A 265,052-nucleotide genomic window follows, 5' to 3' on the forward strand; every position below is an offset into this window, starting at 1 on the left:
AATAAGAAGAAGAAGAAGAAGAAGAAGAAGGAGAAAGCTGCATGTGATTGTCAACACTTTAGTATGAAATAGGCTTATATAAGATGATTTGCCCTAGCCGGGCGTTGGTGGCACACGCCTTTAATCCCAGCACTTGGGAGACAGAGGCAGGCTGATCTCTGTGAGTTCGAGGCCAGCCTGGACTACCAAGTGAGTTCCAGGACAGCCTCCAAAGCCACAGAGAAACCCTGTCTCGAAAAACCAAAAAAAAAAAAAAAAAAGATGATTTGCCCTAATGGAAGCTAACATGAGAGTTCTGAGTGCGGTTAATGTGTGTGAGGTCTATGTTCTGATGTTCCATAGGCATAGCTGTTGTGGTAGTTTGAAAGAAAATGGCCCCCAAAGGGAGTGGCACTTTTAGGAGGAATGGCTTTGTTGGAGTAGGTGTGGTCTTGAAGGAAGTATGTCACTGTGGAAGAGGGCTTTGAGGTCTCATATATGCTCAAGCCATGCCCATTGACACAGTCCACTTCCTGTTACCTGCATGTGAACATATAGACCTCACCATGTCTGCCTTCATGCTGCCATGATGATAATGGATTTTACTTTTGAAAATGTAAGCCACCTCAATTAAATCTTTCCCCCAGCCGGGCGGTGGTGGCGCACGCCTTTAATCCCAGCACTCGGGAGGCAGAGGCAGGCGGATCTCTGTGACTTCGAGGCTGGGCTGGACCGATAGCCTCCAAAACAATACAGAGAAACCCTGTCTCAAAAAACCAAAAAAAAAAAAATCTTTTCCTCTATAAGAGTTGCCATGGTCATGGTGTCTCTTCACAGCACTAGAAACCCTAACTAAGACAGTTGTACATAGCACATTCTTTACTTAAGATATTTTTAGTCTGCCGTGTGTGTGTGTGTGTGTGTGTGTGTGTGTGTGTGTGTGTGTGCGCGCGCACACGCGCGCGCATAAGGGGGGTGTTAATGGCCTCATAGGCATAGGAGCATCCATATATCACTGCCATTGTTGTATCTTTGCTGAAAGTTTGTGAAGATATATTGTGTTACATGTCTTGTATCTATGTTTTCTATCATTGGCTTTTGTCATTAAGCCTCTGTAATCAGCCTGGTCCATTCCACTGTGTGCCAATACCACATCTTAACAACCTTAATTCCCCTGCTAATGGGTAGTCAAGTGACTCCTAACTCTTAGGTACCCAGAATTGCTCTATAGGGAAGTATCCTTTACAGGCCCCCAACGCATGTATGAAGTTTTTCTGGGCAGCCAGCTATTGCCTCTTCCACTTTCCTTCTACAACATTTTGTAACCTAGCAGTGCTGTCTCAGCGGCCAACTGTGGGGGTAAGACTGAAGTCACAACTCAGTCTTGTGTTGTGTCCCTAAAACATCACCTTACCACATGTACCAATGGAATGGGAATAGCTCTGTAGAACATGTGGTTTCACCCCTGATCCATTGATTCCCATATGGGTGCAGGGATCAGGCACATGTGTGTTAAGAGGAACCTTCTGAATGTCGCCCCAGAGCCATCAACTGCACTTTAGCAAGCAGCCACGTAAGTATGTCATCATTCAACACAAATAAATGTTGTGTAAGGACAATAAGATAAAGACGTGGAACAGATGGTCTGGGCCTCCTGGCAGAGAAGGGCGTGTGAAACCTCATGTAGAAGCAGGGAGTTTAGGTCACCGTGGTGATTTCTGATGGTAAAAATTAAAATACTGAGAGCTTTAGAAGACCTCCTGTGGTCCAGAAGAACAGAGTCTTGAAGGAGGCAGCTGACACAAAATCAAGGCTGGGAACCTGACACATAATGCCAAGTAGTGTGGTGAGATATTATTTATGACTTATTAAAGCTTGCCTGAGGATTCTGAAAGCAAAGACAGCCTCAAACTATCGAGATCAGGCAGTGGTGAGACACACCTTTCAGTCCAGCAGCCAGGAGCTAGGAGGTACTGATACACTCCTTTAATCCTAGGACTCAGGATTAAGAGACTGACATCTGTGAATCCAAGCCCACCCAGATCTCCACAAGATTGATCCAGTCCTGAAGAGAAACAGTTCACACAAAGATGATCTCAGCACCTGGGACCATGCCTTTAATCCCAGCTCTGGGGGTTGTAAAAGATAGGAACGGGCTCTTCAGGAGTCAGGGTCAGGGATTCATTGTCCAGCCACACTGAGGATAGGAAGACATTGAAGTCTCTGGATTCTCCAGCCACGCTGAGGAGAGGCAGCAGTCTGAGGTTTGGTGGAGCCAGGACCGCCTTTCATTCTGAGGTAGAGTAAGAGTTAGTACCCCGTGGCTTTGCTTCTCCCATCTTCAGCTTGAAGCTTGAACCCCAATATTAGTCTCTGGGTCTTTTATTTTTTGTGCTACAAAGTAGTGTGCTGTTTAATGATAGTTTAATGTGGGGTCAGATGGCCTGGTGTTTAAGAAGCACCTGGTTCAAATATGGAACTCAGAACAAAGGGACCTTCATTCTTCCAGCAACTAGAAAACGAATACAAGGAAATAGAACATAGAAAATGAATACAAGGAAATAGAACATAGAAAACAAATACAAGGAAATAGAACAGTCTCACATTGGAGGAGACAGCTTATGAATAGGCCAAGTCTAGGGTAGGCACCAGCAGGCTGAAGGGGAGTGAGAACGATGGCGAGGCCTGTGCAAAGCCTTAATTTGGCTGCATCATTGTACAACTCTCCAGGACTAGGACTGAGGCAGTGCCACCCATGCAGAATACATAATACCATTCAGAGACCTTTCCCAGCCAGCTAAGAGCTGAGGGCTGTGGGCTGGCAAGCCTGCTTGTTGCATTAGCTCTGGGGTGTGTGAACTTTGGTGTATCGGGCTGCTTCTGCCGTTGATGAAAAAGCAGACAGAAATCCAAGATCCAGGACCAGTCTTCAGGAGAAGACACTAGCCTTTCATCCCTATTGTGATGATTCCAGCAAACAGCCTCCACAAGAAGTACTAGGGACCAGTCGGGAGCTTTCTGCTTCTTCCAAACTCACCCACCCAGCCTGGGCCTTTCAGATGGGAGGACCTGCTGTGCACTGCTAGAAAGAGAAGCTCAGGCGTTGTTCTTAGCCGTCAGTCAGCTCCATCGTATTGGTTACTTTTCTCTTTAGGACCAAATACCTGACACGAAGCACGAGAACGGAGGGAGGGTTAGCTCTGGCTCACACTTTTAAGGAAGGACACAGACATCATGGTAGAAAAGGCAGTGGCAGGAGCAGAAGGCAGTTGGTCACATTGCATAGGTGAACACCAGTGCTCAGCCTGCCTTCTCCTTCTGGTTCAGTCCAGGACCCCGCCGATGGGATGATGTCACCCACATTTAGGGAAGGTTTTCCTTTCAATCATCTAGAAAGGTTTGTCTCTTAGCTGATTACAGATCCTGTCAAGTTGCCAGTCAACATTAATCATCACAGCTGCCCTAACAAAGTACAGGAAACAGGCGCCATAAACAACAGAAATGCTTCCCAAGGCTCTGGAGGCAGCAAGTCCAAGAGCCAGGCACCAGCAGGCTTGGTCTCTGAGGATGTCCTTGGCTTACAGATGACCTCCTTTTCACTGTGGACTCACACATCTTTCCTTTGTGGGTGGGCATCCCCTACTCCTATTTAAAACAAACAAACTAAAACACCATCCTTATTTAATTAGAGTGCATCCTAATGGGCCTCATTTTATCACTTCTTTAAATACACACAGTTTTAGTACTTAACTGTTTTAAATACCCTGGAAACTTGGTTAACTTCAGTGATACCTAACTCTGGTCATAGTGGTTTTTCTCTCTTTAGCCCTCTCCCTTCACTCCCACTTTGCATTTTTGTGGCTTCTGGTCATTTTAGACTGCATCTCATTCTTGCAACTTAGACTTGATGATGAAGCCCCATCTGCTGCTTTGGCGCTGTGTCTTCTGGGACACAGCTGACACTTCCCGGCAAGCAAGGACTTCCAGGAGGTAAGGGATGAAGCCACGTGGTTCATGCTGCATCCAGCCCCTCCCCTGGGAGTGTTTGTGGCACCAGGCTTAATTAACTCCAGGTCACCCAGTCCCCTATCAACTCTTTGCCAGAGTTCTCAGGGTCAAGGAATGTGATTAAAGTATAACAAGCTTTGCAGGTCGGTGGTCCAAGTTATTACGTCTGGTCCCCAACTCATGTGTGACCTTGGTCAGTTCACCTCTCTGAACCTCTTCCCCACCGGCAAACTGGGACAGTTCGGCTATTTGGGGAGTTACTTTAAGGGTTAAATGAAGAAGCTGCTACATGCGGTGATGCACACACACCCCTGGTAGAGACCAACTACTCAGGAACCTGCAGAAGATTCCAAGTCCCAGGCAGAGCCTTCTCAAAAGAAAAAAGAATTTTCTTGTTTTGTTTTGTTTAGATTTTTGATTTTTCAAGACAGGGTTTCTCTGTAGCTTTGGAGCCTGTCCTGGAACTCTCTCTGTTGACCAGGCTGACCTCCAATTCATAGATCCACCTGCCTCTGCCTCTTGAGTGCTGTAATTAAAGGCATGAGCCACCACTGTCTGGCTAAAAAATTTTTTTTCAAGACAAGGTCTCACTATGTAGCCGTGACTGCCCTGGAACTCACTCTGTAGACCAGGCTGGTCTCAAACTAGCAGAGATTTACATGCCTCTGCCTCCCAAGTGCTGGGATTAAAGACTTCAAAAGAAAACTTTTGAAAGACTGGGAAAAGCCAGACATTGTGGCTCAAGTCTGCAGGAGGTTCTGAAGTTCAAGGTCATCCTTCTCTACATAGTGAATCCTAGGTCAATCTGGGCCATGTCTATCTAAAACCAACCACTGGAGACATAGCTAAGCAGTGGAGTGCTTGAATAGCATAAGGCCCCACTACAAAAATATATACACCACACACAACACAGAGACAGACAGACAGACACACAAAGATATACATACAGATACAGACATATAGATAAACATACAAACAAACATACACATACAGACACACCTATACAGAAACACAGACACACAGATGCAGACACACACACACCATACACACACAGACATACACAGAGATACACAAACACATACACAACACACACACACACACACACACACACACACACACACAGAGAACCATTTCTCTGCTCAAATCTCTTTCTGGACAGAGGCCTGGATGGAAGATGGCCGTTACCATCACATAGATGGTCACACATACTGACTCATATAGAGACTGTTTTTCTTTTTTCTTCTTATCAAATTTATTTATTTATTTCATATCCCTATTACAGTTTCTCCTCCCTCCTCTCTTCCCGTTCCCTTCCCTGATCCCTGACCTGTTCTCCCCCCAAATTCACTCCTCCACATAGAAATATTTTTAAGATTTTAGAATACTCCCCTCTGGCTATATTTAGTAGTTGTTTTTGTGGGACATAAGGAGCTTGGTTGAGATAGGAGTTAGGAAGAAAGAGCAACATTTCCCTTTCACCCACCAGCAAGCTGTAACATGAGCTCCCACTCCATCGGGAGAGACCATATTGGAAATTCTGGGGTGGGTGAGGAAAAGGTAACCCTTGCTCCTTGTGTAACTATTTTGAAGATTAGTGGTTATCTTTGGGGATGTGTCTGTATCAAACACTGGCTTTAACCTTTCCTATGTGTTGGGAAAACCTAAGAGACTTTTTTTGTTTTAGAGAGAGATCTGGAAATCAGAGTTAAGAATGAACCCTGGGGGGCTGGAGAGATGTTTCAGTGGTCAACAGCACTGACTGTTTTTCCAGATTACCTGAGTTCAAGTCCCAGGAACCACATGGTGGCTCACAACCATCTAGCATGAGATCTGGCGCCCTCTTCTGGCCTGCAGGCATATGTGTAGACAGAACATTGGAAACATAATAAATAAATAAATATTAAAAACAAGCAAAGAAGTAAATAAACCCTGGCTGGGAGGTAGGGGCACATGCCTTTGATCTCAGCATTCTGGAGGCAGAAGCAGGTGGCTCTCTGAGTTCGAGGTCAGCCTAGTCTACAAAGTGAGTTCCAGGACAGCCAAAGCTACAAAGAGAAACCCTGTCTCAGAAAAGAAAGGAAGGAAGGAAGAAAGAAAAACAATAAACCCTGATGATTGCATTGTGTGGCAACTGCTCAATTTATGGGTTATACCAACCATTTCTCATGCAGTTAATAAGTCATCCAATAAACACTTATTGAGTGCCTGCTTCATGTTAGACATAGCTAGTTCTTGGCTTTCAGATTAGAGCAGATACAGTACCAGTCTTTATAATGCCTCCACTAAAGTCTATAGAGAGACACTCAATAAATAAAAACAAGTAGAGTATGTACCTTGTTAAATGCTTTCCAAATGAGTGCCTGGAAAGAGTTAGATGGGAGAAGTTACAGAGCAGAGTGGGAATGTGGTGTTAGGATTTTACATAGGGTAATCAGGGAGGCCACATCTATAGGACATTTGAGCAGGCTTTAGGAGGTGAGGGTCAAACTGTGTAGTTATCTAGAGGAACAGTGCTTCAGGGAAAGGGAATGGCCACTGCAAAGGCCCTGAGGTAAGCATGTAGCTCACAGAGTTGAACAAGGCAAGGAGACCGCTGTGGATCAAGCAGCGTGGGCTGGGAAAGTAATAAAAGGTGAACAAAATCAGTTATAAAAGTGGTGCCAATTACATAAGACTTCAAGGTCAGAGACTAAATTTTGTATTTATACTGAGGTGAGAATCCATGGGAAGTTGTGAGATGTGAGAAGATTCAATCTACATTTCAGTAGGTTGAGTGTGGGAGTATGAGGCCAGAGGCCAAGAGACTGGTCAAGTTACCTTGAACATTGTGCCAAGTGGCAAAAGCCAGACACAAAGGACAGTTCCACCCGTGCAAGGTTCCCAGGGCAGGTAAACTCATAGGGACAGAATGTAAAAGGGTGGTTGCTGGGGACTAGGGGAGAGAAGGGTGTGAGGTCATGTTCAGTGGACACAGGTTCTGTCTGGGAATCACCAGGCAACACTGTCACTGCCCCTAATGCTCCTGGACTCTCTGTGTTAAAAAGGGTAAAGTGGGGCCAGGGAGGTGGCTTCAGGACCTGAGCTCAGATCATCAGAACCCACATGAAGCCAGATGTGGTAGTAATCCTAGTGCTTCTGCTGTGAGAGAGAGGGCAGAGATGTGAGAAGGAAGCTTGTGAGCCAGCCGGTCTGACGTAGGAGGTGGCCAACAAGAGCCCCTACCTCAAACAAGGCGGAAGGCAGAGAACGGTGCTTGAGGTCATCCATTTCCTGACCTCCGCAGCTGCCATGTGGCCTGTCCATACCTGCACCCCACACAAAGATGTTTTAAAACTACAGTGGCAAATTTTAGTATTTACATTTTCCACAGTTAAATAAAAAATAAGCGAGGGGCCAATGCAGTACTCCAGGGAAGTCATTGGAGGCTTGGGCCAGAAGCTCTGGTGGCAGATGTGACAGATGTGGTCAGGTGACATCTAGTTGGAGGTAGGGTGTAGAAGTGTGCTGCCTGCACTTTGGCTCTAAGACGGAGAAGGATGAAGGATCCTTCCTGAGAAAAGAAAGGTCGGAGCAGAGCAGGTTTCATGGCAAGAGGTAAGGAGTTTGGTTTGAACATGGTGAGCTGTGACATCTATCAGACACCAGAACAGACAGGTCAAGTTCAAGTAGGATGACTGAAACTTGGGCACGTTGGTAAATACCCAAGACATAGACATAGTTTTCCACATGAGAGGAACTCTCAAGACAAGACGCCTGGAACCTCATAGGAGGACATCACCAGGACTGGAGGATCAGCTGGGAGAGGAAGGAGGAGCCAGAGAGGATGGTGAATGGAAGTCAGACTTGGAAAGTGCTTCTGGTAGATGGATAGGATGAAGGTTGAGAAGTGACCACTGTTTTGGCAACAGAGAGCCTGGCAGGGAGGAGGTGGGGGCAGAGTCAACAGACTGGGTGCAGTTGTAAGAACCATCAAGGAACAGTGTCAAAGCAGAGTAGAGGAGTGTGCTTACACCCACACTGAACTGTTCTTTCGAGGCAGGATTAGGCACTGGAGTAGATGAGTCAGCAGAGAATAAACATGTTTCTTCTCCAACAAAGACTGTACTTTAAACCCATCTTCAACCATTGGTTTTTTACATTAAAAATATTTTTCTTCAACTAGAATTTGAACTCTAATTTTTTTTACAGTTTTAGTTTTTTAAAGATGTGAGTATATGCCAAGTGTGTGTAGATGCCTGTAGAGGCTAGAAGAGGGTATCAGATCCCCTGGGGCTGGAGTTACAGTGGTTGTGAGCCACCTGGCGTGGATGCTGAGCACTGACCTTGGATCCTCTGGAAGAGCAGGAGGTGGTCTATACTGCTCAGTCATCTAATAATTGCTCCTGCCCCCTTCCCCACACCCTAACTGTTTCTTTTTACTTTGTTGTTCCTGTTGGTGTGAAATATGACCTAACTGAAGCACAGGGTGGCCTGAAGTCTACATCCTCCTGCTTCAGCCTCTCATGTTCTGCAACTACAGGTGTCTATCACCATACTCATTGTTATGAGTTGTGTCCCCTCCAAATCTGTTTGTGGATGTACTAACCCCCAGCTCCTCAGACTTTGACTGTGTTTGGAGACAGGGCCTTTAAAAGGGGGTAGTTAATGAAAAAGGAGGTGGGATTATAACGTACCACACTTCCCCCTGGTCACACCCTGTGGGATGTGCATGTTGATCTCATCTGGGAGCATCCTTGCTCTGACCAGCTCTCAAAGACAGCAGTGCTCAGAGTAAAAGTCACTGCTATTTAGAGCAGAGCTGAGGTAAGGGGGTAGAGTGGCATGTGGTGTGGCATGTGTCTCTGCCCCTCTTGCCCTTGGGAAGCCCGGGATCCAGGCTGGACTCCGTCTCTGCAGTGCCCTGCTCCATCCCCTCCCCCTTCCCAGGATCGCACAAGGAGAGCAAAAGCTCCCTGATCTGACAGGTGGAGGAGTCTCAGCTTGTTACAGCAACAGCAACTGTGAATCAGGTGAGGATTCTTCCCATGGTGTATGGAGTGGCGGGGTGGAGGGGTAGGGGAATGAGGGGGCTGGAGGTAGGGGGTGGGGGACCTGCCAGTCTCCTGCTCCGCTCCAGATGACAAAGTCCTTGGCTGTGTTCCAGATGCTTCCATGGCTTTTCATGTTCATCCCAGTAAGAAATGCTTCAAAGTCAGGGGGCCCTGTGACCTTAGTTTTAAGTCACCCAGAGGCATCTGGTGTAGCAGGGGCCTTCCCTGGAAAGTGTGAGGCATGCATCCTGGAGGAGGGAATGAGCTCGCTGCACGGACTCCAGTATCTTAGAGCATGGAGAATTTAAGGCAATGATGTTTTAAAGATAATGTAAAATTGTAAACTGGGAACTCCTGAAGACCTTTCTGGAGGCTCCCTCCCTCCCTTAGGATATGAAAAGGTAGAGAAGTTAATAGTCTCAGGGGGAGCAGGAGGAGGGGCTGTTTTCAGTGGTGTAGCTGTTTGTAAGTTGTTCACACCCATGCTCATGTAAGTCATCGAATTAAACTTGATAGTCTACCAAGTTAGACTAGGGTACAATAATTTTTTTTGGTTTGTTTTTGGCCTGTCATTGGTGCCCTATCTGGAGTAAACAGGCATTTATTCACCTCTCCCCAGGAAAAGTCATGTGACACCATGCTAGATATATGTGTTCATAGACTCTGGGGATACTTTTCAGAGTCTTAGTCCTAAATGTTCAAATTGGAAGCTACTACGATGAGGAAATATCCTCTTCCGGGGACAGGTGCAAAGCAGAGCGGCCTCCATCCATCATGAAGGGAAGTCTGGAAGGAGTTCAAGGCAGGAACCTGGAGGCAGGCATAGAAGCAGAAGCCATGGAGGAGTGCGACTTGCTTTTCATAATTCCTTATGCTTGCTTTTCTCACAACCCAGGACCAGCTGTGTAGGGGTGGCGCCACCCACTGTGGGCTGGGCCCTCCCACAACAAACAAGAAAATGCCCCACAGGTTTGCCTACAGGTCAATCTGATGGAGGCATTTTCTTAATTGAGGCCCTCTCTTCCCAAATTACCCTAGTTTGTATTTCAAGTTGACAGAAAACTAACCTGTAAAGCCGGCCACCTGAGCTGGAATCTACACTCCAAGTGAAGGCAGTGGGCAGGCAAAACTAGTTCTTCAGGCAAGGATGGAGATGAGGTCACCAGTGAGCCATCTCTCACATGTCTTAATACTATGAGTCCAGAATGCTTGCAAGATAATGAGGAAGAGGGATTACATGGTCCAGCCTGACTCCCACAGAGGACCGCCCAGATGCTTGTTTCTCTCAGACCTGTTTTTAGATTCTCTATTGAGCAAAGCCTTCTACTGGGCACCAGAGTTTGTCCCCACCCCTACCCCACACTCCCATCATCCAATCTAGAGCATTATCAAGGCTACATTAGAGGGACTAAACTAAACCATCCCTGGGTTAAAGTCAAGCCAAAGGGCTGAAAGGAAGGCTTCCAGCTGCAACAATGAGCAGTGGTTTATCTTGAACAACTGGTCTGTCCCAAAGCACATGGTCAGTCCTTATGTGTAGCTCAGGTTGGTGACACCACCTCTCCTTTCTTCTTCTTCTTCTTCTTCTTCTTCTTCTTCTTCTTCTTCTTCTTCTTCTTCTTCTTCTTCTTCTTCTTCTTCTTCTTCGTTGTTTTTTGAGACAGGGTTTCTCTGTGGCTTTGGAGGCCTGGAACTAGCTCTTGTAGACCAGGCTGGCCTCTAACTCACAGAGATCAGCTTGCCTCTGCCACCCGAGTGCTGGGATTAAAGACATGCACCACTGCCCGGCACTACCTCTCCTCTCTAATACCTCCTTTTCCTCCCAACATCTAAGATTCTAGCTGGAGCCCATTCCTTTTCTTGAAGGGTTTGCCACCCTACAAGAACACAGAAACACTTGGCAAGGAGCCAGCACACTCAGCCATAGTCTAGTCTGGCACCTCAGCAAATGGTGACCACACACTTCTTCAGTCAATGCTTCAGGAGCTCAAAGGCTGGCCTAGGGCCAGTGGAGGAAGGAGAGGGTGAGATAGAACCCAGAGAGGGGACTCCAGAGAGGCTGAAGTCACTTGGTCTATGGTATGGTGCTGGACAGGCCCAATATTTACCAGGCATGGAAAAGAAGGTGACCAGAAACAAAGACCCGTGAAGACTGTGTACTGCCTCCTGCACCTGTGCCAAACTCAGATTTTTCCATAAATGTAAGATTGCAAAAAAGTCTTATTTACATGTAGAACCACAGTTATCCAAATCTACAGAAGTAGAGCGCAGAATGGTGGTCACTGAATAAGTGGCATAACGTTTCTGCTGTATAGTAGTTCTAGAGGCTGACCTCACAGCCTGGTGCTTGGAGTTAACCATAAAGTGGTCTCCCCATATTTGTAGGAGATACCTTCCAACCCCATTCCCCCATGGAAACAGTTAGTCTCAGATCCTATGTAGGCACTCTCATATGCACACAAACCTCTGATAAAGTTTCATTTATAAACTAGCCACAGTAGGATTTAATAATAATACAATAGAACAGTTATGACAGAATACTATAAAATGGTTATTTAAAATTTATGAACTGTTTATTTCTAAAATTTTCCATTTAATGTTCTCAGACAACAGTTTTAGATGCCACAGGCGTCTAAACCCTAGGAAAGAAATAAAAGCATCAGGTGGGGCAAAGCAGTGTGTACTGTGTTATATATTTACATTTTCTTTTTTTGTTTGTTTTTTCGAGACAGGGTTTTTCTGTGTAAACCTAGCTGTCCTGGAACTAGCTCTTGTAGACCAGGCTGACCTTGAACTCACAGAGATCCACCTGCTTCTGCCTCCTCCTGAGTGCTGGGATCAAAGGCGTGTACTACCATCACCCGGATATATATTTTTACACTTTTTAAGACACAGAGATATTAAGGGCCCTTATGCATGCATCTGTAAGCACATCCATAAATCATAAGAAAAGGTTGAGAAGAAACTTTGGAAGGTGACAGATATGCTTATAAACTTGATGGTAGTGATGTCATAGTGCATATTTATCTCCACATGTGTTATAATATAATGATCTAAACATTAAATATGCAGGTTTTTAAAAAGGATATATTTTTAAAGATTTATTTATTTATTACATACACAGCGTTCTGCCTACATACCAGAAGAGGGCACCAGATTGAATTGTAGATGGTTGTGAGCCACCATGTGGTTGCTGGGAATTGAACTCGGGACCTCTGGAAGAGCAGCCAGTGCTCTTAACCTCTGAGCCATCTCTCCAGCTCCTAGGATATATTTATTCTTATTTTCTGTGTATATGTGAATGCTTGCATGTATTGCACACCACAATGCATGCCTGGTACCTACAGAGGTCAGAAGAGGGTGACTGATTCCCTGAAATTGGAGTTCTGGGACACTGTGAGTTATCCAGTGTTGGTGCTGGGAGCTGAGCCCTGGTCCTGTGCAAGAGCAACAAGTACTCTTAACTGCTGAGCCTTCTCTCCAGGCCCAAATATGTAGCTGTAAAAGTACCAATCATTGCTGCTTGTGGTGGTGCACACTGGTAGGATTTGCTGTAGAAGGCAGAAGTAGGAGGATCCCAAGTTTGAGACAGCCTGGGTTACACATTTTAAAACTGGGTGGTGGTAGCTCACGCTTTTAATTCCAGCACTTGGAAGGCAGAGGCAGATGGATTTCTATGAGTTCGAGGCCAGCCTGGTCTACAGAGTAGTTCCAAGACAGGTTCCAAAGCTACAGAGAAACCCTGTCTTGAAACAAACAAACAAAACAAAACAAAAAGTTCCAATCATGCCTCAATAATGTGGATTAAAATCTAAGAGCAATCAGATAGAAGCTGTGGTGGCTACCACCCCTACTCTTCAACTTTTCTGTGACCAAAGAGGAAGGAGCCAGGAACACACACACACACACACACACACACACACACACACACACACACACACACACACACACACACACCTGGCTTTGTGATCTGATGAGACTTGTGTTGACCAGACACCTAGAGTTAGCTTTGCTCTCATGTTGTCTCTGGGACTGTATTGTTTTCTTTATTTTTAAGATGTTTGAAGTCCTTTAATGAGTTGGTGTTTATATTTCATGCCAAATGAGCACTAATTATTATCTACAGCTACAAAAGCATGTGGTGTTTTCTGTGTTTAGGCAGCTAGTTTCAGAATCCAATAATAGCCCATTTTACACTAGACAAGAGCCGAAAAAGTTGTATGTAAATCAGGTTTCTGACAACTTAGTCCTGTTTCAAAATCACTGGAAGAGAGACCAAAAGGAAAGAAACTTCTGATGAATTTTTTCATTTTGTTTTTGGTGAAATGAAACCATTCATGTACCACAATAACTAGAATTGCCTCCCTTCTAGACCATTCACAATTTATCAATTGAGATTTTGTGTTGGCATCTTTTTAGAGTCAGGATGCTTAACTGCTTGCCTGCCTGGCATCGTTACATTGCTTTCTTGTCTCTTCCTTTCATTCTTTTCCTTGGCCACTTTTAAGTGGCCTGTGACTCACATAACTCATCAAATACATTAGAAGCAGACCAAGATGTTCAGGGATGGTCCCAAGAAACCTGGACCTGGCAGTCATCCCAGCTGTGGGGGAAGCCACACGTTTCCTCAACCAGCTCAGCTGGCAGAGGTAATTATAGAGGGAGGTGGAGGCCCTTGTTCAGAGCAGCAGGAGGGAGCAGAGAGAACAGGTCCAGCAGCCTTTTGTTTCAGCTCAGGATACATGAAATGACCTATGTTCACAAGAGTGCTTACAAACCACTTCCCTAGGGGTCTTTAAAAATAGCAACATGGAGCCACTGGCCAAGAAGTACAGGAGAGGACTTCCCTCATGCCTAACCCACACCCTGGAGTGTCCCAGAGAGGTTCTGAGGATTTGAGGATAGCAAGAGCCTGGAGGTTCAGAGCCAGACTGAGATTTAGTTAGGACTGCGAGGAGTGAGGCACAGGCCAGATGGAATGTGACCTGCTGTCCCCTCCCAGAGCGAACAGTCAGAACTTGAGTTTGGCCTCTGGTTCCCAGAAGAACAAAGGGGTGTTGACCTGGAGGCTCCTTGTGTAAGACCTTCTCGAGGTTTACCAGCCCAGTTCTCTTGTGGACGGAGATGGCCAACAGGAATGTGTTTGGCACCACGATGAGGCATGTCTGCAATGAAATGGTAGATTATTTCCTTTCTTGCTCTAAGCACTCATGCCATGGGATGAACAAGGTGTTCTCTTATCTTACCGTTGTGCAGAGAGAGGTGGTCATTCACAGGAGGGTTCTAGAAGATGAAGACATTTCTAGATTTTCACACAAAGGGTATTGTGAAGGAGGAAACACCCTCCCATTGTGGAGCAGAGGACATTCAGGATCCTGAAATCTCACATTGCCTATCTTTTTTAGTCTCTGCCCCACAACCTGCCCATTTTAGACACTGTCCTCCTATCTTGCCTCCATGTTTCCAGGGTCCAGTGAGAAAACTGGGGACCCATCAGGCAGTGGAGAATTCACAGTTGGAGTACTGAGGCCCATCGTTCTGGAGGCGGATGCCGTTTCTGCTTTCCTGTACATTGCCATCTGCTTATTCATTTACCAAACAGACACCTACTGAAATGATGACTTCTACAACACAGACTGTGCCTGGGAGGGTGACAGCCACATCCTTGCCTCTGTGTGTGTGTGTGTGTGTGTGTGTGTGTGTGTGTGTGTGTGTGTGTGAAAGAGAGAGAGAGAGATAGAGAGAGATTGAGAGACAGAGAGAGAGAATATACCATTATTGTTTTAGAGGCAGGGTTCTATGGCATGATCTCAGATAATCACCCCCCCTTCACACACACACAAACACACACAGACACACACAGACACACAGACACACACACACACACACACACACACACACACACACACACGGCCTCCCTCCCTCTATTGTACAGTTAGGTAAAATGGCAGGCTATCATGAATATCAAGTCTCCCCTGAAAGGCAGCAGCTGCTAAAGGACACTGGGTAACCAGAGTGGCATATGAAGCTTTGTGGGCCAGTGGTTCTTTGAGGATTTGTTTTCCAGTCTACCATCACAGAGTTGTATCGGCACCTTGACATCTAGCCCCAGCGCTCTAGACCTCTTTGGGATTTCTCAGTAGCAGAGGCTGGGGACACTTTCCAGATTAGTCCAGTTCCCCCTAACAGTGGGGAGGGGCACAGAGCCTAGCTGTGGTTGGCTCTGTCTTGGGGACAACACTGTTTTCATCTGGGCTGTGACTTACATATTAATAACTCTGTTTCCTGCTGTCCTCAATCAGGGTAGGTTAGACATCCCCTGTGGCTGCCTGTCCTACATGTAAGAGAATGTTTTTCATTCTCTGCAGCTTTTCAAGCTTAAACATCACCCTCTGTAAAGAATGTAAATGGTGGTTTGAGATTGTACAGAACTAGACAGAGGATGGTAAGTAGCAGTTACATTACTTTCTCAGAAAAACCTGCATAAGGATTTTATATATATATATATATATATATATATATATAATCTCATATGGGATTTGCTTCAGTCTCTTCAAAAGAGTGACCCTTTAAATGAGACTGTACTGGCTTTAAAACAAGATCAAATTTAATGTCCAAGTGCCCATCCTGTCACCTAGGAGGCACAGTCACAGGGCCATGAATTAAACTATTTAACCCTGAAGTCATGGAGAGCCTGTGTCTGAGTGATGGTTTTTGTCTTTAAAATGTTCAAAAAAGAAACGTCACCCCAAGCTTCGTGACTTTCCTGTGAGGACAGATTTTCCCTTGGTTTCATGGGCTAGAGTTGAGGATGGAGAAGGGCAGAACTCTCTAGAACTGGGTCGCCTGTGTGTGGCTTCTCTATCCAGGCCCTTTGCTTTGGTTTTCCTGGTGTTGAAATTTCCACTGTAGCTAGTAGCTCATGTTCAATGTGTGCCATCGTTAGCCAGCAGGATGTGGTAAGAAAACGTCTGAAAGTTATACACGATGATTGCTCTCATGTTTCTTCTCTTCTTCTCATGTTTAGTCTCCCTACTGTCTGTCTTTAGGGAGCGTGGACTCATGAGGACAGGCCCATAAGTAGGCAAATATAGAGCAATGGAGCCAGAGAGCACAGGGAGACCAAGGGCCTATGTGAAACCTCAGACCCTCACATCAGCCATTGCCTCAACATAGCACTGTCTGTGGCTGGGCATAAGTATCACCGAATCTAGACAGTATTAAGAAAATGCTTGCTTTCAAGAAATGCATATGACATACCCTGGTATTGATTTTGTTAGTAATAAAGGTGATACCTAGTTAGTTTTCTCTGTACTTAGAATTTTGATAGAGAAGAAGGGTGCCATTTGGAGATTCCAATGTGAACAGTTAATTTAGCTCTCAACCCTAAAAATGAAAAGAAAATAGATGGTGGGAATGTGCTATGTATCAAAAATGATGGGCTATGAAGCTGGAGTGTGTCAGGTGAGCTTTGCTGGCACAGGGAGGAGGAGTAGTGGGCAGGAATGAGGGTGTTTGAAGGCTTAGTTAGGGTTCCTATTGCTGTGATGACACACAATGGCCAAAAACAAGTTGGGGAGGGAAGGGTTTATTTGGCTTACATTTCCATATCACTGCTCATTATCAAAGGAAGCCAAGACAGGAACTCAAACAGGGCAGGAATCTGGAGTCAGTGGCTGATGCAGAGGCCATGGAGGGTGCTGCTTACTGGCTTGTTTCCCCCATTGACTTGCCCATCCACAAAGGGCTCTTCCCCATCAATCACTAATTAAGAAAATACCCTTCAACCAGATCTTATGGAGGCATTGCATTTTCTCAATTGAAGTTCCCTCCTTTCGGGTAATTCTAGCTTGTGTCAAGTTGACATAAAACTATCCAGCACAAAGACTGTTGAACATAGATCCTTCTAGAACACTGAATAAGGGAACCTATACCGAGAAGAAGCTAGAGAACTGGCCAGATTAGTTGATGCAGGGTTTGTATGTTGTGGCAAAGAACTTGGCACTGGTGGGAAAGGCTGTGGGATGTCAAGAGGATCTAATCCAAGAGAGATGCCTCTAGAAATGGACCATGAGAAACTCACATAGGAGATTCTTGACTTACTCCAGATGGGAGATCAGGGCCCCTTCGCTGGGATATAACAATGATTATACAGAGAAATAGTCTGATAGGAGGTGTCATCTGGAGATCCAGTCCTCAGAATTTACTGGTAAATTGGATGCAAGGGCTGGGGGAAAGGATAGAACTGAAGAGGAATCCCAAGTTCTTGTTCCACAAATAGACGGATGAAGGGACCATTTGCAAAGATGGCAGAGTGGGAGCAGGGAATCAGGAAAATTCAGACGCCCACAGACTTCTCTACAGCAGCGTCAGGTAAGCACTGGATACCAGGCCTGGTACTCAGAGGCTGTTGAGCAATGCACATGCTCAAACCCACTCCTCTGTCTCACCTACCTGGACGAGTCACTTTGCTAGTGTTTTGGTTACTTTCGGTTCGGCATCACCAGGTGCAAACGAGGGGAGAAAGTTTCCTTTGGCTCATGTTTTCAGTTAATGATGGAAGGAGAAGCACCGGGACACACCAGAGCCTCATAATGTGGTGGCGAACCAGGAAGCACTGAGGGCAGGCTGGAACCAGAGTCGGGTATAGCTTTCGAAGACCTGTGTCTAGTGGCCTCCTTCTGCCAGGTATGCCTTTTGTCCCAAAAGTCCCACAATGTCCTCAGACAGCACCACTGGCTGGAGACCAGGAGTTCAATGGAAATTGAAAAAACTGGAGGCCACTAGCGAGACTTATTATTGCTATTGTTCTTTTTATTGCTGTTATTTGTAGGGTCTGGGATTAAATGATACAGACCCCTTTTATAAAATTCTTCATAGATGGGTTAGAGGGATGACCCAGGAGTCTGCTCTTTGTAGAAGACCTGAGTACAGTTCCTAGCACCCATATCAAGTTGCTCAAGTTGCCCTGTAATTTCAACTCAAGGAGCTCTAACGCCCTCTTCTGGCTCCTCGGGCACCTGCCCTCATATCCACACACCCACGCACACACGAGCATACCCTTAATTAAAAATACAGTAATATAAAAATTCTGCCTAGAAAAAAATTATAAAGAATCATTTCATGACTTTATTTTGAGGAGATTCTCATCATTTCCAGGGCAATTTTTCCTCTTCATACAGTAGCTGGTTGTCAATCATTTTCCTGGGGCGAAGAATGCAGAAGACTTTTTATTCGCTTCAATGAACGTCTTTTAGAAAGAAAAAAAGACTCTTTAATTAATGTGTTTATGGGACACAATAGCTTTTTAAAGGCTCCAGTCCCTTTCTAGCATACACAGCTGTGCTTCAGAGCCCGATTCCTCACCCAGCCAGAGGGCCCCCCAGGGACCCACTATTCATCGAGCCTCCGTGTCTCATACTCTGCACAATGGAGCCACTTCCCTGCCATGCTCCTGCCTGCAGAATCTCATTCAGCGACCTGAAAGGGGCTGAGATATTTCAAGCTCATTTCAGGAATGTTTCATAATAAGAACTGGGGGAAAGAACATAATCTCATTTTAAAAGATTTCCTTCCTCTGCTCTGCTGATAGAATCAAACAATTGGGCATCCCATCTGTCCCGTAACCCGTCCAGATTGTGTGATGTGGTTTTGAAGTTATTTGAGTTTCTTTGTTCCAAGGCACCTCTGGGGGAATTCTTTCCCCTATGCGGTATACACACACACACACACACACTCTCTCTCTCTCTCTCTCTCTCTCTCTCTCTCTCTCTCTCTCTCTCTCTCTCTCTCTCTCTCTCTCTCTCTCTGTCATTTGATCCTTGGATTTGCAATTCCAGGAACAAAATAATGAGCCAGCACTGCAGGAAAATGTCACTCTGTTTCAGCAATCAGGACCTAGGACTGGAGAGTGAAGGTGATTGCTAAATGGCAAAATGGATTTAAAGGAACATTTTTCAAGGTAATAGGAAAACAGGCAAGATGCCTCAGTCAGTGAAGTGTTTGCCATGCAAGCATGAGGATCTGAGTTCAGTTCCCAGAGCTTACATAAAAAACTAAGTACAGTGGTGCGTGCTTGTGTTCCTAATGCTGGGCAGGTGGCGACAGGAAGATCCTGTTTGTGCAGGTGTACACCTTTAATCGCAGCACTCAGGAGGCAAAAGCAGACCAATTTCTGGAGTTCAAGGCAAGCCAGGGCCACATAATGAGACCTTGCCTAAAGAAAACAACAATAAAAAAGGACAAACAGGCACCCCCTAAACAAACAAACAAAAAACAAATACACTCTGTATGTACATGTACCCTGCATATGCACACATGTACCCTGCACACACTTACACCCTGCATACATATATACATACATGTACCACGCACACACATGCATCCTGCACACACATGTACCCTGCACATACATTCACACACACTATTTAATAGGAAAATACACAAATATTAAGATATTTAATCACTAATAAAAATCCACATAGGATGGCCCTCTGTGTAATGTTCTAACACACCTGTCATGTCTCCTCCCAGCCATGTGTCTGCTCCAGTCTGCTTGTGAAACTGCTTCCCTGGTGTCACCTCAGTCCCAGATGGAGGGGACAGCAGGCTATCACAGATCACCTGGATGGTCTTTTCTGGTTTCTATTGTGCCCACAATGCAGTTCAAGGGTCAGCAAAACTTTTAGAAATGGTCAAAGAGTAAATATTAGATTCTAGAGCTGGGTGGAGCTCAGTAGAAGAGCCTTGTGTGTGAGCAAAGCTCCAATTTGAGCTCCTGCACCTCAAAAAATAAGTAAATATAAAATGTTTTTTCATTTAGATTTCTTTTCCTTTGGGTTCTGGAATTAAACCAAAAGCCTTGGGCATGCTTGGCATTTGTTGCCAGTGAGCCCTAGAGTTTGTTGACCATACAGTCTTTTAATAACAACTAGATTCTGTCATATAGCATAAAAGCTGCTACCCATAACACACTAGCAAGTGGGATGATTGTAACTTAGTCAAAGCGTTTATGGACATTGAAACCTGAATTGCAAATAATACTAACATATCACCAATTTTTTACTTTTAGAAAATCATTAAAAAATAAGTAACATTCTTATGCCATGTGTCGTAAAAGACTAGACAATAGGCAGGTCATTGGACTGCTGTTTGCCAACTCTTTTCTAGTTTCTGGGTTTTGTGTGACTCTTGCCCTTTCTCTCTGCTATCCTGGTCACAATCCCTTGTCAACCAGCCACCATCACTGACACAGCATATAGAAGGTCACGAGAGGTGGGTTCCTGTATTTGTGGCTTGTTATGCTAAAGTATGACCTGCAGAAGGCGTCAACATTTTCATGACAAAAGACATGCCTGTCAAGAAAGCCAAACCCTGAACAAAAAGCTGGGATCTATACTTCAGTTATTAAAAAAAAATCACAATTTCACCTTATATAGCTGAGATAGCATTTGGTCTAATTAAGGTGGCAAGGTGATTGTGGTTGGAAAAATTGCCTGTCATAGTCTTTAAAAGTCTGTGCACAGCTGGGTGATGATGACTGACTAAGAACTGGAGCAGACAACATCATGATTTGTATCTTCTTTTTTTTATCTTTTTTTTTTTCAAGACAGGGTTTCTCTGTGTTGTCTTAGAGCCTGCCCTGGAACTTGCTCTGTAGACCAGAGTGGCCTTGAACTCATAGAGATCCACCTATCTCTGCCTCCCGAGTGCTGGGGAAGGCGTGTGCCACCAACGCCCGGCGATTTGTATCTTCTTACTTTTATCCGTCATCCACTTTCTGAGCATCTTCCCTATGGTGAAAACGAAGACACACAGCTTTGTTTGTAAGTTGAAGTGTGCTAATGCCAGCTCTTTGGTGTGTCTGATTATCTTTCACTTGGCAGATTTCATATTAAGATTGTCCTTGAACATTGAGGTCTCCCTGAACCCTAAAAAGAATGAAGCTGGACTCACCAAGGTCCCAGGGGGCACATCCCGGCTCTGTGTCTGCAGACTTTTCAGAAGTCTCCTTCCTTCTTTCCTGTCTGTCTCCCTCTGTCTTCTTCCCACTCAAAGATTTAGCCAGTTTCCATCAGAGGTCTGAATGGATATTTCCTGCCTTTCTCTGTAGCATACTCATTTCTCTTTACAAGAATATTCATAGTTAGCCGCCATTGCCAACTTGTATCTGGAGTCACCTAGGACACACCTCTGGGTGTGTCTGTGAAAGCATTTGCAGAGAACTTAACTGAAGACTCACACTGGATGTGGGTGACACCACTGGGGGAGGAGTCCCAGACTGAATAAAAAACAAAAAAGGAGAAAGTCAACTGAGCACCAGCATCCATTCCTCTCTGATTCCTGACCTTTGACAAAACGTGACCAGTCACCTCATGCTCCTGCCACCGATGCCTTTCTACCAGGTTGGATTGCATCCTCAGAACTAGGGGCCAAAAGAAATCTTTCCCTCTTGAGGCTGAAATTGTCAGGTATTTGGTCACAGCAGTGGATACTGATGCTTGAAATCAACTGGAGAAAAAGATTCCAACATGGAACTAAAGACTTTGGTCACACAAACCATCAATTAGTTAACAAATGCCTCGTTTCTTCTCCAGCACAGGGGATGGAATTCAGGGTCTTGTACATGGTAAACAAATGTTTTACTACTGAGCTATATATCCAACGCCCAAAGAGGTGTCTGAAGAGTCTCCCTGGAGACCTGCCATACTGCTTCCTGTCTGCTTCCTGTCTGTTTCCTGTCTGCTTCCTGTCTGCTTCCTGGCTACCTGTCATTTGCACTTCAGGATGCAGTGTCGTAGCTGAAAAGTTGGGTCCACCGACATGAGGAGTATTAGGAAGAAAGGGAAGAAACCACCTGGGAACCTTGATGTTTGATGTTCTTTGCTGAGAGGTATGAAAGGAATAAAGGGTCCACACTGAGGTTACAAAAGAGAACACCCACAGGACTTGTCTCTATGTAAGCTCTTTCTATAGCTGCCTGGAATGCTGTTCCCCCAGATACCATGGCCAACTCCCTTACCTCCAATCACCACCTCTGTCTTGAAGCCTCCCTAACCTGGCTCTTAAAAATTGCAGGCCCCACCCCCCATGGAGCAGACCCTGCTTTGCTCCCATCCTTCCTTCTTGTTTTGCAAATAGACTTGCTATCTTTCAATAAATGCTATCTTTCAATAAGTATATTGACTTACTTTACATATGCATTGCTTGCTCTTGCCCTGCCAAAGCGCTAGAATGTAAATTCTGTGAAGGGTTATGTCTTCATTCATTAATGTATCCTAGGTGCCTGGAAGAGGGCAGATGTTCTGTGAATGTGTGAGTTGCTCACATGTTTTTGGTGAATTGGCCTTTGTTCACTATTGTGGTTTGAATGTGAGATGTCTCTCATATTTACAAGTGTTTGAGCCCTTGGTCCCCCAGCTCTGCGGTGCTGTTTGGGGAGGTTTTGGAACCTTGGGAACACGGTGCTGGCTATCAGATGTAGATCCCTGGGGATGAACTCTGAGGATCCTAACAGTCCTCTTCTCTGTTTCCAAGCCGCCAGCCATGCTCTGCCACTGTGAACTCCACCATGACAGGCTCAAATCCCCCGAAACCATGGCCTAGCATTCTTTCTCTCTTAAGTTGCTTCTGTCTGGTCACGGCAGTGAGGAAAGTGACCAATGCACACACATTCAAAAGCATCCTCCCACCCAAAGATGGTCTTTACCAACTTAAAGCAGGCAATTCTTGTTTTTTCCTTTGATTCCTGGTTCTTAAGTAGCTGGCCTGGAATCACGGAGGGGGTATCTTTTGTCACACACTCTCAACCACCTCTGCCGACAGTCCTGCATGTGAGAGCAGGAATTTGGATGAGTGTGTTTCTGATGTCAGCTGCTGAAGATAGGGAATGAATGGATGGAAGTGAAATTTTGGATGGGACTTGAGTTGGTGAAGTTAGGCAAATGAAAGAGACATTGACGAGTGTCCCTCATAGAATGCCCCATAGGTAGAAGCAAATAAGGAGGAAACAAAATGTTAGGGACTAGGCCAGTTCATGAGACAGGGAACAAAGGGGAAACAGGCAGGAGGGGCTGGATCCTGCAAACCAGGAATGCCCGGCAGAGGAGTGTTGGTTTCTTATGGCAGGGGAGTGGGCTGATAGAAGGTATGCTTCAGAAGAGTTTCCTATTGCTCTAAACAGACCTCACTGCACAGTGGGGTCTGCTGGGGATTTGGGCATCAGCTGGTGAGGTCCGGATGGGTTAGTAAAGGAATACAAAGCAATCTTGAATCAACAGAGAATTTCCCAGCGTTTTGTTAGGAAAAACTCCAAATAGAAGTATGTGACAGTATGTTGTTATCTCTGTGTGTGACCTAGAATCAGCAACAAAAACAATAGAATTTACTTCCAAGAACCTCAGTGATTGATCATAATAGATAAAACAGACACACATACACACACATGCACACTCTCACACACCCCTGTACACACACACACACACACACACACACACACACATTTTCAATTGTTACAATGAGATCTGGGATTAAGTATTTGATCACATTTTCTTATCATAATTTCATAGAACCAAGACTGTAATCCCATCTGACCCTCTGTAGACGTCACCATTCATTAAGTTAATGAAAAAAGGAAGGTGCTGCCTGCCTAAGGACATCTGTGATTGTAATCACTGCCAGCAAGTTATTTTAAACATTCATGTTGGTTGAGTTGAGATGAAAAAAATGTCGTTTTATCTCTTTCCAAAGAAAATAAAAGCTTAAAATGTGGTAAATATTTGATGCCGTCCGTTCTTTGCAGATGAAGGGCTTGTCTAGCCTTCCCTTGTTAACCTCTCAGCTGGAAAAACAAAAAGGCAGACGATGTAGTGTGAAGGAAACAATCTTGAGGAAATGACACCCCCATGACACCCAGTCCTTTCGGATTTCCACATTGCTTCCTGTCCCCAGACATCAGTTTTGCTTTGTTTGTTTGTTCTCCTGTTGACCTGGAGTTACTTTTTGTGTCTGTCACTTCTCAGGTCCAGGGTGATGGCAGTTTCTCACCATCCTTGTCACTCACAGAGTCTTTCACAGGGGACTTGTTAAAATGCCAGTTCAGTAAACTCAACCCATTTCAGAGCCTCTGTTTTAAAACCACAGATGCCAACAACTCATCGAAGTTAAACCATGCAGAAATGAAGTGTCTTGTATTCGCTGCACAACAAACCACACCTCCACACTGGACAGGGGCCCAGACAGACCTGATATTGAGTCACTACTCTAGTATAGATAATCACGCCAGCAAGATTCCATTCATTCCGAGAAATGTGTCATGTTCCAAATGAACTTACATAAATAATATAGTAGTTCCGGAATAGCTTGTGTGTTCTTCATTCAGAAGAGTGTAAGGTGGTAGGGATGCTATAGTCAACTTTTGTATGGACTATTAGCTCCCCAATAATGACATAGAGACTTGCTATCAAGTATGAAAGCCAATAGCTTAGACTTGTTTCTACCTAGCTCTTATAACTTAACCCATGTCTTTTCATCTATGTTCTTTTACATAGCTTGGTTTCCTTTACTCTCTACTGCTCATGTTGCTTCCTATGGCATCTGCCCTTTCTTCTTTACAGCGTCCTCTGTGCCTGAAAATCCTACCTAGCTTTTGGCCATTTAGCTTTTTATTAAACCAAGCAGAGTGACACATCTTCACAGTGTACAAAAGGATTATTTTAACAGAGATGGGACCCAAGTGACAGGAGTTCATTCTGGACATGGAGACCAGGAGGGAGAGCACTTTCATCCAGTTCCTTGGGGGAAAGTTTTATCCCTCCCAACATATAATTCTTCAGTCAGTCCCAACTGTAGCATTTGTCTGGCTCCTGAAGACAGATGTCATGTTTCTTTTTTTCTCCATTCTCTTCAGATTCATTTTTAATTGCACAAGTGAGACATGAATGTGTTCTTGTCATGAAAGTAATTAATTCTATGGATGAAGGAAAAAAACTGTATTAATTCTATCTGTAGTAGTAAAAGGTAGGCCTGTAGGTTAAGTCACAAGGGTGGGTTGGTTTAGAGACCTTATAAAAGCACAAAGTGGCTTAATTTCCTTTTCCTTTTCTTCCACTGTGTGAGGACCTGTGCTTTGTCCCTCTTGGAAGATAGAGTTGAATGTACCATCTTGGAAGCAAAGATGGGACTTCTTACTAGACATCACACCTTGCCTCTCCATCTTGAACTTCCCAGCCTAAGAGAAATGTGTTGTGAGAAGTATAGCTCATTGTTTATGAATTCTTAGCCTGTGAGGTTTTGCTAATAGATGGGAGTAAGGCAATCCTGCAATCACTAACCCATTACCTTCCCCTTTAGGTAACCCTGTGATTACACCGCAGCAGCTCTAAATCTGTCCAGGCTTTCTCAAATGCATTTGCATGATCACATTTACACAGTCATCTAGCCATGTATTTGCATCAGCAGCAACACTTTCCCAGGTGCTCTGCAGCTTGCAGCTTCCAATCATCTGTGTCTTAGAAGCCTCCCCATAAAGCCGTTCGTGTGTTCTTTCCCACACAAATCTTTATGTCCCCTCCCTTGATACATTTTTTTCAGATATGCTAGAATTTCATTGTTATTCTTTAAAAAATGTAAGTTTATAAGTATTAGCGTTTTTTTCTGCACTCATGTCTGTGTACTGTTACATGCATGTCTGGTGCCCACAGAGGCTAGAGAGGGCTTCAGGGTTACTGGGACTGGAGTTACTGAGGATTGTTAGTCACCATGTGAGTGCTAGAATCAAACCTGGGTCATCTTCAAAAGTAGCAAGTGCTCTTAACTGCTGAGCCATCTCTCCAGTTCCCCATTAGTAACGTGTAGAATAGTTAAAGAATGTTGGAGGTGGCTGCAAAGGGGATTGCTTAGATTTAGGACTAGCCCCTTCCACTACGAACAAGACTCCCTGAAAGAGACCCCCTCTCCCATGACCTACTGCCGCCAGCTAGGCCCTACCTCCAACCGTCTCCTACTAAGGCTGTTAAATTCTGACTTCATCAGTGACTGGATCCATTGCTGAAATCACAGCCTTCAGCACTGATCACTTTCAGGAAGCCTGTTGGCCGCAACCAAGCCCCTAACACAGCAACCTTTGGGGAAAACACTTTCAAGTCAGCCTACAACAAAGTCCTGAGTGCATGTGTCACAACTTAACATTTCTGAGCAGATAATCCCCACTTTCCTGCCATGTCTGACTGGCTCTGGAACTCTGTCTTTTTGTGTTCATGCGGTGTACTCGTGTGTGTAAGTGTGGGATGTGATTTTCTGGTATGCCTTCTAATTTTGGTTGAAAGATGGACATGCTAGGCCTGTAGTAATGTTGCAGTGAGGTGTGTAGACAGGGGAAACATTCTATATTGGTTGGGTCATTGTTTTTTTAGGGAGACTGTGTTCTCAGACTGTGTCTTTAACAAGTTTTTTTCAGCTCACCTTAAAAAGTGCAGGCATAGGGTTGGAGAGATGGCTCAGAGGTTAAGAGCACTGGCTGTTCTTCCAGAGGTCCTGAGTTCAATTCCCAGCAACCACATGGTGGCTCACAACCATCTGTAATGAGATCTGGTGCCCTGTTCTGGCATGCAGAAATACATGGAGGCAGGGCATTGTATTCTAAATAAATAAATACCTCGAAAGAAAGAAAGAAAGAAAGAAAGAAAGAAAGAAAGAAAGAAAGAAAGAAAGAAAGAAAGAAAGAAGTGCAGGCATAGCCAGGCAGTGTCAGGAGGCAGAGGCAGGCAGGATCTCTGTAAGTTCGAGGCCAGCCTGGTCTACAAAGCTAGTTCCAGGACAGCCAGGGCTACACAAAGAAACCCTGTCTTGAAAAACAAGCAACCAAAAAAAAAGAAGCGCAGGAATAGCAAGAGAGGATTGAAGTAGAGTGTTTTTAGTCCCCCAGGTGGGACAGGCAGGTTAGACAGTGGTTAAGTATTTTCTCCTCAGAAAGCTGAGGCAGGAGCATCACTTTGAGTTGAAGACTAGCCTGCACTACATGAGGAGACCCTGTCTTAAAAATTAAACAACAGTTTCTCCTCAGGGTAGACCTTGTCAGGAAAATGAATGCCCTGGTGTGTTTCCAAATGGTCCTTACCCTTCCTCTTGCCGGAACCAGCAGAGGTATCTTCTTCCAGTATTTACTGTGAGGTCCTGATGGCCAGGCTCCAGAAACTAACTCACAAAAGTGCAGGACCCAGGGTGACTGAGTCCTCTGGAGATGGTAACGCTCAAGCTGGTCCACCTCCAGCCAGGCACCAATCAGCTAAAGTTCCTACTTCAGCTCCTGGGTGTCTGCAAGGGTCTTGCAGTTCCCTGTATCCCTCTGATTTGTGGCAGTGACTTTCTCTGTGCTGTGTCTTTTCCATACGGAAGACGGTTGTCACTTTTGTGATTCTGTGTAATGACAGAATGTTCTTTGCTTCGAAGACTAGATGACTCTGGGTTAGGTTTAATGACTGGTAAATCCCTAATGAGGTGTGATTCTAAATGCAAGCCAGCAGACAGCAAAGACTCCAGAGTCCCTGACTGCATAGCTTCCTGTTTTTTTTAAATTGTATGTATGTATGTATGTATGTATGCATGCATGCATGTGTATCATGTCATATATCACATTACATTATATTATATATGAGTGCTCTGTCTACATATATGCCTACATGCCAGAAAAGAACATCAGATCCCATTATAAATGGTTGTGAGCCACCATGTGCTTGCTGGTAATTGAACTCAGGACCTCTGGAAGAGTAGCCAGTGCTCTTAACCACTGAGCCATCTCTCTTGCCCCTTTCTGGGTGTTTTTATTTACCACTGGTCCTACCAAGGCCTCCACCACAATGTGGATCTAAGCATATGTCAGTTCTCCCTGTGCCCCGTGATCCCGTGATGCTCTCCTCCACTGAGCACACATTTCCTCTTTTCTTGTGTGTGTGTTACGTGTGCACGTATATTGCTCTTGGTCTTATTCCCTTGAGACAAAGTCTCTCACTGAACCAGAATCTTGGTGTTTTGACTAGACTAGTTGTCCAGCAATCTCTTAGGATGCGCTTGTCTCTAACCCCTAGGCCTGGGTTACAGATCTATATAACCACATCCAGCCTTTTTATGTGGGTACTAGGGATTTGAACTCATGTCCTCATGCTTGCACAGCAAGTGTGCTGACCACTGAGCATCAACCCCTGAATGCATTTCTTTTTAGCCATTCTCGAGTCCTTTACTTCCCTGCCCTCACCAACCTCAATCCTGCCAGGTCAGCTAGTACTCTGAGCACTGCAGAAGGCTACAGAAATCCCTCAAAGCTGGAGGCAGAGATGGGGGTGGGGGTATGTGTGGCAATCACAGTAGCTCTCTGTCTCCTTCCAGAAAGGCTACCTCTGTTTCGCTGTTCTCTGTGGGACACACCCTAGCCATTGCTCAGATTCCTCCCACTCCAACCTCCCTGTTTATCTGCCACATCCTCGCGTCTCCCTGTCTTCTAAGCTGCCAGCTCTATCGACCAGGAGATTGAGCCGATGTCTTCAAAGAGGCTTGTGGTGACGAGAGGGCCGTTTCTCCAATGCAGCCTGAGCATCCCTAGAAAAGGCAATGGCCACTCATGCCAGATGTGGCCTCCAGGCTCCCACCCCTGGGATGTCCTGACTGGCCTGGCTGCATGCTCCACTGTGTAGTCACTGGGATGTTTAGGTTCCCACAGCTGGTTTTGTTTCTGAACCTGTTTGGATGAGCAATTGCCATCTACCTTACATGGTAAGGTCTTTAATGAGAGAGAGAGAGAGAGAGAGAGAGAGAGAGAGAGAGAGAGAGCATAATACAGTTCTGTGGGGCTCTCATTGTAAAGTGATTAGTCTAGAACCATAAGCAATTAGATGCCCAATAGATGCACCTGGCAGTGAAATGTGACAGGAAATTGTTCTAACTATGCATTTCTTAGACTTCCTTGGATTTGTTCCTTGAATTTGGTGGAAAGTGAGTACAACTGGGATGGGATTGTGGTACTTTAAATTTCCTTCAGCAATCCATTTTCTAATTTTCACCTACTCAGTTCCTTAGGGTCTGATCTCAAGTGCAGCTTTGAAATGAGAATCAGAACCAAGTGAATTCCCACGCCTGCCACCGAGCAAACGTGAGTGAGGTCACCTTGTACTTGGCTCTGAGACATTACAGGACTACTTGGGAGCCTTGTCATCTACACCACGAAGAACATTAGGGTCAGGGACTCATTCCCCAGCCCAGGCATTAGCAGCCTCTTTAGGTAATGAAGGCACATTGCTTGCTGTCAGGACATCCCTCGCTGCCACAATTGTTTTCCCTTCCTTTCCCTCTCCCCTCTCCCTTTTCCTTTTATTCTTTCTTTTCCCTCCCTGTCTCCTCTCTTGCATGTGTGTGGCTTTGTGTATATGTGTGGTATGTGTGTTATATGTGTACATATATAATCCAGTCATTCTGGTTACCCTCCCTTTTTGCACCTTCTGCCCCTCCCCTCTCCCCTCCCTTCTCCCCACATGGCCCAACTCGGTCTGGTCATGTGCAGTCTGGACTCTCAGAGGTCTCTGCCTCTGGCTATGCTCTCCCACACATCTACAATAAACTTTCTTCCTCACCTTACCTAGGAGCTGTCATGCCATTTCCTTTCCTTGTTATTTATTTTGTCATTCAGTCTTCACCCCCACAATGTTGGGGTTACAGGAATACATAGCCTTGCCTGGCTTCTACAAGGGTGCCGGGGATTTGAACTTGGGTCCTTTTGTTTTCACAGCAAACACTTTTATTCCTAACTCCAGGCTTCTCTCTCTCTCTCTCTCTCTCTCTCTCTCTCTCTCTCTCTCTCTCTCTCTCTCTCTCTCTCTCTCTCTTTGGTTTTTTGAGACAGGGTTTCTCTGTATTGTTTTGGAGCCTGACTCTACTTCCCAAGTGCTGGGATTAAAGGCATGTGCCACCAATACCCGGCCAGGCTTTTATTACAGACAGTTATATGATTTATAGTTCCCTTTGTTGTTGTTGTTAAACTTCTTTTTAAAAAAGTGCCCAAGCTGAGAAATAATTTCCTGTAGCCTTGTGCTCTTCCCCATAGCCCTTAAAAGACATGATCAGAGAGCCTCAGCTGATAATTGCTCTGGGTGTATTTGAAAAGAATTGAGTTAGGGACAGAGACACAGGCTGGAATCCTAGGCAGACACTAGAGAAAGACAGATTGTGTTTCCCTGTTCAACATTAAGAATTCTAAGACAGGACTCACAATGATGGTGGTGACCCTGGGTAACCTGGAAGAAAAACAGTGCAAAATGGGGAAGTGAGTTTAAAGGATTTGCCCTAGACCCTAGCAGAAAGGAAGTTGAGGGAGCCAGCTCCAACACAAAGCTCTTGCCAGTGCCCTAAAGTCACCCTGAAGCAGCTTTCTGTCCCCTTGTGCTAGGATATTCCAGTTTCTTCCTGGTTCTGTCCATACAGAGCAGCTGTAGTGTGAGCTTCCACCAGGGCCTCAGACAGGCCCAGGTGCCCAGAGCGTGGCTGTTGCTGGCAGCTATGTTCCTGGGGCTGTGAGCATCAACACACAAAGGAAGAGCATGTGGGTGGACGGAATGATCCTGTCTGAGCTCTGGGAACAGTGCTAACCAGGAACTCTGAGAAGTGGGGAGAGAGAACAGTACAGTATAGAGTAAGGAATAGGTAGAGTGTGTGTGTGTGTGTGTGTGTGTGTGTGTGTGTGTGTGTGTGTGTGTGTGTGTGTGTGTGTTAAGGAAATGAAGAGGCCAGGAGAAAGGTGGGCTGCTCGCCCTATTTTACTTTTATTTTAGAACAATCTTCCTGTTTATCTGTCTCCACCCCCTGGCTTCCATCATACTTCCTAGTGTTCCAAGTTTTCCTTTCGGTGTGTTTGAGTTCCTGGATGGCTTTTCCTTTTATCTGTTTTCCATCTTAGCAGCTCCCCTCCCCCACTGGTTCTTACAGTTTCTAGAACATACTTTAGCCTCAGTACACTTCTTAGGACTTGAGTAAAAAGCTTTGTTTTTACATGAATATTTCTTCTGCTTCTTTCAGAAGTCCTTGTGTCCAATTTTTTTTTTTTTTTTTGGCTTTTCGAGACAGGGTTTCTCTGTATTGTTTTGGAGGCTGTCCTGGAACTCGCTTTGCAGACCAGGCTGGCCTCGAACTCACAGAGATCCACCTGCCTCTGCCTCCCAAGTGCTGGGATTAAAGGCGTGCACCACCAATGCCCAGCTTCTTGTGTCCAATTTTATTGTACCTTTTTACCCACTACTTATTTCTTTCTATCTGTTCCCATTTACACAGAGTTGGTCTGTGTTGTGCATAAGTGATAGTTTTACTGAGATATAATTCACTGTGGAACTCACCCATTTAAAGTGTACAATTCAGTGAGCTTTACTATCTTCCCCAGGTTGTGTAAATAACACACAGTCGAAGTTAGAACATTTCACATCCTTCCAGAACATCCCGTGCCCATTATCAGCCATCTCCATCCACTTCCAACTTCTGGCAACTGCATTTTCTCTGTGTGTACCAGATCTAGGGATATGTTTTGAATAAATGGAGTCTGATAACATGTAGTCTTTGCTTCCGGTTTCTTTAACTCAGTCTAATGTTTTTACCATTCCTTGGTGTGGTAGCAACCTGTGATGAAAAGAATGCTAAAATCATATTGAAGATCTCCAGACACACCTTGGAAGAGACAAATTAAACGCCAACATTCAGCAGGAGTCCGGCTTAGAAATTTTTTTCCTTGAAAATCTTAGTGTTCCCAACACCCTGTCTCTTCCTGTCCTCACTCCTGCCCACCTCCACTCCCCACCCCCACCCCATGTAGTCTTTCTGGGGAAAGAGCAGGCTTGCCCTGCTTGGCCACTGTGCATTATGCTTGAATATTTCAGTTCTATTTTTGGCGGAGAAGGGAAGACAGAGGGAAATGATTTAGATTATTGCAATTTAAATGAGCTCAAATGAAAAATCAAGAGGCAAGAGCTAGACTGAATTGGCTTTTTCAAGTAGAAAAGACGTTATCAAGTCAGAAGATGAAAAAGGCCCAAGACATTGATAGGAGAGAGTTTGAAGCTAATTGACATTGAAGCTGGATGCCCTAACAAGATTAAAGATGAGCCTGCATGCTCAGGAGCTGAGAGTCAATTTTGGTAGAGTTTGCATGGTAGACAAATCAAAGGAATTTTGGATTGCCTTCATTGTCCCGGCAGCAATCAGAAACTTCTCGAGTGCCTATGATACAATGCTCTACTGTAACCCAGATTATAATGTAGCAACAGAAGCAGCTGGCCGGGTTGAAAGTCAAGGATTATATGCCCCTGGCAATAATACGAAGCATGAGTCAAGAAATGAATATATGAGCAGAGTGGGAAAGTTTGTCCTTTGCAAAATTAGCTCTAGAAGTATATTAATAGTTATAAATGCATTAAAGTTAAATATGAACCTATGATTAATGTAAGTCATGAACACAGAACCAAAGAGAAAGGCCACCTTAAAGCCCCAGGGTAGCTGATATTAGGCCAGGCTATGTTGGGGTCGGCTGGAAAGACAGAAGAAAAGGCTGTATGGACAGGCTGGTTGCTGCTGTGAATTCTGAGCTCCCCAGATGCAAAAGCTCACACCAGGGAGTTTTCATCTGTCCCAGCCTCTGTGTCGAGAAATAGTATTGGCTGTGCCCCTGAGGATCTCTGTTTGTTTTTGTTTTTTTTTTTTTTTACCATCTTTGTAACTCCTAAGATTTGGACCTCCTTTCCATGTGGTTGTCTATAAACAGATGAAGCAGTTAATCAGAATGCTCTACTTAGAATCTTAGAATTAATCTATTTATTCAAATATTGAATGCACCAGGGGGATTGAGCTGGGTCACAGTGATGACTATAATTGTCATGGCCCTGCTCTTGGGGACAGACATGGTGGGTATTTATTTATAATTGAGGAAGTATCTGTGACACCTTCAAAGATATTTGGGAGTCTTCATTTCTTCTCTCCTTGCTGTGGGGGGCAAAAGATACAACTGCCTCAAGCTGAGGGGGGATGTCCTTTTGTATGCTGTGAATATATGTTTCTCTTATTGGTTGATGAATAAAGCTATTTTGACCAATGGACAGACAGATTATAGCCGGATAGGAAGTGTAAGGGGGGGCTACTAAACTAGGAGAATTCTTGGAAGAGGACCAGAGAGAATGAGTCACCAGAAAGATGCCATGTAGCTGCTGAGGAAGCAAGAGGACTGGGCATCATTGGTAAGCCAACACCATGTGGAGATACACAGATTAATAGAAATGGGTTAATAATTAAGGGAGATCTAGCCAATAAGAAGCCTGAACCATCAGCCAAACAGTTTATAATTCATATAAGCCTCGGTGTGTTTATTTGGGACTAAACAGAAAGTTCCATCCACAGCAAGCACCTTAAGAAGGATTTATCTTGGCTCATGGTTTCAGGGGATCATAGTTCATCATGCCGGTTGGGTCTCAACGGAAATCAGAGTAGCTCTGTCCATAGCTGAAGCAGCATCTTGTTTTGGTGGCTGCAGACCAGAAGCAGAAGAAACACACTGGACCCAAGGCCAGTGTAATATTCAAGGCCTGCTTCTAACAACTTCCAAGTCCCACCTCTTAAAGACTCCAGGGACTTTAAAATAGTGTGGCAAGCTGAGGACCAAGTGTTGAAACCCCAAGTCGAGTCTGTGTGAGCGAGACTGTCCTTATTTTTTTTAATGATTTTTTAAAAATGAATTCTCAACCCCCTTTTTGTGCAAAGTGCTTACAGCCACTTTGTCATTTTTCTGGACCAGGCTGGAATGTCTCATCAAACTGAGATGGTGTGACAACTCTTTCAAAGGGTCTTTATTTCTTATTTTTATTCTAGCAAAATAGACATAATGTAAAATTACTATTATAACCACCTTCAAGTTTACAGTTCAGTGTAAACAATAATATACATATTATTGAGCAACCATAGCCACCATCTATTTCCAGAACATTTTCCTCCTCAAACTGAAACCCTGTGCCCATCAAACTAAACCCGGTACTCCATAGCAGCCCCTCACCATCCCTGACAACTACATTCTGTGTCTGCACTGAGAAATTTATTCTGAGCAGCTCATGTAGGTGGGATCATATTCTATTTGTCATTTGTGGCTAGCTTTTTGGACTTAACATACTTTCTTTTTTGTTGTCTTGGAAACAAACTCTTACTACATAGCCTAGTTGACCTCAACCTCTGCCTCTTCAGTTATGGGTGGGCACCGCCATTCCTGGCTCACTTTAGCATAGTACCTTCAAGGTTAATCCAGGTTGGACCATGTGTTAGAAGTTATGTTTGTGTTCCTCAATGGTTTTTCTTTTTCTTTTTCCTTTAAAGATTTCATATATACTATAAAGTGTATCTTAGTCTCATCCATATCCCATTCCCCTCACCAGCATTCTCTGGACCTCCTAACTCATCTCCTTCACATCTTTTTTAAAAACTTTTTAAATTGATACATGTATTCACAGGGGTGTGTGACTATCCAATAGCCACCACCCTGAAGTGGTTTTCTTTCCCCCAGCTGCCATCCAAGTGCCATAGCTCCTCAGGTAGGCATGTGGCCTTGGGAGCCCCTCCTCCTTTCTTTCTTTCTCTCTTTCTTTCTTTCTTTCGGATGAAATTTTAACTGTCTTTATCTTCTGCAGATCTTGTAGCCATAGCTACTGTGAGTTCAGGTGAGCAACAGTCATGCCGTGTCCGTAAGACAGCACGTCACACCCTTCTCCTCATGCTCCAGCTCACACATTCTTTCTACCACCTTTTCCATGATGTTCCCTGAGCCCTTTGGGGTGCGGGAATTAATATGAATGCCCATCTATTGATGAGCACTCACAGTCACTATTTTCAGCACGTTGAACTCCTTTGTGTTTCTCTGTGAACCACTGCCCTTTGCCAAAAGCTGCTTCTCTAACCCTGATGGTTGGGCTTCTGGGGTGTGGTTTTCACGGCTGTGTGGACTCTTTTGTTTTTTAATCTAAGACTCACAAGGTCTGTTCCTCACTCTGTTGTCATGGTCCCTTGCAGAAAAATGCATGGTACACTCAACATGGACATTGGGCATAACTTAATGCAGAGACTATGTGCAAAGATATAGGCAGGGAAAGAAGGAAGGAAGGAAGGAAGGAAGGAAGGAAGGAAGGAAGGAAGGAATGGAGAGAGGAAGGAGGGAGAGAGGGAGGGAGGAAGGAAGGGAGGGAGGGAGAAAGGAAGGAAGGAAGGAAGGAAGGGAGGGAGGGAGGGAGAAAGGAAGGAAGGAAGGGAGGGAGGGAGAAAGGAAGGAAGGGAGGAAGGGAGGGAGGGAGGGAGGAAGGAAGGGAGGGAGGGAGAAAGGAAGGAAGGAAGGGAGGGAGGGAGGGAGGGAGAAAGGAAGGAAGGAAGGGAGGGAGGGAGAAAGGAAGGAAGGGAGGAAGGGAGGGAGGGAGGGAGGGAGGAAGGAAGGGAGGGAGGGAGAAAGGAAGGAAGGAAGGGAGGGAGGGAGAAAGGAAGGAAGGAAGGGAGGGAGGAAGGAAGGGAGGGAGGGAGGAAGAAAGGAAGGAAAGAAGGAAGGGAGGGAGGAAGGAAGGAAGGACGGACAGAAGGAAGGAAGGAAGAGGAAGGAAGGAAGCTAGAGAGGAAAATCCAGTGGATTACAGCATCCTTGGTCAGTCTTAGGTTGAAAATGTGTGGTGAACCACAAGTAGGACTTAGGTTGGAATCTGAACTTCATGTTAGATGATGCCATTCTGTCAATGTTGGGTTTCTTGGGTGATGTGCTGGTGTTGGTTTATGGTTTGGGCTGTGAATGGAGGAGATGTGATTCTTAGACATTCTCACATGCAGACTTTAGAGTAACTTCGTTTTGGACGGAGGTGGGAATGGTAGGCAGACAGGGAGACCCAGGTTGAGCTAGAGTAGCTCATGTGACAGCGTGTTAGCCCCTGGAATGAAGCAGGGAATCCAGCTCTTTCTTGTTAGGGGAGCTTTTCTGTTTTAATGAAAAGTTAGAGGAAGGAAGTGTTCCTAGATAATGTCTTCTTGCATCAGGGAGGAACACCAGGCTGACAGTCCCTCTGGTTGACTGGCAGCCTCCCTAAAGCAGCAAGAGTGCCACCTGGCACCTCAGCAGTCTTAGCCGTGTGTCCTGGCTCTCATGGAAAGCCTAGCACACAGTGCCATAACAGATCGAAGCCTGGTGGGGCTTCACAAGATCTGTGCCTAGGATTTATGGTTCGCCTAGCCCTGAGAAGGCAGGTCAAGGCTGGATGATGTCTTTAGGTCTTCTTTGAAAAAAAATGGAGAAAATGCAACCCCTTCTATGCTGCAGTGGGAAGGAGCCAAAGCATTGTATTAGTGCTGTATCTCACTATTTTATGGGATATTTCTGTTCTGTTTTATGGGTCAATTTGAAAATATGATCTTAGCTGGGCAGGGGTGGCACACCCCTTTAATCCCAGCACTCAGGAGGTAGAGGCAGGCAGATCTCTGTGAGTTCAAGAGCAGCCTGGTTTACAAAGCTATGCAGAGAAACCCTGTCTCAAAAAAACCACATCTTTTTTCATATGTGGACTGTTACAAATGTATCTGGTGTTTGTAGTTCTGTTCCAGTGTATTATGTGAACTTTGTGGATTTGTTTTCATAACAATAATGTATCTCTTGGCTATAGGATGGAGGGAGAGAGGAAGGGAGGAAAAAGGAAAGAGTCGGAGGGGGGGGAGGAGACCGTCTCTCCATGCTGAGTTTTGATAGGAGAGGGTTTCTTTTTGGATAGTTTCAGTGAGATCTGACTGCATATCTTAAACTTGTTCCAGTTGTACCTTTTAGGATTGGGTGCAGGAGGACACATTGATGTCATAATGTGCCTTGGGGCACTGCACATTAATGGCATAAAGTCAAGAACATCAGCCTAATGGACAGCAGGAAAATTCCTGGAGGTCATTCCTAACCCAGGACATCTAGCAACAGCCATGTGCAGGGGGATTATAAACAACAGGATGCATCCCACTCAACCCATGAAGACTCTTAGTTAAAACCCAGCGTGCCACAGCCCTTCCAGTGTTTCGTGTGCATGGTTAAGAAGGAGGGGAAGAAAATGAGAGCAGAAAGGGAGTTCTGAGTCAACTTCAATGAAAACATCTAATTTTAACAAGTGCAAGAGTTAGTAGTAGTGGTGGTTCAGGCTGTGATCTCTGTACTCGGCAAGCAGAGATGGATGGACTTCTATAAATTTGAGGCTATCCTGGTCTACACAGCAAGACACATGCCAGCCAGAGCTACGCCATGAGAAGACCCTGCCTCAGAAAGCTAGGAAAAAGGTGGGCAGAATGAGAGAGGAGGAAAAGGCAAGAAGAAGGAATAGAGGAAGAAAAGGCTGTGACCTCTGAACACGAAGTTGAGATGACCCTTAGGGCTTTGTTTCCAGTCAGTTCAGGTAGATAAGGAACAGGGTTTGGATTCTTTATGCTCCAGGGAACTCTGCCCCTGGGATATGTTAGATGGGGATGACCACTGGACAGTTGGAAACATGGTTGTCAATAGACGATAATGTACAGGTGTTAGAGCCATTAAACACAGGAACTTTGAAATTGCCTTTGCTAAAATAAATTGATTCCTGATTTGGGGCTCCCAGGTAGCTAAAAACAGGCTGGAAGCCTAGCATTGCTGTCTTTGTATGTGTCTGTCCCCTTTCCTGTGACTGAAGGCTCAGAGTAAATGATCACCCTATGCCTGTAGTCATTTTGGTTTCCAGAAATAGTAAGTCCACTCTGGAAGACCCTCTTCATCTAGATGAGGACAGTTATCCATGAAGGTGAGACTACAGGGTGGAACAGATGTAGCTATCCTGTAGGAACTAGATCTGTCACCTCAAACCCTTTCCCCACCAAGTCATCTACTCAGCCCATAACAGGGAGTTTCTGATAATGCATGTGTTTAAATATTTAAAACCAGACACACAGTTATTGCCACTTTATACAGTTATAAAATGAAAACATCTTCAGTACTGGCAGAAACCTCAACACTCATAACATTAAAATTAGCATTCAGTGCAACAGATGGTATTGTTTTGCTGGAATGAAATCATTACTGTGGGAGTTAACGGTAGAGAAACCCATTTATACGGAGCAGCTCTCACGTCTTGGTTTGGTTATGTTGATTTCACGCATAATGTCCATCTTAATCTCTGTTGATATTTTTCTTTTTTGGCAGAGTTGATTTTTTTTATGTTTCCCGTCTGTCGTTTAACAAGAGGGAGCCTAATATGCATCCCAAATATGGTGGCAAGACATTTAAAAATATCCTCTAAAAAAGGTTCCTTTGCTGATGTTTTGCTATGCTACCATTAACAACCTGTGGGAAGCTGGTGTATGTCCGCGTCTGCTCCCCAGGAGTCTTACATTCCATCCACTTGCTGTATAATATGGAACCAAATGCTGACACGTGCTCTTTTGGGATTTCTATGCTGTACCACCAGGTGTACTTTCATGGCTCACTTCTCTCGCCATTGTTTCCAGGGCTTTGCAAGATCTTCATCTTCATGTAAAATTTTAAATGGCCCATAAATTCATAAGAATACAAAGAAAATGACTAAAAAATCTGTAATGAATAAAATTGTGTGCCAGAGGAGAGAGGAGATAAAGGAGAGATAGATCAGCTCACCTTTGTTCAAAATAAGGTGTCAGAACTACGTAAAGAACATTCTCCCCATGCTGGGAAGATGGTTCAGTGGGTAAGAGTGTTTGCTGTGCAAGCATGAAGACCTGAGTTCAAATCTCCAGCACCCAAGTAAGACGGTAGATGTGGCAATGCATTCCTCTAGCCCAGCATTGTAGGGGATAAAGATGGAAGGATTACAGAGGCTTGCTAGCTGCCAGCCTAGCTCCTGATTCAGTGAGAGACCCTATCTCAAAGGAATAAGGTGGAGAATGATAGAGCAGGTCATTTGATGTCCTCATCTGGCCTCCACATGCAGACATGGGCACACACACACTCTCATGTGCATGCACATCACACCCATATACTGCAACACACACACACACACACACACACACACACACACACACACACACACACACACACCTTCCTAACTGTTCACATCAAACTCCTTACCAGAGGAAGGGAGGGCAATGGGGAAGAAAGAGCACAGGCTAGAATTACACAACTCTGAGTTTGACTGATGCTTTTTATCAGCCTTGACATTGGAAATTTGCTTCATCAGTTAGTTTTCTCATCTGTCTCTCATAAACAGACATGACACTGATGAAATGAGGTCATGTAGCAAAAATGCCCATTGCTGTGCCTGGTACACAGTTGGTGACAGAGTAGCTGTGATCAGCTGTAGAAGTTTAGCAGGACTGGAATAAATAATGCAGCTAAAACCCTTGGGAGAATAGGTTAGTAGGGCTCAGAACAGGGTAATAGGAAGGATGGGCTGAACTGGACAGGGCTGCCTGATAACTTGGACTTCATGCAGCATGTTACTTACTATTGATTAAACAGTTGGTATACAGTTTGGCTCTAAACAGTATTTGTGTTAAGTTCACTTGCCTGTCCTCAGGTGGTCAATGGAAACAATCCCCCAATGTTACTCATCATCACATCTCTTTTTGTAAGTTTGTGATCAGTTTGGAGTCTTTGGTCCATAGTCAGTGTAGCTCTTTCCTCCTCTAGAAGACTCTGGACATCTTGTTCCTATTTCAATATTTTTTGTTTCTTCCTTTAGTAAAAGAACTGTTATCTGTTCTTTTCATTTGTTTGTTGTTAGGTTCAAAATTCAGTCCTAGCCATGTCCTACAAAAAACAAAACAAAACAAAACTCAAAATTGACTGTTAAATAGACAGTTGCTGTTACCATACCATTTCCTTTTCCCCAGGGATCTCAGATAAAGCTCTCTGAAGTTCTCTGAAGATTATCTATGAGTGCATTCACTGAGGCTGTATGACTGTTAAAGGGGCGTCTGACCCAAGCCCCTTCCCTCACTTTAATTTGTCATGGTTCTTCTTGCTCAGTGAAGAACATATAGCTGAAAACATGTGTGGGATATTGCAGCCATCACAGTGGTTGTGGGGTCTGATAGGTGGCTCCAAGATGGCCAAGATGGCCATCAAGAGTCTTGCTTGGTAATGTTTAACCTCAAGTAACCCCTCCCATGGTATGCCAGGGTTGGCCCATGTGGCCCATAGGATACAGAAGAGGCCAAGGCATGCCATCCTGAGATAAGGTTCTGAACGGCATCACAGTTTCTGTTCCTCTCTGCCCACCTACTTCTCTGGGGAAAGCCTTATCTGGAGCAGATATGAGGCCCATGTGGTGAAGACCTGTAGCTTCTTGCCTACTGATTGTGCCATCAAGTGAACTTGGAAGCACTTCCTCCCAGCCCAGCCAAACTTCAGATACCTGCAGGCACGGTTGGTATCTTGAATGCAGTCTCAGGGGAGGCCCTGAGCCTGACCTAGCAGCTAAGCTGTGTCCAGAATTCTGACCAATCGACACCAAAGTAAAAAATAATGCTTGTTTTATGTTGTCTAGAGTGATTTTTCCCCATAGCAACAGACAACTAGTACAGAGCTCACCTGGGTTTTCGTAGGCAGAAACAAGGATGCCATGTCCTACAGAGTGAAGACAGACCAGCTCAGCAAGGCCTGGGGTCCTCCAAGACCAAAGGCCTCTCCAAGCACTTTCATAAACTCTCCCAGTTTAAAACACTGTTTTACTTTCTTGGGTTAAAAGCAAAATGTTTAGGCTGGACATGTTTAGTTTCAGCACTCAAGAGGCAGAAACAGGCAGTACTCTATGAGTTCCAGGCCATTTGAGGCTATATAGAAAGACTATATCTTACGTGGGAAAAGTAAAAAACAAAACAAAACAAAACAAAAAAACCTAGGGCTATGGCTCAGTGGATAAAGTGCTTGCCATACAAGTGTAGGGACCAGAGTTGGAGTCCCAGCAGTGCCCAGATAACAGCTTGGTGGGTATATTGCCCACCTATACTTCCAGTGCTTAAGGAGTCACCTGGCTAGCAAGACTAGCTGAACTGACAACCTTTGCTTCAGTGAGAGACCCTGCCAGAGTAAAATAAAGTGGGGAGTACTGCAGGAAAGCACCCCATGCCAACCTCTGTTCTCTACATGCGTGTGCACATATATGCACACCTATTTTCAACCGCATGAAACAAGTATTGTCTTAGTTACTTTTTTTTTTTCAAGGCAGGGTTTCTCTGTGGCTTTGGAGGCTGTCCTGGAACTAGCTTGGTAGTCCAGGCTGGTTTTGAACTCACAGAGATCTGCCTGCCTCTGCCTCCTGAGTGCTGGGATTAAAGGCGTGTGCCACCAACGCCCGGCCTTACTTTTCTATTGCTGTGATGAGACACTGTGACCAAAGCACATCATAGAAGAAAGAGTTTATTGGGGATTACAGTTCAGAGGGTGAGTCCATGACCATCATGCTGGTGAGCATGGCAGCAGGCTGGTGGACATGGTGCTGTAGCAACAGTTGGAAGCTCACATCTGATCCACAAGCATGAGGCACAGAGAAAGCTAACTGGAAATGTCTTGGGATTTTGAAACCTCAAATCCCACTTGCAGTGGTACACCTCCTCCAGCAAAGCCACACTGCCTAATCCTTCCCAAACAGTTCCTCAACTGTGGACCATCATTTAAATATACGTGCCTGTGGGCCTGTTCTCTCAAACCACCAAAAGCATGACACATGATATACACTACAGACATATAGGTGTACAAAAAAAGAAAGAAATCAAGGCCAGGAGTGGTAGTGCATGCCTTTAATCTTAGTACTCTTTAGGCAGAGGTAGGTGGATCTTTATGAGTTCCAGACCAACCTAGCCTACATGGTAAGTTCCAATCCAGCCACAGCTATATAGTGAGACCTTGTCTCAAAAAACTTAAGAAACAAAAAACAAAGTAAAAAGTAAAAACAAAGGAATAAGAGCTCAAAAACCAGAGGTACTGTGTGTACCACTAATTTAAATGTGGGAATTCAATGACCAATGACTCTTCGTTGAATGCTTCCTGAAGAGATTTTGACAGATATGCAGAAACATATATACAATGAGGTCTCTCTCTTGTGTGTTCAAATTATCAACATACTTTAGATGACCCAAATATAGAAAGAAAATATGGTATATCTATAAATAATATAGCTTTTAAAAATGAAGTTACTATCTATGTAATGACACAAAGTGAGCTCTAAAGCATATTATCTAAATCAAAAAATAGGGTAATTAGTAGTCCCAAATTAGGGCTTTGAAAACTACATATGTATGTGTTTGTATGTATGTATGTATTTGATATATATATATGTATATATATATAAACATATATATGATGTGTGGAAAGTTATATGTTTATAAATGCATAGAAATATTATAAAATGATTCACCTATAATTCTTGTTTCTTTCTTTTGGCTTATTGAGAGTCTCACTATGTAGTCTTAGCTAGCCTAGAACTCACCATGTAAACCAGGCTGGCCTCCAAGTCAGAGGGTACCACCTGCCTCTGCCTCTGCCTCCTGAGTGTTGTTATTAAAGGCTTCTGTCACCACGCCTGGCTCATCTCTAATTCTTAATAATGGATTCATTATTTTCCTTAAATTTTAGAGAGAGAGAGAGATAGACAGAGAGAGAGATAGACAGAGAGAGAGATAGACAGAGAGAGAGAGAGAGAGAGAGAGAGAGTAGGTGAAGGCTCCTGAGTGCCAGCATGACAATGTGGGGTTGAATGTGGATGTTCTTCTTCCACCATGTTTTTGAGTCTGTCTCTTTTGTTCCCGCCACACAGTGTACTCTGTGGCAGCTGGCACAGAGTGGCAGCATTTGAGCATCTAGGCCATGTGTCCTGTGCTGCTGAAGGCATACTGAGATTACAGACAGTCACTCTGCATCTGACTTTTTATCTTTTTAACCTGAGTTCCAAGGCTTGGACTCAGGCCATCAGGCTTATGCCACAAGTGTTTTTACCCTGTGACTTATGTCACCAGCCCAACATGGGATCCCTACGGGGCAATAGCTATGTGACATTTTCCCCTCTGTATCACTGTGTTGGTTGAATTTTTTTCCTAGTAAGCATTGTTGATAGTATTCTGAATTATTACATTCGACAACATTAATAATACCTATATTCTCTTGGTGACACTGAAATTGCCCTGATCTTAGCTAACATACAAAGGTGGGATTAATTGTCACTTGGCTCCTGTCACTGGCTTGAGCGGAATAGAGAAAAGTTAAGAAGTGACCCAGCCCTACAGAAAATTTTGGAAGGAAAACTCCAACCCAAGGAAGCTAACTACACCCAGAAAAACATAGGCATTAGAGAATCCCTCTCTACCAACAGCCAAAAGAACAAAGGGGTGAAATTCTACACATAATTCTACCAACAACAACCATTGCAAATCGAAGAAGGATGAGCAATCAATGGTCATTAATATCCCTCAATATTAATGGCCTTAACTCACCCATAAAAAGACACAGACTAGCAGAATGGATTCGAAGACAGAACCCTTCCTTCTGCTGCATACAAGAAACACACCTCACCCTCAAAGACAGACATTACCTGAGAGTTAAAGGTTGGGAAAAATTTTTTCAATCAAATGGACCCAAGAAACAATCAGGGGCAGCAATCCTAATATCGAACAAACTAGACTTTAAAATAAAATCAATCAAAAGAGATGAAGGAGGTCATTACATACTCATCACAGGTGAAACCCACCAAGATGAAGTGTCTATCCTGAACATCTATGCCCCAAATAAAAAGGCATCCACATTCGTAAAAGAAACATTATTAGAACTTAAATCTCATCTAAAGCCCCACACAGTTATAGTGGGAGATTTCAACACACCACTCTCACCACTAGACAGGAATACCAGACAGAAACTCAACAAAGAAGCAAAGGGTCTAATAGAAGTAATGACCCAACTGGGATTAACAGATATCTATAGAGCATTTCATCCACATAAAAAAAGAATATACCTTCTTCTCACCACCACATGGAACCTTCTCAAAAATCGACCACATACTTGGCAACATATCAAACCTCAGCAGCTACAAAAAAATTGTAATAACTCCATGCATCTTATCAGACCACCATGCTTTAAAATGAGAATTCAACAACAACACAAATTGCAGAAAACCTACAAACTCATGGAAATTGAATAATGCTCAACTGCACCATCCCTGGGTCAAAGAGGAAATAAAAAAAGAAATGAAAGACTTCCTCGAATTCAATGAGAATGAAGACACAACATACCCAAACCTATGGGACACTTTGAAAGCAGTGCTACAGGGGAAGTTCATAGCTCTAAGTGCTCACATGAAGCAACAGGAGAACAGTTATACCAGGGAATTAACATCACAGCTGAAAGCTCTAGAACACAAAGAAGCAAACTCCCCCAGAAGGAGTAGACGCCAGGAAATAATCAAATTGAGGGCTGAAATCAATAAAGTAGAAACCAGGAAAACAATACAAAGAATCAATGCAACGAAGAGTTGGTTCTTTGAGAAAATCAACAAGATAGACAAACCTTTGTCCAAACTTACCAAACAGCAGAGAGTGAACACGCAAATTAACAAAATCAGAAATGAAAAGGGGGACATAACAACAGACTCTGAGGAAATCCAGACAATCATCAGGTCATACTTTGAAAATCTGTACTATACAAAATTTGAAAATTTAAAGGAAATGGATGACTTCCTGGATAGCTATCACTTGCCAAAACTAAATCAAGAACAGATAAGCAATTTAAATAGACCTATAACCCCAATGGAAATAGAAGCAGTCATCAAAAGTCTCCCAACCCAAAAAAAAAAAAACCCAGGTCCAGATGGCCTCAGTGCAGAATTCTACCAGAAATTCAAAGAACAGCTTATACCAATTCTTCTCAAAGTATTCCATGCAATAGAAGCAGATGGGTCTTTGCCAAACTCTTTCTATGAGGCTTCAATAACCTTGATCCCCAAGCCACACAAAGATACAACTAAGAAAGAGAACTTCGGACCAATATCCCTCATGAACATTGATGCAAAAATACTCAATAAATACTGACAAATCGGATCCAAGAACACATCAAAACAATCATTCATCACGATCAAGTAGGTTTCATCCCAGGGATGCAGGGATGGTTCAACATACGAAAATCCATCAACATAATCCACCATATAAACAAGCTGAAAAACAAAAATCACATGATCATCTCACTAGATGCTGAAAAAGCCTTTGACAAAATCCAACACCCCTTCATGATAAAGGTCTTGGAGAGATCTGGAATAACAGGGACATACTTAAACATAATAAAAGCTATATACAGTAAACCAACAGCCAACATCAAACTAAATGGACAGAAACTCAACGCAATTCCTCTAAAATCAGGAACAAGACAAGGCTGTCCATTCTCTCCATACCTTTTCAACATGGTACTTGAAGTTCTAGCTATTGCCATACGACAACAAAGGTGGATCAAGGGGATACAAATTGGGAAGGAAGAGGTCAAACTTTCACTGTTTGCAGACGATATGATAGTTTACATCAATGACCCAAAGAACTCTACCAGGGAACTCTTACAGCTGATTAACACCTTCAGCAAAGTGGCAGGCTACAAGATCAACTCAAGAAAATCAGTAGGCCTACTATATACAGATGATAAAAGGGCTGAGAAAGAAATCAGAGAAACATCACCCTTTACAATTGCCACAAACAACATAAAATACCTTGGGGTAACACTAACCAAACAAGTGAAAGACCTGTATCGTAAGAACTTTGAATCTTTAAAGAAAGAAATTAAAGAAGCCCTCAGAAAATGGAAAGATCTCCCATGCTCTTGGATAGGTAGGATCAATGTAGTAAAAATGGCAATCTTGCCAAAAGCAATCTACAGATTCAATGCAATCCCCATTAAAATCACAGCACAATTCTTCACAGACCTTGAAAGAACAATAATCAATTTTGTATGGAAAAACAAAAGACCCAGGATAGCCAAAACAACCCTGTTCAACAAGGCAACATCCGGAGGCATCACCATCCCTGACTTCAAGCTCTATTATAGAGCTATAGTCCTGAAAACAGCTTGGCATTGGCACAAAAATAGACAGGTAGACCAATGGAATCGATTGAAAACTCGGGTATTAACCCACACACGTACGAACATCTGATCTTTGACAAAGAGGCTAAAAATATACAATGGAATAAAGAAAGCATCTTCAACAAATGGTGCTGGCATAACTGGAGACTGGCATGTAGAAGAATGTGGATCGATCCATGTTTATCGCCATGCACAAAACTTAGGTCCAAATGGATCAAAGACCTCAACATAAATCCAGCCACACTGAACCTCTTAGAAGAGAAAGTGGGTGGTACCCTTGAACGAATTGGTACAGGAGACAGCTTCCTGAACATAACACCAGTAGCACAGACAGTGAGATCAACAATTAATAAATGGGACCTCCTGAAACTGAGAAGCTTCGGTAAGGCAAAGGACACAGTCAGCCAGACAAAAAGGCAGCCCACAGAATGGGAAAAATTATTCACTAATCCCACATCTGACAGAGGGTTGATCTCCAAAATTTACAAAGAACTCAAGAAGCAAGTCTCCAAAACATCAAAGAACCCAATTAAAAAGTGGGCTGCAGAACTAAATAGAGAGTTTTCAATAGAGGAGTCTAAAATGGCTGAGAGGCACTTGAGAAAGTGCTCAACATCCTTAGCCATCCGGGAAATGCAAATCAAAACAACTCTGAGATACCATCTCACTCCTGTCAGAATGGCTAAAATCAAAAACACCAATGACAATGTATGCTGGAGAGGATGTGGTGAAAGTGGGACACTCCTCCATTGCTGGTGGGAGTGCCAACTGGTTCAGCCACTTTGGAAATCAGTATGGAGATTCCTCAGAAAAATGGGAATAAACCTACCACAAGACTCCAGGAACTCCACTCTTAGGCATATATCCAAAAGATGCCCATTCATACAACAAAGATGTCTGTTCCACTATGTTCATAGCAGCTTTATTTGTAATAGCCAGAACTTGGAAGCAACCTAGATGTCCCCCAACCGAAGAGTGGACAGAGAAAATGTGGTACATTTACACAATGGAGTACTATTCAGCAAAAAAAGGAAAAAAAATGGAATCCTGAGATTCGCAGGCAAATGGATGACACTAGAAGAAACCATCCTGAGTGAGGTAACCCAGTCACAAAAAGAGAAACATGGCATGTACTGTCTCATATATGGATTTTAGACATAGATCTGGGGAGTGCCAGCCTACAATCCTATGGCCAGAGGGTCTGGGAAACAGAAACTTCATTCAGTGGCTGATCGAAGAAGAGGCAGACTCCCTTGGTTAAGTACTGAGCTGAACTCAAGAAAGCCAGTAACAGAGAGGGAGGACTGATGATCAAAGGGATTAAGACTGGGCTGGTTTAATCCCCAGAAACAGCTGACCAGACAAAGGTTAACTCTCGAATCCCAGGCATCAGCCTGGGAATCCAGCATGGGTCTGATCAAGACCCCCTGAATCTGGGTGTCAGTGAGGAGGCCTAGGTAATCTATTGAGCCTTGAGCAGCAGATCAGTACCCATCCCGAGTATACACACGGACTTTGGACTCCCATCCAACAATGTGAGATGCACTCTCACCCTGAACTCTTGGGGAAGGGTCTAGGCCCTGCCCTATATGAAATGGTAGACTATGGACACCCCCATGAAGGGCCTCACCCTCCCTGGGGGAATGAGGGGATAATGGGGGGGTTGGGGGGAGGGCAAGGGAGGAGGGGAGGGAAAGGGAGAGGGACCTGGAACTGACTTGTGAAGCAACCTTGTTTCTTATCTAAATTTAAACTGGAAAATAAAATAAAAAAAGAAAACGAAGTAAGGTTAGGATACAGTATGAGAAGGCAACAGCATGACAGATGGGGAGAAGTGGGCATGGAGTCTTTGATGCTTGGACCCCAGTCTCTCATTCTGGTGAGCTCTGTACTCCAGAAACAAAGCACCCAGAGGCTGACCTGGGAACTTGAGAATCAGCTCCATGTTTAGAGGTGGATCTGGGGATACTTGAAGTGAAGGAAGCCTCAGTTGCCCTTGTCTTCTTCTTTGAAATTTAACTCATGCTGCAACCTGTTGACAACCATCATTCTTGGTTTAAAAATTGGAATCAAAGACTTAAGGATGAAATACATTTTCTAATCAGTTTGCCTAGAATACACCCATTCCCTTACTCATAGCCCATGGCTTCCCAGTCATCGTTACACTTTTATACATGAGAATTTTACAGAGTAGATTTCATTTATTATTCACCAGCAAAAGCTTGGTGCTATGATCCCCACTCTAAGACCATGCCAGCAACAGAATTGGAATAGAGAGTAATAAATACAAAGAAGGCAATGGAAGGCTTTGCTTTCTGTGTGAAAATCAAGTAAACAGTGCAGACACCTCAGCAAATGATAAATCAGATCCAAAGGCTAGATGGGGGGGGTGTGTTAAAAGACTTGCTTCATCATTGTCTTGTTCTCTATGGAAAATAAATAAAATAAATTTGTGTATTTTGGCTGCACAAGACCTCAAATTACATCAACATGGTTTTGCTTTGAGTTTGTTACAAACAATACTCATTTGAGCTTGGTAGAGCCTAGGAGACTGGTATTTCACCACATCCTATAGACATCTCACTTAGGGCAGGAAATAGACATCCAATGAACGGCTGTAAAGTCACAGTCCAACCAAGGATGGGGAAACCTTCCTGCTTTTTTCTTTTGTGTGGAATTAAATTGCTGGAAAGAAGCCGAGGAAATTACGTATCTAACCTCCTGTTTCTGGCTGAATAATCCTTACATCATTGATAGTGATTAATCAAATTGTTTCAGGTCTTAGATACCATGGATTTATTTATTTATTTCTCAGCCAAATAATTTTAATGTTTTTTACATTTTCACTAGAAGTGGGATATGGTGCCTGTACTTCTTAGCTATAAGCCTGGCTCCTTATGTTAATTTCTTATTAAGAAATTTGTATTCAACCAAAGCAAGGCACAGACTAAATCTTTTTTTAAAGATTTTTTTATTTATTATGAACACAACATCCTGCCTCCATGTCTTCTGCAAGCCAGAAGAGGGGCCAGATCTCATTACAGATGGTTGTGAGCCACCATATGGTTGCTGGGAATTGAACTCAGGACCTCTGGAAGAGCAGTCAGTGCTCTTAACCTCTGAGCCATCTCTCCAGCCCCCAGACTAAATCTTTTGTTTTCCTCTTGTCTGGGGGGCAAACCTCACTGAATCTTAGTTCTTTTCTGAAGGTTGAAAGAATTTGTCTGCTACATACATTTACATAGCTCTATCGATTAGAGGTCATTTCCCATAAAATTTTTAAACTCTTTAAACATTTATTTTATTATGTGTATGTGTGTGTCTCTGTGTAGGTATGTACACATGTATGCAGGTACCTGTGGAGGCCAGAAGAGAGCATGACATTCCTTGAAGCTGGAGTTGAATTGCCTGATGTAGAGTCTGGGAACCAAATTTGGATCAACCTCTGAGCCATCCCTCCAGTCTCCAAATTTTATTTTGGCGATAAAACTTTAGTGACAGAAAACACTTTTGTGACTGGCTTGGATGAAGGGCCAGGCTTGGGAAATTTCCTGCAGAAATGTGATTTTTAAAAAAATATTTTTATCTTGTTTATGGTGTTGGTTCCATAATTGAGTATAATTATCCAAATTCACTAACATATACAATTAAAATGGGAACATTTTCTTGGATATAAATTATACTCAGTAAGGTTGAGGAGAAGCTATGTTTAACAATGATGCATCTGATTTATAATATTTGCAAATATATTCAGTCCATTGTATATTAATGATTACTATAACATAACACAATCTCAAAGTCTTTAATACTTAGAGGCTAACAGCTTTGGACGTGTGTTCATGTTCATCTGTATGTGTGTGCTCAGATGTGTACACATACCCATGTATGTATGCACATGAGGGAATCTAGAGGACAATGTCAGGTATTGTCTTTCAGGCACCACGCATTTTATTTTTAATTTTGAGGCCGGTCTTTCACTGGTCTGGAGCTGGCCAAGTAGGCTAGGCTGGTTGGTCAGCAACCCAGAGGGAATCCACCAATCTTAGCCTCCCAAAGAGCCGATATTATAAACACACAGTACCACGCCTGGATTTTCTCCATGGGTTCCAGGGATCGACCATCAGGGCAAGCACTGTGGTGATATCCTGTTTGTGCAAATGAAGCATGTCTGAAGATCAGAGAGTGGAGCTTGCCACTAGCTAACAGACCATCAGGAAGTGAGATGACGGCGTGGGGAAAGGACGATGGGAGGAAACAGGAACTTGCTGTCTTTTCAGCTGGGAAGTTGATAAGATAAGGTGTGGCTGTGGCCTGCTCCTTCATCTCTCTGGTCTTTAGACACGCTTTATTTGTACAAACAAGATATCACCACAAAGCACACTGCTAACTGAGTTATTTCCTCATCTCTGGAAAGAGAAAAATTTAATTACCCCCCACACGCACTCCAGAGAAGATAGTGATCAATTAAAAGTCTGTGAAGTATAATATGGATACTATGGCTAAATTCTATCTGAAAGGAAGTGAGATCTGAGAGAGGAAAAGAAGCCATATGCATTCCCAGCTGTCAAACAAGAGCTGTTGAAGTATTTTTAAACACAGGAGGGAGTAGGCTATAACAAATCACTTTTTAAAAGAAGTTTCCTATCTCTTTAAAAGAATGATATTATCGTGGTTGTATTTTAAGATATTGATGCTTATAATAGCCTGAAAATTTCCTTCTCTGAAACTGTTTGGACTTAGGAGAAGGTTTTAAGGTTTCCATTTAAACTTGTTCAACATGTCTCAAAATTCTTTTAGAACAAAAATGATGCCTCGAGAGAGGTTGTGGTTGGAAACGACTGCTCCCTGTGAGTTCAAGTCCCTGGAAACCATGTAAATAATTGGGTGGCACCACTTGTCATTCCAGCCCTGGAAAGGTTTAGTGAGAAACATTGTCTCCAAAAGTAAGATATAGAGTGATTGAGGGAGACACTCAGCATTGACCTCTGTCTTCCACATGCATACACGATCACGTGTACATATATTCACACACATGTACACACATGTTAGCATCTGAAGATCTCAGAGGATGAGAAAGAATGACCAAGAACACGTAAGCAAACTGAGAATGGGCATGCAACTCAGAGGAAAGCCTTGCAAGGAGGGGAACCTTACGACACAGAGTTCCAGAAAGGCAAAGAAGGGCTGCAAAGTTTCACTCATGAGTGAATGCCTTGGTGGAGAAATTGGCATCTTTCCCTGGTCCAGGCACAGAATTTCCTTGGAGAACAAGAATTCCCTTGCCTCCTGGGAGCTCAAAAAAGACTACATTATTTGGAGCAGAGGAGAACGTCCTGTGAGTTTGTAAAATTGGGTGCACAATAGTCTAGAGAAAATGTTCTCCAGGACAGGGAACATGATCTGAGGGTGGTGGCAGGTGCAGTAACTATTTAGGGGAACAGTGTGTTTTCTAGTTCAGGTAGTGCCAGGCTTACTGCAAGGCAGCGAGTCTGCCTGCAAGGCAGTGGACCTACCTGCTTCTAAGTGAAGACTGTGACTTGACAAGAGCCAAGTTACTCCAGACCTCATGAGCCCGAGCCTCTACCTACAGTGTTCTGTGCAGTCTAAAACCATCTTGACCCTTGCACAATTCAGAATCTGAAAAGGGAAACCCCCAAATGGCTGAGATTGGATTCTTCTCTACTCAGCAAAGCCTGGGTCCCCAGAAAGGAGCTCGGCAGACGATGAATTTTTCAGGACACATAAAAATGTAGCATTTCTTTAAGTCCTCCATGTGTCTCTGCAGGGTAAAAGGCACCCTGTGAGAATGACAAGTGTTGGGCTGAGCATGCCAGGTGGGAAGTCACCGGTGGTTGCAGTAGGGTGTGGAGCATGATGTAGATTATATGGAATGAGGAACGAGTGGGAGATGAGGAAGTGGAGGAAATACAGGTAGATCGCTGCTCCAAGAAGCCAGGCTGTAAACAGTGTGTAGACAAAAGGTGTGTAAAGAGGAGAGACTTCAGCTGGGGCAGCATGCATTGTTGATGACTGTTGGCCTGGCTTCTCTGTATGTATGTGTACATCTATGTATGCAGTTATTGTTACAGTGCAGTATTATATGAATGCTTGTGTTTGTGTGCTGACAGATGTGTGGGGCCAGAGGTCATCCTTGGGTATCATTCACCAGGTGCCATCCACCTTGTGTTTTGAGGCAGCATCTCTCATATGCCCAGGGCTCACTGATTAGGCTAGGCTAGCTGGCCAGCAAGCTCCAGCGATCTGCCAGTATCTCCCTAACAAGTGCAGGATTCACTAGCACTGGATTCTGGGGATCAACTCAGGTCCCCATGCCTGCATGGCATGTACTTTCGTGACTGAACTATCTTCCCAGCCCCCTTTCTTCCTATTTATCAAAGTAATCATGAGGTAAGACAAACTGCTGCCACAAACCCCTGAATCTCTGGCTTAGTACTGCAGAAGAAAGCTTTATTTTTTTTCAATAGTTATGTCCTTAAGTTCATCCCACCCCTAACTTCTACACTAAACCTCCAACATTGCTTTAGAAAGGCAAAGAATATTTAGGACTGCCCATCGAGGTTTGTCTGGGCTGGGACTAGACATCGCATCTATCTCTTCTTCGAGAACTCATTTATTACTCCACATAAGTGCAAGGTGGGCAGGAGATGGGTGTGGTGAGTGTCTCCCAGGCGCTGCCACATTATTCTACCTCGCCATTACTGTGACTCCTGTGACTCTGTTACCCTATACCTTTGCCTCCGAAGGTGGCACCGTCAATTTAGACTGGGCCGTGTTTCTGTTGAACTTCCTGCTCTAATCTACTTCCTTCCTGAAATGTTCACATCTCAGCTTCCTGTAGAAACAGCAGGGAATTGTTCCTGCTTGTAAAACAAGTCACACAGCCGTGTGCTGCCTCCCTCCCCCACCCTATACCCAAGGTTTGGGAAATATCAGGAAGGAGGGCTGAGGGGACTGGTGGCATTCCAGAAGCAGGGTCAGTCTCCCATGACACAATTTTCTTCTTGACTCTACCTTTGGGTGCTCCACTGTGATGACACCGCCCCTGGTCTGTGGGACTTTCCCCATTACTAACCCACACCCAGTGTAAACAAAACATGTTACACACAGCAAGATAAAAGGTAGTCTTTATTGAATTCAAAGGGAGAACAAATGGAAATTAACAGTGGTATTATGTCAAAGCCAGAGGCCACAGGATGTTGGGTTTGGCCTGGCTTAAGACACTTCTCAAGTCTGAGATCTGACTCTTGGTCTCAGTGTTAGATCAGCTGTGCTTGCTGTTAAATCATCGCACAGCCTTGGGTGCCCTGAGTTTGGGACAGTGCGTATTGCTCCATACATGGTGTGCCCCTCTGGGAGTATATCTGATCGTAATGGCTTCAAGATTGACCATCTTTCTTGTTTTGGCAACCGAGCCAGCACCACCTGACTCAGCATGTGCTTTAGTCCTCCTTAGCCCATTTCTGGTCACTGGTTTTTTTGTTTGGACGGTTTAGTTTTTGAGACAGGGTTTCCTGTAGTCCAAGCTAGCCTTGAATTTGCTAAGTACCTAACGATGGACCACCTCCAGGCTTGCGTTACCATGATTGGTTTATGTAGTGCTAGGAATTGAACCTTTATGAATGCTAGACAAGCACTGGGGAGCCAGGTGATATTATGGGGACATGATTCCTCAAAGTTGGTCCAATGAATAGAACCCAGATGGTAGGTACTAGGCTATAGTTCAGAGGTGAAAGAGCATGGAGGAGGGATGGAAAGTTTGACAGATGTCTGGTATTGTGCAATTTTGAGTGACACAGTATGCTGAAATATAGGTTGCACATATACTCATATATGCTGTGCATGCATGCACATTTTTACATACTTGTCCTTTAAAAAAATAAGGTAATAAAGTGTTATGCTAGGAGCCTTTTTCTCAGCATTACTGAAGCCAAACCAGAGTTCTGGAATCTCATTGAGAGACTTGATCTTAGTTTAAGCAAGACAACAATACTAACGTTAATTTGAATTAGAAAATGATCAAGATGTGAAGTTTTCCTGAAATAAAAAACCTTTCAATTATATGAAAAAAGTAATAACTAATCTAAATATATATAGGCCTTAGTCTGTGAATATAATCATAAAGTACATCCCCACTAAAGAGTCCCTCAAGCAATATGGAAAGATCAAGGGAGTGCCATGTGAACTTTGTTTTATTTTTCAAAACAAGGTTTATTTGTGCAGCTTTGTAGACCAGACTGGCCTCGAACTCACAGAGATCCTCCTGCCCCTGCCTGGGATTAAAAGCATGCCCCACCACCACCTGGTGCCATGTGAACTTTGAAACTAATAGTTTGTATGTAAGAGTTAAAAATGGAAAACAAACTGGTTCATCTCTCCCATGTGTTTGCTCTTAAGCTGGGAGTGGGCGTCAGCCATCTTTGTAGATTTCTTTCTGTTTAGTTTTTTCCCCCTCCCCTATAACTATAAGCTATGGACCCCATGTATTGGCTGTTTTACATAATGGCTAAATGTCCTCAGTATCCCTTCTAATATAGTTAAAGAAAATTATCAGGCCTGTCCTTCATTGCCATTTCCAACTGGAAACAAGAAAGCTGCCAAAGCCTCTACTTATGAGGAATAGAGAGAATCTCCCAGCTTGTTGCTGCCAGATGAACACATGGTCTCGTTTTTTTTTTCTTTACTACCCATTTTCCTTTCTTCCAGCCTCTCTTCACTGTGTTCTTCTGTTTCCATTATGCATGTTACTATCTAAGATCCATTCAAGTTCACAAGAGTTAAATTTTCTATAGCATTTAGATATTGATCATAACAGTTGAAAGTCGTTATGCAGTATTATTCTCCTCCTTCTATTCCAGCTCCCTTGCAGACATTGAGTAGACATTTAACCTGGGCACTGCAGACCTCACTAGGATGCTTTCAGTTGGGAACAACTAAAGCAAAGAGCTAGAGATGCTGAGAGTTTCTGAGTGGTGGTGACATCCAGTTTGGGGATAACAGTGGTGCTTGTAGCAGCCACCAGAAGCTGTGATTAGATATTATGAACAAGGACATGTGTGCTGTGGTACCCATCTGAGAGAATGTACACACACACACACACACACACACACACACACACACACTCATTCACTGAAAAATATTTGTTTTTTGATGGTATTTTTAAATTTGCATTTCCATTGTGCTTATTGGCCATTTGTTCATATTCTTGGAGAAATGTTCATTTTAGTCCTTTGCTCACTTTTAATGATATTTTATTTTTTTTATATTTGTGAATTCTTTTTTTATTTTTAAGTTTAAATTTAGATTAGAAACAAGGCTGCTTCACGAGTCAGTTCCAGGTCCCTCTCCGTTTCCCTCCCCTCCTCCCGTGCCCTCCCCCCAACCACCCCCAATATCCCCTCATTTCCCCAGGGAGGGTGAGGCCCTCCATGGGGTTGTCCACAGTCTGTCATTTCATTCAGGACAGGGCCCAGACCCTCCCCCAAGAGTTCAGGGTGAGAGTGCACCTCACATTGTTGGATGGGAGTCCAAAGTCCAAGTGTATACTCAGGATGAATACTGATCTACTGCCCAAGGCTCAATAGATTATCTAGGCCTCGTCACTGACACCACCATTCAGGGGGTCTTGATCAGTCCCATGCTGGATTCCCAGGCTAATGCCTGGGATTCAAGAGTTAACCTTTGTCTGGTCAGCTGTTTCTGGGGGTTAAACCAGCTCAGTCTTAATCCCTTTGGTCATCAGTCCTCCCTCTCTGTTATGGCTTTCTTGAGTTCAGCTCAGTGCTTAGCCGTGGGAGTCTGCCTCTTCTTCCATCAGCCGCTAAATGAAGGTTCTGTTTCCCAGACTCTCTGGCCATGGGATTGTAGGCTGGCACTCCCCAGATCTATGTCTAAAATCCATATATGAGAGAGTACATGCCATGTTTCTCTTTTTGTGACTGGGTTACCTCACTCATGATGGTTTCTTCTAGTGTCATCCATTTGCCTGCAAATCTCAGGATTCCATTGTTTTTTTTTTTCTGCTGAATAGTACTCCATTGTGTAAATGTACCACATTTTCTCTATCCACTCTTCAGTTGAGGGGCATCTAGGTTGCTTCCCAGTTCTGGCTATTACAAATAATGCTGCTATGAACATAGTGGAACAGACATCCTTGTTGTATGAATGAGCATCATTTGGATATATGCCTAAGAGTGGAGTTGCTGGGCCTTGTGGTAGGTTTATTCCCATTTTTCTGAGGAATCTCCATACTGATTTCCAAAGTGGCTGAACAAGTTGGCACTCCCACCAGCAATGGAAGAGTGTTCCCCTTTCACCACATCCTCTCCAGCATAAATTGTCGTTGGTCTTTTTGATTTTAGCCATTCTGACAGGAGTGAGATGGTATCTCAGGGTTCTTTTGATTTGCATTTCCCGGAAGGCTAAGGATGTTGAGCACTTTCTCTCAGTTTCAGGAGGTCCCCTTTATTAATTGTGGATCTCACTATCTGTGCTACTGGTGTTATGTTCAGGAAGCTGTCTCCTGTACCAATCCATTCAAGGGAACCACCACCCACTTTCTCTTCTAAGAGGTTCAGTGTGGCTGGATTTATGTTGAGGTATTTGATGCATTTGGACTACAACCAGAAAAACATAGACATTAGAGAATCCCTCTCTACCAACAGCCAAAAGAACAAAGGGGTGAAATTCCACCAACAACAACCATTCCAAATCAAAGAAGAATGAGCAATCAATGGTCATTAATATCCCTCAACATTAATGGCCTTAACTCACCCATAAAAAGACACAGGCTAGCAGAATGGATTCGAAGACAGAACCCTTCCTTATGCTGCATACAAGAAATACACCTCACCCTCAAAGACAGATATTACCTGAGAGTTAAAGGTTGGGAAAATTTTTTCCAATCAAATGGACCCAAGAAACAAGCAGGGGTAGCAATCCTAATATCTAACAAATTAGACTTTAAAATAAAACCAATCAAAAGAGATGAAGGAGGTCATTACATACTCATCACAGGTGAAATCCACCAAGATGAAGTGTCTATCCTGAACATCTATGCCCCAAATACAAAGGCATCCACATTCGTAAAAGAAACATTACTAAAACTTAAATCACATATAAAGCCCCACACAGTTATAGTGGGAGATTTCAACACACCACTCTCACCACTAGACAGGAATACCACACAGAAACTCAACAAAGAAGCAAAGGGTCTAATAGAAGTAATGACCCAACTGGGATTAACAGACATCTATAGAACATTTCATCCACATAAAAAAGAATATACCTTCTTCTCACCACCACATGGAACCTTCTCAAAAATCGACCACATACTTGGCAGCATATCCAACCTTAGCAGCTTCAAAAGAATTGGAATAACTCCATGCATCTTATCAGACCACCATGCTTTAAAATGAGAATTCAACAACAACACAAATTGCAGAAAACCTACAAACTCATGGAAATTGAACAATGTACAACTGCACCATTCCTGGGTCAAAGAAGAAATGAGAAAAGAAGTTAAAGACTTCCTAGAATTCAATGAGAATGAAGAGACAGCATACCCAAACCTATGGGACACTTTGAAAGCAGTGCTATGGGGGAAGTTCATAGCACTAAGTGCCCACATGAAGAAACTGGAGAATAGTTATACTAGAGAATTAACAGCACAGCTGAAAGCTCTAGAACACAAAGAAGCAAACTCCCTCAGGAGGAGTAGACACCAGGAAATAATCAAATTGAGAGCTGAAATCAATGAAGTGGAAACTAGGAAAACAATACAAAAAATCAATGCAACAAAGAGTTGGTTCTTTGAGAAAATCAACAAGATAGACAAACCTTTGTCCAAACTTACCAAACAGCAGGGAGTGAACATGCAAATTAACAAAATCAGAAATGAAAAGGGGGACATAACAACAGACTCTGAGGAAATTCAGAGAATCATCAGGTCATACTTTGAAAATCTGTACTTCACAAAATTCGAAAATTTAAAGGAAATGGATGACTTCCTGGATAGCTATTACTTGCCAAAATTAAATCAAGAACAGATAAGCAATTTATATAGACCTATAACCCCAATGGAAATAGAAGCAGTCATCAAAAGTCTCCCAACCAAAAAAAAAAAAAACCCAGGTCCAGATGGCCTCAGTGCAGAATTCTACCAGAAATTCAAAGAACAGCTTATACCAATTCTTCTCAAAGTATTCCATGCAATAGAAGCAGATGGGTCTTTGCCAAACTCTTTCTATGAGGCTTCAATAACCTTGATCCCCAAGCCACACAAAGATACAACTAAGAAAGAGAACTTCGGACCAATATCCCTCATGAACATTGATGCAAAAATACTCAATAAATACTGACAAATCGGATCCAAGAACACATCAAAACAATCATTCATCACGATCAAGTAGGTTTCATCCCAGGGATGCAGGGATGGTTCAACATACGAAAATCCATCAACGTAATCCACCATATAAACAAGCTGAAAAACAAAAATCACATGATCATCTCACTAGATGCTGAAAAAGCCTTTGACAAAATCCAACACCCCTTCATGATAAAGGTCTTGGAGAGATCTGGAATAACAGGGACATACTTAAACATAATAAAAGCTATATACAGTAAACCAACAGCCAACATCAAACTAAATGGACAGAAACTCAACGCAATTCCTCTAAAATCAGGAACAATACAAGGCTGTCCACTCTCTCCATACCTTTTCAACATGGTACTTGAAGTTCTAGCTATTGCCATACGACAACAAAGGTGGATCAAGGGGATACAAATTGGGAAGGAAGAGGTCAAACTTTCACTGTTTGCAGACGATATGATAGTTTACATCAATGACCCAAAGAACTCTACCAGGGAACTCTTACAGCTGATTAACACCTTCAGCAAAGTGGCAGGCTACAAGATCAACTCAAGAAAATCAGTAGGCCTACTATATACAGATGATAAAAGGGCTGAGAAAGAAATCAGAGAAACATAACCCTTTACAATTGCCACAAACATCATAAAATACCTTGGGGTAATGCTAACCAAACAAGTGAAAGACCTGTATCACAAGAACTTTGAGTCTTTGAAGAAAGAAATTAAAGAAGCCCTCAGAAAATGGAAAGATCTCCCATGCTCTTGGATAGGAAGGATCAATGTAGTAAAAATGGCAATCCTGCCAAAAGCAATCTACAGATTCAATGCAATCCCCATTAAATCGCAGCACAATTCTTCACAGACCTTGAAAGAACAATAATCAATTTTGCATGGAAAAACAAAAGACCCAGGATAGCCAAAACAATCCTGTTCAACAAGGCAACGTCCGGAGGCATCACCATCCCTGACTTCAAGCTCTATTATAGAGCTATAGTCCTGAAAACAGCTTGGTATTGGCACAAAAATAGACAGGTAGACCAATGGAGTCTAATTGAAAACCCTGATATTAACCCACACACATATGAACATCTGATCTTTGACAAAGAAGCTAAAAATATACAATGGAATAAAGAAAGCATCTACAACAAATGGCGCTGGCATAACTGGAGGCTGGCATGTAGAAGAATGCGGATCGATCCATGTTTATCGCCGTGCACAAAACTTAAGATATTTAATTTTTTTATAATAGTGAATTGTAAGAATTGTGTAGTTAATTTCTGTTTTCTGAGACACAGCAGACAGAAAGCATGGTGTCTTCCCTGAAGAGTCCCTCGTTCCTGAGGCCCATATTGGGCCACTTCTTAGAACTTCATTACATCTTAAGGACTTGTCTTCTATTATATCATAACTTGGTTTAAATTGTAGTTACTCAAGTTTTAGGTTATGTAATAATCCCCCCTGCAATAATTTTGGTAAGTCAATGTGTTCAGGTCACTTTCATTTTGTACTTTTCCTTTTAATATATTTCTAATGTAACTAACGAGAAAATCCACTCTTGGCCTGGAGAGATGGCTCAGAGGTTAAGAGCACTGGCTGTTCTTCCAGAGGTCCTGAGTTCAATTCTCAGCAATCACATGGTGGTTCACAACCATCTGTAATGAGATCTGGTATCCTCTTCTGCCTGCAGGGATACATGCAAAAAGAACACTGAATGTATAATAAATAAATAAACCTTAAGAAAAGAAAAAGAAAAAAGAAAATCCACTCTTTTAAACAAACAAATGTACAACTACCATCACTGTTCATGCCTGAATATTTCATTACTTCAAAAGAAGCCTCATATAGAGAGAACACATTCTCTTCTCCCCTTTCAGTCATTTTTATTTTCTGTCCCCGTGGGTTTGTGTACTTTGGATATTTCACACAGACCAAGCTGTATAGTTTGAGGCCTTTGAGGTTGGCTGTCTTAGATAGTATAGCGCCTTGAGTTCATTCACATCATAACAAGAATCAGAACTTCACACCCTCTTATGATTGATAGAAAACATTCCTTTGCATGAACATACCAAATTTTGTTTCTTGGTCTATTGTTTGGTATTTATTTGGGTTGTTTTCAGCCGTTGGGCACAGAGGACACTGCTGCTGTGAATATTAATGTAGAAGATTTTGTGTGAGCCGGGCAGTGGTGGTGGTGCACACCTTTAATCCCAGCACTCGGGAGGCAGAGGCAGGTGTATCTCTGTGAGTTTGAGGCCAGCCTGGTCTACAGGAGCTAGCTCCAGGACAGCTTCCAAAGCCACAGAGAAACCCTGTCTCCAAAACCAAAAAAAAAAAAAAAAAAAAAGGTTTTGTGTGACGATGTCTTCTTGTTTCTCTTGTATGTATGTCCAGGTCTGGAACAGCTGGGTCAGATGGCAGCTCTGTGACAAACTTTTTGAAAATATACCTAGCTGTTTTCCAAGACAACTGTGCTATTTTACATCCCCTTGAATAACACCCAAAGGCTCCAGTCCCTGTACAGCCTTGCTAACACCAATTATTTTCTGTGTTTAAAAAACTTACTTTGAGTTTGAGTTATAGTGAGATATATCACTAGGTAAAGGCACTTTCTGCCAAGCCCGACTCCTTGAGTCCAAATCCTGAGGCACAAGGTGGCAGGAGAGACCTGATTCCATAGGTGTGTGTGTGTGTGTGTGTGTGTGTGTGTGTGTGTGTGTAATAAAAACATTTAAAATTTTTTAAATTTGTATTTCCTTTGTGTCTACTGACCATTTTCTATTTTCTTGGAGAAATGTCCATTTTAGTCCTTGGGTCACTTTTAATAATATTTAATTTTTTATCCTAATGAATTACAAGAGTTCTTTTTGTTAATTTTTATTTTTTGAGACACAGTCTTAGGTAGCTTAGACTGCCCTCAAGATCACTATGTGCCTAAGGATGAACTTGAATTCTCTGTCCTCCTGCTTCTACCTCCCAAGTGCAGAGATGGTAGGCATGTGTGACCTCACATGGCCAATTTTGCTTATAATGTTGTTCTGTCTTTTTTTGTTTGTTTGTTTTGAGACTGTTTCTGTGTGTAGCTTTGGAGCCTGTCCTGGCACTAATTCTTGTAGACCAGGCTGATCTCAAACTCACAGAGATCTACCTGCCTCTACCTCCCAAGTGCTGGGATTAAAGGTGTGCGCCACCACCACCCAACCTATCTAGTTTTTACTTGCTGGACTTCTCTCTATTGAAAATAGAATAGTGACACTACTAACTATTGTTGAATTAATCTTTCTCCTTTCATGTATTTTGTGGCTCTTTTCTTTGGTCCAAATTACATTTATTGTTACTGTATTTTCTTAAAATGTAAAAGAAACGATACTTTTATTATTATCATTACAAAATATCTTTCTTTGTTCCTCCTAATGATTTTGTCTGAAAGTTTGTTTTCTTAGCTGTTAGTATAGTCACTTAAGGTCTCCCTTGATTAATTCTTCCTTTTACCTTCTGTTAAGAGAAGCCTTTTCTTTGCTAGCCGCTTTGGTTTATCTCCCGCCAGTTGCCTGGGCTCTGCCGCTTTGTAATCCCCAAATAAACATACAAGACGCTGTATTACTTATGAAGCTTGTTTCTAACTGGCTAGCTCTGACTTAAGTAATTACCCCATAATTGTTAATCTAAGTATGTTTCTTACCGGAGAATAGTTTCAGGCTTCCTACCCCCATGGCGTTGCATGTTGACTCTCTTGTGTTTCTCCTTCCCAGAATCCTCCTGGACTCCTAGCCCCACCTATCTAGATTCCTATTGGCCAGCAGTAATTTATTAACATATACACAGGACTTCCCCAACAACCTTCAATCTGGTTGTATGTTTTAATCTCAAGAATCTGTTTTATGGACCACAAATGGCTGGATTGTGGTTTGTTTTTTTCATCTTACTAATCATTGTTGCCTTTTAATTACAATTTTAATTCATTTACGTCTAGTGTAAATGGTTATGTAAGATTTATACCTATTGTTGCTTTGATATTTATTTCTATTGCTTACTGAATTCCTGTTCTTATCTCTGTCATTGCCTTCTATTGTGTTAAGTAACATTTTCTAAAGCACACTTTTATTTTCCTTGTTATTTATTTTTAATATAGTTTTTTTACTGGAAAAATTTTGTGCAATATATTCTGGTCACAGTTTCCTCTTTCTCACCTTCCCCCATATCCTCCACAACTCCCTACCTATCCATATTCATGGCTTCTTCCTCTTTCTTTAGAAAATAAACTGGCAAAAATAAAAATAGACCAAAGAAAGAAAAGCACAAGAAACACACACACACACATGACTCCATAAAAATACAAAATTGGAAATCATAATATACAAACAAAAGACCAGTAAGTTTTTAAAAATGCCCAAACAAAGCAATCTTCAACCCCAAACTCTCCCCAAATACCACTGAGTTCTTTGTGTTGGCCATCCGCAGCTAGGCATGGGGCCCTGCCCTTAAGTGTGATTTGTGTAACCAGTGAGACTCCATTGGAGAAAACTATTTTTTGCTTTTGTAAGAGGATGCCATTTGGAGACAGCTTCTTGATTAGGGATGAGAACTCAGGTCTACTTGTCCTTTCAGTACAGAGACCCCATCTGGCTTGGATCTAAGCATGCCCTGCATGCTGCCACAGTCTATGTGAGTTTATTTGTTCATCAGTCCTGTTGTGTCTAGAGGACCCCATTTCCTTGGTGTCTTCCATCCTTCTAGCACTAACCTTTCCACACAGCTCCCTGAGCTCTTAGGGGAAGGGTTTGATGGAGACATCCCATTTAGGGCAGAGTGTTCCATGGTCTTCAATTCTTCACACTGTGCAGTTATGGGTCTCCATGCTTGTTCCCATCTATTGCATGAGAAAGCTTTTTTTGTGATGGCTTGAGCAAGGCCATCTATGAGTATAGCAGGATGCCATTAGGAGTCATTTTATTGCTATGTTCCTTTAGCAGAACAATAGTATTTGGTTTTCCCCTAGTTCCCTGGCCTAGCTAGTCTTAGGTTCTGGACCACCTGAATTGTCTCAGACATGGTTCCATCTTATGGAGTGGTCTATTCGTAATTGTCTCTATCATTGCCTTCTATTGTGTTATGTCGATATTTTCTAGTGTGTGATTTTCTTTTCCTTGCTATTAAACAAAATTTTTAGTTATTTTCTTATTTCTTGCCTTGCATTTTAATGTATAACAATGTAGTTCAGATTAATAACAAATTAATTTTAATAGTATACAGAATCTTTTCCTTTTTGTATATATAGCCTTTCCCCTTCCTTTGTGTTATTATAATCAGATAAAGTACATTTAATTTATTGCATTCATGTCTCAACACAGACTCAAATCGGTGTTTATGCACTTGAATTTAAAACCCGTAAGAAGAAACAAGAACTAGGATCAAAAGTGCCTACATAACCACCCATATAAACTTTTTGTAAGCTCTGCTTCATATGGATTTAAATTACTAGTATCCTTTTTTTCAGCTTTTTTTGCATGTGTGTGATATGTATATTGCATGTTGTACATATATGCACATGAAAGTGGAGGCTGGAGACTGATTCAGGTGTCTTCCTCAATTGTTACCCACTTAATTACAGAGTCAAAATTTTTCACTGAACCTGGAGCTTGGAGATTTAATTAACCTAACTAGCTAACATGCCCCAGAGATAGCCTGTCTCCAAGTCAGACCACCATGCCTGTAAGGTTTCTATTTGGGGATCTAAAAAATTCAGGTCTCATGTTTGCGCAGCAAGCGTTCTGGCTACTGAGCTGTCTCCTCAGCCTCGCTTCAGTTTTTCTTCAGTGTTTTTAGTTCAAGTCAATTACAGACAAACTCACTTCTTGCTTATCTAGAAATGCCTTGGTTTCTGTTGGATTCTGAAGTATGGTTTTTCTGGGTATAGTAGTCTTTGTTGATACTCTTTTGGTTGATGCCTTATTGCTTTCAGGCCTCATGATTCTGGATGGAAAGTCAGGTGATGACCTGTTGAGGATCTTTAGATGTGCAACTCTTGAGTTCATCCAAATTAGGGTTCTGGGTGAATAACTTTTTCAATCAGTAAATGAGTGGTTTCTCTCATAGTTGAGTAGTTTGGGCCATCATTTCTTTAAATGCTGTCTTCTATGTTTTGTGTATTAGTAAGTTTTTTTTTTCAGATTTTGTGAGTTTTTTGGTAGAGTGGCACCCAGAAAATGGCAATACTGCGTAAGAGAAGGTCAATGCCATGCCAGTTCCTGCCTCTGGATTCTGATTGAGAGAAGGAACCATTTCAGGGGCAATTATATTGCTTCATGGATTTTCTGAATGAAGAGACATGGTTGATTCCTTCAGTGCAGTGAGAAACATCCTGGAAACCAGTCCACCTCTGGATGGTTGTGGGCAAACCCATGGTGCGTTTTCTTGGTTGATGATTGATATGGGAAGGCTAGCTCACTGTGCGGGGTGCCACCCCTGGGCTTGTGGTCTTGGCTGCTATAAGAAACCAGCTGAGAAAGCCATGAGGAGCAAGCCAGTAAGAAGCATTCCTCTGTGTCCTCTGCATCACTTCTTGCTCGCCTCTAGGATTCTGCACTGGTTGAATTATTGAGCTGACTCCCCTCAGTGATAGACTGCTGGGGAACTGGAAGCTTAAATAAGCCCTTTCCTCCAAAGTTGCTTTTGGTCACAATGTTTTATCACAACAATAGAAAACCTAAGACAGCACACAAATGATATATTTACTGATAATGAAAGGTATTTATTTAAAAATAATTCTTTTGTATACATACAAATTTACCATTTATTAAGAGTGAACACAATAAATATTACATACTAGTGAGATTGACGTGCTTGTTTACATTTATATGAAGAGTTAAATCTTTTTGGGTGGGGCTGGAGAAATGGCTCAGGGGTTAAGAGCACTGGTCTGCTCTTCCAGAGGAACGGGGTTCAATTCCCAGCACCCATATGGCAGCTCACAACTGTCTGTAACTCTGGTTTCAGGGGATCTGACACTTTCTATACCGATGCAAATAAGATAAAATTAATAGTTTAAAAAAATCTTTTTGGGTATGGGAGAACATGTCTCTAATCCAAGCACTTTGAGGTTTAAAAGAAAAATCTTTTTGGGCATGGGAGGACATGTCTCTAATCCAAGCACTTTGAGGTGGAGGCAGGAAGATCTCTGTGAGTTTGAGGCCAGCCTGGTCTAGAATGGTGAGTTCTAGGCTAGCAGAGAGCTACAAAAAGAGAAAGGAAGGGAGAAAAGAAGGATGGGAGAAAAAAGCAAGCAGGCATCAAATTTTTGACTGAATATTTGGTGCGATGGGTGTGCTTGATAGTTTTATGTCAACTGGACACTAACTTTTAATTATAGTCGTCTGAAAAAGGGAATCTCAATTAAGAAAATGCCTGCATTAGATCATGCTGTAAGGCAAATCTTAGGGCACTTTCTTACTTAGTGATTGATAGGGGAAAACCCAGTCCATTTTGGGTGATCCATTCCTTGGTCTGGTGATCCTAGGTTCTATAAGAAAGCAGATTGAGCAAGCCATGATGAGCAAGCCAAAAGCAGCCCCCATCCGTGGCCTCTGCATGGCCTTCTTCTGGTTCCTGCCAGTTTGAGTTTCTGTCCTGACTTCCTTTAATGATACACAGTGATAAAGAAGTGTGAGCCAAGTAAGTCTTTCCTCCCCAGCTTGCTTTGGTCACAGTGTTTCATTGCAGCAATAGTAACCTCAACTAAGACAGAGGTCATAGAACATCTTCAGAGCTTGCAGAGTTGATTGAACTTGCTATTTTTATACAAATGCGCTTTCGTTTCTAGTTCTTGTTTCTTCCTACTGGTTTTAAATTCAACTGCATAAACAACAATTTGAGTCTGTGTTGATACATGAATGCAATAAATTAAATGTACTTTATCTGATTATAATAACACAAAGGAAGGGGAAAGGCTATACATACAAAAAGGAAAAGATTTTTTAGATCCTTAGTGCCTTATGGGTCACCGTTTACGAAGCTGGGACCTAGAGGACCATAAACAGCTCAGGAGTACTTATTCCCTAAATCAGCTATTCTTAGAATCTAGGACAAGCCTGAGAAACGTAGCGTTTAACATGTGGGCAGGGGATTACTTGTTAAGTTTCAATCGTTAAAATAAATTTTTAAAAAAAGAAAGAAAAAGGAAAGGAAAACATGAGTGCCCCAAGGTATGGTGGAGGGGAAGGTTATTGTAGATATATGGGAGAGTGTAGGTAGAGGCAGGGACATCTGGGAGAGTCCAGAGTGGACCTGACCCTGAGCCAGGCCATATGGGGGAGGGGAAAGGCGGGGAGGTCAGATGTGGCAGCCAAAATGGTTGGTTTACAATAAACTAGTAGCTTTCACAAGACTAGGACTTTACATTCCGTTTTCCATCCCTGTTAAGTTTAGCCTTTAAAATAATGATTTTTAAAATGAAACTCTTCTAGTATCAAAATAAAACTTTTTAATCATGGGTACAGTCCATAGAGACACTGACAACTCTACTGACCCTCTTATAGTGTATCATTATGGAATATTGCAGGGTTCTGTATGACTTAGCTTATCCAAGTAGCTAAGACAAAGTGAGCAAACACAAGGAAGCCTGTCAAATATTACTCTGAACCTGAGTAGACCTTAGGAATTTGTAAATCTTGATCAAAGGCAAAGAACCTAAACAAATACCTTCATATACCTTAGGAGTTTATAAATCTTGAATAATCAAAAATACATTATTTATCAAGCAAATGTTGCTACTTATCTAAATTTTCTAGCAGTGTTGTGTTGAACAATTAGCAAAGACATACATAGTTAGACATACATCTTAAATCAGCTTTTGTTAATCTGAATAGACCTTTATAACCTTAAATTTTTATCATCGTAGAGTATATTGCAAGCCAGAGTTGAATCACAAATATAGTATGTAGGAGCAAATATAACCTTAAACTTTAATCATCATATGAAAATCTATAACAATCCAAAACATTTGAGACTTCTTGTTGCTTCCTCATTTTAAAAGGAGACACAATGATAAACAGAGTTCATGAGGACTAAGAAATTTTATAATTGGTGCTCTATGCCATGAGGTCATCTGAAGATGGTGAAGTCACATGGCATGTGCCCTTTAAGCTTAGTAAAGATGGTTTCCAGTCATGTGGCTGCTTATGTCTTAAAGGTAACCAGCTAAGATAGGAGAGAGCCACCTTATTGCTATTTAAAACATGTTTTTCTAAGCAAGAGTTGAATCTAAGTTACATATACAGTGTATTCTAGCTAAGAGTTGAATGACATATATATAATATTTTAGCACCTATTTCTATGTATAGGTTTTAATTTTAAGCCTTTTAAAATAAATTTAAAGCCAAATTTTGCTATAGATTTTACAGATTCTTTAACCATGCACAATGGATTTACAAATCAATCCTGAGATAACGATTGCTTACACAATAGTCTTAAAAGATTTCTTGAGAGCAAAGCACAGAAAAGTCATACAGATAAAAGATTTAAAAGTGGAAAGTTACAAAACCTTATCAATAAGAGATATTGGGATCATTTATTTGTGGTAGCAGAAGTTGTTACAATCTTCGAGAATTGGGAACTTAAGTATGCCAAGTTGACCATCGAGCTATCCTGAGGCCAAGCCTTTTCCAGTAAGACTTTATGAAAACCTCTGAGTCTGAGAAAGGAATTGAGTACAAGGAGAAAGGGAGGAAGGGTCACAAAAATAAAACCAAAAACCAAAAAAAAAAAAAACTCACAGGGAGGATTAGGCAGTTAAGAGACAGAGAACAGTGTAGCCATAAGGGACAATGAGGAACCAGCAAGTGGAAGACCTCGGCATCAAAGCGCCGGGCACTGAACCGAGCCCTCTGCCCAAGAACCGGGGCCAGACCACTGGATGCAAATGCAAGAGGTGATTTATTGAGTACACAGGCGCCTGCGGATGCTACTGCAACTCGGGTGCAGAGCATACCGGGCTTGCAGGAAGCACAATATTTATAGAGTTTTAATGGTTACATAAGTATCAGCATAGCAACAGGCATCTCATTCGCTCATCTTGGGGGCAGGGGTAGTTCCCACGGACTAAATTTCCTGGTTAGATAAGGTGGAGGAAAGAAGTGGCTGAAGAGGCAGGCTCTAGAATCAAGTTGGGTGGTGGCAAAAGCCAGCATAAGCAAATGATCCATTTATACCTTAGGAGAGTCAGATCAGCCACTTGGCTCAGAGTGGCTGAGTCCCTTAGAAGGGAACTCATTTAATCCACTCTTGAGTTTCAGCATCAGAAGAAATAAAAAGGAAAACATGACTGCCCCTAGGTATAGTGAGCAGAAGGTTTACTGTAGATATATGAGAGTATAGGTAGAGGTAGGAACATCTGGGAGAGTCCAAAGTGGACATGACCCTTTGTCAGGCCATGTGGAGAGAGGGGGAGGAGGAAAGAGGGATGGGGGATCAGGTGCAGCAGCTAGGAGGTCCAAAGATATAAAGAGAACAGGCAACCAAAATGGTTGGATTATATAGGGAATGGTAGCCTAGCCCCCTGGGTTGAGGAGTTCAAGGTAGGGGATAGGATATGCCAGCTATACCTGTTAGAGGCTGACTCTCCCTTTTCTGTCTTCAATATTGATTTTAATATGGGTTAAATAATTTACTTCATCTGCTAAAAAAAATAACAACAAAAAAATAGAGCCTCCATTCCTTCTATTATTCAGCTCCTATACCTGCTTGTATTTCTCAGGTGTAATAAGATTTATGTTCCGCTGGGTGGTGGTGGCACATGCCTTTAATCCCAGCACTTAGGAGGCAGAGGCAGTCAGATCTCTGTGAGTTCGAGACTAGCCTGGTCTACAAGAGCTAGTTCCAGGACAGCCTCCAAAGTTACAGAGAAACCCTGTCTCAAAAAACAAAACAAAACAAACAAACAAACAAACAAACAAAAAGATTTATATTCCTATTGTATAGACTGTTTTTTGTTTTGTTTTTTCCAAACCAACAGACTACAAAGACTTTCTAAAATACCAGGCCGACTGATAAGGTTTTCCAAAACTGGCCAATCACAATGACGTCAAAAACTTTGACAATGTATTTATGCTAAATGCTAACAGTAAAAACTTTTGCTTCTTGTTTAAGCTTTGCTTGCTTGCAAAGGTATTCAAGACCTATATAAGATTCTCTCTGCTTCAGTTAAAGGCCTCTCACACTCTCCTACTCCTGAGGAGGGTCCTGTAAATTAGGACTGGTCGAGTAAATTTTACCCTGCAATATCTGTTGTTTAGTACCTCATTGTCGAAACCATAACAATACCCTGTAACAGGTAGGGACTGAGGGATACAGGGAGAACCTGGATCCCAGGTCTGTTTTGGTTTTTTTTGTTTTGTTTTTTGTTTTTTCTGGAGACAGGGTTTCCCTGTATTGTTTTGGAGGCTGTCCTGGAACTCACTCTATAGACCAGAGCTGGCCTCGAACTCACAGAGATCCTCCTGCCTCTGCCTCCCCAGTGTTAGGATTAAAGGTGTGTGCCACCAAAGTCCGGCCCCAGCTCTGTTTTGATATGTTAAATTGACACTTCAGTCATTTGACCTGGGTTTGAAAGTTAACATTAATAATCTACCGAGGAGATGGAGATATAGAAAAGTGAGAAAAATCAGGAGAGTTAGTGTGCTTGCCTTAATACATTAAGTTTAAAATCTTAGGTCTACCTTATCCATTTGTAAGCATACAGCTCAGTAGTGTTAAGTGTAATCATATTGCTATGTAAACAATCTTCAGAACTTTTCCATCTTGCCAACTTAAAGTCTATACTTATTAAACCATAACCATAACTTTAAACAATAGCTCTGCCTCTGAACAATAACCCCACATCTAAACAATATCCCCTGCTTCTATATAATAGCTCTTATCTCTGAACATTAATCCCACCTCTGAAGTGTAACCCCACCTCTGAACTATAACCCCACCTCTGAGCTAAAACCCTACTTCTAGTCCCCAGTACTCTACCTTGTGTTCTATCAATCTGACAACTATAGATAGATACCTCATCTAACAGGATTATGGAGCGTGTGTGGCTTGAGATGGAATTTTTTTCACTGAGCACATATGCTCAAAGAGCATCCATGATGTATCACAATCAAGCAACAGATACTTTTAGGAATGAAACTTTTTTTTTAATGTGGAGCTGGGAGTATTGCTTGATGATGGAATTGGCAAAATAGAGGTATATAGACAGATAGATAGATAGATAGATAGACAGATAGATAGATAGATAGAAGATAGATAGATAGATATGAAAAGGTTAGAATCATTGAGAAAACTTGCACAGAGGCATCTTGGTGATTCATTTATAAAACAAAAAAATCAAACAATGAGTATTGCTGTAATACCTTTGTTTTCCCTAAATGTTTATTAAGTTTTAGAAGGCAGTGTCCCCCATTGTCACAAACACAGCACAGACATTCAGATTTATGAGAAAGGCATGTCAAAGTTATATAAGCAACAGTTCTGTAAGTTAGGATTTGGTTTAAAAATATAACTAACAGCCATTAGAAACAGGATAAAATGGTATTTTTTTCTCAGGTGCTACAGAAAACACGGCTAAAGCATCTGGTAGGGGGTGGGGCCACTGCTGTGAATGTCCTTCCTTGCTTCTGTTTCTGCTTTCATGTGCTGAGAGCTCCAGAGAGGTGGCTGCTTGTACCAGGGCTCCCTAGAGTGTCTGCTTTTCTGGTTCAGAGGGAGAAAGGCCAGAGTAAACAAGAAGCTTGAATCTGTGCCTCATTTGTATTCCATTGGTTATTCCTCTGTAAGGACGGTTGGGAGCTGTATTCTTTTGTCTGGGCATGATGCTGCTGTCATTATAATGCCCCAGGAAGGAAAAAGAGGACGATCAATGCAGGCAACTAGCAGCCTTTGACTCAGACCAATGAGTTCTTGATTAATATCCAAATGAGCGTTTGCTTTTACCTGTAGATATAGTTTACCCATGGATAGTTCTCTAATAGTTGTGAAAAAGAGTGGAAGTCCCTACATTTTGAACTTCCTACTTTTGAGTATCCCAGCCCTAAAGAAAGTGGCTATATTTAATTTTTTTCATTTTTGAGACTCTCATACATTTCTACAATGAATTATGGTGGTATTTACCCTCTGTTTTCCTCTCCAACTCACTAGAATGTCTCCTTCCAGTGTCATGTCTACCCACTTAGTCCAGTTAGTCCTTCCCACATATGCACAGGTGTGGGGCTATCCATTAGAACATGGGAATCTACCAGTGGACACACCCTCTGTAGAATTTTTTTTCCTTCTTCAGAATCTATCTGCTCCCAACAGCTCCTCAGTTAGTAATGGAGCCTGCAGGTATTCTATTCTACTCTTGCCAGAATGTTGGCTGGCTTGATTTTGTGCAGATCTCTCTCTCTCTCTCTCTCTTTGTTTTGTTTTGTTTGCTTTGTTTTTTGAGACAGGGTTTCTCTGTATTGTTTTGGAGGCTGTCCTGGAACTCGCTCTGTAGACCAGGCTGGCCTCGAACTCACAGAGATCCGCCTGCCTCTGCCTCCCGAGTGCTGGGATTAAAGGCGTGCGCCACCAAGCCCGGTTTGTGTAGATTTCTTAAAGGTAACTATACTGCTATGAGTTCATGACTGCAACAGCCATGTCCTTCTGGAAGAGAGCGTTTCACAGCACTCCTCCCCATCTTTCAGCTTCCATGTCCTTTCTGCCTTCCCTGAGCCTTATTGGTGATGGGGCTAATTCAAGAGTTCTGTTTCAGTCTGGACATGCAACGGCTTAGTCTTAGCATGTTGCCGAGCTGTGCGTCTCTGTGTTGACAGCTGTCCATGGCACAAAAAAAACTGTTGAGAGCAGCTAGGCCTTCTTTTGAATAACAGGAAACTCTGATTAGTGATTCATTAAGGATCTCTTTGTCTTTTGGAATTAGAAGTTGTCTCTGGTCTCTGTCACTGAATAAACCATGCCGCATTGACTGTGCAGTCACGTGGTCTCAGTGAAGGGCAGTCCAAGGCAAAGGCTCACTATGTGTGATAACTTCCGTGTCTCCCCTGAAACAGGAAACTGTCTTTCAGTTTAGCATCAAGAGCTGGCCTTCAGAAGCCATAAGGGCCGGATTTCTTTCTCAATTTGCCATACAGGTATCAAGTTATAGTCAGGCAGTGGTGATGCACTTTTATTCCCAACACTTGGAGGCAGAAGCAGGTGGGTCTCTGTGAGTTCAAGGCTGGCCTGGTCTACAAAGTGAGTTCCAGGACAGGTGGGGACTGTTACACAGAGAAACCCTGTCTTGGAAAAAGCAAAAATAAGTAAGTAAATAAAAATAAACAAGTATGAAGCTTTGGGGGGCATTTTTCGTGGAGTTGGGGTGAAAGTGGGAAGGAAGCAGTGTGGGTGCTGCCAAGAATCCCTTGGCATGAGAGCTTTGGCATCATAAGTGAGGGGACAGAAAGAGCCTGTGAATGCTGAGAGAAGGTGCTTAGCAAAGTAACCACAATGCTGTGCTTGGAAAAGCATGACTGAGAGCAAACTGTTTATGAATTCTTTATCATATGATTCTGGTAATTATAAATCATCAGACAAATCTAAGTGGATGGACCTTAAAAACTTAGGTCCATCCAAAATTCAACACCATAAGAGAAAGGTTAAGGGACACCCAGGCTCAAGAATGCTGAAAAAACATAACCACTAAATTCATTGCATTGTTATGGATTGACTCTTGGAAGGATGTTTCGTTTGCCAGGCCTTACTAAAAGTTAAGCACAGTGATACATGCCTGTAATCCTGGCAGCTGAGAAGTTGAGGCAGGAGGATTGTGAGTTGGAGGCCATCCTGGGCTTCATAGTACACCTTACTGGGACAAAGGATTTGAATATGGGCTGCTTATTCAACTGCATGTTAAGTTTCTTGATTTTGGTAATAGTCCTGTGGCTATGTTCAAGCCTGTGTAACTATTTGTGTGTTGGTAAAGGGATATGAAGTTAAGTTCCTCACGAATGGTTCAGGATATCCTAGGTACACAGGTTAATGCTAGATCAAATGTCTGGTATACATAAAGCCCAGGATTCTATCCCCAACATCACGAGAAAAAGAAGAGTTTGTGAGCTAAGGATGTATCTCATTTAGTGGAGCGCTTGCCTAGCATGCACAAAGCTCTGGGCTTGGTCCCAGCACCACATAAACGGGGCATGATGGTTCACTCCTGTAATCCTAGCATTTAGAAGTTAGAGACAGTAAGATAAGACATTTAAGGCCACCCTCAGCTACATTGCAAGTTCAAGGCTAGCCTGAGATAACAGGAGATCCTATTTAAAAACAACTTCAATGCTCCCACTAGAAACCCAGAAAACAAAGAAGAAAGAGAGAGAGAGAGAGAGAGAGAGAGAGAGAGAGAGAGAGAGAGAGAGAGAGAGAGAGAGAGAGAGAGAGAGAGAGCTAATGTGTTAAAATGTTAACACTGCTGAATTTGGGTAAAAAAAACTACAGGAATTCTTTGTAGTTTTTCCCCTGTAAATTTTTTTTGTGTTTAAAGCTATGCCAAAATAAAATGTTTGAGGGGAGAAAAGAAAACAATAATGGGGCATAATTGTGAGCAAAGTATAATGATATACATGTATAGAAACATCATGATGAACCCCATTATATTGTACACTAAATTTAAAAGTTTAAGAAACTTTTTTTTTGTTTTTTGTTTTTCAGGACAAGGTTATACAAAGGACCCTATTATACAAGATAAAATTAAAACTATAGAACACATATTTTGCTAAAGATCACTTCCCAGATTACATTCTCTTTAAATGACAGCAATAATGCCAAAACAAAAACACAGGCTTCAACACTTCTAGAATCAATGTTATTTTCAACCTTCAGCATAGTTGTGTTTCTAATACATCCTCTTTACTCCGAAGACACCATGCATTATCTACATAGAATCAAGACATGAGGGCTTGCCACTAGTCTTAGCTATTTCAGTCACTATTTTAAGTTGGTCTACCAGGGCAAATTTCGTTATAGTTCACTATCTTGATACAATAGAAGTGAAAAGAGAGGTTTATAGCAATTGGTTCCTTTGCTCTAGATTCTGCAACATTTGAAAAGGCTGATCTTGAACTCTTCTTTGGAAAGGATATTTATACTATTCCTTGGGAAATGGCTTGATGTGGGTGTCACACATATATCTGAAATTAGCCAGCCTTCAGCTGGATGGCATCTTCTCAGCTTATTGGCAGTAATGTCATATTGAACTCTGTTGAAGCGAGCTGATGACAGCGATTTCTCCTTCCTTGCCAGCATAACCTGCCACCACATCCTACACACAAATCAAGTGGCTCAGATCTGCATTATTATCCCTCAGTGCTTCTCCTTTTCTCGCCTGGGCATTTAGAAGTGGATGATTTCAAAGATTGTCTTGGTATTTCCCAGGTAGCTGAGTTAAACAGGTGATATCTAATTACCACAGCTGTCTTTTATTTTTCTACCTTGAAAATGTTCCTTCCTCATTTTGGGCACTATGGGTCTCCCGTAAATTCCACAGAATGATACAAGTGACACGCAACACGCACTAGTGGCTCTCTGCAGTGTCTTCTTGCCAGATGGCAAATACATGAACTTGTGTCACAAAACCTGGGAACAATACACATGAAAAGAGGCAGCTGTCTAAGTCTTTCCCGGAGACCAGCAGACTAGCTTATAATGAAAGATTACCAGCCAAAGTCCTCCTAGACTTTCTCTAAATTTAATTATTACTTACTCAGCCCACCGGTCCTTTATTGACAAGTTTTCCATGGGCTTTATTTTGAAACCCCAAGTGGGTAGGTAAAAGACAGATTTAAATATTAGGAAATGCTGCTGTTGACAGGGAGAAAGAAACACAGCTTGGAACTTTTTGTATTGGTAATTTTGTTGTGGTAAAAATATTGTACATTAAAATTGTCCTCAGTAAATTTTGTTTATTGTTGTTGCTGTCTTTTTGTTTGCTTTGAGATGGGGTGTCACTATGTACCCAGCTAGCCTTGAACTTGAGCACATTCTGTTTCAGCCTCCCAAGAGCCGGCTCCTGAGCCCTGGCTTACAGAGAGGCTAAGTCCTGGCTCTTGTGTACTCAGTAGGCCTGGTTGAAAGTCAAGAGGGAAGGTAGGGGAGAGAAAGATTCGAAGTCACACTTATCTACTCTGTGTGTGTGGAAGGATAGCTTGCAAGAGTTGGTTCTTTTCTTCTTTTACATGTCTCAAGGATCAAAATCAATTCTTCAGGCTTGGCAGCAAGAACATTTACCTGTTATCTGGTGGTTAACCCACCTCTCTCTCTCTCTCTCTCTCTCTCTCTCTCTCTCTCTCTCTCTCTCTCTCTCTCTCTCTCTCTCTCTCTCCCTCCCTCCCTCCCTCCCATGATGGCAGCCCCAGGAAATTATGCATGAACTCAGGACATCAGGATTGGCAGCAAGTACCTTTACCTGTGGAGTCATCTTGCCAGGCTCTGCTTTAATTTTTTTTAACATGAAAATATTTTCATCTATCATTTAGATAAGAGTTGTCCATTTCTTAAATGGCTTTGTGGAGTCTGAGGTAAAGAAGACCTTTAGATTGTCACACTGTACCATCCAGTTAGGGCTAGAGTGACTTCTCTTGAAGTGCTTGATCTCTCAGCTGCTGTAGGTGAGGTTTGCTAGATGTATTTTTTGTCCTGCTTTCCACTGACAAGCTCACCCTGTTGTGGGATATTGGTACACTGTGTGAAGATATATTGCTGTGATTGGTTTAATAAAGAGCTGAACATCCAATAGCTATGCAGGAGATATGGGCGGGACTTCCAGGCAGAAAAAGGACATAGGAAGAGGAATCCAGGGGCACCAGGGAGATGCTAGGAGACATAGAGAGCAAACAGGACATGTGAGATGGTAGAACATATATTAATAAAAATACAGGTTAATTTAAGTTATAAAAGCTAATGGGAGAAGCCTAAGATAAAGCCAAGCTTTCTTTCATAATTAATAATAAGTCTCCGTGTCATTATTTGTGATCTGGTTGCCAAATGGAAAGTCCCACTGCACAGCCCAGAATTTAACACCTCCCAAAGCAGATAAGACATCTGATTGTAGGTCATAGTGACAGTTTTACTGTTTTATTCATGCTGAATAAATAGCTGCTGCCCATACAGTATAACACAGATGAACACTCATAAAGTACTCAGTAAACACATGTTGATTAAATGAGCAATGACTATAGCTTATTAAATATCAAGATTCAGCATTTAGTGAACTAAAAATAATACCTCACCAGTTTTAGAGCAATTTTATTTTTCCCAGAGAGTAAGTCATATTCTTTTTCTATCTATTGCCTAGCAAACTAAATCTAAACTCCTTACTCAGGCATTTGAAGTGTTCCATGATGTACTCTCAAGTTACCCTCATAGGATTACTAATTTCATCTGACACCAGTGGTCCAGTTAAAATGGATATTAATCTCTGTTTGTATAAAAATGGACCTTGACATTCTTCTGCCATGTGACAGGGTAATCCCATCTCTTTTATTAAGACCTCGTCAATGACCTTGAGGAACATTATGCTGGCTCCTTAATACCTTTTTCTTTCTTCTTTTCTCTCTCTCTTCCTCTCTCCTTCTTTTTTTTTTTTCATTTGCCCAGTTTACCCATCAAGTCTCCCATGTGGAAAAAGCCCAACTCCAACTGTCCGTGCATGAAGAAGGGATGAATGAACACAAACTTCCATTGTGCTCATTGCTAGCCATGCAGGGATGGCATTCCTTTCAGACCAGAGCCCAGACAAGCAACCCTCTGCTAGGAGTTGACTGCTTTTCCTGAATGAGGTAAAGGAGGCTTGGGACTCTGGGAACTGTCGGCAGCCCTCTTGGGTGGGTGGAGAGGACAAATGCCGAGAAAGAAGCCGCTGCAGAATCAGAACTCATGTAGCACACTGGTATTGTGCACCAGCCATCTTTGTTACTTAGATGCGTCTGTGTGGTCTTTTGTTTGTTTGTTTGTTTGCTTGTTTTTTACGAGACAGGGTTTCTCTGTATTGTTTTTGAGGCTGTAGGTCTAGCCCGGCCTCGAACTCACAGAGATCCGCCTGCCTCTGCCTCCCGAGTGCTGGGATTTTGTTATTGCTTACAATTCTATTGCCTTTCACCTCAGTGTCTGGCCCCAGTACTTCCTGTTTACTTCATGCTTGTCCACGGGAATAATATACGATGTGAATAAATACAAATATAGATTGCGGTAGAATCCACTCTAGTGATTTGATCATATTCTTGGCTAACCAACTCATTTATTAGAGAAAAAGTGTCAAGAGTGGGTAAATTCTTGTGGTTATAAAGTTAATCTTGGGGTGCTGCAGAGATGGCTCAGCAGTTAAGAGTACTGAGTGCTCTTCCAGAGGACTGGGGCTCAATTTCCAGCACCCACTTGGCAGCTTACAACTGTCTGTAACTCCGATTTCAAGGGACCTGACACTCTCATACAGACATGCAGACAAAACGCCAATGCACATGAAACAAATTATTAAAAAAATAAAGTTAATCTTGGTCAATGGATTTACCTTATTCTTATAGAAATTATATAGCTTAAAAATTTATACTAATACAAGGGCCCAAAGCATAAAACTTTAAGAAGAAAACACAGGGATATTCATTATTTTGGATTTGGCAATAGACAAATAAAAGCGATGGTAAAAATACAATAAAAGAAAATATTAGATTAATCGGATGTCAGAAAAATTTAAAAAAAGTTTATCAAAGGACATTATCAATAAAATGAAATAGCAAACTGCTGGATAGGGTATAATATTTGCCAAATCATATATGTGATTAGGATCTATAAAGAATGTTTATAACTCAATAAATAATTTAAACAACCCAATAAAAAATGAAAATGATCAAATGACCTGAATAGACAGTTTTCCAAAGAAGTTATACAGAGCACTAATATGCACATGAAAGATAATTAACATTATTTGTTATTAAAGAAATGCAAAGCAAACCACAAGATACCACTTCGTGCTCACAGGGATAGCTATAATCTTGAAAACAGAAAATAACAAGTGTTTATGGAGAATGTGGAGAAATTGGAACCTTTGTGCACAGTTGGTGGGAATGTAAGCCATTGTAAAACAGTTTGTTGCCTCCTTAAAAAGTACCTCCTTAAACATAGAATTACAGTAGGACCAGCAATTCACTCCTAAGTACATTCCTGAGATAATGAAAAATAATTACTCAAGCAAATACATACATGTTTATAACAGCAATTTTCATTATAGTCCTAAGGTGGGAAAATGCAAATGGTCAGCCATACTAACCAATTGTGATATGCATAATTATCCATGTAAAGGAAATATCAATACACGATACAATCTGTATGAACTCCAAAGAAGAAATGATAGACATAAGGTCCCATATCATAAGACTGAATTTATATAGAATATTTCAGGATCTGTTGATAGAAACAAAGTAGATTAGTGGGTGCCAGGGCCTATGTTTGGATGGGAAGTGAGAATACAGGTTTAATGAGCATGGGGTACACGGTTTTTTTTTGGGGTAATGAAAGCATTTGGGAATTGGAGGAAGTAGCCACAGAATATCAGGAAGTAGCCTTGCAACATCATGGGTTCACTAAACACTACTGAGAAGTTCACTTGAAATAGTTGATTTTGTGTCACATGAATTTCAGCTCAATGACAGTAACAATATTGTTTGTGACCGAGTTAGCATGAGGGAAGCATAGTGACATAACTCAGCACTCAGCTTCTGAGTGGTTTCCAAAATAGCATTACTAAATACCCTGGCCCTTTGCTAAAGTAGTAAATTGGCAGTGGCAGAAAGTGTGTTACCTGAAACATAGGGTGTGGCCTACTGGGGTAGGGAAGATGGGCAAGGCTTTAAACACCATTACCCCTCATAGTGACACGTTCAGTTTTTCATAGATTGTGGTGGTTTGAATAGGTATGGCTCCCATAGACTCACGTGTTTGAATGCTTGGCCCATAGGGAGTGGCACTATTAGGAGGTGTGGCCTTGCTGGAGGAGGTGTGTCATGGTGGGGCCAGCTTTGAAGTCTCATATGCTCACTCTATGACCAGTCTCCTGCTCCCTGTGGATTGAGATGTAGAACTCTCAGCTCCTTCTCTAACACCATGTCTGCCTGCATGCTGGTATTTCCCACCATGATGGTATGGACTAAACCTCTGAAACTGTAAGCCAGCACCAATGCTTTCCTTTATAAGGGTTGCTGTGTCATGGTGTCTCTTCACAGAATAGAAACTCCTAACTAAGACATGGATTATGATTTCACCTTAGTCCTGGAGAATATATCAGCTATGGAGTCTTGATTGGTGATAGGACATTTGCTGTTAGTTCAACCAGCATGTCTAACACACAGTAATCTCCCTTTTCAGCAAAGGGAGTAGGCATCAGGCTCACAGCCTTATTACTAACTACTTTTAATATTATTTTATTTTCAGTGTGTTCATTTTTATTTTTATCCTCCATTTATGTGACATATCATTTGTGTCCTACTGTTTTGATTTGCATTTCACTTTAGATACTTGTTCAAATTTTTCTTTATGAATTTATTTACATAGGAATGAGTCAACTTAAAGGAAAACAATTAGAAAGTGGTAATATAAAAAGAATGAGAATTTTTTGAGAGTTATTTGATCTTGGAATATTAGATGGAATATGTAATAGCAAAACATTTTTTCATTTGACACACACACGCGTTGACTGGCAACGGAACTTCCCTTTAGCCATCCACTCTCGGTGTGGAATCCAGAGCCCTGAGTCTCTACCCGTGCAGCTGCAGACACATCAGGAGGCAACCCCCTCCAGAGCTTTTACAGAAATCCTACCGTGGGGCTGAAGATTGGGTATGTGCTTGTTTAGCATATGAGTGCACACGTTTGTACCCTAGCACCATAAGAAACAAACTACTGTATCAATAGAAACTGTTTCACTCAGTGACCATGCTGGGTGTTGGGTGAATCAGAAAGGCTGGGCGCCCAGGAGCTGTGATACCCCGTGTTCTTCAGCAGTACAGTTCTGATAAGGTATAGAGCCCCCAGGGAATCTGAGGGCTTTGTTTCTACAGCAACTGGCACGAGGGGTTTGGTAGATGTACATTTTTGAAATGAAGTTAGCTAGACACCAGTACACATGCACACATCCTTGCCAGTCATCAGCCACTGAATTGTAGGGCAGACATGGCATGGGCAGCGATGATCTGTCATTTGCCATGATTTCTGATCTGCTGTAGAGGCTTCCTAAGAGGATCCACAGCTTATGTAGAATTACTGCAAAGTTTTGTATAAAGGGAAGCTTTTTCCTTTGAGAGAAGCCTTCCCGCCAGCCTGGTTCTAGAGCCGCATCAGTCCCAAATAAACACACAGGAGGCTATATTCATTATGAAGCTGTTGGCCTTGCTTGTTTCTTACTGGCTAGCTCTGACTTAAGTATTTACCCTATAATTGTTAATCTAAGTATTTCTCTTACCGGAGACTAGTTCCGGGCTTCCTACCCCATGGCATTACATCTCGACTCCGTGTTTCTCCTTCCCAGAGTCCTCCTGGACTCCTAGTCCCACCTATCTAGATTCCTATTGGCCCAACAGTGCTTTATTGACATAATCACAGGACTTCCCACATCAGTTTTGGCCTTTCTTACCCTTCATTCCTTCTACACATTCCAAAGACTTCACATGCCTGTTTCTCTATATAGAGTGTCATTCTGCTGTTACTAACCTTGAATAACTTAATTTTTCCTGACTAAATCGTTATTGAAATATTATCTCCCTTAAATTATTAAAAAACCCTTGTATTTGAATAGTCTTCTGATAATTTTGTTCACTTTTACCTACTGGGCTAGGCATGTTGCCTGCATGATCTTATTTAGTTCTGTAAAGTCCTATGAACAGCTTCTATTGCTATGCTCGTTTTTACCAGAGGAGCTAGATGAGGCCCAGGGTCATACAGCCGTGCCGGGTCTCAGAGCTGGCCAGTAGCTGAGCTTCAGGACTTGATTCCAGGGTTCTGACTTCAAAGACTGTGGTTAAACACACTAACATTTTGCAGCAAAATGAAAACCCACATTAAGATAAAAAGTATAAATAGCCAGGCATAGTGATGCATGCTTGTAATCCCAGCATTGAGGAACCTAAGGCAGAATAGCTTTGGAGTCAGAGGACATCTTGGGCTGCAGAAAGAGTTCAAGGCCAACCTGATCTACATAGCTAGCTTCTGCCTTGAAACCAAAACCAAAGCTCCAACCAACACCATCCCCAAAGACAAACCATCAACAGTCTAGGGAAAGCTCAGTTGTCACCATTGAGCTGCCAATCATATATACAAAAATATTTTGATTTGAAGAACTTCGTGAATTTCAAAATTAGAGATTAAGAATTATGAACCTGTAATTTTCATAGTGTACTAGCAAACAGAAAAAACAGGCAAGCAGATTAAAAAGCCATTTTTTTCATCTCTAGCCTCATTTTCAAGAGTCTTGAGTCTGGCTGCTTGAGACCCTTATGTTTTTTCCTTTTCAGTCAGAGTAACTTGTCAAGGACTTATTTCATGTCTGAGTCAAATGTAATTGAAAGTACTGTGTATTTACTTTGATCAAGGTCATTATGTTGCTTCACAGAGTCCAATAATGTATCATCTCACCTCAACGCAGAGAACCAGACAAAATTAGAAACTTCTCAGTAAAAGAAGGTGCCCGTGAATTCCCCAGAATCCACAGTTGTTTACCCTGTTTTCATAGCTTGACCTATGTCCATGGCACTTCTGCTAACTTTGATGATACCATTTTGTTACTAACACTGTAGGTGAAATATGACTAAATACAGCTTTAGCTGCATTTATAATTTTGTATATATAATTTTGTGTGTGTGTGTGTGTGTGTACACTTACAGATACATGTGTGTGTGTAGGGGGTCTCCTGCATGGTGTGTGAGTGTGTGTGTGCTTATGGGTACTTGTGTGTGGGGACTCATGCACAGTGTCTGAATGTGCTTGTGGGTGCATGTGGTGGGGGGGTGGGGAGGATGGGGACAGGGGTTGGGGGAGTTCCTGCACAGTGTGTGAGTGTGTGGAATCCAGAGGTAAGTCTTGGATGCCATTCCTTAGGAGCTATTCACCTTGCTTTTGTTGGAGACAGGGTGTCAGGTTGTCCTGGAGCTCCCTGATTGGGCTAAGATGGCTGACCAGAAAGCCCCAGGGATCTGACAGTCCCCACCTTCCCAGCACTAGGACTGGAAGAGTGTGCCACCATGCCTGATTTTTTCACATAGGTTCTGGGGATTGAACCTGGGTTTTCACACTTGTGTGGCAAGCACTTTGTTGACTGAGCCATTCATTCTTAATTAATTTATCATGCTTTTCCTGCAGGTTTGAGACAAATGCCACTAAACTCCATTGCTAACGACTGCTGTTTATTACTGTTCTATGGTTCCTCCTGTTACCTGGGCTCATGGGGAAGGTCACCACTTAGGGTTTCTCAGGTTGTTGTGCAGCTGGGACTCCAGGTGTGCAGTGACCGGATGTCTCTCTCATGCGGCCAGCAGTTGAGGTTGGCTGCTGCTGGCAGCGGACTCAGGTGAGACTGACTATCTAGTATGCCCCGTGCAAGCTGCCTGGGTTTCTTACCTGTGTTTGAATTTCTCAGTGTTTGAATTCTGAGAGAAAGTACACTAAGTTTTTCACAGACTCAGGTAAAAACCTTGAGGCTTCCTCTGTTCTCACCTTAGAAGTCACTCTGCCTCATTTCCACCAAACTCTTTTTGGGGGACAGAAGTGAGTCACAGGGCCATTGCAGATATAAAAGGAGTGTCACTAACAGTGTGTGAGTATTGGCAGGCGTGGTTCATTGGGGAGTTTCCTTGGAAAACTACCATATAACATACATAGAGTTTAAAAGTTTATTTAAAAATTATGTACACGAAGGCCAATGTTTTATCACCCTAAAATGAGGACAAAATGCCATGAAGTCATATTTAAATTTTTCAATATCTCCTATATGTGTGCATTTTAATATTTAAATTTTATCCATTTAATGAAACTTAAAAAAAATAATGGGGACTGGTCAGACAGCTCCATGGGTTGCAGCACTTGCTGTCAATCCTGATGACCTGGGTTCAATCCCTGGGACCTACATGGTAGAGGAAGACACTGTTGCCATAATGAATAAAATATATGCATTAAAAACAATGGCATAGCGAGCCAGATGTGGTGGCACATACCTTTAGTCCCAGCACTTGGGAGGCGGAAGCAGTCAGATCTCTGTGAGTTCAAGATCAGCCTAGTCTACAAAGTGAGTTCCAGGACAGCCAGAGCTTCATAGGGAAACCCTGACTCAATAACTGAAACCAAAACCAAAGCATCATCATCATCATCATCATCATCATCACCACCATCATCACCGTCATCATGAAGGCAGCACCATCATCACCATCATCACCATCACCATCATCACCATCATCACCATCACCATCATCACCACCATCACCATCATCACCATCATCACCACCATCACCATCATCACCATCACCATCATCACCACCATCACCATCATCATCATCACCACCATCATCACCATCACCACCATCACCATCATCACCATCATCACCATCATCACCATCATCATGACGGCAGCACCATCATCACCACCATCACCACCATCATCATTATCACCATCACCATCATCACCATCATCACCACCATCACCACCATCACCATCATCACCATCACCATCATCACCACCATCACCATCATCACCATCATCACCATCATCATCATCACCGTCATCATGAAGGCAGCACCATTATCACCATCATCACCATCATCATGACGGCAGCACCATCATCACCACCATCACCACCATCATCATCATCACCATCACCATCATCACCATCATCATGACGGCAGAACATCTGAGAGGTGGCAGAAGGGAAGCTGAAGTATGGCAGATGGAAGGTCAGCAGACACAGAGCTATGACATAATGACACATCTGAAAAGTGATCCAGACTCATCACAGATTTCTGGCAGGCCATGATAACTGTCTTCCTGATTAGGAACAGGATGGCTGTGAGCGCAGAGAAGAGGAAACAGTGCCCGGCAACTGCAGTAGTTGAAAGTAGTCATTCCTGAACTGTGTTTGAGTCACAGATCTGTTTGAGTATGTGAAGACATTAGAAGCTTCTCTTTACACATAAGATTGGGTATTTATCGATACACCTTTGTGTCCCTTCCTTCTAACGTTCTTTCCTTACTCCTCCTTTCTTCCCCTTTCATTCTCTCTCTGTTTATTCAGAGGGAACTGACTCTGGCCAGAGAGCAGACTAGACCAAAGAACGGAAGAGGACAGAAGACTGGGAGACGGACAAGTTCCCCAGTCTCATGGCTCGCATGTTCTTGAGGCCTCCCAAATCTCCTAGAACACCAGTCGTAAGACCATCCCAGATCACTGTAACAAACTGTATGCAACAGTTTTATTATTCATCTCCATCCACGGAATCTTCAGTTGGGCTCTGCCATCAGTACTTTCTCTGTGAAACGGAAGGACTTTTTTTTTTAAGGAAAATGATACGAACCATTTGGATGTGGCTTTTTAATTGGCATCTGGTCCATGGACTGATCTGCTTCATTTATTATTTATTTATATATACAGTGAATCATATACAGTGGTATTAGAACTAACAATTCTAGTCAACACAACATTCCTGGGAAACTTCAGAAATTACTGCAGGTGGTGAGATGAATCTCGCCTTCACCTCACCTCCTGCATAGTGAGCTGTTTTTTTTCTCACCCCCAAAGCTAAGTGGAGCATAGAGCCATGGATTCACATTGCATAGAGTCAGTTTATAGGAGACGCTAGGAACAGTCCCCTTTTATTCAGATGAAAGTAAAGGTTGGATTTTTTTGAAAATTTCCCCATGTCATATATTGTCATGTTTTCACCACAACTTGTACTCTTGACCCTAGTTATTATGGTGTCTTGTGGGAAATTTAAACATGTAGTTTTACCTTGGCAGTATTGTAAGTACTGTCATTTAGTATAACATAACTTGCAAAAATGAAACGCAAATGCCGATCTCTTCTCCCATTATGTGATAGGAGAGATAGTTCTAAATGTTTGGCATTTGTGAAATATTTTCATTGGAGATACAAACTATTTATTCTTCTTTATTTTACTTTTTTTTTGGTATTTTATTGACAGTAAACTTTTACCCTCCCCCTCCCAGTTGAAGGACATCTTGGTATCTAGCATGTTAGAGAGACTATAATTATGGAGTGAATATAATCTAATGGTTTTTTTTAGAGCAGAAGGTAAACTACTACCCCAAAGCTCATGTGTTCCTATTTATGTAAGTTTTCAGTGAAATGCAGCCATCCTCATTATTGAATGTTTATAAATACTTATACTACAGGATCACAGTGCTAATCCTGTAGTATTATACACTAATAATTACTGTAATAATGTGAAATTTCTACTTCAGTTTGTGAAATAAGCTTGTGACCAGAGATGTTCCAACTCATTGGTGTTCTTGTATTTGCAGTGATATTTCTGAATGAGTTCTCTTGAGCCTCTGTGGGGTTCCCAAGGTATCTTAATAAGGTCATTTAATTCCCTAAGCATATTTTGGAGGACTTCTGCAATACGCAGGGCACAATGTGTGTTCAAAGACATGGAAGTGGTGGGGCTTGTCACAGTTGGAGAGGCTTTAGTGATTTCCTAATTTGGGAATTCTATACCTTTTGGAGAAATATTGGGGTGCTGAGAAATTTCCCATGTCTTTCCCACTTCTGACCTTATTTTCATCAAACCAGTTGTTCCATTTTGTACATGCCAGAATAAACAAAACAACAAGACAACTAAAAGTCAACAACAACAAAACAACCAAAAGCAGTTAACTGGGAGCCTGATTTAAATGAAGACCCAAATGAAATCAGAATACATTTTTGTTACTGTCTTCAAACTGGGATGCAGTTCAAAGTTCGTGTGTGCACCCCCCCCTCCCGTGTTCCACTCATAGTCCCGCCTCCCCGGCACTTTAAGGTGGTTAATACCACAACATTTGAGAGACAGAAGGGCCTTTGAGGCCATCCAAGACCCAGTCTCTTCACAGGTGTTAAAATCTGCATGCCTAGGAAGGACTGACAACCAGCCTCCCCCTTCCTTCTCTTCTGGCCTTAATTGCACGCAGCATGCAGTTATGAGTGTCAGGTTTCACCAGCTAGGGAGAGAGTAACAACAGTGCAGAGTTGCCAGCTTTAGTAATTCTAGTTCCTGGAAACAAGCACAGAAGCCTTTTAGTTATTCGCACACCCAAACTTTTGTAGCTTCCATTGAATAAATCATTTAACTGTCAGCAAATTATAGTGTTGGGAATAGTTTACATCATGTCTTTTTCACAGCCGCTTTTTAATGGAAGACTGTGGAGATCAAAACGCCTGACAATTTCCAGGACACGAAAAAAGAAAGCTGACCTAGAGAAAGATGGGACAGAGATGAACACTGAACACGTCTGAGGCAGCAAAAGGCTCACACACGGTAGCTGATCTGAACACTTGGCACAAATGCCTGAAAATTGACTGTGTGACCTTGTGTCTGTAACAGCGCCACTATTGACAGATGATCATTGTGCACACAACAAGCATTCGCTTGTGCAGGGAAGGAACTCCGTGAAGCAGGTACTATTACTACCCTACTTCACGGATGAAGATACCGAGTTGAAGAGAAAGCCAAGTGCAGTGGGCAAGGCTGGGAAGCAGTTGGGCCCCAGATGCAAAATGCGCCCCCTGCTCTGTTGCCTGCTCCCAGGTGTAAGACACCTCACTGGTCCAAGGCCATCTGTAGTTCTGTAGCAATCCCTGGGCGCTGTCCGGTCCGCGGACCCCGGCTTCCAGCAGAGGTGCTGGGGGGGGCTCGGCCTCTGCTTGCAGCCCGGCGGGAGCGCGCCCGGCGGGAGCGCGGGAGCAGCGCACGTGCCGCCGGGAAGGCAGGGGCAGCTTGCCCGCGCCAAGATGGCGGCGGCCGCCGCGGCCGCAGCGGCGACTGTTGGCGGCCGGTGAAGCGGGCGGGGCCGGCGGCGCGGAGGCGGGGTCCCGGGCGAGCCGCCCTGGGGAAGGCGGGGGCCGTTTCCATAGCGGCGGCGGCAGGAGGTGTCGCGCCGGGGAACTTCCTGGTTCCCGGGCTCGGCTTTGCCGGGAGCCTCCTGGAAGGGAAACAATGGGGCGGAGGGCACTGCGGTAGCCGCCGCCGCCACCGCGCCGGACCCGCTCGGCCTCCCGCGACTGGCCGCCGCCGGGACCGCCCTGAGGTAACTTCCTTTTCTCCCGTGTCGCTGCTAGAGGGGCTGGAGGGGGGTCTAAGGCGAGGGGACCGGGACGGAATTGGCCCCAGGCAGCCGGACGCCGCCATTCCCGGCCCCGGGCAGAGGGCACGCGGCGGCGGTGCGGCCTGGACCGAGCCGGTTCACCGAGAGCCCGCGCGCGTCGGGGGGTCTGCGGTGTGATTGGCAGGCGGGCGGGCGCGGGCCCGGGCCGGGAAGGGTCCAGCGCAGCGTGCACCGCCCCCCCCCCCGGGGGAGGGAGGCCGAACCTTTTGGCCGCCATCCTCCTCCCCCCGGTGCGAGTTTCGGTCCCTGGGGAGACGTGTCTCCCTCACAAGTTTCAGTTGCGTCCTTCGGGAGCGCGAGTGGGCAAGACCCAGGCAAACTTCGTTCCCTGAAAGATTGCCTGGATGCCGCAAGAACTTTGTTTGGAGCAGCCTCGGGGAGGATGGGCGTGAGGGAGGGATCTGGAAAGCCTGGAAATCTGTGCACCCTTGCAAAGTTTTACGGGGTAGCTTGGAGCTCCGGGAGCACGGTAGTTCGCAGGTGTACTAATGCTTGCAAATGAGAGAAGTCTGACTCCACGGTGGGACGTTCATATAAGCTGAACATTGGATATCTCTGGGCTCTATCTAGCCACCCTCTGTTTAATCAACAGATACTTTATTTTTAAAGTTAGCTGGCATCACATTTTCGGATAAAGTGTGCGTTAGTAGATTTTCCTCATTCATCTGCCCTACCCCATATGAATTTTTAGAAGACTTTAATATGCTTTGTGCCTTATGAATTGGAACGGCTCGGTGAATCGGGCCAATACCCAGTCTTCAGGAATAATGTGACATGAATGCAAGTCGGTAAGGACACTGTCCTAAGTATGCTCGGTGGAAGAATTCAATCGCGGATCACTTTCCTTCCTTAGTTTGGTCTTAGTTTGTACTCTCCACAGGCCATTAAGCTATAAGTCGAAATGGAAAAGGGAATTATACTGGTAACAGTGTAAATTAACTTCTGAGGGAAACACACAGCCCTAATTGCAAGGACAGGGTCCTTAGGAAAAGAATCAGTGAGTTCTCACAGGGCTATTCAAGAAGCCAGACTTTCAGAGTTGGGTCCTGAGCCTTGGTGCTGGCTGCTGCTTACCTTGTGACTAGACTGTACGGCTCTGGGTTGTGCTTGGTTCTGCTGAGTATAATCCATTACCCCCTTCCTTTTAAGATATCAAGATCTAGTACTTTATGTGTATGACTTTTTCCTGCATTTATGTGTGTGCATCACATGTGTGTCTGTTGCCGTTGGGGGCGAGAAGAGGGTATCAGAGCCCCTGGATCTGGAGTTATGCATGGATGGTTGTGAGCCATCCTGGGTGCTGAGAGTCAAACCTGGATCCTCTGGAAAATCAGCAAGTGTTCTTAACCACTGAGCAATCTCTCCTGCCCTCCATCCCTCCCTTAGCAGTGTTTTGTTATGTAGGTAACCCTCAGTGAGGACAGCTGGTCTGGTTGAACAAGTCAGAAATGTCAGGCTTGGTGCTGGGTGTAAATTGACTGATCATCTTTAAGCATTGTACAGGAACCAGCAGATCCAGTCTGAGTCTTCAGTGCCAGGCAGTTTGCCCTGGCCTATCTTTGCCATCATGTCAAATTATTGTGACAGTTTGTAGCCAGTAAAGATGGGTGAAGAGTGCCAGTGAGTTCAACCTTGTAGCAAACTGAGAACAAAATTAGTGAAAAGTTAAGGAATGTTTTTTGGGACAGGGTTTCTCTGTATTGCTTTGGAGGTTGTCCTGGAACTCGCTCTGTAGACCAGGCTGACCTTGAACTCACAGAGATCTGCCTGCCTTGCCTCCCGAGTGCTGGGATTAAAGGTGTATGCCACCAACGCCTGGCGAAAAGTTAAGGAATGTTAAGGAAGTTCAGAAGTCAGCTGAATAATTTAGAATACTGAAACTGAGAATTGCTCTTTCAGGTAGAGAGAATGAGACATTTTCTGGATTTTGAGTTTAAATTTACCTTAACCATCCTTGTTTTGTAACTAGTGCAATTCAGTCTAATTACCATAGACTCAGTTTGTCCCTTCAGTGTGATTTGTGAAAAGCATTTTTCCATTTACAGATGTGATCTAAGTATATATTAGAGAATCATTTTCCCCTCTAAAAGGTTTCTACCATGTTTATAGTCAACACAAGAATCACAATTGATGATCGTCTGACCTGTAGCACACTTCCATGTAGCATACAGGGATTAGAGGGTGTGGTCATTAGTGTCACAGAGACTATTCTTCACTGGCTAGTGTCATTTATAAGCTCTACCACCTCATGACTTAGTTTTAGAAAGCATTTCTCTGTGACATTAGGATGCTTTGAGGGTGAGGAAAGATGTGTACATAGTAACAGAGTCAAGGGAATGGATGGGGTAGTTACACGAGAGTGTTTGCTACCTATCAGCTAGTTCCCGAATGGCCTGTGTTGTCATCTTTGGTGTGAAGCTCATCGTCTGAAGTGGCTTGGTTTTGTTTCATAGTCGACACAGAAAGTTCGTCAGTCTGGTTGATTCTTATGGTCACACAAGACCTGGAAAAGACTATTACCGAAGTGTCTGCTTTTAGGACACATGGGCTACATGTTAGTTTCTATAGCTGTAAAACTTGGACTAAATACTAAAGTATCCTTCGATTTCCTCACAGACATGATTGTAAGGATTTGTTGATCACATCCTAATTCTGTTTTCATCAGCTTAGACTACATTATTTAAACATGCCCTACTTGACACTATAAAGTTTAGGATCTACCCTAAAATAAAATGTCTAGTAAGTATTCAGGTTGTTTCATTTGCTTGTAGTAGGATCAAGACTGACTCTGGAGTTTTGTGTCTCCTTACATGGTTTGGCCCTAAAGAGATGATTTAGTTATCTTAAAACAGAGATCCAGATGGCACCTATGTCTTCCTGACATTGATAGGAGTGTAGCAGAAGTTACATCCCCCCACTGGAATTTTCCTTCCCCTGTATCAACAAGTGAATAATAATAAAAATGCTAGAGTGTTGTGGTAGACTGTCATTTTAAAACGGTTCAGTATATAATTTTATAGTTAGCCATATTACCAGGGGTGGCATATTCATGTTGTATTATGGCATGGATGCAGTATTTATACAGCCATTTGCTCTAGACACTCTTTGTCTTGGTTTTACTTTGGTTTCAGGCAGTTTAATTTATTAGTATATGTGTAGAAAGATGAGACAAGGTGAAATAAAAATTTAGAAACTAAGTCAAAAAAGTTAAGTAGGTGTGGAGACTAGTTTTAGAAATTTTGTCTTACCTGGGTAGTTTATTTTTATAACTTTTTTCTAGGTTTGCTTTGATTTTTTTTTTAATGGCATCTCCACTTTTCTTTTTTATTTCAGTTTGGGATTATAAATTTTACTAGTCACAGAGTTTACCTAACTTTGACATTTTTTATTATTATTTTGTGTGTGGGTGTTAGCACACATGATTGAATGTGGGGGCATGTGCGTATCAGAGGTCAACCTTCTGCACTCTTCATTAGGAACCCACCTACCTTGTTTTTTGAGAGTGACTCTGACCTGGCCTTGCTGGTTAGACGGGGTTGGCTGTCCAGTGAGCCCAGGCATCCTCTTGTCTCCCAACTCCCTAGTTTATGCTTGGGTTTAGTTTACTTCCAAGTTGTTTTTTCTGTTGGTATTTGGTGATCAGGCAGCAATTTCCTGGGATAAAGAAGCCCAAGGGTGCTATGCTTATCTCCATTTTGGATCCTTAATCTCTTCTGGACTATTGCTCTCTCCTTAGTATCTTGTCAGTTCTTGGATATATCCTGTAAAAAAAGTTATATAGTGTACATACTGCAATGTGTACTGGTCTTAAATGTGTGTCATGAAGATTTTTATAATGTAATTAACTGTGTAATTTACTCAGTTCAATCTATAGAGTATCTATGGTGCCCCAGAGGTTTATCACAATCATTTCCAATCAGTACCCTCTTCCTGTCTTGTATCTAGCTAGGTCTTAATTTTCTATCACCCATAGATTAGTTTTACATCTTTTAGTTTTTTTGTAGAAATAATGTCATGCAACAGATACTGTTTTGGGTTTGGTTTCTTTCATTCAGCATTGTATTGTGTAAGTGAATTTCATTTATGTTGTTGTATGTAGCTGTTTCTTTTTATTGTCTAGTATTTGTTTTAGTTACTCCTGCTACCTAAAACATTGTTCAGGAGTGCTGATTAAAACAGTGGGGTTATTTGCTTTCTTCACAGATCTGCAGTTTGGGCAATGCTTTTGTCTGCTTCACTCCGTTTCAGGTCAGACTGCTTGAAGGCAAGCCTAGTGTTGTGTGAAGGGTTGCTTCTGTCTGAGAGTTGGCGATAGGACACTTGCAGTGTGACTTGAGGTTGCTCACATGAGCTGTTTGGCTGAATTCCAAGAAAAAGAGAGAATTAGAGAAGCTATATTGTCCTTGACACTTCTGTAATATTAATGCCCGTTGTGCATTAATTACTACTTGAGGCAGTTGTAAAATGCCCGTCTTGTAAAGGGCCCTGTTGCTTGACTGGGAGAGGCAAGATTCTAAAAAAATCCTTCAGGATCATACTGCAGTAACTATTATCAGAAAATACAGATTGCCACATTGGTGGCTTAATCCGTAACTACTTCTTAATTTATCCATTCTTTTAATAGGCATTTGGGTTGTCCTCAGTTATGGCTGCAAAAATACAGCTGCAGTGAACATTCTTACTTGTGTAGTTTGTTGGCTATATGAACTCCTTCCTTTTGGCTTTCTCTAGGAATGGAACTGTTGACCAATAGGTAGATGCACAGTTACTTTGGTAGTTACTTAGCAAACATTTGTTTATATTCTTGGTATTTTTAATATCTTAAAACTATACATAGTATATATTGTTTGGCCAGTTCTTTGTCTTCTAGTGAGACAGATGGTCTGATGAACCTTTGTGGAAATGCAGTTCCTTATTTTTTCTTTCCTTTTTGTGCATGTGTTTGTGTGAATGGTGTGCACAAGCCTGTATGTGTGCACAGTTTCATGTGTATAGGCACACCTGTGTAGACACACATGTGAAGACCCAAGCCCAATATCAGGAGTCTTATATCACTCTTTACCTTACTGCCTGAGGCAGTGTCTAAACTGAAGCAGAGATTGCTATTTCTGCTAATGTCAAGCTCACCACCATGCTCCAGGGATGCCTTGCCATACCTACCTAGCAGTTACATGGGTTCTGAAGACCCTGAATTCATCTTCTCTCTTGCATGACAAAAGTAGTATTTTTTTATCCTGGAGTGATCTCCCCAGGCCATGAAACGTTCATATGTTATACCCCGCTGGATGCTTAGTTATTGGAAATAGGGATTATGTAGAAGGGTGTGATTGGGGAGTAGTAGGGTAGTTTTCAAAACAGCATTTTGTTATGTACATTAATTTCTGAAGAGTGTTTTAGCCTTTTTGTTTTTTAGAAATTTCTTTTTAAAGACATTGAACACCATCTGCTTAACAATGTATATCACATTTTGTTGATGGTCAGTGCTTTATTTCATTTCCCAGGTTTACTTGGAGTTTATTTTTCTGACTAGTAGCTAAAACCCTTCTCTCCAAAGTTAATTGTCGTCATTGAGGATTGCCAGAAGAAGACTATACTCTCAAACTTATGGTTACATTTGACTGCATTGCCATTTTAACAGTCACTTTGACATTCTCCCTGCCCCCAGGGGTCAATTGAATCTGCCCCTACCCCCCTTAATAGAACATTTTAGACTGCTTTGTTTTAGTTCATACCTCATTTACTGTGATACTTGATTTGTTGATCCTGCTTATGCTGAAGAAATTAGTTTTCATAGTTTCTCATTTAATTAGGATTAGTTTAAAAGTCATAAATAACACAAGTTACAAATAGAACTTCAATATTGTGTTTCAACTTCCTTATCTTATGAGACCAAAATGAATCAGGACTATAAATGCATGCATCAGCCTTATATTTAGTTTACCAGGACATCTTTCATACTGGATCCCATGATACTCTTGGGTGCTAGTCAGCCTGGAAAACTTAGCTCTGGCTTTGCATACACAGGCCCAGGGAGGCTAAGTGGACTTGTTGTTGCAGTGGTTTCCTTGAGTGGCCTTACAGACAGTCATCTTGCTGACTTCCAGTCTCATCCACACTGCCCTACAGATCTGTGTGTTTGCATCCTTTGCCTTGTGAGTTTACTTATTTTTACTTAATACAGTGTCTAGAGTACACTGAAGCCCTTGACTTCCAGTTTCTGTTGGTACTTTTCTTCTGAATTTATTCTGTTTTAGGATGACTGGAATCAAATTTGTCTTTTTGTTTCCTATACTAGTTGGGAAGTTTTTATATATTGTAGAGTTGAGTTAATATTTATTGAAAGAATGCATACGTGTATTATGGTGGTTAGAATCTAAGTGATCACAGATTCCTTGGACATAGATCTTAGAATTTTGTCTACTTTTAAATATCTTCCATCATGGTGTCTGCGTTAGTGCTCATTATATGGCAACCTGGAATTTTAATGGACGTTTCAAATGTTACCAGGCTTCTGAAAAGAAACGATAACTGTGTTGTTCACTTTGGCTTTTATTTGTGGAGCTTAGCTACTATGTACAGTTCTGATACGATGACATATCAAGTGTATATGACAAATATAACATAAACTGCCCTTGAAAGCCCCTGCCTCTCTGTACCTGTTAGAAATAAGATTTAGAAATGGCACTTGCTTTCTGAAATGCCTGTTGACCAGTGTAAACAAAGCCACTAGAATTTGATAAGCCCGCCTGGAAACCTAACTTAAATGCTAACCGAGGAAAGGAAATTTGACCTTATCCTTATCTTATGTATCATTAACATACACGTGTAAACAAACTGCTGAAACCAACCGTTTCATTCTTAGGCCTGCCTGAGTCTTTGGTCTCATTAGTGGGAAACATTTTGTTGACTTAGTGAGCAGAATAAACAGTCCTCTTTTCACTGTAGCAGTGACAGATTCGCTGGACTTTTCTTGCGCTGGGAAAAGATTATAGGCTGTGTGAATTCAGCATTGTGGTTTTTTTCTTTTTTCAAGACAGGGCTTCTCTATTATTTTGGAGGATGTCCTGGAACTCGCTCTGTAGACCAGGCTGGCCTTGAACTCACAGAGATCTGCCTGCCCCTGCCTCCTGAGTGCTGAGATTAAAGGCATGCACCACCAACGCCCGGCTCAGCATTGTGTTTTATAGGTACATGTTGCTCTAGAGTATTGTTTATGGAAATTCCAAGAATTATGTAATCACAAGGGTGAGATATGTCTCAATGAATAATGACTGTAGTATTAACTGGAGTTATTTCTTCATCTAGAGTAAGAAGATATTACCTGGGAATCTGCCCTGACATACATAGTAGAACTAATGAACTGTGCCTGAATTAAGAAAGGAAGGTACTAGAATTATTATAATATTAGCTTTGCAAGAGGTAGCATTTTGCTCATAACTTTGTTGGCTGGGCCTAGCTCCTGGGAGTTGCTTAGGAAGGGTTTATCTAATGCCTAACAAGTCTATATGTTATCTTTTTTTAATTAAAAAAATTGTACTATTTATCCATCCATCCATCCATCCATCCATCCATCCATCCATCCATCCAGACAGACAGACAGACAGTGTCTTATGTAGCCTTGTTTGCTCTGTTGAACTGGCTGGTCTCAAATCCATAGAGATCTTCCTGTCTCTGCCTCCTGAGTGCCAGGTTACAGGTACATGCCAGCTTATATCATGTGTTATAAATTTAAAATCTGAACAGTAGTCACAAGTCTTGGCTTGTGAACCTTTGAGGAAGTACATTTGAGTTGGATGAAGCTTCATTTCTTCTTTTTTTTTTTTAAACTGTTCTCATTTATTTTTTTAAGATTTACGTATTTATTACATATACAGTGTTCTGTCTACACGCCAGAAGAGGGCACCAGATTGAATTGCAGATGGTTGTGAGCCACCATGTGGTTGCTGGGAATTGAACTCAGGACCTCTGGAAGACCAGCCAGTGCTCTTAACCTCTGAGCCATCTCTACTTCGAAGCTTCATTTCTGATATTCCTGTCTTGATGATTTTGTGAAGAAGGTGTATAAGGGCCGTTACAATGTTCGTTTATTTTTTGTCCTTAAATTGCCGGACAGTTTTAATGGACATGAGAGACTATAAATGATGAACGAACAGTCAGTTATTTACTATTGGACGTTTAAGTTTAAAATTTTGTCATATGCTTCGAAGAAGGAATTTTTCTTAAGCATTTTGTGGGAGTGGGGAGAGAGATGACTTTTCAAGAAGTAGTAATTTAGAAAAAGGAGCTACTAGCGAAGGACTGCAGGGTTACATAGCTGTGAAGGTGACAGGAGACAGCACAACCGATGCCGCTCTTTGGGTAGCCAACTGTCCTGGCCATGGCCAGTAGCTATCAGATCTTCCCTAAGTAACCGCCCCACAAACACCCACCTTGCAGCATGTAGTAGAGCTACCCTTCACTTGGAGTTTTGTCTTTTACTACTAAGGAATGAGTGAGTCACTACAACTGCTTCTGTCTCCTAATTACTGTTTAGAAATTATAACTGCATTTAACACCTTACACATGTAGCTACATGTTGATGTGTTTAAATTTCCTGTGCTTTTGGGAAGTTTTTGTTTTTTATATTAGAATACTGTAAAATGCTAGATTCAAGACATTGCATATTGCATAAAGACTAACATAGTGACATCTCTCAGTTTAAGTGACATTACCAGTCTGCTCCTGAATGACTGTGTCCTATCCTAGCCCACTGCTGGCTTGAGGAACCATCAACCTCATTACCCTTATTTCTCTTTATAGTACATTAGGTATGCAAATATCTCTAAATAATGCATTGTTAAACTTTATGTATTATGTAACATACAAATGATTTCATGGATCCTTTATTACTGTATATGTACTTTTACAGTATAGTAGACATGGCAATAAATCAGTAATACTTTGAGATTCTTTTTTTGGTTGATATGCATACTTTTTTTCACTTCACTGTTTCATAATGCTAAGTGATAAACATGATGTAATTAATTCTGTAGAGATATTGTGTTTTGTTTCTTTTGCTACTACAAGCAGTATTGTGGTAAGTTTTCCTCCTCTCTCTATAGTCAGACAAAATTGTTAGGAAATTTCTCTTTTTTCCTTTGTCTGGTATAATACTGGGGATTGTATGTGCCAGGCAAGTGCTCTACTATTGAGCTTTGCCCCAGCTCCATGATCTTTTCTGATTACATCCTAACACAAACATAGCATAGTTATTATAGCCACATCTTTCTATTTTAGTCAGTATTTGCCAACTCTACATTTTTAATGCCTTAATTTCCAACTTCTATGTGCTTTACTTATTTAGATTTGTTACCTATGATAAGTATGTGCCTAGATTTTTGAATACAGTATTTTTAACCTGAAACTTCAGTGTTTTTTTGTTGTTGTTGTTGTTGTCCCCTGTAGGGGTGAGCCCACAATATTGTCCACGCCCAAAGGGGCGTGGACAGGGGGATGGGCACAGGTGAGGATAAAAGGAAGTGAAAGAAAAAGCACTCTCTCTTGGAAGCCTGTCATGTTCCCAGAGCTTCTATTCCTGTTTATTTTGCAAGTATATTGAATAAAAATATTAGACCTCTTTTTCAGGTAGCGTTATGTCCATCTTCATTTGGTGTCAGAAGTGGGATTGGGTGTGGACAATATTGTTGGCTCACCCCTACAGTCCCCTGTGCTGCCCCCCCCATCAAGGTTTCTCTGTGTAGTCCTGGAACTGGCTCTGTAGACCAGGCTGACCTTGAACTCAGAGATCACCTGCCTCTGCCTCCTGAGTGCTAGGATTAAAGGTGTACATCACCACCACCTCTCAGTTTAGTTAATTTGTTTTTAAAGTTAATGTCTTAAGATTTATTTTTAAGTGTGTGGATCTGTGCATGTGCATATATGTGTACACACGTGAATGCCAGCATCCACAGAGGATCTGGAGTTACAGGAATTTGTGAGCTACCTGGCATGGGTTCTTGGAGTCAGACCTGGGTCTTCGTAGAAGCAGTACTTGCTCTATGGTCTGAGCTGTCTCTCTTGCCCCTAAACTCAGTGTCTTTATTCTCTGGCTTAGTCATCTTTAGCTGTAATAATGTAATTACCACAAAATTTCAGTGGCTGACAGCGGGCAGCCATAGATCTGCAACCTTGGCTGAGTTTAGCTGGGTTTGGTCATAAGCTATGAGCTGTCTACAGTTAGGTGTCATTTTGGGGCCAGCAGCCTCCTTGGGTGTACATTTCTCATGCTGCTATGCTGTCCAAGAGAATGTAGGCAAACTTGGTGCTGTACAGCTTCCAGGTAGGTGTAGTCAGTGAATGTTGTTACACCTCCCAAGTAAGATAAATGCTGGATTTTGCAGAAATACTGCAGAATACTTAGTGTGTGAAATTGTGTATTTTGAAATGCTACTCTTTTTTGTTTGTTTGTTTGTTTTTTGTGACATTTGGCTGCCTTTCCCTGTTGTTATTCAGCATGTTCTATCTCTTAGTTTCCAAGGAGGGAAATCAAATCCAGTAAACGTAATGCAGTACCATCAAGAAGTGTATTATCGTGAGAAACTTTGGAAGTGTACCTGAAGCTAACGTGGGATTATGTGTGATTACACGCTACTCATTTCCTTGGGATAACTGGGTTATCTGGAAATGATAATCACGGGCTAATGCACAGATAAAGGAGAAAGCCTGTGGGCTGGGGTCAGGTGACAGGATGGCAGAATTATGATTATATACTGCTGCTAACTACAGTGCAGGCAGCATGTGGTGCGTGCACATGCTGATGCAGTTTCTACATTGTGTAAATGTGTGCTGCTTATGCATCTTACATAATCTGAGTACAGTATATGGATATAACAGACTGAATCTTTAAAAGTGTAACCCTAACTCTGATTTAAAGCTTTGTTTTTTTGAGTGATTTAGAAATCAAGTGTCACTTTCATGATTTCAGGAAGTAGTTTACTGGTTTATGAAGGAAGTTATGCAAGTGTGCATTTTGTATTGAGTTGCAGAGCTGTAAAATTATGTATTAGATTTAGGAAGGCAGCCGGGCGGTGGTGGCGCACACCTTTAATCCCAGCACTCGGGAGGCAGAGGCAGGCGGATCTCTGTGAGTTCGAGGCCGGGCTGGACAGCCTCCAAAACAATACAGAGAAACCCTGTCTTGTAAAAACCAAAAAAAAGAAAAAAAATAGATTTAGGAAGGCATTTATGTATTCATGTTTTTGTTTAAATATACCGCTAGTACTGTGCCTCATCTAAAAATGTACAAATCAATTGAGGAAGATTTTTATAATGCAGATCTTAGTCAAGGGTCAAGTGTGTTTTTGTATTGATACCCACACTAATACAAAGCAGTGCTTTATATTACACTTGAGTGAAGAGAACTAAAGTCTAAAAATTTCATTTTATTTTAGAAAGAAACTTAGAAAACTTAGAAAGAATGCCTTGAAAAAGATATGTGCTGTACGTATTTAATAAATGTGAACTCATATACTGAGGAAATGGGAATCATTAGAGAAAGTTTATAGCACTAACTTTTGTGGTCATTATTTGAGACCTGTATAAATACTTTGTATGCAATCAAAATCGAGTTAGCAGGCATGATATGCTTTCTTTACCCTAGGTAGAACAGTCTTCTTCTTCTTGACTTCATTAGTTGGGAATAGAGAAGGAATAACTTTAGTACTGAAGACTGAAGATAACAAGCTTTTTTTTTGTTTTGTTTTTCGAGGTAGGGTTTCTCTGTGGCTTTGGAGCCTATCCTGGAACTAGCTCTTGTAGACCAGGCTGGTCTCGAACTCACAGAGATTCACCTGCCTCTGCCTCCTGAGTGCTGGGATTAAAGGCCTGTGCCATCATTGCCTGGCTAACAACAAGCTTTTTTATGGCAGTTGTCTTCTACATACTAAATAAGCTTGTGTATGGCAATTGCCTTCTACATACTAAGCTCCTGTATGACAGTTGTCTTTTACATACTAAGCATCTTCGTGGTGGTTGCTTTCTTGAAGGTTCATGTTTTAGAAAGAGAGACCTGTGAATTGGATGGTGATTAGTAGCAATCTTTTATTTAAAAGAGAATGACTAGGAGTTCTATGGATAGTAGAAAAAGCTGAATTAAATTTATTTTCATTTCCTTTTTGAAAACTTTAAACATTGACATTTAGAAAATCTGATTTCTTTCTTTTTTTGTTTCCAGAACAGGCTATGTATTCCTCTGAGAAACCCTGGACAGTAGATTTTGGTTTAATACTGGATTGGTACAACACACAGAGACTTTTCCAGTCATGAGTAAGTGTCCTGTTTGGTTTAATTTCTGCTGCCTCTGGAGCATTTGTAGTATTTACTTAACAAAAAAAAAGTAAGAAGCATATTACTATTATGTCACTTCCTGAGAGAATAATTTGATTCTCTCCATTGCTGTGGCCTGTCTCTCTCAAAGGTATGAGAGATACCTTTTGGTATTTGGTTTATGCTAAGAGGTTAGATGTGATGAGGGAACCTAGCCCTAGCTTATTAGCTGATGGATTCTATCACTTCAGAGCTATTGACTTTCTATTTTCTACTGGGAAGTGATTCTAGAAGTATAATAGAGAATATTGGAGCTGACCATAACTAGGAGAGGTTTTATTGTATAAAGTTTCATCCTTGGGCAACATGGGTTAACATATTTATATAAAACTACAAAAAATCTATCAGTGCTTTTAATGGAGCAAGAAAACAAGGATATCTTAGAAGGTTTGAAAAAAATTTCTTCTCTGTTTTAAGAGGACAGAATATGTCATATTTTCTGTTCACTTCTGCCTATGAGTAGAACTGGGTTTTATTGTTGTTAACTGCTTACTTTTAGAGTGGGAAGAAAGAATTGGGGTTTTATTATAAATAGGGTCTTGAGTGGCTGTTGGAAGTATATACTTTATGATTATGGAAACTCTGGGATAATGTGAGCATTTCCTTATTAGAATGTTAGTTTATACTTTTTTGTGTATTATTTACATTGGTTGTGTTTACCTTAATATGAATTAAGATAGCTTTTCTCATTTTTATTAAAGTTTATTTTTAAAGTGAAATATTTGGATCTTTCTAATAAAGATAATTGCAGAAAGTCACCTTTGATTGTTAAAACATCTGCTGTGCCTTTTTTGGTTGGAGTACTTTAAATAAGCAGGATTAGTTGCTAGAGGCAGAGGCTACGTGTGCTAATTCAGTTTCATTCATGAACTTTTGTATGAGGTTATCTCATAGAACCCCAGCTCTAGTGAAGATGGTCATGAGTTCATGAAAATTAGGATGGAAAATTAAACTTCTCTTTGTAGTTTTAGAGTTCTATTAGCATCATTGTTACATGAGTTTCTGAGGATAGGTAACTTGTATTTTCGCTTTCTGATTTCATTGTTTTGTACATGCAGAAGTCAGATTTTTGTAAGCTTGAAGGTAGAGGTGGAATGGGGGCCTGATAGGTGGTATTGTAACATGTTTTGTTTTAACAGTTCGATGGTTAATATTTTATTTAAAATTGGTTCTCTTTTTAAATGTCTATTAATTTTTTTCTCATTTTTGCGTATTCTACAATTTTTTTTTAAACACGCCCTAGTGACTCTGAAGATCTCTTAGAGCTTAATTTGAGTCCTTTTTGGATCATTCACTACTTTTTCAGGTTTGTCTGCAGTGAGTTTTTGATTATTGGTATTGTTGTTTTGTTCATTGTTCTCTATAACTTAGCAGACACACTTTAATGGACTTTATGTTTTCCTTTGATGTCCTTGCGGTCTAGTAGATATGTCATTGTCTCTGTCCGGCTTTAGAATTCACAGATCAGAATTGGGTCTGTGTTAGTGAACCAGAGCCTCAGACCCGTGGTGGTATTAGAGATGTCACAGTCTCAGTGCTGGCATTAGGTCAGCATCCTCCCTTAGACTATGCTTCTGTACAGTTGGCAGAAGCCTTTCTGTGTGTTTTACAGTGAGGAAAAGCACTAGGCCATCCCGGTTTGAATTGAAGAGCCTGGATGTTGACCCTGCTTGTATTTACAGCTGCCCTAAGACACAGTTTCCTGCCACCTTTCCTGTCCTGGGACAGAGTAGCTTCACTTGTCTCACGTGATTTTTGAGTCATATAGATGTGCTAACATGCTTTGGGGGCACAGCTGTGTCATTTTAGTGCTTTGTCTTATTTCATTTGCTAAAATATTTGCTTCTGTGTGTCTTTTGTGAGAAGCAGAGGCCCAAAGAATGAAGAATGTCACCAGGGTTTCACTGTCAGCGTTAGCATAAAGTCAGACTCCGTATATGACGTTTGAGGCTATTTTAAAAGTCAGTCTTTGGTTATCATCCTAGTTCCTACTGTCCCTCTCTCACCTCCTGTTCCTCTTCACTGCCAGGCGAGCCTTTTGCACTTGTAACATGTTCAGTGAACTTTAAGGTTCATCTGCTTGCTGCTTTCTTTCCCTGATCCGTGTGCTCTTTGAGGGCAAACACTATTTTTGACATTTAATTTAATCTGTACTAAATAAATATTACAGATATTTGTGTCTTTAGTGTATGGTAGCTCTTCTGTGATTATGTCTTAGATGAAATTTGAGGAGTTCTTCCAAGAGGACTGTGTGCAGAGGGTGGTAGATGGAACAGTATGAAAAGGTAAGGTCGACTCCAGAGAGGTGCACTGAGTGGCCTAATAGTCTAGCATAGAGATAGATGGGAACAGACACCGGGAAAGAAAAGTCTGGAGAGAGGTAGTCAGGCTCCTAGTCCTGCATATAGGACTTACAGTGTTAAAGATTTCAGTTATGGGAGTGACTATAGATTTCATTCTGGAGAAATTACTCAGAAATATACATGCTTTTGTTGTAAATTTGAAAAGTTGGTTATCTAGAAGAGTATTTGCTTTCACTAACTTGTTCTTAGACTTTGGTTCTTTTCAAACTTTCTTTGGATTAGACTGGGTTACATTTCCTTTTCTTGACAATTTGATGATATTATGTAGAAAAAGAAGTTTTTTTTTTTTTTTTTTTTGGTTTTTCGAGACAAGGCTTCTCTGTATTGTTTTGGAGGGTGTCCTGGAACGTGCTCTGTAGACCAGGCTGGCCTCGAATTCACAGAGATCCACCTGCCTCTGCCTCCCAAGTCCTGAGATTAAAGGCATGTGCCACCAACGTCTGGCCAAGAAGTTGTTCTTGAATAGACTCGCAATAAATGTAGTCTAAGGAGTGTTACAGTGGTTATGTGCTGTAGAAAAAAATCCACAGGACATGTAAAGTGATTTAACTATATTTGTCATTAAATCTAGATGGGATTTCTAAACCTAGATGTGGGTGAGAATCATTGATTATTCTTTATTAATGATTTTCTTTAATATTTGTGTAGGTATCAGAAGAAAGGTAGGATATTTAGATTTGTGAGTAGCTTTACCTGGCAGGTTCTCCAGCTCATGTCATGGAACACATAGAACATAGTAATTTTTGAACAGCACATGGGATAAATGGATGAAGGTTGGAGGCAACCTACCTTGATACTGCAGGCCTGGCCATCATGTGTCCTCAGCAAGGCAGGGTTTTATCGCCCTGGCTTAGCCCTGAAATGACTGTTGGAATGCCCAAGCCCTTAAGGACTTAAGAATTTGTTGAATGCTTTGTTTTTGGGCTCTCATTCCTACCAATATGTATTCTAGCAAATTCTGAGATGAATACTTCTGATGCTATTATGATATTGTGAATCTCATTGTGGATTGTTGACTTGATTAGTCAACAAAAAGGTTTTGATTTTTAGCACTTAAATTGTTACTGCTTTTTATATTTGCATTTTGTAGTTTACGTTTATTCGGTTTATTTTATCATGTCATGTAAAGCCAAAAATGAAAAAGAGGAGTGGGTATCTTAGATTATTAACAGCTATTATCGCAAAGAAAGTTCCTATACATGGCAGTGTTTAGTGATTATATTGATGGGTGTGTTTAAAACAAAACAAAGCAAAAAGCACAGAAGTAAAAGAAATTAAGTTATACTTAATTTTCTTTTTCAAAGCTTCGTGTTGAAACCCTGTTTTGTCTGTTTTTTTTTTGTTGTTGTTGTTGTCGTCGTCCCCCCCCCTTGGTTTCTCTGTGGCTTTGGAACCTGTCCTGGAACTAGCTCTTGTAGCCCAGACTGGTCTCGAACTCACAGAGATCCGCCTGCCTCTGCCTCCTAAGTGCTGGGATTAAAGGTGTGTGCCACCACCACCCGGCTGTTTTGTCTGTTTTTATTTATTTATTTATTTGTTTTGGTTTTACGAGACAGGGTTTCTCTGTATTGTTTTGGAGGCTGTCGGACCAGCCCGGCCTTGAACTCACAGAGATCCGCCTGCCTCTGCCTCCCAAGTGCTGGGATTAAAGGCGTGAGTCACCACCGCCCGGCTTGCCTGTTTTTAAATTTTAATTTCTACTGTATTTTATTTTACTTTTGCCAGGAAAGTTTTCCTTGAAATCGGCTGGGAAGCTAAAAGAAAATTTAAGTTGAGTTGCATTTTCAGTACTGGTGAATCTATCTTAATCACTGAGCCAGCATCTTCATTGTTGTTGCAGCGACTCTTAATGTAAGAGATGAATTTGTAGATGTTTGGGGCTTTGCAGACGGCGGTTAATGGAGGAAGTTTTTGCATTTTGTGGCAGGGGAAAGTAGGGTGTGGTACAGCTCCTGTGGAGAATGATGTCTCCTACCCAAATTGACCACAGTAAACCAAAGTGGTGGCAGTGATGAGTGTCGGCAGACTCTGCTTCTCAGGAAGTGTGTGCTGCTGGCTGCTGAATTAAACGCACTTCATTGTGTGACTCCACCCACTGAATATGAATGCACTTGGCTTTTAGCTCATCTATCTTCTTGATGTAGGAAAGTGAATAGCTCTTAATTTGATACTGTCATGGACTAAATAGAGCCAAATGCAGTTTTATACAGTATATTCAGCTGTGACATTTTAAAGTTTTTAGGAGATAGCTTATTTTTTTTGTTTCTAATTTTGATACTATTACCTAACTATATTATAATTATAAAAATAGTGCCCCTTTCCCATAGACCTGTGGCTAGGATTTACTAGTTGTTTATAGTCTCCTCCTCTCGATTTTCATGTTCTTCTCCTTCCCTCTTCTCTCTTTCATACACTTCTATATGCAAGACATGTATTTATGATTGAAGTGTTTTTGATGAAATTCTGGGTTTCTTTGATTAAAAGTCATTTAGAGTTTTAGTATAAGCATAAATTGCTAAAGTAGTAGTAGCTTTTCCAGTTTTTAGAATTACTTTATTAGTCAAAATTACAAGACATTTATGTATTATTTCTCCAAAGCTATATTATTTACCAGTTTTTATAGGCCTGCCATTAAGAAAATTTTTTAGACATACAATATATTCTAAAATGTATACAAATTTGGTATATGAATTAACTTCAGTAAATTTTTTTTAGAATAACAGATTAATGACTTCTTTATAATAGTTTTAAGATACTTCATTCTATTTTATTGGTATTTTCATACATGCATATTACGTGTTTTGATCAGATCACTCTCTATTCCTTTTCCTCCTTATATCCTACCACTTTTCTCTCCCAGCTTCATCTTCTCTCTCTTTTTAAACCCACAGAGTCCACGTAGTGCTGCTGCCTATGTGAGCATATGTGTAGGATCATCTACTGTAGCGTGTTAGCCTCTCAGGGGCTGCAGCCTCCCCACCCCCAGCCAACTGCCACTTGCCAGTAACTCCTCAGATATCAGATGGCACTTCATGAGCCCCTGTCCTGGGAGTTTTGGCTGGTCTGATCTTGTGCAGGTCTTGTGCTTGCAGTCACAGCCTTAGTGAGTTTGTGTGTGCAATGGCCCTGTCGAAGACAATTCATTCTTAAGGGGACTCTTAACATTTTATTGAGAGAACAGTTTCACAATGCCAATCCTCTTGAAGTTCCAAAAGTCCCAGGAGCCTGGGATGGAACACATGTTCTGCTGACTGTCCTTGTTTGATAGGGCAAATGGCTTGCTGTTTTTAATTGCCTGCCCACTGCCACCTACTGTCTCCAGCTTTATTTATTTGTGGGTATGTGGATTGGAGTAGATCATTTGGAAGCCTTGTACCTCTGATGTTTATGATTAGGCTGGTGGGAATGTTTTTATTCAGTTACGTCTTAGAGGAGCATTGCTGGCCTTGGGCTGCCATGCTTGCTGTGTGTGTCAGGGCTAGGGGCCCCGCGTGTGTTGCTCCACACTTGTGTCCTGGCCACTTTCAGAAGTGCATTGTTCCACATGCAGCCACATGTTCTCTGGTTCATTTCAGCGCTTCTCTTGGCATCAGAGTTCGGAGGCATGTATATTTCAAATTAATGCTTTTTCTTTTATGAGAGTTTGATTTTTGTGGTTCTTTTCTTGAGTCTGTGATAAGAAATGATGTAACATTTAGAAAAGTTCACATCTCTTTTTTTTATTAACTTCTCTAAAACTGGATTTCTTGTGAAAATATTATTTCTCACTTGTCAAAAGACAGTGGACAGCATAGTTGAGGAAGTGTATCTGTTGTGTGGCCTGTAATAAGAAAGTTTATGGTTGGCATCTAGCTTTTATTTTTTTATCTAGCAGCTGGACAGCGGTGTTATCACTTGCTTCATTTCATATAAGTAGACTTTGTTGTTAAGGAAACTTGTACCATCTATATGAATGAAGAATGTCTCATTTTTAAGGACGATGAAATTAGTTTTCTAGCCTCTGTCCATCTTCTCCAGATTGATATAAAATGGTATTTTATATTTTGGTATAATATATATATATATATATTTATATATGTCTTTTTTTTTTGAGAGTCACGAAGAGAGTAAATTTCCTGTGAGGGAAATTTTTTGTAGCCTGGATGTAAGCTGGAGGTTAGAACATGTCAGAAATAGAATGAGCAGATCTAGTTCTTATTCCAGGGTTCCACTCTCACTTCAGGCATTGAAATACAAATTAGTGGGTTTTCTTTGAGTATGTATCATCTGTCTGTTTAGTGTGTGTTTGTGTTATATCAAGTGTGTGAAGGCCAGAGGATAACTTGACGGAGTTGTCTCTTCTACCATGTCAATCCTGGTGATGGAACTGAATTCTTCAGACTTGACAGTAGCTTTACCTACTGAGCCGTATACCTAGTTCAGGTTTGTTTGTATATTTGTTTTTAAATGGAAATATGATGTCCTTGTATTATGACTATGGTTCAGAAATTAGGAAGTCAAGGGAAACAAAACCTCTAGTACAGCCTGTGAGCCACGGCCTCTTTGGGGGTCATATGGCCCTTTCACAGGGTCACATATCAGATCTTATGACAGTAGGAAAATTATAGTTATGAAGTAGCAACAAAAATAATTTCATGCTTGGGGGTGAGCACAACATGAGAAATTATTTTTTTTCCTTTTTTAAAATTTAAATTAGAAACAAGCTTCTTTTACATGTCAGTCCCATTTCCCTCTCTCTCCCCTCCTCCCTTGCCTCCCAACCAATCCCTTATTCCATCCCCTTCCTGCCCTCCAGGAAGGGTGAGGCTTTCCATGGAGGATCTTCAAAGTCTGTCATATCATTTGGAGCAGGGCCTAGACAACCCCTTCCCCATCTAGACTGAGAGAGTATCCCTCTATGTGTATTGGACTCCCAAAGTCCATTTGTACACTAGGGATAAAGACTGATCCACTACTAGAGGCCCCATAGATTAACCAGACCTCCAAACTGACATCCTCATTCAGGGGGTCTGGAACAGTCCTATGCTGGTTTCCCAGCTATCAGTCTGGGGTCCATCAGCCCCCGCTTTTTCAGGTCAGCTGTTTCGTGGGTTTCTCTAGCCTGGTCTTAACCCCTTTGCTCATCACTCCTCCCTCTCTGCAACTGGATTCCAGAGTTTAGCTCACTGTTTAGCTGTGGGTGTCTGCTTCTGCTTCCATCAGCCACTGGATGTAGGCTCTAGGATGACATATAAGGTAGTCATCAATCAATCTCATTATCAGAGAAGGGCATTTAAGGTAGCCTTTCCACTATTGCTTAAGATTATTAGTTGGGGTCAACCTTGTAGATCTCTAGACATTTCTCTAGTGCCAGATTTCTCTTTAAACCTATAATGACTCCCTCTATTATGGTATCTCTTTTCTTGCTCTCCTCTATTCTTCCCCTGACTCGATCTTCCTGCTCTCTCATGTCCTTCTTTCCCCTTTTCTTCTCCTTCTCATAACTCCCTCTCCCTCCCCCCATGCTCCCAATTAACTCAGGAGATCTTATCTCTTTCCCCTTCTCTGGGGGACTATGTATGTCTCTCTTAGGGTCCTCCTTGTTTCCTGGCTTCTCTGGTGGTGTGGATTGTAGGCTGGTACTCCTTTTCTCTATGTCTAAAATCCATATATGAGTGAGTACATACCATTTTTGTCTTTATGTGATTGGGTTACTTCACTCAGGATGGTTTCTTCTAGTTCCATCCATTTGCCTGCGAATTTCAAGATTTCATTGTTTTTTTTTTCTCTGCTGAGTAGTAGTACTCCATTGTATAAATGTACCACATTTTCTCTATCCATTCTTCAGTTGAGGGGCATCTAGGTTGCTTCCAGGTTCTGACTATTACAAATAATGCTGGTTGAACATGGTTGAACAGACGTCCTTGTTGCATGAATGTGCATCTTTTGGGTATATGCCTAAGAGTGGGATTGCTGGATCTTGTGGTAGACTGATTCCCATTTTCCTGAGGAACCGCCATAGCGATTTCCAAAGTGGCTGTACAAGTTTGTATTCCCACCAACAGTGGAGAAGTGTTCAACATAAGAAACTATTAAAGGATCCCAGCATTAGGAAGGTTGAGAACCACTGCTCTAATGACTTACCATTTGTTCATGAACTCTGCAGTTGCACCAGGTCATTTCCTTTTCATAGGAAAAAAGTGTTTAGGTATTAAATGTTAAGAGAATGTAGAAGGTTATGATCAGATACTTAATAAATACATCAAATTATGGAACATTTGGAGCCATAGTGTCTTTTAAAATAGTCATGCTTCACATTACAAAAGAATGGAAGGGAAATGGAATTGATGTTGTATGTTGGTAAAGGTTGACACTGTACCTAATGTCTTGTTTGAAGTCCTCACTGGTTACTTGTATTATGGTCTGGTAAATACAAAAGCAGGAAATACTTGCTTGTGTATAACTGATAAAAATCAAGTGTGTGTGTGTGTGTGTGTGTGGATGACGCTTCTATGTAAACTTAAAATAGCAGACCCTGTGTGTTATCTTCAGTACTAGCTTTATGTTGTCTTTTTGTGACTTGTGAAGTCTTCTTGTCAGGTCTGGATATTTCTCTAAAGGGATTTCCCTGGCTGGGATGGGGGTGGGGGCACTCTGTCAGGAAGCTGAGAAGAGAGCTGCTTCATGGTCTCCTGATTTCTGTTTTGTTAAGCTCTCTATTTCTTCTTTAACTGACTAAACAGGACTCAAATGTCTTGTATAAGGAAATAATTTATTGTTCTGCTTTACTACGTGTCTAGTTTGCTTTTATTACAAAGACAGAGAAAATAACAAATATGTCTAGAACATGAGGTGACCTTGTAAAGAGACAACATTTGCCTTATACTTAGATTCTACTAGATTTTCTTCACTAGAATTGCTGTTTTGAATTATGTAAACAATAATCTCAGGATACTATTGAATAAGTTCTCTGATGTTCTATTATATAGTTATGTTCAATATAATTTACCTTATAACAATAAAACAGTTACAGAGATTAATCTGTAAATTAAGATTGCATCACTACTTTCTCATAACCTAGTAGAGTCTCTTTGTCCTTTTGCTGAAAATAGAGTAAATAAACATGAAGACTAATTCCCAAGTAAGATTTAGAAAGTTATTTTACTATAAAGTTTCAGGTATAGGTAGGTACACCTGTAAAAGTTTAATAATTATAAGGCATAGCAAAACCTAGAAAATTCTTTTGGGTATTACAAAAATAAGCAATTCAAGTATATAAAGTTGATAACATTGAGACATATTATACTATAACTTTGCTTCTTAAAATATTTCGAGTCATGATGTTTGAATTTTTAGCATAAACTTTAAGGACAAGAATTAGGATTTATGTAAATAAAGATTATATTTTTATTTTCGTGTCTGTAACGAGAGTCTACATTATATTGCTACTGTGTTGGTCTTTAGATTACAGCTGAGAACAAGAGACATAAACTTGGACTTTTAGAGCACAGAACTAGAAGGGAAGACAGATGATGCACTAGAAGCTTGGGATTGTTAATAGAAAGAAGGAAACACAAGTGCCTGTAAGAGCAAGGGCCTGTGCTCAGGGAGGCCAGGAGGACCGTGTGGGGATCTTACTTAGCATCAGACCTGATGAAAGCAAGAAGAGGGAGCAGTGTGTGAAGCCCTGCTATTAGAGACGGGATAAGATTAGGAAATACGGAAAAGTTCAGCTTACGTAGAAGTAGGTCGATTAGAAGAGATAAATGTGCAAACTTCCTTTAGGTAAATGCTCCATTTGTGTCTCACTTTGCACTTTTTTGTTTGTTTGAGAGAGTCTTGGTGTATAACTGGGCAGCCTAGACTTACTATGTAGATCAGCCTAACTCTAACCTGTCGAGATCCTCCTGCCAGAATTAACAGTTGTGGACCACCATGCTCTCAGCAAATTTGTACTTTTTATTTTTAAGATGTATTTTATAATTTCCTTATCTTTATATATGTGTTTGTGTCTGTGTATCTGTATGTGCTCATGTGTATGTGCCTATGGGAGAGGGTGTCATGCCTCGACGTGGAATTATAGGTATTGTGAGCTACCCATTATAGGTACTGGAAACTAAACTCTGGTTTTCTGGAAAAGAGGTGTCATAGCGTTCTGTTGCTGTGAAGAGCAATAGACCGTGACCACAGCTCCTTTTATAAAGGAAAGCATTTAATTGGAACTTGCTTATAGTTTCAGAGGTTTAGTCGATTGTTATCACAACAGGGAACATGTCAGCACATAGGCAGATATGGTGCTGGAGAAGTGGCTGAGTGTTCTGTATCCTGATCTGCAGGAAGCAGGAAGAGAGAGACTCTGGGTTTGGAATGGGCTTTTTGAAAGCTCAAAGCCCACCCCCAGTGACATACTTCCTACAAGGCCACATCTCCTAATCCTTTCAAATAGAGCTACTCCTTGGGGACTAAGTTCAAGGAGCCTATGGGGACCATTATCATTCAAACCACCACAAGTAGTAATCAAGTGCTCTTACCTCAGAACCATCTCTCCAGTCCCTGTCCTTCATTTTTAAAAAAATCTTGTCAGAAGTAGTCTGTTTTCTCTGTCTTCTTCAACTTACTTCTGCATTTAAGAGTATGACAGCAGTACTAAAATAAATATTGGGAGTGCGAAATATCATTTGTGTTAAAGAAACCACTTCTCATTTGCAAATAATCTGGTACTGTTGGAAGTAGTATATATAGTAGTATATATAGTAGTATATATTTGTGTTACCTCATTCATAGTGTTGCCTGTCAAGAATGCTGTGGGTTGTCTCCTTTCTCTGTTAACTTCTGAGATAAGCTAGGGTCTTTTGGACACTAGGCAAGCACTACCACTAAGCAGCAATGTCCTCAGTAACACAGCATCGGTTTTTATTTTTAAAAGATTCATTCTATTTTTATTTGTGGGAATCTGTGTGTGTGAATGTGTGTATGAAGGCATGGGATCCCCTGGATGTCCAGGTGCTTGTGAGTCACATGGTATGACCACTGGGAACCGAACTCCTGCCTCCGGCAAGACTAGTGTGCACACTTAACCACAGAGCCACCGCTTCAACCCCCAGTGTTCATTTTTAAATGGATTAAAACACTATTTGAGCATACAGTGCTACAGATTTTAGATGCAGAAAAAGATGTAGAGAAAATAGGCCACAAGTTTATATGTATATTACAATTACCATATTACTATGTTTTATTTCGTATGTCAAGTTTATAGAGATTGATTTTTGAAATTTTAGGACAGAATAACATGCCTTTCCTCTAAAAATTCAATGGAATGTTAAAGAAACAAAGTATGTAAACTAATTTGCTAGCTCAAAAGAGGGTGTTACTTAGAAATGGTTTTATAATTTGATTTTCAGTAGTCCTTTTCTATTTGTGAATTATTTGTCATCCTGAGTATTTATAGATTATTTTTGTCACAAGAAATGTGGCCTTTCACATTCTTTTCCTTGGGGGGTAAAATGACAGTAGCTTAATTCTAAAGTGCATTTCCAGGAAAGGAAAAAAAAAACATTATTTCGAAAATGGGTTAAAAAAACAACCATCCGAATTCTTGCCAAAAATAAAAGATGTTGGGTTGTTATTCATAAGATCAAAATAGTTTATGTGGAGCACAGTGCCAGCATCCTTGTTCATGTTTACTGCATAGAGATGATGTTTAGAAAGAATATAGCACTACACATTTTTGTAAAATCAATAGCAAGGAGTACCTGGATCAGTTAGAAAGTTGTTAAATGATGCTTATCTCTATATGGTGGACATGAGAAATTGTTTCTTGTATTGGCCCTTGTTATTCTTGTTTTTCTGCTCTGGACCATGGCATTATTTTTAGTAATAAGAAAACTCTTAAAGGGTACATTGACAAAAAGAAGATTAGTGAGACCTATGAAATTAGTGTATAATTCCTTAAGATTCTGCACTATTGAATTATTTACAGAATTGTTTGCTGTGCATGCAGAATTACTGTTTCTCTTTTGTAGTACACTGATTTTCTTGAACTTCTTCATACTTAGGGTCAAACAAGATGCCCCAGTGAAAATTTGTTCATGATTTTGCTAAATGAATGAGAGAAACAATTCATTAGACACCAGATCCAGTCTTGTTCTTTTTCTGTTTTGTTTTTCTTTTGATGAGTGAGAAGTCAGGGAAAGTCTTCTTCCCTTTGTCTAGCTAATTTTCTTCCTACCTTTCACCATTAATTACTTCCTGATACTGATCCATTCACCTGAAATGCTTTGGCCTAGTATTTTCACCTGGAAAAAGTAGGTGGATGAAGTCGGGTTGGTTGTCTGCTGGGGGCAGAGTAGATAGTGACTTTGTTCTAGTCATTGCATCTCTCTTCTTGTTGTCTCAGTCTCAGTCTCAGTCTTTTTTGGATATGATGGTGAGAAGAAGGAAGTCAACATTTTGGGGGTTACCAAAAAGTAATTGGTTTGGGGAATGGTAATGTGTAGCAACAGTACAAATGTAGGAAGCACATTTCTGGGTAAGAGTGCCTCTATTGTAGAAAGCAGCAGCTCACAGTTTCTGCAGGTAGCAAGGGTATCTATGATATCTCTTCTGTCTTCCAAGCTCTAATAGATCTTTAACATATAGAGACAGTTATTATTATTGTTGTTACTACTACACATTTCCTCCCTCCAGCTCCTACCATGTCTTCCCCAACATATCTCCTCCCAACTTCATGTCTTTTTCTTTTAATCTTTAAAATCCAGTTACTGCTGCCCTTATAAGCATGGGCGTGAGACCATTCACTCAAGTGTGATATACCTATCAATGACCACATCCTCAAAGAATGATTCCCTCCCCCAGCAGCTATCAACTTCCAGTAGCTTTTCAGTAAGGCATGATGCCTAGAGATCATCTAGCCATCTGTGCTGGGAGTTTGGTTGGCTACATCTATAGATAGAAACAAGTACTTAGAAGGCAATTTGACAGCATGGCCATTTAGCAAAATAACAATAGCAAGTTTTACTCAGGGCCTATGGCCTCCCAGTCATGAGCTTTTGACCAGGATTAAAGTACCAGGCGTGAAATTTATTCCTGTGCAGCAGACCTCAAGTCCCCCCCCCCAAAAAAAAGAAAGAAAGAAAAAAGCTGTTAGTTACTCTGTGACAGAAGTGCCACTATTGAACCAGTGGGCTCACCTTACCTGGGAGGTGAGTATTGCATCAGCATGTAGGGTCTAGTGCTGGCTAAGACTACGTGTATGTATTTCTTAAGAAGATGATGGATTGTTTTTAAAAAAGAAAAGTCTTTCCCTCTTTTAAAAGAAATAATAAATTATATTTACTATAAAAATAGAGCAAAAAGAAGAATGTAAACATTTCTATATAATGCTATTATTTAGGAACCCTCTTCTCATGTTATGGTGGTCTCTCAGTGTTTCTATTGCTGTGAAGGGACAACATGACCATGACAATTCTTATAAAAGAAAGCATTTAATTGGGGTTGGCTTACAATTCAGAGGTTTAGTCCATTACTGTCATGGTAGGAAGCATAGTGCACTCAGGCAAACATGGTGCTGGAGAGGTAGTTTAAAGTTCTACATCTGGATTGGTAGGCAGCAGGAAGAGAGAGAGACACTGGGTTTGGCTTGAGCATCTGAAAGGCCCACTCCCAGTGACATACATCCTCCAACAAGGACACACCTTCTAAACTATGCCTCTCCCTGTGGGGCTTTGGAGGCCATTTTTATTCAAACTACCCAAGGTGGTTATCTGAGATTTTTTAAAAGTAATTTATTTATTTTTATTTTGTGTGCATTCATGTTTTGCCTGCATGTATGTCTGTGTGAGGATGCCATATCTGCTGGAACTAGAGTTACAGACACCTGTGAGCTACCATGTGGGTGCTGGGAATTGAACTCTTGTCCTCTGGAAGAGCAGCCAGTGCTTTGAACCACTGAGCCATCTCTCCAGTCCCAGTTATCTGAGATTTTGTTATTGCAAAGCAAAGTTAATACAACCCATATCCTTCAGCCATGCCAAACTATGCTGAGGTAATAAAAGCAGTAACAAGGAGGGTTCAAGTTCAAGGCCAACCTGGTTATGTAGTGAAACCCTACCTCAAACAAAACAAAAACAACAAAAACACATTCAGTGGTTCAAACAACAGAGGCTCATTTCCCACAAGTGCAGTGTCTGTTGCAGATCTGCTGAAGGCTTTGGGGCGAGGGAGAGCAGAGAGAAAGTGACTTTTTTGTTTTTGTTTTTCAAGACAGCGTTTCTCTGTGTAGCCTTGACTGTCCTGGAACTACCTTTAGCCACGAACCCACAGAGATGGCCTGTCTGCCTCCCGAGTGCTGGGATTAAAGGCATGCAGGGCCACCACCACCCGGCTGTGAAAGTGAACTTTTCGTGTTGAGGTTTTCAAGCTTTGTAAATTCTGTGACCCTGTAATACAGTTCCTCTTATTGTGGTGATGCCCCAACCGTAAAATTATTTCTGTTCCGACTTCATAATTGTAATTATGCTACTGCTATGAATTGTAATGTAAATATATGTGTTTTTCTGTGAAAGGGTCATTTGACTCCCAAATGGGTCGTGACCCTTTGAGAACCACTGACTCAGGAAAAATTATGGGTACCATTTTGATGGTTTTCTTTTTTACTCTCTCTGTAGTGGAATCCTTGTGTTTTTGTGCCTTCTGTACTTACTTATCCCTGTATAGTTAGCATTTCCCATAACATTTTTCTAGGATAGAGACCAAACATTAGGATCACTTGAAGGAGAATTTTTCAATTGCTTTGATAGTATGTTTGATGGTGATTTTCATTTTCAAATCAAAACTAATCCAGTAGAATGGGATAATGCAACTGAAATTTATGGAAAATGGATTTTGTGTTCTTTTCATCAAACATAATGTTTATTGGGAGGATAAGGCACCGTCTCTCCCTTCATTACCGTAGAAGGAAGAATATTGGAAGAGAGCTAACTTTTCAGGGCTAGCATGTTACTTAGTGGTAAAGTACTTGCTTCTTGACCTTGGTTTGGTCTGCTAGAGGGAGGGAGGGAAAGGTGGTTACTACTCAGCTTTTTAAGAAGAGAGGTGCTAGGAATTTAAACCTATTACCTGTTCAAAACTGCCCTAGGAAATGGAGCAAGGATAGAAGGAATGGAGTTTGATTTGTTTCTATCCAGTCTTCAACCTCCCATTCCTCCCTGCTTCCTACTCACCTCCCAGCTGGGAACCCAGCCTAGGACCTTGTGCTAGGCAACAGTCTACCACTGCGGTGTATCTGCAGCCCTGAACTGTGCTTTACTAATACAGACATGCACACTAAAGCTAGCAAGTAGTTGACGTAGTCACTCTGTTCTGCCCTTCCTTGCAAGTATTTCCTGCTGTCACAGGTCTGTAGTGTAGTGCTCTCTCTGTGTTGTGAGTGATGTATACGCACATGCTGAAGCTCTTTTTCCTAGAAGAACTGAAAAATTTGCCCTGAACCCTAAAGCTGTACATTTTTACAAAGAAGTCATAGCCGCTGAGAAAGCAAGATTTTATTTTTTCTTTTAACATGTGGATTCATCAAGTACCTCAGTTGAAAAATGGGAAAACAAATAAGTCATTAACTGTCTATCTGAAGGCAAAGGGACTGCTTCTGATTCTCTCCAGGATCTATTATTTTATGATGTTAAAAATATCAACATACTGAATAGGAAAGAAAGAAAACCAGATGATGATAGAGCAAAAGGGAAGAGGTTTTCTGATGGGGATCACTGTAGTAATATAACACTTAGCAGGGTCCATCCGGACCCCTCTTTCCCTTAGTTACTGTAGGTCACTTTGAGAAAGAAGTGTGATAACTGGAATATGAAGCACAGGCATTAAGTATTCATTGAGTATCGCTGCAGTTCTGCTATTGAAACCATTAAAAGCCAGAAGCAACAATTTTGCTTGTTTTGAATTCTCTGGCCCATGTCTCTGTGTTGAGACCAATGAATTTGTGGACTTCTTGGGGGAATTTCATGTGTATGTAAACTTAGACTTATAGTCATTTACTGAGAAGTCAGGTGTGTGTGAGGAGGAAGGGAGGAGAGGAGGAGAGAGAAGAAGGGAGGGGAGAGGAATTTATAGGCTATTTTTGAGGCACTATATCTTTTATGCAAATCTGGAAGGTTGGAGTTAACAAGATAGATTTTTATTTTTACCACATTTTCTGATTCAAATATAAGGTTTTTGAGAAATTGGAAGACAGTATTAAAGCTTTCGACAGTACAGGGTATTTTGGTTTTACTTAAAAATTTGCACATAGCATCTGTGATATCAGTTGAGAATTTATAACACAGACTTGGGTTTTCTTGTCATGGCTTTTGTATGGAGTGTTTTTTGCTGTGCTTAGTGATTTACAGATTACTCAGTTTGGTGCATAAGTAGTGTGTGCTTTGCACAGTAGCACAGTTTGGACTGTGAGGATGGCCTTTTCACATGGGCTGGAGTCTTCCTCAGGAAGATAGAGCTGACTCTCTCATTTTTTTTTTTTCTGTTAACTGCTCCAGAGCGTCATTGTATCTAGGCAAAGCATTTATTTCTCTGAAGTTGAACTGTGTTCGTGCTTCAGCGTTCAGAGAGCAGAAATGCGTTAAGCTCTTGGTGATGAAACCTGTTGGATCTCTAGTGGAAGCAGCTGGAGCTTTGGCTTGTTAACTAGCGATGATTCAAGTCTTGCAGATTGTAAAGGAGCTGGTGACACCATCAAGGCAGAAGGCAGCCACCGCGAAGGAAGGTAGGAGCATCCGCAGAGTGAACCACCAGAGCACTTGAAGGCACTTAGAGGCTTCGATAAGTATTGATCTAAAGAACAGCTATAAGCATTGTGTTTTCATGTGTGCTTTTACCTTCCTGCATTATTACAGGGTCTGAAAAGGACCAGGTAGTACAGCATCGCTGTTAAAATGCTCATTATTCCTATTTTAAGCCCCAAACATATTATTTTATTAAAAGATACAGAAACCAAGAGGGAGTTATTACACTCTGCTGTGACAGTGTTTTCACATTGCAAAGATCCTCTTGCAGAAGGGATTTTGGTGGTAGGCAAATAATTGCTATAATCCTCTTAATCACTGCAGAGTTAGAAGGGAGCAAGCTAGAAGCCTCATGTAATAGGGAAGAAGTAGGTGGTTCTTATTTCTGTGACTAGCTGATAAATAATAGTAAAGTAAGAACTTGACCAGTGCATGGTGAGCTTGTCTTTCTTAGTGAACAGTCACTTTTTTCCTGCTTAAAATTGTATGCTTCATCAGCACTGTTTATATTGAAACCAGTCATGTATTTGGAGCATATACTTGAGGAATATTGAAATACAGTAAAAATAATTAAAATTGCAAATCTGACTTACCTGTCTTAAAATGATCGAATGCAAATATGCTAGAAGACATACATGTATATTTTTGCTTTTTGAATGTTTGAAATAGTAATCCTCTATCGTGCTAACTAGGGATGGATTTTCAGCATCCACAGGCCATCCACTAAGGTGATGACTGGCGCTTTCACTCCTTAGTCTCTGGGTGAAGTGTGGCAGCTAGTAAATGTACGCACCGGCCTACGCACGTGTGAGCCTGCCGTCCTTCACTCGTATGTGCTGTGGTAGAGCAGTCTGGTTTTACAGACGTGGGTAATGCCAGTGTACCTTAGATGATGCTAAATGCAGATTCAAAATACTTGTTTTAGCATGGTATGGTAGCATTTGAAAATAAAACATGAGATTCCAAATATCCTGAGTAAACAGCTTTGAATCAATGGTGTAAGGTGATACCATGACAGGCAGCTCAATCATATATGAAACAGTAGAACTGAAAACAAAAAACCAAACACAACAAGAAATGGGGAAATTGGCCTTTTACTTATTTTATGGTAGAACATGGTATTTAAATGATCAAAGTTGTATCTCAGAAAGCAGAGGAGCTGTCATTGTTTGCCTTTGGATGGTGATGGGTTATTTATTTAGGGTACTTTGTAATTACCTTCTATTTTCTGCTTTCTTTTCTCATCCCCTTCTGAAGTATACTACATTCCCCTCTAAGTGGTAGGATTTTAATAAGTAAGCACTAAAAAATTTTTACTACATTTACTATTTCAGAAGAATATAATTAATGTACTCTCAATCTGTTTGAAAATGTCAGATTCATAATTTGACCTTTACAGTAAGAATTTTTTATTGGAATGTTTCTCTTAGTTTTTATGTTTTTAATTATAGATACTTGGGATGTACCTATGACAGAAGATCGTGCTGGTTTTCTTTTTAAAATTTTTTAAAGATTTATCTTATTATTTTGTATATAAGTGTTTTGCCTGCGTATATCTCTGTATGCCACATGTGTACCTATTGCCTGAGGAGGTGGTGAGGCTCCATGTGGGTGCTGGAAATCAAACCCAGGTCATTTGCAAGAGCAAGTGCTTTTAACCACAGAGCCAACTCTTAACCCCGGTATTGTTTTACTTGTCTTTGAAAGTATGTCTTTGTATCTACTAAGTGCCAGAATATACTATATGAGTATAGAAAGGACATTGCTGGGGGCTGGAGAGATGTCTCAGTTTAAGAGCACTGGCTACTCTTCCAGAGGTCCTGAGTTCAATTCCCAGCAACCACATAGTGGCTCATGACCATCTATAATGATATCTGGTGCCCTCTTCTGTGTTCTCTCTTCTGGTATGCAGGCATACATGGAGGCAGAATATTGTATACATAATAAATAAACAAATCTTAAAAAGGAAAGAACATTGCCAAAAGATATGGCACTTTAAGGTGATGGTGTGTCTTTTACTCTCAGATTTTAAATTTGTTTCAGGTAGGATTTTCTCTAACTGGGAAAATTAAAGAAGTTTATGAAGAGATTTTCTTCTGAGAAAACCTAGCAGACTTTTTTTTTTTTTTTTTTTGGATTTTACAAGACAGGGTTTCTCTGTATTGTTTTGGAGGCTGTTGGTCCAGCCCTGCCTCGAACTCACAGAGATCTGCCTGCCTCTGCCACCTGAGTGCTGGGATTAAAGGCGTGCGCCACCACCACCTGGCCTAGCAGACCTTTTTTAACTGTGTTAATTATGTCATTAACATTCATTATTTTTGTTACTTTGCAAAATACTGTTGGTGCTCACTTTGGCAGTACATATACTAAAATTGGAATGATACAGAGAAGATTAGCATGGCCCCTGCACAAAATACTGTTGTATTTTTCTTATTGTAAGAGAAATGGTTATTTTAAAAGACTTATTTTGATTATTTTTAAAAGTGTCTATGTGTGTGTGTGTGTGCACACGCGTGTGTGCAGTGATTGTAAGGTGCTATGGAGACAAGAAAAAATCACCTAGAACTGGCGTTACAAGACAGATGTGAGCTGCTGGACATGGGTGTTGGGATCTGAATTTGGGTCCCTGTAAGAACAATATACAGGCTTAACCAGCTCTCTAGCCAAACAGTTTTTAAATAATGGCAATCTCCTTAAGAAAAGCAGTGTCATGTAGAGAAATGGTCTTCAACCTTCCTAATGCTACCACCCTTTAATACAGTTCCTCATGTTGTGCTGACCCCCCAACCATACAATTATTTTCATTGCCTCTTCATAGCTGTAATTTTGCTACTGTTATAAATTATAAGTATCTGATATGCAACCCCTATGAAATGTTATTGGAACCCCAAAGGGGTCACAACCCATGGGTTGCAAACCAATGGTGTAGCTAACTTATAAAACACTGGTAATAAGAGTTTACCGTGGAGAGATGCCTGTGTGCATGTGTGTTTAAAAAAAAAAGGCTTAAAGTGACACTTATTTTAATGTCTTATAAATGTGGGTGATATAGAGCAAATGTAGCATTTTAAAATTGTGTTTATATTAACATTAGCAAATAAGATAGAAAATGAGTTTGTGAAGACATTGTATTAGAATATCAAAGTTGAAAATGAAATAATTATGGTAAATGGCTTATGAAATTTTCAGAGTTAGTTTTCTTTGGTATAGGATTGTAAACAAACTTGTAGGATTGGTTTAGATTACCTTGGGCAAGAGAAGAGCTTTGCAATTCATTATCTAGTGAGCTTGCCATTGTTAGGATGATTTTGTCTGAGAGGTCTTTTTAGTCAGAGTAACCCTATGGGCAGTGCGTTCTAAAGCACAGCCTTCAGGAACTAAGTTCAACAGTATACAGCCTTGTGAAATAGAGATGAAGGGGTGAGCGATACTTTGTTCAACAGCAAATAAACCATCACAGTTTCCTCTGAGGTTGCCTTAGTCTGTGTCTGTGTCTAGGGCCGTGCTCACCAAAGCTAGTAGAGTACTTGTTATTAAGCAGACTGAATAGTCAAACCCACAGTCTCTTCGGTGTGCATTAAACATAAAGGTGACTGACTGCTGGGACTGTGGTTGTCCAGGCGGCTGCTTTCTCTTTAAAAACCTCATGATTATCTGGTTAAGCATTTTTGAGAATATTACATTCAACAGAGGTATGCTAAATGTGATTGAATCTGAATGATTCAGACTCTCCATTTTCTTCTCAAAGAACATGTATGTAAATTTTTAACATAAAGATTTGCAGAAGTTTTATAAGGAAGCAAGGCAGAATATAGTAGTTCTTCTATGATCTCTGTTTCAGTTCGTGCCTTGAGTTCCTGCACTGAGTTCCTATTTTGGCTTCTTATAATGATGGACCTCTAAGTCAAATAAACCTTTTCCTTCAGTTGCATTTCGTTAGTGTTTTATCACAGCAACAGAAAGCAAAGTAGGACATGGGCTAAATATATTTATCTCTGCAAACATCAATTATGAAAACTTTTGTTGATACAAAAAACAAAACAAAACAAAAAACAAAACCCCACAGCTTTCACCTTTAAGAATAAGAGAGAGTTTATTCTGAAGCCATTTTGAGTAACCATGGGGGAACACAGATTTACCATATATTCCATGTTTTAAGGTGGAAGTAGTTTCATGAAGTTTTATAGTTTTACAGAACAAAGAAAGTCATAAATCAAGGCAGTTAAAAATACTTGGTGGGTATATCAGAGAGGTGGGGCAAGTTTTTCTGTAAGTCTCCAATGCTGTCTGATGACATCCTTAGCTTTTGTAAGCCAGTTTCTGCTAGGAATTTCTGGGAAATTTGCCTATTGAGATGTGTTGCACTGCTTTGCTATAGTCTTCTTTTTCCTGGAATGTGAATGCAAGCCCTCGAGTAGCACAAAAGCAGTAAGATATAAGGGAAATACAGAAGTTGGGACTTCTGTGCCACCAGTGACATTGAAACACATGTATCAACCCTGACTTTTATTGTCAGATAAATCCTAAGTGATAAATCTACCGTGATAAAGATTTAAAACGAAGTAAAAAGGTGTCATTTAAATATACAGTCTTTTAATGTACAGCTTTATTTTTTGTGACACTGATATTTTTAGTAAGGGGAAACACAAATAGGATCATTGCAATGTGGTGGTGGGGTTACTGGTAACCTGTGATCTTGTTTTGCTGTCATGACTTGATGTAAGTCTGTGAATGTCTGTTTCCCAAGACTTCCTACAGCTCTTAACATTATACTCTACTTTTTGTTTGTTTTTATAGTAACCTTTTGGGCAATGGTAGCAATTCCTAATGCTCTTTTGAGTATTTAATTTTTTTGCATACACACAGATACATATGCAATGAAATAAATATTTCCTAGTTGTCTTAGAAAGTCAGGATTCTGGTATAAATACGAATCACTTTTGGGGATTTTCACAGCTTACTACTGAGTTGATAACATAGTTATGTGAGAGATTGCTAATCTGGAAAGGCAATATTGGACGGTTGTTTAAGAGCACAAACTCCACAGACACAGATGGGGACTCTCAGTCCTGGGTTTGTTCACACGTTGGCTGTGTGCATTGGATTCTGAACAGTAGGGGTGACACTGGTGACTACTTGACAAGAATGTTGTGAGCTCTGAATGGAATACGATACATGGACTTGATACCTCGTAAGGAGGACATGTGAATTGCTGTTAGCATTTTGTTGAGCTTGGTAGTACTGCTTCACTGTTGTGTATATTGTGCCCTCAATCTCTTAGTTGGTGAATTGGTGTTTATGTCGTGGACAATATGCACAGCCTTGAGGCCAGTGGTTAGATGCAGTACAGTGATCTTTATGAATTTCTGTGACAGCACCTGTGGTGGTTTGAATAGGAATGACTCCCATAGACTCATACTTCAATGGTTAGGGAGTGGCATTAAGAAGTGTGGCCTTGTTGGAGTAGGTGTGATCTTGTTGGAGAAAGTGTGTCACTGGGGTGTGCTTTGGTGTTTCAAATGCCTAAGCCAGGACCAGTGGCTCTCTTCTTCCTGTTGCCTGAAGATCCAGATATAGAACTCTGAGCTCCCTCTCCAGCACATTGTCTGCCTATGTGCCACCATGCTTCCTGCAGTGACAATAATGGGTAAACCTGTAAGCCAGCCCCAGTTAAATGCTTTCCTTTATAAGAGTTGCCGTGGTCATGGTGTCTCTTCACAGCATTAGAGCACTGACTAAGACAATGCCCATTTTCTTGTATTTTGAAAACTCAAGGCAAAATGATTTGCCTTTAAATTTAGAAATGTAACATTTGAAGTCCGAGTTATGTGTATTTTTAGGCAAAGTTAATTGATAAAAAGTTTTTTATCAAGACTGTGTTCAGGAAATATATTTAGTTCAGATTATATGACCTTTTCTTTTCCTCAAAAAAAAAAGTTGTCTCTGGGTAAATGAGCCCTTTTATTAGCTCATTGGTTCATGTGACATTTTGTAGACATGGTAGAGAGAGCTTTTGAAGGACAGCATTTGAAAAGGAAGTTTTCAGTCAGTCACATCTTGAAACTCTTAACTTAGTGAAAGGCTACTTTTGAATTGATTACATGCTTAAAACTGAGTGTGATGGACTAACCCGAAAGACTTGACCTCTCTTTAGGCGGCCAGTAGCCGCAGTGCTGAGTAGTGAGGAGAATTTTCCACGTGGTTATTTGAATAATTAAAATTAAATAAGACAAAATGTGTCAACCCTCAGTTATATCTGCAGAAGGGAAGTGTTCAGTAGCCATAATGACATCAGATGGCAGGGCATAGATTCTGTCTCCAGCTGCTTGCCTGGGTTTGCCTTTTGAATTTAGTAGTTACTAGATCATGTGCCCTTGGGCAGGTTACTCAGTTTCTTGGTATGCCTTAATTTCTTCATAGTGTAAGGGGACAGATGTTCTGTTCTTCTGTTTGTTTGTTTGCTTATTTATTTATTTATTTATTTGAGATGGGGTTTCACTGTGTAGCCCTGGCTATCCTGGAAGTCACTCTGTAGATCAGACTGGATTGTAACTCGCAGAGATCCGCCTGCCTGTGCCTCCTCTGATTGCTAGGATTAAAGGTGTGCGCTGTTGCTGCCACCACCCAGCAGGACAGATGTTCTTATAAGGTAGTTAATTGTGGAGAAAGTAAATCAATATTTGTAAAGTGCTTAGACCAGCTCCTGGAAAGTGGCAAAAACATATTTGTTAATTAATCAAGTGTTTATTAAGTAATCAACATTCAGATTTTTGCATTTTATATATTGTTTAGTAATATTTATATTTTCTCTATTTTCTGTTGATTTTTTTATTTATTAATTTATTTCTCACATTCCAATCCCAATTCCCTCTCACTCCGCCCACTACGCCCTGCTCCTCAGAGAGGGTAAGACTTCCTCTAGGAAGTCTACTAAGTCTGTCTCATCATCTCATTGAGGCAGAACCAAGGTACCTCTCCACCCCCCATACCCTTGTGTCTAGGCTGGGCAAGGCATCTCTCCATACAGAATGGGCTCCACTAAATCAGTTTGTGCATTAGTGTTAGATCTTGGACCCATCGCCAGTGGCCTCATATATTGCCCCAGCTGCACAATTGTCACCTATATTAAGGGAGTCCAGTTCCGTCTTATGCAGGTTCCCCATTTGTCAGACTTGAGTCAGTGATCTCTCACTAGCTCAGGTCAGCTGATTCTGTGGGTTTCCCCATTATGTTTTGACTCCTTTGTTCATATTGCTAAGTGTATTTTTTATTTTCACATTTTTTCTGCCTACCCTGTAAGTATTTGTTATGCACATCGAGGCTTCTGGACAGAGCAGTGTCTTTGTCAGCCTGTGCCTTGCAGTTACTGACTTTCTACCATCCTCATCTAGTCTGTTACTCCTGTTTCAGCTCTTGCTGCCTTTTGTTTAAAACTATTTAATGCTGATGATTTCCTCTTTAGACGGTGGGTAAACTCCCTTAATATGTGCATCTCACTTATGCATGTAGTAATGTTCAGGGTGTATTTGTTGAATAGAAGAACCATTTGGTTTTGAAAAGTAACTAGTGTTTCTATTAATATCAAAACTCTATTTGTTTAAGTACTCTCTGAAGTGACAGAAACCCCAAACCCATTCCACCATCTGTGATGGCAGTCTGAAAAGTGCTCTGAGAGTGTCTGCTTCTGTCCATGTGTCTCTGTGGAGAGAGGAACAAGATCATTGCTGTTTACTACCCTTCACTAGTCTGCAATACCGTGACATGCAAATCACCACTCTCAGCACCTTCTGCATGACACTTTAATACAAGATTCTGGGCCTGGCTTCTCAGTTCTTTAAATTATCTCCTGTGTTTGTCCTGATTGCACTCAAACACTTATCACACAGGAAAACATAGTCAATATCAAAATCAAAGAATGCCACATAATGTAGCAAGCAAGGTTTGATTTAGGGTTGTTGAATCCACATTGGGGGGAAAAACCCATAAAACTAACTTGTAGGCTGATGTTTGCTTGTGGTGTATGATACAACACATTCACTTACTAGTATAATAGTATATAACAGTGTTGATAGCTGCATTGAGATAGCTTGTACGATTGTGTGTGCTATCTTACATTATGTTGGTGAAGAATGGATTGTTACAAAACTGCAAGTACACATCAGTGTGTGGCTTTTCATGTGAAAACACTGAGACACTGAAAGTATCTGTGCTCTTTTGAGTTTTGTCAGGGTGGATGGCATAGGAAATAGCTGGGCATGGGAGAGCAGAGATGTCCAGATCCGTTTGGAATGATTTAGAGTAGCTTTTGGAGCATTTGTCTACACACTACCTTATAGCATGTATGTTTATAATTTTTTTTGAGTTCTGTTTTTTACTTAGCCATGGCCTTGAGTTTAGGAGAAAGTTAATCTGAAGAATACAGTGGTCCATGCCTGAGCTTGTCTGGTGTTCACTTCCCGATAGTTTACCATCTGTGATGAATGCACATACAAATAACAGATAATTGGTAGATGTAATCAGTTGCCTAAGTACTGAGAGCATTCAATTCTTAGTATTACTTTGTTACTGAAACAGACTGCCCAGTAAATATTATGAACATTCTCCAGAGAGTAATTTGGGTTGCAGTGAATTATTTTATTTAGATTGGTGCTTGGAATTAAATGTTTGTTTGTACGGCTTTCATAATATAATTTAAATGCCATTTAAACAGGCTGAAGCATCTTCATTCAAGTAACTGTGACTCTTTGAAAATGGCCTGCTTGAGTATTGTCTCTCTCCCATTTGGCAGACACCAGATGCAGTGATTAATAAAGGTCATTATGCTACTTAGTCATAGAGAGCTTTAATGATGATTACCTGAACATCTGCTGCCTTCACTGCCATTACCAGAAACATTAACAGATTATACATGCTGGATCTCAAAAGTATGGCTCAGACTAATGAAAGTATTCCTTAAGAATGTTTGAATATCCCTTGAAGTTTTAAATAATTTTTTGAAGGCCCTTATGTTTCTGTAAAGTGCACAATCCAAAATGTCAATGAAGCAGTGTTTTGGAGTGGTGGTTCTGATAGCCCCGCTTCCTGCTTCTGGTTTCTCTCTTGTTGGCTGGGTGTGTCTGTGTACACACCTGGTGTGCAGCTATGTTCTTTTGTATGTTGATTACCACGAGAAACCTGGGTTTGGAAATGGGAGGTTTGGAATATGACTGAAGAAAGGAAAGGAAGCGTAACCGGTTTCCATGTGGACTGAGACAACCAAGTGCACATTGGACAGATGCAGCAGCTGGGCTAGAGAAGTGCATGTGGCTCCTAACTCCTGGGAAGACGCTTGCTGTCAGAAGTATGAGTACCATGTGTAGTGTTAGAATTACACAGAGATGGCGAGTAGCTCACACTATATAGGTTGTTGGACTCAGTAGGGCAGTTTTAGTTGCTTTGAGTTCTTATTTTACATTCAGTCTTTGCCCTCGTGAGTGTGGGCTAGTAGCTGTGTTGTGTCCTTAGGTCCAAAAGTCATCAGAAGGAAAAAGAAAAAGAAAAAAATCTAGAGTGGATGTTACATGTGTAAGGAAAGTCACTGCTTTCTCCTAAACCACCTACCATTACCATGTGACCACTATTGCAAGCTGTTAGGGAAACTGCTTTTTTAAAAATCTTGTAGCATTTGTATTATAATGATTTGGGTTCTTATTAGCAGAGAAGTTATGTGAATATGGGATAGGAACCTGAAGTGTTTGACAATTCCAATACATACTAATGAAATGTCATTTGCCTGACGCCAGCCCACCATGTGGATTATGGGGACTGAGTTCAGGTCTTCAGGCTTGGTGGCAAGCCTGAAGAGCCATTTCACTGGCTCCAATGTGTTTCCTTTATTTAATTTTAATTTTCTTTTTCTTTTCTTCTCTTTTAATGTGGAACACTTTATGAGTTTACATGTCATCCTTGGGCAGGAGCCGTGCTAATTTTAATTTTCTCCATCCTAATTTTATCATCCTAATTTTAGTAATGTGCTGCCAAAGTGATCACCCAATATGACTTTAAAAATATTATTTTTATCATTTTTAATTATGTAGGTGTGTGTCTTCGTGTAGATATGTACATATGAGTTGAGTGAACATGCCTGCAGAGGCCTGAGGCATCAGATACCCAAAGCTGTTAGGAGCTGCCTGATGTGGTGCTGGGATCCAAACTTGGTCCTTTGGAAGAACAGCAAGTACTCTTAACTGCTGAGCCTGCTCTCCAGCTCTGTGGTTATTATTATTTCCTCAATGCATGAAGCACAGCTTTTTTAAAAAAGTATTTTTTGGCCAGGCGGTGGTGGTGCACGCCTTTAATCCCAGCACTCGGGAGGCAGAGGCAGGCGGATCTCTGTGAGTTCGAGGCTGGGCTGGACCGACAGCCTCCAAAACAATACAGAGAGACCCTGTCTCGTAAAAACCTAAAAAAAAAAGTATTTTTTGTCTTATATGTGTGAGTGTTTTATGTATGTGTGTGCAGCACGTGTGTACTTATTGTCTGAAGAGGTCAGAAGAGGACTTTGGATCCCTGGAACTGGAGTTAATGATGATTGTAGGCTCCCGTGTAGGTGCTAGGACTTGGACTTGGGTCCTCTGGAATAGTAGCCACTGCTCTTACCAACTGAGCCTATCTCCAGCCTCTATTTTAAGAATTCTTGATGAAATTACTTGAAATTTTATTTTAAGTTCTTACCATATCATATAGAGTATAATATTTTTCCTAGACTATATTTAGTTTAAGTGGTTTTTATTTCTTTTTTTGAGACAGAGTTTTGCTGTGTAATAGTCCTGGCTGTCGTGGAACTAGCTCTGTAGACCAGGCTGACCTTGAACTCACTGAGATCCGCCTGTCTCTGCCTCCCGAGTACTGGGAGTAAAGGTGTGCACCAACATTGCCTGGCAGTTCTTATTTTTTTTATACTTAAATTTTTTCTGACTTTTGAAATAATTTATTTTTATTGTTTTTAATTATGTGTATGTCTCAGTGTGAGCATATATACTTGAGTGCAGTTGCCCAAGGAGGTCAGAGGTATCAGATCCCAGTAGAGCTGGAGTTACAGGTGACTGTGAGCTGGCCAGTGTAATGTGGTTGCTGGAACAGATCTCGGGTTCAGTATATGTTAGTATATGTTCCCCATCTCTAATTTTCTGTGTCTAGTCTTTAACTTGGAATGAAAGCAACCATCTACTTGGTCTTAATCGTAAAAGTAATTCTCAATGAAAATAAACAATTGTTTTGAGTGAAGGTTTTGAGAGACTTGGTTTTGAATAATGACCTTTATTGCTATTTGGAAACCTGCTTTTTTACTTTGTAGAAACCTTTCCCCCTTCCTTCTTTGTTGGCCTCCAGGTCTCTGCTTCGTTGTTATTTGAGACAGCGTGGTAAGTGAAGTGTTGCTTAATTTAGGAACCTTAAAAACAAACAAACGACAAATAGCAGCTAACCCAGCAGTGTGTCTTCCTCTTTTAGAGAAAGTTGCTGTGATGGTATGGGAAGGGGCAAATGTTTTAGGACTAGGTTATACATGAAGAAAGCCCCTGTATGATAGTCATATCTTTTCTTTGTTCCTTAATGGTAAGAAGATTCTTACCTATGCTGAGAAGGTTCTAATGAATCTTGTTATGCTGTACCTGGAATATACAAGATAGACTAGGTTTAAAATGAAAGTCACTGTTACTGAGTTTTAAAATGTCCTTAAGCTATATACTTTTTTATTGTGTTTTTAAAATTTGAATTCTGTTTTTGTTTTTGTTTTTGAGACAGGTCTTATGCCGCAGTCTTGCTCTGTAGATCAGGTTGGCCCTGAATTTAAAAAAAAAAAAATCTGCCTGCTGAGTACTGGGTTGAAAGGCGGGTACTCATGTCCAGTCTGAGATTCTAATTCTTTTGCCTTAGAGTGAGGAGAAGTAGACATTGTTATTTGGGTCAGTAAGTGTTGCCTTTAACTTAAGTATGCTGAAACATTAATACTTTTAATGTTTAATTTCCAGAAACTCCTCTTAGTTTGTGTGTTATAGTGTATTATTATAAACAGTATATCTATATTGGTATATGTATGCACACTTGTATACATGTGCACACAGTCTGTGGTTTTAGACAGAATACCTTCATTTCTTGAACTTTTAATTTAGAAATTTTAACAGTCTTAATGGCTAACATTGCTTTTCTATGATTTTCTCCCCTAAAGTGTTTTATTTTTTTAAAATAAAATGGTGTTAGCATTTAAGCTAGGTATGTCATCAAGATAATTATGAAACATCTCCTAATATTAGGCAAAGTAAGCTATGCTTAAATGTAGACATTGTACTTTGAATTTGAACATTGACAAAAACTCTAGGAAAGCAGTCCTCATGTTTGCCCTTCTTTTGTAGCAGAGGAGAGTGAATCTGTTTGAGATTTTAAGATACATTTAAGTATGATACTTTCAGTTTGACTAGGATTAAATGACAGGGTTTGTTTATAACAAGTGAGCTGAAGTAACCAGTGTGGTGACCATACGGGCTGGAATTGTTGGAGGAATTGTTGGAGGAAGAGGCACTCTGGGGCTTGATTTTGGGCTGCACGGCTGGAGAGGGGCAGCGTGCAGTGACCACAGGGCCAGACTGTAGAGCATTGTTTTGACATGTTGGGATTTATATTACAAGTGTCCAGGTACAGACACCCAGAAAACCACAAGAAATGAGCTCAGTTCCAGGGTGTGTTCTTCTGTTTCTGTTTATCTGCAAGTGTCTTTCCTTTAAATTTGGAGGAGTGTTCTTAAATTGTTGAAATGTTAAGTTGCTAGTAATTTTCTTTCAGTATTTTAAGGTTGTTATGCCACTGTCTTTTTTTTGTACTTTTTGTTTAGGAATTTTATTCCTGCTTTGCTAAAGATTATCTGGCCTTTTTTCTCTGACTGCTTTTAAGATTTCTTCTTTGGAGGAGAGAAAGGGACTTGGGGAGGCAGGAGAAGGGGAAGGAGGGGGAACTGATGTTGGTATGTAAAATGAAAAAAATTAAATAAAAAAAGATTTCTTCTTTGCCCTTAAATTTTTGCAAGTTTTCCTCCAAAGTACCTGGAGTTCGTAATATTAACAGTAGTTGATGTTTGTTTTGTTCTTTGAGTTTTTTATTATTTCTTCAAAAACTGCATCTCCACTGTCTTCCATTTCTGGGACTCTACTAGTAAGTATACGAAACCATTTCCTTGGGTTTTAAATGTCGCCCATGAATTGTATCACTTTCCTTTTTCTTCTTCTTTCAATCTATATTGGAAGATTTGGTTAAAGAATTGATCTTCTCTTTAGTTGTATCTAATTTGGTGTCAAATTGAGTTTTTAATTTCAGTGATTGTATTGAATCTGATTCTTGAAAAAATAACTTACCTGGTGTCGGCCCCCCTCCCATTTCCTTTCTTCCTTTTTTCTCATTCCCTTCCTCCTCCTTGATTGACAGGCATAATGGATTTGTTTTATTCTGTGAGCTCTTTAATACTAAGTACTAGAATTGAGTAATAAATGGATGGAGGTGTAGTCTCTTGACATTGGCTTTATAAGTGAATAATCTGTTATTTCTGGTATTTTTGTCCAAATCACACTTCCTTTAGTTTCATACAAGGAGAAATTCACGTTAGTTAGAGAAATGTTATTCTAAAGTCTTGGATTCAAGCTGTATATGACACACAACATGATCTTAGCAGGTTATACTTGGCAGTTGTTGTACCTTTGCTTGAATAAAACAAATGTTTGAATTCCGTGGCCAGAATATGGTTGTGGGCTTACATAATAATGAGACAAATTTTAAAAAATGCAAGGGATGATTGAAAATAATACAAAGAAATTAGTGAGAAATTTTGTGTACAGGTGTGAAGGGGAAAAATTGTTAAAAGGATGCTAAACTTTTGAGTTTAAAGTTTGGGATGCTAATGTTATTGGTGGAATAGGTAAATGAGGAGGAGTGTTTGGCATTTATGAATTTTCTGCATGTAAATTGTGTTACCCCAATATAAAAGAGTTTGCTCAGTCTTATTCTTATTCTCAATAGTTGGCTTTACCAAGCCTGTGGTGCAGCTAGTTATATGAGATGTAAAATTCCATTGCACCTTTATCCGCAGGTGGTATTGTAAGGATTAATCTTTAAATAATATAGCTGTGATACATGTGGCAAAACTGTGACCATGCTAAGGACGGAATTCAGCATACAGCAGCATTGCTTCCTTGTTTTGAAGAAGGCTAGAATTAACATCACAGGATTTATGTTAGTGTCCCTTTACAGTTTTGAGCCATACATTTGAGGCTGACTCATTCTGACTCACTCATTTAAATTTACTGTCATTCAAAAACTCTTTCATTCTGTTTTCTTTTTTTACCCCCTAGGTTTTATTTCTTCCCAGTGAATAGAATCATTGATAAAGTCTCACATTGCTTAACATACTCGTTTTTTTTTTTTTTTTGGTTGCCGTACATATGCCATGCTTATAAGTACATTGAAAGCCTTTACACATAGTCTTGCATTTTGCTCTTTAGTCATGGCAGGAAGTGTTGTCTAGTGAAAGCTAGTAGTGTGTGAGACTAGTGAGACAACAGACTCCTGTTGATCTCGAGTGAGACAAGAGACTCCTGTTAGCTGAATGAACATGTAAGCACTGCATTATTTAGTAAAAATGTACATCTCTTACGTAAGGAATTTTCTAAATTTAATTGCAGCTAATTAGTGTCTATTCTAGGAAGTACAATCAGGCTGAGTATCTCAGTAAAATAATCGTGCTGAAACAGCTATTTCAAAGAAAAATTGATCCCATACAATTTCAGGAAAGGAATGTGTTGGGATCTGAGTTAAGATCCTGGGGTCCATAATCCTAACATAGTCTGTTGTAGAGAGCAGTGACTTTGTTAAGCTACTGATTGACACTTAAGGTGCAGTTAATTGACTAGGACTTGGCATCAGAGGGGCCAGAATCTGACCCCTTAGGAGCTATGTACTGTTGGACCATTAACCTTTCAAGTCTGCCTTTGCATGCTTGCTGTGGTACCTGTGTCACCAGGTTGTGATCAGTCATTCTGCAACTTTATAGAGCACCAGTTAGGTGTCAGGGGACTGTTCAGGCATGGTTAGACTAGCAAATAAAATGCTGCACACCAAGCAGTGAGTCTAGAAGAGGAGGTTGAAACAAGCAGCACACAAACCAAGTGATGGTGACTTCAGGCACCAAGGAAGTGGCTGCTAGGTTGAAATTGGAAAAGTGGTAGGAGTCAGCCATAATGAATTTCACAAGGAACAGAAGGTGACTGGCTCCTAGGCATGAAGTGAAATCACCTTATGGACTATCACTTAAGCAAAACCTTGAGGAAGCAAATGGCTTCCAAAGTTCATGCCACAAGCTGTGTGTTGGAAAGTAGGTCCTGTTTGAAGCCCGTGGGCAACACACAGCTGGCAGGTGAGTGCTGCTCTCTCTCTCTCTCTCTTTTTAAATTTCAATTAGAAACACGTTTGTTTTACTTGTCAATCCCAGTTCCCTCTCCCTCCCTCCTCCTCTGCCCCCCATCAACCTCCTATCCCATCCCTTTCTGCTCCCCAGGGAGGGTGAGGTCTTCCATGGGGGATCTTCAAAGTCTGTCATATCATTTGGAGCAGGGACTAGGCCCTCCCCGGTGTGTCTAGGCTGAGATAGTATCTCTCTATGTGGAATGGGCTCCCAAAATCCATTTCTATACTAGGGATAGATACTGATCCACTACCTGATGCCCCATAGATTGCCCAGGCCTCCTAACTAATATCCACATTCAGGGGTTCTGGATCAGTCCTGTGCTGGTTTCCCAGCTATCAGTCTGGGGTCCATGAGCTCCCCCTTGTTCAAGTCAGCTGTTTCTGTGCTCATCTTTATTTAGTTCTTTGCATTTATACCAATCTGGAAGTGGCAGATTAGAAGATGAATTCTTGAAAATATGAAGTTTGGGTATAATAAAGCAAAATTTAAAATGCTCAGTGATTGTCAGAGTTTTTTTTTCCAGGTTGATTGCTGTATAATTTATATAAAATAAGATCCATCCATTTGAAGTATAGCTTGATGAATTTTGGTAATTTTATATAGTCACATAATCTCTATCACTTCCTGATTCAGAAAAATTCCATCAAGAAGCCTAAACATTCTTGTTTTCTTGGGCAGTGTGCTCTGACAGCCTGCCACTGCTGCACTTCCTGACATTGTAATTCTGTGTTCTCCAGACTTTCATATAAATGGGTTACACAGTATGAGGGTTAGGGTTTGAAATTGGTGTCAGTCTGTGCTATCAGTAGATCTCTTCTTCTTCTTCTTTTGTTTTGGTTGAGGAACATTCCAAAGTATGAATTGACCACAATTTGCTGCCCTGTTCACCAGCTGACATTTAGATTGTTCCTAGTTTTGGACTGTGTGAATTCTCACACCATCTTTATAAATAAGTGTTTTCATTTCTTTGGGATAAGTACTTGTCAATGAGATGCTGGGTAGTGTGGCACAGTTAACCTTTAACATTTACAATTCCTCTCTTTAATGTGTCTGCCTCATTTTGTCTTCTCAACACTATTATCAGAGAGTTCTAAATTGTCCTCATTGTTTTTGCCACCTGGTTCTGTCATTCCTTTGACTTTATTTATAGTAGTATCTCATTTGCCTCCCTCTGATGATGAGTGATACAGTCTTTGAATATTTCTTGGCTGTTCACATATCTTCTTTTGTGATGTGTCTGTTCGAATAATTTTTGCCTACAAAAAAAAACCCAACCTGTTATCTTTTAATATATGGAGTTGTAAAAATTTTTATATATTCTGAGTAGAAATAAGCTCTTTATCAGATGGCATATGTCTTACAGATGTCTTCTAGTGTTTGGTTTGACTTTCATTTTTTTTAATAGTATTATTTCTAGCAGAACAGGAGTTTTAATGTTTTAGAAAGATTTATTTATATCTCAGGTCTTGCTGGGAACCAAACCTAGGTCCTCTGCAAGATGCAAGAGCAGTAAGCACTCTTAACCACAGAGCCATCTCTCTTGTCCAAGTTTTTAATTTTGATGTTATCTGTTTTTGCCAATTTTCTATTATAGTTTGTGCTTATTTTAGTTAAAAGAAAAATTTGCGTATCTCAGTGCATGAAGATACAAGGTTGGTAATTTTTGTTCTTATATGTAGATCTGCAATTTATTGCAAGTTAATCCTTGTGTACTGTGAAAAGTAATGGCTAAGTTATTTTTCTCTAATAGAATAACCTGTTTATTCCAGAACCATTTGTTGAAATGATTGTCATTTCCCTGTTGAGTTACTCTTGACACCTTTGAGTCTATGAAATCTTGTTACCATTTATAGCCACCTTTTTTTTTTTTCAGTAAGAATTTGAGCCTGACAACAGAGCTTAATTATACCTGTATAAATCCATTTTGTTTTTTCACTTTAAGTATACATGTTAGGAGGTTATGGGGACAATGAAAGGAACTGCTTTTCAAGGACAATTCCAGCTACCAAGTTATTTGTTAGTAAGGTTAAAATGATGACAATGGCAACTTCCTATAGTAATATTTACAAGGAAAGAAAAGATTATGTGCCAATAATGATATATGATTGTCTTTAGGAAAGTGCATTAGAGTTATAGTAGAGTAAATTATGACTGGATTATACTTATAGCCTGGAAGACTCAGAAGAGAATCTACAGTCACTACTTATTTCTGTAAGAAGGAAATGATAAAGAGATACACAAAATAAAGAGGTTTTGGGAGCTCTTCCAGTTTGCATTTTAAAAGGTGGTATTGAAAGGTGGAAGAGAAAGCTTATAACCAGTAAGTGAGAAAATAAGAAGGGCTAGGGAGATAGCTCAGGACTGGAGTTTAGTTCTGGGAACCCACATCAAAAGCTATATGTGATGATAGTCATGATCCCAGCACTAGCGAGGTGGAGAGACGCTGATCTCTGGGCCTTGCTAGCTTTGTGAGCCCAAGACCTAAGTGAGAAACCTTGTCACAAAACAACAACAGCAACAACAACTAAAACCCAAAGACCGCTAAGCTGCAAAGTAACTCAGTGTGGATAAGATGTTGCCAAGCCAAAAACTCAGGTTTGATCCCCAGAACTTGCATGGTTAGAGAGAACCAATACATAGGCTATGGTACATGTGCAACCTCCCCACAGACTTGAATTACCCACAAATAAATGATAAATATCTTTGAAAAATTTAAAAATATTTTAGAAGGTTTCATTATTCCTTTATTAAAAGAAAATACTCTGTTAAGAGGTTTTTCAGGTATAATAAACACGAACTAACTAAAATAACCATTTCCTACTTTTTCATATACATGCATACATACATATAAAGAGTAGGCAGCCTAAGGAACTGTTGATGATATTTGTAGTGTTAGGTTATTTAATAAAGTACTCTATGTATCTGCGATAATCTAGAAGAAGAAATGGTGGTGGAGAAAATGTCATGTAAGGATCTTATAATTATTTGATAGATCATGTTTAATTTATTGTTTTCAGTCAGAGTCAAGGTATTAGCTAGTGTGTCTTAGGGTTTTAGATTATTCAACATTTTTTGGTGACTAGGATGAAAATGTAGTTATAATTGTATTTATGAAGGGAATGGAAAAAACATAGTTGATAGAGATAAAGTATGCATATAAAATTTAGATTTACACAGATTTTTATAGGCTAAAATCATGGACCACGATGGAAAAAAAAATTAATCAACACATGCCTTTAATCCCAGCACTCAGGAGGCAGAGGCAAACAGATCTCTGTGAGGCCAGCCTGGTTTACAGAGCGAGTCCCAGGACAGGCTCCAAAGCTACAGAGAAACCCTGTCTCGAAAAACCAAAACAAATAAACAAAAAGATACCATATTAAGTTCTGTACTGAGATGGAGAAAATTGCTAAGAGAACTAGAGATTTTAATTAAGTCAATGCTGGTATATACACAATCACCTTGCCAGCCAAGGACTGGCAGGCATGTGATGCTTGTAGATTCAAGAAAGTGTTGGTGCTGATCTCACTTGAGCCTCTTGTTGTGTATCACACTGAATTTGGAGAGTTAAGTTTTAAAGAGGACTTTACTAAATGTCATGTGTTGAGTGGTGTGAGTACATGTCAGTTGTTTGCATTTATAGGGCTGTCATGTGAAAAAGCCTAATTTTGTTTTGGACAAAAAGGGAGACATTTCTAAACTGGAATGGGCTGACCTGTAAGCTTGTGAGATTTTCATCTCTGGAAACATTGGAGAAGAAACTGAGTGATTCAGTGAGAGATTTTCCAGGGACATCATTCATGTGAGGTTGAATTTTAAAGTCCAGTCCTTTAAACATAAAAAAATAAATAAAAACAAAAAAAGTTTAACTTTTGCTTACTTAGGTAACTCCTTAGTTAATTTTATCAGTCAGTCACGACTTTGGTAATAAGTACCTTATATTTACATAGCACTTAAAACTTTCAGATGCATCCATGAGTCTGACTAAATGTGAGCTTCACAGGAATTTTATGAGCTGGGCGAGATTATTATTTTATAATTAATAGGCAGCTGTAGCTTAATGAGTGTGGATTCTGGATTCCAACTGTCTGTTCAGATCCTGCTCTGCCACCTGCTGTGTGAGACACGTGGAAACTTGAGAGTGTGTCCTTTCCCTCATGTGCCACTTAATAATAATTGTGACTACAGGGTAGGGTTGTTTGAGTTAACACATGACAGAATGCTTGAAAATCTGTTCAGAGTAGTATAACATGCTTTAAGTGGTATCTGGCACACACTCCACAGTAAATTTTCGTTCCTCTGACATCTTTTTTTCTTAGAGTTGAAGAGACTCAAGCTTTGGCATGCTGTGACTTGCCCAGGATGACATCAGTGAGTTGCTGAGAAGTTATCTAGAGTGCTGTTGAACTGGACAAAAGCAAATTAAAAATAAAGTAAATCTTTTGGTAGATTGATTAATTTCTGGAACAGAATTGGTTTGGTAAATGAAACAATCAGACTGTTGTGAAACTCTTGACTTTAGACTTTAGGAGAGCTGAAGTTTTCAAATGTTTACTGACATCCACGCATTCCAAACATAACTCACAGGAAAGCCCTTTCTATAGCATGTTGTAACAGAAGATAACCACATTTTCCAAAAGATTATAGTGCTTGATATCATTTAAAAGGAAGTAACTTCAGTTTCTGGTGGCATTGTAGTATGAGAGCCACCCGAGCTGCTGGTTTCTGGAGTAAATTGTCCAGACAGCAGGTGTGGCCTGCAAGAAAAGTCAAATGACTTAATAGTCTCTCCAAGTAAGAATTGGTTGGTATTATGTAGTGACCGAGCTGTCTCCCACAGATTGTATTGTGTGTTTTGAGAATATTCCCCGTTGCCTGTTGTTGCTGATAAAGTCTTGTAGCAAGTTCATTTCTTAGGGAAAGGCACATTTGTTGCTTGTAAGCATCTTGAGGTCCGGCATCATGTCTTCCACATGGGGAGCTTGTGAAATTATCAGCTGTGGGTCATTGTTTTATAAATTGAAGAACCCACACTGTCCGGTTCCTTGTGTGGACAAGCTGTGTTAAATCTTCAGCATTTTTCCCAAGAAGTTGTCTTCCAATGTAAATTATATTTCCAATGTAAAAGAATGTGTTTTGTGTATTGCCTAGGTGGTAAATACAGTTGATTAAACAATTAGAAGTGCACTGAAGGCAACTGAGTGAAATGTAAGGGCTCCTCCATTCAGCTACCTGGCAGCAGTTCTCGGGACAATCTATAATGAGATTCTTCCCACTAGTCTGGTCCCAGAGCCGCATCAACCCCAAGTAACACACAGAGACTTTATTACTTACAATGCTGTCAGCCAATGTCCAGGGCTTCTCATTCACTAGTTCTGTCTTAAGTATTAACTCATGACTACTAATACATATATTTCTATAAAGATTTATCTTCCCGAAGATGCCATCCTGATGTGTCTTCTCTTCCCAGGATCACATTGCAATTCTCCATTTTTGACTACATTTCTCAGAATCCTTCTCGACTCCTAGTCCCACCTATGTTGCTTCCCTATTGGCCAGCAGTGCTTTATTTATCAACCAATAAGACAAACATATACACAGAAGGACTTCCGCTGTCAACAACCTCTGGATTACTGTGTGTCTTTATGCAAATCTCTAACCCTTGGCATTTCTGGCCATTTTTTAGAACCCGGCTTTGTGGGTTTCCCCCCTCAACTACATACTTAAAATACTTCTTGGAGATGAATCCAAATAAGTATATATAATTTTATTTTATTTTTCATTTAAAGACAAGGTCTCATTCTGTTGACCAGGCTGGTCTTGAACTTACAGTAATCTGCCTGCCTCTACTTTCTGAGTGTTGGCATTAAAGGCATGTACCTAGCTGGTGTGTATGACTTTGCTTCAAGATTTAAAAATACTTTATTCTATCCGTCTGCCTGCCTGCCTGCCTGCCTGTCTGTCTGTCTGTCTATCCATGTATGTGTATGTATATGCATGGATGTGCCCTGGACAACTTGTGTAAGTTCTTTCTACAATGTAGTTCCAGGGATCAAACTTAGGTCAACAGGCTTGATAGTAGGCAATGTTAATCACTGAGCTGTTTTACCAGCCCCTGCTTCATGGTTTTTTGGTTTTATTTATTTATTTTTTTCTTTTTTTATTATTAATATTTTTTTATTTTCCATTTTAAATTTAGATAAGAAACAAGGTTGCTTCACAAGTCAGTACGAGGTCCCTCTCCCTTTCCCTCCCCTCCTCCCGTGCCCTCCCCCCATCCCCCCCCCGTTATCCCCTCATTCCCCCAGGGAGGGTGAGGCCCTCCATGGGGGTGCCCATAGTCTGTCATTTCATATAGGGCAGGGCCTAGACCCTTCCCCAAGAGTTCAGGGTGAGAGTGCACCTCACATTGTTCTATGGGAGTCCAGAGACCGTGTGTATACTTGGGATGGGTACTGATCTGCTGTCCAAGGCTCAATAGATTACCTAGGCCTCCTCACTGACACCCAGATTCAGGGGGTCTTGATCAGTCCCATGCTGGATTCCCAGGCTGATGCCTGGGATTCAAGAGTTAACCTTTGACTGATCAGCTGTTTCTGGGGGTTCAACCAGCCCAGTCTTAATCCCTTTGATCATCAGTCCTCCCTCTCTGATACTGGCTTTCTTGAGTTCAGCTCAGTACTTAACCAGCCAGTAAATGAAGTTTCTGTTTCCCAGACTCTCTGGCAATAGGATTGTAGGCTGGCACTCCCCAGATCTATGTCTAAAATCCATATATGAGAGAGTACATGCCATGTTTCTCTTTTTGTGACTGGGTTACCTCACTCAGGATGGTTTCTTCTAGTGTCATCCATTTGCCTGCGAATCTCATGATTCCATTATTTTTTTCTGCTGAATAGTACTCCATTGTGTAGATGTACCACATTTTCTCTATCCATTCTTCGGGTGAGGGACATCTAGGTTGCTTCCAAGTTCTGGCTATTACAAATAAAGCTGCTATGAACATAGTGGAACAGACATCTTTGTTATATGAATGGGCATCTTTTGGATATATGCCTAAGAGTGCAGTTGCTGGGTCTTGTGGTAGGTTTATTCCCATTTTTCTGAGGAATCTCCATACTGCTTTCCAAAGTGGCTGAACCAGTTGGCACTCCCACCAGCAATGGAGGAGTGTCCCCCTTTCACCACATCCTCTCCAGCATAAATTGTCATTGGTGTTTTTGATTTTAGCCATTCTGACAGGAGTGAGATGGTATCTCAGAGTTGCTTTGATTTGCATTTCCCGGATGGCTAAGGATGTTGAGCACTTTCTCAAGTGCCTCTCAGCCATTTTAGACTCCTCTATTGAAAACTCTCTATTTAGTTCTGCAGCCCACTTCTTAATTGGGTCCTTTGCTGTTTTGGAGACTTGCTTCTTGAGTTCTTTGTAAATTTTGGAGATCAACCCTCTGTCAGATGTGGGATTAGTGAATATTTTTTCCCATTCTGTGGGCTGCCTTTTTGTCTTGCTGACTGTGTCCTTTGCCTTACAGAAGCTTCTCAGTTTCAGTAGGTCCCATTTATTAATTGTTGATCTCACTGTCTGTGCTACTGGTGTTATGTTCAGGAAGCTGTCTCCTGTACCATTCCGTTCAAGGGTACCACCCACTTTCTCTTCTAAGAGGTTCAGTGTGGCTGGATTTATGTTGAGGTCTTTGATCCATTTGGACTTAAGTTTTGTGCATGGCGATAAACATGGATCGATCCGCATTTTTCTACATGCCAGTCTCCAATTATGCCAGCACCATTTGTTGAAGATGCTTTCTTTATTCCATTGTATATTTTTAGCTTCTTTGTCAAAGATCAGATGTTCGTACGTGTGTGGGTTAATACCTGGATTTTCAATTCGATTCCATTGGTCTGCCTGTCTATTTTTGTGCCAATACCAAGCTGTTTTCAGGACTATAGCTCTATAATAGAGCTTGAAGTTGGTTATGTTTATTAAAAATAACGCTGTTTATTATAAATGGATTGTTACTTTGGGCAGTTTTCTCAGTGAGTTAGAGATACTATTCTCTACTTCCTTCTCTTTATTTGTGGCACTGCTGACTAAACCTAGGGCTTCTTGCGGGCTAGAGAAGTGCTCTACCATGGAGCATACATACTCAGTTTTTTTTTTTTTTGATTTTTAATTTTGCAATAGGGCCTTACTACGTTGTTCAGACAGGTCATGAACTTGTGGTCTTCCTGCCTCAACCCCCATGTAGCTTTAGATTACTTGTGTTTCTATGAATGCAAGGATGAGCAACAGATTATGTAGACATACTATGAAGTCTGGCTTTTCCATGGGTTCTGGGGATCCAAACTCAGATCTCCAGGCTTGTGTAGCAAATGATTTTCCACTGAGCCACCTCCCCAGCTGAATACTTTTTTTGTTGTTGTTTATTATTTATCTTTTGAGAAAGGGCATAAGTCTGTCACTCAGGCTGGCCTCCAACTGAGTGTAATAGACTGGCCGTCTATTACTGTGATAAACTCCATGACCAGAGCAACTCGAGAGCTCATTTCAGCTCACGGCCTGTAGTCCATCATGTGGGAGGTCAGAGCAGGAGCTATAGGCAGTAACTGATGCAGAGGCCATGATGGAATGCTGTTTATTATCCTGCTCCTCATTCTTGCTCAGCCTATTTTCTTACAACACTGAGGGCCACCAGCTCAGAGGTGGTATAATCCATAGAGAGCTGGGCCCTCTCTCATCATTCATCAGTCCAGAAAATGCACCACAGCTTTGTCTACAAGCCCGTCTGGTAGGGACATTTTCTCAACTAATATCTCCTATTCCCTGAGAACTCTAGATATGTCAACTAGACATAAAAACTAGCCAGCGCAGATTGATATTATACTGTGTTTGATAGTGCGTGTGTGTGCACAAACATTTTTGGGTGCACAGGGTGTGAGGTTTATGTATAGGTGCATGCATGTAGAAGCCAACAGTGAATGTCAGATACCTTAGTTGCTGTCCACCTTATTTTTTGAGACAGAGCCTTTTGTGAACCTAGAGCCCATTGGTACAGAGCAGTGGCCAGTGAACTTCAAAAGACCCTCCTGTTTCCCCTTCCCAGCACTGTCATTACACACATTCTCCCTAAGTCTTCAGAGTGATTTCTTTCTCTTTCTTATTTTTTTCCTTGTTTCTTTTTCTTTTATTTTGATTCTGGTTGACCCAGGGCCTGGCATATGCTAGGCAAGCACTGTATCTTTAACTTGTATCTCCATCCCTCTTGTTTTCTTGTATATACTTGAGTTCTGTTCCAAAGTGTGATGGAATGTTGTGATGAAAGAGGGTGAAGGAAATTGGGCAGAGCATGCGTAACTACCTTGTCTTTCTGGGCCAGTATTAAGGTGGCCATAAGTGAAACGGCTGGTCCAGTTGCAAAGGACTCTGCATTTTCATTGCTGCATTGTGACTCTCTTATTCAAGTGATGAGTTCCTGCTGCTATTATAACTTTTGCCACGTGTTGTTGTAGTGAGGTGACTCTGCTGTTAACATATTAGGGGGGCAATATTTACAGTCTTAGTTCCTTCAAGAGACCGATGTTTTTAGTCCATATTTGTATTGTGGTAGTTAGATGCAGTAGCAATACATGGTGCTCATAATTTTTGAACTAATAAGTAAATTATTAGGAAGTTTAATCCCTCTCATTTTTCCAAGAGAAGGCTTATCTTTTGTATTCTTCATCGGCTTTTCATTCACGTATGTGACTGGCTACTAGTTATTGTCAGTGGAATTTTTAGGTACCCGTAGGGATAGGGTATAATAATTTTGATTACTGTAGCTAATTTTTTAAAGTTGTTTTATAGCTGTCTGGCTAAAGTCTCATAAGAAAATTGAGAAAGTTTAGCTTTCTATTTAGCACAATTGTTAAAAAACTTGAAATGTGTTTGTAAAATTTTTAAAGACTATAAATTACGATGTTAGTGTGATTTTTTTTTATATTTCATTCTTAGGTGTGTGTATACATGTGTGGTGGTATATGTTTGTGTGCATGTATGTATGTATGCATGCAGGAGGGGGGGCAGAGGCAGGCCAGATAGCCAGATGTTAATGTCTGGTATCTTCTTCTGTCACTCTCTACTGTTGTTTGTTTTGTTTTATTTTTGTTTTTGTTTTTTTTTTTGATACAGTGAGACAAGTCTCTCTCACTGAACTTGGGATTGCTGATTTGGCTAGAATGGCTGACCAACAAACTCCAGGGGTTCTCCTGTCTCTCTTCCTGGTCCCAAGCATTGGGTACACATGTAATCTGTTCTGTCCAACTTTTACATGCATAGCAAGCCAAGCACTTCACCTCCTGAGTCATCTCCCCAGCCCTATGTATTTCTAAAAACATGCTTTGTAATGTCTGTTGGAAATCAGGAAAGTGAGTGCCATAGAAACTACAACTGTACACATTTGCTTTTCTCAGAAGTATTGTTAGTTCACATCAGCATTTTTGTGTATTTTGTTACAGTCTGTCTTGTTGTGTATGTTTGTGTTGTCATTTTGTTATCCTCTGATGTCCATGCTGGCATACTGATAGGTGGGCACACACACCAGATTTGTTATTTATTGAAGATGCAGTAGTATTGTGTATACTGTACAACATGAAACAGTTTTATAGGTTCTTACCAGACAGTTAGAAAATACTTATATTTTAGCAGTCATGTAAGTTAAGAGTTTGTCTATGTCAACTCTGGTTTGTTTGTGTTTGTATGTAGTTCCTGTCCGTTCCTGTGTGTGTGGAAGCCATAGGTATTCTTGAGTGTGTTCTTCAGGAGCCATCCACCTTGGTTTTTAAAAAGTCTCTCACTGGGACCTGGCATTTCTGATTCTGATAAACAGGCCGGCAGCAAACTCCAGGATCTGCCTGTCACCATTGCTGCAGTGCTGAGATGATTACAAGCATATATCACACACCAACATTTGTATGTGGGTGATAAGAATCAAACTAGGGTTTTCATGCTTGTGTAGGGCAGGCAGGCACTTTACCAACTGAGCCATCCCCCAGACCCCTGCTCTACTTTAAATTACTCAGATTGATTTTCAAAATGATACCAAAGTTGAGTTTGTATAAGTTTTAGTAAGTGGGTGCTATCTGAAGCAACTGTACCTTCACTGAATCAGGAAGACATTAAATTCTTGCTCTGTCCCTTAAACTTCTTAGATGGTACTCAGTTTGCTTCATGAAACTGTGTTGTTGGGAAATACTAAAATCTTTGCACAATATTTATATACCATAAATTGCCAGTGGTAGGTATGTTAAAAATACTGCTTTTAAAGCTAGATCTTCAGAATTAGTAATTCTTTGCTTCAAAGAATGTACGTGCTACATAAATTTGTAAAAGAGATATTGAAAGGGGTTTAAACAAAATAAGTGTAGGACTGAATTCTATTAACTGGAGTATAAATTAGAGGCAGAATATAGAGTACAAAGGCCCTTTATGGGGAACTACTTTTTCCTGCCCAGCAACTTGCAATTGGTAACTAGTAAAATATTTTAAAATAAAGCTTTATTGTACTTAGTGGTATAAGAAATAATACCAGACTGCTTCAGTTTAACTTTGGAAAAACTTGCATATTTCTTTATAATAAGCAGATTCTACAAAAGTTCATTTTGTATCTTTAAAACTCTTTGACACTTTTTTATACTAGTGAAGTAAAACTTCAATCTCAGTGTACTGGAATCAGCAGTGTTGAGGAATCATTACAGCTTTCCCTCTTGAGGAGGGTAGTTGCTTGAAACATAACCATGTTGATTTGAGGTCACGGAAATCAGCCAGCCCACTTCCTGCTTACCGTGTGCTATTTACTTAGCAACATATAATTTATTAATTGGAAAGTAGACAAACATGTTCTCATTTTTTAAATTTTGTGACGTTGGGCTTTGGTGCCTTCTAGATGTGTGTTGAACTTGAGGCTCCCATGCTAGCATAGCTTGAGACGAGTAGCTTTACCTCCAAGATTCACTTTTCTTATTTGAAATGTACAAACGTTGTAACTGGCAGTGGGGCTGTGTGAGTATTGAGAGTGGTGAGCTCACAGATGGTGAAGCTCTGCCCATGTGTGAGCTGATCCTAGCAGCTGTTCTGCCCATGGCACCTTGTTTTTCTGTACAACCTTATTTTGTTTCCCCTCATTGTCTCATTGACTCCAGGGTACTTCCTTGCCTCTTGCCCTAATTTAATGCTATGTTGAGCTTATGCTGACAAGTTTTCTTGTCATTTTGTTTATAGACCATGTGACAGGTTTAGAAAACATTGGAGCCTTGTTGTTTTGGTCTGAATGTCACTCCAGAACTTAAAAGCTGTATGATCTTTGCAGGCTGATTAACCTAATAATGTTCCTGTCTGTTTAATGACCAGTAATGATACCTATTTCATGGTTTTGATGTGAGTAGATTAAGTGAGGCAACAGAGTTTAGACTGACTTTGCAGAGTAAATGCTGTCTGTTACTTGAGAACCTTTCATTGCTAAATTAATTCATCTGGTCCCCTGATAAGTGCCTAGCCCATTTGTGTACCATCGTTGGTACTTGTTATGTAAAGTATACCTTATTTAGTATACCAGCCACCAAGCACAGCAACAGTATTAGCATAATAGTAGTAATTGAATGGAAGGAATACCATTTCATATTAAACACACATATACATATTGAAATGTTTACGTGTAAGGTTGCTTAGAATTATTGAGTTGTGTTTAAAATAGCTGTCTATGTGGTATGAGAATTTTGAGATACCATGCGTGAGCTTAGGACACTTTAAATTTTGTTTTTTATTTATTTGTATGGATGTTTTGATTGCATATATGTGAGTCAAACATGTATGTGCTGTGTGCTGGAAGGTCAGAAGAGGTCACTGGACTCCCTAGAACTGTAATAACAGACAGTTGTGATCTGCTGTGTGGGTGCTGGAAATAGAACCCTGGTCCTCTGCTTGAACAGACAGCGCTCTTGACTGCTGAGCCATCACTCCAGCCCCTAGGGCACTTAAAAAAATGGGTGACAACAATACTTTGTTCATTCTGTGCCATTCATTGGCACAGTCTTGTCAGACTGTTGGCTTTGATGGCATTCTGCTCTAGTTTGAACCAGGGACTAATACTTAGACACTTCAAAGCTTGGCAATGCAGTTCTCTCTTCATACTTAGTTGTAGTAGGCAATTTGTGTCCTTTTTGGCATACTCTGTCCCCCCCCCCCCCAACCCTCACAGTTTGGTTTTTATATAACACTTTTAAAAGGATAGAAAGTAGAATATCTGGTTGAAAATAAATAAGTTTTCCAAACTGACTTGAATTGTGTGCTATTGGAGTAAGCAGTCTATGACTCACCTTTCATTCCTTTTATCTTATATTTGTAGCTTGGTGTGGTGGTACATGCCTTTAATCCCAGTACTGAGAGGCTGAGACAGAAAGATCTTGAGTTCAAGGACAGCCTGGGCTATAGTAATGACTTAGGTCAGCTAGGCTATGTTGTGAGACTTGACTCAAACAACATCAGCAGCATCTTGTAAACAAAATCTGCTCCAATTGTATTATTTATTAATACATACAAGTTTAAATTCAGTGTGAGCTTTTATTGTAGTGACTATAACTGTACATGCTTTCTTTTTTAATGGCCTGGGAAGAGCTGTAGAAAGAGAGTAAGTAAAATAGATTCAATGGTGTCTTCTGTAATTGTGATGGTGGTTGATTCAGTGTCAACCAAAAGCATAGTGTTTTAGGAGTGTTTGCTTTATACATTAGGTGATTATTTGTCAAAAGTTTGCAACTTTTTGTTATTTTCTGTGTCTATCCTAAAACCCATAACTTAAAAATAATAAAGAGGCACAGTTGCTATCCCAAAGAATATTATGTATAAGTTCTTGCATTCTTTAGACACTGTTAGTCTCCATTTTGCATAAATGACCAACAGTTTGGTGCGATTGGAATCTAGAATATAACTGTAAGGACTGATAGATGAAAAAGCATGGTTGGGCGTTCCTATAATCCTAGCATTCCAGGAGACTGAGGCAAGATGGTCAGGTTTCTGATTTGTTTCTAAGGAAGTGTTGAAAGGACTGGTGGCAGGAGGAGGAGTTGTAATACGATTGCCATGGCATACTTGGGCAAAGGTGCAAGGTGGTTAGAACATGACATTGAGGAATTGTTGCAAGCTACTGTTGTGCCATCTATTAAGACAATCACCCCGCTGGAAAAACAATTAAGGCATAATCTTGAGTTTGTTAGTAACAGTAGGTGAGGCAAAGTGAGTGAAGTGACTCATATCTTGTCTTGGTTGGAAGAATCATAAACATCTTCTGTTGGCAATGTGTCATTCAACCCTGTTCCCAAAGGTGGGAATTACATTCATATTCAACAGCTAGCAATTATATTTCTCATCAGTAGTAATGGTGTCTAAATATCATTACATCATTTTGTTTCCCCTTTCTCTGTGAATCACTGTACAAGGTGCAGGAGTTCCTATTCTGATTTGTCAGGTGTGATTTAGTCTTATCTTCAGAAGTAAGCCCCAGAATATCCTCCACTGGCTGACTGGAAGACATGGCATTGGGTTTGCAAAAGGCTCCTTCACTCTGCTTCACTTGGATGAACTTACTCAGTGATGTTGGCTAACTAACACACCCAGGCAACTCCCAAGCCTTCCTATGGGGGAGATACCTTCCTGAATTCAGGAGGAGAGCAGAGCAGAGACAGCAGGCTTCCGGAGACAAAGTAGGAGCAGGCCAGCTTTTCTCCGATGCTTCTTTTGGATGCTTGAATTTAAACATTCCTGGAAGATGGAGAGAGGGGAGTGTAGAAGGTTCTAAGTGTTGTCATGGCTGAAGGCTTCCACTGCACCTGAAGGTTTATGGGCGCCCTGGAAAACATGGAGCCTTGTGGTAGAGAAAGTGAGACTGAGAGGTCCTGTGTGGGAGCATGACTGGGGAAGAGGCATGGAGGAAGTAGGTGGAGCATAAATGCGACAGACAGGCTCAGATACCCATCATTCCCAGGTGCCCTACTTTGTGAAGGACTTGTAAATAATCGGAAGTGCCAGTTCAAAGAAACAGATGTGTCTTGCTTGTATCTAAACATTAGAGTCCATAAAAATGTAAATGCCAGCTAGAAACAGAATTTTAAAATAGAGTAAATATGTAAGAGATAGCAGAAGTACACTTTGTAGAGGAAAATATGTACGAGACACTGATAGGTTCCAAAGTGACCAACAACAAGGATATACTGTATTTTCTTCATGGGGATTATAGTTAGTAGAAGAGACATGTAAACTAATGCCAGTAAAATTCTGTAGTTATATGGAAATCTGGAGACCAAAAGCACTAGCCAGTTATCTTTAGGAAAACGGGCAGGGTAAAGCAGTTGCCTACAGTTGAGGTTTTGATTTAGTTCGAGTGGGGAAGAAAGATTTTCTCTTATAATGAGTGCTTGTCAGCAATTGTTTTTTAGGGCTTTAAGAAGCAAGTTATAGAAGCATTTCAGGAATTGTTTAAACTGTAACTTACCTTTATAGAAATGTTGAGTATCTCCCTGATGCTAGGTGCTTTGTGCTTAAGGTCTTGGGCATTTACCCTGTTCTCACTCACACACAACTGTCTGTTACAGACTGTTGGTCTTTTTATTCCTACTACTCAGAGTTTTGTGGGGACTGGGTAAGGTGGCAGCTGAGGGCCAACTGGAAGGAAATTGAGCAATAATGTGACAATATAAAAGAAACCGAAGCTGCAGCCCAGTTGTTGCCCTTAGAGCCCCGGATATGCTGCTGGGTCACACTGGGGAAGAGAGAAAACAGTGGTTGCCCAGTCTCCATCATCTGCCTGCCTTTAGCATTTGAACTCCTAATAGAAATTGGTTTGAAGATATGTATTTTGTAAATTTAATGAAAAATATTTAAAACAATTTGAAGCAGACATAATGGGAATGCTGGTAATAATTCTGACAGTAATGTAAGGAATATTTTGAATGTAATAGTAAGGCATTCACTGATAATTGAAAGATAATATTAGGCATATTTCTTTGATATGTTTTTATTATGAGACATTGCATGTTAATGCAGAGGGATATGAAATGAATGTGGAAGCATGTAGCTGTTTGATGAGGATGTCCAGTTGTTTCCAAAGACTTTAGGTTTTATGATACTAGTCCTTTCATATATAATCATTCCCTGGTTTCTCACCCTCTCCATGGTTACTTGTACTGTTTTTATAATTGCAACTTTGATTAGAATCTTTTGTTGTTGTTCCAAATCGAACATAAGAGAGAGGGCGGAAAGCCAAGTGATTTTTTTTTCTAAGATAGGCATTGAGTTGAGGAAGAAAGGAGGAGATAAGAGTTTTCTCGAAGTTGCACGTTTTTGGAGGACATTTGTGTAACATGGAGTTAACAATTCAGAGGTGAGGAAGTGGGTGACCTGGCAGGGGCAGGACCACACTGGGCCAGTGCTTCTTAGAGAATTCCCTGCTGCTGTCCTTGCTGCGGAGAGACCTGAATGCAGTCTCAGAGGAAGCCATCCCTGGAGAGCAGCCACGGGTGTCCACACTCATTTTGTTTTGCACTGAACCGCCAAAGTTGGAGACCCCTCAGGGTCTTGTGTCTTGATTTGTTTGCAGTTGTACTTTGAATGTAATCTATTTAGTTCTCTTGAGCATTCTAGCTTTGGATTTAGAGCACAGCCAAGTGAATGCCGAAGTTTTGAGCACTGGGTGACTATATTAAGGTTTTAGCATTTAAACATTTAAAAAAACATAATTTTTAAGATTTACTCACTTTTTTTGTTTTTTGTTTTTTTTATGAGACAGGGTTTCTCTGTATTGTTTTGGAGGCTGTCGGTCCAGCCTGGCCTCGAACTCACAGAGATCCACCTGTCTCTGCCTCCCGAGTGCTGGGATTAAAGGCGTGCGCCACCACCGCCCGGCCAAGATTTGCTCACTTTTATGTTTATGAGTATATATGTGTGTGTCTGGTGCGTGTACCTGGTGCTGCCAAGATCAGTAGAGAGCACTTAGTCCCCTGGAACTGGAGTTATGTTTGGTTGTGATCTACCTTGTGGGTGGCTGGGAACTGAACCCAAGTTCACTGCAAAAGCCCCCAATCTGTTTTTGGAACAGTATGGTTCATGATCCAATCAGAAAATAATCACACGTAGTTAAAACCATTACTTACAAAAACTGTTGATTTTGGTAGAAAGATGGAGGAGCTCTCAGAATAATTAAAAAAAAAACACCTTATTTACATTACTTTAGGGGAAAAAAGGAGACCATTATATTGAATTGAAAATCAAAGTTCTCAGGAAGTGAAGCACAAAGCAGCTCCTGGCCCAGCCGTTCTATTTCTCTTAGGTTGAGGGGTCTCTGATGGGGTCTCTGCGTGGCTTTGGGTGTAATAAGATAAGATACACTGTTTCCTCCCTGTGGACTTTGGGTGCCCTCTCACAGTCTGCTCACTAATAGTTTTTGCCTCCTCAATTTTCAACCTGCCTTTTATCATCATTGCCCATTGATTCATTCTTTCAGTTTTTCCTAGTTCAGATTCCCAAGGGAGGACTAGTTAACTATATTACATGAACACATTAAGGTTCTTCACAGCTGTGAGAACGTTGAGCTAGAGTCACTGGTGTACTGGAGTCAGCCTGAACTCTTTGTTCAGTGTTACCATGTTGATAGCTTGGCCACCATAGTGGTACAGTTTGCAACATGGAAATTGGCAGACGGCACTGTTTCTCCTCTTCCCCTTGTTGACTGTTAAACCCTGTTGTTGGTACCCTACCTGGTAGGTTTATAGATTATAGTTAGGCACTACCACCAGCATGTACTAGTAGTTGGGAAGAGACAAGTGTGACATTTTTAGAGGATGCTTCTGGTTTATTTTAGCGGAAAAGGGAGCATACAGTGTATGCGGGTGGTGATTCAGCAGTGCAAATATTGTGTTGCTCTTCCGTGTTCAGCTCCCAGCACTCACTTTGGGTAGCCCACAACCTTAACTTCAGTTCCAGGAAATCTGACACTGTCTTTGGCTTCTTTGTGTATGTGTTCACAGAAATTAAAAAAAATCTATGTTTACAAAACATGCACATTTTTTATTGTTATAGAGAAAATTTTTGTATCAGTAGTTGTTTGTAGCAGTCGTTGCATGTAGGAAAGGCTTCAGTTTGGAGTGGATTGTGTATGTGAACACATTAAGGTGTATTTTGGATGCCTACAATGTATTTCAAATATTAAAAGGCAATTCAGTTTTATGTAGTCACAATAACAACAGGATATTTAACTTCTCAGATAATGTGGTGAAGTATGTAAAGGAAATATCCTAATATTACAGGTGTCAAGGTCATATGAATTAACTTTCTCATGTGCCATCGAGGTCAATGCCATAGCTCTTTCTAGTGTAGTTCATATATGGGCTGTACCTTTTTTATTTTTTTGTAATATTTGCCTGTTTGGAGGGTACTAGTAGTCCACCACACTCTTTTTGGTGCTCTGATGAGAGCTTTACAGTGTCACACTGCTAGTACCCTTGAGATTACTTGGATGGGATGCACTTCATGGAAGCATCCTGTATTCCCTATTTTAATATAGCTTGCTCTCTGGGCAGCTATGTATTTGGCATAGGGAAATTTCTGTTGCCTCTTGTGATTTTTTTGTTTATTTGTTTGTTTTTGGATTCTGTTTTTGATTCTGTAGAAAGGAAATTATACTTGTTTTAAAAGGTAAGGAATGTTTTGTTTAGGACTATTAAAACTAGTATCAAGATTATCACTACAGATAAGAGAATCTAGATCAAACTCAGTTCCAAATATAATGAGGATTTATGTTGACTAATGAGTGATGGAGATGGGGCAGTGTTGGTGTCTAGAAAATGACTAAGATGTAAATTTCACAGGATGGTTGGCTGTATAGGTGAGGGGATCTGTGCCAAACCAGTTTGCAAGCATTTTTATTGCAGTTGGGCTGGGGAGGCTGAGACTAGGATGAAGACCAGGGCCAAGGGTCAAGGCTTCGTGGAAGAGGAAGTTCAAAGTCTTGACCTCAGTTTGACAGAAAGCATGCTAATAGCTTTTGTTATTTTGCTATTTTGTTTGTTTTGTATTGTTTTTCTGTATTCTCAAATTTCTTTTTTTTTGAAACATTTTTATTATATATTTAAATTAGAAACAGGCTTGCTTCCCATGTCAGTCCCAGCTCCCTCTCTCCCCTCCATGCCCACTCCCCCCACCAGCCCCACCAGTCCCCCACCCAAACTCCACTCTATTCCCCAGGGAGGGTAAGGTCCTCTGGGGGGGATCTCTAGAGTCTGTCATTTCGTTCCAGGGAGGGCCTGATCTCTCCCCCAAGTGTCCAGATTGAGAGTGCATCCCTCATTGTGAGAGGGGCACCCAAAGTCCATTTGTGTGCCAGGGATAAATACTGATCTACTACCCAAAGCCCCATAGATTGCCTAGGTCTCCTCACTGATGCCCCCATTCAGGGGGTCTGGATCAGTCCATGCTGGCCTCTCAGCCATCATTCTGGGGTCCAAGATCAGGTCAGGTCAGCTGTTTCTCTGGATTTCACCAGCCCAGTCTTGACCCCTTTGCTCATCACTCCTCCCTGTCTGTCACTGGGTTCCAGGAGTTCAGTTCAGTGTTTAGCTGTGGGTGTCTGCCTCTGCTTCCTTCTGTCACTGGATGGAGGTTCTAAGATGGTATATAAGATAGTCTTCAAAATCATTATCAGGGAGGGGCGTTTAAAGTAGTCTCTCCACTACTGCTTAGTTTGCCAGTTGGTGTCATCCTTGTAGATCTCTGGAAATCTCACTAGTGCCAGATCTCCCCTCAAACCTAGAATGACTCCCAGTATTATGGTATCTCTTAGAAAGAAGTATTATAGAGGTAGCAAACTTTGAATCCTTGTATATTTATGTTGCTGAAACAAATTGCCATATCGCTCAAACAGTGCTGATTTATTATAGAGTTCTAGAAGTCAGAAGCCTGAAAGCCATTTACTGGTCAGTATGGTTAATTCTTTCTGGAGTCTCCAGGGGAGACTAGGGTTCCCTTCATCTTCATCTTCGGGGGCTGCCGCTCTTCAACCACGACTCCACTGCTGGCCATGTTTCCTCCTGTTACTCTGGGTTTTTGTGACGAAGTTGGGCCCTGTACAGCTAGAGTTAGTCTCCTCACGATGGCTAGTTCGTCCTTGTGCAGACCCTTTTCTCCACGGTGCTTTCATAGGCTCTAGGGATTAGTCTGTGAACCTCAGTTGTTTGATGGGAAACCATTCTTCATCTTATCTCAGCTTCTTGCTTTGTAATCCTGAAGCATATTTATTTTTCCCCATTTTTGTTATAAAATTTCAAGTTAATGATAGTTTTTCCCAGAACTTAGACAGTTGTACCTCATTACCTTCCAGCTGACAAGTTACTTGATGCCAGTCTGATTCTCATTCCTTAGTGTATGACTTGACTTCTTCCTTTTTTCTGTGCTTTTTAGATCTTTTGTTGTGGAATATTATCACTGCCCTAAGTGGTGCGTAAACTTAATTCATGACTATCTAGTTCAGGTCACATACAGTTCCTGGGCACACAAAAAAAGTAGCAGTATTGTTAATTTGTACAAAATGGGTTTTAAATTACAGGTCTCTGCACATTTAAAGAAACAACAATAGCAAGGGAAAAAATAGAGAAACAAATAAAAGTTTCATTACAAGTATGTGGTTTATTAAAAATGTTTGGAACATGGGCTCACAAGATGACTCAGGGATAAAGGTCCTTCCCTCATCCAGGTTCAGCTGGATGACCTAAATCCAATCCCCGGAACCCACATGATGGAAGAAGAGGCCTAATTCTTACAAGTTGTTCTCTGGCCCCAACACTGGTGCTGCTGTGGTGTATGTATTCCCCCCCCAAAATATAATACACTTTAATTCCTTTTTAAAAGTTCTGTTCCCAGGAGCACTATCGTAACATGTATTTATAGTATGAATCAGGGCCTGGAATTTTCACATTAAAATATGCCAAGATATAAAGTGGCCTCAAAAAGTATTTCTTCATAGGTTTAATTTATGTTTTAAATAGTGTGTGTGTGTTCGTTCATTCCATGACAACTTTTGTTGAAAGTGCTAAGAATGTGGCTAATTTGAAGTGTAAGAGTGGCATGTGAGGTTGCTTGTGTAAAGCCCCTGTTTGCTGTGAGATGGAATTCTGGGTGTAGGCTGCTGTGGCTTCTAGTTGGGATTCAGCCTGAAAGACATGTTTTTCCTCCCAACAAATCTCATCTTTGTTTGAGTATTCATAGTCCATGTAACCACAAGGAGGCCTTTTCCCATTTGGAAAAAGAAAGAATTCATTTTAAGCGTCCTTTCTTGTGCTTGTTTTACAGTTAAGTAGAGCCCCACCCCGTTCTGTTTCTGTCAGTTGCAGAATGTCTGAGGTACCACCTAATACTCTCATAATAATGAAACCTTGGAGTAGATCAGTTTTCTATGAGGACTGAAACAGCTGTCACCTTCCAAGGCCAGCCTGATTATCTAAGGAAGGGTAAAGTACCTTTAAAGTTGATACTGTTTTCTATACTTCTCACCTATTCAAGTATTCACAAGGAAAAGGTAGTCTGCTGTCAGTGTTGTTTTATGGGATTGAATTTGAAATTTAGTAATGTTGAATGTGTATTTTTGAAGAATATAGTTCAAATGGATACTTATTCTTAAACTAATGTTGTAAAGTAAAGGGGCTGTTTAAAATAGTAATTTCTCATATTTCTCCATAAGGCTTTATTTTTAAGGATAGAAAAATTTTTCTTTATATACATTTATTTTAATAGCCATGTTGAATTGTATACTATTTAATAGCATATTAAATCATATACTATTTTGGCAACAGATTTTTTCCAAAAATCTTATTTTCATGGGTTTATCATGAAAATAGAACATAAAGTTATAGTGTAAATAATGTGATAACACCTTGTTTGAATTTTTATTTGATGATGGCATGTGGTATGAGCTGAGTAGCACAGTTGTCATTATTCAGTAGTTGCTCAAACTTTTACAAACTTACACAGGCACAGGGTGACTATTGGTGTTTTTGTGATCAAAGCTTTGGCACAAATTCTTTATTCTCACAATGGAAGTTTTAAATAATCAACTGAGCATATGCCATAAGCTCATCAGCGGAGACGAGAGCAGGAAACCCAATTTCAACAGAGTGATCTTTGGGCTACAGGTGACTACCATGCCGTGTGAATTAGTGATGTCTGAAAATTCAGCAATAGAAAAACTAGGATTTCCTTCTAGTCTCTCAAAAGAAGCATATTTGGCTATAATTTATAAGGGTAGTTGGGCCTTTAATCTACTTTATTTCTAGAATACATTAATATTAATAAAATTTTCTTCCCAGAGAGACACACAAGGATAGGGCATGTATAAGGGAATTCTGAAAACTTATTTGCTAAACTGCTCCCTCCCCTTGCCAAAGACAGGGTTTCTCTATGTCGCCCTAGCTGTCCCTTGGAACTAGCTCTGTAGATCAGACTGACCTTGAACTCACAGAAAGCCACCTGTCTCTGCCTCCCGGGTGCTGGGAGTAAAGGCGTGTGCCACCACCTCTTGGCTGAGTAAACTGTTTTGATCATGTTAAATACACTATATGATCATTCTCTCTAGAAATCAGGGTACAGTTTCATCTAGTTCCAGGACGATCCCTATTAGACAATTAGGTTTTCCCTTGTAGAGTTCTTAGCCTGATAGTGGAAGTAAAGGTTCATAAATTGTGGCTTGCCCACATTTTTTGGATTACTGACATTTAAGCTCCTACCCACATCGCTTCCTGTTCTGTTCTTTCTTATACACTTTAAAACTTTTCCTTCTTGTGTCAGATATCTGCTGACAGTCCTGGGGCTGGTAGTGGGAATTAAGGCCTACTGTAAAAGACATATCTTTGGAAAACATTAGTCTGCTGATTTGGAAGGAAATGTTAGCAGCTCTGATAGCACTCCTGGAGCTCAGTGGGCTTGACTTTAATTTCTGTGCACTCACTTTCTTCCCTGCAATAGAGGTATGAGTCTATTGTGTCAAAGCCCAGTGTCAGAGTCACAGGGGAAATGGGATGAAGACATTCGTGTGCTTATATCAGACTTCTCCTTGTATTAGCTTGCTGTAACATCGGAACAACTAGTGTGTATTTGGTTACTATCTAACATCATTCTGTTTACTTACTATTCACACTTGCATTGAAGGAGAGCTTATTAATATTTTGTACTCTGAGAAATGTGAAAGAAATGTTTTCTGCGCCTATCCCCCTCCCCCAGGAAAACAACTTTAACCAAATGTTAAACTTCCCATTTTGCTGGGTTTTGGTATTATAATAACTTGTACTTGTTTACTGACCTAAATCCCCAGAGGTAGAATGTTGAGTAATGTATCTCTTAGTAAGATTTCTAACACATACTATATTCAGTTACTTTTCAGAAAGCTCTTGTACATTTATGTGTTTAGTCTTAGTGTCCTGAACTGCAAGTGACCTCTGGCTTTTGTCAGTATTGTCAGCACTTTTGCTGTTATTGAGTCTAAGTGGATGCAAAGTTATATTTTAAAACTTTGTTTCTGTAATTATTGAGCCTGACTTTGTGTGTGTGTGTGTGTCTGTCCCCGCCCCAGTATTTTAGTTTTTGTTGTAAACCGAGATTGTGTATCTTTAGATTGATTTTATTTTATGTGTCTGGGTGTTTTGCCTGCATGTATGTATGTGTACCATGCTCATGCCTGATCCCCAAGGTGGTCAGAAGAGGGGGTTGGATGTCCTGGAACTGGAGTTACAGATGGATTTGAGTAAGCATGTAACCAAACCTAGGTCCTTTGCAAGAGCAACATGCTTCTAGGCCATCTCTGTAACCCCATTAAATTTAGATTTTATTTTTGTTAGAGCTGTGCATCAGTGTAACAATTCAGCAGTGTATACTATTTCCTTTGGAACAATTGACTTGCACAGTGCCTTCTCAGTTGGAATGACCTCTGCATCACCTAGACTGATTTCATTCTCTGTTTACTTCCCTGTGCTAAGTGACATGTCATAATACTGCTTCCCACTTCTTCAGTTTCCAGTATTAGCTTTGTTTTCCTCCTCTGGGGAGTGCCCTGCAGTCCCCTCTGCCACACAAGGCCCTTCAGTATTCCCTATCTTTAACTCCATTCCCTCTGTATTTCCCCAGGAATTTCCCTTTCCAAGGTACATTAGTCAGTTCTCTTATCACTGAGAAAATGCCACTGATAAACAACTTCAGAAGGACATTTATTTTGGCATACCATTTTGAATCTCAGTGTGTGGTTTGCTGTCTCCACTGTTGACTTATGGCAACATCATGGTTGAAGGATATGTTGGAGCAGAGAGAGAAAGAGCAAGAAGAAGGGACCTGGGACAAGACAGACCCAGTGGCCTATGAGTAGGCCTACCTCCTAAAAACACTAGTTCACATTGAGCTGTGAACTTATCAGTCGGTTACTCTTTGGGTGAAGTTAATGTCCTCCCGATCCATTCACTTCTCAGTGGTACACTCAGCCCAGAACCACACTTTCAACAAGTCTCTGAAGGACAATTCATATCCAAACCATAATGATAGACCTTTAGGGGAGGGGTTTCAAGAGTTCCTAAATTGTCATAGCAATAGGATTTTAGGGGAAAATGGAAATGTTATGTTCTGTCTGCCATCTTTTTTTGTGTGTGCTTTGAATTGTTTTTATGAAATAGTGGTTAAAGTTGAGGACTATACGATTAGGACTGGCTTTGATTTTGAGCTTTAGTTTTTACTAGCTTTGTGGCATTGGACAATCTGTTTGATACTACTAAGCCTTATGTATGATTGGTTATGATTGGCGAAAGGTTAATGATACTTGTCTTATAATGCCGTGAGAATTTGTGGCAAGGCCTGTTAAAGAGCTCCACGCAGTGTCTTGCTATCTGCCTGCACTCAGCACAGATATAGCTGCTGTCTTACCGTTGCTCTTGTGAACTTCTTGTTCTTGATTTTTCCCCTTAATTGGCATACCTTTTACATAATCTGATTTGTCCTTTATTGTTATTGTGGTGACTGGAGTCAGTCAGTCTATCTATCTATCTATCTATCTATCTATCTATCTATCTATCTATCTATCTAATCTACCTATCATCTATCCACCTATCTGTTCCTGTGATGAAACATACATCAAAATCAGTTTGTAGATGACAGTGTTTATTTCCATGTCACAGTCTGTCCTGAGGGAAGTAAGGGCAGGAACTGAAGCAGAGACCACAGGAGGAGTGCTGCTTACTGGCTTGCTCTCTGACTAGTTCAGCGTGCTTTCTTATACAACCCAGGACCCACCTGCCCAGGGGTAAAATTGCCTACGGTGGGCTGGCCCCTCCCATACCAATCATTAATTAAGAAAATGCCCACAGATAGCAAACTGATCAGATGGAGACTATTTCTCAATTGAGAGTCCCTCTTCAGGGTATCTCTAATTTATGTCAGATTTACAAAACAAAATACCTAGTCAGCATACTCCCCTAGTTGTTTTGGGTCAGAATGTTTTATCACAACAATAGACAATTTATACATATTTTATTTTATTTTATTAAATAATAATAATAATTTTTTATTTAGGTTAGAAACAACCTTGTTTCACATGTCAATCCCAGCTCCTTCTCCCTCCTCTCCTCCCCCGCCCTCCCCACCAGGTCTCCCAGTCCCCCACCAAATCTCCACTCCCATCCCCAGGGAGGGTGAGGCCCTCCATGGTGGATCTCCAGTAACTGTCATTTCATCCAGGGCAGGGCCTAGGCTCTCCCCCAAGAGTCCCGGCTGAGAGAGCCTCCCATATTGTGGCATGGGCACTCAAAGTCTATATGTACGCCAGGGATAAATACTACCCAAGGCCCCATCAATTACCTAGGCCTCCTCCCTGGCACCCACATTCAGGGGGTCTGGGTCAGTCCCCTGCTTTTCACACAGCCATCAATCTGGAGTCCAAGAGCTCCCCCTTGTTCAGGTCAACTGTTTCTGTGGTTTAAACCAGCCCAGTCTTAACTCTGGATTTCCTCAGTGTCCGTTGTTATGTCCCCCTTTTCGTTTCTGATTTTGTTAATTTTCATGTTCACACTCTGTCGTTTGGTAAGTTAGGATAAAGGTTTGTCTGTCTTGTTGATTTTCTCAAAGAACCAACTCTTCATTACATTGATTTTTTTTTGTACTGTTTTCCTAGTCTCTATTTTATTGATTTCAGCCCTCAATTTAATTATTTCCTGGCATCTACTCCTCCTGGGTGAATTTGCTTCTTTTGTGTTCTAGAGTTTTCAGTTGTGCTATTAATTCTCTAATGTAACTATTCTCCAGTTTCTTCATGTGGGCACTTAGTGCTATGAACTTCCCTCATGTCTTTAAGGAATTTTCTCATATCTTCTCTGAGGGCATCTATCACTTTCATGAAGTTGTTTTTAAGGTCTTTCTCATCTGCTTCTTCTGCAATGGACTGTTCAGGTGTTGCGGATGTAGATTCTCTAGTCTCTGGTGGTGTCATAATTGGTTTTTCTGTTGGTGGGTGTGCTTTTGTGTTGTCTCCTTCCCATCATTTCTTCCTGTGGGTGCAGAAGGAGTCTCTTCCTCCCCTGGTGGGTATGTGACCACGGTTCCTTTCCAGTGGGTGGGAGCAAGTCCCTGGTGGCTTTCCTCTTGTGTAGATGGAGACCGTCCTAGTATCAGGACCTTAGCAAACTCTGGGTAGGCTGGACCCTAGCCTCGCCTGTCTTGTGGGTGGAGACTCGGACTTGGAAGCTGGCAGTCTCTAGGCGGGCTGAATCCTGTGGGGCTGGGATCCGTAACTGCTGTGGGCAGTCCTCAGGTCTCCGGTGTTTCTGCTCAGGCCACCGGAAGTTAGGCTTGCCTCACCTACATATTTTATTTTTAAGCAAACATAAAATAATGTTCCTTAGAGCTCTTAGCATCCTTAGTGTTATTGGTCCTTTCTCCCCCTCTCCCCTGCCTTGCCTTGGCTCAATGCTTACTTCCCAGTTAAATCCCTTCTCTCCCCCCTTTTATCTGAATTCAGAGTTGATTAAGTGCTGTATTAGTTACTTCCCTTGTCACTGTGGGCGAATATTATACCTAACACAAACAGCGGGAGGAGAGACATGTTTATTTTGGCTTATGGGTTCTAGGAAATGGCTAGGAAGGCAGGGTGGCAGGAACATGTGGCAGGGCCCTCTCAAATGGTGCTAAACCAGCAAGCAGAGAGGGGCTAGTCTGGGCTCTGTTCAAGGCCTGCCCTTGTCACTCCCAGCCCCATTTGCCAGTCAAGGTTCTGCATCCTAAATGGTCTAGTCTCCCAAAACAGCACCTCCAGCTCAAGACCAGATACCGAAACATGGAGGGTGTGTGTGTGTTTGTGTGTTGGGGGGGGTAGTGGGAGGGCATCTCATTGAAATTAAGACCACAGCAGGGCCTTAGATTTGTGGTCTTGTGACATGTTTGCTGTATTAATACATTTACACCCTTTGAATTTATACATAGAATTGACGTGATAAAACGGTTAGTATTCTAAAGCTGCACTTAACTCATCATTTTGATTTTATTACTTTTTCATTGTAGGCAGTATTGCTTTTATGTTTTATTAGTTTTATGAATAACATCATTATTCTCAGGATAACAGCCCACCTATATTTGATCTCTCCACAGATTCGGACCAGGATGTAGCACTCAAACTTGCTCAGGAACGAGCTGAAATAGTTGCTAAATATGACAGGGTAAGTATCTATATTTATTCTTTGAGTAGGTTTTTATTAAGAAATACGTATAAATAGAAAAGGGCTTGCTTTCTGGAGAGCTTAAATAACAAGGAGTTTGTTCCCTTTGTGAGAACATTGAGCTCAACTCCTTCTCTGTTTCTGTGAGTTCTCTCTCCTGTGTGCCTCCCTTCTTTTTAGCTGTTTTTGCAGACTTGCCCGGCCGCTGTGCTCATGCACTGCAGTGCTGTTTCCTCCCTGCAGTGCTTGTCTTCTGAGACCCCACTGCCCACCCGCACATCTCCCCTCACCCTCCCTTCTGAGAGCAGGCCCTTTTTGTTTCCTCCCAATACTACCTACACCAGTGTTTGATAGGTTTTGCTTGTTATCTGCTCTTCCTTTCTATACTCTGTGTGGTGGGGGGGGTTATTTTGTTTGATTTATTCCTGTAAGCTAAATACCTAGTACAATTTTTTACTTATGGCAGCTACTTAAATACTCGAGAGAATGGATATGTAGAATTAAATTTTCTTGTAGAATAGTTTTTAAGTGTACTCTGTGAATTTATTGTAAATCTCAGATTCTTGTATTTATGTTTCATATAAATTTAAACTAGCATTTTACCTGTATGTCAGAATGAAATCTATTTTTTCATTTTCTGATATATTTTAATTCTTTGAGAATTTCATACAATGTATTTTTATCATATTCATTCCTATTCCTCTGCCAAACTTCTCCCACTCTCCACCTCTTATTCCTATGCCCAACTTCCTTCCTTCCTTCCTTCCTTCCTTCCTTCCTTCCTCCCTCCCTCCCTCCCTCCCTCCCTCCCTCCCTCCCTCCCACCTTCCCTTCCACCTTCCCTCCCTCCCTCCCTCCTTTCCTCCCTCCTTCCCTCCCCACCGAATCCAGTTTGTGCTGCCCATATGCACATGTGTGTGCATCCATCCAATGGAACATGCTCAATCTACCAGGGACCCTAAGGAAACTGGCTCTTCCTCTCCTGACATTTGTCACCTGTCAATAGTTCCTTAGCTCAGGACTGAGGCTTAGGATCCACTCCCTTTCCATGCTAGAATGCTGACAGGCTGGATATTATGCAGGCAGGCACACTGCTGTGAACTCTTGAGTACACCGTTTAACCCTTTCCTCCTTGGCCTCTGGCTCTAACAGCCTTTTGGCCCCTTCCACAATCAGTGTTCATGAACCTTGGAGGAGAACAGGTGTGATATAGACAGCCCATTCATGGTAATGTCCCTCAAACATTTACTGGCTGCATTTTGACCAATAATGAGTTTCTGCATTGATAGCTGAGCAGAAGGAAGCTTCTCTGATGAGCACTGAAGTTGCACTCATCTGTGGGTATAGAGAGATACGGATGTAGAAGGCAGTTTGATACTGCGTCTTTTAGTAAAGAATGGTATTAGGTTTACTCCTGGGGCACGTGAACTCCCCAGCTGTGGATCTTAGTCAGATTTGCTTTACCAGGCATGTGTTTCCTTCTGTGAAGTGGGCCTGAAATACAATTAGAAAGTAGTTGATTACCCTTGTCTTGATTATCTTTAATGGCCAAGGTGACGCAGCTCAGAGTTACTGGAGAAAAGCCTTAATTGAGGAATGGTATAATCAGGTTGTTCTGGGCGCATATCTGTGAGGGATTATTCAATTGTTAATTGATGTAGGAGGGCCCATCCCATTGTGGGTGGTACCATTCCTCAGGTGGTGGTCCTAGGCTACATAAAAATAGTTAGTTAAGCCAGAAATCCAGTCAGCACCAGCTTTCTTTCACAGTTCCTGTCTCTAGATTCCTGCCTCAGTGATGGAGTGTGTGCTGCAGGTGTACGCTAGGACTTCCCCATTACACCCAGGCCACCAAGTAGGGACAAATATTGCCAGGCTGCTCATTACACTCAGGCCACCATTGCAATAGGGACAAATATTGCCAGGCTGGTCATTACGGTAGCTTTCAGTGTTCACAGCTGGGTCGGACTGCTAATCTTAGCTCTCCCAGTAGCCTACATAGCACTTCCTGTTTCTAAGAAAGCTAGCCAACATTGAGGTGTTAAACAGCAGATTTCTTTATGGCCTTTTCAGACATCCTGAGTGTTGGTTGTCCCCTCCTCTCTGCTTTCCCCTCTATTCCCTTTCCCACTCAAACCTTCCTCTTCATTTCCCCTCTCTCCCTTTGTATCACTTTAGCATGGAATCTAATGGTGTCAAAGATTATCAGCAATTTGTTATCAATAATTTCTCCTTATTTGTCTCTTTTAATGGATAGTAACATCTGTTTGTAAGTGCCACATTCTACGCATGCATCACTTGAACGTGGTTGTGTATTTTCTTTTTAATATCTATTTTGTGAGGTTAATAGGAACATGAAATTTTAAATAGCTGCCTGGCCTGTCTCCTTCCTTCAGGGAAGCACTCAGGAAGTATTCAAATAGTCTTGTTCCCAGAGTTACCAGTGCAGTGGTTACTTGTTATTATCATCCATGAAAAACCTAGATAACTAGTTAATTGCATAGCTAATGTAAAATAAGCAAGTAGCACTGTTTATTCATACCTGTAGTCACCTCTCCCCCACTACCCAACTACTCACCCATATGTAGTTATCCCAAGGTACACTTTTTAAAAAGTAATACTAAAACGATTTCTGACAGTCCTTGCCCATAAGATGTTCATAATCTACTCGAGGGAAAACAAAGGAGCAGACATTTAAAATACACTTAAATGGAAGTGTCTACAAGTCTAAAATTTGAATATATTGTATTTGGGGGTCCTAAAATCATTACTATGAGTAAGCGATACCACTGTATTTAGAATGGTGAGCTGAGGAAAGAATTGTGGGTACACCAGCAGTTAAGAGTTAGCTATGAAAGCAATCATCAGAGACTTGGAGTGTATGAAGAGAACTGCAAAGGATTAGCAGGGGACAGTGCTATGCAAGTGGGGAGGACAGAGAGCATAATTGCTAAGTAGTCTTTGAATTTTCAGTACTGCAGACTGAAGAATTTGACAAGCTCCCCTCACCCCAGCCCTGGAGAGAGGTCTTGCTGTGAGGCTCTAGCCAGCCTGGAACTCACTGTGTAGACCAGGCTGGTCTTGAACTCATAGAGATCCACTTGCCTGTACCTACTGTGTGCTGGGATTAAATGCATGTCCCACCGCACTCATTTGGGAGTCTTTTGTTTAGCAATAAGTGGGTTCAGGGCTGGTATATTCGGGAAGCAAAGCAATGAAAAAACATAATGTACATTGCCTTCTGTGAGAGGGTTCTACGAAAGGCCTGTTCTAGATGGTTCACTTTAAACTTAAGGTTTGTCAGTTTCTCCTGCAGTAGCTTTCTTGTCCTCATTGACTTCTCTCAGGACATATTTTGATGAAAAAGCAGTTATGTTAGTTCTTGCTGACACAGTGTCTTCTATAGCTAATAACTAAGGAACAGTGATTACATTGCCAAAAATAGTTTAGTTAAAAAAGTACTCATGTTTGATATGTCTCAGTAAAATACTCGGTATTATAAATTCCAAATAACTCCTCTTGTCATCTTTTGTTTTAGGGACGAGAAGGTGCAGAAATTGAGCCTTGGGAAGATGCTGATTATCTTGTTTACAAAGTCACTGACAGATTTGGCTTTTTACAGTAAGTCACACAGGCTGAAAGCTGTTGTTTTTCAGTTATACTCTGACTATGGTTATCTATTAGTAAAATTAGACTATTTCTAAGACTCCAGGTGTGCTCTAGTACACTTTTTGGTTCCTATCATTTTAACTACTGTGGTTAAAATTGAGCTATAGTTAATCTTTATACCTTTTGTGTTTTGTAAAGAACACAGTAAATGTGTAAAATGAGTTGTATTAATAATTTAGCAGAGTTAATGATCATGGATAACATTTTATATTCTTAAAATAATTATAAAACATGTAATTCTATATAGATGAATTGTTAAAATAACTAGAAATTAGAGTATTGTCTAAAAATGAACAATGAAAAAAAGCCATTGATCTTCCTTATTGTTGCAAATGTAATCATAATATTGCTTCTCAAAATTAACTCTATTTATCTTGACTGTGGTCTTTAAAGACTTGAGAGAAGAAAAGACTAGACTACTATAAAGTAATTCAGTTGAAGAATTTTGACTGGTAAAAATAGCCTGCAAACTGCTGTCAATCTGCTTGTTTAGGTCCTAGTGTTATGTAAATTGGTGTGTTTTTTAGCAGTGTGTATTCTTTTTTGCCTACCAGCTGGCTTCTCATCAGTGAATGATTTCATACGTCATCTAGAGAAAAGAATAAAAATTACCTTATGTATTGTATGTTGAGACTTTGAAGAAATCAAGTGTAGGAATATTTCATAAAGCTCTTATTATGCTTAGAGATGGTACCTATTCAAATTTTCTCCTGGATAGTTATAATCTGAAGACTTTGAACTTCAGTAGACAACAGAACAGTGCTTACAATGGAACTACTATTCTCAAACCCCGCCACATTATTCTTATCTCTCCCCCTTCTTTTCTTCCACTTCCCTCCCCGCCCCCACCCATCACCATCAAACATAGCCACAACTGTGATGGGAAGCCATTGTACATTTGTGTGAGTCAAGTGCAGAACTGGGTTGTGAATCAAATTTTGAAGTACAATTTGATTATGAGGACTCTTAAGCTCAGTGGGTCACAAATTTGTCTGTGTATTAGAATTAGTTGAAAAAAAGATTTCTGGATTCTCTACTATATTTTGATTCAGAAGATAGGATGTAACTCAGTTCATTTTGACCATTCCATCCATATGGTAATGTGTTTTTTAGAATTATAGTATAGTTCAGTTAGTATAAAGTGCATCTGAAAAATCCATACATTCCAAGAGGGTCTGTTAATTACCTACATTTTCTTTCTTGCCAGTTGAAACAAGTGAAATTTAACAGTTGAAAGTGTTATAAACAAATATATTCCTGCCCAAGAGCCTAACTTATGTTTGTCAGTTGGAAAGTTGTAGTCAGATTTTGTTTGTTTTTTCCCTGTTTGCTTGTTTTTATTTTATTTTTTTAACTTTGGGCTGAGGTCCAGTCAGTTGTAGTGGGGAAAAGTCACTAGTAGATAGCTCTCCTTATAGTATTAGTTACTACTCATTGAGCACTTCTTGTGTGTCCGGCAGGGTTCTGAGCCCTTATTCCTTCACATCATCTTTGGGGTGGGTTCTCTTTCTCTAGTTTTTAGATGGTGAACCTATAGAGCTCAAATAAATTGCCTCAGGTTTATTGACATTGTCAGCTCCTTGGATGGGGGTCTAGGGTAGGTTTCACTCCAGAGTACTGCCTGTTACTGCCTTCTTTTGATTTAGTGGAGAAATACAGGGTAAGTGCTTTGAGTTGCCTACAGAGGAGAGTGAAATGGCTACTTGCATCGACATATCTACTAAGATAGCAAAGGTCACCATATTTTTTAAAATGAGACTGATTGGTATTGGTACTCATGATGGTGCGCATTAAAAACAAAAACAAAAAGAAACAAAAATTTCCAACCTGCTTTAAGCTATAGTCCCCAAACAGAAGCCCAAATGAAAACTATGAGGCAGAGGAGTGAATTCCAGTGTGACATTAGGCTTTATCAGTTGACTTTTGTTACAGTGCCTACTGTCAGCCAAGCACTTCCCCCAGCGTTTTCTGCAGGTGGCTTTTATTGCTTGCCACAGTAGATAGGACTTTATCTGTTGTACTGTTGTGTTAAGAGAAGCTTTATCTTTTGCTAGCCGCTTTGGTTTATATCCCCCCGTCACCTGGGCTCTGCCGCGCCAGCCTGGTTCTAGATCCGCATGAAGCTGTTGGCCTTGTTTGTCTCTTACTGGCTAGCTCTGCCTTAAGTAATTACCCCATAATTGTTAATCTAAATATGTTTCTTACCGGAGAATAGTTCCCGGCATCCTACCCCCATGGCGTCACATGTTGACTCTCTTGTCTTTCTCCTTCCCAGAATCCTCCTGGACTCCTAGCCCCACCTATCTAGATTCCTATTGGGCAGCAGTAATTTATTGACATATACACAGGACTTCCCCAACACTGTTGGATAATGTTTTTGCTGTAAGCACCCAGATATTACTTTCTTTCACACCTGATTAAAAGAGCACCTCTCCTGTCTTAGCTATGTGTAAGTCATGACTGTTGCTGCAATTGAAATTAGATTTTAAATTCATTGTCAATACAATAGAAAGAACAACCTCCCAGCCTCTTTGGATATTGCTGAGTTCATATCTAGAAACAGCTTTAGAAACTTAAAGTCTTTGTTATGATATATAAAGGAGTGTCAATAATTAACACAATATAGATTGTCTTGGTTTGATAATAGCGTTCACAGTATGTTCAAACGTAACTGGCAAGACAGCCTGTGATAGAGTTACAGCTGCAGAGTGGACAAGTTGACCTTGCTTAAGTGGCTGTAGATAGAACTTTAAATGTTTTCATCAGAACTTGCTACCACAGCTCTGCTGGACAAAGAATGCTTGGTATTTGGATAATAAATAATGCTTTTAGGTCATAAGTTTTTAATAGGAGAAAGAATTAAAAGGAAACTCGACCAAAAATAGAGGAGATCAAATTAACACTGAGCATCAGATGCTCAACTACTTACTCACATTTGTATATTTATAAAATGCAGTGGACTGTCCATAGTTTCCCATGCTTTTATAGATCTGTAGGAGCTTACTACTCTGTAGTCAAGGTGCTTTTGATATCAAGATTACCCATTTTGATTAGAAAGGTTTGAGAACTCTTATCAGTCTTATGTATATTTTAACTAGCTTGATTCTAAAGTTAGGTAAATTTTGCTTCAAAACCAGAATTGAACCATAGTCAATATATTCAACTTAATTGATGTTAACTCTTTTAACAAATTAGGTTTCCAGGTGAATGTTTATTCACATTTACAGAAATAATCCTGTGAGTTGTTGAGAAACGACCAATACATACTTAATAATATATTTAAACCCTAACCCAGATGAAAAGCATGCCAGCTCAAGTGTTTGTCTTTCTTTTGATGACTGCTGTATTTTCTTACTGTTACATGGAAGTGTTGTCTCTGAGCAGTCAGTCCTCAGGTGTCTGCAGTCCTAGTCTCTAAAGCAGGGTTCTTTACTGTAGCTTGTGACCACTACAGGGGCTGAATGTCAGATATTCTATATTTGCATTACCATTCATAACAGTAGCAAAATTACCATTATGAAGTAGAAATGAAGCAGTTTTATGATTGGGGGTCACCACAACAAGAGAAACTGATTTAAAGGGTTGCAGCATTAGGAAGGGTGAGAACCTTTACTCTAAAGCAAGGGATAGGTAGTAGTTATGTGTTACCAAGAGCCAGGTACTAAGTACTTTTGGATTTGTAGACCATGTGACCTTGTCACCATGACTCAGCTCTGCTACTGTAGTGTGAAAACAACCCCAGACATGTCTAAATGAGTAAGAATGACAGTGCTCCATTAAAAAAACAAACAAAAAAACTTTATTTATAAAAATAGACAGCAAACAAGATTTGACCTGTGTGGACTGTGGTTTGCTGGCCTGAAGGAATATTCATCTGTATATTCCAGACTGTGCCCTTTCACCTTTTCTACTTAAAGTAGATTTAGTTAGCAAAATACAGATTATTGGAGCCAGTATGGTGGTGCACGCATTTAATTCCAGCACTTGGAGACAAAGGCAGGCCAACCTGGTCTACAGAGTAAGCTTCAGGTCAGCCAGGGCTACACAGAGAAACCTTGTCTTAGAAAGAAAGAAAGAAAGAAAGAAAGAAAGAAAGAAAGAAAGAAAGAAAGAAAGAAAGAAAGAAAGAAAGAAAGAAAGAAAGAAAAGAAGGAAGGAAGAAAAAAAGGAAGGAGGCAGTGAGGGAGGGAGATGGGAGAGAGGAGAGGGGAGGGGGGAAAAGAAGAAGGAACAGATTATTGCCATACGCAAACATGCCTTATAGTACTTAGCATATTCAATGAATACCTTGACCATCCTAGTGAATGTTCTGGAACCACATGGGACTCTTAGTGAGGTTCATCCTCTGGTCTCAGGTTGCTGTGAGCCTCAGCATATGCCAGCCCAGGGACTTGAGGACGACAAGGTCTGTGAACACAACAGATCCCACATGGAAAGTGTTAGGTGTAAGATATGAGGACCCAATCTTGCTGTCTCCACATTAGGGCTGAAGACTGTATTCAATCCTTAGAATTTCTGTTTTTCTGAGACCTGTTTGCTTAGCCCATGCCCTTCTTTGTACACTCTGGCAATAGCTGAAGGTCATTTAAATGCTCCGGATTATGTTGTGTTGAATATTTCTGTGTTAGGCTAAATGACAATGAAAACAGTTACTTTCTCATCTATGAAAAAGAGGGATTTGGGTTTTCTCTCTAAATTCCCTTTTGGCTTTTATACCATTTTTGTCTGTTTCATTGCTATGGCTAAATGGTTCATCTCAGGACTCTTCAGAGAAGCAAAGAATAACATAGAAAATGCAAGCTCTTGACTAATAATCTGTGATGTTCTTAAAAGTCGTGCCACTTGATCTCAAGAGGAAACAGAAGCAAGAATATGCATGTATTGTTGCCAAAACATCCATACTATTGAGAAAGCTGCCAAAATCAGCTTTGTTTATATGAGAAACTTTATTACTGACAGTTAATATAAGGTGCTCAGGATATTTTAACGTTGGAGGTGAAAGCATATATGAACCCGAGAAATGGTTTTGTTCTTTTTTTTTAAAGACTTACTTATGTATATAATGTTCTGCCTGCATGTATGCCTGCATGACAGAAGAGGGCATTAGATCTCATTATAGATAGTTGTGAGCCACCATGTGGTTGCTGGGAATTGAATTCATGACTTCTGGAAGAACTGCAGTGCTAACTGCTGAGCCATCTCTCCAGCCCAGTTTTGTTCTTTTTTTTTTTTTTTTAATTAAAAAAGTTCTGTTGAAGCCGGGCAGTGGTGGCAAATACCTTTAATCCCAGAAATTGGGAGGCAGAGGCAGGCTGATCTCCATTAGTTCGAGGCCAGCCTTGTCTACAAAGCTACACAGAGAAACCCTGTCTTGGGGTGGGGGTTCTGTTGAAGTTTTGACAGTAAAGTTTTATTTTACAGACTAAAAGTGAAAGTTTCCTTTTAATTTACAAGTCCATTTAAAGCCAATTTCCTTTTCCTTTCCTTTTCTTTTTTCTTTTTGATGTTGGTAATTAAACCTAGGGTCCCACTCTTGCCAGGCAAATACCATACCCTACCCCTGAATTACATCTTCAGCCTCCATGTGTATTTGTATGAGTGTGTGCACACACACTCAGGCCCATGTATAGGTTCATGTGTATAGATGTTTTTATATGTAGAGGCCAGAGGTCAACCCTGGGTGTTTCTCAGAAGCCGAAGCCATCAACCTGATTTTTGGGGGGGGGTATAGGGTCCTCATTTTACCTTAGGGCTTGTCAAATAGACTAGTCTGGCTGGCCTCTAAACCCCGGAAATCTGCCTCCCTAGTGACTGTCACCATGCTGCGTGCGTGTGTGTGTGTGTGCGCGCATGCGTGCGCGCGTGCAGGCGAATTGAGCTCAGGTCCTCATGCTTGCATATCAAACACCTTACAAATTGAGCCATCTCTTCTGGTCCCACAAGCCTCATTTTACTATTTTATTTTGAGATGGGGTCTCACTAAGTTGCCCAGGCAGGCTTTACACTCACTGAAACCCAGGAAGTTGTTAAATTTGATATTTTCTTCTACTCTTGATTAGCAAGTGTTTCAGTTCTTCCTCCAGGTCTGGCTCCATATTTTTCTTCATGCAAAATTTTAAACAGTGATTTATTTTAGGCAGTAGTTGGATCCAAGAGTGAAAGTGATAGATAGTCTAGAGCACAGGATGGCAGACTGACCTATGTGTCAAGGCCAAAGCTAGTTTACCACTGAGTTCTTTAGAAGCTCTGTAGAGCTTAGTTTTCCATTGTTTGTGATTGCTATATACATGCATACTACCATACTAGAATCCAAGTAGTTATGAGAAAGAGTATGTGATTCACAGAGCCTAAAAGATTTACTGTTTCCTGTGACTGGAGTTGCTGAACCCTGGTCTAGGGCAGTGTTCACCAACAGAATTTTCTGCCATGATAGAAATGTTCAGTGTAGCAGCCTCTAGGTAGCTACATGACTTTTGTGTAGTCAGATTGTGGCTAGTGAGACTTACTTCAAATTGCTTCCTGTAGGATAGAAACTACTGTGTTTAAAGATGAGGGATGCTGTTATTATAGACCAGTCATTTTCTGTTGAATTCGATGGAATGGAAACATGAAACATGAATCTCTTATAGTGACATATTACATATAATACATGCCTGTAGGATACACCTAGTAAAAATCTGTTCTGATTTCAACCATTTCATTTATGTTGTTATTCTCTACAGTGAGGAAGAGCTCCCGTATCACAATGCAGCTGCTGACCGGGTAAGTATGGTTCTTTGTTTATTTGAAGTCATTGATGAATTGCCTCTAGAGGAATAGAATCTGCTTTTGTGATTTTTGAGTACTGTATCATATGCAGCTGGCATTGTTAGAATTTGACCAAAATTATGTTGCTCTTAAGAAAGGAATTAAAATAAAGGTGAAATTAGTTAGAATTTATGAGATTCTGGTCTTTCTTTAAAAATAAGAAAAGGGTCAGTACTCTGAAATGCTTAGCCCCAGCTTGAGACTCTACCTGTATGAAATACTTCTTTGTGTCAGGAATACCCGTCCGTCCATCCGTCCATCCGTCCATCCATCCATGCATCCGTGTGTGTGTGTGTGTGTGTTGGGGGGTTGTTTGGTTTTTCTCTCTCTGATTTTTGTTAGTTCTTTGAAAAGTACGCAGTGTGTTTTGGTTTCCTCCTTCCATACCCATTTAACTTTGTGTCCTTTTGTTTTTAAACCCATCAAGTATAGTTTGTGCTCCCAGATACTGTTGAATGTGTGACCCTCACTGGAAAGAGGTCAACACTTAAAGAAAATTGACACTTCCTCTCCCAAAACCTATCAACTGCCAGTAGCTTCTTAGTAACTAGGGGTGTGGCCTCTTACCTACCTCCCTTCTCCATTCTGAAGCTTGTCGGGCTTGAGTCTGTGCAGATCTTATGCATGCTGTCACAGCTGCTGTGAGCTCATATGTACTACAACTGCTCTGCTGTGTTCAGAAAACATTTTCCTTGTAATATCTTCTGGCTCTGGCTCTGAGCCTAGGAGGAGAGGATGTGGTGTAGATGTCTCCATGTGGACTGAGCATTTCACAGTCCCTTATTCTCTGCACCTGAACAATTGTGAGTCTGTGTTAATCACCATCCTGTGTTAAAAGAAGCTTCTCTGATGAGATTTGTCAGTTACACTAATCTATGGACATAATAGTAAGTTGTTAGGAGTAAGGCATCCCAAGTGATCATTATGTACCCTCTGAATAGGAAAACACCATTCTAGACCAGTAGGTCCATAGAAAGTAACTGTCCATGAGTTTTTGTCCAACTCCCCACAGTTAATGACTAGAACATTTCTTGTTGTCAGTTAACTTTTAACATTTAAGGATTAGACAAGTGACATAGCAAGCCTGTCAGCTTTTCTTTAAACATTTCTTCATTCTACTTAGCAAGGAGCTGGTTATAATTGGGTATACACCAGAAGTAGTAGGAATCGGAAGTTTTAATTGCTCAGAATCTCCTTACTCCTTCATTTCTCTTCCAAAATGAATTGTGGAATGAAAGTGAAGATATTTTGTTTGTGTGTATTCTACTAGGGAAGGAGGCTGAGCTTCAGACAATATAGTGAAATTGTAATTATAATTTGAAAAATACTTTAGGAAAATATTCTAAGATCAAACTTTTCTGAAAAACTGTAGAAAAACCCTAAACAGAATTGTTATTTTGCATATGTGAAGAACATCTATGAACACCTCCTGCATGTGAAAGATTGCCAGATTCTCTGGCAACATCATAGCCTAAATGCTTTGACAGGAAACTTTCAACAGCTACATCACTGAGTAATGTGTGTCTTGCCCAGGACTAGCCCCTGCTTAGAGTTCCAGGACTGAGGAAAATCCTTCGTTCAGTGACTAGAAGAGTCGTTGGAGACAAGAGTTGGGAGGTGATTGATGGGACTCAGGTCTTCAGTACAGTGGGAATAACATGTAGGCTGGTGGTCAGGAAAGCAGTCTGTAGATCAGCAGTCTATGAGAGGATGAGGCAGTGATGGTGAGCATCTTGTCAAGTCTGCCCTAGGGGACCTTTGTATCAAACTGTTTGAAGTGGTAACCTAAGGATTTGCCTCTGCCTCCTGACAGTCCCTTTGTGTGTAGTACCCTGCTTTACTGATCATCTGACTTACTGATACTACCACAGGACCTCCTGTGCTCACCTCCGTCTTCCTCAGCTCACATGGTATTGTAGCCATTGCATGTTGTCTCTAACTTAACAGTAGTTTCACTCAAGAGCTGCCTCCCTCCCTCCCTCCCTCCCTCCCTCCCTCCCTCCCCCTCCCTCCCTCCCTCCCTCCCTCCCTCCCTCCTCCTCCCTCCCTCCCTCCTCAGCCTCACAAAACCCATACAGGTTTTGAATATTTTCCCTGGCCTAGCAATACTGGTCCTCAGATCTGCCTTGTAGACTAATGTGCCCATCACAGTGAGCCAGTGCTCCTTCTTCCACACTCCTTGATGTCTCTCAGACCCCCGTCTCATCTCTCAGCCAATGCTGTGAGCTCTGCCACCCAGGTCTGTTCAGAATTTGTTGACTTCACTCCTCTTGTGCTGCCCAGGTCCACTGTACCTTTTCTTTTGGGGCTTCTAGTCTTCCTACCCCAGTCCTTGCCCTTTCTCTCACAGTCTTAGCTCTTGACACAGTTAGAAGGATGCTGGTAAGATGAGTTAAAATCATGCCCCTTTCCAGTCGGAACCTCACCGTATCTTCCCTGTCCATCCACAGTAGCGCAGTGTTAAGAATGATCCTCAAGGTGTAGCAGGGCCTCATTCTTTGCGCTCCCTTCTTTCCTTCAGCTGCTGGCTCCCTAGTGTTTCCTGAACTTGTGGCTGGGCCATAGTTCCTCTTCAAGGCTTTCCCTCTGGCGTCTTCCTCTTGTGGGGTGTTTCACTGTCCTCACAGTAGCTGCAAGGCTCAGCCTTTTTAGTTCCTTCAAGAATTTACTCTAGTGTCACTTAGAGAATATGACTGTTCATGGTCATCTAATCTAAAATTGGGAATTTCTCCCCCTGATGTTAATTATCTTCTTTGTTTTTAATCTGTATTGTATGTGACACAATTTATGTGTTAGATATTTTGAAAATTTCTTACTTTGTTTCTTCCACTGGGTTGTAATCTATATGAGTCACATACCGCCTTTATAACATTAAATATATTGACTAAAAGCTGCTGGAGAGTCTGCAGATGTTGCAGTGACCTGACCTTGAAAGATAAGGGAGAAAAGAATTGAAATTGTTGTTTGTTTTTAAACATAGGCTAGGTTGATTTGGCAAAATAAACATATTAATCCAGTATAGACTTCTTTTTCCATCTCCTCTTTCACTATTTGTAATTTTTGGTCGAGAAATCTTAGAGTTCAAGCCAGTAATTAGATAAGTCAAAAAATGTGCCAGTAAAGAAGAAATGTAAGGCAAGTTAGTGGAGGGTACATACTTAAAATTAAGTTTGTTTAATTTTTTATAAGACTGAGCTGTATAATAAGACTCTTAACCCAATACAAGTATGTCTCTAATTAACTTCTCATTTAAAGTCTTAATAGGGAATCACTAAAAAGCAATCTGTGTGTGCCTTAATGATTTATTTAAAATTTCAAGCATGGTGGTACATGTCTTTAATCTTAGCACTCAGGAGGCAGAGACAGGTAGAGCTCTATAGTTTGAGACTAGTCTGGTTTTCAGAGTTCCAGGCCACCAGGGGCACACTGTGAAATCCTCCCTACTATTGTTTCAAAAACTATTAAAATGAGAACATACTTGTACATTTATTTGTCTGCCCTGTCCTGGGGTAAGAGGGTTCTGAGGTAGTTTGTTGAGGTAGTTTCTTCCTTAGAGCCCTTTTACACATTTTACTTGTTTATCTTATGACCTGCTTTTTCTGCGTTTATTTGTTGTGAATACACCCGTGCCTGTATGCATGTTTGCATATGTGTGCATACACATTTGTGTGTGTAGTCATAGCACACATGTGGAAGTTGGTTCTCTCCTTCCACCAGGTGGATACTAGGAATTCAACTCTGGTTGTCAGGCTTGGCAGCAGGTGGCTCTGACCCTTCCTGTTATTTTACCAGGCCATGGCCTGCTTTATATATATGTAATAACATATTATGTAATATAATAACCAATATATGGTATATTAGTAAAGCTTGAACACATGCAAAGTTGTCCAGGGTTAGAAGTGAGCATTCTGTAGCATCTGCCTATGTGTAGTGGCCAAGCTCTATTTTTGTAGACACGTAATAAAAATTTATCTATTTTTTCAATTCAATGATTGGCTTGCTGACGTCTACACTCTGTAAAGCTTGCAGCTGAAGCTGTACTTCTTGGTGCTTAGTACTGTTGTATTGCTGTCTGTTTGGTCAAGTAATCATGGCTTCAGTTCTAGCTCTGCCATGTGTTATATTACTGGAGGCCATTCTCCATTTAAAAGAGGATTAATGTGGTGTTTGCAAAATGATTTGGGTCCCACCAAACAGGCACTTAAACAAATATACTCATTATACTTACTCTGTAGAGAACAATATTAATAATGGATTATATTATTTCTTTGAGTTTATTGATGTTTTTAATAAGGAGGAAAGGTTTTATAAAACTATGAATTTTCATAGATAAAGCCCCGAAATGCAGTGCAGTATTCTGTATAATATATAAACTATGAGAGCCTTTTATTTTTAAATTTTGTTTTATTTATTGTATGTGCACCTGTATGCATATGTGCATGTGTGCCACTGTGGGAATGTATAGGTGAGAGGACAACTTTTGGCTGCTGAGTCTGTGCAGCCACCATGTGAATTCCAAAGATCGAGCTCAAGTTCTAGGCTCCGTGGTAGGCAAGTGGCTTACCCCTGAACCATCTTGCCAGGTCCCCTTTTATTTCTTCTAAAACCTTTATTTTGCATAGCATCAAGTTTTAATAAGTGACTGTACTTTCCAATGGCAAGGTGTCCTGTACTCCCTATCCTCTCCTGACCTCTGCTGGTGAGATCTAGGCATGGGTGACTCTCAGCAACTTTACTCACATGTCCCTATTGTGTGACATTGGTAAAAACCAAACTTGTTCTAGTCTCATCATTTACATTTTATAGAGCACCTCATATGTTTTGAGTTTCTCTCCATGGATAAGCAGTTCCTCCAGTGGAGAGTTGTTACAGACCTGCAGCTCAGTTCTCATCAGACTGCTCCCATGTTAATGCAGATTGAGAGCCCAGATGATTTTAACCTGTGGTGTACAAATCAGGCTCACGTGACCTGCTGTTTGGGTTTGCTAGAGAAGCTCATGGAACGTTAAGTGCTGTGCTTACTAGACCTATTTACTAAAAGACAATCCTCTCAGGAATGGCCGAATGGAATATGTATGGAGTTAGGAACAGAAGTACAGAGCTTTCCTACCCTCTGAGAGTACAAAAGAGATCATACCGAGAATGTCAGGTGATCACCAACCTGGAAGCTGTCGAAGCCCCATAGCCGAGGGATAGTAATGGAGGTGTTATGACAGAGCTATAGTCAGTGTGTGAAGCCTGGGTTCAGTCCCAGGTTACATACATGCACACACACACACACACACACACATTTGGGAGACCAATAGAAAATTTAATGTATGGACTATGAGATGATAATGATTGAATTTGAAATTTCTTAGATACAAGAATGGTGTAGTGATTAGGATTTTGTTCTGCCAGGTGGTAGGGACGTATACCTTTAATCCCAGTACTTGAGAAGCGGAGGCAGGTGGATCTCTGAGAATTTGCGATCAGTCTGGAGTCAGTTCCAGGACAGCTAGGGCTGTTTCACAGAGAAACCCTGTCTTGGAGAAAAATAAAAAACAAAACAAAACATTTTTGTGTTCTTAAATGACTGCATCCTTGGAAATATTTACATATAAAATATTTAGATATGATGTACTCATGTCTGTGATTTTCTAGTGGATTTGTCACAATCCCTCCCCAAAGAAATAAGTGAAATCTGTCAAAAGATTAATACTTGTTAGATTTCCATGAAGCACATGGAAACATATGATGTGGTTTTTCTTTTAGTTCATATAGGTTTGAAATATTTCCAAATGAAAATTAAGAAAAGTAAGCCAACAGAATCCATGCTGTGTAAGCTTCTCACACACACCAACAGTTGTGCTTTTTGTCACACTTTGGAAACTATCTGTCAACATGTAGTATGACATTCTTCCTACCATAGTGTCACATGGGGTTATCTGTTATAATTTCTTATGGTTCTTTCTGTATTATATGGTGAAGCTCCTACCTGAGGCAACAGTTTGTATTCATACTCTTTCCACTCTACTTGGAAGCCACAGGGCATTACTAATTATTTCACATTGCTGCCTGTGCCCTGCGTGTTATAAACTGTTACTATATATATGTTACTATATATATATAGTATATATATATATATATATAATTTTAAACTCTTATACAACTATTGTTTTAGATAATGAAATTAAAAAGTAGACATATGCTTTGGTCTCCATGGTCAAGCAGTTTAATAATAACAATGTGATTTGAGCACTTAAGCAGCTGGAGTAAATGTGTTGAGTGTAATAGTTCCCATTCTGTAGAACGGAGAACTGAGGGAAACAGACAGGAGGAGGCAGAACTCTGATTATACTGGGCCTTGCTCCATGCCATGAAATCTGAGGGAATAGCTTGAACATGGAGGCATTTCAGAGAGGCTTTAGACCTTGGACATTTGAACTGCCAAATGAATGATGTATAGTTATGTAAAGAGAAGCTTTTTCCTTGTTAGCCGCTTTGGTTTATCACCCGCCAGTCGCCTGGGCTCTGCCACGTTGTAGTACCCAAATAACACACAAGACGCTGTATTAATTATGAAGCTGTTGGCCTTGCTTGTTTCTTACTGGCTAGCTCTGACTTAAGTAATTACCCCATAATTGTTAATCTATGTATTTCTCTTACCGGAGACGTTCCGGGCTTCCTACCCCATGGCGGTTACATCTTGAATTCCCTGTGTTTCTCCTTCCCAGAATCCTCCTGGATTCCTAGTCTCACCTATCTAGATTCCTATTGGCTCAACAGTACTTTATTGACAAATGTACAGGACTTCCCCCATCATAGTTACTTTTCTCATTGCTTTCACAAAATATCTGACAAAAAGAACTAAGGAAAGGCTTGTTGTAGCAGTTTGAGGTGCAGTCCATCCCGGCAGGGAAGTCATGGTGGCAGAAGTGTAAACATCTTGTCACAAGGCAGTCACAGGAAAACAGATGAGTCCTGGGTCTCAGATCATTTTCTCCTCTTATTCAGGTTCAGACCCCAGCCAGCCTCAAGTTAACTCAATTTAGAAACTCAGAGTGTTGTCTCCCATCCTGTCAAGTTGGCAGTAAGCATGAGTCATCACAAGTGGTGAGGAAAAAGCACCGCTAGCAGACAAAGGGCAGACCTTGGTTAGAGAGGCATGGCAGTAGATTATGTGTTGGGAACGGCCAGCAGTTCAAGACAACAGATTTGAGTTGAAAGTGTCTGTTAAAATCTCAGGTAGAAATCCTGACATACTGTCGTAGTCTACTTTTATTTTGATGTAGATGAATGAATCTGTGACTTATTGGTGCTCTAGCCTGTTTTCTAGGACTCTTAAGTTCACAGGTGTAATGTGTGGTTTCAGTTACTTCTTCAAAATAGTTGTTAGAACAGTCAGCTTCAGCACTTGGTAAGAAAGTAGGTTTTAACCGTGAATTACTGACTGGACTGGACAGGGAGACTGCATGCATTCAAGTCTGGGGTTGTGAAATCATAGTATTGTGGAGTCAGCACTTAAGCTTAACTAATATCTAAGTCTAAACTCTTTCACTAGGAGATTATCCAAGGCACAGTTTTTTTTTTAGTATGTATAGAAGAAAGAAAAACATGTTTAATGGTTCTTAAAATGTTATGTGTATGTATGTTTTGTTCTTGCAGGATGCAGAGCATTTAAACCACTCTAATATATAACAAACATTAATATATGAAAGTATATCTTTGAAAAAAAAGAATGACTATTCCCAGAAGTGATTAATTGGTAATTCATAGAAATAAAAGTGAAAGCTATCAGGAGATTCTATGAGTGGGCTATGTGTGTGGTGCTCTTGTGCTGACTTGGAGTATCTGGGGGTTTTCATGTCGATGGAAAAGGCCGTTGTGCTTTAAGAAGTCAAAGGAGGAAGTGTGGAAATGGCAGCTGAGACCAGGGTCTCCTTCTTCAGTTTGGCCTTCTCTAAAGTCTCATTTAGAGAAACATTAATTAGATTTCAGTGCCCCGCTGAGTTTTAAAATGAAACATATTTCTTGAACCATCTGCATCATTTTATCACTAATAATATAATAAAGACTGTGTTTAGTCTTTTGAAAAATGAGAATTAACGTTCTTTTGCTCACAAGTGATCATCTTTTATTATAAAAATTCATAAAAAACTTTAAAAAGTTAGAAAGTAATTACAGAGTTTTACAAATATACCTGAAGGTAAATTCTATAAAAAATTTCTTATTGCTGAGGATAGTTTCTTAAATTCAGGATTTTCCTTGGGGATTTATGCTTTTAGATCTAAAATTATTGGTGGTGGGTGTGTGCCATCTGCCAGCATACTGCCTGCCTGTTGGAGGCTGGAGTGAAGCCAGTCAGTAAGGAGCCATAATTTTCATCCAGGAAGTATGATTGCCTGTGTTAGAAGGAAGACAGGATGGCAGCTGAAAACAGAGGAGAGGTGACTAGAGGGCACAAGAAAAGCCCTTGTCTGCTCTGAATGCCTCTGCCCTTGCTAGACTTGTCCCTTAAGCACTTTGTATCTGCCTCCTTAGTGGCAGACCTGCCTCAGGAGACCAGAGGGAGCATACATCCTTGGAGTACAGGATGAACCTGCAGAACTGTTGCCTTTCTTGGGTAGTTTTCTCTTTTCATTGCTTGTTATCACACATTTATTATGCTCTCAGGCCTAAATACTTGGAAAAGTATTTCTTCTCCTAGAAACCCTAAAAGAGAGGAACGAAGCCTTTTCTGTGTTAACTTGTTTCAGTGCTCAGCTCTGCTGCAGATCTCAGGCTTCATACACAAGACTCTTAGTTCACTATGGTGGCTGTTTCCTTCCTAAAGCTCTTTGGAACTTCTGTCAGCTCTGTAGGGTGCTGAATGGTATCAGAAACATACATATCCCACATCACACCAGATAAATCCCATAATAATCTTTCAGCTCTTCGTGTAGGGTCTTTGATAACTTTTTCCATGTGACATTACCACTAGCCTTATATCAGGCCAGAAACCCTTCTACAGCGTTGTGACTCATTGTTGTTTATTATTTCTCTAGCATGGAGCTAGTTATATGTTAATCACACAGTAACTAAATTGAATTCTTAAAAAAAATGGACTTAGTCATCAAAAACATGAATGAGCTAGAATTGAGTAGAGTTAAATAAAATATAATTGAAGCTTGTAGTTGTTTTTTTGTTGCTTTGCAAAATGCTTCAAATTTTCCTTTTAAAAACTTTTTTAGTATACACAGGATTTTCTGTGATTGTCTTTAAAGCATTAGAAACGACAGACAAGCCCTTTGCTATCTTCTTACTCACATCAAGTGTACAGTACGTATGCTCCCTAACTTCATTTTGGCTGCTGTTGATGCTAGTATGACATTATCCCACTTACAAGCAAGTTAGGTAGGGCATTTGCTCTCTGGAGTAGTATAACCTCAAAAAGCATTTTCTCTGCTTTTGTTATGTCGTGATTTATAAGTAAAGAGTGTCAAACAAACACTAATGTTATGTTTGAATTTTATTTTAGCAAAAGCAACTGGAAATTGAAAGAACTACCAAATGGCTGAAAATGCTGAAAGGATGGGAAAAATATAAGAACACTGAGAAGGTAATTTAAAATAATATTATTTCCATTTGAAGCTATTTAAATTCATTGTGGATTTTCATAACCGTTTTCCTTCAGTTATTCCAATGTTTGCATTCATATTCATTTTTGAAATTTTAGTTTAACGAGGCAGAATGTTTTGTCTTAGAAATCTTCATGTTGGAAATAATGGAATCCTCAGATCAGAGTGGTTCCAATAGTCAGAGCTGTGCTGGGTGTCCAGAGGTCGAGTGTAATTGGGTTTAACTGCTCTGTTTCTTTTGCCTCCCCTCTGGCTTCCCTTTGTGGTCAGAATCACTGCCGTAGTTCCAGGATTCACATCCATACCACATTGCTCAGTAAAAGAGGGAGCTTGCCTCTGAACACTTTCCTAGAACAATCTCCTTCCCAAAAGCTCCTTCTCAAGCTGCTCTGCCTTGAGTCCATGCTAAGTTTTAAACTCGAGTCCCCTAAGGTCACTCTCAGTCCTTGACTGTTGAAATGGCTCAGCAGGTAAAGGTGCTTGTGCAAACCTGATGACTAGCATTTGATCCCCAAAACCCATATAAATAAATTGTCCTCAGACGGCCATAGGAGTGCTATAACATGCTTTTCAAAGTTTAAATTTTGCTTGAAAGGCCGAATGTTATCAGTACGACACAGTGCCAACAGTTTTCCTTCAGGTCAGAGCCTCAGTATATTTGTTGTAATAAAATGCCTGCTAAGTATGGTCCCAAATCTGAACAGCCATAGAACTGCAGCCAGTTAGTTGTTCTTTCAAGTATAATGGCATTCTGTGAGATCAAGCAGTTGGTGTACATTGTCATTCAAACATCTTTAGAAGTACTTTTCTGTGGTAACCATGATATTTGAGTGGTACAAGCTCCAGAAGGACTTCCAGCTTCATTGGTCAGCATATCACTGCAACCTATGCCCAAGAATTTAAGAGTTAATTCAATTAGTGCTTTCTATGCTATATCTGGAACTTCCTACGTGAAACTGAACTTCCAGTATTCCAGATTGTACTGTTGTTGACTTGGTTTGTGCCCAGTAGTAGTAACTTTATCTCTGTCACTTTCTCCCATCAGTGCAAAAGTCTTAGTGAAAATGGAAAGAGACATTGTGTTCATATTTTGAAAATGGTTTTGGTCTGGTGCTTGCAAACCCCTGATACCTCACCGCAGTTCCTCTAGAATGTAGTAGTGCTCATTTTAAAGGGATGGGGGTCTGCTGGGCTAACACAGGGAAATTAGCATCAGCCTGGCCTACAGACAACACCCAGTAAATGTTGGCTACCTGTGCACAGTTTTGTTTTTGTTCTTGTTGTTGTTGTTTTTGACATAGGGTTTCTCTGTGGTTTTGTAGGCTGTCCTGGAACTAGCTTTTGTAGGCCAGGCTCATCTCGGACTCACAGAGATCCGCCTACCTCTGTCTCCAGAGTGCTGGGATTAAAGGTGTGCGCCACCAACGCCTGGGCCCTGTGCACAGTTTTTAAAGTGGAGAACATCCGATAGCAAAACACAGCTAAGCTAAAGTAGTCTTTTTTTTCCCTTCTATTACCATACTCTTTAAATTTTTAAAATTACATGTATTTAGTGTGTGTATGTATGTGGGTTCATGTGTGTTACAATGTGCATTTGGAGGTCAGAAGACAACTTTCAAAAGTCAATTTTCTTTTGCCATATGTAGGCTCTGGATTTTGAATGTAGGTTTTTTCAGGCTTGGCTGCAGCACCGTTACCTGTTGAGCTGTCCCACTGGCCTGTATTTCTTTATACTTTTCCCATATACATCCTTGTATAAATACAAATTATTGTACATCGGCATAAGAATTCTGTCGAGCATCAGTTCCTTAAAGCTAGATGGGATAGTCTTGGTTTAAACTCCAGCTTGTCACTTGTAGTGCCTGCTTTTAGAGGTGCTGTTGACGTTTAAACAAACTACCTTAGCACAGCCTAGGAAGTGCTGCTTGTTAGCCCAGGAGAGGCTGTTTCATGGTGTTGGGAAAAAGCTAAGCAAAATCAAGTAAGGTTTTTGTATTATAGGATTCTACAGTTGTTGATGTGGACTGTGACCTGCTATTATAGGAAGCTTGCTCACTGTGGAGATCTCTTGGTTATGGGGTATCCCACAGAGCTAATGCCATTGTTTCTTCTTTGTGAGCATCCCAAATAACCTTATTTTAAAGTTAAGTTCTTACTATTTTGTTTTATGCTGAAGTGAGTTTATTTTGTGTTGTTGGGTCTTTGTTTTAGCACTGGGTTTAGAACTCGAGATATCTTTATAAGGAATCACTTCAAAGTGGGAAATTAGGTGCAGCTCTGTGCTCTTGTTTAATAGCACCGTACCCTCAGATCAGCTTGCAGTTGACAGCCCCTTTCCTCTGTGGAAAGATCGCTCAAGCGATGATGACAGGATGAATTTCGAAGCATTGCACCTACACTTTAGTTTCACATTCAGTCTAATAAAGTATCTGTAGAATTATATGGCTTTATTCTTCTCTGGTATACATGTATCTGTTGAAGTAAGGAAGTCTCTGTAAAGATGAGTACTTCTGTGAGGCTATTACTGTGACAGCAACTCCAGCTAATGCAGCTCCCATTAAGAGGGGTTTTAGCAGAACTATTTCTTTGATGTATAATTTTAAAGCACTCTGCCCTAACTATAGTGTAGAATCATTTGATGATATATATGGTCCAATTTGGTGTGAAACAGAGTGTACCTTCTAAAAGAATTACCACCTACAATTCAAGTCTTGTTTTAAATTACACTGATGTAAAAAGGTAACATTGTATTTCTGTTTCATCCAAAGGGAGGGAGGAATGTTTTCTCTTCAGAGTCCCTGCTTATATAGTAATAATGCAGAAAGACTCAATGTCTTGAAATACAAACATGACTCTAGCAGAGAATATTTGGAGTTTTAGAACTAGCTTTCATGCAAGCTTCTGTGAGGGTCATGTTGCCAGTGTTCACACAGTGGCAGCCTACCTCCTGGGATGGGGCTTTGTTTGTTAGCTTCCATGTAGGTGTGAGATGTATGCTTACATCACAGGCATCCCAGGGTTGTCATAGAAATAGATAGTAATGCTGTGCTGATGGAAAGATCAACAGATAAGAAACTGCACTATGGGCTGGTCAATAAACTGTACTTTTATGTATAGCCTAATGCTTTTCAAAATTTCTAAAACTTCTGTGATAATTGACAAGATGAAAGGAAAAATGTGTAGCCATAGCAAGTCAGTTATATAAGAGGTCAAGCATGGTTACCTCTCAGCATCTGAGGGCTTTTTTTCCAGGACCCTTGTGGTTCCAGAGTCCACAGATGCACGAGTCTTTCATATCAAATGGTACAGTGTTTGTGAGTAGCCAATGCCCAGCTTTTTCCCTCTCCAGGCTAAGTGTACATGTGGTGTGACTGTTTACTAAATAGCACTGACAAGAAAGCAGTTTGAGGCATATGTAAAACAGTTTTTTCCTGAATAATTTTGACTTGTGATTAAGTCTAGAGTTATAGAACCATGAGTTTGGAGGGCTAAAGTGTATGTGAAAATCAATAAGTGTAATTTAAAAAAATCTTATTTTTAGTTTGCAAATTTGGTTGGATGCCAGAGATAATCACTTTTATATTCCTTTTAAGTTCAGTTACATTATCAATGTTTTAATGTTATCTACTCTTGAATTTTAGAACATTTTTCTGTCACTTTTCCATATATTTTAATAACTGGCTGACAAAACAATATGTGTGGTCACAGAAGGATGACCCTTGTTCTTAAGAAATGTAAAATCTGTAATATTTATTTATTTATGTATGTCTGCTTACACATGTGTGTGGGTATGCTTGTAGGAAAGGACAGAGGTTGATACCAGGTACCTTCCTCAGTCTCCTGAGACCGTTGTGCATGTGTGTAGTGGGCATGTTGTACATGAGTATGTGCATGTATGTGCTGGGGGTGTTAGATCAGGACTCTGGTGCTTTGCTCTGTGACTCTCTGTCTTAGTCTCTTAAGCATGATCTCTCACAGAACCTGGAATTGACCATTTCAGCTACGCTGGCTAACAGTGAGCTTCCCCTTACAGTAATACCCAGCCTGTTACCATACCCTTAGCACAATCATGCACAGATTTTTTTTTTAACATGGGTACTAGAGAGTTGAATCTTGGTCCTCTTGTTTACACATCAAGTGCTGTTTCCCACAGAGCCACCTTTCCATTGTCAAGGTACCCTCCAGTCAAGGGCTTTCTTTCTTTTTTTTTTTTTTTTTTGGTACTGTCATTTGTTTTGCTTGTACTGGGCAAGCACTCTACCACTGAGCCCCAGCCCCAGCCCTCACCTTATTTTTGTTACAGGCTCACCACCAGTGGTCTCTAGCTTATCAATTTAGCTATAGTGGTTAGCCAACAGCCGCTAGGGATTCTCCTGTCTCCTTCCCCAGCACTGGGATTATAGACACATATTGCTGCACTGGGCTTTTACATAGGGGCTGAGAATTTGAACTTAGTCCTCCTGATTTATGCTGCAAATACTTACTGGATTCTCCTTTTAAATAATGGTAACTTTTTCGGCTTGTCATTGGGCAAGTTATTGATCTTCTTTATGATTTACTTTCCATGTATAGTTTAATTGTTGGTATAATTAAATGGCATAAATATATAGCAACAAGTTTAAAATAGTTTCCTATATAGAGTAAATGCTTAGTGAGAGGTAGGGTTAGTTGGTACTGTGGATGAGGATAGTGACAACATGTCAGTATTTCTTTTTCACTCATTTTAACAGTAAGCCCTGGGATAGCCTGGTGACCATTGAATTTTGATTTCTTCCTGGAGTTTTCCTACTTTTTTCTCTTAATTTAACCATGACAACTTGATTTTCCCCCCTTAGATATAAAGTTAAAATATAGACTGAGCATTCTTCATGTGAAATTTTGAAATTGGAAGGACTCTAGAATCCAAAATTGTGTTGCACTTACATGATGTTACAAACAGACAGTTCCATGCTTGGTCTTATGTGACATCACAGTCAAAATACGGAAGATACTGAATAAAATTACCTTAAGGTGCTGGGTATGGTAGCACATGCTCACAATCATAGTTTGGGGGAGGTATAGCTAGATAGGCGGATCCCTCGGGCTTGCTGGTCCATTAGCCTAGCCCAATTGGCAAGTACTTGATCAGTAGAGGCCATTTCAAGAGATGAAGGTGAACAGTACCTGTGTTATCATTTGGTCTGTGCATGCACATGCATAACGTGTTTCTGCGCACCCCAACAAAATAGGCACATATATGTGCACCCACACGCGCGCGCACACACACACACACACACACACACACACACACATCCAGCTTATGTGTATAAATTGTAGATGAAACAAAAGAATTTAATGCTTAGACTTGGGTTTCATCTCCTAAATACATCATTATGTATATACAAGTGTTGTAAAGTCTAATGAAATAAGTAAAATTCCAAACCTTCCTTAAGGACTCCTGCCATAATTTATCAATCATTTTTTTTTGGTTTGGACATTAATTTTTAAATTTCAAAGTGTTATTGTGGTATCACATTGTAATGAACTTAATGGATTTGTATATTATTTTGAAGTACTAATTATGAGACAGGGAAGTCTGTTGAGTCTTAAGATCTTTAGGGTAATTGCAATGCATATTTCAAGAAGCTAAGTTGATAATGATTACATAGATGTCTAATTTTTCTGAAAAGCAAATTGTGGGCTGGGGAAGAAGCTTAGTAGTTGAGAGCATTTGCCTGCCGTGTGCAAGGCACTGGACTTGATTCTCTACACAGCTGGGAAAGAAGTAAGGAGAGGTCTTTGTCTTTGATGGAGATTTGCCAACTGTTTTGTGTGATCAGATAGGTTTAGTGCCATTTAAGAAAAGGGACAAAGGGTGAGGTGGGCAGCTGAGCTAATTGAGGTCTGAGACAGAGAGAGCTCCGTGTGTTCTACAGGGAGATGGTATTAGGAAAGAGGTTAGACAGTGCTTTCTGCATTCATGAGTGGTCTTTGGATCACCTTCTAGCTGTGTGGAGAAGGCTGGGGTATAGTAAGGAAGTGTGTAAATAAGATGTTCACAGTTTACTTCAGAGCATTAGCTCTGCTCACAGAATGCTAAGGGACCCTTCTGTAATAGTCAAGTGTATCGATATACCAAGTGTTCTCGACATTTCTGGTTTTCCTGTTTTCTTTTGATAGTTTTTGTTTTTTCCTTCTGTGATTATGTTTCCCTTTTAGGATCTAAAAAAAAATACAAGCGACATAAACTAATTGTATTGACTAATTAAAGTTTATAAATTAATGGTCCTGTATATCTGGAAAAAAACTGACATATTCAGTGGGTCAGTAGAAGGGACTATCTAAGCTTTTGTCAGTTTGTAATCTTTTCCTGTTTCCTTCTCTTTTAAATCAGTTTCATAGACGAATTTACAAAGGAATTCCACTCCAGCTCCGAGGTGAAGTCTGGGCTCTTCTTCTTGAGATCCCTAAAATGAAAGAAGAAACAAAAGACCTTTATAGTGTGAGTAGTTAAACTAACTATGACTTTGAAGTTAAAGTGCAAAATAATTTCTTTTTGTTTTTAAGGTGATATGATATTCTCCTATCACTTGAAATTGTATTGAGATTGCAATGCTTACTGTTTTTGTTTTGTTAGTGCCAGTTTACTCAGATTTTATTTAGATCAAGTGTTGTCTGTATCAGCCAGCATTGTTAGACACTGACAGTGATCCGTTAGTGCTGAGGCACATTTACTACTAATAAGGAGATTTACATCATGTTTAGAGTTTACAGAGTAAGTAAATACAGAATCTATCTATCCAACACCTGCCCACATGTGGTTGCTCAGCAGGACTGAGGGAAAGTTTGTTCCCAAGATAATTTCCTGTCTTCTTTTTATTATATATGAATTAAAAGTTAAACTTGACTGAGTGATGAATTTTTTCCTTAACTTGCATAATGATTAAATATACCTCCTTTATCATTCAGCCATACCCTTTCTAAACCTAAGTTTATGTTAACCTTTGGAAAGAATAAGAACTTTAAATCTAAGATTCTTAGATCCATGGGTTTTAAAGTAAAACATATATTGTAAAGTAAAAAATACATAGAAAATGTATTTAAATAGAATGAATTACAATAGAACAAATGGGGGATAAAGAAACAACCCAGCCAGTTGTAAAAGTCACGTTAGTGTCTTTTGATATTTTTCTTTTCTATGTGTGAGTTCAGATCAAAGTTTGCCAAATGAAAGATATTAAGCAGTAGTTAAAGAGTTAATAGTTTTATGAGAATACAGGACTTCACACAGGCAGTGAATTTGTGTTTCAGGGTTTGAAATTATTTTAGGCTATTAATGAGATATCTGTTATTAGCATGGAGGTTTTAGAGCCCATGTTCAAAGCGATGTGTGCCTGAGAGAACATACATACAATTTAACTCTAGCACTTAGAACAGTGTGCCCAGCATACAGTTTGTGCTCAGTAAATATCTGGCTAATGAATGAACATAGAAAATAGCAAGAGTATACAGTATTTTTATCTGTATTCATTTCCAGGACTGCTAGAGCTAAGAGGTATACTGTGGGTGATTAAAACCACAGCAATCTATTCTGTCACACTTCTGGAGGATAGAGTTCAGGGTTAGTGCTGCTGCAGGACCTGGCTGCTCTTCAAGGCTGCAGGGAAGACTCTTTCCTGGCCTTCTGCCAGCCTCTGGTGGCTGCCTGCAATTGTTGGTGTTCCTTGGCTTGTAGCTCTTTAGCTCCTCTGCCTCCTGTGTCACGTGTCACATGTGGCTCTGTGTCTCTTCCCTGAAAAGGTCGCCAGCCATTGGATTTCAGGTTTTTTGTAGTGCATAAGGCCTTACCTGAGCTTAATGGTGTCTTCAAACTCTCTGTTTCCAAATAAGGCCACAGGCACTGGTTCTGGACAGACATGAACTTTGGGGGACACTCTTCAACCGTGTGTGTGTGTGTGTGTGTGTGTGTGTGTGTGTGTGTGTGTGTGTGTGTGTGTGCGCGCATGCGGGTGCCTGCCGTGTTGGTTTCAGTGCATCTTTTGCATTAGCTTGTAAACCCTTGAAAACATGAATAACATTTCTGCTCTGTTCATTTTTACCTACTTCCCTGGTCTTTGCTACCATCATAATGTATTTGCTGTGATTTTCATGTCTTTGAGAAAAGCCAGCATTATAGATATGTTTGGGTCTTTTTTTGCTACACCTAAATTTTATTTTAAGACTTTTTTTGTCATGTCTGAAACATTTTCTTCCTGTTTTGACATCTCAGCTTTTATACCAGGAGGCCTTTAGAATAAGTGAAACCTCTGTATTTGACCATTTCCTTAACAATAAAAGATATTTAAAAACTAAATATATACAGGTTACTGTTTGTACTCTTAAATTCTGGGACATACTGTGGTTATTCTTCGTGTTTTCTCTTGGGTGCTTTGTAGTGCTGAGAATGAAGCTTAGGGTCTCTCATAGACTGGAAAAATGTTATCCCACTGGGTCATACTTCTCAGCCCATTCTTGTGTTTTAAAAAGCTGCAGAAGGTCACACCTCACAACAGACTAAAAACACTTAACGTGTACATGCATACATGTCAGGCCCATGCTTATTCTAGACATAACCACATGGCCTTTACTCCACTTTTTCCTTCTTAACTTAGGGGTTAAAGCTATATTTCATGTGTATTTATTGGAGTTGATTTTAGTTTGTCTGTATTACCAGTATATGATAAATGAGTCTGTGTGAATGTGTGTCTATGGATAATTATTTATACTTAAGCATAGCTAAGTACAAATTGTTATAAATTTTAATCATCTTTCTGATTAGACACAGGTGATGCAAACAGTCATAATTTAACTCCCTTTCCATGGAAATGCCTCCAAATTGATAGCGGAGTTTTAAAAAAGGCAACACTATAAGGAATAAGAAAATGGAAGAAGTAATGTCTGCCACAGTTTAGATCACAGAGTGCAGACAGGCAGAGTAAACAAAGCACCTAAATCCTGTGCTGGCGGTGGAAAACTGGAGAAGCCACATGATTTATGTCATGAATCTCTAGAGGACTTGGTAATGGCACCTGCAGGTACCTCTGGAAGGAAAAGTGTAACTGAACACTGAAGTGGCTGAAAGTCTGTGGGAGAAGCAGTTGGAGCAAGTTCCAAGTCTCCTCTAGCACAGGCCTAGGACTTAGGTTTCTTATTGAGAGAAGGTGAAGCAGTGGCTGTCCTGGCTGGGAAGGGGAATATAATACCCCAAATTTTGGACAATTAATTTTCCCTAAGAACACCAGCAATCAGGTACCTGTGGTCCCAACAGGAGTTGGGAAGAAATTCTCTGGGATATGTGACCAGTACAAGAGAATAAGACCAAAGAAAGACCTAGGTTCTAGTGGCTGAACTGCAGCTGCCCTTGGCTGCACCCCACTCTGCATGACGTCACTGCCCACTGCTGTGCTTCACTCACTCTGCATGGCGTCACTGCCCACTGCTGCACCCTACTCTGCATGACATCACTGCCCACTGCTGTGCTGCACCCCACTCTGCATGACATCACTGCCCACTGCTGTGCTGCACCCCACTCTGCATGACATCACTGCTGTGCTGCACCCCACTCTGCATGACATCACTGCTGTGCTGCACCCCACTCTGCATGACATCACTGCCCACTGCTGCACCCCACTCTGCATGACATCACTGCCCACTGCTGCACCCCACTCTGCATGACATCACTGCTCACTGCTGTGAAGCCCCATTTGGGCACACAGCTTTGTTTAATGCCTTACTTTCAAGCAAAAACAGATAACAAAATATTAATAGTCATTTGAGGAAAGGGACTTAAGTTGGAAACAAAAGAAGCGGAAAAATACACTTGTAAGAAACAGACCATAGAATAAGAAGAGAACCTAAAGGATTGTTGTTAATGTCTTCAGAGAAATGAAATTGATATTGCATCCATAAAACAAGTATAGGAAGCTATAAAAAGGAGCATTCTGTAACAACAAAGACCTATATAAAAGATAGAAATGAAAAACTTAGTTGAAAATAACAATTGAAAATTTTCAGAAAACAAAATTTAAAGGCATAGATATGAGCACTAATAAAGAAAAAAGAAAACGAGCTGATTTCTTAGGAGATTCCCACACTGTAATAACCAAGCTCCAGAAAGAAGATGGGATCATGGCAGGGGAGTAAGTGGGAATCGACAGGGGAATCTGGAATTATTAAAGACAGTTGTGCAGAGATGAGAAATGTATGAGTTTGTGAGATTGAAAGTGCCTAAGTCTGTGGTTGAAAATAGATCCAAAACAAGGAAGAAATGGGTAACTTCCAAACAGTGTACCACCAACTTCCAGAAAAGACTTTACATAAAGAGTAAGAATTCCAGTGGCAGCACATGAAGCCAGAAAATGGTAAAACAGTGCCTTTTGAGCAACAGTACTTCTAATTTAGAATTCTTGAGCAGCTTCTACATCCATTTGAAAGAGTAAGTCACCAGATATTAAAGGTTTCCAACCCTTTACCTTCTGTGGTGCCCATTCACAGAATTGGAGAATGCAGTCCATAAACCAAGAGCCAGGAATCGGGGATGCAAGCTCAAAGCAAAGCTAAGGAAGCGTCAGTAGATGGTGGAGGGAGCACCAACACCAGAGGCAGTAGCCCCGAGGACAAGCCACACAAGCAGAAACGCGGGCTGGCTGCTTTGGGAGAAAGTTTAAGAAGGTGGCCACTAGAACTGGCTGGCTCGGTAGTGCATGCCTTTAATCCCAGCGCTTGGGAGCCAGCTATGGCTCCATAGTGAGACCCTGTCCCAAAAAATCCAAAAGATGCAAAGAGAAGAAACTGGTCACTGTTTGCTAGGATGTACTTGGAATTCTACAACATGCTTCAGACTTGGTGTTGAATGTATTTCCTACAAGGATAATAGAAAGTGAAGCAAGTCAAGAAGCAGCCACTCATTCCAAGGAAAGAAAAAATTGAGCCAGAGAGAAAAAGAATTGCTCGTAGAGTGCATCACTCAGCCATCTTAGTCCTACAAATCTCAGGCGTTTCCTGACCTAAACCTCACTGTTGATACCATGGAAAAGAAAGCAAGGGAGGGAAAGGGCCATGAGCAGAGTAGATGGAGGCATGGAGGGATGGAAAGTTTTCTTTGTATCTTTTTGTATTGCCTAGATCTTCTTTAAACAAGGGGAATTATTTTCCTAGCCCTACCTTCTGCTGATACATACACACATACATACATAAAATATTTTAATGATCATTTTTATATTTATCATAGGCTTCCAGCAATTGGATTTCATAAAAATGTGTTTTCTTCTTTTTTTTTCTTCTTCAGAAATTAAAACACATAGCACGGGGTTGTTCACCTGATATCAGACAAATAGACCTTGATGTGAACCGCACATTTAGGGACCACATTATGTTTAGAGACAGATACGGTGTGAAGTAAGTAAAGTTTAATATTATAAATATGAATAGCATGTGTAAATGGTCTTTATTGGAGTCTTTAAGGTAAACTATACTTTTAGAATGTTTTGTTTGATGAACCATAATCTTTATTTAGATCCTAAAGTTTTTTTTGCAGATCGTTTGAGTCATGTTGACTGAAAGGGGGGGGTCTAACTTAATTTAACATTTTAAAACATTGGCATAGTACAGGCTGTAAAATTGGTAAGAGATTATTTTTTTATTTTAAAATTCTTAAAAATATTTTGTGGGTACTAGGGAGGCTAAGGCAGGAGGATTACAGATTTGAGGCCATTTATAGACGTGAAAGCTTTTATGTGTTTGAAAACTATGACCTCATGAATAAATGGAACTTAAAAGAGAGAAAATGAATTAAATGAGAAGCTAATATATGGAGTAGGATAGAGCATTCATCCTTACTGCAGGTGGCCATCACTGTGTCAGTATGTGAATGAAAAGACACTGTTGTGCCAACCTCTGTATCATTTAGAATTAACCAGCAAAACAGAAACTGTAGGAGATCTGTATTAGGACTGGCTTGACCAGGAGGGCAGGCTACAAGCACATGGTTCTGTCTGTTTGGATTGCCTCTAATAATTTCTCCAACTCAAATCCAACAGACAATGGATTTAATCACATCTGTAAAACACTTGACAGCAGCGCCCAGGTCAGTCAGTACTTGAATAGTGAGGGAATTGTAACCTCACTGCTGTTATAGCTGGCCATTGAAGCTTGTCAACTTGGTGCTCATATCATATATCTCTCTAGCATGATGCAACAATGTTGCTTATAGCTGAAGACATATTAATCCTTTTCTCCAAGTGGATTCCAAGTCCTTTGCTGGTAGTCATGCTTAAATACTGTACTATAGAGGTACCTTTTAGTACTTCTAATGTAAGATGCAAAGAGAAAGAAAATATATAGACATTCATACCAAAATATACAAGGAAAGTGCTAGTAATTAATACAGTCATCCCTATGGCTGGCCACGTGTCATGGTATTTATAAATACATACATTTTCCATTGCCAGTCACTCAGCAAGTACCTCAGCTGTGTCACAGGTCTTAGGGCTTTAATCCTGAAAAAACTGGACCATTAGCAGTCTCCCTAAAATATGGTGCTATAGTTTTCTTTACACCTATACTCTTTGTATGTACTTAGTACATACTAAGAAGTTCCCCAAATGGTCTCCTTTATTTCAGATGTGGTTTCTTTGTGTCCTTTAGGTAGTAGCATCAACTTCTCTTGTAGTAATCAGGATCAAGTCACCCTGACCCATGTAGTCAGTCACCTTTCTGCCTTGTGAGCCCAAAAGTGACATAAGGGAACCCAAAGCAGTGGGGTGGCGGTTTTACCTGAAGCTTGATGGAATCATTGTTGTCTCCCTACAGGCTCATTCCTCTTTTCTGCTTTGTTTTTGGGGGACAGGGCTTCACTATTTAGCAGGATGGCTTAGAACTCGTGACCCTCCTGCCTTAGCCCCTAGGATTGCAACTGTGCACCACCAGGCCAGTTCTGTTAGAAGTGAGATCTCTGAGTAGCAAAGACTGAAGTGGCACAGACGGCAGTGGTGAGTTGGGAATGTAGAGAGTGCAGCTCTGCTCCCTCCACTCGCCTACTCTTAGGGTGAATGGGGCTCTTGAGCTTCCTGGGGGGAGATATCCCAGGATGTCACTTCCTGCTTAGCTGCTGCTATAAGAGTCTTCAAAAGGCCATCACAGGCTGTTTCGCCAGTAGCTTCAGAGTAAAAGAGTTGAATGAAAGAAGGAAATGGACTTAAGAAATTCAGCGAAGTCATGGTACTTTTCATATGAAGTCTGTCTGAATATGTGATAATGTAACCTCAAATTTAAACTGTTGAGAATTCTGGTTCAATTTAAGCTTAGGGTGTTAAAAAAAACTACAATAGAAACTTTATCTGAATTGTCTTTGTTTTTAGTCATACTGCTTTTTAAGTTTGTGATTTTAAAAATTAAATTATTTTAAAATTAAGTAAATTATGTTTAATATAAATTTTTAATTCTCTAGGCAACAATCTTTATTCCATGTTCTTGCGGCATATTCTATCTATAATACGGTAAGTTGGGGCATACCTACCTAGTTCTTTGAATTCCATTCTGAGGAACATGGCACTTGTAGGCCAGTTCTTCATGGTGTACACAGTCCCCATTAGCTCTGGTGTTTTTAAAGCTCCCATGTTGATCCAAGGGCCTTAGAGCTGATTTGGAAGCAGGAAATCCTAGATATGACAACAAGATACATGTGAGCCTCACTTTTCCTCTCCCTCCAGATTGTTTTGTTTCATGACGTTATTGTTAACTTTGGTTTCCTTTTTAAGCACGTACGAATAGGCACGACAGGGTAGGAAAGGGAGCGGTGGTCTGCTGACTCTACATTACTCCTGGCAGATTCTGTTGCAGTATCATCCTTCACCTGTGGAAGGTCTGGGAGGGTTAGACTAAAACTAAACCTTACAGCTTCAGAAACACAGGGATGACAAGACATGAAACTGAGATTTTGGGAACAATTTGCCAGTATCTGAGAACCATATACTCAATAAAATGAATATTGGCACTCTCTAGAGACTGTATTACAGTATCATATGAAAAACAGCTTTTAAAATGTAGCTTGAGGCTTTCCCCACACCTGTTTACTCTTGAGCTCAGTTTTATTCTAGTGTAGTATATACCGTGATGCTGTAGATATTGCAACAATTATCTCTAGAATTGCCCTGTAGTGTATCTAGGCATTTCCTGCTATTTTATAGATTAACCTTTCTCTTGTGTGTGTTCATGGAATTTGATTTTAAAGCCCCCAGTTTCTGTTTTCATTTCTCATTAGGAAGTCGGGTACTGTCAAGGGATGAGCCAGATAACGGCCCTACTCCTCATGTACATGAACGAGGAAGATGCTTTCTGGGCCTTGGTTAAACTCTTCTCAGGCCCCAAACATGCTATGCATGGTAAGAAAGCCTCATTTATGTGTGGGTATGGATGTGTGTATATTGATGTATGTGCACTATATGTATAAACAAGCCAGGGGGAAAGCAAACTGAAGCAAAATCAATGATGAAAATTTTTTGTCTTTTCCCCAAAGTGTATTGCTGGCATTTTAAAATTCTTTTCTTGTTGGTCCTCAGTCAAAAAAAATTAATTTAGGTATAGAGAACTTACATTAGGAAAGCTAAAAGATAAACCTGTTGGACAAAACACGTGCTGTTCTAATGTTTTTCATCAGGTTCTCTGATGTATAACTTTGTTACAGAATATTAACCAAGATAGGACATTTAGGTATTTAAAGAAAGAATACATAGTAATTAAGTAGCTTCACATTTCAAGTGTGGCATTTAGTTCTTTGAGTCTTACATTTTATTCCATTTTAAGGAAAAGGCTGATAACATGTTTTGACCTCTTGGTTATTAGTATTTCACAAAACATGTAACTCTTTTGTTTTCAAATTAACAGATTGTGTTTAATGCCTCTTGCTATTTTATTTGTTTGTTTTTGTTTTTTGAGACAGGGTTTCTCTGTAGCTTTGTGACCAGACTGGCCTCAAACTCACAGAGATCCGCCTGCCTCTGCCTCCCCAGTGCTGGGATTAAAGGTGTGTGCCGCCACCCCCCTGCCCAGGCTAACTTTTTAAAAAAGGGTGTACATATGTATGTGCTTTTGTCTTACTCCCCATGTTTCTCGCTAGTTATTTTAACAGATACCTGTATGGTAACTGATTCTGAGTACTTGTAATGCCTTAAATGGACTCCAGAAGTGAGATATACTATTGTATCAAGTTATCATCTAAGCCGGGCGTTGGTGGCGCACGCCTTTAATCCCAGCACTCGGGAGGCAGAGGCAGGCGGATCTCTGTGAGTTCGAGACCAGCCTGGTCTACAGAGAGAGTTCCAGGACAGCCTCCAAAGCCACAGAGAAACCCTGTCTCAAAAAATCAACAAAAAAAAAGTTATCATCTAATAAACTGTAGAATTGAAAAGACATTTTGGCAAAAAGAACCCATCACTATCATTAGTCTTTCTCTGGGCTCCCTTTGTGATGGTGTTGCTGAGCTGTCCTGGAATATAGTGGAGTGTTTCCTGCTTGGTGATAGGTTAATTGTGTGGTGATGTTTTCATCAGATTTTAGAAAATGGTATTTTCTTTTGAACATCTTGTAACTTAAACTGTCACTGTCTAATTTTTAAGCAGTGTTAATTTTACAGCCCTATCATTTGTTCCTGCAGTATAGTTTAGGATGTTTTTATGGGTGACATTATACTTGAGGGATAATTTGTCTCTAGACCTGTGCAGTTTTGTGACTGGAATTTACCTCTGCTCTTTGTATTTTCTGTGTAAAAGTTTATCACTTGTAAGTGTATGGCATCAACCTAGAACTAGACAGACACCAATTTAAAATACTGAGCCCAGGTTGTCACTGAAAAGTGTTAGACAGTCATAGCTTGCTTAAGCTGGTTCTTACTGAAGTACATTGGCTTTTTTTAAAATCAGATTTTTTTCCCCATTCCTGTCTAATTGACCATGGAAGTGGCTCCAATGGAGAGAGATTTTTAGATAAAATCATTTTACTGTAAACAAAACAAAACTATTACTAAATGAAGGACAGGATCTTTGGAAACTTTTACACACATCTTCAAAACTGAACTCAAACTATAAGTGCAGTGTTTCATTGCTGTGTCCCTGGGTTCCTGAAGCACACTGGATCCATTGCTTTTTGCTTTGGCTTTACTTCCATGAAAATCACAAGTATGAATTTCGTGTAGTTTTATTAACCAGTACCAAGTTACATTTACAAAACTGTATATACATTTTTAAGGCTTTTTGTTAGAAAATTTACTAATTCAGTATATTAGGATCTTTCATTATACTTGCTGATATGTTTAGAAAACAATTACTTTTTAAATTACATGTTATATGGAGTAATTAATGGACTCTTAAATCAAACAAATATGTGAGACTAAATTAAAGCAAAACAGGTTTCATTAAATCTGAAAGACAACTTAATGCTTATAAGCTATTTTCAATAATGAATACTCAAGGAGAATGTGTATGACATACCTTTCCCTTAGTTTTTAGAAAACCAAAAGATGCCTATTAACATCTCCGAGATGTGCTTAGAAACTAGGTTTGAAAATACTAATTGCAGAAATAAAATTCATTAGGTATATGTTCTGAAATGGATTGTATAAATACCTGAAAAGGAACTTATGAATAAAAAATAGTTGTAAATTCAGTAAGCTAAATATTCAAATTAGTACTAATTTCAATTAGTTACTTCCTAGAAGTCCTACAGATTACAATGTATTACATATAGGTCTTGGTATAACTTAAAGTACCTGTATGTTTTAGCTGATGTTATAGTTTATGAAAATAATTTAAAAGTGATTTTAAAAATGTAGAGACACAGTAATGAAATTGTTAGTGTATACTTTAAAAATGTAGTAAGATATGAAAGGTATTAACAGTAGAGCATAGTGGTCATCAGGAGTGAACAGCTTGTAAAGTTACAGCCAGCACTGGTAAAGGAGACTGATAAATGGATTCATTTTCCATTGTCTTTTGCTGTTAAAGTTTTCCTCCTAACTTAGAAATATGTTTTCCTCTTTATCAGTTCTACAAAGTAAAAGTGGTAGTTAGCAAACAAATGCTACCTAAAAGTTTTTACTATCCAAAGTTCACATGAAATTATCTCTATGATGGGGAAGAAAACCCTCATGGTCACTAGGGAGGTTCTTTTTATTTTGACAGATATAAATACAGTGTGTTGCATTTTAAGTTAGGGGTTTTGTTGGTACTGTCTCTGAAGTTCTGTTTTCTTTGTTTGTTTGTTTGTGTTCTAGGCTTTTTTGTCCAAGGTTTTCCTAAACTTTTGAGATTTCAAGAACATCATGAAAAAATTCTGAATAAATTTCTGTCCAAACTTAAGCAACACTTGGTAGGTAGATATGTCACTGATTTATAGCCACCTACACCGAGAGTGAAGAAGCAGTAATTAGTTCAGTTCAGCCTGGGTTCCCTGTTCCTGGTTAGCTCACTGTGTAGTCATAATCCTCAACTGTTGGAAGAACATTAGATGTAAAATTCAGCATTAATAGACTACCGCAGTCCTAATTCATAGGTTCAGATTACTTCTGTGAAGCTGATAAATACTACTAATAAAAATTTTTACAAATGCATGATTTCTACATTATGTTTTTAGGCTTTAAATTGTGCAAAAGCATTATAAGAAGCATAAAAATGCTTCCTTGTGAAACACATAAATGCTTTACTATAAAATATAATGGTGCAATGAAGCAGTTCGCTGCAAAATATACTAATGATTGTGTTACAGTCCTATTATGGTGACACAGTTCTTGTGATAATTCTTAGTAGTTAAATTTGGAGATTCAAAACAGGCATAGGAAAACAGAGAAAGTATGAAAATATTGTAATGTGATGTTTATGTGCTTACCTTTGACAGCTACCTTACTAGTGCTCTTTTGTTTGCTACAACTCCAGAATTATGAGATCTTTGTTTTTCAGGATACTCAAGAAATCTACACAAGTTTTTATACAATGAAATGGTTTTTTCAGTGTTTTCTTGATCGAGTAAGTACTTTTCATAAACCTTACTAAGGAAAGTACATGCCAGGGTAAGGGAAGCACTAACGGTACATTGCCTTGCTTTGTTCTCTGTTGTAGACTCCCTTCACACTGAACCTCAGGATATGGGACATCTATATCTTTGAAGGAGAGCGAGTTCTTACAGCTATGTCTTACACGATCTTGAAATTACACAGAAGTAAGGAAACATTTGACTGCAGAGACTTTACAAAAATAAGGCTTATTTTAACTCCTGCTAGCTTGGGCTCCCTCATTTTTAGTGGTTTTGAGAACTACTGCTAGTTTTTAAACTTTTCTTGGCGATCATCAGGGAATTCCTGATTCTCGGGACTAGACACATATTGTATCAGAAGGTCTTGGATCCTTTCTCCTGTGTCAGTTTCATTTCCATACTTAAACAGTAGGAGGCGGTTTTTCATGTCACTAATAATGTTATTTTTGCATTGGTTTCCACTGGGACCCTTGTTCTTCCAGTTGGCCTGAGTCTCAGGTTTGTAATAAGGCAGAGAGAGCAAGAAACTAGGCCTCTTAGGTGAGTGGGCTGGGGGAAAAATATGTCTGTTACTGTTTCTTTCTCTAAAAGAAAGTGCATCTAGTTTCAAGCTCTGGGTGGGACTTGACTGTCATGGCCTTTGTCAAGTACATTCAAATGCGTGCAGCAAGATTTTCCAAAACAAAAACTAAAGACCTCTTAGTTTTCAGTTGCAGTATCTCAGGGGATCTGTGAATATGATGTGTTGGGCCTTAAAGTTCAGGAAATGAGAGTTTTTCTATTTTCATTTCAACCTTAATCCTTGTGACTCCTCTTATACCTCTGTAGAGATGTAGGTCATGGGCAGCCTAGAATTTCATGTTGTGTACATGCACATTTGTGTGTACCCCATTCCCATATATCATTGTTGAATGATGTTTGGCCTTCTCACTAAGTCAGTTGAGGGCATGAGGTCAAGTGTATGGGCTGTGTTCCTGCTGTCCCTGGCCATACTCAGTGCTTTCATCGAGATTGCTTGGTCACTGACCTGAACACTGAACACATCAGTGCCACATTAACCACACTCCACCTGTGATGTGGCCTCGCTCTTGTGCTCTTCTAGGAAAGCTGTCAGAAATGCTGTAGTTACGGCCCAGCACATGAGCCAACACCAAAACAAGCACTGGCAACATATTTCCTTCCCAAAGTCGGGTTATGTCATTGCTGGATGAAAGCCCTTTCCCTTTCTTCTCTTCTCCTTCTCCCTTCTTTCTTTATGCCAGGACTCACTACAGGTTATCAGTAGATCAAAATATACTTAAAAAGTATATCTTAATTAAACAATAGTTTGTCTCTAAACAGTGAAAATGGTTCTCATTTCTCTCTTAAATTATTTTACTTGGTATGACTCTTTACCCTTTGTAAATTAACTCTGAGCATAGCAATCACTTTACTTGCTAGTATATCATTAGACTGTTTAGGAAGCAAAACTCTTACATCTTCAGTGAGTTTCTTGCACTGCCTTATGAAGAAATAAATGTTGAGGAACAGGGAATACTGAGAGATGTTGCTCTTGAGCTACAAAGTTTTACTAGATGGCAGGGTACATTCTGGAGATGTACTATGTGGATTAGTGAGCACAGTTAGTAGTTATGTAACAGAGAGTAGATTTTAAATGATTTCCTCACAAAAGTAAGTATGATTAGTGGTGGATTTAATAATCACATTAGTTTAGTCATTTTACAGTATGTCACTTGCTAGTTAAAAAAAAACCAACAACAAAACAGAAAAGCAAACGTGACTGGGTACCTTAACAGCTGACTCTAGTCAGAGCTATTCTCCTCTCTTTATATTTTCCTGATTACTTTAAAGTTAGTGTTGCTAGATTTTCACTCAAAGGAACAATAATGTATGCTTCTCAGTATCACTGCTAATAATAGTTGAGAGAGAACATTTGTATGCTTTTGAATAAAGCAAGAAATGCAAGCTCAGACAGTGTATCCTGTATTGTGAATTGATGCCCATGCACATAGATGAACATGACACATCTACTTGTAAGGTATGGGTAGAGAGATCTTAGTGGTGTCTATTTCTACTTTCCACTGTAATTTGATTTTTTCCTAATGAAGCCAATTTCCTCAGTAGAACCAATATAAATAAAGTTAGTAATCTTTTGTTTTGTTTGTTTTTTGAGGGAAATTTTCTACCACTGTGTTAGTTAAAGAAGACTTGTCAATCTGAGCTAAAGTTCCAGCCAATAAATGAGATAAATAAACATTTATTGACTTATAGAAGCTCTTGTCGTGGGTTAGTGTTAATGTCTAGACATGATTACTTTTAAATCACTGAGAAAATATTTGATCATGTACATCTTTCTGTCTTTCCTCCTAATATGATCAGCCTGCTTTTTCTAATATCAAAATACTATCCCACTGGGTTTTAATGACATTCACAATGCTCAATGTAAGTTGTGTATATATCCTTTTAATACTCTTTTAAAACTCACTGAACTCAATAGAGTATGTCTTCTTTCAATCTAAACAGAACTGTTGACTGGCATTTGCATTTCTCTCATCCTTTCCTAGAACATCTAATGAAATTGTCTATGGAAGAACTTGTAGAATTTCTTCAGGAGACTCTCGCCAAGGACTTTTTCTTCGAGGATGATTTTGTAATAGAACAACTTCAGGTTTCTATGTCAGAACTAAAACGGGCAAAATTAGATCTCCCAGAACCTGGTAAGAAATGTCCTGGCATACAAACGAAATTCCAGGATCAGAGAGTATGACACAGTTAACACTGACATTTTTTTGTTGTTGTTGTTATTGTTAAGACATAAGCATTATACTTGGTGAAAGCATAGTATCAGTTAGTGTCTTACCAGCTGCTTGTGGCTTTTCTTTCTTTAAAAAACAAAGTGCAAGTTTCATATGTCATACAATGTGTTTTGATCATATCCATCCATCATTACCTCTTTCCAGCTCCTTCAAGTGCCCCCACTCTTACCTCCTTTCCAACTCTGGGTCTTTTTTTAAAAGTAGTTGTCATTAATTATCTCCTGAGTTCAATTAGTGTTACCTACTTTTACAAGTGTGTAATGCCATCCTTGGAAGGGGGTGGGGGGCAAACTATCAACAGCCATATCCCCAAAAGAGAGCAACTCCTCTCCTTCTGTAGCCACCGACTGCCAGTAATTCCTCTGCTAAGGGTGTGTTTATATTGTAATTTTGATTACAAAAGTTATCTTCTCTGACAAAAGTTAAAAACAACACAGATCTGTGGTATAAACATAAATATTTAAAAGGCAATTATACAGCATGATCATTTAAATAATAATAAATTTGCCATAAGGGCCTATAACCTTGGTAGTCATGGGCTTTTGACCAGATTTCTAGAACCAGGAATGAAACCCCCCCTATGGAGGAGGCCTCATACCTCCTTCTGTAACTGTCAGGACATTATTGCAACATGGAGCACATTTTGTCAGGCATGCCAGTATTGGAGCATGCAGGGTCTAGCACTGCATGAGACTGTGCTTGTCTTTTCTCCTCCAATAGGCAGCATAGCACCTTCTGGTATTTGGTAAGCTATCTAAAAGGGATAATTTCCTGTTTATCAAGGTTGATTTCTCTGTGTCCTGAGACTGAAGTATCTTCAACAATAGGGTCTTACCATCTAGTTATGGTGATCAACCACGAGGAAGGATGATAGCCTGTGTTGCTATGGGTGGTTCTAGGACTTTACTGACCAGTAACTCACAGGCAGGTATTTAGTACCTGTCACTGAGATTTTCATTTAATAACCATGTCTTCTGGCTTTTCTTTCTCATTTTAGGACAAAGCTTATAAACATATTGATTAAATATACCTCTGTTCAAATTGGAATTTAGAAATTTGACAGATTATAACCCATTTGAAGAGCCATAACCGCAAATATTTCTTTATACTAATCATCTTGTTTGGGAAACTGAATACAGTGGTAGAACAAGTAACAAACCCTTTTGTAAATGCGGAAACTGGTGCTTACCTATGAAGCCCCAGAATCATCGAATGCATCACCAACACAGTGTCCAGCCATTTCCAACTCCAATGCAGACCTCTGTATAGAGTGTCACAATATAGATAATGCATTTATGTACTTACCTCAAAACATTTTATAGTACCTACCAGTAGCTTTCCTGCTGGGAAATTTGCTGTAGATTTCAAAACTGAAAAGTAAATTGTTTTTTTTTTTTTTTTGCTTTGGGAGAACAGATAGAACTAGGATGTGTACAAATTGTAGTGAATGTGAAAGGGACACTTGTAGAGATCCACAGGAGACATCAAAAGCTAGTGAAGAATGAGAGGAAAAATAAAGAAAACCTAGAAAGGTGAGAGTAGCAACATTTGTATGTAGTTTTCACTACATACTACTTGACAAGATTGATCTCTTGTGTTCTGAAAGGAGTTATTTTGCCATTTTCCATTTTTAGTGTTGTTATAGTAGATAGTGTGGTAAGGGGCTAGGAAAGTGGAAAATGTCCATGATAGATGAAAAATACAATCAGTTATTCGTGCTAACTGGGTTTGGCATTTCCTGATCATGTGCCCTGTTTGATATTCTTGTAAGAAAGGAAGCAGACTCACATTCAGGAAGAGTCCTTTCCCCTCAGGAAGACCAAGCTGCTATGCTTTGACTTAACTGGGGGGTTTAATCAGCACTTGAATCCTGGGGTCATTAGAATTGACAAGGAAAACACCTCCTCACAGTGGTAATTGAGTTGAGCATAGGCCTTGGGAAACTGTGGCCTTTGCTAAGTGAGGTCAGCCCTCCCTGTTCAGTATAATGATGCCTATTTTCCACTAATTTTCCCCTGTAGCAGGAAATGCACTTAGAGCAGCAATTACTATACTCTCCCTTCGTAACATGTTTTAAATTGTCTTGCCTACATTAAAAAGAGTTTAAGGCACTTTTTAATAAAAGATACATGTAAAGAAAAACATACGTTATAGAACTATTTAAGATTCTCGCAAGTACATGGTGAGGTAAATTTTGAAGCCTGTGTAGTAGATCATGATGATAATTGTTCAGCACTCAATTAACAACTAATGTTTTTCAAAATGTTGCTGTGTATCACATATGTGGTACTTTCTCATTTACTCCCTATAAAAGTAACTGTAGAGTTGTGCTCTTAATTTTATAGGAGTAGCAATTGTAAGATATTTTGTAAATACTATGTAAAATAGTTTCACTAGGAAGATGAGGGGAGTGTGGCTGGGAGATAAAAGGAGTGGGTAGCTAGAACCAGAAACATTGTAACAGTATTTATTTTCAGAGTGTTTCTGTCCCATGACCTCCCATTGTTTTCCTCTCTAAGTGGACTACATATGGAACAGATGTGATGTGAAATGAAATTGTATCAAGATGCTTCCATCCTTTAAACTTTTTATGTGTATGGGTGTTTTGCCTGTGTGCCTGGTGCTCAAAGGAGCCACGAGGGCACTGGGTCCTCTGGAACTGGAGTTGCAGACACTTGTGAGCTGCCAAGTGGACGCTAGTAATCAAACATTGGTACTCTGCCAGAGCACCCAGTGTTTTCAGCTGTTGAGTCATCTTCCCATCCCCATAGCCATCCTTTTAAAAGTATAATGGATGACACCCTTTTTGGCTCCTTCCGTAGTACACCAAGTTGTATGCTTGCCAAGAGTATATGGCAGGATCTCACAAAACATGCTGTTGTGAAATTTTTAATATTTTTATTGTTAGGGTAGAGGATCCCATTCTTGTTTTGGTTTACATCCTTGAGTTCTAAGTCTAGTATCCTCCTTATATATTTATCTCATCATCTGTGAGCCTCTCTGTTTACCTATGTGCATTGTCTGTAGGTATGTACATACATCTTCCCTACCTGCTGTCTGTGAGCCCTCTGTAAGGATACAGGTTCCTGGTAGTTAAGGAAGTCATTGGCATATTGTGTGCTACAACTTCTTTACACATTTTTTACGGGTTATTTGTACTAATAAAGATAGTCTATATGAAGATCTTCTCTTCTTCCAATATTTCTTACAATTTTTGTTTGCTTTTTTAAAGATGTTAGTGGGTACCAATTTGTCTGATTAAGTCTTTTTAAATATTTTATTTAAATAACAGTTTTTCATTTATTTTATATACTGACTGGTGTGTCCCATTCCCCCCCACACACACACACACCATCCCCCTCTCCTACTCCTCCTCAGTCTCCATTCAGAATGGGATAGGTCTCCCATGGGCTTGAGCAAAGCATAGCACAATCTGATTAAATCTTAGCTCATCTAGGAATTACTATGGTTTATTGAATAATATGCTTTCTTTGTTTTCCAAACAGCCACATGGATTAACACCATTTAATACATTATATCTTTTTGTTTGTTCTGTCCATTGGTCTCTACTTTCACAGTCTCTACTGTTACAATGTAATATCTCTTAGGATCAATTTTCCCTCATTGTTATCTGATTATATTGCCAAAAAGAATCACCTAATGTTTTTAGATTTGTACTTAATTTAAAGATTGATTGTTTGGGGGAGGGGGAAATCCTATTTTAAAAATTAGATTCTACTAAAGAAAAGCTTTTTATCTTTGGTTGTACTACTATAATGAACTACTTTAGTTGTACCTCTTAATGAACCGTAGAAGACTTTGTTTCCTTTCTAAGGCTGTTGCACACTTCTAGTGTACATGTTCAAGCCTCCTCCTCTCCTCTTGCCCCAAAAGACAACTGACCACCACCGCCAAGGTATGTTGCAGACTTGACAACTCATTTGAGAGCTGTGGTTGTCATCCAAGTCATTAGAGGAAAACATAGAAGACAGAGGTCAGACTATGTTCCCCATTCTCTTGGGAGCAATGCTAGCTTTTCAATTACTACTTTTTTAAAATTTAGATTATATTTACTTATTTTATATGGTTTGGTGGGATGGTACACAGGTACAATTCAGAGAATAATTTTTGGAAGTTGGTTCTCAATTTCTACCATGTATGACCTGGGCTCAGCCTCAGGCCATGCAGCTTTACCCACTGAGCCATCTTTCCATTGCTGTTTCCATTGAATCTATTTTGTAGCTAGCAGCAATCCTGCTTCAGCCTCTCTAACAGTGGGAATGAACTACCATGCCCAGCTTGTTTTGGCTTTAGTGCTGCTTCTGTATTTACTGCTTGATTGACTCTTAGAGGTTTCTAAGACTTTAGATATATTATTATATCTTCAATAAGTAATCCTTCCTTGTTCCTCTTCTTTTTGAAACTCAAACTAACTTTTCCAAGTTAAGAAACTATCCAGCTGGGCTGGAGAGATGGCTTGGCCATTAAAGTTAGGCTCATAACCAAAAATATAAGAAAATATCCAGCTATTTCTAGACTGACCACTGTTAATATTTTTGTACTTATCTATATAAGTTTTGAACAGTTTTGGAAACTGACTTTTCAAACATGTACTCAAGTAGGGAAATTTAGAGTGAACATCTCGAACATCTATTATGCAGTTTATTAGATTTATGAACAATTTTAAAATGAAAGTAAAGACATCAAGATACATCACCTAAAAGTTGCAGTCATTATGTCCATGGAGCCAGTTTTAGCTTAACCATGGCATCATGTCCATATCCGCAAGAGTAACAGTGTGATTCCCTAGTGTCTTTCCATGTCTGTTCCATGCTGAGTATTTCCAGTTGTGTCTGGACTGCCTTTTATATTGTTGCTTGCTTGTTTGTATGTTTGGTTGGTTGGTTGGTTGGTTGGTTGGTTGGTTGGTTGGTTGACTGGTTGGTTAACTAAGGTGTGCAGATTTGGGGGTTATGTGGAGATTTTTGTTTGTTTTTGTTTTTTGATGCAAGGGCTCACCATTTGGCTTAAGTGAGACAAGAATTTACTGTGTTCTTGAATAAGTCAGATATTTTACTAGAGACCACAAAAGTGTGGTTTTTGAATTCATTGCTTTTACATTTTTTTGATAGACTTTCCTGTAATAAAGAGCTTTCCCTGTCTTATCAGCAGGGGCTCTTAGATCGATCACCTTTAAATGTAATTCTTACTGAAAAGATGGAGTAAGTATTGAACTTTTCTGCCTTTATCAGTTGTCTCCTTCACTGACTCCTGTTCAGATGAAGCCATTGATAAACATGCTATTAGAAAACCATGTGTTGCTAGTGGCAGAGATGGAGGAGTGATGAGCAAAGGGGTCAAGACCATTATGATGAAACCCTCAAAGACAGCTGACCGGATAAGGGGGAGCTCTTGAATCCCAGACTGATGGCTGAGAGGCCAACAGGGACTGATCCAGAATCCATGAATGTAGTGCCAGGGAGGAGGCCACAAAATTACTGGGGCTTTGGGTAGTAGATTAGTGTTTACCATGGTTTATGAATGAGCTTTGGGAGCCCATTCCAAATAGAGGGATGCTCTCTCAGCTTGGACACATGGGGAAGGGCCTAGGTCCTGCCCTGGATGAAATGACAGACTTTGGAGATCCCCCCCAAGGAGGGCCTCACTCTCTCTGGGAATGATGTTGGGATTGGGTGGGGGGATGGGGGACTGGTAGAGGGACAAGGGAGGAGGAACGGGAGAGGGAGCTGGGACTGACATGTGGAACATTCATATTTCTAATTTAAATAAAAACATATATTGAGAAAAAAGAAAACCATGTGTTGCTCTGTTGTGAATGACTTTTTGGGCAGAAGTTATAGCTTAGTACCTATGTATACAGAAATCAATATATTTTCTTAAATAACATTTAATTTTCAGAAATAGGAAACAGAGAGAACCTTCTTAGAAAGGAAGCATTTTGTTGTTGTTGGTTCTGATATATGTGCTTGCCCCACTCGCCCTCCTCCCCTCCCCTGAAAAATTATAAAAATTAATTTCCAATTTGCATTTTCTCCTTTATGTGGTCTTTTGTACTGGTGGTGACAGCTGTTGACTGGAGCAGGGGAAGAAAGCATGTGTTTGTGTGTGTTCAGAGCTGTTTCGAATCGTTTCATGCTGGGTTCCAGATGTGTCCTCAGGCTTGTTCCCAGATCTTCTAACCACCCCATTCCTAGATTTCTGCACTGATTTCTCTTGAACTTATCTTGAATGCACTATCAAACTGTTTATTCTGTTCTGTATACCTGAACAGCCTGTAATCATAGCAGGCTCTGTGAAGGACTTTCTGATCTCTCCTTCCATCCCAGATCTTAGTCTTGGGAACCTATGGTTCCAACCTATTTTGTCAGTATCCTGAGTGGGCGGGCACCTTACCTGCCTGTCCCTCACACTGCAAACTTCAACTGGGTGAGTTATCTCCACTCAATCCCTGGACCTCCTGTTTTTCTGTATTTCCTGTTATGGCAAAATGGTCAATACTCACTAATCCTTAGTCATTTAAAATATCCTATTCCATACAACTCCCAACTTCCTGGAACCCAGTCAGCTACAATGTACTTTATCAGTTTCTGTGTTTCTGAGGCTTTGTAATATCTGGTGACGATTTCCCTCAGAGCTTCCTTCTTACTGAGCTGGGAAGTGATGAAGAGAGGCCAGACTGTTGTGGGCCATGCCAGTGCTGCAGGATAAAACCAAAGCCTTCAGCTGACATGGAATAGTCTTTTCTCGCTGCTGGTTTTCCGCATCATGTGTCCTCACCTTCCAGTACTTTGGGGCAACATCACTGTAAAGTTTGAGTCTCTGTGAGTGTCTTTGCCCTGTGTTCACATTTGCATTATCAGCTCAGCTTTTCCTAACCCTTTTGGAATAGGGTATTTATTGATACTTTGTGTTTATTTTATTTCTGGTCTTCAAAAACAATTTTTTCCTATGTATGGTTTATTTAGACTTTTACAATTAGCATTTCCTTTATTAAAATCCAGATTATGAAACCTAGGGGTTTTGGGGTTGTTGTTTCATTTAAAGAAGTTATCATAATATTTTTAAATCTAGTAATTTGTTTGTTGGTTTGTTTGTTTTTCAAGGCAGGTATTACTGTGTAGCCCTGGATGGCCTGGAACTTAACTCTGTAGACCAGGGTGACTTTGAACTCACAGAGATCTGCCTGCCTCTGCCTCTCAAGTGTTGGGATTAAATGCGCTACAACCACATGGCTAAATCTAGTAATTTTAATATTATTTTTTGTAAAGGAATTTTAGTTAATGTTTGGTTCTGTTTACAAATAACTACAAATATTGTAGATTGTATATATAAATTTATTGTATCCAATTTCCTTTCAGTATATCAGTGTCTCCCTTTAGGAACAAACCTTATGTAGTTATAAAATAGTTCATAATTGCTGGACAGGAGCTCAGTGGTTGAGCACCTGCCCAATACATGCAGGGCTCTTTGTTCAAGCCCTAATACTATGAAACGGAACAAACCAATGAAATAACTTGGAATCTACTCCTCCCCAAGACTGTGTGGGATCTTAAGTTTCCTGAACGTACAGTGCTCAGGGTCTGCATTTAAAGTCATAAGCTCACATTAGTAATTCATTTACATATGCTAAATTAGTACAAAAAGACCAACGATAGTCAAATCCTCTTATATATTTTAAAAATAAAAGTAATGCTAGAGTCCTTAATAAAAAATGCTGAATTGATCAGGTGCTTGATTGTTTTAAACTTCTCTATGCTTAAGTCTGGATCTTCAGAGTTGAAAGATGTTGATAAATTTGGGTGGGGGCATACATGCTAGGATTCTTGAGCTCTTAGTAGTGACCCTAATTGAGCCTGCTTGTTGGTTTGCTATGTCCAGGTTGGTGCCCTTTTGATGGTTTTGCAGGCCGTCTAGATAGATGCCTTGCCTTCTAGCTGCATAGCACCCAGCCAGGCTTCTCAGGGTTTGCATTTCATTGTTGTTCACTTCTGGCCTTTGCTTCTTGGGGTCTTTCAACCTGATAGAAATTTTTGTTATTATATTTATTTCTTATTTGGAAGAACTGTTTTCATTGTCATTATCTATAATCTATAGCATATAGTCAGGGAACCTTGGATTCAAGGTTAAATAACTGTCCAAGATCCTCCAGCTGCTAACAATAGGCATTTTGGTGGTTCAGAGTGATTCTAGAGCAGTGCCGTTTATTGTTAAAGTAGCTTCTACTGCTAGAATACAGCAGGAGGTCACTTTAACATCAGCTTGCCTTTGTATATATGCTTCTTCAACATTTAGTTCTTGAATTTCACCCACCAATCGTCTCTGAATACATCTGACTCAGCTGTCAGGGTTCACATGTGACTTGGGCATTGTTAGCCACCTAAAGCCTTCTCTGCCTGCCCACAGGATCCCAAAACTCTGGAACTGATCACCTGTACTTAGTGCCTGAACCAAATGCTTCCACATGCACCTGTCTTCCTGCTTTTGGTGTTTGAGCACTCACATTAGTGTGTGTGTCCCTTGGGTGCAGTGACCACATCTCAGCATCGTTAGTGCTGATAGCAGGCCTGTCATGAAGCAGACAGCCTTTTGAAGTTCTAACCCTTTTGACATAGTAGAATCTGTATACCAAAAGGTTAGCACAGAACAAATGGGGGGCAGGGGGGATGAGCCATTCTGTATCATGTTTGTACATGCCAGTCAATTTAAAAGTAAGAGGATCGCCAGGAGGAGCTCAAGAGCGTTCTGTAATCACATCTCTCACTGGGTTCAAAGAGCTGCTAATGCCTCTGAGGCAGTGCACTGCCCACTGTAGTAGTGAGTGGTGTCCACTGGGTGGTGACAGAGACCTGAATAAGATCAGAAATGGACAGGCCTGAGAAGACAGAAAAGGGACCCTTTTATCTCCTTAGAGAAGTTAGGGTAGAAAAGACAAAAATGCTAAACAAACAAAGGAAAACAAAAAGGGAAATAAACTTTTTGGTTTTGTCCTAAATTGTATTAAGTTACATTTCTTGTGGGTGGGGAGAGAAGATTGTTAGCGTTTACTCTTCTGATCATGGGTGAAGTGCCATTAATATGATGACCTCACACAAACCTCTGCTAGGACATGGCTAGAGCTCACCTTCTGCATTTTCAGGAAGAAGGAGAAAGTAAATTTTTGCTATGAAGCTGAGCAGAAACCTAAGTCGAGGGAGTTAAGCCATTAGTCTGTTTATGGAGAAGAGTCCTAGTTGAAAGCATGGGACTGACTTAAAGTGTCCTACATAAGGCATCTGCTTTTATATTAGCTGTGCGTGCGTCTTCTGCTCGCAGTTGCTTGGGAATAATGGGTATGTGGACATCAGTTAAACCAAAGACTGTATCCGTGCCCGTGCCCGTGCCTGTGCCTGCATGTCTGCGTGTCTGTGTGCCTGCGTGTCTGTGTGCCTGTGTGCCTGTGTGCCTGTGTGCTTGTGCCTGTGCCTGTGTGTCTGTGTGTCTGCGTGTCTGTGTGCCTGTGTGCCTGTGTGCCTGCGCCTGTGCCTGTGCCTGCGTGTCTGTGTGCCTGCGTGTCTGTGTGCCTGTGTGCCTGCGCCTGTGCCTGTGCCTGCGTGTCTGTGTGCCTGTGTGCCTGTGCCTGTGCCTGCGTGTCTGTGTGTCTGCGTGTCTGTGTGCCTGCGCCTGTGCCTGTGCCTGCGTGTCTGTGTGCCTGTGTGCCTGTGCCTGTGCCTGCGTGTCTGCGTGTCTGTGTGTCTGTGTGTCTGCGTGTCTGTGTGCCTGTGTGCTTGTGCCTGTGCCTGCGTGTCTGTGTGTCTGCGTGTCTGTGTGCCTGTGTGCCTGTGCCTGTGCCTGCGTGCCTGCGTGTCTGTGTGTCTGCGTGTCTGTGTGCCTGTGCCTGTGCCTGTGCCTGTGCCTGCGTGTCTGCGTGTCTGTGTGCCTGTGTGCCTGTGCCTGCGTGTCTGCGTGTCTGTGTGTCTGCGTGTCTGTGTGCCTGTGTGCTTGTGCCTGTGCCTGCGTGTCTGTGTGTCTGCGTGTCTGTGTGCCTGTGTGCCTGTGCCTGTGCCTGCGTGTCTGTGTGTCTGCGTGTCTGTGTGCCTGTGTGCCTGTGTGCCTGTGCCTGTGCCATTAACAGCACCAAAAAAAAAAAAACCCCAAAAAAACAAAAATCAACTTTGTAGAAATCATGTAGGTTTTTCCTCTTAATTTCATAGTACAGAGGTCAAATTGCTTGACAAGGAGACAGGTTTGCTTTGGCTATTGGAATTGAGAGGCCTTTAAGACATTCTTTAGAACCTGCTTCTATGAGGGGAGCCCCATTCATAGGTTCCCTGGGGCCACCTCCATCTCTTGCATTATGTAGCTCTGGTTTCCTTCCTCTTGGGTCCTTCCCACTCTACCAATACACGCTCATTCCCTTCCCTTGCCTTGTTCTGCTTTTTCCTGGACCCTGTCCTGGTCCCTCTCTCTTTGATCTTTTCACACTTTATTTTTCTTTCTCCACAGGTGCTTTTGCGCAGACTATCACTGAGATGTAAAGAACACACATACATTGATTATAGTGACACCGCTGAGATTCATAGAACTAACATTGTTGTAGTGGAACCCAACAATCAGTCTGGAAAGTGTATGCTGACGCCACTGCCACAGGCTATGGAAGTCTGAACCACAATGGCCCCCTAGGCTCATATGTTTGAATGCTTGATCCCCAGTTAATGGAACTGTTTGGGAAGGATTAGGAGCTGTGGCTTTGTTGAAGGAGATCTATCATTTGGAGTTGGCTTTCAGGTTTCAAAAGCCCATGCCAGACCCAGTCACTGTCTTCTCTGCCTGCTACCTGTAGATCAGAATATAAAGCTGTCAGCTACTGTTCCAGTGCCATGCCTGTCTGCTTTCTGCCATGCTGATAATGGACTAACCCTCAAACTGCCATCCAGCCCCCAATTAAATGCCCTCTTTTATAAGAGTTGCCTTGGCCATGTGTGTCTTCACAGCAATAGAACAGTAGTAAGACAGGAGCTATGCCGTAAGTGTACATTAATCTCTTCCCCATACACAGCAGAAAGTGGGAGCGAGTGCACACTGTTTGGAGCTAAGCACCAGAGGCATTGCCTCCCAGCCCTGACACCTGTGATACCCCTCCCTCACTATGAAGCACTCGACCTAGCTTGCTTCACTGCTTTTAACTTTTAGAGGAATTGATTTTTAAGCACTTACGTCTTAGGAGGCACTTTTCTTATATTCCTGTCTAAGACCTCCTTATTGAAAAGTTTTACGGGAACAAAGAGACCATTTCCTCTAAATACTTTTGTGCATTTACTATATTGCCCATTGACTTTTACACACAGGTACCTAATGAGGGCTTGTCACTTGAGGGTTAATTAGATATTGTATAAGACTCTACTTTCTTAACTATGTGAACTGTGGATGTTGTAACCAGAGTTTGAAGCCTATCAGCCATTGCTCTGATTCACACTCTTCTACCGATGCAGATATTCTGAAAGGTTACAGAAAGAGAAGCCACTGGGGTGCCGAAAATGTGCTATGGGTTGGTGTGAGGAACTTTTCTTGAATATTTTAAAACACAGACATTGTGCCCCAATGTTCATTTGGTCTCTTATCCATTCAGTGAATGAAATATATGAAAAATCTTGAAAATTTCCTTTTATTCTTAAAATTATTTTTTTAGATTTTATTAACTTATTATTTTATGAGTATGTATGTCTGTGTACCGCATATATGCAATTGCCCACAGAAACCAAAAGAAAGCACTAGATTCTCTGGAGCTGCAGTTGCAAAGGTTGTAAGCTGTCACATGGGTGCTGGGAATTGAACCTGGGTCCTCTAGAAGAACAGCCAGTGCTCTTAACTGCTGAGCCATTTCTCTAGCTCTCCACTTCTTATACAATCTGTAGATTTATATATTGAGCTGAGAGATGGTTCAACTGCTGAAGGCTAGATTCACACCAACTGTCAGATACATATAGTATTAGTCAGTTTTCCTTAGACATTTTCTGTACTTAAATAAAATGTAAGCTAAAAATACTTCTTATTCTTTACACTGAAAAAAAAACTTTCCTGTGCCTGTATGAAGTTGCCACCTCAGTCTGTCTCTTACTCTCTAGTTTAAAAATTCCTTGTCCTGAGAAATACAGACCTTTTACTTATGGCTTCATATTTTACTATGCATCTGTTTTTACTTTACTCAAAGGCTTTCAGAGTAAATGCGCATGTCTGTGCCTAAATTTGGATAATATGTGTTTCTCATATATGTCCTCATCTTCATCCAGCTTCTTCCCCACTATTTTCCTTCACTCTGGATTGTCAAAGTTCTTCTTCCTTGAGTCTTGATTATACACTCTAGCTGTCTCTTCGCCTTTCTCCGTATCTTACAATGGAACCTCAGCCAGTGATTCTATGTTGAGTGAGAAAAGCCAAGGAGCATAGGACTTTTACATCTGACTGGTGTGTAGACAATATTCCATTTAGATTTTGCTTCCATGTCTTCCAAAAAGTAAATAAAATTGGCATGAGAAAATTAAGTGGGTGTTCTTAGATGGAATGGATGGAGCGAGGGTTCTGGAACTCTGCATTTGATGAGGTCAACCGAAGTGACCTGTGACTGTCAGTCACCTTTGTAGAACTGTGAAAGTATGGAGATGAGAAAACTCTAGTTTTCAACATTTTGAAGGTAATAAAGCCAGATGACTTAATCCCAGAGCAGTAAACATAACGTATCCATAAGGAAAGAAGCAATGAGGGGATGAGTTGGAAGTGGACGCTTGAGCGTGTAGAAAGCAAAGTACATGGTTTCTAGTACCAGCTCCGTTGAGACTGCCTTATCTAGTAGTCTGATCCTGTTTTCCCAAGTCAGAAAAATACTGTTAACATAGTTTATAGAGGAAAGCATTTGACAAGGGTCTTCAGGATACTTAGAATTATGCTAAAAATGTGGCCTGCAAGTCTTTGGTAACTATGTGTCCTTATTTAATGGCCTATTGAAAAACATTGTGCAATTACTACATGTTCATAGCAGATATTTATGGCAGCTAAGGAAAAATAATAACCTTTTGTGTGAGAGCACTTCTGTTATGTTAACTAGTGCTAACTAGTGCTTATTCCTTGCCTTTGTGCCTCAGATGCAGACTTAGAACTATATAGAATTTTTAATAAATGGGTTATTCTCTGTATGCTGTTAGTAACTCACTTCAATTCTGGTTCATGTTAAAAATAGTAGCATAGCAGTAGACTTATAGATTTATTTTATGTTACATACCTTATTTCGTCATATTTTATTTCATAATTTTAAAAACTGTCCAATTAAGCATGTAGGTACTTTTTCTGTCACATTGTAGTTGTGAGCTCTCTGACAATTGGTACCACAGTCTCCCTGCTTTTCAGAGCTGTGTGCACATCAGGGTCCCACTCAGTCCACATCTGTAAAGGGGTTTCGGTGATTGTCTGGTGCTTCATCTGATAGGACATCAGCTAGCATGGAACTGTCCTGCTCTTCTAGAATTGCCAAAGTTGGGACTGGAGCAAAGTTGTAAGCTGGGGTTTTGTGTTGCATATCTTTGTGTCATCTTGATAATCAGTGCTTGTTCTAGTCACTATCCTTGGCAGAGAAGATGACAGTTGTATGGTTTCCTGGGACTGACTGAACTAATATAAAAATTAAAGCACTTTGTTGGGGTACTATATGGATTTTGTTTTATTACTTGGTCTTTAAGCTAAGAGTGATCTGCCCTCAGCCGGCATTTAACCGACTTTCCATATTCATAAGCAAAAACTCTCAAATGGCAGCCTTTTCAAGTTTGTGTTACCACTTGAAAGACTTTTGTAAGTATTATGAAATAGCTTGGTCATAGAAGAGACACATAGGAATGCTGTTTATGTCACAGTTGCTGAGTGGTGTGCTCTGCTGTCTTTGAAGCGGCAGACACCCTTCACTCTGCTAATTGCCTCCCAGCTCACATCTTACCAACTCAATAAGGACATTCAAGTGTCCAGAGCAACTAGTCTCACTGCTTGCACTGCAGCAGAGTATAAGGGGAGAGTGAAGATGCTGAATCAGCTTTGGGTTTGACTCTGGGTCTGCTACTTGCTCACCGTGAACCATTGAGCAAGTTCATCTCTACTTCAGTCTTCTCACATAATGAGATAATGAAATTACACGCCTGTTGTTAATGCTATATGCATAGCGTTTTGAATGGTGACTGACACGTGGTATTAGCAATTGTGTCTATCGTTGTTGTCATTTACTATTACCATAATCTAAGTCGAATAATTTCTGTGATATACCTCAGTTTATAGAACTGATCTGATGAAAAGCCTCTAGAATTCTCCAGATAATCCAGAACAAAACCCCAAGTCCTCATGTTGTGACCTAGTCAGTTTCCTGGCCTCTTCCTGGGGCCGCTCACCTTCTTGGGCCTTTGTTCAGAGAGAGGGTCTTGCTCTTTCTGTCAGTCTTCTCTGCACCATCCCACTCCCAGTTTTTAAATTGTTTTTAACACTTTAATTTCCCTGTTTTTCTCTTTTGTTTGAATTGGATAGGGTGGATTAGGTTGGAATGCTGATGATGGAATCCAGGCCTTATACATGCCAAGTGCTCTGGCACATCCATTTGTCTGTGTCATGTGACTTGGCAGCCTTCACCCTCCAAGCCCTTCCCCAGACCCTGCGTGTTTCTGATGCATGCAGTGTATTTAAAACATGGTGATACACGTTCTCCCTTCCAAGCACAGCATTGCATTGTTCTTAAAATATCCTCAAGAAGTGGATCTAAAACTGTTTTGTAGCAATTAAAACTTTCTATAAAGAAGCATGCAGTATGAGAATTCCCTCCACCCCCTAAACAAAACAAAGAAATAGCAAGACTGGTAGCTAGGACCATGTGAAAATATTACATCTCCATGTTCACAGCAACCCCATGTAGATCATAGTAAGTATCAGTTAGAGGGATCATTAGCATGATGAATATTGGAAGAAAGGAAACAGTCTTTTCTTCTCTTTTTTTTGGGGGGGGCAGGGGCAGGGTTTCTCTGTGAAACAGTCCTGGCTGTCCTGGAACTCACTCTGTAGACCAGGTTGGCCTCAAACTCACAGAGATCCGTCTGCCTATGCCTCCCAAGTACTAGGGTTAGAGATGTGTGTCACCTCTGCCTGGCAAAGCCTTATTTTCAAGTGACAAAAATACTGTTTTATAATAATGGATAAAATATTTTACAGTTCTTGCAAATTAAGTCTTTTTTTCATGGTAATTTGTATCAGTTTCATGGTAATCTGACAATGTTGTTATAGAGCATTTAAAGATACTTCTTGCTAACTAGCCATTTTATTGCATCTTCCTTCAGTTCCTTACAATTCTGTGTTAATTATTTAAGATATAAAACTAAAATGAGCAGGGAGATGGCTCTGTGGTTAAGTACACTGATTAAGAAGACCCTACATCAATTCTCAGTGCTCACAACCATTTGTAACGCCACTTCTAGGGCATCTGGTATTGCCTTCAGGGTTCCAGGCACCAGGCATGCAAGTGGTGCACATACATACATTCAGGCAAAACACACACAATTTTTTTTATTAAACAAATTACCTAATGTGGTTTTCATTCTTTCTAAAATTTCTTTTCTTGTCTTCACATTTTTAAGTAGTGCATTTTTAGTTTTCAATTGGACAGTATGTTTCTTTTAAGCAATACATTATACTGTGAAAAATACCCAAGATAATAATAATTTAGGGAGAACTTTGGGACCTCAGTAAGTTACCAAGTGACTTTTAGCTTTCAACTTTGGCAGATCTGCTTGAAGCTGAAAGAGAATACTGATTTCAAAACCATTTTAGTTGAGATGGGTTAAAGTGAAAGTAACATAATGTTAAGACTCAACCACTGTCCAGTTCTGTTAGGAATGAGAGTGTTAGATTTGCATAGAAAGTGTGTAACAGTGTGTCTTAAGAAAATAGAAGAATTAGATGTTAGACGGTTTGCCTATGAGGCAAAAGGCTGTCTCCACTTGCACAGTTAGTTATGTATTAGTGTCATTTTCTCTAAAAATTGCTTCCTGGTAATACCAACATTTTGCAGTATGAAAGTGTGTGTTTCTACATACACAAGGCAATCTGCAGTTGTTAATAATGTGTCTCTTAGACGAGATACTCATCATTCCTCTATTTGTTTTACTTATACATTTATCTTTCCTTTTAGGTAAGGAGGATGAATATCCAAAGAAACCCTTGGGGCAGCTTCCTCCTGAACTGAATTCCCCTTGTATTAATCAGTTGAGTAATGGACAAAGAAATGTTGGCAGGCCCAGCCTCCAAACAAGCAGCAGAAAAGAAAGTGGATCACCTCACAAGAAACATGAGCATTCCCCCACCCATCACAGCAGAACTGGTACCCCAGAAAGAGTCGGGCAACCAAGACACAAGTCAGTGGGTGAGGATAGTAAAAATCTGAAGCAAGAGGCAGATTTTCAGAGAAAGCCTTCATCGGGTCCACAGGATAGTTCCAGGCACTATAACCATGCAGCTGCTAACCAAAATAGCAATGCAATTTCAAACATCAGAAAGGAATTTATGCCCAAATGGAAAAAACCGTCAGATGCCTCAGCATTTGAAAGAACTGCTAAATATGCCATTGAAGGCAAAAGTCACTCAGTGTATCCCACTCCTGCGGTTGCCATCCCAAGTTCTGCTGAGACCCGAATGTCAAACTCAAGGCAAAAGATGAAGGTTTTTGATGGCAGCGATGGGAAGCGGGGCTCTAACGCTTCACAGTATGACAACGTGCCTGGGAGTGAAAATGAAAATGGAGCATCTGTGGAAGAGACCCCAGAACGGACTCACCCTCACACTCCAAGGAAGCACACTGAGACAGGTTCCAGCCCATCAAAAGTACCCAACAAGTTTACTTTTAAAGGGCAGCCTCCCAGCCATGTAAGATACCCGTCCCAGTTAGAAGGAGAGGATCACAGGGCTGGGTATCCACCCTCCTACAGCAACCCCCCTGTTTACCATGGAAATTCTCCAAAACACATCCCTGTTGCCCACAGCAGCTTTGTGTCCCCACAGATCAGCCCTGGGACTCAAATTAATCCTTCCAGGAGACCATATGGTTCTTCTCTTTCAGTTGATATTTCTCCAGAGAAATCTTATAGCCGCCCAACTCCTGTTGTTCTGCCATCTAGTCGAATTGAAGTTCTTCCCATTGACATTGGTGCCGGGGGATATGCAGGCAGTTCAGGGTCACCAAAGAATGGAAAGTTCATCCTTCCTCCAGTGGATTATTTACCAGAGAACAGAAAATGGTCAGAAGTTAGTTATTCATACAGACCTGAGATGCATGGACAATCATGGACTCGAGATGCTAGCCGTAGCCACTTAAGCAATTTACCAAAATACGCAGCCTTTCAACACGTACATTTTCAGGACCACGGCCTTCCAGAAGTGTCTGTAGACAGTCCAGTGAGGTATAAAATTTCATCAGCTGTGGAAGATGCCAGTCCTCCTGGTTATCAATATACAGGTCCCTCACCTGCAGCACATCACTACAGAAATAGAGAGGGACTTTCTACTCAGGAATCAGTATTGCTGTGAGAGTTTGGCTGTATTCCCTGAAGACAAAAGAATAGAAACCATATGTAACCACATTGCTATGTTTATAATTGCCAAAGCAGTATTTTCTACTATTGTAAAGATAACTCATGCAGTTCCATTGTGTGTCAGTAAAAGGCTGTGTGGAAATGCTTCATCCCCACGTAGATGCTGCTGAAGATGAGTGTTCAGTTGCATTGTCACCAAAACTTTAATAGGAGAGGAACCTGGAAACATAGCAATAGCATTTAGGGATGCACACACAGTGAGGTTCTTTTTTTTTTTGGTTTTTCGAGACAGGGTTTCTCTGTGGCTTTGGAGGCTGTCTTGGAACTAGCTCTTATAGACCAGGCTGGCCTCGAACTCACAGAGATCCGCCTGCCTCTGCCTCCCAAGTGCTGGGATTAAAGGTGTGCGCCACCAACGTCCAGCCACAGTGAGGTTCTTTATGTTGTTTATTCGTGTCTTCCTTCAGACCTGGATGTTTTCACTCTGTGATACATCTGCTCTGACTTCTGTTAGAAAGCACTGAGACATCATAGAGACGATGTTCTGAAGGCTGTCCCTCATTTTTTAATAGATGTGACAAGCACCCCTGCATACAGATTTTGATCACAGAACTTAGAAATGCTTTTTAAAACTACATTTAATCTAGATCCATGAAATAATCATGTTTTTTCCCCGCCTTATCTTTCTGCCCTCCCTGCCCTTGTTATACTTTAACTTAGGTTCTAAACTGAAACTGATTTAAAAAATTTGTCCTGACTTTATGCATCCTACATCTCACAGAATGGCATTCTCCTTCAGTTACTGCCATTTTATCTCTACCTGAAAATTAAAGACACTGGGGAGAAAGGCTAACCACTTAATGGTGCTTAAAATATGGGTCAGTTAGCTTGAGTGTGTGACTGTGACACAGTACTGTCTGTGTCCTCTTCCCTCCAGCGTCTCAGTGCCCTGTGCCCTTGGCTCGGGTCTGGCCCTTGCACAGCATTGGCCTGCTCCTTGCCAGGTGCAAGGGGCTGGCCGCAGGAGGAGTTGGAAGTCACAGACCTTGCAATACTCTGGGCAGTGGAAGGTTGCTTTTCAAGTTCACTTGAAAGCAGCATTAACCATAATGCTCCTCCGCTCTCCACTTCAGTTTCGCAGGGCCCCAGGGGAACCATTCCCATGGCCCTTTTCTGCCACTCGGTCTTTACTGAGTACTGTGGATGGATAGCGCTACACTTACTGGGCCATTACATTATCCTCGTAATTATTAATAAGCATCTAGAATTTTGATTTTTATAAAAATACATAGTATGTTTCATAGTTTTTGAGAATTTTTTCAATGAAAAAATTATTGAGGTTCATGGTTTTAAAAAAATTAAAATATGCTATCATACACTACTGTTACCAAGACTCTGACAAAATACTGGGTTCTCTAAGAGAGAGTGTCTCTGTCTGTGTGAATGTCCATCCCATAGTTATCTTCTTGTATCTGAATATCAGAAAGTAGAAAGTCAAACAGTGATGGTCCCCCTCCTGCACGATGGGGATTTAAGCATTTAAGGTACAAGAATATGTGTTAAGGTGAAAGTATCATTTGTTTAGCTAGCGAACGTGACAATATTTTGTATGTATATAATGATTCTAATGTAATTTAATCAACGTGGTAATGATGCTAGGTGTGGAAACAAATGCAGTATATTAAAGGTGAACGCCACACTGAAATTCCAACTCCTGATAACATAACCAGGCTCTTGATTTAGATCATGTGGAAGGTGAGAAATAAATGTATGTAGAAATGTAGTTGAGGATATTAATGACAGTTCTTAAAGTATGACTCTGTGACTTATAAGGACCAAGCTGTACAATTTAGTTTGTGATGGCAGTATCTGTGCCTCTCCAGAAAGTATATATCATAGTCATATAAATAATGTAGATTATATATATATGCAATATATATATATATACACATACTATTTTCTTATGTCATTTATGGCATTTTTATCTGTATACTTTTTGATGTGATTGTTTTTAACATGTTAAAAGTAATACACATATTTTGTTCTGTGTCTTCTATGTGCAGTTTTCACGTGGCAGGTGCTTTGTCCTGGTGTTTGCAGGGCCAAGCAGATGTCTTCTGTGCTTACCCACAGCATTTTACATTTGCTGCAGTTCTCTGCTCTCAGCTCCAGGGAGACCATGTTTAGACCCACAGCACCTTTCCTTGGTTTAAGTATTACTAATGGCAGCAAGGCCTTCCGCTCTAGGAAATGTGTCTTTGTTAGTTTTTAAGTAGAAAATTTTAATTTAAAATTATTTTGCCACTATACAATTTTATTATTTTAAATTTATTTTTAAATAAAAGAAATGATAAGAGAAATAATATTGGCAAAGTGAATCAAAATATATGTATAAAATACATTTGCTGAAGACATTCTAGGTATAGCAGCCATGTAACTGCATGCCCATAGTGTGTGTGCCATTGTTAAGTCTTCCTTCATGTTACCTTGCCCAGCAGGATGAGTGAGCATTTGGTTCCCCAAGAATGAGTTCTCCTGATCTTTAGACTTAGCTAGTGAGCTTCAGTTTTTGGTTTTGCTTTTGTTTTTTTCTGCTCAAGTCTTACCCCAGACCGCTTAAATCATATCTTAGGTAGAACCCAGGTATCAGATAACTGTGTTTCCCTCGTGTCTTAATGCTTTTATCTTAAAACTCTCTTTAAGAAAAATGCCCACCAAGTTGTCTTATGTTTCCATTGTGGGATATTGTGGTTTATTGTTATTTTTGTTTTTGAAGACAGTCTTGCTATGCATTCTGTTTGACCTGAAACTTCTTTGTGTACCAGGCTAACCTTGAAACGGAGGTCATCTTCCTGCATTAGCCTCCAAAGTGCTGAGATCACAGGCATGCACCTCCATCTTACTCAGCACAGGGCTTTTGTAGTGTGGGTGTTGTTTGAATGGTGGGGATTGAATGCATGGTCTCAAATGCAAACACTACTGGTGAACTAGCTTTTAAATTCTGTGAGGTCAGACATTTCAGAGTTTAACAAATGATGTCAGGAAAATTAGGAAAAAGTCCCCTGGCAGCAACATTATCAGCTGTTTGTAAATTTTATGAACTTCTAGTCACAACTGAATAGCTTCAAGGAAGGAGGGGTACGACCCTCTCCCTTCCTTCCTGACTGCTTACCCCACCTTTACAGTAGGGGCTGAAGACCGCCATTTTCTTTTAGTGGCCCACTTTTCAAAGCCCCAGCTGCTTAAAGATCAAAGCCATGAGAAAACCCAGGTCTAGCTTCATTTGACCAGTCAACATCGGAGCAGTAGAACTAAGGGACTGTATTTTGGACTTGAGAACATGAAAGGATTCTTTTGAGTGCACAGATAATCCTGAACAGTTGCCACCTAACAGTCTTACTAATTCTTCTAATGTGTGAGCATCCAATGTCTGTCTGCTTTCAGTTGTAATTTCAGTGTTTTCTGGGTTTGGGGTGTATATGTGGTTTTGTTGTTTTTAACTACAACTTCTTTTCTAGAACTGTTGCTGTTTTATTCTGCGTCATCAGAGTTATTTTCTTCAGACCCTGTTCCCTGAAACCTGCTCTACCACTGAAGGGGAGGAAGGGTCAGGGCTGGAGTGTTGGGGAGTTGGAGATTTGGGACCAGCATCCTATCATTCCATCAAAAGAATTCTTGAGTCTGTTTTAGTTCAGTGGCAACAACATCTGTTGTGACATGTGAGATTTGAGGATGGGGCTTGATAGTTATCATCATCTGATAGGCATGAGCTTATTCCAGAGAGAATTGGAACTTTGCCAGCATAAGGGAACAAAAGTCATCAGAGAGCACATGCCCTGGAGAAGATGGTTGAGCAAAGCAGTCACCCACATAGCAGAGTTATCTTTGAGAAATGGCCACAGTGTTCTGTGTGGGCTGGAGGCTCTTAGATCTACATGGTAGTCTGAGTTTCCTATTCAGTGATTGTGTGACATGGGACAATGCCCATTCCCTTTCCTGTCCTCACTGTCTTCGACTGCATCATATGGACATTTGGGAGGTATGGGTGGAAGAGAAGACAGCCATGATTTGATTATTTGAGTGTGACAGGAGTTAATAGTGATCGTGGTTTGAGTTTTCTGTCTGTGCCAGCTGCTATGCTAAGTCCTGCTAGAAGAAACTGATGTTGCAGTCCCTTCATGGAGCCTCCATTCTAACCTACTTCCTCACCCATGAAAAGAACTCTTGCTTTGTTTTGTTTTCCTATTTCCTAGGATTGAATTGATTGGTCTAAAGTGCTTGGTGCAGTGTCATAAACTAATACCATGTTGTTATCTGTGATTACATGCCACCATAGCACTAAACTTTAGTGGTCAGGAGGGATTTGACCTTGCTTCCATGGGGTTGAGAATCTAGCGAGAAGCCCAGGGATAAAGGCAGTCAACTTGCATGTGATGTAAGAGGAAAAACATGGTTGGGACATGAGATGGTGTCAGCCTCTCACTGATGGTGGTGGTATAAAATGCAGCAGGCATGCCCTTCGATGTTGGGCTGAAAAGTCTGTTTGAATTTGATCAGGAGGAGTGCTTGCTGACCTGCTGTCCTCCTAGAGCCACAGTCTTGGCAAGCACAAATGGGAGGCGGCAAGCCTCTTGTAGGGTTTGGATGAGACAAGATGGACAGCTACTGAAATGAAGGATGAGGTAAGCCAGGAGCAGAGGAGGAATGTACTGTGGCGAAAGACAATGGAGAGAGCTTTCTCTGTGGGTTGCCTTTTCTTCTGGTCCAGTTCCTTCTTGTACTCAGAAGTATTAAACACTGATTATTAAACCTTCTGTAATGCAGACTTGACTTTATTTGGAGGAAATCACCATCGGAACACAAAGCAGGCAGCCCGGAGCAGATTCTGTGCAAGCATCAACTTGGTAGAGCAGCTGTTTAAATGCTGCCACCACAAGTGGCCCACGAGGAGAGTGTGACAAGGAAAGGGCACACGTGCATGAGTGGGAGAGGGGGACTCGTCCCCACGCTAAATACAAGGCAGCAGCAAGCAATAACTCGCCAACAGCTGGGGCCTTCTTGAGGGAGTTATTGAGCTCTGCCACTGATCTGTGGCTTCACTGTTGGCAGGTGACTGAGCCCGTCTGGGACTCAGCTTTCAGATGTATGCACAGTGGCAAACAGAAAATGGGAGTCTGAACATAGTTCTTTCTGCTCCGTAGTCTGAGGGAGGGTGGCCCACTCTGGGCTGCTAGCCTCCTTTGCAGGGACCCTGAGTGTCAAGTGGTAGGCAGGCAGTGGTGAGTGGGAAGACCTTGTTTGGGGATCAGATAGGAGTGGGGAAGACATGTGTTTACCTACTTCTGTGGCGAGGGCCAAGGAGGAGTGGTACCTAGAGGCACGAGTGCCATAAAGTAGTCACCTTGGCCCAAAGGTGACTCTCAAGAGAAAAGATGGGACTTGAAGTGGCTGTGTGCTGGGAGTAGCCATGAGAACAGGCAGAGGAGACACTTAAGTCACGAGAGGCCAGGCAGCTATCGAGTGCTGATGTGGGTGAAAACGGCTGATGCTGAGAATGTAAAGACAGATTTACCGTAGCAACATGAATAATAGTGCCCGAGAATAGCACCATTAGCGTAGTTATCTTTAAGGAGTCTCAGGGGTCCTCTGCACTTGTCAGTTTGCTACAGTGGCATAGAGGCCGTTAAGTCTGGACAGTAGCTTGGATCTGGCACTTAGTAGTATGATTCTGGCAAACTACATTTCCTTTCATGGCCTCACTTTCCTCTGCTGCCAAATATATGTTAGGACAAATCAGGGAAGACCATGGGTCTCAACCTTAGCTGGAAACAGTCTTGGAGGGCTTCCACTGTCCAAGCCCCCCCCCTCCACTGAAGTCACAACCTCTGGGAGGAGGGTTCAGGAATTGACTTTTATTGGTTGGTTTGTTTTTAAATTAATCAGTGGTACAACACAGTATTTTGTGATTTAGTAATCTAGCCCATAAAACCTAAATTGTTCTTGTAATACAATTGTATGAAAATATTCTGCAGGAAACTGGAGAGACCCTTGGGCTTTGAACTCTTGGTGAGAAACCACAAATGCATGCCAGAGTTAACAAGAAAATAGTTTGGCCCTTGGTGAAAGAAAGATATCTCTCCCTTAGTTTCTTCTGCCTTCCATATCTTGCTTCTGTTAGTACCAGGGAGCCACCTTGTAATCCTGTTAGAGAGTTTTTATGTGGCGGTTTGGAGTGATAGTGCCGAGAACTGGAGCCTAGAAGCAAACTTGGGAGATTCTGCTTTCCTGTATCCTTGCTGGACTCGGGAGTAGAACAGGGAAGTGAGACCTGTATCACGTCAGAAGTCAAAGAATGAGAAAGGATGGATGTGCCGTTAGGAAAGGGACTATGTGACTGACAGTTAAAGGCAGTTTTTCCCACTTAGACTAGCACAATACTCCATGGAAAACGGGCCAGTAGTAGCAAAGGAAGATGGACCTACAAGGAATCATGTTACTAAACTTGACCCAAATCCCCATTTAACAAAGAACTGAAATCTCAGTGACTGACAACAGTGGCATTCCAAAAATGTGGACATTTGTAGCACCAGAATTTATATAGTGCACTATTAGGTCAAGCGACACATATTTCTTAAAGGATGTTTTGCAATGAAACAAAACAATAAGAACAGCCTGAATGTGGGTAGGCTGTTATGTCACTCTCCTACAAAGGAATAACTCCTGTTTTTAAAATGTGTAGATAGTTTTATATGTACTGATAGAAAAATATAACACAATTATTGTTGACTAATGCCACAGAAAGTACTCCTTGGCCCCTCATTGTTCTGCTAGGACAGTTTTGCTCAGAAACACGGTGTCAGAGATAAAGATGGGTTGGAGATGAGAGTGGTTTGGAGACTGAGCCATCAGGAGAATTCTGAGAAGTTGTAGTTGCAAAAACTTCAGGAGCAAACTGAAAAACTGTTAGAGTGAATGGACAGGACTTGAGAGGTAGTGAGGGGCAAAAGCTGAAACTGGGGGCCAGAGTGGTGTCTGGAGAGATGGCTCAGTGGTTAAGAGCACTTGCTGCTCTTCCAGAGGACCAGAGTTCAGTTCCCAGCACCCACATTGGTTAGTTCACAACCGAAACTGCAGTTTCACCTTTTAGCTTCTGAGGGTGCAGCAAGCACATGTGGAGGCACACACATAATACATCTTAAGGGGAAAAAACCTTTAAGCTTGCTTTGCTTTTAGCATGTTAGAAAGTGATGACCCATGACTAATATGTTGAAAAACATAATAGTGATTGCAATGATTTAAAGGCAGATACCTCAAAAATATGAAGACCTTAAAACATAGAGTGTCTCAGACCATATGCTTCTCTTCATGCTATATAAGTCAATGCTGGGCTCCTAAATGAGTGTGTGTCTTGGTACTGGATAATATAATGGAAACGTAGTTATAGGAAATTAAATTCTTTAGACAAACCAGATGCTAAGCTTCTGCCCAGAATCAATATGCTGCCTGAAGTCCTGGAGACTAATTAACATACCATCGCTACTAATTTATGGGTAGGTTTTTGGAAGTAACCAGAAAAGGAATCCAGGTTTAAAACCACTTTTGAAACTCCAGATGAAGTGTGTGAGTTTAATCAGAGCCCTGAAAAGGGAAGTGTGACAATCTGGTGTGATCTATGAGTTATGTCTGAAATAAGCTAAGACGTTCAGGCAGTGAGAGCTGAAGCTGATGGAAGAGATTGTGACCACTGTAAAAAAAAATCTGAGCTGGGCGGACGCCTTTAATCCCAGCACTCGGGAGGCAGAGGCAGGCGGATCTCTGTGAGTTCGAGGCCGGGCTGGACCTGCAACCTCCAAAACAATACAGAGAAACCCTGTCTCGAAAAACCAAAAAAAAAAAAAAAAATCTGGAAGTTCTTTTAAGATAAAGTTTGATGATGGGCATCAGGGTTAGTCATTTCACATGAGGACAAAGAAACCATAAAGAACCTGGCCCAACCCAGAAAATGCCCCACAGCTCAAAAACTGCTGGAGGACTCTCAAGACACCTCAGGCCACACCCGTGCCACAAGGCTCAGTTCTGTCTCACTGGTTTCAAGCTAAATGGTCCTCAAAATGTGACCATTACTGATGTGTGTGTGCACACATTTGTGGGAGTGGGGTTCAGGCATGCTTGTGGAAGTCAGGACAACTTTCCCTTCACTAGGCAAGCCAGACTAGTTGGCCCATGTACTCTGGAGATTGCCCTCCCTCAGCCACCCATCTCTGTCCAGTGGCCTGCTGGGATTTCTGGTGCTTGCGCTACTACATTCAGCTCTTATGTGGGTTGTGGGGATAGGAACACAGGTAATCAGGATTGTACAGCCAGTGCGTTTATCCACTAGGCTATTTCTGCAGCCCAGCTCCAGGACTGTCCAGGAGCCATGCCTCACCATTCTCAACTGACCAGACAGAAGCCTCTTAGAAATGAAGGACTTACTAGGGCTTATAGTTTGTGAGGGTGTGGCCGTCACGGTGGGGAAGGAGTGGCAGAGGTCATGGCAGTGGAAGCATGTGGCTGGGACTCCTGGCACCTCAGGGGACCAGGAAACAGATCTCTGGGCTGTGTGCCTGCCTTCCTGTGACCCATTTCCTCCCGTTAGACCTTGCCTCCTGAATGTTCTTTAACCTCCTATGACAGCACTGTCAGCTGAGAACCAAATGTTCAAACATCAGCCCACAGGAGACATTTCTCATTCGAACTACAGACCAGCTCCTGCTTCTTCTCTATGCAGATTTAAAAGAGTGACTATTTAACATGCCTCTGCCCCAAGCCTAAGTAAGACCAGAAGCCAGATAATGTAAAACCAGCCAGCAATATTCTAGAAGTGGTATTTTGTTCTAGTTATTAAGACTGGAAAATGCTCAACTAAACTCGGGGCTCAGTGGCATGGCTGTAGATTGGCTTGTGACCAAGCCATTCCCCAGGCTCAGAGCCTCCTGAGGACGAAGCATCTCTTCAGAAGGCAGTTAGGAAAGTTATTGAGGGAACAGTGTAAACCGCTGCCTTTTGAGGATTCTTGGGGCGGCTTCCAGGAAGTGCAGGTAGTGTGTGTTGACATTTTCTCAATGCACCATTTTCCTTCCTAGCTTGCATATGGATAGGGTAAATTATTAAAGCAGGAGTTTCTGGGTGGACAGCACCCACGCTGTTTACTTCTCTGTGTATTTCCACAGGAAAGGGAGATAATGAAATTTAGCTTAACCAAGCTGTGGGTTGGAAGTTATAACCTACCTAATTCCTTAATTAAGCTATCAATTAAGCCTGTGTCTGTGCCACCTGCTATGCCTGGGCCTCGTGCCATGTAGAAGTGCCAGCACTGACAAGTTTGTCCCCACAGAACCCCGGGGCTCCAGTCAATCTTCAGTCTTTCTCTCGCGACTTTCTCTTAAGGGATATTTCAGATAGGTCACCTAATTCATTCATAATGCATGTGAGGTTAGAGAATGTTCAAGACAACCAGCAGGCTTGAGGACTCCCAGCTTCCCCAAAGGGAGCATTTTGTGTTGACTGTACAGCAGCCAGCCACCTTTTTTGCCCCAAGTGTCCCAAGTTTCAATTCCGCAGGGCAGTGCTAGGTCAAGGGCTTGAGAAGAAAGAAATGAAGTGAAAGATGGGGAAAGGCATTGCAAATTGATTTTTGACACCTAGATGAGTGTTCAGTAGAATTTGTTGAATGAATGAATGCATGCATGCATGAATAAAAACAAAAGAAAAAGCTATTATGTGTTAAGCATGGGTGCCACTAAATAGTTTTATAGGACTCATTTCAATTTACAGGAAGCCTGCCAACATACATGCTGTGGTCCTTCCTCAGGGAAAAGGGATGCTCCTTGTATGGATCAGAGCTAGTCTCAGGTTGCAGAGCTCATAGCTATGGTTGACTCCGGAACCTGGAATGAAGCTCCTAGCCTGTGACCTGCAGCTGTGCTGCATCTAACTCTAGGTGCATCCAGGGCATGCACTTCCCTTGTTTACTCCACTGTGAGTGGTGCTCATGAGCTAAGTAGAAGCCTTGTCACTGGCTGAACCAAAAAATCTCCTAAAGAGATGACATTTTAGAAAGGAGACTTCATCCCAACTTTTTTCTTCGCTCTACTGTGGGCAGGCATTTTTTGTTTTGTTTTTGTCCCCAGAGGTACTATGTTTCCTTTACCAATGAGGGCAACGCCCAGGGTTATGTACTGCAGGCTGATGGTAACTCTGAGGTGTACACTACATAATAGATAAAGATGAAGCCACCACACCTCTTTCCATGCTAAGGAAAGACCAATGTGACTGTATTTCAGTTAGAATGTGAAGGATCCATACACAATGAGCTTGGTGTTTTCCTAGGTCGTTTGACACAAGGAGTGAATCAGTGTCTTGTGACTGAATCAGTGTCCTCCTCACTCCAGTCAACGTAAGTTGAATATTTGCTTTATGTTGGCAGTTTCCTTAAGAACCCATCCACATAGAAACAGCTAAGACCCCCCACATCCTCCAGGCACTTCTGTCCCAGGAAGCTAGCGAGTCAGATCAATGTGCCAGACATGTGATCACCAGGGACAGAAACAGCCTGAGCAGGGGACTCACTGCTGGGAGTTTATTTAAGGTGGCTGTGGAGCCCTCTCTGAGAAGCTGGCTTGGGGGCTACATGGGAAGGCCCCAAGGAGCAGACCTCTGGATGTCCACAGAAGCGCCTCTCGGGTAGAAGCAATAACAGCTGCACCTGTTCTGAGGCAGGAGCCAGCCTGGCATGTGGGCAGGAGAGTGAAGTCAACAGGGCTGGCTTGGACTTCTTTCAGCCTTTCGTTTGCCTCAGTCTCAAGGTCTCAGCCCATGGCCATTGGGTTCTGCTGCTCTTGGGTCTGTGGCGAGGTGACTATGAAGGCAGAAAGGAAGCAGAGTAGGGGACAAGACACATCTTCCCAAGGCATGCTTCCAATGATCTATTTTATCCAAGTAGGGCCTAACTTCCAATTTTTCCATAACCTCCCAGTCACCATCAAATTAGGGACCCATCAGTGGATTAGTCCTTTCCTTGAAGGATAAACCCCAGAGCTCATCATCTGATGACCAAGCCTCTAACACATGAGCCGGAGGGAAACGTTTCAGATTCAGAACTTAGCAAGGGCTGGTGGACAGTGAGAGGTGTCAGGATGGAGGGAAGGTGTGATGGCTAATCTTTTGTCAACTGGACACACTTGGGGAAAAGGAGCCTCAGCTGAGGAATTGCCTCGATCAGATTGACAAGTAGGCATGTCTCTGGGGGGGCATTTCTTTCTCTCTTTAATTAATCTACTTTACATCCTGGCTGCAGCCTCCGCACATCCTCCCCTCCCAGTCCCTTCCCCCCAACCCCAACCCCTCCCTCTTCCACCGCCATCCAGGAAAGGGCATGTCTCCTATGAGTATTAGTAAAACATGGGATATCGAACGTTGCAGTAAGATTGAGCACCTCTGTGGGGCATTGTCTTGATGGCTAATTTATGTAAGAGGCCCAGCCCATTGTGAGTGGTGTATGCTTAGGTAGGGAGATTTTTGACTTGTATAAGAATGGTAGCTGAGTAAGCCAGCAACCTGGGTTCCTTCATGGCTTTGGTTTCCATCCATTGTGGCTAGTAACCTGTAAGCCAAATAAACTATTTGCCCACCCAAATTGGTTTTGGTCAGTGTTTTATCATAACAACAGACCACAAACTAGGACGAGATTCAAAGTGGGACCATACTACTAGACTGTGAGGTCAATAGGAAGACATGATCAAAATAAGAGGACTGACTTTTTTTTTTTTTTGAGACCGTTTTTTCTCTGTGTAGCCCTGGTGGTCTTGGAACTTGCTCTGTAGACCAGGCTGACCTTGAACTCGGAGATCCACCTGCCTCTGCTTCCCAAGTGTTAGGATTAAAAGTATGTGTCATCACCATCTAGCTAAAATGGGAGAACTTTCACAAAGCATGGTGTGCTTTCTATCACAAGTCCCCTGACTGCAGTTGACAGGATAGAGGTGGGAGCAAACATTTCTCAACTGTTGTATGAGTTGGTGGTAGTGTGGAGAGGGTCAGGACAGTGAGAGTGAGAGGAAGTTAAATCAGTATTTGGTTCTGAATACAGAACCCAAAAGACTTTGCTACAGTTGGATGTAGAATGTAAATCTAGGTTGTGTATGGGGAGGGGGAGGGGCGTGGATAATTTCTCAGCTATCGGGACATTACCTGGAATGGAGCAGACAGGAAGTACTAAGGGCATGACAGTATGGGACATATTTCACCAGAGGACAAGATGAGCCCATGTATGATAAGCACATTGGCACCTATGCTCCTTGTAACCTTAGGAGACCTTGTGTAACAGCAAGCCTAGATCCTGCCTGCTTGGTTCTTCTGCCTTCCCCATGCCGTGACCAGGCTGGTATTAGGTCCTTTCACTGCTAACAGATGTGAGTTCTCTCCTTTCTCTTCCAGATCAATGGGAGACTGTTGACTTGGTTCTGCTCTCAGAGCCTGCTGCTCCAGGAGCACTTGGGGAGCTGGTGAACAGATATGGAAGTCTGGCTGCTCCTAGGACCTGGTGCTGCTTACCTGTGAGGGTTGGCACCTGAGGGAGGTCTGAGGAATGGCTGTATAGACTTAGTGTCCAAGTGTCCCCTGATCTCTGCAACTTCCAGTGACTACGATGTGAAGAGTATAACGCCAGGAATGAGGCACTGATGGGCTGTCCCAGGCTAAATCTTAGACCAGGTTGGCTCTTGTCCCATCCTATGCAAACTTTGATGGCTGGGAAACTATTAGAGACCACAGTGTGCTGAGAGAAAGAAGTGGAGAGGGCACCTTATTGAAAAAGTGTCCTGTAGGGAGAGTCTCACATGTCCGCAACACTGACCATGCCCAAACAGGTACGTGGGAGTAGGAGAGATAAAGGAAAGAAGGAAGGGGCTCACTTGTCTCTTGGGGCTGCGATCGAGGTCAGAGACCAACAGAGCACTGAACTCAGTTCTTGGCCTCTCTCTCTCTAATAAAGTATCATACGAACCCCCTTCCCAATATCCTTGGCATGGCTCACTTACCATGATCAGTATACCAGTTAGCTACCCATTTCTGAGTGGCAAATCTCTTCAAAGCACAGTGCCTTAATCTGGGATCATCTCACCTGTCACACTGCCTCAGTGCCTTAATTCAGTAGTACCTTTTTAGTCAGACTTTCTTGGCCTGCCAGCCCCCAAATAATGACACAGAGACTTATTAATCATGAAAGCTTGGCCTTTAGCTTAGACTTATACCCAACTCGCTCTTATAACTTAAATTAGCCTGCTTCTATTAATCTATGTTCTGCCACACAGCTCATTACCTTTCCTCTGCCATGATGTATGTTATTAAAGCATCATAATGTATCTCACTGGCATCCCACACCTCTCTTCCCAGAAGTCCTGCCTGTTCTTCCCTGTCTAGCTATTGGCCATTCAGCTCTTTATTAAGCAATCAGGAGTCTTAAGCAAGCAAGGTAAAACAGTGATACATCTTTACACAGTTTGTTCAAATATCCTGCAACATTTCCCCCTTTTTCCCAAATAAAAAGGAAAGGTTTTAACTTTAACACAGTAAAACTATAGACAATAAGAACAATTATCAAGTACAAATTACGTTTACAATGTCCAGACCATTTGTATTTGGTAAATTTGGAGAAAGTATTATCCTATCTTGGTGAGTCCAAAATTTTGCACCTAATTCACATTTCATAACTTGTATTACCAACCTAGAAATATTTTTTAGGACTTAAAATACTTTCTTAAATAAACAACTTAAACTTTATATCTCCTTTGTGAATTTCTTTTCTGAATTTGGTAACAAGGAAAACTGTAACTATAACTCTAGTCTTCAATCCTATCAGAGACCAGAGAAACAGTAAATGTAGACTTCTAAAACTATAGAAACTACAGAGACATCTGGCTGCCTGGATAGTCAGTCAAGGTTCCTCTACAACGTTGGTGTGTCTGTCTTCGGCTTACAGGCCTAGCATATCTGACAGATTTTTCTATGAAGCAGGAGTTTTGAAGGACTGTCTTACCTTGTCTTAGCAAAGATTAGCTACTATTTTCTTTTGTGTCCTGCTTGTCCAGTTTGGACAGCGTACTTTCATTAGTCTAGGCAAGGGAAGTTTCTTGCCCAAATTGCTAGCTTCACCACAATTAAAGCAAACTCCCTATGTTGGTTGGTTGAGGTTTTTTTTTTTTTTTGAAGTAGATTGGTGCTGCCAGGAGCAGACATCACAATGTCTTGAAAAGTCTTATGCTATTAAAACAGCTTAAATGCCATATTCTGTAGGACTTTGAAGTGTTTGAAAACCATACATCTGATTTATTTATCTGTTTGTTTGTTTTTCAAGACAGGGTTTCTTTGTGTAATAGCCTTGACTGTCCTGGAACTCACTCTGCAGACCAGGTTGCCCTTGAACTCACAGAGATCTACCTGCCTCTGATTCCCAAGTGCTGGCATTAAAGTCATGTACCACCAGTGGCCAGACAATTTATCTATTAAAATATATTTGTTTGGCTTTGAAAACATACCTAACATGGCTACAAATTTGATTGCTATAGATTACTAACTACTCACCTGCATTTCTTAAGTGTCCTCAATAGTTTATAATAATAGCTTTCAAGGACTAGAACTTTACATTTTAAATGATTTTTAAATGTTAAACAAGAGTAGAACATATGTACAGTATGTTAAATCAAAATAATCTTAAATTTGTATCAATATATAGAAATCTATACCACTAAAATATTTGAGACTACTAATTGCTTATTTATTTTAGTTTAAAAGTAGATTCAATAATCTATCCTTTTTTCTTATCATTTCTATATCCCTCCTTTTTTTCTTTTCAGAATAAGATTCCTTAATCTAATATCCTTTGTTTAGTTTCCTCCCTGACTATGACCAGTAACAACTTACAACCAAACCCCCTAAATGATGATAAACATCAATATTTTAAAAATTCAAAGTCAAAAAAGCACCATACAGGATCCAGATGCCCTGTGTATATCCCATCCTATATAGCTTATTCTTTTTATATTACTTTACTCTTTCTTAAGATATTATTTTTAAACTTTATTTTTATGACTGTTTATGTTCCTTTCCCCCTTTCTTAGCAGCTAAGTACATTTTCAAACATATTGTACTTGTTCAGAGGTTTGGTTTGTTTTACCCCCTGGTCTAGACCTGACTTTTTGTGTCTGCAGCCTTTTCTGACTGTGTGAGCCAAACCTTAAATGGCTGGCTCTTCTTAGCACATGACACTGGTGGCTGGCTCTGCCCACCTCGTGGCCACAGACAGCAGCAGGAGTCACACCTAACCATTCCAGTCAATCTAACAGTCCCAGTCACATCTAACCATCCCAGCCATGCTTACCCATCCCACTTGTGCCTAAGCATCCCAACCATGTCTAACCATCCCAGCTGTGTGCCTAACTGTCCCAGCCTCACCTTTGTTCCAGCTGCATCTTAAGGTCCCAGCTCTGGGAAGTTGCTGAGCCTGCTTTTCAGAGTCCCTGCGAGCTGCAGATGACCGTTGTGAGTGCTCACAGAGAGGCCCAGGTGTCAACTGTGGTGGCATACTGGCAGGCATGACTTCTCCATCCATGTGACTGTGACACACATTGGAGTGGCGAATGTAGTCAAACTTTCTTGGCCCGCCAGCCCCCAAATAATAATATGTAGACTTACTATTAGTTATGAAAGCTTGGCCTTTAGCTTAGGCTTGTTCCACACACACACACACACACACACACACACACACACACACACACACACACACACAGTGTGATGACCACATAGGAAATGCAGCAACTCACATCTTGGGGAGTAGGTATTAAAGTGACTTTGGGTCATTATCCTAGACCAGAGTGGCTCAAATGTGGCTCTAGGAATAGATAATTCAGAGACAAACTTGTTAACCATTGGTAATGAGGTGAGGATTGAAATTAGCAGTAAACCTTTAGATAACTTTTGTGGCAACTGGACAGTGTTTATCTTTTGAACCTAATAATAAGTAATAAGATTTGTGTTTGGTTCACTAATTTCATTGTCCTAGAAACTGGCTTCGAGAGGAGTTTTTGTTTGTTTTAATCTGTGTATAGAATCCTGAAAAAATGTAAAGTTATTCCTTTCCTTTACATGTTAAGAGTCTTCACTGGAGCTGGGGAGGTGGTTCAGAAGTCAGCAACACTTGTTCTTGTAGAAGATGCAGGTACCATTCCCAGTGCTCTTGTAGAAGACTTGGGTACCATTCCCAGTACCTACACAGTGGCTCACAGCCTTCTGTAACTCCAGTTCCCCTGATGCTCTTTCCTGGCTTCTGCTAGCATAAGGCTCACACAGGGTGCACATGCCCCCACACCCAGTGTTGCTGGAGATTCAACCCAAGGCTCTGGGAATGTTAGGTAAAGTGCTTTGCTGCGGAGCTATACCCTCATTATGTAGACCAGGCTGGCCTTGAACTCACAGAGATCCACTTGCCTCTGCTTCCAGAGTGCTAAGACTAAAGGTGTATGCCACCACAGTCAGCTAAATCTTACATTTTTAACAACAAATCACCTTTCAATTAGAACTCTGTAAAAAGAACAGACAAGATAAAAAAGAGGGGGTGGGGTAGGTGGGAAGGGGGTGAAAATCTTGTTTTAGTTAGAATAGACAGGGGAAGTCTGAACATGGTCCTTGTGCAGGGACCCATGTTCCCCTGTCTGTCTTTGATCCGTGCTGGGAATCCAAACATCAGGAACTTTCGTACAGAGGCTTTCAAGAAGTAGGAGGGTGACAGCCGCGTGTCTCCACTGTGTGTGGCTGTACCCATATGTCCCTTCTGCCTTGGGTTCGTGGCTGACAGATATTTGAGATTTTCGAAAAGTTTGGCATCTGTCAGGAATGGTGGTGGCCCAAACCCTGAAGTATTTAAACAAGTGGGATCCACAATGCTTGGCTTTTCCCCCCTAATGGTCATGTGGCCTCCTGTCCCCCTTTCCTAAGTGATCTCCGATAAGGACTTCAGTCTTAAAAACAGTAATTTCTGTGACAACGGTGATTACTTTGATTGGCGTTCTTTAAAGGTAGATGCTTCTCACCCACCCCCTCTTGAGACTGAATCAGTTCTGATGGCCTACATCCCTCCAAATCAGTGAGGTATTATTTTCTTCTTATAGTTGTTAACGGGCAGTTTAGGAGTAAGAAAATACTTCCCCGATTTCACTATTTTTCCCAACTAGAAAATTACAAGTGGTTTTTCTTTGTTTGTAGGTGGCAGTAGCTAATCAGCTTTATGTATAGAAAGAAACCCAGGTTGCAGGTAGGATTGCTCCCACTAGAGTCCTTCACACAGGGTTAGACCTCACCAAGTCCTACAGAGCTCCATTCCATCACAAAAGCCTCTCCTACCCCTGGAAGAATCTGCTTGGTGCTCACTCTTCTAGGGAACTTGTCCTGTTATTAAGGGACAGTAGTTGGCCCAACATAAGCTCCTTGACCCCCCCCCAAATAGCCACATCCTTTAGAATACTATTTGAGCTCCTTGTTAAAATAAGGCCGCTGGTCTATTGCACATTGGGCCTCTTACTGGGCACATTGGGCCTCTTACTGGGTCTGTCCTGAGTGACCTCGTACAGGACCCCAGCTGGCCTCCTGAGGCTACCTCCTCCCTTTGCATGTCACCGACTGATCCAGCAGCTGCTGTTAGGTCTGTGATGTGGCCTTTCTGGTCTGAGGTGTTATTTTTACCTCCCATTTCTTTTCTCAGATGAAGGCCCCGATATAATACACATGAATGAAGTGGGGGAATGGGCACATTTGGTCAGTGGTGTCTCATACTGCCATTCCAAGGCTCTTTGAGTCACCCGTTACTCAAGGTGGCATTCCATTGCATCCCTTCTGAACTCTCCACTCTAGGTACACTGATGAGAAGTGACAAGATCACACAGTTCTCTCAACTTTCCAAGTTCATGGGCTGAGCCAAGATCTGAAAATAACTGTGATATTCCTGCCACACTAATTGTCAGGATGAAGGTGGCACCTCAGTGTTTGATGAATGGGTGAGCGATTTTTCTGCGTTAGCTCTTCTGAATTGCTGGGAGTGCTGGTAGGACACAAGGAGACTCTGCCAGGTGACAGCAAATGTACCTGCTGACCTTTCCTGCAGAGCCATTCCCCAGCCGTGTACTGCTGCTTTTTAAAGGATTGTCCTGTGTTGGTATTACCCCAGAAGGGAGAGACAGACTCCTAGTGGAGCATGCTGAGGGTAACTATATGGAATGCCCAGCATGACTAGCTCTCCTCACTTTCCTTCCTTTGCCCCTGGTTCATGTGTCTTCCTCACCCAGCACAGTCCTGGAATAGTCCAGGGGGATCAAACCAAGGGCCTTGCACATACTAAGCAAGTGCTTGACCACTGAGCTACACCCCCAGGTCTTGTGATAGGTCCATTCCCTACCCTGTTTTGTCTTTATTATCTTTGCTACCTCCCTCCCCCAACCGCCTGCTGGTGCAGTTAAAGCAGACTTCCCACTTGCCGGGCTCTGGCCCCCAGCAAGCAGTTCCCATGGGCTCCTCTGTCTACCTAACCTCCTCTGACTTGAGCTATGCACCCGTATTTTCAAGCCTGCTAGACATTTCTTCTTTGGTTGTGCCGGTGATAGAGTGCAGGGTCTTGCACACATTAGGCAACTTCTCTGGCACCAAGCTAGATTCTCAGCAGAGCTCTGCTAGATTATACTGAGCACTTGGTTATAAAGAGGTGTACTTCCAGGTGGAAGGAGGTTTAAGAAAAGTAAAATGCCTTTTCATAATGATGATGTAAGCTCAGTCCAAGACAAGAAGATAACTTTCTGTATGGTTCCTTAGGAGCCATGTATCTTGCTTTTCGAGGCAGGGTCCCATGAGACTTGGAGGTTCATTAATTCAGCTACTATGATCGGCTGATTTGCCCCAAGGATTTCCTGTCTCTATATTCCCAGTGATGGGATTACAAGTGCATGCCATCATGCCTGGCTTTTTAATGTGGGTTCTAGGGATCGAACTCGGGTTCTTATGGCTGTGTGATGAACACATCACCAGATGAGCCATCTCCCCAGCCTCTCGGTTCTAATTCTACAGCAAATTATCCCTGAAGCTTCCCAGGGCTTGCAGCCTGAATTTACAGCCCAAGGAGAGATTGGGTGGAGACCAGCTGTGTTCCCATTAGCATAGCGGCACAGGAGAGTGAGGCATATTCATTTTGCCTCCCATCAAGGGTCTCAGTGCAGATCTTTACATAATCTCTCCCTAGAGAGGGGAGGGAAAAGAATGTTTTTAAACTAAGGACAAAACTTCCACCTGAGCAGGCTGCAAGGCTTGTGGGCTCTTTGTAGGCAGCTCTCAACAGAGAAATCAGCCAAGCCTCTAGACGCTTGCAGCGGGAGCATTGCTCACAAACATTACTGAACACAGAGCCCCCAGGAGCACCACTGTCTGCCTGAACATTACTGAACACAGAGCCCCCAGGAGCACCGCTGTCTGCCTGAAGCAGTTTGTTCAGCCACTGACCGTGGAGTGTGGGTCGTCCCGGAAGCAGATGCCTACCTTCACTCCCTTAGAGGAAGGTCTGTACTCCTGGGTGTCCTTCAGCAAGGCTGCTTGCTCTTTACCAGGAAATGGCCTTGACATTGACTTGCAGCCTGCCCATCTAGGTCCAGCAGGCCAGGGGCTGCTGACTCTGTTCACCGTGTCTAGAAACTGACGCCCTGCAGGCTGTTCCCCAGAGGGCCTGTGAAACGCTACTGGACCCAGTGGACTGTTTCTTCTAAGAATCTGTTTCTCTGTGTCCTTGAGGGCGCAGCAATGTCTCAGCAGCAGCTTTTGGGTTTTATTTATTCATGTGTGTTCTCAAAGCTTGGTGTTGTTGCCAAAGGGTTTATGGCCTCTTAAAGTTTCAGAGTCTCTGATTTTATGGCCACTGTTTGTGGAGGAGAAGTGCCACTTGGGGAAATGACTGGTTTCATTCTGACTGGAAGATGAATGAAGGATTAGATTTTTCCGTCTTCATTTAGAGCTCTCACATGACCTAGACATATGTATCCCTGTGCACCAGCAGGGAATGTAGATTACATGACTCTGCTGTCCACGGAGCCTCGCCCTGCTATCCTAGTGCTGGACTAATGCGAGGGTTCCTGAAGTTTATCATCCCCAGTCCAGTGGCTCAGAAGCTACTCTGAGGACAGTGTGGCAATGACACTATCTGATGCAGGCAAATGTGCCTAAAGTTGCAACACAAGTCCTTCCTGACTCTTACCTTGTCAGGGGTCAAGCTTCTAACCAGTTAGGTGCACTGCCAGGAGATCTGCTGTCTCCTCGGGTTAGGACTTCAATGGCTTAGTCAATGTGAGCAGCTGTGACAAAGAGCCTATTTCCATGGTTCTTGAGGCTGGCAGTCTGAGATCAGAGGCCAGCACAGTAAGATTCTAGGATATATGTATCAACTTCCCCATTGTCTTCATTCAGTCATTCAGTGAAAGGAGAGAATTGTTGTCTCTTGGCCCATTCACGAGGGTTCCATGCTTGGGATCAACTCATTTCTCAGAGGCTCCATCTCTCTCTCTCCTCCCACTGCCTTGAGAGTTAGGTTTCAATGTGAGAATCTGGGTATCGGCATGCAATCCGTGGTCAACAGAAATGCCATCAGGTGAAAGTAGTGCAGTGTGTCTACTGAGTGTCACGAGCACTAGAGTCACAGAGCCCAAGAGTCAGTCAGGCCAGAGTATGATGATGCCTTTGTGCAGGTCTGTGTCCTGAGGCAGGGTGAGCCTCTGTCCCTGCTACAGCCATGGATCTGAAAGCTGGAATCTTAGCACCTGTCTTCGTCAGTGTTCTATTGCTGTGTAGTGATATCATGATCATGTCACCTTTGATAAAGGAAAGCATTTAATTGGGGCTGGCTTACAGTTTCAGAGGTTTAGTCCATTATCAGCATGGCAGGGCGTACGGTGGAGTGCAGGCAGACATGGTGCTGGAGAAGGAGCTGAGAGTTCTACATCTGGATCCCCTGACAGTAGGAAGAGAGAGACATTGGGCCTGGCTTTGCCTTTGAAACCCCAAAGCCTATCCTGAGTGACACACTTCCTCCAGCAAGGCAGCACCTACTCCAACAACTCCACACCCCCTAGTCCTTCTCAAGCAGTGACACACCCTGATAACCAAGCATTCAGATATATGAATCTATGGGGGTCATTCTTATTCAAATCACTACACTGTCTGTGATGATTAATATTGGTTATCTGTTTGACTAGATCCAAAATCAACAAAGAAGTTTAACTGCAGGTGGGTCTGTAAGGGCATTTCCTGGGAGGATTAATTGATAGCAGAAGATCCCCCCACCCCGAGGTCGTTAGCATCTTCTTACAGGTGGTCCAAGGGAAAATCTTTTGCTTTTGTCTGCCTGCCTTCACTCCATGCTGGAAAGTGTATCTACTCCATCGCTGCTGCGGCCACTGTTGTTCAGTTATATCCAAACCCACCTTCTTCAGTCCTTCATGGACTGATGGCTCATGTCTTTCTAGAGATTCTCAGGCCTTCATCATCAAATTGGGACTGCTGAGACAGCCTTCCTCAAGGATGGGAAATACTAGATTCGCAACCTCTCTGGGGTGTAAATGGCCACTACTGAAGTCCCCTCCCTCACCTGTGTAAGCCATTCAAATAAGTCCCCATTTTTCTATGCATTCATTCATTCTATTGGCCTTGTTCTTGGAGCCCTAGCACACCTCTCCTTCAGCCGCTTCCCTCATGGGTAAAGCCATGACAGGATGGCTCCTAAGAACAGGACCCGCTGTTAGGCAGTGACTGAGTCATTGCTTTGTGTCCTAGTCTTTGTGAATAGTAGGATAATGAGCTCACATGTGTCTAAGACACATAAAATGCTTAGCGCAGTGGCAGGTAGACATCCTACCTTCCCATAAAACACCTATCCCTAATACCTGGAACTTGGGGGGTTACTGTGTTTCATGGAAGGACTTTGCAAATATAACTAATATTATAGGCCTGAAAATGGATCATTTTTTAAAAGTTCTTTCTTTTTCCTTTTTAAATTTAAATTAGAAACAAGCTTCTTTTACATGTCAATCCCAGTTTCCTCTCCCTCCCCTCCTTCCCTGCCCCTCACTAACCCCCTATCAGGTCCCCTTTTCACTCTCCAGGGAGGTTGACGCCTTCCATGGGGGTTCTTCAAAGTCTTTCATATCAACTGGAGCAGGGCCTATCCCCAGCCCCCTCACCCTCGTGTCTAGGCTGAGAGAGTATCCCTTTATGTGGAATGGGCTCCCAAAGTCCTTTCATGTATTAGGGATAAATATTGATCCACTACCAGAGGCCCCATAGATTAACTAGACCTCCAAACTGGCATCCCTATTCAGGGGTTCTGGATCAGTCCTATGCTGGTTTCCCAGCTATCAGTCTGGGGTCCATGAGTTCCCCCTTGTCAGGTCAGCTGTTTCATGGGTTTCTCCAGTCTGGTCTTGATCCCTTTGCTCATCACTCCTCCCTCTCTGCAACTGGATTCCAGAGATCAGCTCAGTGTTTAGCTGTGGGTGTCTGCTTCTGCTTCCATCAGGTACTGGATGAAGGCTCTAGGATGGCATATAAGGTGGTCATCAATCTCATTATCAGAGAAGGACTTTTAAGGTAGTAAAATGGATCATTCTAAGCTCACTGTTACCATGTGAGCATGGCTATGCCTGGCTTATGTTGCCCCCAATTCATATGTTCAAGTCATAAGTTCCAGTACTTCAGGGTGAAGCATATTTGAAGATAAGGTCTCCGTGACCTTTAATATTCAAGAGTCCTAGGAGATGAGTGGAGCAAACCTGTGTGTCTGTGAGGTGCCTCCAAAAGGGTCAGCTCATAAGAGCTCTGACGTCAGGAGCGGACTGCCTCCTAGATGGGTCCAGAACACGATGGCATTGCTGAAGGTGGGGAGGAAGGGGTGGGACCTGGCTGCAGGAAGTATGTCGCCGGGGCATATCCCCTTAGGACCTTATTTTGCCATATTTCTTCCTGTTTCCTTTCCCGGCTTCCTGGATGCCTTGCTTTGAGCTGCTCTGTCTGCCCCACTTTCTCTACCAGAGGGACTGACACCTCGGAAATGAGAGCAACACAAATCCTTCCCTTAGGCAGTCATGTCAGGTATTTTGGTTACAATAATTAGAAAGTAACTAAAGAGGTTTTTAGAGGTGTTTTAAAGAAGTATCTTTTAAAACTGACAACTTCAGGTGGGCTGTAGTTGACATGACAGCTAACCTTCTAAAGAGAGATGGTTAGAACACACATACTCACAGGGTGAAGAGCACAGCAGGACGAGGGATGAAGCCAGCCATCTGTACTGCACACACACACACACACACACACACACACACACACCACACACACACACACACACACACACACACACACACACACACACAAACCCCATTACCTCTATCAGGAATGGGCTCACATGGTGACAGAGGGGGGCTGAGAGGTCTTGTAGTCTCTCCAACTGCTAGTGTTGAGTTTAGCTAGAGTCTGGAGACCTGAGAATCCCAGACGGATGTAAATCCAGTCCAACAGCAGGATGGGATGAGATGAGATAAGATGTCCCAGCTTATGCAGAGAAATGGAAAGGAAAAGGGAAAAGTCTTCTTTTCTCACCTCTTGCTCTATTCAAGTGCCAGTGGGTGGAATGACGGTCACTTACCTGGGGGAAGCCATCTGCCTTACTCGGTCTCTCAATTCAAAAGCTAATGTTACACCAAAACCTCCTCACTGAACCACCTGGAAGAATGTTTAGCCAGGTGACTGGACTTTAGTTGGTCAGGCAATTTGACAATAGAATTAACCACCATGCCTGTCCCCTGCCCGCATACTCTTCATCTTATATCATCCAGCTGAGGACATGGAAGCCACTGGAGTGCTCACAGCAGTGTGTAAGGAGAGAAGAGAAGGGGACTGACTAGCTCCTGGGTGTGCTGGGCTCATCTGGCCCCTGGGGCATTGGGGCCGAGGAAAGGGTGTCCCACATTCTAAAGCAGCAATGCAGCTCACTGGAGTCTGGCCTGGCCAGTGACGCTGGACCTGCATGCAGGCATGGCCTGCTCCAGCATGGAAGGGCCTAATGACTGTCCTGGGGTAAAGGAGACCTTCCAGTGCCAACCCGGCCAAAGACAACATCAACCTTTGTGGAAACTAAGTCATCTTAGTAAGGTTCACAACAACCCCAAACTATCCCAACCTGAAGCTATCATGAAATCCCATGCTATCTATGTAAATTCCATGTTTTTCAAGTTCCAAAGTTAGTGCCAGATAATCTACCAGGAACACACAATATTGAGGGTGACTATGTACAAGTGCATGTTTGTTTCTCCCCCAAATTAATACATCAAGATCCACTTACCTCCAATTTGATATAGGAAGTGGGGCTTTTGAAAGGATGTTGGGTCATGGGGTGCAACCCTTAGGAATGAGATTAGTGCCCTCATGAAAAAGACTTCAGAGAGCCCCCTCCCCTCCCACAGCTAGAATATAGCTGTCTACAAAGCAGGAAGTGGGTCCTAACTGGATACCAAATTTTCTGGCACCCAGGCCGCACAGAACTACAAGAAATAACTTCCTGTCATTTATAGCCCATCAATCTGTTTGCTTAGCATCAAAGCGGACTAAGGCCTTCCAAGGCTTTCTTTATCTCGTGTTTCCAAAACAACTGCCACAGCTCCATATGGTATGTCTGTATTCAAGGAGAAAGAAAATGGAGAGTTTACATAACGGTGTCTGTTATCCCTTTAGTAAGAAAGGCACAGGAGCATCCTTTAGGTTTCATTGACTAGAAATGAGTCACACAGACACCCTTATTGGGAGAGTTCTTGGGAAAGTGAGGACGGGGCTTGTCATGACTCTTTATGTGGTGCCAGAGAATAAAACCCCTGGAGTGTAAAGCCGCAGGAGGAATGTCACATAGGCAGACAGGTGGCTCGTCTGGCCTTATTTTGGAATATCATGTCTCCATGTAAAATCCTTGTGATTGAGACTTGTTTATGATGTCATCTTTGGAGTACGCAGGAGTTTTTCAGTGGCTGTCATATGTAAACCAAATAGCTTCTACAAATGACATCATTAGCATCCCAGCTGAGCAGCCCTGTGGTCTGACCTTGGCTTACCACCTTGGAGGAGGCTGCTGAGCACTGCATGTTTTCCCAGCTGTTCTGTACCAAATGTGTCTGGAAAGAACAGAGAGCAGGTGGGCCAGAGCTTTTGGAGGAAGTTGGAGGTATGAGGAGGGGCATCTGCTTTCCACAGAAAACATATTCTCAATAACAGTGATGCTGTTTTCTGGAAAAGGCCTCAGGGAGCAGAGGGGCAACTGCTGTTGCCCGTGGTAACAAGGTGAACTTCATTCCTGATTGGATAGCTTTGTGAAGGAAATAGAAATAGTAGCTTTGGTGTTCAGCTTTAAGTAAGATCCTATTTACTTGTTTTTTAATTACACAAACGACGAGAAAATGAAAACATGGGGACTAGGAGCTGTGCATGGAATTTTACCCCTTGCTCATTTGTACTTAAAAATGCTTTCAGAGTGGGGAGCAGGCCTGAAATGGGGTGGATGTTAACCCAGTTAGGTCTGATACAGCCGAGGAATGCTTCTCTCCCCAGGGTGAGGTGAAGTGAAGGCAAGGGACCAGTGTTTGGTGAGTTGGTGCCTTCTGACCACGAAGATGTGTCCTAGGTCAAAAACAATGAGCACCTTGGTATTATATGTCTTCTTCTAGCTGTGACAAAATTCCCGAGGAAGCAACTTAGCAGAGATGGGGTTGGATTCAGCTCACAGTTTCTGATGGGAAAGGCAGAGACTGAGACAGCTGGTCACATTATAGAGGCAGACAAGGAGCACTCCACGAGAAGCCTGGCCAGCCTCGAACGCTCAGCCCCCAGTGGCTCAAGGCAGCCAACAGGACCCCTAGTGCCACAGTTTCAACAGCCTCCCCGAACCGCACCACCAGCTGGGAGGAGCGGCTCACATGCATGAGCCTGTGGGGACATGTCACACCCAACCCAAAGAAGCCGTCTTTATATTAAGGTGGGGGAGAGAAGAGTTGCATGGCTCATGGCTTCCCCTCATCTCTCGGGATCTCTGACTGGACAAGTGCCATTTCTGTAGCCACTGCTCCTAACAGTTCTCAGGGCCTGGGTTTTCTCTCCTCTGGGACACGGGTAGCAATGCAGCTCTGTTTCAGAGTCAGATAAGAGGCCCTGTCTGGGGCTTGGCCTTGCTCTCTCATGGCGATGCCCATCTTCCTGGTCCCACCTCCTCTCTGGACGCAGCCTCTGATTTTCCCTCCTCATTCTGTGGGAAGAGTCTGTGCCTCGCTCGTGGGCAGCCGAGTACATCTGGAGACGGGTGATCTGGAGTACCGTCAAGCACCTCTCCAGCTCCAGTAAGAACTGATGGGAAGTGCCGCTGGAAAGGTAATGCACATTCCCCAAGTGAGGGATGTGGGGCTCTAACAGGGTGTTCAGTCGAGTGCGAAGATGCCACTTTGAACAAATGGCTCCGGGTGACTGATTCATGTCTCCCCGATTGTAGGACACGCCTCCCTTTCCAGGGATATAAGCACTTAAGTTGCTGCGAGGACAAAAATGCAGTCCTTTCAAGGGTCTCACTTGAAGATCTAGAATATGGATTTTACAACTCGATTTGGGTGTGTTTTTCTTACATGAGCTTTGCCTTATTATGGTCCATCTAGGAGACTACGTGAACATAGCGTGAGTTAATGTGAATCGAGTCCCATTGGCTCCTTTTGGCAGAATCACCTCAAATCAATAGGAGACGGCTCTCCCGTTGTTTGCTTTCTAGCAGTTGGATGGTTGTGCCTGCTGGCTCGGGTTGACCGTCTGCCTTGTGGGTTATTTGATACTATGTCTTGCATATCCCCGCCCCATTTCCTGTGTGTGGCACATCAAGTCTACACTCTGTGTGCGCCTGTGCTGTGTGTGTCTGCTTGTATTTATGAAGTGGGGTGACAACTCAAAAGCTGCTGGGGCACAGGGGACACAATGGCAGAAGCTCCATCTCCCTGCTAGAGCCACCTGTAAGAAGAGACTTTCAAACCTGTCACCAACTCCGTCCTTCCCTGTGGGATGTGGGATCTGCCTAGCCAAGGGATGTGGAGTGAACCCTTTCTTCCTACACAATGGCCCAGTGCACTTCCCTGCCAAATGGTTCCAAGTCAAATTCTGTGGCCCTTTTTCTTGAGGGCTAAGGGCACCATAGATATGCTCAACTTGGACCTACATATGTGTGTGCGAGGCTACCTGTGATGAGAAAGACATGAGAATGAGAGAAAGAGAAAAGTTGTTTCTAGGATGCTTCAGTATCAGAGTGAAGCATAAATAAAACAATGGGACACGCACGTTCTGCTTAAAACTTTATTGCCTCAGTTTCTAAGCTTTTCTTGTTTACTGTGTTTGTATATTCGTGTGAGTGGAGGTACATGTGTGTGGTGGGGGCATGGTGCTGCTGCACATGTTGCATGTGTGTGGTGGGGGCATGGTGCTGCTGCACGTGTTGCATGTGTGTGGTGGGGGCATGGTGCTGCACGTGTTGCATGTGTGTGTGGTGGGGGCATGGTGCTGCTGCACGTGTTGCATGTGTGTGGTGGGGGCACGGTGCTGCTGCACGTGTTGCATGTGTGTGGTGGGGGCATGGTGCTGCTGCACGTGTTGCATGTGTGTGGTGGGGGCATGGTGCTGCACGTGTTGCATGTGTGTGTGGTGGGGGCATGGTGCTGCTGCACGTGTTGCATGTGTGTGGTGGGGGCATGGTGCTGCACGTGTTGCATGTGTGTGTGGTGGGGACATGGTGCTGCTGCCGTTGCATGTGTGCTGTGGGGGCATGGTGCTGCTGCACGTGTTGCATGTGTGCTGTGGGGGCATGGTGCTGCTGCATGTGTTGCATGTGGAGGCCTGTACCAGGCTTTTTCTCTTGTACCAGCTCCCAGATCATGACAGAAACTTATTATCAGTTTTGAATGCTCAGCTGTAGGTTGGCTCTTATTTTAATCTGTTCCTCTTCAGCTACATGTTGCTTTGGGTTTGTTTGTTTGTTTGTTTGTTTTTTAAACCTTTTTTCCCTTTTGTATATCTTACTTTTTTATTGTATACACGTCTGACTGGCAGCTGCCTGGTTTCTGGTCCCTGGCTTGTCCTTCTCTTTCTCCTAGTTTTCCTTCTTCTCGCTGGAGTCTCGCTTTCTCCTCCTACTAATTTTCTCTGTCCGCCAGCCCCCCATCCCTCCTCTGCCTAGCTACTCAGCTTTTTATTAGATCGATCAGGTACCTTACAACAGCAGTGCATCTTTACATAAACAAATGCAGCCTAAACAAATGTAACACATCTTTGCCTAGTTAAAACATTTCACAGCAGAAACCAGAGGTCAACCTTGGGGTCATTATTTAGGATACACCCCCCTTGTTTTTTCAGAATGGGTCTTGCTACATAACCCTGTTTGGCCTGGAACTCACAGAGATCTACCTGCTTCTGCCTCACAAGTAGAATTAAAGGCATGTTCCACAACACCTACCTTCCACTTCGCTTTTTGACACAGGGTCTCTCGCTGGGACCTGGGGATCACAACTGGGATAGACTGGCTGGCCATCCCTCTGTTTTTGCCTCCCCAGCTCTGGGATTACAAGCACAGGCCATGATGCCTGGGTCTTTATGTGGGTGCTGGGTCCAAACTCATGCAAAGCCCTCACGCTTGCATGAGAAGCGCGTCACTGTGAGCTACCCACCCCCATCTGTAACTTTAAAATATATAGAGAATACGGGCCTCTGTCATCTCGTCTTGCATTAAAGTGTTCTGAGGTATGATAATGCCACTGTTACATTCTTAAAAAGAGTATAATTTAGTTAGGTTCAAACAGATGAAACAGATATGTATCAAAACAATTAAGGGCAAGAAGTGGGAAGATGGCATAGGCAAACAAGACTGGCTGTGTGTTAATGATTTAAATCAGGTACAAGGACTACTGCACCGAATGTGTTTCAGCTCTTCGTGTTTCAAAAGGAGCACCCTTTAGGGACTGGGGACCCGGCTCATTTGGTAGTGCACCATGTAAAAGTCAGGTATGCCCGGGCATGTTTGTAACCGTAGATGTGGGGTTGTGGTGGGCACAGGAGTGGGGGTCGGGGGCAGGGGTAGGGCTGGGGTGAGAGTGGGGGTGGGGGTGGGATGGAGTGAGGGCAGGGGTGGGGCTAGGATGGGTGTGGGGATGGGGCAGGGGTGGGGTAGAGACAGATGGATTCATATAGCTTATTGGCCAGCCATACTACCTGAATTGTTGAGTTCCAGGTTGAGGTAGAGAGTCTGTCTCAAAAAATAAACTAGAAAGCAACGGAGGAAGACACGTGACATCAGCCTCTGTCCTCCACATGCCACATGTGTGTGTGTGTGTACATCTGCATGTACATCCACATGAACATGTATATACAACATACAATTTTAATAACTTGAAAAAATGTATTGTGTATGTGTGTGTGTGTGTGTGTGTGTGTGTGTGTATGATGTCCACGTGTGAGTGTATGATAGGCATACGTGAGTTCAGGCACATGTGTCATGACACACATAGAGATGAGAGGGCAGCAGCTTTCTTGCCTTCTGCTGTGGGAACTGGGAATTGACCTTGGTCAGGTTTGTGTCTTACGTGCTGTGCCATGGCACTAGCCCATAAATAAATATTCAAAAGGTCTGCCTTGAAAAGAAAGTCATTGTAGCTTTGTCTCTGAGACCAAACACCTTAGAAAAGCAACTGGATTGGTTCCTTGCACTTTGCTGAGGAAGGAGATGCCCTACAAGACAGAGCTTAAGGAACGGACTTACTTTAGTTCATGGTTTCAGAGGGTCTCAGTCCTTTGTGACAGGGAACATGTGGTGGATTGATGGTGTGAGTCTGGCAGCGTTCTTCATCGAATGGTGAACAGGAAGCAGAGAGAAAGGATGGCGCCAGGGACAAGCCATCCCCAAGGATTTTCTCCCTTTCCCCCTAGTAATCAGTAACTTTCTCCCTCCAGCTGGGCCACCTGATGATGTTTCTAGACCCTTCCAAACAGTGCATAGGAAATGGATGTGGCCCTTGCTCTCAGCACATGAGCTCTCAGGTGGTAACCCTTTTTTCTTTTTTTAAATCAAAGTTCCTAGAAAAATGTTGGAAACTTTTTAGAAAAGGTTACAGCAGAACTGAGGGAAAACCACAGAGAATTCATTGTCATGCCCCTTTGAACTCTGCACACGTAGCCTCCCCTGGTGCGAGCGTTGCAGAAGAGGGTGCCTTCGCTCCCATCCACCATGAACCTACCTGTGCTCACACATGACCCCCACCCAGGAGTCCAGAGCTACAGTGCAGTATACTTTGAGCTCTGTACTGAGACAAGTTTACAGTGATATCTACTGTTCATACAAATTTTGATGTTATGCTTCCATTTTTATGTAGTTCAGTTTTCCCCCCTCTTGGCTCTTTAGGGTAACTAGGAAGTACCTTGCTTAATCTCCAAGTATTTTAGAATTGTTCAGCTATCTTTCTGGTTTTGACTTCTAGTATAATTTCACTGTGGTCTGATGAGAGCAAATATCGCATGATTTCTACTGTGTGTGTGTGTGTATGTGTGGTACATTCATGTGTGTCCATCTGTACACATGTACATGCCCTGTATACACTTGTAGAGGTGTCTTGTTCTACAGTTCACCTTATTCCTGTGAGTTGGGGTCTCCTTGAGCCTAGAGCTCACCATTTTTCTGCGAAGTTGGTTGACCAGCAAGCCCAGGGACTCTCCTGCATCCCCTGCTTCTCCCATCCCAGTGCTAGGGTTGCGTGGCTTTTTATGTGGGTGCTACAGAGCTAAGATCCTTCATGTACAGTCAGTGCTTTTACTCGCTGAGCTATTTCTCCATCCCCTGGTTTCTATTCCTTTATTTATTTTAGGTGTGTTGTCGTGTGACTAGACTCCGGTCTGTCTTGAAGGATGCAACATGTCAGTGTGAGAAGAGGCTGCACCCTGTTGCCGTTGGGTGAGGAGTACAGATGCCGCTACTGTACAGTTTTCAATGGGGTTGAATTCAGCTACATCTTCTGGGTTCATTTTTGAGAGGGCTGTGGCAGTCTTTGACAGCCGTGGTGCATCTGTGCATTTTTCCTTGCACTCTCACATTTATTGTGGTTCTGTTGTTAGGTGCTGATGCCTCAGGGTTGAAGAACCACCCCCCTCCATCACTGGGGAGCACCCTCCTTCTCCCTGACAGCTTCCATTCCTTGCTTTGAAGTCAGAGCTATCTGAACGCTGCCCTAGCTTTTTAAAATTAATATCAATGCGGCAACTCCCAACCACTTATTATTCACAATGTGTAGTTTCGTGTTTAAACTGGGGTTCTTTTAGATAGCTTAGACCTGGGCTACTTTTTTGATCCATTCTGACATCTTTGTTAAGATGTTTTCTGTGCCCCCCTTGATCTTTATGCCTGTTTTCCCTTCCATTCAGTCTGTTTCTTATGATTTTTAACTGATCTGCCCTTCCCTTCTCTTCAGACCCTCCCTCCCCCTCCCTCTCCTTCCCTGCTGGGAATGGAACCAGGGCCTTTTGCATACTTACCCAAGCATTCTGCCCCCCCCCAACACACACCAGCTCCAGTAGGTCCCCAGCACTGACTGAGTCTTCTTTCTGATTCCATTTTCTGTACTCTTTTAACCAACACTCTTTCAAACAACACTACACTGCCTTGTGGGCTATTGTGAATACAGCAGAAGAATAATGTTAATTCTCTCCGTCATCTTTGTGTCATTCATGGCATGATGCTATTCCCCTTATATAGTAAGTGTGTGTGTGTGTGTTACATAGCTGCATGTATTGTTATTCTTATGTTGAACAGATTTTAAACTTTTAATATTAGATAAATTAATTTAATTTAAAAAATGAAGGTTATCATCCCCACTCACTTTTTCTCCACTGTTCTTCCTCCGTCCATGGAAATCTCACTTTCTGGCACATATAATCCTTCTTTTCTCCAAACTGCTTCTTTCAGAGTTCCTTGAAGGACCTGTCAACAAATTCCTCCCCACCTTTGTCTGCTGATGCATGCCTCTTCCGTTTTGAAGGCTGGTTTCACAGTGTCATTTCCAGATGTTTCTCTTAGACTCCCCTCTCTGCTCACACTCTCTTTGGTGCTTGTGCTGTCCCTCGGTCCATTAGAGCACTTCACATCGTAATCACAGGTATTTTCACATTTCATGTCCAGTGCTTCCACCATCCATGCAGCGCCTGAGTTCCAAAAAAAAAAAAAAAAAAAACCAAAATCAAATCAAACAAAAAACTGCTCGCGTGTGTGTGTGTGTGTGTGTGTGTGTGCGTGCGTGCGTGCGCGCGCGTGTGTGCTGTTTGCCTGGTAGATGTATTTTAATTGTCTTATATTGTTTTTTTGACCACCAGACATAATGTTCTGGTAAAATGCAGAGCTCTGGATAAGCAAGACTGTGGTCACGTGATGGCAATGGGTGGGGGTTCTTGTGCAGGGACGGCAGACATCAGTGGTGTCACATGTGGTTGGTGGGCTGGCTCAGGAGTTTGCACTGGCATTCCCCTCCCCCTTGCCAGTGACACCCTAAAGACCTGCAGGTGAGCTTGGGGAGAGCTGGCCTTGTTGAGAAAGCTCACAGCACTTGAGGGTAGTTCCTTCTTTCCTCCTGGGGAGACAGGACAATAAGAGATTTGCTCTCCAAACAAACCTAGTTGAACCCTGAAGATAAGAAGTGGGGTCTCTTCCAAGACTGGGTCACACTAAGGCTTTTCTTCCCCAGACTGGTCTACTCCAAGCCTGCAGTGGTTGAGTTCTGGCTTCCCTGTAGGCACCATGTTCCCTGTGCAGCTTTCTGCCCGGGTAGTGTTATGTCTGCGTCTATAGCTCCTCAGGTGCAAGGGGCCATCTTTCACAGTACAGGAAATTAAGGCTCACTGAGAATCCAGAATCTTCCTGGAACCCAGAGTCAGAAGGGGGGGCCTGAACCCCAGGCAGCAACAGTGGCTCTTGTGTCTGTCTCTGCATTGTGCCACCTCCAAGTGACCTTGCAGCTTCCTGAGCAGCAACGGAGTAGCCACTACACCTTCACTCAGGCGCTCTGCAGGTCTCTGGCCTATGGTGTTTGGAGCCCAACAGAGGAGGAGACTTAACCATCCCGTACCCCTCACAGTTCACCCACCACACGACTCAGCAGGATTTCCTCTAAACGGGGACTGAGGAAATAGGTAGCAGGAGACTCACCAGCTGGCTTACATTGCCTGCAGAGGTTTTTCTTATTGTTTTGTTTGGGCTTCTTGTTCTCCTGGGTCCTTTCCCATTGGCTCAAAATTTGGAACACGTCACTCTGGGGCAAAGAATTCTCAGAAACCTACCCAGTGATTGCTAAGAGTGGTTCCCACACTGTGTACTCCCCGAGTAGCAACCTGCAGGTGGACAGGAGCACAGCTTCTCATGGTTCTGCGTCCCTTGGGCTGTGGCCACTGCTTAGCTGGAGGCTGAGTTGATCATTTGTGTTGCTGTCCATAGGGAAGAAGAAAGGAAGGGCAGGGCAAGCAGTGTCCATTGAAAATGGACAGAACTCATTCTGGTAACTACAACGTCCTTTCTGCCGACACTCCTCAGGTCAATGCAGAGCATGTGCAGTCAGGGAGCCTAGGATGAGCCCAGGTGACAGGTGACTTCAAAGAGGAACAGATCTAACAGATCTCATGTGATGGTGCAGCCTCTGGTCCATTTGGTCCCCCTGGTCCCACCAATCCCTCCCCATGGCCTAGATCCTGATTCCCGACTCCATCCAATTCCTTCATTCAGCCCAGTTCCCTGGATTTTCCAATGCTGTGTAATCTTTCCCATCCAGCCCACACAGGCTCCCTTGGTCCAGCATCCCCCACAGAGAGGCAAACTAGTCTACCTCTTCCTTTCTCATCTGATTCTCAGTGATAGGGTCGGCACTCAGAGGGACAGACCAAAGGAGGGTTAAGCACTAAGTTGCTCTGTCCCTCTAGGGTCATCAGGGCTCCCAAGGTCCTTGTCCATATTGCCTCCTATTCCCAAGTGTCTTTTTCTGCCTGCAGGATTGAGTTTGAGTCATTTCATCATATCTGCACTCTGGTCTACACGAGACAATAGGAAGCAAGTGTAGAGTAAACTGGGTGGTGGTGGCGGCGGCCAGCGCATGCCTTTAATCGCAGCATTTGGTGGGCAGAGGCAGATGAATCTCTGTGAGTTCAAGACCAGTCTGGTTTACAAGAGCTAGTTCCAGGACAGGCTCCAAAGCTATACAGGGAAACCCTGTCTCAAAAAATAGACAGACAGACAAACAAAAAGAAGTAAAGAGTAAGAAGTTTCTTCACGAAAATGATCTGTAACTTACACAAATCACTTTTCACCATCTATGGGTCAGAATCTAGCCAGTCATCCTAACTGCAGTGGGGTAGGGGGAGTACACTTCCTAATCCATATGCCATGTACCCAGCTGTCCTTAGTAAAGGGACATTGATCCAAGGAAGAATGGAAGACAGTGAGTGCCGTCTCTAGCCTAGAATGTAATCTCAGGCCACCTTTCCTAGATTCTTTACTGCTCCAGAAAATGGGCGTTTTCTGTACCTTAATCCTGCTACTCACCTCAGATGGCATGCTCAGTAGGCCAGATCACTGGCAGCTCTAACAGACTGCCCTAGTATACCCAGCTTTCATTTTGCACTAGTCACTCCTATAAGGGATTTTCATCATCGTGACCTTCACAGGCCCCGTGGAGCAGCTAAGACAGCTCTCCTCTGTGGTAGGAGAGGCTCCTAAAGGCTGTAATTTAAGGACCTTCCCCCGCAAGCTTCTAGTTCCCCAGGTATGTGTCCAACAAAGCACAAGGACACCATGAGCATGCTAAGCAGCTTAATTAACTCAGTTTGCTGTAGGATCAGTACGTCCTGGAAATTAGAAGTCTTCGAAGTGGAGAGCACATGCCTCTGGGAGAACAGGATAGCTTCCCAGAATGAGAGAAGCCAGTATTTGACCTTTTGCCCATATTTATTTCCACCTCCTACACTAAACATTACTATTGAGCATGTGCCTTATTGAGTGTGCTCTATTGCTAGCACAGTAGTAAATACATTTAATTTAAAATCAAATATACACACATGGAAGTACTTATTAGACAGTCTCACATAATGGAATACGTTTATCCCTAAAGCTTGGAAGCAGACTTCTGCTTGCCACTGCTGCTTCCTGCCCCATCACCATCCCCACGCCTGTAGCGGAGAGAGGGAGGTGTGATTATTCTGTGGCAATAGCATTTTACACCAGGCCAGGGTGTGTAATTCTGCAGCAGTTGGGAAGGTGCACTGACTTGACCCATCACGGGCAGCAGAAACATTCTGGCAGCCAATTACAAATCCACACAGAGCTGGGAGAAGGTGCAAACACTTCTCTAGGCTCCCCCCGAATCTCTTTTCCACTGTGCAAAATGTACCTCTCCAGGGCATTTTCTCTCTCTTCACCCTTCCCTGAGTTCCCAGTCTATGCCTTGTGAATAAATTGCCAAGTCACCTTCCTTGCCCAGAGCTCCTCTTCCAATGAGAGTGCCAGCGAAGCCAGCAGCCCCTCCCTTGGGAATACTGGTCGCTTCTGTCTAAGTCGTGTTTGGAGGCAGGCCTCTGTAGCCAAGTGCTGTAGTCTGGGAGGCTTGAGAATCAAGCACTAATTTCTCACAATTGTAGAGGAAACCTAAGATTGAGGCACTGGCTGATTCTCTTCTCGCAAGGCCACCATCTGTCTGATTTGGAGTCCTTGCCCATGACCTTGTTTACCGTAACTCCCTGAAAAGCCTGTCTCCAAACACAACGTTAGGATTGAAAGCAAGCACTATGTGTACCATAGTGCCCTCATGCCTTAACTCTGTGTCTGTGAGCAGTGATGGGGGGCCACTGCTGCCTCCCCATTTAGTGGGTTGGATTGGGTTATCCCAAGTTCTTACGCTGGCATGTTCCTTGGCATGTGGCAGTTTGGAGAAAGTTCTTTCCAGATGTAATAAGTTAAAATGATGCTGTTAACAGTGGAGGTGGAGGTAGGGCATTGTATGACTGGTGTCCTCTAAAAAAGAGGAACACACACACACACACACACATAGGCACGCGTGCACGGAGAGGCCATATGAGCATATGAATGCCAAGCAATTCCAGAAACAAGGAGAAAGACACAAAACAGGTCCTTCCTCCTGTCATTAGAAGGAACAGACCCTGACTGTACCTCTATACTGGGCTCCAGCCTCAGAGCACCCCGTGCTATGGGGAGCATCAGAAGTCTCCAACTTCACCCCGGGGACCTGCAGGCATCTGAGACATCCTCGGATGATGGATTAGGAAGGCCATGTCCTCTGGTCTCTGGCCCTCTTCTGTATGATTGGCAGCATTTGTTCCTTTCTCCAGCCTCGCACACTAACCAGGAAGTCCCTGGCAGGAGGCCACAGTAGATGGAGTCTCCCAAGTCTAGATGCGACTTCATTGGCCCTGATTTATGAAGGTAAGACACAGAGTCACACAGGAGCCCGAGAACTAGTCATACTGGGTTATTCATTTTACAATCTATATCGAAAAGAGTTGACTAATATAACTGTCCCTTGGTAATAGGACAAAGGATGTCTAGCCTTCACAGGCGTGGGGTGACCTGTCTGTCTTTTTTCATTGTTTTTGGAAGGCCCCCTTTCTCTCGATAGAATCAATGAAGGTGTCACACAGAGCCTTCCAGATTCAATATTGTGAACTACATTAACTGTCCATCGTGAGTTCTCTCTCTAAGTTCTGGGGCCATCATCTCCTGTTCTCAGAATCTTTGCTATTGATTTGCTCCAACGTGGGATTTCAGTTGTCTCCAGTGAGGAGAAGTCTCGCCCCCATGTTCAGGAGGAAAAGAGATGCTTCCGACTGACCTTAGCGAGGGGTCAGAAGTGCTGTACAGTGCAGGTCTGGCTTCCACCGGGAATTCTTGTCTCCTGTCATCTTGAGCCCTCTGCTGCCCTCCCTCATTCCTGGGCCTGTCAGACAGTGACTGCAGTGATACCTGCCATGGCCCTCATGGCTCTTAGTGAAGTGGCCTGAGTTTCTTCTTAGAGCTGCCTAGGAGGGAACAGCCACTTGAACATGCTTCGTTCCAGTCTTTTCTTCTGTCCCAACATCGAATTCACTTTATGGACAATGCCTGGAGCACAGACCTTGCTGCAATGTCCATGTGGGTCCAGTCAGGAGGCAGAAGCCATGAAATGATTTGAACAAGGGGAAGATACCTATAAGGAATTATTGAGCAGCAGGAGAGGTAACCGTAAGTTTGGAAAGAGGAGCCTAGTGGCTAACCTGGGGCCACCAGAGTGCACAGGGAATGGCAGGCTTACGGGGATGTGCATTAATTGGATTTGCATCCATGTGACAGACTCCAACATCGACAGTACAGGGGGTGTATTTCCACTTGTGGCTTCAGAAGTGTCGCTCTACCGTGATGGGAGGGCACGTGAAGCCAAACATCACCCCAAGGAGGCCAAATGTAAATGGGATCATGAGCTAGGATTCCAAGCATCCTGGGGGACCTACTTGCTCCAACTAGACCCCACCGCATAAAGTTTCCATCTTCTGCCAACATAGTGCCACAAGGTGGACAGCAGGTGTTCAACACATGAGAATATAGAACATACTCTATATTCAAACCACAGCGAAGGGGTCCTTCATCCAGGAAAGCATGATTGTTGGATACTAGGCAACACAAACTCTTCAGGTGGCCTTGACTGGAACTGGCACAGGTCACCGGACAGCAGCAACAGTCTTCCAGTACAGGGTTGAGCAAGGTGAATATTGAGGTCAAGGCTGCTGGCCTGAAGCTTGGAGCATACTGGTGTCTGTGCAGGGGGATCTTCGGCGCGATAGTCTTTAGGAAATTCCAAGGGCCTGAAGCCACTTGAGTACTAGGGCAGAGCGTCACAAGATGTTCTCTACATGACCCCAACCATGCACAGGTACCAGCAACCAGCAAGATAGCAGAAGCATTGTAGGACGCAGCCCACACAGTAAAATGTGGTGTCCTGTCCCTCTCCTGCCCTCTACTGGCAGATCTGAGCATTGCCGTTAAAATAAAGGGGAATGGTTCCTGAGAAGTGGACCTCCCAGTTGCCACGGAGCAGGTCCTTGAAGGTGAATTTGGAGCAGTTAGATGACAAATTGATAACTGAAACCCCAGGTGAAAAACTGTGCAATTTACTCACAAGGTAGAAAAACATGAAATCATTAAGTATTATGTGTTAGAAAACGGATGGGCATTTCCTTGGGTTTAATGGCGTTGAACACCTTGTCTTTTGCCCCTACGTTATTCACATGGCTCCCGTGGAGACGTCCTTATTTGGTGTTTTATCAAATGTTTGTTGCCGGTGTTTGCAGTTGTGTCGAAGGGGTGTTTGTGCATTTCAGATAGTCTAAGTGGTCCGCAAATGTTTTCTGCTCTCCATAGGCTGTTTCCACTGCTAGGTGTTTTCTGTGCCGTGTAGAACATTGGCCCTCACATAGCCCTGCCTCCTTTGTGGTCATGTTTAGGAAATCATTGCAAAGAAAAACGTCAACACGTTTCTCCCCGTAATTTCGGGAATTTTTATAGTTTAGATCTTTAATCCATTGCTGATGTTTTTGGGAAAATGACATCAAATTGGGGTTCAGTTTCACGCTTCTTCATTTTGCAGTCCAGTTTTCTCAAGACCAGATGTTCAAGAGAGAGACTGTTTTTCCCAGTGACTATTCTTGGTGCCGTCAGAGACCAGTTGACAAGTTTTGTCGGTTTATTTCATATCTCACTATATATACTATTCCACTATTTCTTATGAATTATTTTTCAAAAATTGCACTTGTTTATTTACAATGTGTTTTCATGTGTGTGTGTCTGTGCATATGTGGATGTCAGTGGGCTGCTTGCAGGAGCTGGTTCTGTCTTTTACCATGTGGTTCTGGGGACAAACTGGGTTGTCAGGCTTGGTGGCAACAGCCTTAACCACTGAGCCATCTCACCAGTTTCTGCATATGTTTTTATCGGGGCCCATGCTGGCTGCTGGTGGTTTGAAACAGAGCTTCACTGTGTAGTCCTCCTGCCTCGGCTCTCTAAATTCTGGGGTTATTGGCAGGTGCCACCATTCTGGGAAACTGGTGTTTGTTTACTGTAGATTTTAATATATTGTGAAATCAGGAAGTATTGCTGTCTCTAGCTTTGTTATTCTTTCTCTAGATTTTGTTGGCTCTCTTGGGCCCCATATGACATTTAGGATTATTTGTTCTGTCTCTGTGATCAATGACGTTGGGTTTTTGATGGAGAGCATAATGAGTCTGTAGGTAGTTTGTGGATAAGAATTTAAAGACAGTATCTTAATTATTGTATTCTTTTTTATGCTGTTATACACTGGATTGTTCATTTCCTTTCACGATAGTTTGTTGTTGATATATAAGATGCCATTTGTTCTTGTATATTGATAGTGTATCCTAAAATTTTTCTGAATTTGTTTATATTATTACTAGTTGTAGTTGTATTGTTTTGATGGAGTCTTTACGACTTTCTAGATGCTAAACCACAACATTACTCACAGAAGCAGCTTTATTTCTTCCATTATGATGTGGATGTCTTTGATTTTTTCCCCTTTTCTTTTTCCTTTTTGTTCTTTTCTTTTCAAGACAGGGTTTCTCTGTATAGCTTTGGAGCCTGACAGAAACTCACTTTGTAGACCACTCTGGCTTTTAAGTCACAGAGATCCACCTGCCTCTGCTTCCTGAGTACTAGGATCAAAGACGTGCACCACACCTGATTTAAAATCGCTTTCTCGAAGAGATGTCTGTCTTCCCATGATCACTGTGGTGTTATTCAAAATAACCCAGAGATGGAACCAACCCAAATGTCCATGAGAGGTGAGGAGGTAATGGAAGTGTAGAATACAAATACAATGGAGCACAAGTTAGCCCTCGAAAGGACAGGAGTCTGGCTGTTTTTGTCAGCATGGAAAACTTGGAAATCATGGTGCTAAGTGAAATGAGCTAGTCACAGAGAGACCGACTTTGCATGGCTATCCTAAATATTTAAATATCTCACAGAAGTGCAGAATACAATGGTGGTTGCCTGGGGCTGAGATCAACAAGAGAGTTGCTCCTCACTTGGCATGAGTTTCAGTTATGTAGCTGAAGAACATCTAGTTTCCCTGTGTAACAAAATGCATGCATAGTCAATAGTATGGTGTAGTTAAGAGGAAGCTATATGTGGTGTTGCACACCTGTAGTCCCAGAATTTGGGGAGGTCGAGGCAAGAAGATTTGGGCTTCCAGGTCAGCCTGAGATATGTTGTGAGATCCCTACAGAAGATTTCCTTCTTCTCAATCTGGGGAGTGGCAGCCTACAATCCCATGGCCAGAAAGTCTGGGAAACAGAACCTTCATTCAGTGGCTGATGGAAGAAGAGGCAGACTCCCACAGCTAAGCATTGAGCTGGACTCAAGAAAGCCAGTAACAGAGAGGGAGGACTGGTGATCAAAGGGATTAAGACTGGGCTGGTTTAACCCCCAGAAACAGCTGACCTGACAAAGGTTAACTCTTGAATCCCAGGCATCAGCCTGGGAATCCAGCATGGGACTGATCAAGACCCCCTGAATGTGGGTGTCAGTGAGGAGGCCTAGGTAATCTATTGAGCCTTGGGCAGTAGATCAGTACTCATTCCGAGTATACACATGGACTTTGGACTCCCATCCAACAATGTGAGATGCACTCTCACCCTGAACTCTTGGGGGAGGGTCTAGACCCTGCCCTGGATGAAATGACAGACTATGGACACCCCATGGAGGGCCTCACCCTTCCTGGGGAAATAAGGGGATATTGGGGGGAGGTTGGGGGGAGGGCACGGGAGGAGGGGAGGGAAACGGAGAGGGACCTGGAACTGACTTGTGAAGCAACCTTGTTTCTAATCTAAATTTAAATTTAAAAATAAAAAAAGAAGCAAAAATGAAGAGGGTAGATCTTACAGTAAGAGTTGCCACCACCATAAAAACAAAAATAACCACAGCAAATGAGCAAAACCACAAATGAATCAATAAACTCACAAAGGATACACCAGTGAGAGGTCCTGTGCTGAGGCAGAAGGGATGGAATGATAGGAAGACACATGATGTCCTGCTCTGGCCAGCACATGCGCATTTTCATGGGTACATGCACATTCGTGTACATGTGTCACACATCTACTACACACAGAAATAACACATTGCCATACCTCAGTACAGCTGTGTTTCGTCAATAAAGAGTCTGTTTAAAACTCTGAGATACCATCTTACTCCTGTCAGAATGGCTAGAATCAAAAACACCGAAGACAATTTATGCTGGAGAGGATGTGGAGAGAGAGGAACACTCCTCCACTGCTGGTGGGAATGCCGACTCATACAGCCTCTTTGGAAATCAGTATGGAGATTCCTCAGGAAAATGGGAATTAATCTACCACTAGACCCAGCAATTCCACTCTTAGGCATTTATCCAAATGAGGCAGGTTCATACAACAAGGGCATCTGCTCCACTATGTTCATAGCAGCATTGTTTGTAATAGCCAGAACCTGGAAGCAACCTAGATGCCCCTCAACTGAAGAGTGGATAGAGAAAATGTGGTACATTTACACAATGGAGTATTACTCAGCAGAAAAAAACAATGGAATCTTGAAATTCACAGGGAAATGGATAGCACTGGAAGAAACCATCCTGAGTGAGGTAACCCAGTCGCAAAAAGACAAACATGGTATGTACTCACTCATATATGGATTTTAAATATGGATCAGGATAGTGCCAGTCTGCACTTCCACAGATAGAGAGTCTGGGAAACAGGAAAGAACCTAAAAGATATGCATATATGCATAGTACCCAAGAGAAGAGGATGGAGACAAGATCCTCTGAATGGATGGGGAACACGGCGAGGGAGGGGTAGTGGGACCTGGGAAGAATAGAGGGGGTAAAGAGGAAGGGAGTTGGTCATGGGGGAACAGGAAGTTGAGGGGGTGGGGGTAAAATAGGGGGAAGAGGGAATCATAGGATCGAAGACAGATCAGGCACCAGAGTGACCTCGAGTGATCTAAAGGTATAACATCAATTGGCAAGCTAATCGAATGCCCATTCCTGATAATGAACTTGATGTCTATAACCATCCGGGAGCCTTCATCCTGTGACTGATGGAAGCAGAGGCAAACACACAACTAAGCACTGAACTGAACCCAAGGAACCCAGTGACAGAGAGAGAGGAGTGATGAGCAAATTGGCAAAGAATGGGCTGGCAAAACCAGCAGAGACAGCTGATCTGAACAGGGGGAGTGCTCTTGGACCCCACACCGACAGTGGGGAGGCCAGAATGGGACTGATCTGGACCCCCCAAATGTGAGTGTCAGTGAGAAGGCCTGGGCAACCTATGGGGCCCTGAGCTGTGGATCAGTGTCTATCCCTGGTATACAATCTGTCTTCATGTGCCTATAGCACAAAGAGAGATGCTCTCTCAGCCTGGACTCTTAGGGGAGTGCCTTGACCCTACCAAGAGTAAAATGATAGACTCTAGATATCCCCTATGTGGAAGGATTTGGCAATAGGGTGGGAGGGAGGGTGGAAGGGGAGTGCGGGAGGAGGGGAGGGAGAGGGAGCTGGGATTGACATGTAAAACAAGCTATTTAAAATTAAAAAAAAAAGAGTCTGTTTAAGAAAAATAGCCGGGTGTTGGTGGCACACGCCTTTAATCCCAGCACTTGGGAGGCAGAGGCAGGCGGATCTCTGTGAGTTCGAGGCCAGCCTGGTCTACAAGAGCTAGTTCCAGGACAGCCTCCAAAGCCACAGAGAAACCCTGTCTCGAAAAACCAAAAACAAAAAATAAATAAAAATATCTGAAAAATATCTTTGTGATGTGTTTCTTAGTGGGCCTGGCATACGAGAACCCTTTCCTTCTAGCACAGGGGATACTGAACTAGGGTCTGCATGTGCGAGGCAAGTGTTCCTCCACTGAGCCCCGCACCCCTACACCTTTCTTCCTGATGTAGTCGGTGAAAAAAGCAAATTCCTCAGAGAGTCAGCACCATGCAATACTAATTTTATAACCAGAGCAAATTCCTGCATTTCAAAAGATGACGCCTGAATGTATTCCTCCTTTGCACTGGCCGTCAGCCCCTTCTTTATGTGATGAGAACGAGCTACACCCAGGAGGAACTGGAGAGAAAGTGTTTAATTGTCTAGAATCACAACCAACAAGCATAACACGCTCTCTTCCCTTTCCTTCTCCTGTCTCAATCTCCCGAGTGATCTGGGGCTAGTCTCTCTTAGGCCTAGGGAGCTGGAAAGGACTCAGCAAAGGCCATAAGGAGACCTGACTCCCTGACCTATACAGACCAGTGCCCATCAGTGTCATTCAAGGATGCAGCCGCTGGTGCGTAGCCCAGGGTCCCCTGTGCTGGGTAAACAGTGCTTACTTGTCTCTGTTGCTGGATTTCATATTGAGAATGCCTGCAGGGTCTGCCGAGTTTCCCCGTTTTTACAACAAATCCCACAATGTTTTGGGGAACCAGGAAAAAGTACTGCTGAAGATGTAGAAGCTGCCCGACCATCTCTAAAGATGTGAATTCTCATAGCATCTTTTCTTATCTTTTACGGCTGACTTCTGCTCTAAGTCCAAGAGCTTGCTCATCAAGACTCCATCACAGACATGCACACTTGCCTGAATACTTCACGCCCACGTGCATAAGCGCTGGCATCCGAGGGTTCTGCACCCTCATGGGAAGAGCTCTCATGGAGAAATCTGTGTGATTCACTTCATGTGTGAATGTGTCCAGTACCTGTAAACTGCCTTCTACTATTTATGATGATTATTGTGGTATTTAGACTCATCTGCAAAGCAGCCTTCAGCAGGGAGGGTGGGCATATCTCCAGCCCCGTTCCCTGTCACTGAATGCAGAGTGGTGTCACCCATGTCAGCTCTCTTGATGAGGCAGAAAGGATGCAAATGTTAGCAGGGCAAGTGCCCTGACCTGCTAATGGACAGGCCTCAGTTTCCTGTACAGGGGTGCTCTTGTGTTTTCCCAGCCGGTGGAGCCCTGGGCCTCTTCTGACAATTATTACTTCGTGTCAAAGGCTGAGCTGTCCAAATATGACAGTGGGAGACAGAGCAGACCCTGACACACTTTCAGACTGTGACGTTCCACTCAGGGGTTAAACGGTCTTGTTTTTTTTTTTTTTTTTTTTTTTTGGTGTGTGTGGAAAGGTTTAACAGCTCCCGTCCTTGCTGCGTTCCCTCCCAGCATCCTTGGTGGCTTGCAGTAGCTGCCACTGCCTCTGTGCTGTAGCAGAGAGTGCATCTGGTACCAGGGCCGTCTGGGGCCTGGCTTTTGGCCATGAACATGTGACAAGGGAGATGGGGTGCGGGAGGCTGGGGCACTGGCTCAGTGCATGTTGCATAAGCACAGGGACTGGAGTCGGATCCCCGGAACTCATGTAATGAAGCGCACACTTGTAATCCCAGTGCTGGGGAGGCAGCCGGAGGAGTGTAGTGCTCACTGTCCAGCCTGCCCTGCCAAACTGATGACAAGCCCTGAGCAAGTGAGACTCTGTTTCAAACAATAAGGTGGACAGCTCATGAGACACAACCTCTGAAGTTGTCCTCAGGCCTCCACAGGCACAGTGTGGCATGCATATAATACATATATCTGCATGCACAGGAACATACACACACACACACACACACACACACACCAACATAAACAGAAAAGAAAGGAAGGAAGGAGAGGGGTAGGCAGGGAGAGAGCTGGCTGCCCATATTTAGGACACCAGATCTTTATCTCCTGTACCGTATTCAAAGAGAAACTGGAAGAGGCTTCTTGTTTCTGGAATGACAAATGGCCCGTTTGAAGCCCTGGGCTTTCTGCAGATGTAGAGTGGAAGTGTGAGGGTCATGGGTCAGTGGCCTGTCCATCGTCTTTGCTTTATGTCACGCTGATGGATGCCTCTGCTGCCTTTTGTCTTCTTAGTGTTGACTCTGTTCTGGGAAAGCAGGGAATTCCCAGAGGAAGTAAGGCCAGGGTACCAAGAGCAGCAAACAACCCAGGAGTTCCCAGCATGGCTTGTTTCCGGAAAGCCACAGGGGGAAACCCTGGTGGCTCCTGGGACAGTCTTCTAGTCAGCTAGGGGCGGGGCATCTTACGGACATAAACTCAGATGCACCAGTGCTGCTGGATCCTGACCGGCGCTATCTACTTTGCTCTGTGAATGTGCAGGAGAAAATGTGGCTTCCGCATTCCCAAGACCCACAGTCTCATGGGCATGAGTGAAGGTTGAATGAGGACAGCTGCTCGTGGCACTTGCTGGTACTTCTGGAAGACTGCTTCCGGAAGATGGTTTCACTGAAATTACCCTCTTAGCGTGAAGTGAGTGCTTCCTGTGTGCCACCATGGTTCTGGATGCTTCCGTGTCACAGGAGACAGGAGACAGCCTCCTGTAACAAACACTGGATGATCCAGTCACACAATAGGCTACTGTTGAGCCTGGAAAAAGGAGGAAATCCCAATACTTGGCACAATGTGGGTAAACATTAGAAGACATGATGTGAATGAAATAAACCAGTTACAAAAAGACAAATACCACAGGATTCCACTTACAGGAGGTCCCTGGAGTCTGAAGGGACAGAACATAGCAGAGTGGGATCTGGGTAGGAGGACGCAGAAGGTCACTGATTAATGGAAGCAGGGGTTACTTTTGACAAGA

The 265,052-nt window shown here is 41.7% G+C and overlaps 1 protein-coding gene, 1 long non-coding RNA gene and 1 pseudogene across 4 annotated transcripts; 2 read left to right on the top strand and 1 right to left on the bottom strand.

Annotated features, from left to right (window-relative positions):
- Positions 1-18,123: 18,123 nt before the first annotated feature.
- On the bottom strand, positions 18,124-21,264 carry LOC121143791. The gene is made up of 2 exons (XR_005881116.1): positions 20,973-21,264; positions 18,124-18,267 (listed from the first exon to the last, which is right to left on the bottom strand). It is a non-coding gene; the product is annotated as an uncharacterized LOC121143791 (long non-coding RNA).
- Positions 21,265-87,707: 66,443 nt separating this feature from the next.
- Positions 87,708-223,991, top strand: Usp6nl (USP6 N-terminal like). 3 transcript variants are annotated; one of them, XM_013121390.3, is made up of 15 exons: positions 87,708-87,841; positions 100,131-100,222; positions 160,580-160,647; positions 164,186-164,268; positions 171,039-171,078; positions 180,623-180,703; positions 187,096-187,203; positions 192,028-192,137; positions 194,188-194,236; positions 195,001-195,121; positions 198,007-198,101; positions 198,689-198,754; positions 198,848-198,947; positions 201,326-201,478; positions 217,782-223,991. In XM_013121390.3, the coding sequence occupies exons 2-15, from the start codon at positions 100,219-100,221 to the stop codon at positions 219,170-219,172; spliced, it is 2,469 nt and encodes an 822-aa protein (XP_012976844.1). In that variant the 5' UTR covers positions 87,708-87,841; positions 100,131-100,218; the 3' UTR covers positions 219,173-223,991. The 3 variants fall into 3 exon arrangements, with proteins under 3 accessions (XP_012976844.1, XP_040611463.1, XP_040611462.1); XM_040755529.1 differs by lacking the exons at positions 87,708-87,841; positions 100,131-100,222 and adding an exon at positions 117,226-117,391; XM_040755528.1 differs by lacking the exons at positions 87,708-87,841; positions 100,131-100,222 and adding an exon at positions 154,343-154,419.
- LOC121143839 lies at positions 119,753-119,865 on the top strand (annotated as a pseudogene).
- Positions 223,992-265,052: the final 41,061 nt, after the last annotated feature.

This window comes from Mesocricetus auratus, unplaced genomic scaffold (genome assembly GCF_017639785.1).
Source record: "Mesocricetus auratus isolate SY011 unplaced genomic scaffold, BCM_Maur_2.0 Super-Scaffold_100013, whole genome shotgun sequence".
In the NCBI taxonomy this organism is placed as follows: Eukaryota; Metazoa; Chordata; class Mammalia; order Rodentia; family Cricetidae; genus Mesocricetus; species Mesocricetus auratus.

Bases quoted from the DNA above. Each gene is read 5' to 3' on its own strand.
- Usp6nl (XM_040755529.1), top strand. From the start codon at position 117,319: ATGATTCAAGTCTTGCAGATTGTAAAGGAGCTGGTGACACCATCAAGG. The intron at 194,237-195,000 runs GTAAGTTGGGGC...ATTTCTCATTAG, and splicing joins CATATTCTATCTATAATACG to GAAGTCGGGTACTGTCAAGG. The intron at 198,755-198,847 runs GTAAGTACTTTT...TCTCTGTTGTAG, and splicing joins TTCAGTGTTTTCTTGATCGA to ACTCCCTTCACACTGAACCT.